The 253,380-nt window shown below is 42.5% G+C and overlaps 14 protein-coding genes and 1 long non-coding RNA gene across 18 annotated transcripts; 7 read left to right on the plus strand and 8 right to left on the minus strand.

Annotated features, from left to right (window-relative positions):
• The first annotated feature begins 354 nt into the window (after positions 1-354).
• LOC118792712 lies at positions 355-5,469 on the plus strand. The gene is made up of 5 exons (XR_005005612.1): positions 355-718; positions 2,111-2,156; positions 3,164-3,484; positions 4,467-4,745; positions 5,054-5,469. It is a non-coding gene; the product is annotated as an uncharacterized LOC118792712 (long non-coding RNA).
• Positions 5,470-8,214: 2,745 nt separating this feature from the next.
• Positions 8,215-14,835, plus strand: LOC118792457. Its single transcript, XM_036550311.1, has 9 exons — positions 8,215-8,522; positions 9,471-9,534; positions 9,767-10,048; positions 10,537-10,821; positions 11,287-11,568; positions 11,776-12,045; positions 14,243-14,278; positions 14,466-14,492; positions 14,783-14,835. Exons 2-9 carry the CDS (start codon positions 9,501-9,503, stop codon positions 14,833-14,835), a joined length of 1,269 nt encoding a protein of 422 aa, XP_036406204.1. The 5' UTR covers positions 8,215-8,522; positions 9,471-9,500.
• Positions 14,836-20,220: 5,385 nt separating this feature from the next.
• Positions 20,221-30,875, minus strand: prkg3 (protein kinase cGMP-dependent 3). Its single transcript, XM_036550628.1, has 21 exons — positions 30,788-30,875; positions 30,214-30,276; positions 29,706-29,835; positions 28,737-28,903; positions 27,931-28,044; positions 27,352-27,457; positions 27,042-27,105; positions 26,418-26,495; positions 25,618-25,706; positions 25,321-25,386; positions 25,168-25,215; positions 24,959-25,000; positions 24,489-24,600; positions 23,937-24,073; positions 23,441-23,530; positions 23,093-23,234; positions 22,777-22,940; positions 21,939-22,055; positions 21,043-21,105; positions 20,692-20,767; positions 20,221-20,307 (listed from the first exon to the last, which is right to left on the minus strand). Exons 1-21 carry the CDS (start codon positions 30,873-30,875, stop codon positions 20,221-20,223), a joined length of 2,043 nt encoding a protein of 680 aa, XP_036406521.1.
• A 9,010-nt stretch (positions 30,876-39,885) lies between these two features.
• Positions 39,886-46,032, minus strand: LOC118792189 (protein ABHD1-like). The gene is made up of 9 exons (XM_036549953.1): positions 44,910-46,032; positions 44,117-44,277; positions 43,270-43,452; positions 43,095-43,140; positions 42,291-42,403; positions 41,576-41,749; positions 41,348-41,396; positions 41,074-41,239; positions 39,886-40,462 (listed from the first exon to the last, which is right to left on the minus strand). The coding sequence occupies exons 1-9, from the start codon at positions 45,027-45,029 to the stop codon at positions 40,206-40,208; spliced, it is 1,269 nt and encodes a 422-aa protein (XP_036405846.1). The 5' UTR covers positions 45,030-46,032; the 3' UTR covers positions 39,886-40,205.
• Positions 46,033-48,152: 2,120 nt separating this feature from the next.
• LOC118792460 (interferon-induced protein 44-like) lies at positions 48,153-51,943 on the plus strand. The gene is made up of 6 exons (XM_036550314.1): positions 48,153-48,184; positions 48,603-48,798; positions 49,095-49,247; positions 49,530-49,701; positions 50,909-51,009; positions 51,454-51,943. Exons 1-6 carry the CDS (start codon positions 48,153-48,155, stop codon positions 51,628-51,630), a joined length of 831 nt encoding a protein of 276 aa, XP_036406207.1. The 3' UTR covers positions 51,631-51,943.
• Positions 51,944-55,410: 3,467 nt separating this feature from the next.
• Positions 55,411-59,054, plus strand: LOC118792461 (interferon-induced protein 44-like). The gene is made up of 7 exons (XM_036550316.1): positions 55,411-55,504; positions 55,679-55,730; positions 56,105-56,300; positions 56,602-56,754; positions 57,202-57,373; positions 57,966-58,066; positions 58,860-59,054. The coding sequence occupies exons 1-7, from the start codon at positions 55,411-55,413 to the stop codon at positions 59,052-59,054; spliced, it is 963 nt and encodes a 320-aa protein (XP_036406209.1).
• Positions 59,055-60,100: 1,046 nt separating this feature from the next.
• On the minus strand, positions 60,101-67,432 carry LOC118792220 (cathepsin B-like). Its single transcript, XM_036550002.1, has 10 exons — positions 67,326-67,432; positions 65,090-65,213; positions 63,998-64,083; positions 63,528-63,642; positions 63,048-63,163; positions 62,255-62,340; positions 61,934-62,080; positions 61,396-61,512; positions 61,010-61,138; positions 60,101-60,821 (listed from the first exon to the last, which is right to left on the minus strand). The coding sequence occupies exons 2-10, from the start codon at positions 65,210-65,212 to the stop codon at positions 60,745-60,747; spliced, it is 996 nt and encodes a 331-aa protein (XP_036405895.1). The 5' UTR covers position 65,213; positions 67,326-67,432; the 3' UTR covers positions 60,101-60,744.
• A 1,153-nt stretch (positions 67,433-68,585) lies between these two features.
• Positions 68,586-77,970, minus strand: fdft1 (farnesyl-diphosphate farnesyltransferase 1). 2 transcript variants are annotated; one of them, XM_036549732.1, is made up of 8 exons: positions 77,734-77,970; positions 75,667-75,764; positions 74,436-74,619; positions 73,729-73,857; positions 72,835-73,026; positions 72,056-72,232; positions 71,448-71,600; positions 68,586-70,688 (listed from the first exon to the last, which is right to left on the minus strand). In XM_036549732.1, the coding sequence occupies exons 1-8, from the start codon at positions 77,830-77,832 to the stop codon at positions 70,464-70,466; spliced, it is 1,257 nt and encodes a 418-aa protein (XP_036405625.1). In that variant the 5' UTR covers positions 77,833-77,970; the 3' UTR covers positions 68,586-70,463. The 2 variants fall into 2 exon arrangements, with proteins under 2 accessions (XP_036405625.1, XP_036405624.1); XM_036549731.1 differs by lacking the exon at positions 77,734-77,970 and having other exon boundaries at positions 75,667-76,096.
• A 3,751-nt stretch (positions 77,971-81,721) lies between these two features.
• Positions 81,722-93,246, minus strand: gata4 (GATA binding protein 4). The gene is made up of 6 exons (XM_036549859.1): positions 92,399-93,246; positions 85,027-85,193; positions 83,842-83,967; positions 82,590-82,671; positions 82,361-82,491; positions 81,722-82,074 (listed from the first exon to the last, which is right to left on the minus strand). Exons 1-6 carry the CDS (start codon positions 92,928-92,930, stop codon positions 81,949-81,951), a joined length of 1,164 nt encoding a protein of 387 aa, XP_036405752.1. The 5' UTR covers positions 92,931-93,246; the 3' UTR covers positions 81,722-81,948.
• A 20,252-nt stretch (positions 93,247-113,498) lies between these two features.
• Positions 113,499-119,381, plus strand: xkr5a (XK related 5a). The gene is made up of 7 exons (XM_036550447.1): positions 113,499-113,686; positions 115,212-115,395; positions 115,502-115,686; positions 116,225-116,437; positions 116,830-116,999; positions 117,419-117,530; positions 118,319-119,381. Exons 1-7 carry the CDS (start codon positions 113,590-113,592, stop codon positions 119,224-119,226), a joined length of 1,869 nt encoding a protein of 622 aa, XP_036406340.1. The 5' UTR covers positions 113,499-113,589; the 3' UTR covers positions 119,227-119,381.
• A 3,692-nt stretch (positions 119,382-123,073) lies between these two features.
• LOC118792202 (translocating chain-associated membrane protein 2-like) lies at positions 123,074-131,224 on the plus strand. Its single transcript, XM_036549971.1, has 11 exons — positions 123,074-123,256; positions 125,869-125,932; positions 126,262-126,371; positions 127,427-127,543; positions 128,087-128,145; positions 128,410-128,494; positions 129,164-129,234; positions 130,068-130,172; positions 130,408-130,551; positions 130,680-130,837; positions 130,925-131,224. Exons 1-11 carry the CDS (start codon positions 123,137-123,139, stop codon positions 130,996-130,998), a joined length of 1,107 nt encoding a protein of 368 aa, XP_036405864.1. The 5' UTR covers positions 123,074-123,136; the 3' UTR covers positions 130,999-131,224.
• Positions 131,225-133,001: 1,777 nt separating this feature from the next.
• efhc1 (EF-hand domain (C-terminal) containing 1) lies at positions 133,002-140,277 on the minus strand. The gene is made up of 10 exons (XM_036550503.1): positions 140,067-140,277; positions 139,264-139,485; positions 137,260-137,547; positions 136,728-136,877; positions 136,126-136,318; positions 135,514-135,734; positions 134,925-135,065; positions 134,315-134,528; positions 133,611-133,754; positions 133,002-133,195 (listed from the first exon to the last, which is right to left on the minus strand). Exons 1-10 carry the CDS (start codon positions 140,127-140,129, stop codon positions 133,164-133,166), a joined length of 1,668 nt encoding a protein of 555 aa, XP_036406396.1. The 5' UTR covers positions 140,130-140,277; the 3' UTR covers positions 133,002-133,163.
• Positions 140,278-141,137: 860 nt separating this feature from the next.
• On the minus strand, positions 141,138-142,739 carry LOC118792462 (histone H3.3A-like). Its single transcript, XM_036550317.1, has 3 exons — positions 142,735-142,739; positions 141,821-141,974; positions 141,138-141,482 (listed from the first exon to the last, which is right to left on the minus strand). The coding sequence occupies exons 1-3, from the start codon at positions 142,737-142,739 to the stop codon at positions 141,354-141,356; spliced, it is 288 nt and encodes a 95-aa protein (XP_036406210.1). The 3' UTR covers positions 141,138-141,353.
• Positions 142,740-151,342: 8,603 nt separating this feature from the next.
• On the minus strand, positions 151,343-224,902 carry LOC118792485 (protein eva-1 homolog A). 3 transcript variants are annotated; one of them, XM_036550342.1, is made up of 8 exons: positions 224,652-224,902; positions 202,196-202,410; positions 197,493-197,616; positions 196,111-196,263; positions 188,348-188,491; positions 157,134-157,271; positions 153,521-153,694; positions 151,343-151,716 (listed from the first exon to the last, which is right to left on the minus strand). In XM_036550342.1, exons 1-8 carry the CDS (start codon positions 224,758-224,760, stop codon positions 151,343-151,345), a joined length of 1,431 nt encoding a protein of 476 aa, XP_036406235.1. In that variant the 5' UTR covers positions 224,761-224,902. The 3 variants fall into 3 exon arrangements, with proteins under 3 accessions (XP_036406235.1, XP_036406233.1, XP_036406234.1); XM_036550340.1 differs by lacking the exons at positions 188,348-188,491; positions 196,111-196,263; positions 197,493-197,616; positions 202,196-202,410; positions 224,652-224,902 and adding an exon at positions 173,935-174,262; XM_036550341.1 differs by lacking the exons at positions 188,348-188,491; positions 196,111-196,263; positions 197,493-197,616; positions 202,196-202,410; positions 224,652-224,902 and adding an exon at positions 163,530-163,558.
• Positions 224,903-227,940: 3,038 nt separating this feature from the next.
• mrpl19 (mitochondrial ribosomal protein L19) lies at positions 227,941-230,703 on the plus strand. The gene is made up of 6 exons (XM_036550418.1): positions 227,941-228,023; positions 228,233-228,356; positions 228,527-228,645; positions 228,811-228,945; positions 229,065-229,246; positions 230,017-230,703. Exons 1-6 carry the CDS (start codon positions 227,954-227,956, stop codon positions 230,236-230,238), a joined length of 852 nt encoding a protein of 283 aa, XP_036406311.1. The 5' UTR covers positions 227,941-227,953; the 3' UTR covers positions 230,239-230,703.
• Positions 230,704-253,380: the final 22,677 nt, after the last annotated feature.

The raw sequence follows: 253,380 nt of genomic DNA on the forward strand, positions 1-253,380 counted from the left end.
AACATTAAAAGGTTCAAAATCATTTCCTGTCATTTCGCATTTTCTTTAAGGTGTTACATAACATCTGAGTGAGATTGCTAATGCAACTAAACGTTGTCTGTGTGTGCTCTTCCTTGATGTACAGGACAGCTCAGGTAACGTAAAAGAAATGACTTACCCTTGGGTAATAATACACATGGTAAATGTATAAAAAATATAACACAAAAGTACTCTTAGGTTAGTATTTTAGTAAGGTTCTTTTTACTTTTCAAGTAGTTTCCGAGTTCTCCCTTCCAGGAGCGAGGCTAATTTTAATTCTACTTCAGTAAATCTGCGTCTTAAGTAAGAATACTTTCTGATTAGGATTTTCCAGTATTCTTTCCACGACTCTCCCTGACTCAATAGTTAGGACTTGAGACTCACTTCGGACTCAAATATGTATGACTTTCACGCATCACGCATCATCTTCATCTGTCTGTTTTCTTTCAAACTATCTTATTCTAACATATTAAAAGCAGGGCGGCACGCCTACGGGAAAAGAAACCCCAGCAAGCAGTTGCTACTCTGCACTGAATACCACCGAAGAGTCGAGCGCGTTTCCTCCTGACCGCACACATTGTAATATTTCTCATACAATTTTCTATTATTGAGATAGACGTTACCACAAGTGAACGAATGTACACAAATAATCCTCGGTTACTTCGGAAACTTTTTCAGTATATATTCCTATAACCATAAGGTAAGTTATAGCTATTTATTTTGCTTTCACTTTCACACTTTCTTTTGTATTTGTATTAATATGAAGTATTAAAAGGTAGGATTTTAAAAGTTTAATATCGTGTTGATATACAATGGTTTCAAAAATGAATTAATTTAACTTAAAGCTTGACGTCTGTTCGTATTTGATTAGTACCTTAGTTATTAGTTAGGTTGCTTATTAGATGAATACTTATTTTTGGCTGCGTGATGGTTAACATGCATGCTATAGGTACATGTAGACATTTAACTGAGGAATTTGAAATTGTAAGAAGCCAAAATAATGTATTTGATCATTTATTTTTTATGTCATCAGTGTATGCTGCTGCGGTTGAAGTGCGCCCTCGCTCATTTTGAATAAAAAGTTTAGTGCTGTGAAATGATATGTGTTCTAGCAGCTACTTGTTGTAGGCTAATATAAATGCTGAATCTGACAGTGATTTTACAACTATGCTTCAGTATTTAAACTGGCATTTTCCAATGCTTGTTTTTCATAAGAATATGTCAGCGATTTACTTTAGTGCTGTTTAGTGACATCCAGTGTCAAGAGAGTTGTGTCCAATGGTGTAGTCTACGTTAGAGGTCTTCAACGCTTTTCAGGCCAAGGGCCCCTTGGCTGATAGAGACATTGGCGGATGACCCCCTGTTACATATCGTATAAAATTGTGTTGCTATGTATAAAAGTACTTTGTAATGGTGTATATAATGCTAAGCCATTAAAATAATTATTGACAGATTCATATATTTATAGAACATGTTTTTTTTTTCTAATTATTTTTTGTTATTATTTTATATATATATATATATATATATATATATATATATATATATATATATATATATATATATATATATATATATATATATATAATTACAAAGAATTACTATATATATATATATAATATAATATAATAAAAGAGAAAAAAAGCGTAATGCCCTGCAGAAAGGCACATATGATTGAGATGGCACTTGACACACTGCCCAAGTTACAGTAACTGTGCTGCAGCATTGTAGATTACACAGCACCAGATATTATGGATCCTGAATATTATGCACCATGGGCATATATGAATACATAACCCATCTAGAACTCATCGGTGTTTGCATCAGGTTCATTTACAGTAATGTGATATAGAGCACGGTTGAAGAAAATGTAATATTAATATTTATGTCCAGGTATTCAATAAAATATTTGTACATTTACTTTACATTACAATACATGATTATTGCTATATTTTTTTAAATAAAATGTTATGGTTACAACATGTTTTCTGCATTCAACAGGCGCATGCTAGCCTTATTATTAAGGTGTATTCACAAAAGTTGTGTTACTATTTTTTTTTTTTTTGTAATTTTGTTTCCTACGGATAACCAGAAGATAATGCTCAACTTGATGCTGCTCACCTACACTTTGAGTTCCGGTATGCTTAAACATTGTTTTAAACCTATGCAAATGTTTCTTGAATCACTACATGACTTGTTCTTTTCATCTTTGTAACTTTGTGATAACAATGTATCTGTCATGATGAGTCCGAGTTTTTAACTTGTACCAGTGGTTGATTCAGTCAACTGATGCACATTTCTGGAAAGACTTTACTCTTTCTTGTAAGTGGCCACATCAGAAGCATTTAATGCCAGTGCCGACATTGCCAGGGACACCAGAGGGATACAGTTCTCTAAAAACAGTTCTACTTTAATCTGACATCTTCAGATGTAAGGATATAAAGTTTGGAAGAATATCGTGCTGATGTGGCCTGCTCAGTGAGTAGAGGTGTTCAATTTCTGCTGATCAGAGAAGGATTGGACATTATGACTATAGTAATATGGATGGGTGCATAAAATATGTAACTAATTGTATGAAGAATGTAAATGGTAAACAAAAGGCCAATGACTTTCCACCTTGTTCACGATCAAACTGGCATAATGATCAAGGGCTACTGACTGACTTTAACCATAAAGGACTGAAATGGTTCCTTCAGCCTGAGTGATTGTGTTGTAATCATAAACTAGTGCAATGCAGTGAGAATGGATCGATGAAGAAAAAGACATGGCTTATTTATATTAATTTCACAAGCCTTTTGTAAGAGCTGTATTTTGCACTCATTCTTGATCATTTCCAGACTTTGGCTAGAGTGGTAGGCCCTGAGGTGCACAATGGATGTGGTTATATTCCATTCAAAATAAAATAGATAGAGCTCCATTCATCACTTCTGCTTATGTTATGTGGTACCGTAGGATTGAATTCTGTGATTATTTGCATTCCCAAGCTCCATTGCTTCTTCATAATTGCAACAGTGCTGCAGCATTTAGTTTCTAAAAGCACATGTATTGTGGATGTGCATGTTATTGTATTTTGTATTTCTTATTATTTTTATCTTATGTCCCTGTTTCATTGTAACATACTGTTTCATTTTTCTATTGTTTTCAGTCTCTCTGGCAGTAGCGCACTATAAATTTGGGGAAGATGTCATTTTGGCCTGCTTAGGACAAAGTACTCCATCAAATTATCTTTTTGTGTTTTGGAAATTTGGAAAAGTTGACTTCCTTTATTATCAGAATGGAGAGATTCATCAAAATGATCCAAGAAAAAAATTCTCAAGTGACAAAGAGGGAATTGCCAAAGGCAACTTTTCCCTCACCATCAACTCAATCAATTTCTTGGACAGAGGAGAATACAGCTGCTATTATCAATGCAACTCTCCTGATGGTCCTCTGGGTAAAGGACCTCAGCACATGTTGAATGTTCACGGTAAGCACAGATAAAGACCACAGGAAAAAATGCTGATATTGTACAGAACAACAATATTTTGGATAACACCTCATATAAAATCCCTTTTAGCTTCAAAGCTTGTGTGTGTTAGCAGTAATGGCCATTCTCCTACTTAATTCAAATTTAACACACACCAAGCTGAATGAACTGTCCGATTTTAATTAAGGTTAATGAAATATCTGCATATCCCATAGTCAGAGCTTGCAATTTATCATAATCAAAACATTAATGATAATGACCTCAAAAACAGTTGATGTTTGTCATATTTAATTTAGTGCATTGTGCTGAAAATTATTTATGCTGCCATGATTCAATTTGTTGGCAGGAGTTATTGCTTCATTTGTTAAATGAGTGCGTTCCACTGTTTTACCACCTTCCAAAAAGAGACTAGAAGTCACAATATTTTTTACCATGGCAATATACAATTCTAGTCTGTGGTCCATGAGGGCCATAGTACTAGTTTTGAGTTTTCTGAATTTTTGAATGTTTAGTTGAAGACATGACGTTGAAACACTTACTGTTTACTGTTTGAAGTGTAAATTAGTTGTTAGTTGTACAGAAAATCCCTCCATGCATGGAAGTGTGCATTCCCATTCAACACTGCCAATGCTGTCACACTGCTTAGTCCTCATTAAGTACAAATGGCACTTTCGAATGGGTCTGCTTCCCTGAATCAATGTCTCACACAAGAGGCAACTGTCTGGCATTAAGAATTAACTGACAAAAGACAAGCACCTATGAGATGTACATTTTATATTTGCAATGAAATCACATTTCTATTAAAGCTCATTTAAACATTTGTGTTTACAAGAACACAGTGTTCTTTCTGCGAAAAGCAACTCATAAGTGTAAATGATTCTTACATTTCTGATTTGATATTAGCTCAGAAGTTTTTGGTGTCAATAACACGAACGTCTCTCACATTTGTTATATCACATCTCACTTTTTTGTTTCATTCCAGGTTGGACTAAGTCTTTAAACGTGGCACTTAAGGGCACTGTGAACATACCGCTGTACAAATCCAGAGCAGTGGTGTTGTTTTTTGAAAATGGGACTGAGCACAGGGTGTGCAGGGTGAATAATACAAAGACAGACTGTGATCATAGCAGGTGGTTAGCTGAAGTGGAGGAAGACACTCTAAAACTACACAGTTTCAGAGCTCAAGATCAAGGAATGTATATACTGAGAGACGTGGCAACAAATGAGTCTATTTGTAACATTTCAATATCTCTTGTCGACGGTAAGATAATGGTAATCTCCACTGAGTAAAAGTATGTTATTTTTCATGTTTAATTTCTTTATCAAGATTTAGAAAATTATTTGATATATCATCTGCATGCACTGTGCTGGTGTTTTCAATGAAAGTGTAGCAAAAAAAAAAAGCTTATGAGACTGAAGACTACGGTGTTGTTTTCAATTATGTGAACTGACTCTTGTACACACCTCTGCTAAGACAATCAGATGTCTGGATGTTGTTCTCCTAAAGTTGCTAGGCTTCAAGAAACAAAATGTATAAACTAATGGTAACTGCTTTCTTTTTTACATCAGGAAATGGAACCACTACAGTCCCACAATCAGAAGCAAAACACACACCAAAACTTCTCTGGAAGAGAGGGTTCTTTCCTACTATTGTCTGTTTCATACTATTCCTTGTTTTTGTTGTTGTTGTTGTATGTAGAATATGCAGACAAGAAGGGAGAAGCGATCGAAATGCTGCTCCCATAGAGATGGACGTGATTAACGGCAATAATGAACATTAGGTCTCATCATCCAGCAGGAATACCTTGGAGATACAAAATGAATCCAATTTGCATTGCACAAATATGTCACAAGCATTATCAATCAATTCTACCCATTCTTTCCTGAATTCTCATGTGTCAGCTGGTCCCATTTCATCTACAGAGCTTTCCTTTGTGGAAAATTCTAAATTTAAATCTGTAAGATTTCAGAAACAAAGCTTATAAACCGGTAGCGACTTTTTTTTTTAGAAATACAAGAAAATGATACACAATGTAATCAGAACACAACTAACTTTGTTTCTCATTATACAGCAGTTTTATTTAATGTATTATGAGCCATTTCTCTGACTCTACTCACAGTTTTTGAATTTGTGGCCAATGGATCCAATGGCTTTCCTGCCATTGTTTTCAAGATGGACATAGCAATTTCTGTGCAACAAAATAAATTCTTCAGGTTGTTTACCTCATATTCAAAGTCAATGTCTTCATACTGGATATCAACCACTGAGTGAGGAATCTGTTACACCACCAAGGGAAGCCATCCAGGAGGTGTAACCAGAGGAGGGGATGAATACATTTGTTGTGTATAAGACTGAACAATGGTGCTAGAGAACTGCATTCAATTTACACAAAAGCTAGATAGATAGCTACACTCAAGAGTTTACTTGGAGTGAACTGTGATTTCTAGTCAAGCATTTTATTTAGCTGGATGTTGCATTCTGCTCCATTGCAAGAGGCAGACATTGATGTCCTAGTGTCCTACACTAAGTTCTTACCAATGAGCCATCTTGTGTGTATATATGGTGAATGGGACAGCCCCCCTCATACCTACTGCTCTTCAGACCGTACGTGCTCTCATCATCGCCGCGCTCTGCATTTACGTGGCAACTGACTGTCCCAACCTGACAGGATCACTCTTCTCAGATACAATCCCTGTCTGTACTGGTCCCTCAGTGGTGGAATGAACTCCCCTTGGAGGTTAGGACAGTGGAATCACTGGCCTACTTCCGAATGAAGATTGAAGACCCACCTCTTTAGACTGCATCTTGGTTCCACTTCAATGCCCGCCCCTAACACCTGATACCTGTAGTATCTGATACTTATTTTATGCATAGTACTGTGATGTATTTTGGATTCTGTGTTTAAGGGACTGTTGGTTGGTAGTATGGCTTCCGTCAGATTTCACAAGTTAACTTGTGGTAGGTCTTAATAGTGTTATGCTCACACTCAGTGGTCTGGGAGTGCTGTTAGGTTGGTCTCACACTGTTACTCATTTAAATTGAATGGGTACACATGTCCTATTGTGCTGGAAGTCTGTTAAATGCATGTAATGTAATGTAAATGCAATGATAGATAGATATAAAGGGATATCTTGTTAGCTAGCAAGTTAATGGTCTTGAATGTAGCGTAACAAAAGGTCCGTAACCACCTCAAAGTGTATTTGACCTCTCAATGATGTGGCCAGCAATCAGGGACAGTTGTCCTGAAATACACTGCACATCTATGTGACCATTGCACATTACCATGTTGGTCAGAGAACAAAATGTAAACCATGCTTAAATGGATTAATTTATCTCTGTGAGGTGTCCCACAGATGCTGCACTCTCCCCAGTTGGGAGCCTTCCATGCACTTCACCTTTGTTGGAGCTCAGTGTAACAGTAATAGGTACTTTTACCTTAGATTTCAGAAGTTATATTACCATTATACCTCTTATTTATTTTTCTGCTATGTATTCCTGTGACTGTTGATTTAACCTGTTTATCAATAGAAAGAACGATAAATATATACTGGAGGAAATCCAAACTCCAAAATATATCTACATGTCTTTCAATCATATGGTATTGGCTTGTAGGGAACCATATGATGAAAAAGTTTATATGGTATTTCAAAAAGAAATCATTGAATGTGAAATGCAAAATGATAATGCTACTACATTAGATGCAATAAAGTCAAAAGGGAGTCAGATTCATCTGAATGATCTTTGTTAATATTTGAAGTCCAAAGGTGTGTTTAGCCTGCAGTGTGAGGATTTTACCTCAGCAAAAATGCCATGGTGCTGACACATTTTACACTATTATGGATTCAATAGGGATGCTCAGAGGTATATAATGGACATTTTTCTGGTTCCTTCCAACCATATTGAAAAAATAATTATTACTTATTAGTATACATCTGCCAAAAAAGTTAATCATAATGGCTTACATTTGACATGTCCAGTTATGCCATAGGATAAACATGGAAGCAATTCAGTGTGAGAACCTTTCTCAAGAGCACAATACCAGTTTTCCAGTTCAGCTATTCAACCTGCAACCTGTAGCCTACAAGTCAACTCCCTTTACTCTAAGTAATGTGCTGCAATTACTCCAAAGAGAAATTTAGTTTTTCTTTTTATTCATGAATGGATGATAAGTGATACATTTGAAACTGAATACTATTAATCAGAAATGTATGGAGTGCTATGGATATCAGGAATGTTTGATCCTGATCCGGATTTTCCAGTATTCTTTCCACGACTCTCCCAGACTCAATAGTTAGGACTTACATTTACATTTATTCATTTAGCAGACGCTTTTATCCAAAGCGACTTACATAGGTTACAGTTCTTTGCAATGTTATCCACTTATACAGCTGGATATTTACTGAGGCAGTTGTGGGTTAAGTACCTTGCCCAAGGGTACAGAAGCAGTGTCCCAGTGGGGGTCGAACCGGCAACCTTTCGGTTATTTCGGTTACTATGCTACACTGCCGCCACATGAGACTCACTTCGGACTCAAATATGTATGACTTTGTCACCTGTCTGTACACACAGTGAATCTATTGCAGTATGCACGTATTTACTTTAACAGTATTTATGTGTGAGGGATGCAGCTAATAAAAACTCCGCTCCATATTTTACCCTTTAGTTGACGAACTAAGGGATATTTAGGACGACTTCCTGAATTCCTGCAGTCTTAAGAGATTCGTGTAAACAAAATTAAAGTGCTCCAAAGTCACGCATCATCTTTGTCTGTCTGTTTTCTTTCAAACTATCTTAATCTGACAAACAGATCAAAACAGGACGGCACGCCTACGGGAAAAAGAAATCCCAGCAAGCAGTTGCTACTCTGCACTGAATACCACCGAAGAGTCAAGCGCGTTTCCTGACGGCACACATTGTAATATTTCTCATACAATTTTCTATTATTGAGATAGACGTTACCACAAGTGAACGATTGAACATAAATAATCCTCGGTTACTTCGGAAACTTTTTTCAGTATATATTCCTATAACCATAAGGTAAGTTGTGGCTATTCATTTTGCTTTCACTTTCACAATTTCTTTTGTATTTGTATTAATATGAAGTAAGCTATTAAAAGGTAGGATTTTTTAATTTAGGAAGTTTAATATCGTGTTGCAATACTACGGTTTCAAAAATGAATTAATTTAACTCAAAGATTGACGTCTGTTCGTATTTGATTAGTACGTTAGTTATTAGTTAGGTTGCTTATTAGATGAATACTTATTTTTGGGTTAACATGCGTGATGGTTAACATGCATGCTAAAGGTACATGTAGACATTTAACTGAGGAATTTGAAATTGTAACAAGCCAAAATAATGTATTTGATCATTTATTTTTTATGTCATCAGTGTATGCTGCTGCGGTTGAAGTGCGCCCTCGCAGTCAGTTTAGTGCTGTGAAATGATATGTGTTCTAGCAGCTACTTGTTGTAGGCTAATATAAATGCTGAATCTGACAGTGATTTAACAACTATGCTTCAGTATTTAAACTGGCATTTTCCAATGCTTGTTTTTCATAAGAATATGTCAGCGATTTACTTTAGTGTTATTTAGTGACATCCAGTGTCAAGAGAGTTGTATCGTTTTAAAAATCTGTTGAACGAACATTGACAGCACAGATTACCGATAATCGATAACTCGGTGAACTGAATCTTCGTACTGAAATAAAAATGATTCGCTTCAGTGGAAAGAGTGGAAATGTGATTTTAAAGTCAAATTGGAGTTGCTTGTTCTATTCTGAGTATTTGCCACTGATAGCAAAACTGAAACTGGCTGTTTCTTTCTATTTTAGCATCTAGCTTGCAAAATAAACATTATGCATCTCCTTTATCTAATTGCTGCATTTGCGAGGAGGCAAGGGTGAAAATGGCCCCTCACTTTCAGTTATGCTTTGACCTGGTTTGTGACGAGCCAAGTGTAACAAGTAAATGTGTTCTGTTTCTTAGGTGATTTACGTGTTTTCCAAACAGATTGCCATGGGTGTTCGGATCCTTGTTGCCCTATCCTTCTGTAAGTTTGCTCTCTATACCAAAAGGGTACTTAGTCCAGACATGCCTTAGTAAATGTCCAGCTGTATAAATGGGTCACATGTAAGGTTTTAACCTATGTTAGTCATGTTGGTTACATGAACAACGTATTATAGAAAATGTATAGCATGACAACATTACATCATGATTTCTGAAACATAGTGGAGACATCAAAGTGTAACTGAGGGTGCATTAATATGTTTCCCTCTCTCCAGTTTGTTTTTCAGAATCCACGGTTTTGGTAAAAATTGGGGAATCAGTAACATTGAGCTGCAATGTAACTGTTTTAAGTGATCATCTGTCAATGTACTGGGAATTTTCCAGCAAAAATGCATCAAGCAAATTAACAGAGAGCCCACCAAGCAACATCACAGATGAGTATTTTAATCTGACTCTGTCTTCAGTAAAGTTTTCTGATGAAGGAACATATGCATGCTATGCACAGAAAGCAAATGGCAGTGCTGAATGTCTTGCAAAGCACGATGTCCGTGTGTCAGGTAAGTTTTCTCAAGTAATTTTTTCAAGTCTCAATGCTTAAACGACCTTAGATTTAGCAATTAGTATTAACAAGAATGTTGCATTCTGTAGTTCTTATATTATCCATATTAGCCATTTCTGTAACTTGATTTAATTCAATTGACCCATTCATAGTAGATTCTATGTTGTGCTGAAGGATGAATCACAGTAAGCATCACAAAAGAAAGACCATTATCAGCATACATCCAAAGTACTTTATCAAACTACCTATTAGGAATGCAAAATTGATGTTTGCAGTCATGTTTTCTTACAATTGTAGACCATGAAGTGCTTTATATGTTAAAATAATTTGTTACAGCTGACATGAGTAAGTCCTCTTTATATATTTATAAATTAATTTGCTAACAAGTTAAAAGGATGTTCTGTTTAAAAAATAAATTTCATTGTGTTATTTGTAGTGGTTAACCCAGTTTCATTTTTTTTTCAAATGGTATTTATTTATTTTCAGGTTTTGCTGAAGTTGCCCAAAAGAAGTTTGGAGACTCCCTGTATATCTCACTGTATAATCACACACATTTGAAAATTCAACACAGCCCTACAGGTTACATGAATGCAGTAGATGTGTGCACTCTAAAGGAGACAGCCCTTAAATGTGCATCAAAGTTTAAAAACCGTGTCACAGCAGAAGGCGACTGTTTGACGTTACAGAAAGTCACACCAGCAGACATGGGCCAGTTTATAGTGTCAGATCTCAGTGGAAACAACATCAGTATTGTGGTTCTTACAGTTGAAGGTAAGCCTGTAAATCATTTTTTTTCCCTAGCAACAAAGGTGCCAAGGGCTTTCAGTGTCCCAAGATATAACGCTAATTACTCTTCATGAAGTACATCATCAATTATTCAGTCATTAATTCATTTTGTTTTCTTTTTATGTAACACCAAAACAGGCTATATGAGAAAAATGCTTTTTTGACATAGTTTTGCATATGGATTTCATTTATCTCTTGGCATTTTATTTACACAGGATAAATTGATGTCCCTGTATCAACAAGGTTATTATAATTAATAACCGTAAATTGCATGTGACCCAGAGGACTGTAGAATGATCAGCGAAACATTTAAACTGAAACATGGAATACGTATAATGAGTGTATGCATATATGCTAACAAGAAGGAGACAGAATTAGTGCCATGATTTAACCTTGTGCATTGCTACTGTATCTCTAGCCTTCATCCAGCTGTATTGTCTGTCATTTCAGCCAGCAAACGAGAGCATGTTGAGCCAGCTGGAAGCCACGTGACAATTCCTGTGCCTAGTGAAGGGCCCGCTGTCCTGCAGTTCCACCCCACAGTATACAGGGAACCTTTTGAATTGTGTTGGATGCAAGCTGGCAAAGGACACTGTCTTCCAGATTACTCAATTTCAGTCATGGAGGAAAAATTGAAAATTCATAGTCTGTCACCCCAGAACCATGGAAGATATGTAGTGGTCCTGAAAGAGAGGAATATTACCTTCAGTGATATCTCAGTGACTGTGAAGGGTGAGTGATACACTCAATCTCTCCACCCCAGAGGTACCATCATTTGTTTTAGGTATAGTCACAGAAGAAAGTAGTAGGATAATGGTTTATCAGTTGGAATATTGTATGGAAGTTTCTACTCTACTGAGAGTCCTTTGATTAACAAGCTATTTTATTGGTCAAATGAAAGACCTTTCTGATTGGAAATGCCTATGTTTTGTTGTCTAGGCCATAAAGAATCCATCGCTCTGGAGCCAAGGGCAACTCTGTTAATTAATTTCTACACCCACACTCCTGTTGTCGTGCTCTTCAAACCTTCGAGTGATCCGCAGTGGAGCAGAACTATATTAAACGACACGGACGTCAATCTGGAAAATGTGAAACTGTGCCGGGGCTACCTCATACTGAAAGGAGTCTCGCTTTCTCATCAGGGTACTTACTCAGTCAAGGATTTAAGTGGGGAGCACCTTTATAACACGGTTGACGTCACTGTGAGTGGTAAGGAGCCCTTTATCAGCATATTCACTCTGCTTAAATCCCTTCTGCTTTAATCAGTATATACTCCGCATGGATGAGTCTCCACGTGCCTGAAGGGGAAGCCGTGTGCATCTTGGCCCTGATGCGCGTGGAGTGAGATCCAACTAAAATGTTTTAAGCTTGGATGTGAAAATTCAATCAATCACAGTTTACTGCTCATATTGGTAATCAGATGATCATGATTTTGGACACTGATGTGAAAATACGGCATCTGAGTATTCCATCTGGTCTGCCCTTGTGGGACACATACACAAACCAGAGTTAACAAACCTTGACATTACTGCAACTGAGAGAAAAAGCAGAGCAAAGAGAATCATTAGCTCACCGTTTCCATTAGGGTGAGTGTATGAGATTTTTACATATGACTTTCATAACTGAAGTGGAACTGTGCACATATTAAAGGTTGGTTGACTTTATAAAAATGCCAATGTTTTAGTAAGTGAGTCAGAAATGTTAAATAACCAGTTTCAATGCAGTGCGTATCAGTGCTAATGGAAACAGCTATTAGGAGATGAGGCAAAGATAATGGTTCAGAGGCTTATAATGAAAAATCCATCGATCATGATAGTAGAAGGTAACATCCTGATTGCAAACACTGGTATGACAGGTTATCAGTGTCAGCAGTGTGTACTGAGGCAATAGAAAGCATAGGATAAGTGAAGGTAATGTGATTTCAGTAACCAACTGATGTCAAATCCAGTATTCAAACGCTCAAGCACACTAATGCTGGATGTGGGCATATGGATATAAGTAAACACCCAGTTCCAGACTTACAGGCAGCTATAACTAACATTGGAATTGAGACATGCTGGTAGGGGTGGGCAATATATCGAATATACTTGATGTATCGCGGCTTGTTTTACGTAGGATGTAGTAAATGACTATATCGCGAACATCGAGTACAAATTGTCACATAATTTTTTTTAAGCCGCTGGCATGAGACTCGCTTTGGTGTTTCGCTTCTCTCGCTCTCTCCTATGGCTCTCTCCCTTCCACAGACACAAAAAGAAAAAACCTCACATACATACATTGCACACTCACCCGCCCATTCTCCTGGGCGAGTGTGTGTGACATATATAGGTGAGATGTGTTTTTGTATCTGGAGGGAACAGGGCAAGAGCCTGGAGAGAGCAAAAGAAGTGAAGCGCCAAAGTGAGTTAATACATGTTGAGTTGGAAATGGTAATAGAAGATGGAGGCGGACGAATTGGTTCCGAAAAGAAACAGCATTGGATCCATTCTCTGGCCGTGGTTTGGGTATTTCAAGGAAGATGTTAGTGGCGGCAGGTGAGCTGGAAACAGGGGAAGCCCGAACAGTACCTGTAGATCTATCATTATTTTCAACCTGTTCCGCTTTGTCCTCCTTGATTAACAAACAAATACTTCACAGAATAATCAACACCAATCACGTAATTAGAATAAATGATGAACACCGCAGATTGTCTGAAATTTGTGTCGCTATTGCGAAAGCTACAGCATGAGATTGTTTAATTAAGTAATGATAGATTTAAAGGCTTCCCCTGTTTCCAGCTCACCCACCGCCATGGTAAAATGTTGAACAAACAACGATTATCTGCAAAATATGCAGCAAAACCATTTCCTGGTTGGAATAAATATTGTTTTATTTAATTTAACTTGGTTGTGATTTCCCCCTTTTTGCATGTAAGTTTAAAATAGTTTCAATAGAAACCACTACTGAATATAAGCAAGAATATTTTAATAAAGACATATGTTGCAGGGACTACTAGAATCATCATACTGGTGTGATTGTATGCATCAAAGGGTTAAATTGAGCATTTATGAAGCGCTTTAGAGGAGATTTCAAAATATCGAGATATATATATTGTGTATCACAGTATAGCCTAAAAATATCGCAATATAATTTATAGGCCATCGCCCAGCCCTGCATGCTGACTAGTTTCAGAAGAAACTGAATTTTTTTTCAAGCATTTCATAATTATTGTTAGAATCATTAAAAACCCTCTACTGACTTTAAAAAAATTATTTACTGCTGTATCTCAATGTGGTTTAGAATGAAGATTGTCCAGTTATGTTAATCAACATCAACAAACAAAACTGATCAAACATTAAAGAAGCTGAGTTTCTCACTGTGCTTTATTACATATTCTATATTTTTGTTTTCCTTGTTTTTCCCCCAGAATCAATTTATAGCTCAGCTGAGTTCAGGATGCCATGTAAGTTAATGTGTTGTACATTTGTTTCAGTTGTTATGGTTATTTGAATCATGTCTATTCATAATCTTATTTCCATTTTCATTGTTTATAGTAGTGATTTTGAATTGATTTGAAATACTTGGTAAGCATACTTAGTCCATAGGGGTGAAATACTAAAAACATACTTTCTTTTTTTGTGATTTGTCAGACGTTGAAAAGATAATAGGAGGAATGGGTAAGTGTCTTTTTAGCCATTATCTACTATTTTAAACTACATTAATAAACATGTCAATTCCTGTCTGTTCTGGATTTCAATCATTTGGATTTATTTCCAGCATCATTTTGCTTGATTGAAAGTGTGAGCAGTTATGTCTGTCTAACCTGTTTGATATGGTTTGTTTGTTTCCTTTCAGCCTCTGAGCCTGAATATCAGAAGTCACAGTACTTCATTGCAGGGGTAGTACTGCTTGTAATACTCGTTATTGGGGTTATTGGGCTTATTGGGCTCATAATTTGGTGCAACAGAATCAATGAAAAAACGGATCATCCACACAAAACCAAAAAAGAATCCAGAGTAAACCCATATTGAAGAGGTGAGAGGGAAATTAGAGGAAGTGCAGGAAGAATTCATACATCAGAAGAGTGTTGTCTCCTAAGTCTGACAGTCTTCTTTCCTTTGATTGTGGTTATCTACATCTGTCCAATACTCTCATATAAAATATGGTTATATCTATAACTCACATATAATTAACAAACAAAAAACACCAAACAAAGAAAAAGGTAAAAAAAAAAAAAAAAACGGTAGGGCATAATAAACGGTAGGGAAAAAGGTAGGGCATAAGGTTGTCGAAACAATGCCATGGTTGATGCGTGCTGTAATCAAAGCTAAAGGTGGCTAAAGTTTTGGCCAGGCAGTGTATTTGTTGTATTTCTGATCTTTATGAGAATTTCTGCTGTTACTTTCATCCCTTTATGTGTTGTCTAGTAGATAACTTTATTCAAGTGAGATCAATTCTGAATATTCAAACTTTGTCACTGAGCTATTATTAGGCTCTATCGAATCGCAAACCTCATATCGTAATATCAAATCAGATCATGAGATAACTATATTGTCCTATCCCTACAAGCTACACGAGGTGGCTAATCTCCATGTTTTTCTGATTCATGATGCCTGGTGTACATTTTTACACTCCAGATGAAAAACAGGCAATGCTGCTACTGAATTTGCAACATTGACAATTAAATGTTGTCAACATATGTTAGAATATGGTTTTCAGTGTTCTGTATATACAATTTTTCAAGCCATTTTATTAGATTCACTTTAAATTCGAACTGTATATGTCACTCAGTCGGATCAGAGTGTTTGCTAAATGACAAAAATTAGAATCATATTAATCAGCCGTTTTTCAGAATCAGGCTGACAGCCTTTTTTATTCTTAAAACAGAAGAAGTTAGAATTCTGTGCCACTGAGGAATACATGTTTTAAGTCTCAAAAATGCCTGCCGTGGGTCTTGTGTTTTCTGTATTAAAAACTCCGTTCCATTTTACTACGCCAAAACCTTTCCTTTCAGGAAGCTGGGAGGAAAATGATAGGAAACGTTAGAGATAACACTGCTGGATAAGGATGATGTTAAAACATTTAGCCAGGAATATTCTGACTTGGATTTTTGTCCTGCCTCTAAACTAGATGTTCATTTTTATTTGTTAAGGCTAGTTAGCAATTTGTAAGAATCAAGTCAGTTCTGAACTTGCTTATTTGGGTCCCAGTTGTGAATAAATATAAATAAAGACACACTTTTCAATTCTATAATTTACTAAAATAGTCAATTCAGCAGTGTGCATTTGTCCTGTTTGTTTCTGCCCTTGTGTTAAATGAATGTGTTACACCTTCACAGGAGTGTGGTGTGGTGGTAAAGAGCAAAGTTAAGAACCCAAAGGTTGTAAGTTTGATTACTACATGGGACACCACTGTGGTACACTAGGGCAAGATACTTTACCTAAGTTGTTTCTTTAAATATACCTTCTGAATATTTTTGTGAATATAAGATGTATTATATCTCTTGATAAGAACATCTGCTAAACAAATGTAATGTAAATCTTCATTAACTGCTGTTTTGGAAAAGAAAAAATATGCTTGTATTGTGTAATTCATAATTTTACAACAGCAAGACTAAGCTTTGAATAAACCTTTTTTAAAGACATTAAAGAATTACATGATTAATCTGGCTGACTAGAGTCTTCTTCTACTCCCAAGATATGCTGTTTTTTGAAGAGGGGATGTTTGGGGTTATGGCCAATAAAACATTGTGCAACAGACATTCTTATTCAACAGAACAGGTCCTGGCAGATACTTGTAATGAATAGTAAACATACTGTATTTGGACCAGCCCACTCACCACACAATTGCAGCAGAGAGATCAGGATTTGTTATGATCCACTCAGCAGAGTAAACCTACAGATGATTAAATGACCAAACTGACAGTTAGCCTGGGGAAGGTGGCCAGCATATAAGAGTGAATAACCCTGCTCTTTGCATTAAATACTATAGGAATTTTATGCAATGAGTCAACAACTTAGCTTAACATGCCATCTGAAAGGCTCCTCCTACAAAGGAACAAAGTATTCAGTTCTACACTGTGATGTGGGGTTTCCAGGTGTTACCATGCCAGAATTTAGTTTCAATGACCTTCAAAATAGTCAGGGGTTTTGTCCCCTTGCTTTGACTTTGACTTGTACTGTTATAATCTGTATGAGGTTTGTGTTCCTTTTGTGTTGCAATTGATTCCTGTGTATTTTTCCATGAACTAGACTGTCAGAACTGCAGAAGTATCTGTAGTGAGATCAGCACAAAGAGGTATGGGCTAAACATGGTGTAATTTAATGTTTCTTTCCTTCTTAGTTTTGTTCCTTGTTTCTTTTTGACCTTTACAGTGTAGTTCTCTTTTCCCATAACTGCGTCGGAATGTCAGTTCAGAACAAGGACAGGAAACTGCTGTGTAAGTTGTTTTTTCCCTTGTGCTGAGCACAGTTTCACTTTTGTGTACTCTGACAGCAATAGTCTCTCTCACCAGGACACCAGGATCATTAACTGAAGGGCTATTACTTGAATTACCAGAAGAAGCAAGTTAAATGCATTTTTTTAAATAAAAAATACTGGTGTGTAAGCTGATAATGGAGTCTTGGACAAATTATTTCATCAGAAACAAAATTTGCACAAGCACCAGCTCCAGCTCCCTTGATGTCAGATAATGCAGCCAGGCCATTAGATCCCACTCTGACTGCACTGATGGTTACAAAGATCAGAGTAATTTCTGTTCCTGTAATTATCAAGAGCTTCTGTAAAAATACTTCAAGAATGTTTTTTTTTTCCACACAGCCAAAAACTGGGCCAGAAATTGATCTAGTATCATAACTTGTTGCTCCTGATTGGCCTTGGGACAGGCTAACCTAATGATAGCAATTAGCAGCCCTGTGTTTACCAACTGCAGCCAGTCTCCATCTTATATTGTGCAAGCCATGTTGAATTTAAAAGTACTCCCATTCATCTTCAGTCTCCAAGCCATTAGAACTGAGTGTCCTGCGGTCACTTCCTTACTTACACTTAGCTGGTCAGCTGGACTCTCAGTAAACATTTGTTGGTTCCCACCCTAACTGCAGCTTTCCTGATACTCCCAGTTGTCACTACTTCATGTGAAATGGAACATTATGTGAAAACTACAGAACCTTATGTTGCTCAGAAGCAGATAGGCTTTAGAAGTTTAAGACTTGCTCCCTTGGAGCAAACCAGTGTACACACTGAAGGAATCCCTTAAGGGCAAAGTTTAAATTTCTTCTGTCAAAGACTGCACCTGAAGTAATTGCTTCAAAGGTGGGCAAGTAGGAACCACAAAAGCTGTTCTCACAAAATATCTGGCCAAAGCAAAGCGAGATGTGTGTATTGACACCCCTTTCCTTTGTAAGAAATGTTATGTATGTGGATTTCGCACTCACTGCAGAGGACCTTATTGTAGCCCCTGTCTCCAAAGTGTTTCATCTTCACTGTGTGTTACAGCTGTTCTCCATGAAAATGAATAGCATAGCCACTTCACTGCACAAGAGGTTAGATCTGTTTTTCTATCCAAATTAAAAATGATGCTGTCATAATGGAAAATTCCATTGAGGGCAGAAAGGAAAGAAGGAAGATATATTTAGCTATGCTCACCTGAGAAAGTTGTGTTCGTTTGCAAATTTTCATTTGCATCTAACCTTATTTGCTTACTGTAACTTATTTCCTACTGACAGCCTGTACCTGCAGTGACCAAGCTCATGATCATGTACCCTAGCTGGATAAGCTGTTCATTGTGGCAGTACTGATCTCTATCAGCTGAAACTGATATGAAATTTCCAAGTGACTTGCAAAGCAATGGCTTGATGTGGCTGAAGGCCTGATAAGGTCTCAAAGAGTTAATAAGTACATTGCTAGAGATATATTGGGTTTAAAGGTCATGAGTCATGCGATTTCCTTGAACACATTCATCATTCATCTTACTACTAGGCATGTACAGTATCCATCAAATCCAGCACTAAAGATTCAGTCAGATACTCTTATCATAAATGCCAACATCAGATAATAATGGGTGTTTGAAGTGGTAAACAGTTAGCTAACTCCTATCATGCCAGTAATGCTTTTTTTTTAATTTACCTCCTCCAATATTCTCACTCAGCAAATCTGTCATGTGTGCAGCCCTGTGGTTTTCCTCAGAGGCTACACTTCTGCAGTTTTAGGCCGCAACAATAGTGTGTGCTGACTATATTGCAATCTCACACGTACATATGCAACAAAAATGCTAACACTATTCATGTGCAACATCCTCCACAGCGTTTCATTTCCTTTATCACCCTCTCATGCTTGCGACAACCCAGGGCTGCATAAATCATTTTAGGCCAAGGTCCTTGTTTAAAGGTCTCTGACGCAAAGTAAGCATGTCCTTCTGGTGTCTGAGAGCTCTGCACAGGGTATTATATATTGTGTGGCCAGGTAACTGAGACTGACTGTAAACAGAGGAATGAACATACTTTTAAAGTTCTGATTTAAATAGTTTACACCTAAAACTTAATTTAAAATAAATCTAAATTTAAATCTATTGATTATTTATCTAAAATTAGTTTATGTATTAAGGTAATTTTGTGTATTATTGATATGCATTAATCTGCTGTGACTGTTTTGACTGATATGCATATTCAAGATGTATCATTCTGTGATTTGTTATGATGTTACACTTAACGGCAAGTGTAAGTCCTTTTTTATTTAGCATAACAATTTGTGTGTTATTATTAATACGACCACTCATCCAAAATCCTAGGGCAGACATTATGCCCACTATTTATGGTTATGCAACATAAAACAAAATCCATGCTGGGACATTTTCACCCACAATGAAGAATAATACAAGGTTGACACTGCTCCCCCATGTTCTCCCGTTAACTGGAATTCATATGGTGTGTGGGACGAAAGACATGCTAATATTCTACATGTTCAGTGTAATGTTTTTTAGTGCTTCAGGTACATCAGGTATCATCTGCTCTGCACTTATAATTGTTACTCATTGACGTGTTCTTGGAACCACTGTATATCACTTTAGTTTATTATTTACATATTCAACCTCCAGAGGAGACACATACAGCATTCACAAAATAGCTGCAGATCATCACCTTTCACTGGCTGCAAGACTCTAATATATTGAAAAGTACCAATGTAGATTGGCGGGTGGGGTTGGAGGTGTTTCCAAAGCAGAAATGAGAAGTTGCGCATAACTGTCTCAGTCCATAAAGGTCACAGGGCAGATGTCTGATTTCAGATGTCTGACATTCACTGTGTGTCAGTACTTTCAGGTCCTTGGTCCTCAGGCCCTTACGACCCTCTAAGTCTAAAATCTGGGTCACTGTCCCATTTTTGACATCCACCCATGTCAATCTGTGTTGGTCAGAAGTCATCATCCCAGCCAGAAAAATCCTCTTCTGCTTGGGTCTTATCATAGGGGAACCTGTCAAAGTTGATATAGCAGGGCCCCTGGAGCAGACAAAAGTCAGAATATTACACATATATATTTGTGTGTGTGTGTGTGTGTGCGTGTGTAGATAAAATACAATATTTTTAAAATAGGCTGAATATATGCATGCAATTCCTTATATCTTGGAATTCATATTTCACTGTACATTATATTGACAATACATCCATGGGGTACATGACATGTAATGAAGCTAGTTGATTACCACTTACTTTAAAGGTTATAGTATTCTATTGGTCATACATTTATGTAAGAACCATTACCCAAATCTTGCTGTATGTGAGGTGCGATCTATATTAATTTCAGTTTCAGTTCACGGTGTCTTTTTCGCTTCACAGAGGTGAGAATGAAAGATGCATGAAAGGTCTTGACCGAGATGACCTCACCTTTCGGATGAGCCGCACTGTTGGTGCCTCCAACTGTGCCACTCGCAACTTGTGCCAGTTTATACTGCTGAACCACCTAGATGACACGCCACGGACGAACGAGCACACACAAACACACACACACACACAAACAATATAAATACTGTGCCATGAGTGAAGAATGTTAAAACCATAAACACTTTGCAAAAGCTGAATGAAGAAAAACATGAAAGACTAGCTTTAAATGTACTGTCTCAGCCAAACACACAAAGCACTACGTTAACAAAAAAGAACAGAAAGTGTTCTGAAATGACATTCAGCCATTGTTTAGCAGCCTCCTGCAGTGGTCACTGACTGCTGGGCCATTGTTACCTGTGGTGTCTGACTTCCTTAATCCCATTTTTGGTGTTCCCCAGCCTCTGGCCTGGTCGAGGCCTGTGTAACAGAGCCGTTGAGGTGTGGTGTGACATTAGAATAACATTGAACAGAATAATTAATCGCATAACACAGGTCAATATCAGCCAGGTAATGCAACACCTCTACAGCTTTTACAGGAGCTACTTCTCAGTTCATGACTAATTTATACCTGTTACGCACAAAGGGATGGCGTCGTACTGAAACAATAACTTAAATTAAACCATTAAGAGAGGTGTACGAACAAAAAACAGTCAACCCTTCAACCATCAAAGACTGGCATTGCCCGTCCCTGATGCATATGTATAGTGCCCACCATGTGTATTCACACCCCTTATTTAAAAATGTGTAAAAATGGTGTAACAGATTGTTTTTTCTGCTTAAAAGTGTTAAGCATGTTATAGGTTAATCCCATCTCTGTAATGCTATTGACCACCTCCCCCTTCTGACATATGCCTACCTCCGCCCCCCTTATCACATATAAGCCCCTCTTTGCTCTTAAAATACCTCTGTTTCTGCCCTTCATATACCCACTACGCTTGTTTTACTTCCTGTTTTAATTCTTGTTATTACTCCCTGTCATTACTCAATATAGTTTGTGCCTATACTTCCATATCTGTTTGTGTGTGTTCTCTTTGGTAATCGTCTTTGGTATCTCTTTTCGTTTGTCAATGCCAAACGCTCATTTTTCAGACATAATTGTATATAGCATCTTTAGATATTATAATACCACTGTTTAAAATAAATGCAATATTATAATTCATCTTATTTGCATTTCAGAGAGTAAATTTGCGTTGTAGTCAATATACATAGGGCCAGTGAATATAGAGTGAGAGGGGAAAGGAGTGATACACCTGCACAGCTTGCTGATGAGAGACTTGGCAGCTTCACTCATGTAAGGGGGGAACTTCAGCACCCCGTCCAAAATCTTTGCGTATATCTTCTGGGGCTCTGAGCTGGAGAAGGGCGGACTGAAACAGCAGACACCGTGTTGTGAGCGTGGTCATGCACACTTCAATGAGTCACATTTCCTTGCTTGGGTTTTTGGTGCCCTTTGCTTGCTCCCTGCTGCCCCCTGCTTTTTCTCACTAATTTTCAAACATGGTTGTTTCCCTCAAAGTGTCTGTGTGGGGAATGCATGCACCCTAGTTTTTGTATCAGCTGAGCTCTCAGTCAGTGAGGTTTGTCTGAGCCTCCGTAAAATTTTTTATCCATGTAATTTTCAATAATAACAATTCAGCAGATATATCTCTGGCCTTTGATAAAACTTACAAGGAAAACTTGGGAGAATCTGGTTGTTACTGGGAGTGGTGTTGGTCAACCAGTAGAAGGAGCCAGTGTTTTCTTTAGGCAAAGCCTTTGACAATACTACAATGCAGTGAAGGGGGACGCTGTGCTAGGAGGTACTACTACAGAGAGTCCTGTCTATTTTCAGGAAGTCACAGCTTTAACATCAAAAAGGCAATAATGATTTTGAATACAGCTTGACAATGTGTAACCATAAATGCTCATCATTTTTTGACAGGGAACTGGTTTGCTTGTGAAAATGTGAACCTGTGGGAAATAATCACTATAGGATTGCATCACCTTTCCCCGAATAGTTTGACAGAACTCTTCATTAAAGTTAAGTCTGTTAAGCCCCACCCCTCCACCCCACTCCATCCTCCTCCATCTGCAGTGCTACAGACTCACCTGCCTGCCAGCAGCTCGTACACCAGGATGCCCAGGGACCAGAAGTCCGCTGCAAAGTCGTGCCCCTGGTTCTGTATGATCTCCGGTGCCATGTACTCCGGGGTCCCACAGAAGGAATACGTCTTGTCCCCCCGGACCAGCTCCTTCGCAAAGCCAAAATCCACCTGCCAACCCAGAGGTGAAGAGGCAAAGGGGGCGGAAAGTCTTAGAGGCCAGCCTGGGGATACATCTTTACCAAACAATCAAAATACGACCATATCTTTTCAGTGAGCCTTGTCACAGCACAGAACGTTGGGACAGACATGGGGGGACTGACCAGTTTGACGTATCCACGTTTGTCCAGCATCAGATTCTCTGGCTTCAGGTCGCGGTACAGGATCCCCTTTTTGTGGAGGTAAGCGTAAGCCTCCACCACACAGGCGGCGCAGAACACGGCAATTGGCTCATCGAAACGCCCGCTAACAAAGCAACACAAGTCACGCTCACACCGGCGGGGACACACCAGCTTTCTTGTCTTTAAAGTATCTTGAAATGAATTATACTATGCCAAATGTTGCGTGTTCATCTAGTGTCTACGTTTTACCAAACTTAAAATTTGTAAAACACCTCACGGTTCATGGTACATGTTGTCATTTACTGGATAGAGGTTTTTTTCATTTCTTACACTTCCTTCAGTTTAGTCCAGAGTTCTCCTCCTGAGCAGAACTCCATGATCATGTAGATGTAGCGTGTGTCTTTGAAGGCAGCATAGAGCCTAGGAAGGGAACAAGGATACCAATGTTCAGTATCAGAAGAACTGTACACACCTGTTATTCTTGTATAATATTCTATAATATTCTATTTCTTGTAGAATATTCTGTTATTCATGCACAAGCCTCACTGTATGTGTGTAACATCTGCCAGCAGGGTGGAGTACTGTACAAGGAAATTAACTTGTAAACACAAGGCTGCCGGTTTAAATCACAAGCTGGCAGGAGATCCGCAGCTGCTGAAGTTGGCAGTACATGGAGGATAACGCTGTACAAGGATACGGCTAGGCAAAATAAATAATGCTGAAATAAAATTCAGCATCATGAACAGCTACCTCAGTTCTGCCTTCTGGAAATGTTAAACAGATCACGCTCTGACATCAAAACCCCTCCTCACCCCCCCAGGCCCACCTGACTATGAAGTCACTCTGGATTTCCTGCAGGACCCGCTTCTCGAATTTGACATGGTCTTCCTGTCGCTTGGCGACAATATGCTTCTTGCTGACCCTCTTCAGGGCATAGTACTGCCCATGGTGAAGAGTGGTCACCTGAAAGGACAAAGAGCCAAGCTGAGGGACACAGTGCCTGGATCTTAGGTGGAGAGGCGTGAGAGGAACACCAGGTGGCACTGTGGAGAGCGGAAGGAGGACACAGGTTGGAGAGGAAACACAGAGACCCAATGGGAAGAGGAGAAGAAGCCTGCACTGAATTCCCATGAAAGTGCAGTCTAGCCCTCTAGACACAGAGAGAGGATGAGAGACAAAGAGGGCAGGCCAGTTAGCCCTGAAGACAGCACACGGGGACTGAAGTCATTACAGGCAAACTGAGGATAATTTCATGTGATTAACTTTAGAAGGCGCATGATCAGGATCCAAAATTTTAGCTGCACCAATGGCATAAAATCCAGTCAATCTGGACCGTTCGTTCTGAGCAGTCTTTAGTGGAGGTGTCAGGGGAATGTACCAGCTCGACGCGGCCAAACCCTCCCACTCCCAGAGTGACGGGATCTCCCTGGTAGCGGCCCTCCTGGTAGAGCACTGGTATAAGGTCCTTGAGACGCAGGGAGGCACTTTGGCTGTGGGGAGCGGATAGACAGGGTCACAAGGACAGCGAGTCACACAGGTGCCACAGCCTCTGTCCTGCTTCATGTGTCTCAAATTACAAACACAAACCAGTCCCAAAAGCCTCTACTCAAGTTTTTCAAGTTGAATTAAGCAGACACATGGTGTAAATAGGCATGTTCTTTGCATGGCATGTTTTAATGTACTTTTTTAAAAATAAACTACCGTGGTCTCCACATGAAATGGTTTGTGTTGCTGCATGAATTCTGCATCATACTATCATAACATTGAACTGTACTTGACTGGATTATGTGAGGCACCAAAAATTGACTGAGAGGACAGCCAGATGTTCCATCTATTTCATCTACTGACCTCTTTTTCTCTGGAACTGCCGTGTCTTCAAAAATATTTGAGCTGTTCGCAACAATGGAACAAAAAATGGAAATCAGATCAGCATTATCACCGAGAATTGCTATACGCCATAGTTACATCAGCAAGAGAAATCACTGCCACTTTGATACATTCAGATAAGAGGGAACTATGAAAATGCGTGACTGCGGGAAAGACGTCATCACACTCACTCATCAGGGAGCTCGAGGTTTTCAAAGGGTATGGCCTCTTCAAAAACCCTGCAACGTGAAAGACAGTGTGAAACAGTGACATCTTGTGGCCCTGATTCATGCTTGCACTGGTGAACTGCAGCTGGCATAGGGCTGAATAAATTAGAGACTCACTCTTTGTCGATGGAGAAACAGGTAACCTGGCCAATCGCCGTGCATGTGGCTGTTCTGCAGATCTCACTGAAAATACAAAGCAGATTAAATTTCATACCATGCATATATTTTACACACATGCATATCTTTCTAACTTAAAATTACATCCATGTACATGTGTGCACAATATCAACACAGCATAACAGACACACATAGAACAGATACAGCTTGTAGCGCTTTCAGTTAAAGCTTTGTTCAGAGAACACTATAATGTACCACAAAGTGAATCAGCAGTCAACCCAGGAAACAACCGCTTACCGGATCAGTGCCAGCTCCCCAAAGTGCTCCCCTTTCCCCATCCTGCGGATCTCCTTCTGCTGCCCGTTCACCTTCTTTGTCACCTGGACCTGCAGCAGGGGGACAGAATAAAGGGGTCATACACCAGGGCTCATTCACAGTCACTGACAGCAGGCGTGTGGAGCAGGCCTTAAGGCCACTGGATTCAAGCTGGGCCCCCAAAGGTCATTAGTACAAGCAGCACAATGTTGTACCGGAATCACTTCAGTGAACAAATATAGCCGTATAAATGTAATGAGTGAGATCAAGTTCAGCTACATATCAAAATTATAAAGCATGCAAGCTCTGTAAGTCGCACTTAAGGTTAATGCAAATGAATAAAATGCTAAATGATTGTGTCATTTTTATTGGATTCCATCTAAAAATGGTAAGTAATGGTGAGTTCCACAGTTGCAAGCAATATGACTTTACTCTATGCAATGTTATTAAGTGCACTGTTTTAAAACAATTAAATCAGGAAAAAAAATGATCCAGCACATACTTTTTTTCTGTTTTGAACTATTTTTGTTCCATTTTAATTAGGGGTATAGTTAATTATGGAGAACACTGTATTTACATTTGTGGTAAATACTCCAGAAATAGAGAATGAATTTTAGAGCTACTGCTGAAGAAACTGGGAGTCATCCATGGGGAATGCTACACTGTGTTTATTAAACAGCTGCAGGTGCGAGTTATTTTGTAGGCCGACTGCTATTCCCGTGTCAGTATGTTGATGCAGAACTCTATGCGCCCTCTGCTGGGTGCCGAGTGGAATCCCTTACCTCCCCTTTGAGGATGATATAGAAAGTGTTTCCCTCTGTTCCCTCTCGTACGATCACCTCCTTGTTCTGGAATTTCACCTGAAAGCCGGAACTACGGTGTGATTTCTGTTGTCAATCCACACATTAATTCAGCCTCCTACTACCCTTCGTTTCAGCACTCACATATTACCCAGCTTTCTGTCCTTCTGTTTTACTTCCATCTGAATATGAGACAAGATGATTAGACCATAATGGCTGCTTGTCCTGAAAAAATCTCAGGTGTAATGCACAATTAGCAGACTTTAATATCTCTTATTGGACAGAAATTATTTGTAATTTCATTATATATGCATTGTCTTTCTATTAGGCTATTATGTAATGTGTTTTTTTTTTGTATGTTGGTTTATATTGATGTCACCCTGTTATGATGTTTCATGTTATGAGTCACCCTGTATAAAGGTGTCTGCCAAATAATAATACCCAATGATCACAGTTATACTACTTCTAATACTTCTAATGATAATTATATCATATTAACAATAACAATAATATTCTCATCATGTGTCAGCTATGTTTTGTATTCCCCAGATGGACACAGTGTGTGAGACCCATTTTTCCTGCTGTGGATATGGCTGGGACACAAACCTCTTCCATGGAGTCAATGATCTTGGAGAGCTGCACATCAGTCAGGTCCTTCAGTGTTCGGGCCCTGTGGGCGGGGGACGGGGTGGGGGTGGGGGGGGGACACGGCAACATGGGGGGTAATGCAAACACAGCCCGCTTTTCAGACTCTAACTGCTACGTATCCTTCTCATTCACATTCATGTCTTTTATATTGCCTCTCCAGGTTCCATGTTTTTCCGCAAGGCTATCTCACTGAATGTTCTAATCACACGTGATATCCCGCACAGAGTGCGTGGTTCATGCTTTATGTGTGTTGGCGTTGGATACCCACGTCTTCAGGAAGCCCATGATCTGCTCCCGTTTCTTCTTGGACTTGTTGGTCATGATGGTGCGGTACGTCGGTCTCTCGATGCACCACAGCCTGACTTTAGTGATAGCTGCGAGGGCGTAGGGCGGGGGGGGGGGGCGTTGGTGGGGTGGGGAGATCACAGAGTCACACTCAGCACAATGACAGGAAGTGTCGGCCTGACATCCTCTAAGCGCACAGGAAATCATCGGTCACACCGCAAGTATAGAGAACAAATATCACCACTACCTCACCCCATGCATAATAGTCGGCACAGGGGCAGTGGTATATGCAGCCAAAATGCTGAAAATTATAATCCTTCTTGGGGCCCTGCTTTTGAAGAGAGAAAGGTGGGCCACATAAATTATTTTAGTGGATTATGAGAGTATACTATAAAGGATCATCTGAAATGTTTAGATCACCAAAATATCTACTTTACCCCTTCCCCCCAAAAATGACTGTGTAATAATGGTAGTTTACATGAGCAAATCTAATAATAAGATGCAATGGTGAGAGGCAGGCAAAAGTATAATAGTAGCTGGGCAAGCAGAGAAAAGAGCTCACCTTTGACGGTTGCAGTACGCTTGCAGTTATATAGGATTGCCAGTTCTCCAAACACATCCCCAGAGGTCAAAGTTCGCAAATCTCGCCCCGCTTGGGTGACCCGCAGGTCTCCAGCTATTAAGAAACAGAGAAGGGAGGACCTTCATGGCTGATGCAGTTAGCCGAGAAAGTCTAGCACAGGACTTGTTTTAACTGTAATTACATAGTCATTTGATATGATTTCATAGAAAGACACTATCTACAATATCTGATTCAGAATTATTCCTTACACTGTGATTCAGTCCATTGCAATTCAATACACTTTGGTGCAATTCATTAATTCCAGAAATGCAATCAATGTTGATACCCTTGTTATCTATAATTATAATATGTAATATATAATATAATATTTATATTATTGTTTAACGGGCATTATTTAATTAGTTCTATCTTGTAAATTTTGCATTATTATTCAATTTGCTAGTTATACTTCTTCATTATAACATTATTGTCATTTATCAGATTGTGTAATCCAGAGTGATTTACATTTACAGGTCATAATTTTATCTATTTATATGTTTACATATCAGTATTCTTACAACAAACTATAAAATTAACAACTCAAAATGATGAATTGACCATGTGGATCAATATTTACAACCCCAGTGACACAACTCCACTCTGTGGTAATAATAAGCCTGTTTATCCCTTGCAGTGAAGTACTGGAAAGGATTATGTCTCACTGTCACAGGCAGCTTGTAACTGTTTATGCACCTTTAGACTGGTACGTTCCAGCCCATGGCTGTGCAGAAGCCCCGCTCAGTCACCTGCCACTATATACATGCTGTCCCCCTCTGAGCCCTCGACGATCACCGCCTCCCCCGGGTTCTTCTCTATGGCAACCAGCAGCTCCACCATCATGGTGATCTGCTCGTCGTCCAGCCGGCTCAGGAAATCATTCTTCTGGATCGCCTTGACGATCAGGCTGGTTTCACTGGCGATGCAGAGGTAAGAGGTGGGGAAGAGGAGTGGTGGGGAGGATAATAGGATGCTGATTTCCAGCGTGCCCACATACACGAGTATATCCCCAGCAACTGATCCAGAAATACCCTATCCAATCCTAATTTTAAACCTAGTCATTAATTCTGAAAACTGGTCTGAGGTCAGTGCTTGGGGGGCTGGCTCTGCATCCACTATATGGAGTTAACACAGAAAAATGCAACTCCGACCTCAAATAAATACATTCTTTTTTTTCCATTAACACAGCCCTGACAATTTGATTAGCAGCCCTCTAACAAAACATTTTTTACCATGAAAACTCTGACCATCCGTTTTTGCTACCCCTGACGAACTGCTTTGTATTTCAGGAAGTCATTCCTGTCATTTTTGTCTTGGATGAACTATCCCTCCAAACCTGTGAGAGTGTTTGTAGTGTGTTGGGAAACCTACTGGATTGTGGTTCACTCTGACTAGAGATGACTCACCCCAGGCAAGAGAGACCTCTGCCTTTGGCTCCTAACTAAACAGTGCCTACCGTGGGTTCTAACCATAATGAAGCCCTGGCAGACCCCTGGTTATGGCTGCAGTATATGTATGCTGTGTTGAACATGCCTCCTCTGATTATAATAAGCAACCAAATGATATTACCACTACAACAAGGCAACTAGACAACACAGTGAGCCCAAAAGAGACATCTTAATAATGATGATTAATTATATGTATATGAATTGTATTATGATTGATGAAAAAAGGAGATTGTGTCACAGTGACAATCCCTCGCTGCCGCCGTCGGCTACCTGATAGTTTTCTTAACCCGCGCCTGTGTGATCTCCAGGTCCTCGGGAAGCGGCTCGGGGGCGATGACAGCCGCGCGGCTCTTCCTCACCTCTGGCTCGCTGTCATTGCTGCTCCTGTCCGGGGGACAGTCTGGGACAAGCAGGAAAGAGGACGACGTGCGTCACACCTCAGCACTCCAATGCAGGATGGGTGTGGGGCATAGAGTGATCACCAGGCCCGTGCCAGGAGAAGATACAGAGGGGTGCAAAAAGTCTTATACTAAAAAAAGTAATGAATACTACGTAGATATCGGGATATAAGGACACAACTGGGGGTGCACTGAGGTCCATCTGGGGGTGTAATGCACTCCTAACCGCCCCCACAGTGCCAGGCCTGGTGATCACTTATCAGTTTGCCGAGATTCCAATCAAGCATCAGGGGAGGAATGGACCCGCTGTCACCAGTGATGGGAAACACTTGCCACGCCCATACAAAGGTCTCCCGTGACCCGCCTCTGAGGTCTCTTACCCAGTTCATCAAAACGAGCCTGAAGCTCCTTCAGCAACTTCTCTTTCTCCTCCAAACGTTTCTCTGAGGAAACAGACAAATCTGAGTTTGTCTTTGCTAATGTCGCCATGAATAGTTTGACAGAGAAAAAAAGGACAGATGAGCATCAAAGTAAAAACATACTCCATAGCTCTCGCTCTTGTCAGCCAAAGAAGTTTTCAATTTCTTTGTACAATTAACACTAGTATGACAAAGCATGCCAATGTAAAGGGGGGGTCACTGGTGTAATTCCTAACTTGGAATTTTTATTATTTTTCGATTTGATTCATGACATTGATATTAAATTAAAAATTAAAAATTAAAAATTAAAATTAATCCAGAAGTAAAATTCATATGTGGAACAGTATTCTTTCAACAGGGAAAAGTCTTATTAAGTTGGAGCCAAGATTCACGTTACTGAATTTTTAATTTAAAGATATATGGCAGATGGCAATGGCAGACATTTTCTTGTTACGTTCTTTCTGCAGTGGACTGGTTGGAGATCCAGACTGGGTGAAAGGGAAAGATAGTGGTCAGAAGTGGAGCTCTGTCTCACCCAGATCCTTATTCTGAGTCTGCAGCTCCTTATTCAAGGCACACTGCTTCTCCAGCTGGAGCCTTAGGTCCTGCACCAGCTCTTCCATGGCTGAAGAGAAAGTGGAGAAGATTACACCCCTGAGCAAAACACACATGTACCCATATACACACACACATGCATACACATATACATATATACACAAATACACACACATTCATGTGCACACTCATGTATACCTACATATGTGTGAATCTACACATGCACATGTGCGCACGCATGCACATACATGCACACATCGTTATTCATACACGTACACACTCACACATACATATAAGCACATCCACACATACGTATATACAGACTTATACACACATCCATACATGCATGCATACACGTGCATACACATATATACGCAAGCACATACATGCACAGAAATATGCTTTCTCACACACCCACTAACCTACAAACTCATACATATGCACCCACACACATGCACGTACACATGCAGACACGTATGCATACTAACACACAAACACCCTTTCACATGTCCATCCACACACTCACGCACACACACAAATAACCACTAAATGACACTTGTGCACACAGAGGCACTCACACACAGTTTGGCTGAAGAGTTCCAGACGATACTCTGAAAGCATCACTTTGCACCACAACAGTAACAGCACACCATACACGCAATATCTACTCAGAAACACATTCCTTGAAAATGTCCACATTCAGTGATGACCACAACCAGTAAATGCACCATTTGAGGCATTGCTGCAATACTCATCATCAGGCTTAACAAAGTAGCACATGGCCCTGCCTTCAGCAATCAAAACCAGACAGATTAACCTGTGTGGCTTCGCTCAGTGGGATCTCCAGCTCCCGATGAATAATGCATATGAATGAAGACCGCCGGGGAAATGATGAATATTGACACAGTCATTTCTACAAAGACCACTTAACCATAAGCCCGAATGAGAGGCGACCCGACGTGGTAATGATTCAGTCTTATTACTCTGCAGGGGCAGCAGTGGGCCTCTCTTCTGCCGTTCACATTGACATGATATAAAACAAAGTAGCAGCTTCCTTTCATTCGCAATGCATTGTCCAGGTTAGCGGAGCGCCTCCCAAGCACTGTCTAATTGGATCTATTGACCCACGCCTGCGGAGTATGACTGACAAGGATGCCTATAAATACATTTGTGCCCGCGGGTCAATAACAGTGGTGGTAATTGATCGCGAAAAAAGGAAGACCTCCCACTGTACTCTTCTTTGTGATCTCTAATTGGATTCGCCATAATCGGACCGAAGCGTGTTTTCCAATAAGTGTGCCGGCTGAAGCTACAGGTTGTGTTAATGTTTGAACTCGGATGGAAATAATGACCCATTCTTTCAACACCGTCTCTGATAGTTATAATTTACAGAGCTAACGTCTGGTTGGCAGGCGTTCAGCAGTTATAAGCTGGTCAAAGATGCAACTGTCATGTTCACAGCAACCATGGGACAAATTAGCAAAAAAAAAAAAAAACCTAGACAATGCCCCCACAATCACAAATTATATATCTGGATCCAGTAATGCTGCAATCTCTTTCATTATAATTTGTGATTTGTGTGTGGTTCTGGCTGGTATCCGAGGAGCATGCCACTGTTCCACTGTAAACAAACCCAGAATAGACCACACTTCCTGCTCCACACGTGATGCTAGTTATTGTCCTGTTCACCCTGAACATTGCACACTGTGCAGATTAGCCACAAATCAAGAATCATTGCAAAGTCCCAGATGTATTTCGAGGAAGCCAGAAAGATGCTGTTGACAGCATGCAGCAGAGATTGCACATTAATACAGTTTACTTCAGGCAAAGAAGAGAGAGTGCCTGATGTATCAGCTACCTCCCCAATGCTGAAGCCACTGTTTGAACTGTATTTAACAGAGTTATTATTCTGGAGATCATACAGCTGGGAAGCTGGCTTTGACACCTAATTCAACTCCTGTTTGCTGTTTATTGTAAACCCTGAAAACAACCATATGGAATAATAGGTCGTTTTATCATTATGATAATTGAGACACAAAAATGACTGGAAACCAAGATTAAACGTCATACTTCTTTACCTTGCCTATATTGAGAAAGGGCTCAGTTAATCCATGCTACCACCAAAAATAAAGCGAGAAAGGATTCCTTTGTCCTCAGCCATGAAAGACAGGACCAGCTTCCTAATAACTCCATTCAGAAAACGACGGAAACCAATGGCCTCATTTCTTAGCCAAACTTCAGAGACACATGCTCACACAGGGCAAACTGATTTTTCACAGCCTTACGTCTAAGTGAAACCCCCTCAAGGTGGACAACTGCGAGTCAAAGTTGGCTGAAGCTCACCTGCTCAGACGAGGCCAGGGACTCAGAGGGATCCAAACGTCTGAGGTGAAAAATACGGGAGACGGGATCCGGACTCACCTGGCGGCGCAGAGGGACGGACAGGAGGAGAAGCGAGAGACTCCGGGAAGCAGTGGACGCAGTCACATGGGGCTGGGAGCGACTCCTCAAGCGCGAGAGGGTGTGGGTCCTCGGGGTGGAGGCCGACGGTGTGGTCCTGACACTCGCATGCGCCTCACCTATCACAGATCATGCAGAGCACAGCCACGCGCGTTCCCTCTCTCTCTCTCTCTCCCTCCCTCCCTCCCTCAGAGCTCCAGACTTCACCTTCGTTCCTAATGGCCCAGTTCCGTCTCTCTATCGCTGCTTGTTGGCGCAGGGCTCCTCAGAGATGGAATATTAACCAGCTCTCCAAGGCTCCTCCCACTGCACCAGGTGGGAAGGAAGGAGGCGAAGGGGGGGTGTCTCTTTTAACCACTGTTTGATCTCCACACCCAGCTTTGGAGAGCCTCATGTATGGGAGGAGGGCAGTGAGGTTTTGGGGAGGAGGGGTACCATGGGGGAATGGTGCCCCTCTCTGTCAAGTCTAATCTATACTGTAATTGTGCTGCTTCTGACTCCAGTCTTGCACGATATTCCGTATTTTTTACATGCTCTAACTAAGACACCAAAAAGGGGTCTTATGATAAATCAAAGCTTTGCAGAGCTCAAATCAATACAACTACTTTCCTAACATTGCAAGATTAAATGGTTTCATGACATTTTACTGTGGGAAAGTAAATGCTGATAAAACATCTGGGAGATAATTTCTAATTCTATTCTAATTTTAGCATAGAATACAAATTTGGAAATCTTAATAAACAAATTTACAAAGTGCATTTACAAAAACAAATGAATCAAACACTTACACATATCTTTTGGGAAATATAACATTGTCTATCTGGACAAAGTCACAAAGCTTTGTTTGATAAAATATATGTGTAACAGAAGCTTTGTTGGCCACACTTCACATATCACAGCAAAACACTTTTAATGGTGTCAAAGGGTCATTGTAGTGCCAGATACTGTGTTTTATGACTTTGGTTAATTGTTAATTCCTTACCAGTTAATCAATGTACACCAAAATGATCCAATTGACATCTACAGCTACAGAATAATAACACCGCCCAACTATTTACACATAATGTCAATTACAAGTCAATGATTGTCCAAAACAAATGCAGAGTTTCTCATGAAGAAAAGATTAAAATAGCAACACCTACTAAAGAAACTGATATCATGTGTATGACTTCCACAGAAAGCATTATTTAAAAGATTCTGAATCATCTTAAAGTTTATTTCATCTCACATCTCATCAATTGGTCAACAGCGGAAAATAAGTCAAAGTTCAATGATAGCCAGATTAGCCATGCATAGCAAAGCAGGAGGGTGTATACTGTAGACAGCACAAGCCTCAGAGCAGGATTAGGAGAACTATTCCCATTCAAGGTCAAATGAAAGGTCAACCAGGCAAGTGGTGAATTAGGCCAAGTCGATTTTGCTCAGTGAATATTTCACTCATACTCAACAGATTGGCCCAGGTGTTCAGCCTTTGACTCTACAGAGAACAGCTACACCACGTGGCTTCGCCAAACACAGATATCTCACTGAACCAGGCCCGTGAAACCTCAGGTGTGAGATGCCTGATAGTCTGAGGCCCAGCGAGGGGTGAGTTCCAGGCGTGATCTTGGTCCTCCAGGCAATCAGAGGCAGGGAGGACTTGGCAGCTCTGAGCAGGACATTGCTCAACCAGCTATCAGCACAGAGATTACAGAAAGCGTGCTGATCTTTGCTCCCCCCTGTTCCGCCCCCTCCCAATCTGTCTTTATTTACCAAGCTCCTACTAAAACCTCAAAGCTAAAAAAAAGATAGGCTTTTGATTCTGGGCGTGGATTGAATGTATATGAGGTACGTGAATGAAAGCATGCTGTCTGGGCAGGTGACGTAGATCACGATCACATACTGTAATAGAGTCATTGGTTGATTTTTCACCCTTGGTATATGCAGGTTTGCATTAAGGGCACGCTAATTACCCTCTGAGAGCAGCTTACCAGTAGCCACCCATGAAGCCTGGCAGGAAGCATGAGCCCCCTGGTGGAGACACATGGGTGGTGCAGAGGTGGGGGGAGATGTGATAAAAACAAGAAGGAGCCCTTTCTATAGGATGATTCAAGAGATTAAAAAACCTGCCTCATGGTTTGGACAAAATGGATCCAGTACTACATCTTGCCCTGCAGATTCCCTGTGAAATGCAATGGGGACAGTGTTTAATTACTGTAGTTTGCCCAATAACCCTTTATTTAAATACATTTATTTTGATGAGATTTACCCTGATGGCATAACTTGGGCGCTGACTTCCTTTGCATGGGCACACACACACACGCGCACACACACACACACACACACACACACACACACACACACACACACACACACATATTTATTTTTATGTATAATTTATATACCATTACTTAGCATTACCATCTAACGGTAGTGGATGCACTGTACTGTAAGAAAACATACCAACCTGTAATAAACAGTCGAAAAAGTTTTTTTTTTGTCTTTATTGAAGTATATTAGTCTTCAATTACAGTTTAACAAATGAAAAGACAACATTGCCTTTACTGTGAAAAATTAAAAATGAAGCTGCAAAGTTCAGTATTTTTTCGATGGATTACTGCTAGTACATTAAAAAAACAGTTCTTAGATAATCCTGATGGCCAGTCATTACTTGTAATTAAAGTCAAACATCTGTAGATAGTACTGTTAGTACTATTACACATTGCTCCTAAAATTTGACATAAAAATACACTATCTTTCTATATTCTGCTGGATAACATCCAGAGTGTTATTAATGCCCTTAGATCAAATTCAGTAAAGAAAAAAAAAAGTTTTAAAGTATTATAGCCAATGTTTTGCATAAGCTGTATTTAGACAATCATGATAAGTGGTTATCAGTAGTTTCGCATAGTCAATGTCAACACCAAATCCTTCCTAGTGAGTAATTCCATCCAATCTTTCACTTTCATATTATAATGCCCAGAACACTATCAATGCCATTCTTCAGGAAAGAAAAGGTTTTATGTTTGGGATGACAATCTTGTTTACACAGGTCACAAGATAATGCTCTGTTGGTGGCAATAATTTAAACTATGTGCGGTCATGAATCCAGAATTCATATCCTCTCTGTCCACTAGGAGGCAGTCTTCCATTGTATCTGGGAGCATACTGAGCTTAAAGCCGTTTAGCTGTATAACACTGGTTGGCTCAAACACTAATACTGGTGCTGAAACTGTACTAGTAATTACCTGAATGTATCAGCTTTAAAACGAATAGAATTAACTATTCTAGCCTATGTAACTATAAGACCTTCCTTGCCCAGTCAATTTACATATCTTCAAACAGGTCCAATGTGCACATGTTCATTAGTAATCTTGGGGTTAACAGTGGTAGTACTATGGACCAGAGATGCACAATGAAAAAATCTAATAAAATTACAGTACAGGAAAGCCAACACTGTGAATGCAGTATAAGGCAGTGGTGCTCACATCAACTGCTGCTGGTCTGGTTCAAACGAACCTTGGATTCAGGGTTGAAACTGCAAAAAGCTTATTTTCCCCATATTTCCAGTAAACATGATATCATAATCACCAACAAAACATCTCACCATTTGTTTGTGCAAGTCGACTTTAACGGAATTAAAAAAAAAAATAATCATATAACTGAATAACTCAGAAATCTGTGCTAACGCTTACACAAGGATCCAGCGGCTTTGAGACAAACAGTCAGAAGGATTTGGTGGTATCCACTATTAGGGAGTTCACAGCGGTAAGAGAACAGACAATTCACATGTGACAGACATCATGCATGTCTACTTCAGCCAATCAATCATTCAAAATGTTCTCAATCACAAAATTGTAGGAGTACTGATAATTAAAAACAATCATTGATTACACCATTTTCAAAAATACATTTTAAAAACACTTTCATAAGGGTTAAACTATAGACAATACCAAACTGCAATATTGTGCAAAAGTTTCAGCCCCAAGAAAAGCAAATACTTCATACTTCAGTAAGGCATTTCATACATTTGGATCAAACTAGACAGACTTTAAAGAGAACGCGTGAGTTTTGTGCGGAAAACATTCACTCACTTCATAATCAGAGCACTGCAAGCCTGAAAAACATTCTACAATCACACCCCACAATCGAGATATGCATGCGGAAGTCCCATTCAACAGAATTTACAGTACTGTATTGCAGTGGAATTGATCAGCATGATAAGGGTTTTCAGCATTTTGGTGAGGTGGGACCCCCAAATAAAAACAGCAAGTTTAGGGACTGATGCTTAGAAAAAGTGTGCAAGTCTTCCAGTTGTTACCATGCAAATATTTAGAAACAATATTTAAATTGTAATTTTTGCCTGTAGTATGGCCATCATCACCTATATATATTTATAATATATTAATTATATATATATAAAATAACTGTACATTGTTAGCAATTTATTCATGCAGTAATCATGTATTTTGTTTACATTTTTTTTTCAGGATCCAATTTGAGGATCCTTTTGGACCCCGTCTCACCAAAGGCTGAAAACTCCTGGCTTTCTGTGAACGGCACTTGTTTTACATTGAGGGACCCTTTGCCTGTATGGTGCAGCTCTGGGTCAGTTACTACTCTAGAACATTGACAGTCTCACTGATCTATGGCAAGTGTGATTTTTAGCGTAATAGTGTGAGTCAACTGAAGGTCTTGAATGCTCCAACAAGCCAAACTGATCCCAGGCATGATTATCTAGACCTTCAAACAACACAATGATTTCAACAATGGTATGTCTCTCTCACACCATCAGACTTACTGGTCAGCTCAACCAACATGAGGTATTGCCAATAAGAGTGTGGCTCCCCGGTCAACTACAGCTTAAAAGAATTTGGTCTCACCAAGCACAACAATCAACTACAATGTACAGCATATACAGGCTTGGATAACATCAACTCTGACCCAGTTTCTTTTAAAAACATGATTCAGACTTCATTATGGAAAAATACAAGTTCTATGTAGACATTGGAAAAGCCTACAGAAGATTTTTAAAAAGATTGCTTTCACCTTTTCTTTTCCAAAAAACTGACCAGGGATCAGTTGATTTTCAGTTACAACACTGCAGGTTGCATTTCCTGTCTTTGAATCATGTGCGTGTACAGAGACACACACGCTGCATGTACCCTGTGCCTTAACTGTGGTAAAAATATCAGTAGTTACCTTAGTCATGCTCACAAACACAGAACAAGAAAAACTAATTCTACTTAAATTACACATCAGTGCAGTATTCCTGTGCAAAAAGACTAGCACCTCAATTGTCTCTGCGAATGAGTGAATACAGGAGCCAACGGTATCCAATCCACAGCCATCCGGCCATTCAGACTCTCCACTCCGCAATATACAAGATGCTATAAGAAGGGTTACGATGGGTGAGCCCCATGCTTTAGGGAAATGACATTAGTAATAGTAATTAAATCCAAATACTTCACTGTATCAAAGCCCATGGGGCTTAATTTCATGGTTAGCAAACACAGCACACAGCTGTCTATCCGCAACATGTGCATAGGAATTGTTGCAATTTGCAAAGGAAATTTTGAAAAGAGGAATTTGAGACAAAGGAAAGTGGTCTGGCAGAAGGAGGAAAGGGAGGTGGACATCACTGTGAAACACGGAGGAGGTGTAATGAATGTGTGACCATCGACTGCCATGTCAAGCCAGTGTGACAACGCTGCCTTGAAGATTGAACACAGGTTAAATGGGCCAGGCACACAGTGAGAAAGCAAACTCTTCCCTTCGCAAACACAGCACTACCTGCTCTCACTGGTCAACGTGCGAGGGACAAAATACAACACACAGCAAACACTATCATTTTTGATCACTGGACCTTTTCGGAGCCTGAAATACTGAAAGGAGTTGCAGGAGGTAACTGTTAAGACCATGAAAATCAGACCCCTACTGTACTTGATGTCACTTTGTGTCACAGAATCTACACTCTGTGCACCATTCGCTTTTATAGAGTGGAGTACCATAATGCTATACATGGAAGCACATACAGATATTCTATGCTGTGTCCCAAATCACTGCATAAACCCTACACAGAGAGCCTCTTGGGGTGTCCGTCAACTTGCTGCGTGTGCAGATTTTCAAAGTGTTCATTAAATTCCATTCAATAAAGACTACATGTGATGTATAATACACTGGAGTTAATTTCATTTTACAGACCTATAAATCACTATAGCTACAAACCTATTTAAAAATATCAAAACAAACTAAAATGAAAGCCATAAAACAAAAACAGATTCATACACACCAAGAAAAACCTGTCCTCTGATGGTCACCCCAAATTTACTTGGTCAATCCAAACTGGGCCATGGTTTTGTATTAATGACAGTGCATGCACATACCTGAAAAAAAGGGCTTAATTTTAACTGCAGCCTTCCACTGACGATGATGTAAAATGAACCCTTATGCACAAACCCAAACCCTACATAATGCACTTATTCTCTTGAGGGGGGCAACTGGGGACACAGACATAGTATCACTAAACAGACTCCCAGAGAAGACCCACCAAATGTGTGTACTACCCCTCCTAGTGGAGCACCAATGAAAACTGACCACACAGCAGGACTGCATGTAGTGTACCATGGCATCAAGTCACACATTCCTGCTCTACTCCCGCTCCAGGTTCTGACAGGAACAACCAAACACTGTTCAGACAAACTCTCACATTTAACTACGACAATGGGAGGCCTGCAACTCTAATTTACAGATCGATAAGGCATTAGTTCTGTAAGTCATCTGTGATCTATAGGTCATCCTGAAAGTGTGATCATTCAGCTATGAGGCCAGATTACAAACTGTTGTACTGTTGGCCTGTGCTTAGTCCTTTTAAATTTCTTATTACTGATGAGAGCCTGAGATGTGGGGGGTGATGGGGTTATGGTTGTGTTACTGAGTGCAACGGAAGTAATCTTTCTTCATACGCGGGCCCGCTCAGGTGACCGGCCCGCCGAGGAAGCTGGGGGCAGCCCGCCGGTGGGGTCGTCCCTGATCCCGCAGGCCCCCTTCAGGTCCCCGGGGTGTTCAAACGCCGCCTGGATGAACTGGCCGAAGAGCCGGTCCATGTAGCCCTCTCCTCGGGGGAAGAGGCCCTCCAGGAAGCCGATGTGGCCGCCGTGGGCAGTCACCAGGAGCGCGACGTTGGGCAGGCGTTGGGCCAGGGAAAGAGGGAGGGCTGAGGACAACAAGAGCAGGAGTGTGAGGTATGGTGCCCACAGTGAAAGGTTAACAGATAACAACCCACGATATAAAAACCACAGCTCACCTGAAATAATAAAGGCTTTGGTATTTTTTAAGTTTAGGTTTTTCAATGTAGGATAGATTACACCTGAATTTCAGTGTCCTAACCTCCCTCATAATATGAAATGAAAATAGTTAAGATCAAAATATGTAGCTAGCCAGGTGATAACAACAGTGTCTCCTGTAAAGCTTCTTAATTTACCGATTGTGGTATGTACCGGGAATTGTAAAACTACATAAACCAAATGAACCCCGAGGAGACGTTGTTAAAAAGCATGCACTGCTGTTAAAAAGTACACAATGCTGTTAAATGTCAACATAAAACCCAGGGAAAGCTTCTAATTTTACACCTTTTTAAATCTGCCTGTTAAGACCCTTTTGGTCTGTGCTTGAGTAAAAACCAATCTCAATGCTCCAAGCAGATCATTAAATTCAGTTAAAAATGTGAGGTTAACTACTGACACCTTTCTATGATGGACTGTCATTACTGTAGCTGTAGTTGTGAAGGTGCTCCCTGAGCTAAGCTCCCGTTTATGGGTTCCTCACCGTGTTTGGGGGAGAAAGGGTCGTCAGCAGCATTAAGGCACAGCACGGGAATAGCAGTTTGGGGCAGCTTGTATCCAGGGCTGGCGTCCACGTAGTAGTCCCGACAGGACTTGTAGCCAAACATAACGGAGGTGTACCGCTCGTCGAACTCACGGATGGTCCGAGCCTGGGGGGGGGGGGGGGGGGGGGGGGGGGGGGGGGCGACAAAGGAGAGGTGTCACTCTGCGGGCACCAGGTCACTCCTGCATCGCGCGGCGGAGGGTCTGCGGCCTACCTTCAGCACGTGCTCCACGTCCACCACGGTCTCCAGCATCTTTCTGTGCCTGCGGAGACAGCACGCGCCAGTCAGGCTAAACGAAGCACGCGCCCAACGGCAAAAGACGCTGCAACGCCACCAACGGCCCACGCTCCACTCAAAGGGCTTAATTACGTTCCACTGGGACGGCGGGGGCCGAGTCACGCGGTGACCCGAGGCTGGGGACGGCGGCGTCGGCCGGCTCACCTGTTGATGGCGCGGCACAGGTTCCCGGTGAGGTGCCTGTTGAAAAGCAGCCGGTTGATTGGCCTCTCCAGGGAGGCGCAGGACTCCAGCGTGTCCCAGCTGACAGACATGGTGAGCCCCGCCAGCAGCCCCGCTTCGCTGCCCTTTCGAGCCAGGTAGTTTAACAGCAGCATCCTGGGAAACGGGAGGAGTCAGGGTGGTGGGGGGGGGGGTCACATAAGGTCTTCATCTGATCACAGTATAGAGCTGGCCTTTTTTATTACTCGTCATCAGGAGAGACCTGTCAGCATTTCCCTGATCGTTCTCTTGTTTTTTCACATCAGTTTCAGCCCTGATAGCTGTTATTATCTTCAATTCAAACTTCAATCCACACATCCACTTTGTATATTATGATGTACAAGTGGTATTTCTACAAAAATGAACTAGTTCACTCTGCTATCGACGATTCAAATTATTATCATTTAACTTTCCTTAGACTCACATAAAAGTATGAAGAATACCACAACCAAACAATGAGACCAAACATTTACCTAGTAGATTTATCAAGGCGGATTTATAAACGTTTGGTAACAGACAACAGAGTGGTAATAGATCACAAGAGTCCCAACATACACAGAAGTCACAATTAAATTTATAACACGGTTTGTAATGAAGATGTGCAATGAATTCAACTTGGTTGGACTGGTCACGAGTTTTTGAGGCCACATGTACTCACCCCCCCAGGGAGACCCCCGTCCCCAGCAGCGGTGCCTGTGGAAAGAGCTCCCTCACATGCTGGATCACGCGCTCCAGGTCGGAGGTGTCAGCTGCACAGAACGTTAGGGGAGTCTGGAGGAGTGGAGACACAGGGTTACTGGGAGAGAGACAGAGGGTGAACAGAAGCGATGCAGAGGATTATGGGAAGAGGGATCAAGGATTTCAGACAAAGAAAAATTGAGTTACTGTACACACATCTGGAAAATAAGTCAGTACTTACAACACTAGACAGGAGACATTTTTATGGCAAGTATGTAAGTAAGTTTGCACAACTGTTGCCTATTGTAGTATGTTTCAATGGCATAGAAGAACATTTTTTTCACTGTTCATTCAAAATAATTACACTTTAACCCACCTACAAGACAATAATTTCATTTCACATTTTGCAGGTGAGAGCAAGATAAAGAAAGCTTTTGCAAAAATGCACCAAACTACTTCTTAAAATGTCACCTGGCATGCATCTACTAGAATTAAGACCCAGAGAAAGTGTTTGGTTGGACAAATCAAGAACTTCTAATTCCACCTTTTAAGGGCCATTGACTTGATGCGTTATAGAGATGTACAGTAAACCTCTTTCTGTGAAGGTCATTGTCAAATAGCCCTTCACTTTCCAAAAAATGTAAACATTAATATCAAGGTCCAATTACACATTACACACAGTCTATACAGTAGAAGCCCTTTAAGATGGGCTGAGGTTTCATATTCATACTTTATATTTTTATTTTTTTACAGTCTCAAACTGCAATCACTCTCTCTTACTCACCAGTAACTCTTCCCCCCCAAAGCCTCTGTTATTAAACACCACAGATCTAGACAGAGAAGGAGACAGACAGGGAGAGTCAAATCAGCACACTGAGCCCAGAGCCCCCGTGCCCACACACCAAGCAAGCAGCGAGACCCACTCGCAGTTAAAGACAGGTCAGAGGTTACTGGCTCACCTGTAGCCTCGGCGAGTTGCCTGGCTCACAGCATGCAGAACGTACGTCTGCTGGCTGTTTCCCGTCAGGCCCGGCAGAATCAGCACGGTGGGCCGAGTGGAACCCTCTGGGTAGGTGGTGCTGCTTGCGTTGTCCACCCAGTCAAGAGAGATCTGACCCCCATCCCTGGTTTTGATCAGCTCACTGGGGAAAACAGGGCCAGGCACATTCAGATAGACCCACAGGCTGAGGCAAAAACACTTATTGCTACTTTTGCAGCTTCGTGACCATCCCACCAAACCTCCCAGTTGTAAAGGGGAGGCTTTTAGGCTGTGGCTGGCTGGAGTGTTTTGACTTACATAAAGGGAGAGAACACTAAACTTAGGTTCTGCAGTGACAAAGAATTTACGGAAGAAGCAGGCCATTAAAATTACAGAAAACTGCAGAACCAAACATTGTCAAACAGTACTCCGCACATGCACTCAGGATGCAGTTTTTATTTAAATCAAGCCCTTGTACTTTAAGCGGCCAAAATATCTTCCCCCATGCAATAAACTTGACCCGGCTGTGAGATTTCAGAGGCATCACTGTTACCCCTATGGAATGACATATGAAATCCAACAAGCAATCCTGGGCGTACAGACATGGAAGCACTGAGGACAGGATTCCTTTCCTCTCAAACTGCACACAACAGACGTCAAGACATTGGCTTTTTTGACATTGCGCCAATTACCTAAATATGTTCAAAGCTCATTTCAGCTGCCTCTTTAGAGAGGAAAAAAGAGATCATAGATCTGGCAGTGCTGACGCGATAAAAGCAGGCAGTCTCCTGCAAAGCCGCAGGCGGCATGGGAAAGGTCACCCTTACTTCCTGTATGTCACCGACGGGCTGGACTTGATGAGCACGCGGACCAGGGTCTGCAGCCGGCCGCCCCAGCACCAAGGCGTGGGCCGGAACCGTTCGGCCACCACGGGACAGTGGCGTTCCAGGAAGACACGGAACCCATCGCTGCACACCAGGATCGGCGTCTGCACGGAGAGCGAGAGGACAATCACTTTCCCACATTCAATCACCACGGCAACGAAGCCACCGTGACGCGATCTGTACATTCACAGCTGTGCGATTAAGCACCAGTGGAGGAGGAAAAAAGCCAAGGACTGGAAGACAGACAGACAGACTGATGATTTCTATGCATTCCGTAGAAGACGGCGTGTTCTAAATCACACACATGCAAGACTATTTGAAATCCCCGCTCTCTAGATGAATGAGTGCAACTTCGCCCGTTTTAAGAAAGCACTGTGAGGTTATGCACGTTGGGAAACCGAGCTATTTCACCTCACATTCTTTAGTTACTGCAATGACAGACATAAAAGTCGGTAAAGGGTGGGTTATAGCTTTGTAGGGTTACCAGCCATATCCTACAGGGGTGTTCAAATTTTAGTTACTGTTATCTCAATTAAAGTCTTGTATTTCAAGGGCAAAAAATAGCATACCTGTTTACTTAAAAAAATAATTGAGTAGCACATTTGCAGCCCTGTAGGACAAAGCATACCCCAGTAAATAGCCATGGAAGGGTAAATAGAAAGCATCCTGCAGCCAAGCTAAGGTAGTGCGTGATCTTAGGATATAATAACACCATCGTTTCCATTAAGTGACTAACCTCACCCTCACATCCCCAGAGGTAATAAGCGACGGCTGTGATGGTGCCGACGACCATAGTATAAGGTCTGAAGACGTAATCCACGCATACTTTCCACAGTTCAGAATAGGACAGCAGCATGACAAACCACTGGTGACAGCCAAGTGAATCAACGAAGCAAATGACAACTGCCCACCCACAAGCCAACAAAAACTTCAGGTTTGACCGCGTAGCTACCACGGGGGAAAAATGGCCTACCTGAAGCAGAACACCTCTTGCAGCTTCCAGCCAAGCTAACTGGCGGAAAAATTAACACTACAATGATAAAAACAGAAATTCAAGAATAGACACACGACCATGGAGGAACTACCAATAGCTTGCTAGTTACTTATGGTGGGTCATGTGGTCTGGTAATTACTTACATCGCTAACTAGCTAGTAGCCATTAAAAGTAAAAAGAACAGCCTATCTGAACCAGTTAGGTATCTATATCAATGTATCTGCCGTAGTACAGTTAGCTACCTCACTTGATAGCTTATGTCAGTGCAAATATGCTACTAGCAACGACTTTGATGATAAAGAAAATGATTTTAAAAAGTGCTTCAGTTCAATTTGTAAAAATGCAGCTAGCTAGCTAATTAACGCAATACGTTGCGTTGGACGTAAAAATTAAGTGCAATCACCGGCATAGACCGGCCTGACTTTTTTCAAGTAATTTTCACAGTAAACATGTATTCGTCACTAACAGCGATAATGTTACATCTTAAAGATGCTGGCCATAAAGTGACCATTCAAAATACAACTATCTAACATAACGGAATAAAAAGATGAGCACAAAACAATCAATTCGAGAGGACAACATGGAGTCGATAAGGTCACTGTCGTGCTACCAAAAAGCAAACGAAACAAGGACCCACGGTATAGCTGTCCCCAAACCTGCCTTAATAAGAAACATCTAAAATAGGGATGTCACGCTGTCGTCTCCTCCTCAGTTCAGATCCTGTCAGTGCTCTGTGAACTCGAACCCCTCCAATGTTAAATGATTTGGTTTGCGATTAGGGAAAACGGCGCTGCCTTGCTTCACTTCTTCATCGTTGGTGTTAAACCGAAGTAGCTATCTAACCGGCTACACAGAATCCACAGCTGACGTTGGATGACGTCACACTAAACAAGGGACGGCGAAAGCCACTTCCGTTCTGTGATTTCAGAGTGCCTAACCTTATTCAGTTTATGTTAAATACACTTGGTGGCGCATCATTCACAGTAGCAATAATAAACAAATTAATGAAAAGAAACATCTTTGTGCATTTGAAAAGAATGCTTAAATATAACATATTTAACTCAAGATGATAAGCTTACTGTCAGTGTAAACCACAACAGGGACCAACAGAGATTCGTACATTTATATTAACATGCAACTTCCTTCATGGAAATTAACAGGAACATGCCATCATATAATATAGAAGGTGTCCCGGTTTATTTTAGCTTTTAACAGAAACGGCCTATTACAAAAGTAATCTGTAAGAGCTATTTCTAAACGTAAGATTGAGTTGTGCACCGGTAAGCTTGTAAATGGAGCATTATTTCGCAATATACATTTTCTTCACAACGGAAGACCAGAATAATATGAATAAACAAAACAGTAGGCGATACATCAACTGTGCTTTCTCATTACCCAAATGAATAGATTAGTTTTTATACATTTATTATTGTGTGGCCCTACATTAAGGGAAAGATTGTCCATTGTGCTGATCCCAAGACATTTCAATGTCGACTCTTTTATCCACAAGATGATTTTTATTAATATACGGCAGGGAGCGGGGGTTACCCATAACTTCACCATTATATCTTCATCACGATTGCATTCACAATGCCTTAAAATTCATAACGAATGAAAAATAGTAAATTCTTTCTGAACAGGATACCATCAATCATTAAACCTAAGATAAAGGTATATAGAACTCTCCCTTTGATAATATTATAAGCAAATCAAGAAGCGCGTCTCTTGGGGGTCCCCTGGGGTCATCTATGGTTTATGTTGGCAAATAGGCAGTACTTATTTGCATGTTAGCAAATGACTTTGAGTAAATATAATAATGCGGAAATATATGGAAAAATGGATGCCATACCTTTATTTCTGCATGTGCTTAATTGTTTTGGTTGTTAACTTACTACTTCATTCACCTTGTTTCAATATTCAAACTTTAAAGGAATATGACAAATTGAATATATTTTCGTGTTATAGTAGGCCTAAATGGTAATCTGTCTATGAAGTCTGTGAACATGAGCAGGCATTAAAATTATATTCGATGCACTTTTATAAATAGTCTGCTTTTGAAAACGAATCTGGGGATATGCCTATTTGTTTTGTTTTTTTTACATTTCACCCAAGTTACTGTATATAAGTAATCATGTGGATCTCAAAACATCTCGAGCGATGGGACAGTTTCATGAAACTCGTTTCGCGAGTTTCATGAAGCAGCGCTTTCGATTTTGGTGTATAAACTTGCTAGGGAAGTTTCGGTGGAGAACAAGCAGTTCCTCCCTGTTGTATCCTACCTTGCTGACTTGAACTTATTTTCTCAATAGCGTATTTCTATTCCATCTGCCATGTCTTCCGTGACTTCTCAACTGGGGTTAGAAAGAGAGAGGCAATTGCGAAAGCTTTTTCCAGAACCAGTGAATTTCTGTCTGCTATACAAGGGGAGCCACCATGGATTCGAAATTGAAACTTTGAAGGTAAAATCTTATGATCAAGGGAGGTTTATTCTTCTTGTGTATTTACAATCAGGAGCGGTCCGGGGAGGTTACTTCAGTAAACCTTTTCCAAAGCATAACAGAAAAAGTCAGGATAGCGAAGCTTTCCTGTTCTCGGTGGATGAACAAAATGCAACCTGCTTTCCCGTCAAGGAGCAGAGGCATGCGTTTCATGCAACCAGTTATTCAGTATCTTTTGGAAATTGCCTGTGCTTGTGTTCTGATGAGGGGAAATCTTACCTAACCTCAACCTATGACAGTATTTACGGTGAAATTTGGAAAGAGGCAAACTCATGCTGCGTGGAAGTGGAGGTGCATCGCGTGCAAGGTAGGAGCTTGCCACTTCACCTTTAAACCTGCATTCAGGTCAAGCCAGAGGGAATTAACATGGGTTACAGTGAATAGGATCAGAACAGCATCACCTATGTTGCATAATTGTACCGTTTTTTTCTTAACAATCAGACTTTTATGCCGTCCTCTTAGATTCCGGAAATCTACTGCTCAACCCATGGAGGGAGGTGACATGGACAGAGAAGTACGGTATTTAGAACAGTTCTGGTCACATGTTTGTCAATGATGTGGTACTTTCAGCTGACTTTTCAGTTTCAGTTCAGGTGATTTATGTACTTATGCACTTCTGCATAAACGTAAAGAGTCCTCTTTTTTAAAAAAGTCTATGTGTCACTGCAACGAGATTACAGTGTGTAACCTCTGCAGTTTTAAACTTCCTTGCTTAAGTATGTCTCTCCCGTTGTCAGCCTGCTTAATATGCTCATTTGCATGTGGCAATAGGAAAGAAACAGCAAACAAAAAGGCATCTGAAAGCCTCGGTCATTATGTTTACAGGTATCAGGGAAAGTAGAGGCAGCTCTAGTCCTTGTGGAAGGTGTTATAACAGAGCTACATGCTAATGCCATCATATGGATGTACTCATTTCTCTACAAATGCTTATTTTCAGGAACAGAGAAACTCTGAGGAAGAATCTGGTCTCTTATAATCCCACCTATGAGTCACTGTCAAAGGTGAAGATTCTCCTGGTGGGTCCAGTTGGTGCTGGGAAATCCAGCTTTATCAACTCCATAATATCTGTGATGTACAGGCATGTCACCCAAATGCCTATCATTGGCTGTCACCCAGATGGCTTCACCAAGAAGGTAGAATGGAAATGCTCTCTCCCTCTTTTTCTCTCTCTCAGCCTCACAAAGTTCATCCAGCTTTTCATTCAAATTTTGTTTTCCCTCACAATCCATTTTAAAATTAATGTTACTCCTTGCAGCCTAGGTATTTACTGTAAATTAAACTCATGACTGTATCTGTTCAATGGTATAAAATAACTCAGATAAGCCCAATTACAGCTAAAGTCAAACCTGAGCTGTTGTGAAGGTAAATGTGTGTGTACTGTAAGAGCATACTGTCAATGTAATGCAACCCTTTTCCTTGTCCCTCCAAGCTGAGGTGCTATGATATCCGGGCAGAGAAAGGTGGCCAGCCCACAGCCCTGACCCTGTGTGATGCCATGGGGTTTGGGGATAGCGAAGAGACTGGCCTGACCCTCCACGACACCTTGGCAGTTATCAAAGGCCATGTACCCGAGGGACACAAGGTATTCAACATGTCACATAAAACAATATTAAAATTCTCTTTGGATGCCAGGATCCTTATCACATTGAACACAAAAATGTATTCAAATAAGACTTCATTCTATATATGAGGCCAGTGATCTAGTTCATCATTTCTAACATTGTGTAAAATTGTCTTTTTGCAATTTCTGTCAGTAAGGGTCTATTTTGATTAACCTTTTAGAATTACATTACATCCACCAGTCTCCTGACTGATCTCTTCTGTCTGCTGTTTGGGTGCATAATCCTGACATGTTTTGCTCCAGTTTGATCGTGAAGCTCCCATCAATCACAACACAGCAGGCTACCACCTATCACCAGCACTGAAAGACAAAATACACTGTGCCGTGTTTGTTCTGGATGCATGCAAAGTGTTGTCCTACAGTGGAAGTCTGGAAGAGATGCTGAAGAGGGTTAACAGTGAGCTCTCAGACCTGGGTGAGCTTAATGAAGTTTTATAATTCTGTGGTTTATAAATTTGTGTTGGAGATTAGGAGAGGGAACATTTCAAGATTCATTGGCAGGAATAGGACTTGTGGTACACTCATAGCCTTCCATTACATTGGGCATTTGTGCATGTGTTGCTTACTTTTTGAGGGAAAGCTAACATCCCCTGCCCCCACCCAAATAAACACACACACACACACACACTTGTGATAAACTATTTACAAGGGAACATTTATGTTGCTGTCATTCTTTATTAATTATTAATCCACCTGGCAATCAGTTGTTGTTCTCTTGAAATATTCCACAGCACATTATTATTTAACTATATAGCATGGGAGAATAAACATTTCAGAGAGCAATTCATTTTTAGCTAAAGGCAATTTTTCTCAGAATGCTACATTTTATTGAAATAGCATATGCTATGGAAATCAAAACACTCCAAAGATATGTGTCTGTGTTCCTTTCCTAGTTAAGTACATCAAGCTACTTAGTGCTTATAATTAGCTGGATACATCTTTTTGATGACAGGTCAGCTTTGGTTTGGCTATAGCTGGCTGGTTAATCCACTCCAATATCTCTGCTAGATAACAAAGTATAACTACCGTTTTTTGTGCAATATATCTACAATGTTTTACTAAAAGCTGAAGAGTTAACCGATTCTGATACCTGGCTTGCTGATGTTGTAGTCTTCAGAGGTACAAGGTTGCAGTAGCAGTGTTCCTAATCAAACGAGCACCTGCAACCTTTACCCACAAATCTACTTACTCCATCTACTGATCCACAAGGCTACCCTTTTTTACACAAATGAAAAACTATTCTCTGTGGAAGCCTTCCAAAATATGAAGTGACAGTTTATCACCTACTTTGGCAATTATCTATGCCACTCAATGGATTTCACATGTGGAATCAGTGGTGTATGTGACAGGTTAAATGTAAAATATTCAGTCAAGTCAAGAATCTCTATTTAATGTAAATCCAATGTACTTTGACCTTATCTCTGAATGAAAAACGAAACAGGAAGAACTATGATTTTTTTTTTTGTTTCTTGTGAAATAAATGCAAAATTTGCAAGAAATAGAAAAAATGTAACACTAAATGTGTAGTAAAGATCATTTTTCTAGTTAGATGTAGATGTTAGTGCTCAGAGCAGTTGACCAACCCCACCTCTGACTGCAGAATTCCCCCCCCCCCCTCACAGAAATCCCCCACATGGTCCTGCTGACCCACGTGGACCAGGTGTGCCATGCAGTCCAGGAGGATGTGCAGTATGTCTACACCAGCCGCATTGTGCAGGAGAGGGTAAGGACACTGGGGCGCCTCTGTGCTGTGTCATTTCTACACAGCTCTTACCTCCCCATGCCAACAAAGACCTCAGTTACACAGCTGCCATGATTAAATGTCATGTAGGGGATGACTTTCTGTACATCAAAAGAAATTAGATCCAATGTGATGAATCTAACTGTGCCCAATAATTTAAATTATTTATAATAAATTATTTTTGGTGTTTTAATACGTTTGTTATTAATTTAATATGATGGGTAAATAATCATGCTTTTTAAGCATCAACATGAAAACAGGTGACATTTTGGGTGAAATTATATTTTGTAGGCTCAAAACCCAACAGTTTTGATGCATGTCTTGAATTATGGCTGAAGCAGAAGTCAACAGAAGTGGTAAATTGTACAAAATGACTGTCTGCCGTATTCAGTCAGTAATGCCCTTTGTTTTTTTTTTGTGTTGCAGGTGGAGAAGGCAGCAAAGCTGGTGGGCTTGCCAGTGTCCTCTGTGTTCCCAGTAAGGAACTATGCCAGGGAGAATGTGGTGAACTGCAATGTGGACATACTCATGCTTAGTGCAATCAGTGAAATGCTTCAAGCCATTGATGATGTATTTGATTTTTACACACCCTCTACACAATAAGTGAAACACTAATTTACCCTAAAAATTTTGACACTGACTTAACACACATTGCTCTGCTTTCTCATGTAGTCAGGGCAGTGCATATTATTTCATAGAAACACAGTAAAATGCTGATGCGAATCGCAGTGCTTGCTAGTATTGTATGCCACTATCACTGAAGGATTCTTCTTCTGGCTCTACCACTATAGCACCTGTGGTAATATATCAGTTTGCTCTTAAAAACTGGCCAACATCTGTGCATAGATGTCTGTAAGCAGGTAAAGGACCAATGACTCCATACAAGTTAAAACAGTGTGAAAAATCTGTTGGAAAAATTGCCACTTCTGATGTTATAACTGTTTGTATAGTATATAGTGAGCATTCAAAAAATAAGTTGCATGTATGTTCCTCACTCTTGGAAGCATGATCCAACGTCATGCATTTCTTTACTTAAAAAATTATTCTGTTCAATAAACATAATTTCATTCTGATAAACACTGCTAAACACTCCGTAAATCCTTCTACCTAAAATAAGATATAATCCAGAAACACTGAATGACAAGGAACTTAATCAACATGTTTTCAGATATCTCTTTTAAATACATCTATAAAATTCACCCATCTTTCATAGTTAAGGGTAGCTAAATATAACTCTACCGTTTATTTAATTATAGGCAAATTAGGCAGCGCATCTGGACATGGAGTCACCACTGGTTTCTATTGGCAGCACTTACAGTTAGGTCCATAAGTATTTGGACGGAGGCACAATTGTCATGACTTTGGCTCTGTACATCACCACAGTGGATCTGAAATGAAGCAATCAAGATGTGATTGAAGTGCAGACTTTTAAATCAAGGGGTTTAACAAAAATATATAAACCGTTAAGAATTACAGCAATTTTTATTCACAGTCCCCCCATTTTCAGGGGCTCAAAATTGTTATAATTTCAGAATGTAATTGTGAAATATTCCAGTTACTACACATTCAGTGCAAAATCTTGCACAATTTTGTTTGCTAGTCAAAATCTTGCCATTTCAATACTGTTGCAAGGGCAATTAAATAGTCAGGTTCATTTGGATTACATTTGGGGGTGGGGGTGGTTGGAGCGTAAAAACATGGATAAAGAAAAAAAAATGAAACAAATAACCAACCAGTAACAATTTGGGCTGACATGGGTCCCAGTGTTATCCAGCAGTTTGCCACAGTGTGCAAGTGAAGAGATGAGTTGACTACCAGTGCTTACATTTTCTTAAAGACTATTCATTTACTTGTTCAAGCAAAAAATAAAAAAAATCAACTAAATAGAACACAATTTCACAGATTGGGCCTGTATGCCAAATGGCAAATCTTCAGTCTCATATTTATGAAAAGCTGAGTATGGTTCCCTTGCCTATACCCTTTTCCAAATGACTGACACAACAAGGTTCAGCCTTACCCATCAGGATGCACAGAAGCCCTGATCTCGGATTTCCTTGAGGGTGGAACAATTGGGCCAGTGTTCCCTGGGATTGAAGTTCTTAGGCAGCTTAACATCTCCGGCGTACTGTACCCTGCAGAGGGGGGTAAGGGAGACAAGGCAGTGAGCAACATGACGAAAAACACAATGAGCTTCACAGTGGAGCTCCCTCTTGTGTGAGGGACTGTAGCGAAGGGCGAGAGCAGTCACCCCACCCAGCCTCGAACCCGGGTCTACGGGGTACCAAACATGCAACTTTGACCACAACACCAAAGAGCCAGGCAGTCAGAGTGCATACTCAACCATAGTGACGGCACTCCGTCACACTGCCCTCCCCTTCGGGAAGCACGCCCATGCACTTCACGTACCATGGTGTCCCTCACGCATTCTCTTGCCGTACTTCTCCCATCCCAGGGTGCCCCACTCACCAGTGCTTCACCCATCTCTGGGGTCCTTCACGCACCAGGGTTAACTGAACCTGGGGGTACCTCATACGGCTCACACACCGGGCACACCTCCAATGGCCTCGCGGCAAGCCATCCCACTTCTAACACCATTTGTAGCAAAGGGCGAGAGCAGTCACCCCACCCGGCCTCGAACCCGGGTCTACGGGGTACCAAACATGCAACTTTGACTGCAATGCCGAAGAGCCAAGCTCGTTGGTATGGCAGTCAGAGCGCATACTCAACCGTAGTGACGGCACTCCGTCACAGGGACACTGGGGTGCCAGACACTGGCCTTACAATTACTACTCATCATCTATCACAGCCAACGAACATTACGCTTTTCAAGAGAAACAAACAGTTAATGTAATTTACCATTACATCGTCATCACAGAAGTATTCATACAGAATATAAGCATGAAACAGTGTGTTCTGTCTTAACAGGATGATACCATAATGACGTTATGCTAAATTGCTACTGAACACTCTATAAATCCTCCAGCCTAATACAAAAAATAATCCATAGAGACTGTATGACCATTGATTATAATGGGAGGTGCTGGGATATCCCTTTTAAATCCATCCAAAAGCAACTTTAATAGCAAAGGATAGGTGAATATAACTTTGTAATTTTGTGAACACAAATCATACAGTTATCCTTTTTCTTGTGGAGGCTTACATCACACTGTGGTTTTGATTGAAAGTACTTGGGCTGGGCCATCGGATGACATTCTATAATTGCATTGATAAGGAAATGTATTAAAAGAATGGATTAATGGATTTTTGGTGTATTTATACACGTGTGTATTCATTTTGTGATTTCACCTTTTGTTTGATTATTAGGCTGCTTATTTTGCTTTATTTTACATTTTGGGAGTTCTACATGACTTCACTTAGAAAAAATGTAATGTTCACAGCATCTAATAAGGAATAACTGAACAGCCAAGAAAATAGGCCTACTAATATATATGGCTGAATGGATGATATCCATTTATTTTGAAAGTGTAGCTATATCCAAATGGAATATCAGAGAAAAACAAATTTTTCTGGTTATAGTTTTAAAAGCAAATATTTATACATACTTACTGCATGCATACCCTGTATTTTTGAGAAAGTTGTCAAACGGGATGTGGAATCTCTTTGCTTTATATTAAAGGGCAGTGTATAGTCTCTATAACATAAGACTTTATTAAATGTCATTAAAATTACATTCGATACACTTTCATGAACGTTTCAAGTTTTGAAAATATTTGAATCTTTAGTAATACATGTCGGGTTTTTCACTCACATTGCTGTTTTGAAGTCAGCATGGATATTTAAGGATTTAGTCTTCAATGCTGGGCGTGAAAGAGTTTCGTTTTCCACGAAAGTACGCTTTCGATTTAGATGAGTAGAATCCCCACTGACAGCACACCGACAGCAAGGGAACTTTTGATGGATACTACCAAGACAGGTTGTCTTTTTTTAGTTTGACAGCTTAGCCTATTTCTTAATAGCCTGTTTTCTGTCCCATCTGTCATGGATTCTGTAACTTCTAGACTCGGCTTGGAAAGAGAGAGGCAGTTGCGAAAGCTGTTTCCAGAACCAGTGCATTTCTGTCTGCTGTACAAGGGAAGTCAGCATGGATTCGATATTGGGAGTTTAAAGCAGAGAGTTGATAAGCAGGGGAGGTTTGTCCTTATTGTGTATTTAGAATCGGGAGCGGTGCGGGGAGGTTATCTCAGCAAACATCTTCCAAAGCACGGAGTACATTGTGATGATAGCGAAGCATTCCTCTTCTCGGTGAACGAACGACATGCAAGCCAGTTTCCAGTCAAGGCTCACGGAAAAGCGTTTTTCTATACTTATATGACCAGTTACTCGTTTGGAAAATGTCTGCAGTTATTCGAGGAAAGGAGCAGGATGTATGTAAGGTCACAGTCTGACGACATTTACGGAGACGTATGGACAGAGGAAAAGGCATACTGCGTGGAAGTAGAGGTGCATCGCGTGCAAGGTAAACCCGACTCATGCCACTTCATTTTTAACAAGCCTGAAAATCCTCTAAAGCCAGAGCAACATTAAATTTCAACAGCGAATAGCGTAAACCTAGAACAATTTTACCAAGGTGCTGTAAAATATGAATGTAAAATAGTACTACATTACAACTGGACTTTTTGCTATCTTTCAGATGCAGAAGACTTACTGTTCAGCCCATGGAGGGAGGTGAGCTGGACAGAGAAGTAAGTTGAGAATTTCGCTTACATTTTTGTCAAGGAAACATAAAGTAAATGTTTTATTTCCATTAATACTGAGGAGGGTGTATTATTTGCCATAAGATAACTTTCACTACAACCAGATTACCTTTCGAACCTTGTTGATCCTACATTCACATTACATTTCCTACTGTTTCTTGCTTAATATCCCAATTTGCAGGGGTCAATAGGAAATTAACTGCAGAAAGGCAAGCACCGCACGCAGCTGCAATTGCTAGTTATAGATTAAAAAAAGTTATAGTAAAAGTGATACTGACGATAGCTCTGTTCCAAGTGTAAGATCATCAATGTTAATGCTTGTAAATATATGCACACATTTCTCTACAAATGCTTATTCATAGGAAGAGAGAAGAATTGAGGGAGAATCTGACCCTCTATAAACCCTCCTTTGAGGCTCTGTCGAAGGTGCGGGTTCTGCTGTTGGGTCCAGTTGGTGCTGGGAAATCCAGTTTTATCAATTCCATAAGATCTGTTCTGTACAGACGTGTCTCTCTTCTGCCCATCATTGGCTCTGTATCAGAGGGCTTCACCAAGAAGGTAGAGTGTCCCTTTCTATCTCTTTTTCTCTCTATCTCTCTCTGTCTCTATCTCTCTCTCATACACACATGCATTTTCTGTTATTCCTTCTAGCCTTGATGTGTTGTTATTCTGAAGATGAGAGTTGATGAAAAGAACTCTTGGCTGTATGTATTCAAATTAAGCAAAAATGAACCACAGTACGCCTAATTGTATATGAAGTGAAAAACTGGTGTTACATTAGGTCTACTGTGAAGTGAACTGAAACATTTTAAGATCATATTGTCTATATATTGTCAACCCTCTTCCCTGTCCCTCCCAGCTGAAGTGCTATGATATCCGGGCAGAGAAAGGTGGCCAGCCCACAGCCTTAACTCTGTGTGATGCCATGGGGTTTGGGGACAGCGAGGGGACTGGTATGACCCTCCACGACACGCTGGCAGTTATCAAAGGCCATGTACCTGAGGGACACAAGGTATTCAACATGTCACATAAAATAATCTACATCAAAATTCCCTGTGTATAACAGGACCCCTGTCACACTGGACATGAAAACTTCTTTGCTCATAGATACTTCATTATACAGGGTGTGTATATACCCGTTACAACTAATGGACAAAATAAGTAAAGCAAGAAAAAATCCACTGACATAGCCTAATATTTTTGGCTAATTTACAAAAAATGTAAATTACACTCTGACTAGTTTTAATGTAAGTCATGTGATAATTTGACTTTGTTCTGTTCTGGGGCCCCACAAACATTTTGTTATTCTCTGATTTTGCAGAATTTGTAATTATGATATTTCAGCTTGTGCCTGCCATTTTGTAATTACATTGTATCTATTGATGTATTAATTCATCTGTTTTGATTGATCTATTCTGTCTCCTTTCTGGATGCATCTTATTAACATGTGTCATACCAGTTTCAAAGTGAAGCCTCCATCAACTTCAACACGCCTGGCTACCGCCAATCACCAGCAATGGAAGACACAGTCCACTGTGCCGTGTTTGTTCTGGATGCATGCAAAGTGTTGTCCTACAGTGAAAATCTGGAGAAGAAACTAAAGAAGCTTCACAGAATGATCTCAGACCTGGGTGAGCATAATGGACGTTTATAAAGTGCACTAGCTGAAGAACTAGGGAGTGGCCATTGTGGCTCAGTTGGAAAGGTGTTTTCTTTTGATGCAGGCTGAGCCTTATGGCCCAGGTTCAAAACTGGCCGTGTCATTCTCTGATAATGACAGGCATCCCACAGCAGCAGAACAAGATGGGCTCTTCACAAGAGGGATAGTGATGAAATAAGTCAGCCCAGGCTTCCTCATGGAACTGCTCTCAGCCGCTTAATTCAGATTGAACTCATTTGGTGTTGACTGATCCTAAATATTCCAAAAGTGTCCTTGCCACTTAAGGATCAGATGGATTTGTCTTTTGAAATTGGTGTTACATGAGGTGGGTTAAATGTAAAATAATGGGTAAATTCATGTCTCTTTGTTCAATCAAAATGCAGTACATATTGTCCATAGCTCTGAACAAATACTCCGGGAGGGCTATTATAATTTTTTTGTAATATAATTTAACAAAAAAAACATTTTCATTCATGTGTTACTAAATGTGAGGACATTTTTACAGTTTCCAAATTTAAGTGCTCAGTGCCTGACTGTAAAATTTCTCCCTGCCCCCTTGCCAGGGATCCCCCATGTGGTCCTGCTAACCCACGTGGACCAGGTGTGCCATGCAGTCCAGGAGGATGTGCAGTATGTCTACACCAGCCGCATTGTGCAGGAGAGGGTAAGGACACTGGGGCGCCTCTGTCTGTGCTGTGTCATTTCTACACAGCTCTTACCTCCCCATGCCAACAAAGACCTCAGTTACACAGCTGCCATGAGTAAATGTCATATAGGGGATGAATTTCTGTACATCAAAAGAAATTAGATCCAATGTGATGAATCTAACTGTGCCCAATAATTATAAATTACTTATATATTTTTGGTGTTTTAATACAATGTTTGTTATTACTTTAATATGATGGGTAAATAATCATGCTTTTAAGCATCAACATAAAAACAGGTGACATTTTTGTGTGAAATTATTTTTTGTAAGCTCTAAACCCAACAGTTGTCAATGTCTTGAATTGAATGGAGAGGGTATGGACACTGGGGCGCCTCTGTCTGTGCTATGTCATTTCTGCTCGTCTGTTAGCGTAAATCCTCATGCCAACAGCGATTTCAGTTATGCACTTGCCATAATTAAATTTAATTTAGGGGATGACTTCCTGACCTGGGTTCATTGTTATACAGAACACATTGTAGAATTCGATGGTGCTCAGTAAGTACATTGACCTTAGTTTAACGTTTACTGCTTATTCATTTAACGAAATAAAGTAATGCAGGCTCTCAAGACTCCATTTCACATGTTGAGGAAGATCTATAGTGAGATTATTTTGAAGCCATTTATTTTCTTACACAATTGTTTTGATGCATACCTTGAATTATGACTGAAGTAAAAGTCAAGAGAAGTGAACTGTCAGAAATGAGTGTTTCTATTATTTACCTTTATTTTACATGTTTTGTGTTTGCCACAGATGCAGAAGGCAGCAGAGCTGGTGGGCTTGCCACTGTCCTTTGTGTATCCGATAAAGAACTACGCCAGTGAGGTTTCAGTGAACTGCAATACTGACATACTCCTGTTGAGCGCAGTCAATCAAATCCTGCAAGCTATCGATGACGCATCTGAGGACTACCCATCCGCTCCGCAAGAAGCAGAGACCAAGCGCTAAGCCCAACAAACATTTTCACATATATCAGAAACCCTGTAATAGTTACTTTTTGCTTATGTAATCAGGGCAGGCATATAACACAATATATGTTATTGCAGAAGAGCGCTAATGTGAATCACTGTGCTTGATAGCATAAGATACCACTCACTGTTAGTCAATGGTACTTCATTTTGGGGGTTGACTTACAACTAAGGAATGAGTGATAGTTGATCAGTTTATCAGTTTGCTTTTAATCAGTAGGTTGGTGGTTAAATCACTGAACCGCAGGCCAGGCCTTTTTCTGTGCCGTCTGTGCATGAAAAGCTGTCTGTAATGAAAGCTCCCATATGAGCTCAAATAGTGTAAAAAAAATCGGGTGCAGAAATACAAATTGCTTCCTCTGATGTTGTGCCTGTTTGTATTGTATACTAGCCTTCAACTAATGGGTTTAGTATATGCTCCTTGCTTATGGAAACATGGATGTCATGCAACACTTGACAAATTATTTTGTTCATTAAAGTTTCCTTTATAATAGACATAAAGTACTTGCATTGTAATGTGATGTCCACAGCATCAGCAATAACTGTAACAGGTATTCAAAATGTAATTTCCATGCACTAAGTGTGAAATACTCTAGTTACTACACATCCAGTGCAGAATCTTGCACAATTTTGTTACTGTTTGCCAGTCACAATCTTGCCATTTCAATACTGTTGCAAGGGCAATGAAATAGTCAGTTTCATTTGGACTACATTTGGGGCTGGGTGCGGTTGGAGCGTAAAAACATGGCTAAAGAAAAAAAAAATTAAACAGATAACCAACCAGTAACATTTAGCGCTGACATAGATCCCAATGTTTATCTAGCAGTTTGCCACAGGAAAGTACAGCTGAGGTTCTGAGATTGAAATGTGGTAATGCACCTGGCCTAAAACTGACTTTCCCTCAGGACTGGGATAAGGGGAGTTGTGCTTATGAAAATCTGAAGCCAGCTGAGACTGGATAAAATATAAGCAATTGGGAGGGGGGGTGACTTTGTAGACTTTTACAAATTACACAAGAGCACAGACTTTCAGTTCAGTGGTTTATTTAACGCATCACCTTTCCATCAGGTTACTTCTGAGCTGATCATGGCAAAGTAAAACAGCCAATTTAATGCACATTACATACATAATTACACTGCCAATTTTTTCCAAAGTTTATTTCCACCTTTCACAAGTTATGAAAAACACACAAACCTGAGGTGCTCAAAGATGTCAGTTATAAAATTCAAAACAAACAAACAAAAAAACACGTTTAAAAATTGGTTTATAGTGCACCATTCTATTCAACTACTTACTGGCTTTGTGATTGTTCATGGCTGGCCAGCAGGGGGCCCCATTTGCAGAAATCACCACCTGTGCTCTGTACTGTTCTTTGAGAGCACAATGAGAGAAACATCCTAAGTCCGCTCTATCCACAAGGGGTTAACTGTGACACACTCCTAAGAGGCTGCAGTCACAGATGTTCAATCAAAGTGAGTACTTTTAAAAAAAGAAAAAAATCCCCAATATTCATTAAAAGTCATCTAGCAGCAGCAAGTGGACAGCACATAACTATGGAAGCCAGATATGAAGACTGGAGTGCATCAAATGACTGAAAGCCCCTCTCCTTTAGGAAACGGGATTGGCTGTGTCACACACTCAGCAGGGAGCGACTATCAGATTAAAAGGTCCTAGTTTCGGGGGATTCCAGCCACAATCTCAGACTCGATGCCACAGTGGTCCTCTCCGCGCAGGATTTTGAAGTACCCTGAAATAGACCAGCAAGTCAAGTAAACCTGGTTGATTACGGTTTATTTGAAATACAGTTCTCAGTAATCCTCAGTAAAACTCAAACACAAAGCTCAATAGTCCTAGAAAGGAATCTGGCCATATGTACCCCTGAAGCCTTAAAACCTTTGGGTTGTACCATGAATACCCACAGGGACCGGCTCTTACCGTTGTCTCCCCAGTCAGTGTTCCAGGAGTTAGCAGCCAGCCAGTAGGGGGTGCCGTTCTCCTCTCCCCAGCCCAGGATCTTAATGGCATGGCCACCCAGTGCAGAACCAGTGACGTGTTGATAGACACCTGCAAATATGAGGAAAATCTGGATTAGTCCACCTAACCACACCCATTAAAGTCAATGGTTTGTAGAGATATCTGAAGAATGCAATTCTTGAAGCATGCTCCAGCACAAAGCATACAGGTCTTTGTATTAAATAAAACCAAATACACTCAACACTGCCCTTATTGCTCAATGGTGCCCGCACTATAGTAGTGTTTTAAAACCTCTTGGGAAACCACAGACGTGAGACCTGAAAAGAACTATGTGCACGCAAGCTCACCAGTCTTGTACAACAAAAAGTCCTCATAGACTGTGAAGGCGCCCTCTACTGGACCGTTCTTGTAGAGCTCGCTCATGATCTGCTGCTGTTCAGAGGGAACACTGTAGGACCGCTTTCCTGCAGAGGGGTGGGGCAGAGTCATAGGGAGGAACAGAGAGGAGGTCCATCAACAGGTTTCAAATAACTACAGCATGTTCAGTGAATTCTGCTGTTCAAGATTCACAAAATCCTTTGTGCAGAGCCAGGTTGATTTCAAGCAAGTTAACTGTGCATTATATCAATGGTAATACTTCGATCCTTATCACTGCATTGGCTGTTAGCTGGCATAGCATGAGCTAACTGTTTCCACAGTAAAGATTTAAAGAAAAAAAAAATCTAAGTCTCTGAGTCTAACAAGAAATTTTACACTCAAAATACGAGATAGCCACCAAGTCACAAAGCTGCCAGAAGTTTAACCGAAGGCTTCTGGCAACCAGCACACCCACGCAGTAAATGACAGGGTTTCACTGCGTTTGCCCAGTCTGCTCCAGTGTCTTACCGTAGTGCTTGTCCTGCTTGTAGGAGGGGCTGTATCCCTCCTCGCACTGGGTCAGGCACCTGGGTGTGTCTCCGCCCTCTCCGGTGCAGGGGGGTCGCGTGCCGTTCACATGATGCTCGCAGGGAGGGATGGAATAGGGACGGCAGCCTACACAAGCACATTCAATTACACAAGGAACAGTATACCATAAGACTTACCCCTACGGAATGTTATACTTAAGGGGCGTCTGCTTAGAAACATTCTTCCAGTGTAGAATTACACTCCTGCTCTGCAAATAGTCTTCTGGGGTAATGGATGCCAGCTTGCAGCTCGAGCACTCACCAACATGGGAGTCGTACAGTCCTCCAGACACCAGCCCCTCTGATGTCCAGTAATCCCAGGCAGCAGAAGGGTAGCCTCCATTGCACCTGTACAAACAGGCTGAGTGAGACACTATAATCCGTTTAAACTAAAGGCCACACACTGTTCAACTTCCAGGGCACTACTGTATTACTTCACTGGATTCACTGTACTTGGGCCTCTATTCAGCAACCTGAATGCACTATCCATACACTTCTGTTACTTTTTCAGTTTCTGTGGTGTATCAGATACCCAGACAGCTGTTTGCAAAGATGAAAATGCTTCAGCATACTAACTTAATCAGCAAAATGGTTATTCTATCCACAACGTTCATGTACCCAACTCCAAAATCCGCAGGTGTGCAAGTCAAGAGACAAATTGCCAATCAGTGCCCCCATTTTCCTAAAGACCATTCATTTCATTGTGGAAGCAAGTGAAAAACCAACTAAATGGAACTAAATAGAGATAGAACCTGTGTGTCAAAATGGTGACTCAGTCTCATCTTCATGAAAAGCTGAATATGGTTTTAGGAATGTAGTTACTGAAATTTTTTTGTGACTGTTTGTAGCGAAGGGCGAGAGCAGTCACCCCACCCGGCCTCGAACCCGGGTCTACGGGGTACCAAACATGCGACTTTGACCGCGACGCCAAAGAGCCAGGCTTGTTGGTATGGCAGTCAGAGCGCATACTCAACCGTAGTGACGGCACTCCGTCACACTGTTTATGACCTAAAGGCGCATGTTATGACTAGAACTGTTCCCACACAGACACTAACCCCATGCCACAGTCAGAGCAGCAGGTCAGCAGGTCTTCGGAGGAGATCTCCACGCTGATCTTGCCGTTGCTGTGGATGCACAATCGGTCAGAGATGGCCTCAGCTGCTCCAAAGGCCTGTCAAACAGGGCATGAGATCAGGGTTACACATGGGGAGCCACAGGGTGAAGTCCACGAGTGGCCTCACAACACTGACAAGTATTTCATCAGCAGTTCCACATTTTAGTTATAGGCAAGGCTCCATTATGGTGGCATTAATCTTTGCAACCCGTGGACACAGGACACTAAACAACTTTGCAGTAATTTGTAGACAGAACTGACATGATAGGATCACACCAATACTACTTTTTGATGTCACAAAGCGGCACAGCCGAACTCAAAGGGCATAAGCACACAAGCACAGGTAATACAGCGAGGGGATAGAGGCATGTTCCCTTGGCTGTACCCTTTTCCAAATGACCGGCACAAGGTTCAGCCTTACCCAGCAGGACCCACAGGAGCCCTGGTCTCGGATCTCCTTGAGGGTGGGACAATTGGGCCAGTGTTCCCTGGGGTCGAAGTTCTTAGGCAGCTTACCATCTCCGGCGTACTGTACCCTGCAGAGGGGGGTAAGGGAGACAAAGCAGTGAGCAACATGACCAAAAAAAAAAAAAAAAAAAAAATCAATGAGCTTCACAGTGAATTTCCTTCTTATGTGAGGGACACTGGGGTGCCAGACACTGGCCTTACAATCCCTACTCCTTACCCCTTACAGCCAATGAACATCATGCTCTTCAAGAGACAACAGACAGTGCCCTAAACGACAGTGCAAATGGGCCTCATTTGTGCTTACCCACCACTGAAATTTCAGTAATCTTGACCGTAATACAAAAATTGTACCTTGACCGTGAAGGGAAAGGAATTAAAGGGTCAGCAGGCCCCTCAGTGTGTGGAATTGTTTCAGAGACTCACATGACCGGGAGCTTGGGTCCTTTCAGCAGAGTTCCACACAGCCGCTTCACGTAGCTGTAGTCGACGTTGTGGAAGTTGTGCCCAGCCTTGAGGGAGAGAGGGCCACATGTCCAGGATCACAAACACCGTGAAGACAAACCCGTCACATGGCTAAAACCTGCCTTTCCCCCTTGTTCTCGAGCTACATTTCCATCGGACCCGGTTTATGTGGCACACAACATTGTTTGAAGGCGGCCATTCAAGCAAGGGTCACATGCGTCATCATACAGTTATGCAGATGACTAAAGGGGGCACAGCAATACATTTCAGAAAAAAAAAAAAAAACCTATAAAGCTTCTCTGCTCCAAAATCTAGGTCAAGTAACACATTCAGACACACCGATTACCCTGATAGTGCATCACAGACAGCAAAAGACTCACTGCAAACCACAGGCACCACATTCAGCCACCCATTTCATGTCGAGTTCTGCCACAGTAGGTTTTGAATTATATGAAGGAATGTGCAAGTGTGGCTGTGAAGACATGCCATTCTGCTTGACTGCTGTTCCAGAGGCTTGGTTCAAACAAAGATACTTTAAAAGCTCTCTGCAGAGCTTCTTTAGAAGTGTGCAGCAAAGTAATGCAGGCTAGGGGATGGGCTAGGATCTGATCAATTCTACTGCAGCAATTACAGACAAAACAAAGACAGCAGATGTCTTATAGCAGGGATGGGCAAAGTCCAGGTCTTGAGGATCAGAGTCTGGCAGATTCTATTACTTTTGAATTAAAACCCATTAACACCTCACCCAAGTTAAATGAATACAGAAGGAAAACCACACACCATGGCCCTACATGTCTAGAAATAAGATAAGAAATACTTTATTAATCCCGAGGGAAATTTGAGTGTCACAACAGCACCGCCCAGCACAAATCAAACACAACAATAGAATAAAATAAAATAGAAAGGTTGTGTTTGATTGACAGATGCAACAATAGAAGCTGCCCCTTCCAGTTCTCCCTTTAGTATCAAAGTGTTGTGCTGCAGATATGAAGAAACCTGCCACTCATTTCCTGGATCGGAATCGCTTCCGAGATGCCACAGCGACAGACTTACTTTCCACGTAGTGTTGACTTTGTTGATGTAGTTGACCATTTCATGCGACAAGGGAGAGAGGCGTGGTCTCGCCCAGCAGATTGACAGGGCCGAGAGAAAACAGAGGAAGGCAAAGCGCCGCATTCTGAAAGGAATGAAAAACAAATGGCACAAATGTCAACATACATACTGAAATATATAAAATATACACTGAAACAGTACATGTAGTTCAGCCAGGAAAATCCTGAAAATTTCCCAACTACGGAGTGCTGCAACCTCCCTGACGGGAATCTCAGCTGTAAATCTATACAATACGGAAACCGATTGTGCCCCAGTTTTATTTAGCCTGTAAAACTTTATGCAGAGAACCACATCAATGCAAAAAATATCCAGACCGTATAACCCCAAGTAATGCATAAATGTTACCACTGGAGAGTGGAATTCCACTCACTCAGACGCAGTAAGAGGTCTGGTTTGAATGCCAAAAGCTCACCACTTAGAATGCCCTTAGAAGAAAACAAAAACCCTCACTCAGGTCTCACTTCCTGTTCCCTCCTGTGACTCAAAAGCAGAGTGTGAACCAATAGTGCATTAGTGAAACGCGATCTCCCCATCTCTCAGAGAATCGACACCTCCTACATTAAGTGGAACATCAGCATAGAGGACTGCAACTCAACTGCACTGTGGTTTTAGGTACCATCCTTTTGCTAAAAGCAGGCAACCAAACATAATCAAAACTCCCCATATTTTCAGATGTCAGTGCTTTCACATATATCTGCACGGTTTATACTAAAGATTTCCATTCTGCCTTTGTCTTACACAATACAACACAACTCAATGGTGAGTCAGACCCTGTCCGCAGGCACCAACCCGCTCATTTTTGAGAAGTGCGCATTGGTGCTCCACACGACTCATCACACCATCTGTAACATGCTGACTGCTTTGAGAGCGGAATCTGGCGTTTAACCGCGAGCAGCGTAAGAAGAAGTGAAATTACCGCCTCTGACCATACCTAAATCTATTTTAACCACTTCACCTAAACTGAATGCTCTGACAAAAGTCAAGACTACACTCTCTTTTAGGCATCAAGTACGCACATTTTTCTACACATTTAACGGATCTAGACTTAAGGCCTGTGGAGTCTAATGGCAAGATGTGAGGTAAACATTTTTGTCAAACTAGTTTAGAACCAGTAAAAGCAGTAGCATGCTACAAAAGTTAGTTTTGTGTTGTATAAATGACAGCAACAGGAGTAGCAAAGAAGACATTCTGAGACTAAGGTACTGAATTTCAAATGGGGAAAACAAGTTCACGCATGTCCTGAGTAGTGTGTGAAATGCACCTGCGATTTCAACTCAAATTGATGTCAACAGCAGTGATTTGATATTCTGGAGACAACCGAATCCCTTTTCCTGACAACATCTGAGTTTGTTTTTTCCAGACAGACATCCTGCATTCCAATCAGATACTGTGGTGATACGAGAAATGAAAGCACTCTTTAGTAACATTGGGTTTCAGTTACTGGAGCGTAATGTAGAGCTCTTCTTTTAACGTGTGCTGTCAAGCAGATAAAATAATGCGCTTCTTTAAATTTCCACACTAGGTACACTAATGAAAAGTCACAAAACAAAAGGCCAAACTTGCAGCAGCTTGATTCCATACAAATGCAGTTATTGCGAAACCAGTCACGAGGACACATACAGTTGTCAGATCTCAGCGCAGATTTATCATACATATATATCGTCTCGTCAGCTACATGGACCATTTCAACATAACCACAAGATAATAGTCATACGTTAGTTTAATTGCAAACTGTAGCCTTGATCTCTAGCTACCGTGCCCTACCAAACTAGAGATCAGCCAAGTTAGGAGTCACGCGACCATCCGTGGCATATACATTGTCAATACAATAATCCGTTAGCAACGCTTGCTTATGTTATCTATGATGATCCAAGTGCAGTTAGCTAACTAGCTAGCACACACCGCAAGTGCGGCGTCCTATTTAGCTAGCAAGCAAGCTGCCCACGTCTATTTTCGGATACCTGGATAGCGATTTGACATGCTAGCTAACGTTAACATTTTCCCAAGGCAATACAACTCAGCTAGAAGGCCAACTCCAATGGGATACACCCATAAAGTTTGTTGACTAGCTACGCTAGCTGCTGACATTCGATGAACTGACGGCTCTAAATACATTCATTTAGCTACAAAGGTAACAAGTGTTCTGTCAAACATGGCTCCTCTTCAGTCACAGTACCTGTATCTGTATTTGCGATTGACGAGACCAGCAGTTCACCCACGTTGTCCTCTCTGTTTCGCCTAACCTGACAGTCTCGATTTCTCTTTATAAGAAAGCTCCGCAGCCTGTCACATGACCAGTCATATGGGTCTTGATCTGATGACTCTCACGTGATTCGCGGACCTCAGCGGTTAAAAAATAACATAAGTCTTTACTAACGCTATGTTCGAAACTCGAAAAAAATATTTCTAATCAGAGTACGTGCATACTTGTCTGTGGTCTGTTTGTTTGCGCTTAAGTATGATTTTTAAAAGTTTTTTGAAAATCATAATTTCTGTGTATGGTGATAGGCTAGTTGGTGTGACGTCTCTGAGGTGTCACGGTCCCTTATTATCCTTTAGCTCAAGCAAAACATACAATTGACATCAAACAGTGCCCCAGTAACTGCATAGGTATAGGTATGTATGTGTACAGTTAAAAGGAGACAACCATAAAATGCTCTTTTGTAACCGTTGTAATAGGATGACTGTAGGGAAGCTTTTGCCTTATCAGCACAGGTGTTGTTTGGTCTTTGGTCTCGAAATCTTTCTTGTGGAAAATTCAATTTAAGAATTACCAGGACTGTAACCCTTCTAATTAGATAGTTCTCTTGTCCAACAGTGTTTCAGTACAGCTGCAAATGTGTTTTGGGAGAGGTGATGTGTATTACTCCAGATAGTATGTGTGTTTAGCAGTATTTTTTTTCTTAAATCCAAACATTGATACAATTGATTATAACACTATACATGGGTGTTGTTTTGTCATTAAAAACATTATTTTTGTGAATCACCGGACTTAAACACAGTATAACATTATAACTTGTCACTTCCTCACTGACAGCTTAATAAAAAAAGGAACAGGTGTCAGCCAAGTTCCTGTTATTTTCCAGAGTATACCATTATGTAATGGTGCGTGATCACAGATCTTAGATCAGCACACTCAGTGATGACTGTGTACTTCGGCTTCACCATGACAATGCCCTTCAACCAGATCAGACTGCCTTACACTGCCATCTAACAATCACATGATCTGTTAAAATACTTTTTTATTCACACTGCATATATTTCTGCCATGAAAAATATGCAGTTCTATTCAAAATTCCATTACCTGATGCTTTTTTCTTACCATTTCTCAGATTGTCCCTCAGTGATATGCATTTTTACCCTTACAGCTTAAGCTGTACTGTGGAGGCATAAAAAATTAATAAACTATAAAAATGTCAAAGAAGAATTGCTTGCATTTATTGTTTAATCAATTATGTACAAATCAAGATCCCGCATTGCATGGCAATATTAATTTGCCACCCTGGTTATGTACAAAGTACAATCCTTCTTGCTTTAACACAGCAAATCTCTGCAGTTAGAACACTTAGCAGCCAAAGTGTGCTGCAATTGCTCTAACTGCCTCCATGTTATGCACAGTAGTTATTTGTTTGTCTGTTTTATAACTTTGTGATCTTAAAGGGTAACTTCATCAAAAATCTAAAACCGAATATGTTCCTGATCTTGCAGTTTGGTAGTGACGCATATCAAGAAAGCAAGAAACTGCTTTCACAGCAAGGACATCACATTTCCTTCCACAATTTTTTTGACAACGACATCCACACGACATGTCCCCTCTCTTATTCACAAGCAATGAATAGGCAATTTATTTGCAATTCACTGAAACAAGTCACTTTATTTTTCCAGTCTTTATATGTGCCCTCAAAGCATGTACACAAGTGACTGTTCTGAAATATTTTAGCCATTCATTTTGTCATCGAAAGGCTTACATTTTTGAACATTTTTATTGTACAAAATTTCACTTTTCATTTGCCCCCAGTCCCCAGAATGCACTATGGAAGCAGTCACACTACTTCAGCCTGTTAGCGTAAGGCTAGCGCACAGCTACAGCTAAAACAGGTATACACCCCAACTCCATGCAGAGCCACAAAACGTAGTGTACGTAGACTAATTAAAGTTTGGCTGTGTTAGGAGTTTGTTTACGAAGTTAAGTAATCAAGAACATTTGTTCTTTAAATGGATACCAATGCCAATTGTAAATGTAACCTGCTGCCATCCAGAGAGAGAAAGAAGTGGAGCAACGTGCTCTGGAACTTGTATGTGGATTAGATCATGTTTTTAATCACCAAAACAAATCAAGTGCTTTTCAATATGGATGCATATGACATCATAGTGAAAGTGAGGAACAATATATTCAATTTTAAATTTGCACTGAAGTTACCCTTTAACTCTTACAATGGAAACAAAAATTTAAACAATACCTATGGCTGAAACATGACTGCTAGTTCACCTTATAATTACCTTCCATGTATATGTATTTGGAAGATGAAATGATTTTGTTGTTTCCTCAGAGACAGTGTTTTGTTGGGCACACATTAAGTCAATGGCCCTTTCAAGACTGATTTATAAATGCTTGCTGCACCCAGAAGAGGTGCATTTTAACGCATGAAGCAAAAGCACTGGGTTACAGAAGTTAGACAGAAGCATGGTTTACATGGTGTATGAAAGCAGAACAGAACTACCCTCACATGACACCCAGAATATCTTCAGAAAAGAAGTGCTTTGTGCTTTGTGACTGGATCTGCCTGTCCACAAGTGGTGCACCCAAGCTCCACTGTGTCTAAGTACTCTTCAAAAGTGATGCTTTAGCGAGCAGAGTTGTTACAGGTGTTTCTTACTTCAAAAAACCTTTCCAAAGCTATGTGAACCACCTCCAATCTGCTTACATTAACACAGAAAGGAGCTTATAATTATGACAATAATCGATAGTTTGTCAAATTTAAAATGGCAATCCCTCACAACCCTTCTGTCATTCTCCCTCACAAGAACTGACCTCAGGTGCAAGAAAGATAAACAGAACAGGACTGTGGTCATTTTCATTAGAGGGTTCCAGAAAGGAGAACAACATGCTGGCCAGTGCAGGTGACTGAGGCCGAGGGAGGTGAGGAAAGTATTACAGAAAGCAATATTGACTACTGCAAACTGCCAGCGAAACCCCCTACAATGAGACCTACAATGACCATCACGAGTGGGTGTGTCGGAAACAGATGATGTCAGGTGGCTTCCTAGGGGCCCTTCTGAAGGCCCTGTCAGTCTGTGTGCCACTGGCCCCCTCTCAGTGGCCCTGCATGTCCGTGGAGCCTGAGGCCTGTCCCGTGGTGGCCGTGAGGTACTGCCAGCTCACAGCGGCCAGCAGCATGGCAGCCGACAGGTACATCGGGGACAGGTGGTGGGCGCGGGAGGGGAGGGTGTCCTGGGACAGAGTCTTTTCGCGGATCACCTCCAAGATCAGTAACGTCTTGTCCCGAGTTGGGTCTGTGAGGGACACCTTCTGTAGAATCTGGTGAGGGATTAGAGAGAGACTGTGATGTCAGAAAATGCTGCCATTATTGCAAGTAATTGCTTCATCCACTTTAAAGTTCTATACCGATCAGCATGTTGATCTGTGGGTGCCTACAATCTGACAGCAATATTTTTGAGCAAACTGTTTCATTTATTCATCACAACCAGAAAAAAAGAGCAAGATCCTTTATATTCCACCTAATCCTTACAGAACATGAAACTCGTTTAATAAATGTGATGTAACTAATGTTAGTAGGGATAAGAGAGCTTTGGTTGTTATTAGTTTCTTGCCTGAGGAGCAAACATAAGTTAAACACCTAAATTATTAAAATCAAAAAAGTAATAATCAACACTAGATTGCCCAACAATCATGTATTAGATTACTGATTTTAATTAATCAGCTAGTTTTGCCACCAGCAGTTATGCCTGAATATTATGAAAACCCTCAGACACAAAGATGGAGTCCAAAGAGGAAGAGTGTGTAAGGGGATGATGAATAGGCCTTGTCAAGATGAAGCTTTTTATATTGTCCACTTGCCTATATTTTTCATTTATTGTTTTATTGCAGCCTACATGTATATAGTAAACCTGAAAGTCACCCTGTATAGAGTTGATTGCTGAGTTATGTAATGATACAAGCAACACAAAGATATTAACACCAGTGCCAACTTCACAATAACACTAACCCTAAATATACTTATAATCATAAACTACTGAGACTAATACTAATAATAATCTCGCAGCAGGGGAGACCCACCTCCTGGCTATACTGAGAGATGATGGCCCGCACTGCACCCATGTTGGTGGCCTGCATCATGAGAGTAACAGCCTGGCCCTTGCGGATCTTCACCACTCCCTGGAACACCTGGGGGTTGTTGTAACATGCAGACAGTGTTGCTATCGCCATGACCTGGTCAGATAGAGGAAAAACAATGCACAGGTTAGTAACAAAAATTACTGTTATTATTACTATTACAGTATCAGTGATTCTTCCTCTCTTCAATTTGTTTCTAAGAAAATTAAGATGAATGTTTACTTTGAAAATTCCTACCAGGGGTTTGATAGTGTTGAATAGACTGAATGGATATTTTATGAAAAAAGAATAAGAAAAGATCCCGCATTAAAGAAACACAACAGAGCCTCTGCAGTTTGCTTTGTTGCGAAGCTTACCCAAGAAATCTATGGGTATTATAGTATTTACTGACGACAGACTGACATATCCTCGAATGCTAGCATGCGTCACTCAGAATTTCTCCCTGTTAAAAATCCAAGCAATCCCTGATCGTTGAAAGTTCTGCGAATAAATTATTCAAACCATTCATCTAAGAGCATTTTAAAAAAGTGAGGAAGCACCCAAGCCCCTACCTGTGGGATGGCACAGAAGTTGAAGACGCTCTGGTTGCGGAGGCGTGTCAGGTAACTGATGACGTCGGGGACGTGGCGGAGGGCATCAGTCACCAACATGTTGAGGCAGGCCAAGGCGGAGTCCAGGTGCTGTGGCTTGGCGAGGTCCTCCAGCTGGGCAGCAAACTGACTCCATGCCTAGCACAACATGCCACATGATGTGAATTCACTTTTAAATCAATGACTCAAAGTTAACGTGTAATTAACATGTAATATAGCTTATAGCAACTTCAAGGTGCTTTTCCATAAAACCGTTCATCTCAATGATTATTAAAAACTACTAAACAAACTACAAAATTAAACAACAAGCACAACCAGCTGGCTTGTACTCTGTAAATAGCATATGGAGTTTTATTCAGTTCTAGTCAAGGAGTCATTATGCTCTGTGAAATCTAGCATGCAGGCTGACTTTTTTAAGTATTGCTGTTGAAGGTCATATACAGTAATCCTCAGAGATGATGCCATTTATACATTCTCATTGGGTGCAGCCTTCATCTGCCTTGGGCCTTTGTAGTAAGCAAAGACATGTTAGCAGCTGTTACCATAAAATAAACTGTTTTCATCTTTGATTTACAGTGCATATGCTGTAGTGTTACCAAACACTATTAAAAAAAGGCCATAATGGGTTCAAGACTGTCATGGCCCCTTAAGGTAGTCCAGACTGGTGTACACCAAAACATGTAGCAACTGTGACAAGGCTGGTGGTGAACGTACAGCCAAACTCAGGCTTTGAGGCCTACCTCCTTTGGCCAGAAGGCCCGCCCCTCCTGCTGGTCCTCCAGGTAGTCTCGGATGATGTTGGTCTTCTGAAGGAAGAGGCCCATGGAGTTGGCCAGCTCAGTGTCCCGTCCCACCTCAGGGTCCTCCAGCTGGGAGGCGGAGAAGAGCCGGGAGAGGCCGATGCCCACCAGCCCGGCCACATAGTGACAGTACTGTGAAAGACAGCCAAGACGGGACACTGCTCAGAACCAAGAGCACACACCGCTGTACAGGACTCAGGGACTGATCTTCTGCCAGGTTCCAGAGTCACCTGGCCACCTGTGTTCATGTTCTCAGCATGGGTGCCATCTTCCTTTTAATTCCGCTTTAATGCACTTCATTAGTTGCACTTCATATCAGTCACATATACAGAGCGCTGAGGGATTGTTGCATAAGCTCACATTGAACAGATATTTATGCTGCACTTTGCTGCCTCTGTCATTGCTTCCCCTGACTAGAGATGGGCAGTTTGAGCTTCAGAAGTGCTCCACAAAAGAGAAAAACATTACACCGAACTCAAGAAAATACTACATACCTTACAACACATCACTTTTCTGAATCACACTTACACCTCGTATTAAATGCAGCATATTTATAGAATGACTATCACGAATTGAATATTTTATATTGACATGTTTTTATTGTTTAAGCAACACTGATTTAATGCAACGTTTTCCAGTTTGTATATGGGGTGACTAACACCCATGTGCAACAGAGTACATTTATAAGCTAGATGGCTCACGCCTCTGTGTCGCAAGTGATTGGCAGACAGCCCTGGCCTTGCTGTGGAAGTTCCATAATATGACATGCACAAAGCGCAGGCTCTAATGTCATGCAAGTCAGCACCACCAGGCCGTGTGAACCGCGTCCGATACCTTGTCCCACTCCTTCAAGGACCCCACTTTCTTCTCCAGGAACTCAGCCATGCCCACCCCCATGCGGTGGCAGATGTCCGATATCACATCCCGATACTCCTGGCCCAGGTTCCGGAACTCCACGGAAATCTGCAATGGAAAAAAAGGGAGCAGTGAATCTACACCTGTGCCACAAATGCAACAGATTAACTGAATCAGACAGGCACTGACGGAAAAGATACGTTTCCAATGGAAAGGATGGAACTTTGTTCAATTGATACATGTAACCACAGACACTTTTCACGCTATGTTGTTTATGTGAACTGTGTGGTGAAGCAAGATACTTCTCCATGATCACATGGGTATAAGGGTGGAGGAGAGGGAAGAAAAAGAGGACAGAAAAGAGGAAGAAGAAAAAGGCAATAACAAGATGGTGGAAGAAGAAGAGGGGGAAGTAAAAAAGAGCACTGTAATGCTACTCTGTAACTTGTTTCTACATCCAAAGTATCTTGCATAAATTGGACACCTATTCAACCCTCACCCAGCCCAATGGTAGGAATTTAACTAGGTAAATAAACAACCTCACACATTGACACAGCACCGGTGTCAGCCTGCCTGATATCTGAATTCACAGCCCTCTCCTGACTTTCTGCACTCTAACCGCTATACCACACTGCTTTCCACATCGACCACACACAGTCACAGGCCTGTGACCGCGAGGCACTGACCGTGGGGAAGTCCGCCAGCACCTGCCGGTCCTTCTCCCGGCTCTCCATGAAGCGCCACTCGGCCTCATACAGGAAGCTGTGGAAGTTGTGCAACATGGGAACCTTCTTGTCCAGCGGGATGCTCATGTCATCTTCCACCGTGTCCAGGGCCCGCAGGACCAGGTAGAAGATGCAAACCGCGTGACTGAAATAAGAGACGTGGAAAAGTCCTGTAACTCAAGATCTCTTATTCTCAAGGATTGCTAAACTTACTTCCAAAAAGTGAGTTCCAGAAACGGTAAGAGTACAGCAAAACAGAACAGATGACAAGGCCACCTACTGCCAAAGAAAGCTCTTTCAACACTTGTGACAGAAACTACATGCTTCTACAGCATATATATGTTTTCACCCAATAATTTCAACTATTTTCAAATGTCTATGTGAACCCAAGCCACATTATCAAGTGTGAAGAATCAAATAATCGTTACATTTTAATTAAAACAAAAAACATCTGGAATGTTTTGTTAGCAATTGTTTACATAAATGTATGTAAATCACAAACTAAATCCCTTATATTCTTTTAAGCACAGTAATGTGTCAAATTTGCACGGCGATATTCCGAACGAGTGAAATACAGGTGCAAATGAGAAATATTGCCTCGTTATTATTCTTTGCTTATGACTTTAATCTCAGGCGTAAACATTAATAGTACTCTGTGCCGACCTCATCTAACCTATGTGGGCGTAACCTTAGCCTACCATGGAGGTTTCACTGTCGAAGATTTGCACTCGAAAACTGCTGCGTCGCTTTTGTAAACTGTACCGTTGCCAATTTTAGATACGGCTACAGCTCAACATGAGCGTTAACAGTAGTGTGTAGTAGTCTGTAGCTACTGACACCATTCGATATAGCTAGGTCACATCAGTTCACCCACAACACAGTCCAGCTATAAAATGCTCTATTTGCACAACGTTTCAATGTAAAAAGCAATGTGCATTAGTCCTAAAGTGTGAGGACACAGCATTATATTCATGTTGCACGGTCACGTTAATTCAAGGTCAAAGACAAAAATATCTCAAGATACTATGCTGAGCAGAGTTTTAAAGTTTTAACACAGATTGATCAACAAAGTTTGCACACAGCTGGCAATTTATCTCGCTGTCGAGCAATATCGTAGTTATGCGTGCTGCTGTTTACTAATTTAAGACACGCCCCACTGTTAGAAAAGTTAATCGAGGCAACGAAAACTTACCGCAACTCTCCGTCGAGCGCCTGAATTACCGCTGCGAAACTCCGACTCGTCTGGTTCAGGTAAAGGTAACACGTTTTCAAGCTCTCGCTCATGGATTCCTGGCAGGAGAAACACAGGAACACGGGGTGACGGTAAGAACCAGCGGTTTTGACGGCGTTCGGACGGGCGGCCCAGCAGCCTTCCGGAGCGCCGCGCTCGCCCAGCCGCCCAGCGAAGAGCATGGGACGCGCCGCAGCTACAGGACTCCGGGGAGGGACGGAGAGTGTCCGTTTGATCACCAAGAAGGACACTGTACTCTTGCAACAGGGTCCAGCCATGTGGACACCCCTCCCATAGGCCACGCTACTAGAAGTTAGTTTTTTTTTTTTTTTTTTTTTTACAATTCCTTCATTTCAAGCAGTTGCGCCATATGTGGACGCTGTTCGCTGTGTGGCACAGCGCACATGTGAGTTGAAAACAATCCTGACTACGCCTACTTTCCTTCTTTAGCAGCGTGTAATAGCAAATACCAGCCACACACCGGTGTTTTACTGCCATCTACAGATGCGGAGTGTGGATGAATTCAAAAAGTTACCCCGCAGCTGTAGAAAATGAGAGAAATATTTGGCATCCCTCATAAATACAGTAATTAAATCATAGCCACATGTGATATCTGACTCACCTTACCAAGTATTTCAACAACTCAACTCTGTTCCAGAATCCTCTCACTTTACACAGTTAGTTCTAGTTTCTACAATATATTTTCCTCACTCGTGCAATGAAAAACGCAAAATTAACGTAAACTCCTCCAGAAGATTCCCTTGAGAAATATCTCCTAGAGGGCCCAAACAAATTCAGAACCTGCACGCTCCGTTAATCAAGATCATTCCGTTTCGATTTGCACGCTCGTCATAACACAAATTAGTCGATTGAAAGGGGATCTGTTATACTTTGGAGGAATTATTTTTGTCTACACTGTGCTTATAATTAGGCCTATTTATTCAGAAACAGAAGCGCATAGGCTACTATTACAACGTTGTCCAAATCTAATACCAAATACCATGTGTGTCACATTCTATGTAGGCTACACATCGTGTATTGCGCATAGGCTGACCCCTAGTGGACAAAAGGAGGAAAACCCGCTGTCTATGACGTTGTCCACTACCTGATGATACTGTCGCAGCTAATCCGACTATTACTGTATGACCCCGTGCTGTTCTTTCAGCACCAGGCACGGGCCGGTAACTGACCACTAAGGTGGCCTTAAATCCAAATTCCCACGCCAAAAACTCCCCCCTCCCCCCATTCCACAGTTTAATATATTCTCCTCATTGTATGAACTCATTTGTCAGTAATGGACGGCAAATTTCCGAACGGTAAATCATATAAATGTGTAGGCCGTCATTAGGCTATATCATGCTGTTAACGCCTACACGCACAACACCGTAGATTTAGATACTTAGTTACTTGAAACATCTCTCTGAAGAATGACAAGAGACTGTCTAATTAGGTCAAAGAGATATGTAAAAGTTAGGATCAGGGATCAACCTGTCAAACATGCGCACAACGTAATTTCCCACAGTGAAGCCACAAAGCTCATTATATAACTTAAATCCAGCCAATCAATTCGATATCCACACTTCATTTCTTGACCCTGACCACTGCTACGGTCATCATAAAGGTATTACTTGTGTTTATAATGTGAAGCAACACTGCAAAATATATATGCAACAAAACAGTGCCGCACCGGTCAGAATGCCGTCTACCATGTTGTCCCAGAAACGAACAGTATAATCGGATTGTGTAGCTGCTTGCCTCCACACAGACATTGCTGCACAAAACGAATTGTGCTCAGACGGCATGAATTAGCTACCGTTTCCTTCATACTCTCACTTTGTAACTTCTGCACATCTTAAGCAATACGGGATGTTTGATTCTGCAGGAAACCGCTCCCAACGATGTCTTTTTTGGTGTTAGTAGAAACAGAAATACTATTACTCCTGCAGCTAGCCACTTAAAATCAAAACGCACCTTCTTGTAACTATGAAAACACAGAAAATGTGTGATGCTAGACAGCTATCTACTTACGTAGTCCAACTTGGGCATGACAGTACGACAGCCGCCCATTTTAAATTTGAAAAGGTTGTATATCTCCTCTGGATGGCCTAGCGATTTTAGGATATCCATTTTTTTTGTCCTCTCTGTGTCTGTAGCTACTTTGCTTCGTCGAGGATGCTAGCCCTGTCTCGTTTTCCGTATGAGGTAGCTACAGTGAAGTCTTTGCGAGCGAGCTTTATTTTTTTCCATTCAAACATCACGCTGTATGAGGAAGCAAAGGGCCGGCCCCCTGAAACAAAATCCCCTTCAGTCAACTGACAACGTCAGATCGACTGACTGTCGCGATTGGTTAATCGTCATGGGCTCAGGACAGAGTGACCAATCAACAACTACAGTGGCTGGTGTGACGCTCCGCCTCGCATGAGGTGGGCAGACTTTGCAGAAGCAGAGTCGTTTATTGGACCGGTGTGTTCTCTCTTGTTCCCTAGGGGTACAGGTGTTATGGTGACTGCCTGCTTATACTGTATCTTTGCCGTAGGGGTAAACTACAGTAACTAGCCGAACAAGTCCAATGTACCTCGTTAGTAATGTATTTTAAAGCCTTTCCGGTTTCGTAACACTGCATCTGGAAGTCATGCGTCTCATTGTGACTGTTGGATTCATGAACATTGTTCCACTTCGCAGTGAATTGGGGACTACGTCATGGTGTGGAAGTTCCATAAAATGAGAACAAAAATCTCCACCGTTTTGAGAGACAGCAATTTTTTTGCATATGAGACATGATAGGCTTTCACGTTCACAACGAGAAGTTGTAAGAGTCCGTCCTGACACCGTGCAAAAAGGTAGCTACAGCAGAAGATTATTTACATCCAATGTCGGCTTTCACTTCCTTTTCGTGGATTCTATTTTTATTACATCTTCAAACTCGTTTGAAACATCACACCTTATCGTACCTGCTTGACATTTCAGCTCATACTTTTGTTAAAAGCTGATTGCACAGTAACACACCTGCATGCATGCACACAAATTACACTGAGTCTTCCTAAAACATCACCAATAACCTCCACCAATCAATGAATGAAGTACAAGTAATAAGCAATAGGCTTATATTATTCACAGAGAAGTAGTGAGTGATGGTATCATAAATAGTAAGCTATCTGACATGGGTGCCATGCTTACATTTAAGGAGTCAAGGAGTGATTAATTAGTAAATATATCAATTTGCCAATTTTATATACATATCCAAGAGAGCTCTTCATAATATCCCTTTCCAATGCAACATAAAGACAAAAAAGGTATGATGTGCGAACTTATTATGGACTGTTATTTGTACCATTCTGAATCAATAACCAATGAGTGCATAATAATCATTGAAAGCAATCAGTCATCCTATATCAATGCAAACCATTTCCATGTAGAAACATTTTATGCAAATAATAAGCACCACTAGATAAAATAAACAGCCAGAAGATCTAATGGCAAAAAGAAACAAATCACAAATTATCTTCCAAGGTATAATATAATATTATAGTTCTTTTAAAATTTTTCAGAAATTATCTAGTGTTGTTGTCAGAAGCTTTGTTTGTTTGTTGGTGTTTTGTGACTTTAGTCATAGTCTATGTAATTAAACAGTCTGGCCTATTGAGATTTCCCATTGAGAAAACGGGGATACACTCTAGTCTCACTGTAGTGTATTTGATAATAGGTTTAATTGCTTTTAAATGTAATATTTAAAGTAACAATTCAATTAATTTTATTGTACAACTGGGATAGCTATAATACTGCGCTCAGGCAAGAGCAAGTCTGGTCAAAACCATCTTAAACTCCCAACAAACTATCATAGGATTAGGTGATTAATTTGACACAGGACAGCTCTTTCCAGGCTAAGTTTCAATCTGTAGTTCTTCATTGAGGTATAGTGCTGCTTGGAGGGGTGTAGTGTAAGCATGGAGTTTTTCCTAAGATGAATGTTGCTGTCTTGTCACAACACTAACACTAGCTGGTATGTGGCAGCTATCCTGCTTTGACATTTATGTTTTCTTTGTAGAATAGCCTTGGGTCTGACATTAACGTGGATTATATACTAACATAACACAAATTTCAGCACTTTGGCAGCTGTTGAAATATTTTTAAAAATCATTTGTATGTGATAAAAAGATAACTTACTCAAATGAACTGTTTGGATTTTGGAATAATGCGATACATTGCAGGCAAATTCAAGCCATTGACTTTGCGTATTTTTAATTTCTTCTGTACAATCTGAAGGTGTGAGGCCAGTATTGAGTTGAGCTCATTTTTCAGGTTAGATCTAATGTCAAATATGTATTTCAGTCACACACTTTTGTATTTAGGTTGTGATTAAACTGAAGCTTTGACTCACCCTCTGGCCCCTGTTCCAGCTTGCTATCAGAGGTATAACTAATGAGTTGTTAGATATTAGCCTTGCAGTCAGACAAGGCAAAAGAATACTAACCTTAAGTGTAGCTAGTGCGTTAGCTACACTCCATGGACGGGAAATTTACTTTCAAATGCAAAGTAATGCAAAACATTTATTTTATTACTTTCTTAAGTTGTTACACACAAAGGAGGGAGGACAAATACAGCATTAAAGCACATCAAAATCTTACAACATGTTGGTTGTGCCTGTCTTTCTTAACATATTTATAGGAGTATATCAGATAAAATAATAAAGGAGTGACTATATATACTAGGTACATATATACCTAGTACATATATTCATACTTATATAACACATGTATATATAGGGTCATTACATTAAGCAATATTCCATAATTTACCAAACACAGATTGGCAAATATTTAGGAGGTGAAAAGTCATTCTGCTTTCAGCAAATGGTAGGATTCAATGTCATGGCTGTTATGACGCGTCTATAGAATGTACTCAGTGTGAGTTTACATAGGCACTACATTCTAAGTACAAATTAAAAGAATTCGCTGCTTCATTTTTAATTAGAATAAATACTTGAACGAAAAACAGAAGTGATATAGTATAGGAAAGACAAATATAAAGATTACAAGAAAATAGATTGTCTTCTCATTTGCAATTTTAAGATCAAAATGGACTTTCTGAACAACACATGCTGTGTCCTCTTTGTGTACACAATGTTTTGATATCACAGACCACATGTAAAGGAACAAAGGGAATCATGTAATCTACCTGCTATGGCCCTTTGTAACCTTTAGTGACTGGCTTAAGCAGGTATTATTTTCAATAGCTAAACAAGGCTATCTCTGAATTTCATAATGAGAGAATGTCTCTCATAATGAGTCAGTTTATCAATGTCATTCAGTCAATGTCAGCTCTACAAGGCACAAACTGCATCATTTTGGTGATCACAAAATTGTGCTTTTATATGTTGCTGGAGGGTTTGTTCATGGACATGGAGGGCTTTGCGTAAATATACTATTTCATGACAATGTTCATGACAATATGCACAAAAGTAAATGGGTATTGGATTTTGCTGAAGACTTACTGCAGTTATGATAATCTGGAGGTGAATGACACTGACCAGGGCAAGCCAGGCCTCAGAACTATAGACTGACAGAGCATCTCTGCCTCTGCATTGAATGGAGTGTAGCTCCGTCAGCATCAATACCTCTCCGTGGTTTCAGGAGTGCGATCGTCCTATTTTGAATGACACGTCTTTTTGGCTGGGCATGTGCACGTTTTTGCAACGACAACAATAGTCAGCTCTGTCACTGATGCCATCCGACCGGTTTCCCATGGAGTGACCACACCTGGCCTGCTCCTTCTTTCGTATTAGTTCACCATGGGAGGCTCAGGGTTTGTGGTTGACTGGTTTGCATCGAGTCACCCCATGTTAGAGATGAATGCAGTGGGTGATAATGATGTAGTCCTCCGCTTATGGAAGGACGTCCTTGGATATGTTTTGAAGCCCTTTGTTTTGTGTTCATTTAAAAGTACAAAATTAAAATATAGGACACAAAACAGCAAAAAAAAAAACAGGTACAGTAATTTGGCAAGGCATTCTAAAGGCTAAACAAGAGGCCAGGGACAGGAACAGGGACAAAGCTAAGTTAAAGTATATTCTTGCACTTAGGGTATGTCTAGGAACCAGTCATAAAGCCCCTGCAGGACAGAGACAGAAGGCATGAACTCAGATGAAAATTTCTGCGATTCCATGGTTCTGCCAGGGCAGGGGCTGGATTGGACAGGAGCAGATCCAGGGCTCAGATGGATAGGAAGGTCCAGGTGACAGAATCCCTAGGCCAGAATCAGGCTGTTCCAAGGCTCCCCTTTGGAGCTGGATGATGAGGGGTGGCTCCCGGGTGACAGTTTGAGGGGAGCGCTGCTGCTATGGACACTCATGTAGGCTGGGACAGATGAGACCTTAATGGGGGCGGAGGTAAAGGAGAGGAGTTCTGTCACAGACTCTCATTTGGTGATGTACCACATCATGAATCTAAAGAGTTGCACAGCCTCAGTAGCACTACGACAATACCCCTGCTTTGGTGTAAATGGGAGCTGCTCCCAAGAGCTGACCCAGGATCAGATTATAGCTAGAATCATCTTAAAACTGACCTAGGATCAGATCAAAATTTCACATCACCGTACTTCAACAACATAGTTGGAAATCACATACAGGGATGTGTGAGCTGACTCTGGGCCATGTTACCTGAGCGTGCGTGCTGTGGTGTGTGTACAGGGGCGCGGTTTCTGGCTCGGTCTTGATTGGCCGCAGCTCCTCTGCACCGCTGCTGGTTGCGGGACTGCTGGTAGGTGGGTGGCACTCGGCACCAGGCGTCCCTGTCAAAGAGAGGTCCACACAAGAGGTCACAGCTCATCCCTTCACATTCTACACAAAAGCCACTTGGAAGCCAATATGTGGGCGAGGGCTGTCTCACCGGATTTGGACTTGTTGGGGGTCTTTGGCTTTCGCTTGCGGGTCTGAATGCCTTCCTTCTTCATGGCCAGAGGTCGAGGGACCTAACAGACAAACAGGCACGTTGGACCTATCATTTTTCGTTGGATTTTTGTTAGATTTTTAGGAGCAGTGACAGCAGGCCATGTTTCTAAATGTGTTTTTTTTAAGGATGTACATATATTTGTACATGTTGTACATGTGTACATATTTGTACATCTGTTAAAGATCTCCATTTTGTTGTATACCCGAAAAGATATGACATTACTGAATGCAGAAAATTATTCCTGAAGCATTTAAATTTGTCTTTTTCATTATGGTATTGGTTTTGTTATGTTGCTTTATATGTGGTCTTGGAATGAACAACTGGAAGCATGCTTCCCAAGGCAATGTGTTAAGGTGATGTACGATTCGTTTTTTTTTCTCAGATTGGATTGTAAAATCACGCTAAAGCCAACTTAAATATTGACAGTTCATGTCTGCCCTCTGCTGGTCATGAGCAGGAATTGATTACCTCATGTTGGAATTAGACCCAGGTCAATCTAATCACAGATTTTGTGTCCAGACTTTGCATAACCAGATTGTAACATATCCAACAACAATAACAAATACAAGACTTACATACTTATTTTTCAATACCTTTTTCTCCCAAAACTGTATTTAAACTTTTAAAATATCAAAATTTCTTTACATATCTTGTCTCAAGGTATTTTTGTGGAACAGCAATTTCCCCTAGAATTCTCACAAAATTGTGACTGTATGTTATTGATTGAAAGAAAGTAAGCTCTTATATTTAGTATGAAAAGCATGAGTCTCCATTATTATGTGTTATGCATAATTTCATAAAAACTGCACTTGAAGACATACTTCAGGATGTTAACATTATTCTGCTCTTTATTTTTTAGCAGTTAAATTCTATTCAAAGTCAATATTTAATGTAATTAATATGGATGACTTCAATCAATAAAGCTGAAATCGTTGTGACAGTTAAAAGTTTCTCCCACAATGGCACCGTTCTCTTTATAAGCCGGAGAAATCTGATGCTCCAACAATATACATTCTCCATGTAGTATAGTAATTACAATCACTAAGTGTTGATTGATCAGCAAACTCACTGAACTATAGCTACAAGCTGTTGTTGACCATTGACCACAGATCCTAACAAGCGTTGGTGAGAACACTTTACACTTGAACACTGGTGAGAACTACAGCACTTTAATAGCCCTCTCTCTTACCCCATGCAGCTTCATGTAGAGGCCACAGGCATTACACACGGGCTCCCCCTCGGCGTTACGGCGCCACAGTGTGGTGGTGGTGGTATGGCAGTTAGTGCAGGACAGACCAACTCTCCTTGAGGCAGACTGAGAGAGGGAGAGAGAGAGAGAGAGAGAGAGAGAAAGTAAGTAAAATAAGAGAAAGTATGTGAGGGATACAGAGCAAGACAGTAAAGAAAAAGGGAGGAAGTAAAAAAGAGAAACAAAGAAACAGAGAGAATAAGGAAGAGACAGAGATTCTTTGTTTAGTAATGCTCTTGACCAGTTGCCATGTTTTTATAATCTAGCCAGCACTCTTCAGAACTGTTACTGACAATGTCCTTTCCATGCTTGACATATGCTTGCAGCCTCCCGTCATTTATAGCTTGAAAGGGATCATAAATAAATTACTCATACATTGCCTGACTATTTGCAGCTGTAAGTGAGGGATTCCAAACTCCAGTCCTATAGCGCCATGTGTATCCTAGGTTTTGTTCTGCCAATTACTATGAAATACTTGATTAGCCAAATGATTTTTATAATTTGGTAACAGGACAATTTGTACATGTTTTGCATTACATTATTACTGTTGTCATTTAGCAGATGCTTTTACAATTTACAATTTACAATTTGGCATTTCGCAGATGCTTTTAAACCAAAGCGACTTACAATTGGATAAAAAAAGATTACAACTGGATAAATTACTTTTATCCAGACCAACATACATAGGTTACAATTGTATCCCTTTACACAGCTGGATATTTACTGAGGCAATTCCAGGTTAATTACCTAGGCTACAAAAGTAGTGCCCCACCAGAGAATTAAACCAGAAACCTTTTGGTTACAAATCCCACTCCTTACCATTACACCAAACTGCTATCATGTTTGTGTTTATGTGTTATAAATTCCCGTAAAAGATGCTTGCACTTGCAGGGTAACATTACTGGAGAATATTTTACTGCAATTGTGTAAAATGTACAGCTAATTAACTCACTGCTGTAATTAAGCCAATGAAACACATATGGACACAGATGTGCTGGAATTGAGTTTGTCAGTGCCAGCCTAAATGATAAAGGGTTAATACAACACACAACCTTGATAATGCACACATATGCACGTGAATGCGTGCTTGTACACATACACACACACACACAAACACAAACTCACCAGGCGTCTCTGGGGCTTAATAAGGGGTCGGTTGATGCCGTTCATCTTATGGTAAAGTCCACAGGCGTTGCACAGGTAATGCCCTGTCCCGTCTCGCCTCCACAGGGGTGTGGACATGGCCCCGCAGTTCACACACTCGCGGCCCTCCGCAAAGTCATCAAACAGGTCTGCGAGAGGGAGAAAGGATGGCAGATATATTCAGAATCAGAATCAAATTTCCCACAGAATCAGAGGATCATTCAGATCAATTTACACTGTCTGACAGCCAATTGCACTATATGGATGTGAGTTATTGGGTTCACTTAGTCATACAGGGTTTTACACCTCCTTGATGTTGCTCATTAGAATAAAAACGGTGAAAAGTGAAACAGTTGTCCTTCAGTGTAAGGTCTGTTCTATCCAAAGAGCTTCTTTGAGTTTCTTCCAATCTGATTGCTTTCAGTCATCTAGTCCTGAAACTCATAAATCGGCCAAACACTATTGACTACACACATACATTACATTACATACTACACTACATTGACTACAACCACTGCACAAAGTCAGTCAACCAAATAAGGCATTACGTTCTTATTTGCAATTTTGTGATGACATTAATTGTTATTAAACATATGGAAACAGATCCTGATATGTTAACAAAACGTGGTCATCAGTACAGGGTATCTCAGGCCAGTCTGGCACCCAAAGAGTTCTTACAAACACAGTGAACAGATTATGGAGAAAATGTTTGGATTTATACTGCAATAAATAAACACAACAGGGTATGACAGAACACACCCCTTTAATACAAGACATCATGGGTGATCACACACCCATGAAATTACACCTGACTGAACACTAATAACTATAAAGAGCTGGGGAAAAAAGCCAGTTCCAAAGGCTGAAATCAGTGACAGCAAAGGAAATGCAAGACTATAGTGTAGTGTGGTTGGACGATTACTGCATATAATACCAGCCAGGATAAAAAATGTAATGTAATGTAATAAAAGTCTTTTTTACATTACATTACACTCAACTTTACGGAGTGAAAGTGATGCACCTTCACACCAGCGTGAAGCTGTCTGAGTGAGGGAGACCTGGCGTATGCCTAGTAAACACAGCCAGACACAGTCACCCTTTCTGACCAAGAGGTGGCATTGTTTGTCTTTCTATGATGTCGCCCTGTAACAGTTAAAAGACAATCTTTTCTCTGACAGCCTTTCCCTCGATTAAGGGTTCGGTTTTGCAAACATTGCAAGAATGAAACTGATGGACTGATCTTTACAGAATGAAATCATTCCTTGTATAACATTAAAAAATGCCATGGGCAGAAACAATGAAGCTTGGGGCAATGCCCTAAGTGCAGCAAGAGACCAAAAGGCATATCTTTTTTGATCTGTGATCAGGCTGTTCAGTTGAAAAGCACAATGACCCAGCTTCAGAAGTGTTTTCATTGTGATCCCTCAGAATTTAGCTGATACAAGTCAAACGTCTTCAGTATCTTAACATAGCAAGATGGTCCTGGTGAATGACGAATATACACATTTAAAGTGGTGTCCTATGCTTTCAAAACTTGTAACAAGCTAATTGTACACAGTACTGGAAAATTCTAATGACTTCTATCATATTAAGGTTACTATAGTCAGCAAGTCTACATCAACTGGATGTAAGCATAATACATCCGTAAGGTACAAAGAGTTTTTATAGGAGGTAAACCACAGAACACCAGTGATAACTGCGACACTGCATTGCTTCTAGAGCATATCAGCAGTGTTCAGTCTGCTTTGATTGCATTTGTTTCCTCAGTCTTCTGTTTGAGTGTCAGTCAGGACCACTCATGCTGCAGTCAGGAATTATGCTTTTCAAGGACGATGGCAAAGTTACCATGATCGGCCTCACAGATGCATAATCAAACAGATAAATGAACATTTTTTAGAAATAACAGACAAAAGAAATATGGAATGCTATCATCTTGGAGGCCAACGCTCAATAACACCACAAAGCACTTTACCTAAATAACACACTTCAGCCTTTCTGTTTTTCATTTTTATTTCCACAACATAAAGGTTGTGGGACAGAGCGGAGTTGAGTGACTACGTATGTGGCATGTAACACAGTAAGCCAAATTAAGTTTGTGTTTCGTCTTTAGAGAGGAGAAACAGAATCTGTGATATTAGAAGTAATACTTCAATCATTATTTACAATAAAGAGTGGCACCTGCATTATATATCCCCCCTTACTTGCAATTAATTTGAGAACAGACAGTGACAGAATGCTCTTTCTTTGGAAACAACCATTTCAAACCCAAGTACCCTCAGCACGCTGGCTTACAGGTTATTGCACGGGAGTTAACTGTCAATCCTGGTATTTCTGAAACAGGCTTATCAGTGCATTGGAGACAGTAAAATGTACTGCTTTGGAATGAAAGGAATTTACTTGTGGAGAAAAAAAACTACAGTGACTCAAAAAAGAACCGAAGAGGGCCTTTTTATAAATATTTAGACCCCATATTGTGGCAGGAAAATAAGCAGCAATTATGACACTGTACAGGATTTCTTCCTGCGGCAGAGATTAACAAATGGTTATTTATATTGTTTATCTATTTGGCAGGCACTCCTGTCCAAAGAGACATACACAAGTTAGCTACATTAGAAGGCACAACAGCAAAACACAAATTGCAACTGATTAGAGGGAATGATCTAAGCATTACTGACGCACTAATGTATTACCTGGTTGTGATGTGTCAGCATGATGTATAATGCTGATTGTTTGGAAGACCGATAAGACCGTAAGAGTGCTCTTTAATGTTTCTGTGTCTGCTTCCACAAGAGGCCTCCAGATTTCCCTCATGACCGACGGCTCCTTCAAGAGGTCAGAAGGCCTGGTCTCTGGGGGTTGGGTCGTGTACGGCAGGACAGGAAGTGGCGGGAGCTCCCCTCACACGCGGCCGTGCCACCCGCTTTATTCAATAACCGCTGCCTTTACTTTGTCCCCGGCGATGTGGAATTCCGTCACAACCTCACGACCACGGACTGAGGAATCACTGAGGAGTTGAATTCTGTATTTGTTTGGGAGCTGGGAATAGTAGGCTCGTCTTTCAGTCAGTTTGGTCACATCAGGGAGTTTGAGAATATTGCATATGATGGTGACAGGGCACACTGTGTGGAATCATTCTGTTTCAGTTATGCATCCCATCTCACGCTTATGACTGAGGAGCTGCACCTCAGTTGTGGACTGGAAGCAACTATTGATTCAGGTGCATTATTTCATACTCATGGACGCGTATGAATATCTTGGTATTTCATTAAACAGCTGTGATTAGCAATGCCAGCTCCTTTCGATATAGGCAGGACGGTTTAATTGAGTCGTCCCATTATAACGGATGCCTTCAATCTGTTGCACTCTTTCTGTGTAATGCCAAACCGCAGAAGTGGGTCGAGAAGAGAGCCTCCGTGCTCAGGAACACAAACACACCAAGCATTTTAGGCATGTGACATTGCCTGTGCTGATTTCAGCACACCCATGAGTCATACGATGAGGCGATTTGTTTTCATGTGTTTGGGTGCACATTACCCATTTGTGGGCTCTAGTAACAAGGAAAATTTGTATTTCTGCTCTGGATACACAGTAAACCAAACCACTGATACAAGATCAAATAAACCAACCAACACTCTAACCCCAATCATTATGTGTACCTATTCTAAACAGGTCCAAGGCCAGTGCTATTTATATGTATGTGTGGCGCCTGTATTTCTCTCTATCAGTGGAAAGCACGGTTTAACCTGAACATGATCTTCTTTCGAAATATTGCCATTACTTTTTTCAGATATATCTTCTATGTGGCTGCCAACATATTTGAGGAGAGCTCTGTTATAAGCTTTACAATGAGCGCCCACAGACCATGTAGCGTTGCGGGAATACAGTACAGTTCATTTATCCATTTATTAAACTAGCCTCTCCAGAATGGCAACAACAGACAAATCAGTTCAATTACATTCTGTCTAACAAGTCCTTGATTGGAAGAGCTCATTTAGGAATCAGACTGAGTGATCCATACTTGTATCATCATGTTTTTTTTAGTGGGTGGGGGGTCAATCAATGACAATGAAAGTATATTTGTAATATGTATTCATGAAACCCTGTTGCTCACATGGCTGTGATGTCAAGGATTGTATTTAACGTTGTTTGGTGTGTGCGCATTTATTTCACATGTTGACTGATATAACATATTTTCATACCAGGGGGGTTGGGTGCCTCCTTATCCTAATAATTGGTAAAGAAGGAGTGGAATTACGAGCCGGATATGTTAATTGAGGAATTAATCATACATACCATTATTAAAAACCCCTATAAGGGCTATCAACCACCACACACAACAGCTATGATAAAAGACTAACCAAAATAACTGAAAATGGACAACCTTAATCACTGAACAAAAAGCTTATTTAAACAACTTTTTCCCCTGGCAAAGTATTGAAAATAAAACGAGCATCAAAAATCTCTTAATACAATCTTTTTTCATGCGTTTTAATATTGTTTTTTTTTAAATATTTTATTAACTACCATTGCGCCTTTTAAGATCTAATGAATGTTCAGATGAAACCCCGAAATCAATGGGTATAAGGATTTAACAGAAAAGACAACTGGTTTGCTCATAATTCATAACATTATGTGCCACAATACTGGATTCACCAGATATTATTTCAAGTCTTAGACAATTGTTACAAATGTGATTTATTGACCTTGAAAAGTACAGATTTTGAGTTATTGTTTAAGTGTAGAGCATTGAAGAAAATAGCATTTATGTTGTAATTAATAGCATAAATGCAACTCGGAAAAAAGTGAAATTATTCCTTCTGTTCTTACGGAACATTGAGCGAACACGGAAATGGCTGTTTTCATTTCTCTCTACTACTTTTGCTGTTTCAGAAGCAATAATTGGTTTAAAAAGTAAGTCTAATAATTATAAAATATACAGGACTTATGGATCGTCAGGCTAACAACAACAACAACAACAACAACAACAATAATAATAATAACAATAATAATAACAGTAAGCATTGTCCCTGTTTTGGTCAGTTAGGAAATATTACAAAAGAGAATGCAATTCTATTTAAGCGCTGTAATTCTTCGGCCTTCCATTAATATATTGCATTCTTAACTGAAATATGTCAGAGGAGAAGAATTTGTTAGAACAATTTCTACCGTTACACTTTTTCTTTGTAGTCCTTTGAAACTACATCTTTTCGTCGACTGCTGTTTGTGCAAGTATTTACATTCTTTGTTGGTGTCCATTTTCGAATATGTCTAATAAAAATACGCGATCACTGCTAGGAAACATTCACGAAGAAAGTATTTGCTGGTTTTAGTTGTATAGACAATCTATTACGTGCAAAACAACAATTTTGTGTGTTTTAAATCCTTTTATTTATTACCTCACCGAATTTAGGTTTAAAATAAAAATGAGTAACAAAGTCGCTATCGTTTCCTTACACTGAATTAAAGATGAAGGTAGTATATGAAACACAAACGCAAATATTCTATTATGTTGGTAGTTGATGTTGTTTTATACATGGGACTGCGCTTAAGGTAAGCTTTTGCTTACATTTAGTAAGCCCCATAAAACATTTTACTGCACTAATCGTCTGTGATAATGCTAAACGATACGACTAGATGTTTTCAATTCAGCTAAAGGCGGTAGAACCCACATAACTGGTGCCTTCTTCTTGAACTATAATTACAATGATTATGATTTTACGATTTTACTAAATTTAAACTAAATAATTACTGCAGTCATATACTTCATTATACTAATATAAATATCCTTTATCATTTCAACAATTTTCTTTTTTCCAAAAACCGCTGATGGGCATTCTTCTTTTCGTTCGAGTTTTCAATTCTCATTGTTTTTATGATGCCTTCAAAAAACCATGTAGTTCTACATGAAAGACAAAATTTGCAGCATCATACGCAATTAACTGTAATTTTGTACAATCGACAAATACAATCGACAAATATTATAATCCATTCTTAAGGAACTTGAGTACCCAGAATTATGAATGCGATTGCTCTGTCCATTCATGTTCCCACTTTCGGTACTGTGAATGTCCACCGTATCATTCAATCATTCAAAGCAATGAAACGTCCACTTGCCCTTTAAGAGCAACGCCGAGATAAGATCTCTCGCACTTTCCTCAAAATGTTGGCTTTCATATTTAGAAGCAGCTTTGACGCTGAATATGCAAAATAATTTCATTCAAAAGTTGAAAGGAGTGCATTGTTCTGCCGTGACTGCCCTGTGCTGCTGTGAAAGGTCAATGCGTTTAAGGCCGCCTCCTATTCAACGATATTAATCTGGGCCCTGTTTTCAACGCCAGCACTCTCATCATACACTGATAAACTTACAGTTTAAACAACCACATGTTTGGACAACTGGTCACCTGAGATTACTCGAAAGTGTATGAGTTTTCTAGTTTTGATACCAACAAATTGATGGCTGTGTTCCCGGTAGCAAAGCATAGCAATATGGATGGCGGTGTCACATTTCAAGTTAATATAGTTGAACGCTGAAATCTCACTGACGTAAGACATTAACATTATTTTATTGTAAGCCTCGAAACAGTTTTAGCTTGATTGAAGTGCTGCTGAATTTGGTCATTTGCACACGTCTAATCATCCAGTGGCATCTTCATGTCCAATAATACCATGCACCAGCTGCTTTGTTGGAGTTATTAGCTGTTTTGTGTTCAACCAAATGGCTTTCCCTCTTCCTTTTAATACTTCGATTAAAATACACTATGTCTACGTCGCCCTGTTATTAATTTCTTGTCATCCTTATCTATGTAAAATCGTACTACATTTAATGGTAAGATCAGCGAAGAGAGTTAGGCCTACTTAAAAACATTTCTGTACGGGTAAACCTAAGTTTGCTCTGGTCGTTTCAAACATTTCTCGAGCTGTAATAAACTTCTTAATAAGGGGAAATTGGAAAATAATGACACGTTATAAGGAATGGACGTTGAAACCATTTCGAAATCACACAAAATACCACGGATGTTGTTTATACCTAATGATTTTGCGGCTGAATAAAACTGCCTCCCCCCACTTTCAGGAATCAAAGTAATTATTAATGCAATAATCAGACGTTCTATGCGTCACTTTCAACATGTAGCAGACTAAAATCGTTCGCTGTTGCAGGCCTTCACAAAATTCTATTCTATGTTTGACTAAACTGCAAAGTATGTTCATACCGTCGGCAGTGGGATATTGCTTTTGGAACGATGTACAATAAAGGTATAACTTACAGAGAAACGATTGGTGTTTTTGTGACTGTATACAATTGGGGGGAAATAATGAGTGAATTCGTCACTCTCACGACGAGACCAACGCTTACCTATGTTGGTGTGCCTGGTTGCGCCCGCCGGTCCTCCAGATTGTAGGCTGTGCAGGACTGAGCTGTCAAAGGGGGCCGCGGCCCAGGTGCCCCCCATGTTCGGATAGATATTTGCCGGGTATGGACTGTGATAGGAACTGCCGAGTCCCCTGGCTCCGTAGTGTTCTCTACCATTGGTGGAGATGTTCAGAGGACTCGTGTATGTTGCCGTTTCCCGGACTGCGGCAACGCCGGAGGACAGAGGGGGGCTGGTGGAAAAGGTGAAGCGAGACGACACGGGCGAGTGGTGCGCATTGCTTGTGTTGTAAGAGGGGACCGACTCTGCGCCCGGCTGGGACCAAGCAGAGTGACTCGACACCGGGTTGCTCTGCTGGGACGCTGCGTGCGTTTGGAGGTAAGGCAAGGCTGGAATCATGGGAGTAACCCGAGTCGTTGGCACGTAGACTGGCGAGGTAGCAGCAGCATTGTGTATAAAACTAGGTTCGTAAGACGGGGGTCCATGGTTTGTTGCCATTGTTAAACCTTGGTACATATCCAAAACGTATAGGTTACCATTCGTATCGACAACTCCGCGCCTGCAGCGTTACTTGTGAGGGTCCCTTGCGAAGGTCTCCTTGTAATCCAACTGGAGGTTTCAACTTATTTTCCGACTTGACCTTTGTCATCCATAGAAAGCAAACATATCCACGTGTGCACTCAAATGTTTGTGGCTTGTTAAAAATAAAACGGAGCTCGCAGCAAGACGACAGAAGCAAAAAGTGAATGAGAGCTCACCAAGGGGTGAAGTCGCTAAAGGTCTGCGTAAAGTACGCGGTTGTCAAAATCCCAGCTGTCTCGTTTCTGTGCTCTGCCGTGCGCGCGCTCTCTCTCACTCTCCACTCTCAACTTCTCTCTCTCGCTCTCTCTCTCTCTCTCTCTCTCTCTCTCCTTCTATGCCCCTTTCCCTCTTCGTCCCCTAAGACTACTGTATATTCACGCTTATTTTACATTGTTAGAATTACTTCCCCGGATGTCTCCAGCAGACATCCTCCAGTAGGAGGAAATTACATTTTCATCAGTTTCAAGAACATCACTGTCAGCTGTATGTAGTCTGTACATTATAACTCCTTCTGCGCCTTCACCTAGTTAATACTGTGGTTATGCAAACGACAAAAGAAGTGTTTCATTTTGTAGGTCGAGCTAGGGCAGAATGCGCCTGTGGCCAATTGTTTAAAACGGACAAAGATACATGCTTATTTATCAAAAAGCGTATAACAGCAGCCAAGATAGCAGTGATTAAATAATTTTGCTGTCCAAGCATTTCACAGGAAAAATAGCACAGTGGTGAAATTCAATGTGAAATAATTGCATCAAAGATTTATCTACAGGCTATATAGGCTATAACCGTGCATTATTCAATGCCTGGCGTTTCTTTTTTCAGCCGTGAAAGTCTTTTCATTAAAAAAAAGTGAAATGTTTTTAAACTGTAACGCAAAGGACAAACGGAAATAAATTACACGAACACAAACCATGGATATCTGAAAAAAGAATTAGATTAATTTTATTTCAAAGTAAGGACCATCAAAATTCCACAGTATCAGAACAAAGATAACACTCTCTCAGGTACAAGGGAGAGCAAAGCAAATAAAAGAACCTTCCCACTGAACAAAACATCATCATGAGAGTTACATACGGAGCAAGAGGACACCGCATTTGCAGGTAAAATTAGGCAGGGACTCCGACCAAGAATAAAACTAGTCTAAGAATATTTATTTTATACTAGCAAGTCATAGGAAAACAAAATAATTAAGGCACGATACGATGTACTTGCCGAATATATTTTGACAGATCTCTGTAAGATTTTATCCATGTAAAGTCATCGACACCGCATATTGTGTCGTCCGATTTTGCAGTTATGTTTCTAAGTGAAAGCAATTTCATTCCTTGTGACGGTAGTTCATTATTCTTAATTTCATTATCACCCACTGTGTGTCTGTGCTGCAAAACTGGCGATCATGTCAGGCCTATGTCTGAGGAGTAACTTTAGGAGAAAGTGCGTAAATATTTTGTCTATCCAAGAGTGGAGTAGCATAACATGGATGAAAGGTTTTTAATCCCTTGAATATATTTTACGCGTATAATAAACAGTGTATTTTCTGTTAGGGATTATAATTAATATTTTTGATCTGATCCACAGTAAATAATCATTTACATTTAACTTTGTCTGAGGTTTACAATGTGTTGCTGTTTAGGTTGGGGAGAATGGGTTTTCTTTGATTATTCGCTCTCTTTAATGTCTTATACATGATTTCCTGTTCACACCGTAAAATGCAAACCATGCATTTAATAAAACTCTGTTGATTTGGATTTTGATGGATAGAATAAGCATAGACCGGTGAAAATAGTGACTAAAACATCCAATGTCTACTATTTTAAACAGGCCCAGAGCAGCCACATCTCAACGCCAGAATGATATCGAGGCAATTTTAAAAGCACATTGCTGTACGAGGTATGACCTTATATGTAGCAATAAAACAGGAATGATAACAGAAATGAAACAAGTTGCATACTCTACTAGGTCTGGACAGTTTTCTTCAGTTTTCAAACAGTTGACGAATTAGCCAGGATCGTCAAAAATGATGAACAGTTTTGTTTGGTACCTCGGGCCAAACGCGACGCCAGTTGCGTCTGGATTTTGATAATCGGAAGTCTAGTGCTGTTGTTGTTCTCATAGACTGATTTATGCCTGTTGTCAACACCACTTAACATAAACACAATGGCCTACTTCATTGTCGTCTGTATGAGCACTTCCTTTAGCAAGTACTTAATTGAGATTTAGCCCACGAATCTTTCAAAATCCCCCTCTCTAAAACCTATTCCATGTGCAGGCGGGCGCGCATGTGTGTGTACAAACGTGTTACATTTTTAGACAAAATTACAATTAAGTTTATAGCTTGCATTTAGTTTCCAGAGCACATACATTTTCACTTTCTCTGGAAGCGGCATAATTGATAACCTTTATTGTGATTGGATTAATAGGCTACTAAAAAGACAAACATTTTAAGCATGAACTTCTACTGGATTTTACTGACTTGATTAATCTTAACCAATGCTTCTAAAAAGCATGTTCGTAAATATGAATATTCCTTATTCTTTTACATTAAAAACCTTCAAGTTAAATTGACACATTACGTCATCACTATGTTACCCGTCTGAAAATTGTTTTACATTTACATTTATATAATGTAAATGTAAATTTGTAAATGTAAATAAATGCAGTTTTGTTATTATTTTTACTATTACCATTAGTAGTAGTATTAACATTAGTAGTAATGTCTTTATGTTGGCACTCTAACCTACTTCTGCCTCAACTACTACTATTACTACTATTACTAATAATACATCATCAAATAATTATATAATCTAATACCTATTATTATGTAAACATATAAAGTTTATTTAATATTTTTGTTAAGTGGTATCACGTATTATTATTTTATAGTCATAGTATTATAATAATTAAAGTGTTAAGGTGATCCTGTATGACATTCGTGATTTATTTAAAAAAAATTACAGACATGTACTAAATTTACCCTTCTGTTAATATTGAAGGCAGGCATTATGTGACTGTTTCGCTGTATGTGAAACAGCAGTGACAATCGCTTTCAGACAGGACTGATGAAAATATCATTGGCTATTTAGTAAGGTCAACATCATTACTTGGCGTGTCACTAAAATAAATCATTGTACAGTGAGAAAATATAAATAAAGAAGAAAATAGAACCCGTAATTAAAACTCTTGTGCTTTATTTTTATGTGTATAAAATCGAGGATGCGAAGGGACGACATACTTTAACATTTTTGTTAGGTGCGTCTGTGTAATGTTCGACCATTTACGTAGCTATGATGTCTACTGATGTACAACAACTGACTATTTAAGGTCCTCCAAAAAAGAAAATCAGTTCAAACCAATCCAAAGATAAATACAACTAATCATTATTTTATCACCAGGACTACAATGCAATCTCCAGTGATTACTTCAACAGCTCTGTTTAAATTGTTCACATTAAGTACTGTAAGAGCACGGAGGGAATAACCAGGGAGTCCCGTGTCTTGATCAAGGAAATGATTGCCATTGTCATCCCATAATAGAGAAGTGACTATTTCATATCGTAGGTACATTGCAGTGATCAAAATGCGAAACCAAACACGGAAACTCGGCATGCGATAACGGCAGCCTAACACTGACACACTGTTTGAGAGAACCATCAGGGCCGTTCAGAGATCTCATTGACTCCATTACTAATGGTAGGAGGAACTGCTGTGGGGTGTGTACTGATCCTGGAGCTCCAGCCATGGAGAAATGTACAGTAAGGTGCTGTGTGTTAGAAAGTGGTACTGTCAGATGCTGACCCTGGATCAGCTGCCTGGCCATTGGGAGTGGGCACTCTCATTGAGTCTGATTTCCTCTGTGGTCTTTGGCTTTCTACCTGGGGGTAATGTGGCACAACACTTGGTGAAAATGTAGTTTAATCCCCGGTATTTTATGATTTTTTTATCCTGTTAATTATGTCTGTAATTTCTATTTTTGCTGGTGTATGTCTAAATTGCTGTAACATATAAAAAGTCAGTTGTACAGATATAAATGCAAATGTAACTGTGGCAATTGCTGTAATGCGAATGCATAATACTGTTCATGTTGTTTTAAGGTCTTCTTTTCTTCCTTTCCCTCATTCTCCCAGTCTCGCAGCCTGTTAAGACAAACCTGTCTATTATGCATAATTCTATCACCTGATTTCAGCTTTAAGAAAGCAAGTGCTTGTTATGTCAGTAATGGGAAAAGTACAATCATGCTTGAGTTCTCATAATCACTTCTCTGGGCAGTGTGATCCGAAATGATGCCTCCATTGTGAGGAGCAATTTGTTGAATGCAGTCTAATTGGTGGCTTAATTAATTGGACAGCAATTGCACTTATGCTCTCACTCATGGACTCAAAGATAAATTGCAGGCGCATGTTGTACATGATGTCATCATGGTTTCTGGCCCTTATCTTGCGACCAGAACATTTTAAAACTTTATGAATGAACTCATGGCTGCTGTACCACTGAGCCAAGTAATTTCTCATGATTTTTCATAATAATGGACTCCAGAGTGTGACACTCGTGTTTATTCGAATTTAATATCCTGGATGAAGGGATTAGTTATTAAATAAATAAGGAATGAAGCCTTTGTCATGATTTATAAATATTCTTTTGAAACTGGTCATTACGGGTTGGGGATGACTGTAATGGGGGTGGGGATGAAATGGGGATGAAAGTAAGTATTTAATGTCTTTATACATTCTTGTTATTTTATATTAAAATTTAACATGCTATTGCAGACCAGTTGTCACAATGAGTGTTTCCTTTTGTGCAGTTTATATAACCAAAACAGGAAGGTGTGACAGATTGGGGATAATGATGACAGAGATATTATTGTTGCTGTCATACATTTTGAAATGTTTTGTTTCTCTCTTAATGTTTGTCTCCTCACTTTGGGAAAGCTTTTCAGGCCAGTAGCCACACCGTGTGCTCAAGACCACAGTCACTTTCAGGAATACACCAGCCACAGAGAAGCGAAAATAACCAGATGGCTCCTATATCGGACAAAGCTTCCCAAACAGTGCAATACTGTGTTTTCTTTTTGAAACGCACAGGATCTCAGTGGTGGGGTTGTTGTCCAGGAAGAGCCCAGTGAGGGTGTCCTCATGCTGCCTGAACAGAATGTTTCCATCACCCTCCATTCAGACTTGTGGTCACTGCCTTTAAGGTCCATTGTTTAGTGACCGAAAAAAGGAGGTCAAGCTACAAGTCTGTTTTGGAAGGGCAGATTTTCTCAATCGGTGTAAATTGTCGGTTCTTTCTAACTGCAAATCTTAACAGCATAGTTATTACTAAAAAGAAAAATAAAAATATAAAGAAGACACACAGCAGAAACACCAAAAGCCCTCCATTATGGCAGCATTATGGTTCATCATCATTAACAGAGTGGTTTCCCTTTGATTTGACCTGGTGAGGCTGATCAGTTCGATGCTGACCATCACATAAATGGCCATATAATATAGTATCGCTATAAAGCTTAATACAACTTCATAATCCGTTTGAAGTGTCTTTAAATTTAATATAGACGTGTTTAAGGGAGTAATTCTACTTTTTCCTTAAGTGGGGTGCCTTGTACAGAAATTCTCTGAGTTGATGTTTCACTAATTCGCAATGGCGTCTGCTTTAAGTAGCCCTTACAGTATTGATTTTCTGTCCTTGGCCCTCAGGGGTGTCAAGGTAAATAGCACAATATTGCTCCATTGGAAATGCGGGATTATTAATGTGTAACTTTTGCGCTGATAATCTTGGGACCCCAATGATGAACGCTGACCCAACTGTGCCACACGCACATGCTGACTACTGCTGATCCTCCAAGCTACGGCGCACAACGATCAATTTAACCGCCAGGACCCTTTGTCCTTAACTTTAAATGGTGATTTAAGCATTACATTGGCTTGACTCTTGCACAGACGTTTTCGCTCCTTTCGGTAACAACACAAGCGCAGTGACGTGTAGGCATCGAAAAAGCCCAACACTTGCTTAAATCGTTCAAAGTTAAAAGACTACGCGCCGGATTAGATTAATGACCTCTTAAATTTCTGCACATTGGACAGTAGCTACGCGTTCAGTGTGCTCACTACGGGCCGAATGCTTGTGAGAGCAGTTCAAGATCCCACTCGACGAGGTGGATGGGTGGGTAGGACAGCTCGTTCGAATGGTTTTCATATTCGTGATATACCGTCATACAGCGCATTCATTTCGTGAGGCGTAGCTGACGGAAATACAGTGATACACCGCAGCTGTCATCTCTCCTGCATTCAGTCCTTCCCCCGTTAGTTGCGTCGTTTATCTCTCGCATGTGTTCCTCATCGCTTCGCAGAGCTGCATTTCTGTATTGTCTCCTTGTGACAATGTGTGCAGAACGGAATAATGTTCAGTGTCACCGATCTGTCCTAACGACCTCCTGCGCGCGGAGCGCAACCCCTACAGGACAGGTTGTCGGTGTTTTTCGGAAGGTCACGTTTCTCTGTGTCAGTAGACGCCTCTATAATAGACGGTGTGACTGCACCGTGTCGGAGTGACAAGTTTGCGACGACAGGCTCTGACAGAGGCCAGAGCATGCGGTTAAAACCCGAGCTGTACCGTCAGAAATGCTGCAGTGCTGTACCTGACTAAAGTGCTGTGTCCTAACCACTGTCAGTGCCCATATTAATGAGGTGTTAGATGAGCGTTAGGAGCACAAGGAGGTGGGATGAAAACCGTACAGTAAAATATTCCTCATTACGAGAGTATTTATCTTATAAGAATGTGTATGATAAATGACGTTAAGTGTACAGCTGTTAAATGTTATATATACATATGGCTTAACATTTTTCTTATATCGAAATGTCTTTTTTCGCATGAACAATTTTCTTCTTTGAAAAACGAAGATCAATCTCGCTGGAGGGAAAAAAAGGAAAGTTTTTTTCAAAGTTACTAAGTCTGTGTAATAACAAGACGACACGCGAGGAAATAAGCCGTGTGCATAATGACTGATTCTAAAATGAGAAATTTGCAATGATGGGATATAAGTGGGGCTAGTTGTCAGCTTGGAAGGGGGGGGGGGAGCAGGATCCTCCAGGAAGGCCCATTACCTTTTGGCCTAGATCAGACACACAGGCACTAGGGGGTCAGTGGCCTACCTCAGCCCCTCTTCCTCTGGGTAGACCTCTGGCAGGCCACCGTGGCACCACGAATGCTGCTTCCAACGAGACACTAGCAAGAGACAGACAAAAGATAAACAGACACAAAGGCGACCTTGAAAAGAGGCATAAGCTAGATAAATGGGTCTTCACAGACTCAGACTCCATAGTTTCTACATCACTGAAAAAAGCACCCCCAAATTACTACCGCTGTTTAATCTGTTTGAGATAGAATACTGAAAAGACTAATACTAATTTAATCAGAGGAGTGGCTTGTAATATTGTCGCCATCCTCATAGTTTCAATGGTTTAGCTTTTTAAAATGTATTTGCCAATATGATGCAGCCACGGGGTAACAGCTGACTTGAAAATTTGTGACAAGCCTGTTTGGCAATGTAGACAAACCCCACTGATTTCAAAGTGAAGAAACATGAAAATCAAAAAGGGATTATTGAGGGAAGAAGCAGGTTATAGATGTTCTTTAGGTTACCAGTCACTATTCAATCTTATCTTAACATCACAGCATTCTGTTTAATCAGCAGTTCTCTAAGTATTCTCATGGACATTTACTAAAGGCTATTTTGTAGAGTCCTGGAAGTCTAAGGGTATATTTAATCAATGCCATAGCAAGAGCTGTCATGTTGCATTACACTACATAAGTGTCCATTCTAGAAGTATTCCAAATACAACATTAAAGGTTTCACTTTCTTTGCAACAAGCAAACAGCAGTTGATGTTTAGGGCTTTTTCTGCCGTGTGTGTGGACAAAGTGCGGCCATGTTTATTCAGGGGAACAAGAGGAGAGAGCCAACGAGCTCTAAACACCTGGACTCCCTCCACGCTTTACTGCAGACCATTAAACACTGACTTCAGGTCATTTAACCAGCAGTTTGTCTTTTACAGAATAATTAACTTGAGTCAACTGACCGCATGTGTGGGATTTAAAGTGTTAAATTGGGCAATTTGTCACCTCTGTATGGTGTAGTGTAGAGCAAACAGCTCAATCTGATTCAACAATGTAAGATTCACCAAATTATTTAATGTAAATTTTAATGGAAATCAATATTAATGATGAAGATTTTTTTTTAATCCAACCCAAACAATGTTTTGCAGTGTAATCAGAACATCCTTTTAAATATGTGCACTTCTGGTCTATTTTAACCCATTATGTTTACACACTTCAAATTTAGAATTCTTTATACTTGCAAGCGCATAGTAGTAAATGAGTAGTTGTGGCACAAAAGTACAAACATAATTTCAGAACATGAAAAAAATATACATTTGTATATCCAGCACCTATACATGCAGCACAATAAATGTAACCAATTGTAATGATTATTGTGTAATGTGGGATAAATCATGTTTTTGCTTGTAAAAGTTCTACATGTGAATTTGGCACTCCAATAATACATGTATCCTCCATCTATTCCTCAGATTTCTAGCCATTCAAAAAGGACAGAGGCTGAGATATAGCAGTGTCACTTTGAAGTACCTCACACATGTGCAAGCCTGCTTACAATAGCAGGAAAAATAACAGAGCCGGGAGAGTGACAGCCAATCACAGCCATTCTCTGGAGCGGCCATCACCCATTCATGTGGGCAGGGTGCTGCTCTGTAATGGCAACCCAGCCACCTGCATCTCACTCAGTCTTTGACTCCTTACCATGCTTCAGATACCAGCAATACCCCCAACGGCCCCCTCGCCCCTGTCTGGAGGGGCTCTCTGGTTAGATTTGGGGTGGAGGGCCCCTGAAAGGGTTACAGCTCTCCCCTCCTCGTCCCCGTGGCTGCCTCTTGATTGATTTATCGGACGGGGTGTATTTTTAGCGGTTGGAGAGCTCCGCCTGAGAGGCAGGGATCCCAGGACCTCTCCCTGAGATAAGGTCCGGCCAAAGTCCGCCGGCCTGAGCGGCGAGAGCAAACAGAACGCTCCGGGGCCCGGAGCCGCTGATAAGGCCGGGAGTCCCTAGCGACGCAGCCAGGCCGCCGAGGACCAGGGACATTCGCACAACAATCGATGCCACGGCCACCGAGCCGCCGGACAGGCGGGTTCATGCGGGGTTCAGTCCCCCCCGAAGAGACCAAACAGGCCTGGAAGAGAGGCTCATTACCGGGGCAACCTTCCCGCCATCACCAGGATGTTTACTGGGGACCCTATGAATAGCAGTGAAATATGGGCCTTCTGTTATCACGAGGACAATTAGGACATCTCTGTGATTGGCCGGGCTGAGCGACTTCTGTTTTTCCCATTTTCACAAAGTGCTTTGCGTTAAATATTTTGCTTGGCTACATCTTCACCCCACCCCCCCCAACTACCGAAATATAGCAGTTGGCCAAATCATACGCAATGTTTCAGAAATGACTTTAGCAGCAAAGACCTACTGACGTACACTATATGGACAAAAGTATTCAGACGCCTGACATTACATTGTAATGACATTGTATTCAATATACTTTAATATGGAGTTGGTCCCCCTTTTGCAGCTATAACAGCTTCCACTCTTCTTGGAAGGCTTTCTACAAGATTTTGGAGTGTTTCTGTGGGAATTTGTGCCCATTCATTCTGTAGAGCATTTATGAGGTCAGGCACCGATGTTGGACGAGAAGGCCTGGCTCGCAATCTCCTTTCCAGTTCATCCCAAAGGTGCTCGATGGGGTTGAGGTCAGGGCTCTGTGCGGGCCGGTCAAGTTCTTCCACACCGAACTCATCAAACCATGTCTTTATAGTCCTTGCTTTGTGCACTGGGGCACAGTCATGTTGGAATAGAAGAGGGCCTTCCCCAAACTGTTGCCACAAAGTTGGAAGCATAGCATTGTCCAAAATGTCTTGGTATGCTGAAGCATTAAGATTGCCCTTCACTGGAGATAAGGGGCTTAGCCCAAACCCTGAAAAACAGGTGTGGCCAAATACTTTATAGTCCATATAGTGTATCTTCATATGCAGCTTTGGCCTAGTAGATCTGTCTGTATACAGTACATACATGCATGCATACATATACAGTGTGGCAAATGAAATAATGAAATGTTTGCATTTTAGACGTAGGGACTCGACTTGACCAATCTGGTGACCATCATGGCTCCATCATGCGTGCTGTTCAGAACTGGCCAGTATCAAGCACACAGGAGTGCAGCTCTACAGGCCCAGTTCAGAGTTAAGAGTATGCAAAATGAGGTGTGTTCAGGAACTGAAATGATAAAGCGATCAAAAATCCCAACTGAGCACTATCTACAGTTTTCACCAAAGTTTTGTGAATGCTCCAGCTCTGCTCCTAGGAGGAATCCATCCTCCACCCCAGGAAAAGGCTCGCTGCAAAATAGCATGAGGAAACGAAATTAGAGGGAAGCATTTCAGTTTAGCTCGGCCAAAACCACTCAGGTCAGAAGACATGATAAGAAGACTAATATTCCTGTTTTTTTAAGGATGAGCGCATGACACCAGAAGGGGCTTGAAAAAGATTGGGAACAATAGGACTCCACAGCCGAGCCCCTTATCTGTCTCTTGCCTTATCCAGGGCTGTCTCTGTTAGTGTAACCCCCCCCCTCCCTCCCCGCTCCCCCTCCATCCCACCCCAGCTCCCCGCAGCCCCCTCCAAAACCCCCCACCCTCCCCTCAGCGGACCTCCTTATCAGGACACACTGACGTCAGGGCTGTGGGGTGGAATGCCGGAGACGGACCCAGATAGCGAGGCCCCGCTGTGGGAACAAGCGTGGTCCCGCCGCCTCCCCTGTCTGGGCGCCCGGCAGCTCCGGCCCTCCGAGGTGCGAGGCGGAGGCGGCAGACACCGTGCCGCTCGGTTTGCGGCTCGCAGGCCGGCGGAAGCAGGAAACGCGTCAGCCTGTGAGATTGAGCGCTTTAGGACGTCCACTTCACCCCCACGGTTGTCAGTTCAGCTCCTAGTCTTCAAGCCTTGACTTTGTCTGTTGGATATACTGAAACGTGTGTGTGATTGATTGGGAACTGCTAGGGAACAGCAAGCGAGTCACCCTGAGTCACTCACGTCCCTTACTGTGTGTTGGTTCCCTTTGTTTTACTCATCACTATTTTAATGACACATACACAATCATTAATAAATAAGTCGAATGATACTTTTGATGATAGCAAATTTTATATTTTCATTCTGATTATACAATGGTAACTCTTATGAACTATGATTATTAAGAATAGTGTCTATCAAACTAACGCCTTTTTCTTAAAGTCTGAGGAAATCAAAGTAAGAGTCCTTTTAGATCATTGTTTGAGGTCTCACACTAAATTACCAGGAGAGCGCTGCTCTGAGAGTCATAAATTTTGCATGAATATCAATGGCCAGACACTGGGCTAAGAGGTACTTAGCACTGAAAAGGGAGTGGTTATTGTCAAATAAGAAATTACAAATCGGGAAGCAGGTGCAGGCTGAAACATGGAAAAAAAATGATCCAAGACAGAACGAGGACAGAAGGATGAAATCTGACCACATAAATCCCCCCCCCCCCCCTTGCAACTCTGTATTGTGGAAAATGGGAAATGTGTGTCCTGAACCCCAGTTTCTATTCTGCGCTGCTCAGGTTAACACCCCCACCCCCCAAAATTATTTAGATTCTCAGGTAAGGGGGAGAAATCAGTGTGCGAGGTTTAAACTCGGGCCCATCGAAAAAAACAGGAATGACGGGATGGAGCCGTCGTTATCTTTGTTTTTCCCCACAACCCTTTGATAAGGGAAGATTTGTAACAGTTGGGCATATATCAGCACTGACCTTTCACAGCTCGGGAGGAGGGCGAGAGGCTCGGCCTTGAAATACAGGCTGCAAGAGGAGAGTTGTGTCTTTGAGGTGCCTACTTCCTCTTCGCCGGCTTTCTCTCTCACTCTCTCCGTCACTCCCTCGCTCCCTAAATCTCTCTCCTGGTGCGCCGTGGCCTTGGGTGCGAAAAAAATTACTGCAAAAATGAGAAAGAAAGGGGGCTCAGTGGGGAGTGGCACGCCAGAGAAGAATCTCTTCATTTTTGCCAGCAATTTTTTTCCCAATCTAATCACGTCAGACCTGATTTCGTCGCAGGTCTCTGTTATCTGTATCCACTGTCTCTGTATCAACTGCTTGAGGGCACCCAATCAGATGAAAATGCACTTTGAGATCAGCCACCAGTTTTGGACAGGGCCATCTGAAGTGGCTGAACTACCTTCTGTAACCATTTGACCAAACACTGGTGCTGTCACATGGCTATATTGATGGCCTCTTGTGTTCATGAGTTGTGTGGTATCTGATGCTACTCTGCAGTTTCTGGTAATCATTATTACATACATTGAGGGTGACAAGCCCACAGCCCATTAAAGGTCACATGTTTCCTCATGTTTTCCTCCACAAACATGTTGTTTAAGCCATTGAACTTGATTTCTACTAGGTACCTGCCTTTCCCTTCAAAGTACTTTAAAATAATGTTTAAAAGTTAAAATTTCGATCTCATTTTGACACATAAAAAGTCATAATAGTGTGATGAACTAAAGATGAGCTTTTATGAAAACATTCTGCAACATTGGGGAAGTGTTTGAGTAGGTATGGAATTGTATATTAGGGGTCAAATTAAGAACGATTAAGTGCGGAAAGTATGAAAAGAGCTGAAGGGGTTGGTATATAGTATTGCAATGTTTGGTAATGATTAAAAAGCTCAATGCCAGGTTGTTATATTTATTATTGGAGCTGAATTTCAATTGCTAGTTAGCTGGCAGTTGTTAGTATCTTAAACAGTTTGGACTTTCATTTTGAAACGCATTAAAAACTGTAGTGTATACAGATACAATACAAACATAACAATTAATATAAACCCATCCATGTAAGGGAGAAAATGCAGTATAAAGTTGGCAACCTTTGCCAAACCGCAAGTGCACATGCCCTCAATATGATAACATGATAACATTATAACACACTGCTTTTGAGACACAGTTAGCTTAGAATGAAAACTGTCACTTATATGTCCTGAAATATATAATACAGAATACACTATTCGAGGCCTGATTCCCCATTTCTCTGAAGATGAACTATCGAGATACATCATGCTAAAACAACTGAAGAAAAGCTTCTGGACAGCCCTGTTTGACAGAGGTGGTGTGTAAGTTCGGGGCTCTGAGGCTGTCTGTCTCTCCCTGTTCCTGCTCTCTGACAGTAGGAAGCTGTGTGCATTTATCAGGCAGACACAGTAAGTGGCACACTCAATCCCATCCTTCTTCCTCCTTCTGCTGCTGTACCCAATAGCACATAGGATTCTCCACTATTAAACAAGATGAAAAAACACTTGGGCCAGCAGCAGTAGTTTGTGGAAATTATAATTTGGGTAGCTGGTAGGTTTGTAAAAAGCTTTACATGTGTAAAAAAAGTACAGAAGTCATTTAGCTAATACTAACCTCATGAAGCCAATACTGAAGAAAAAGCTGAGGCCCATGTCAGAACAGGATTCATACTTTCTGCTTTTGTTTTTTTTTTTTTAAGAAAAGGAGAATAATGTATTTTGGTATTCAAGGCAAATAAATTATTGCCAGGTAGGGTCAATAGGTGGATAAATGACCTTTAAAATACCTTTTGTATTGTATTTTTGTTTACACGTTCTGAATAAATAGTTTTAATTTAGTTTAAAATAGTTTCAATTTAATTTTTTTTTTACCAATTTCTTTAATTTTTGTAGTATGTGATCAGCCATGAATAGCTAGTGAACTTTTTATATAGGTCAAAAGCAGAGATGAACATTCTACTTCAATACCACATGTTACATGTATTTGATTATACTTGCTTACAGGCACATTGAACTGTAAAAAACCTACTAATTACTAAAACTACTAAACTAATTGCAAATTTCTTATAAATTTGTGATAAACTGAAGATTCTGAATGGATGGTAACAATATAATTCTTTACTCATGGTTCTTTTGAGTATTGCCTCATTTTAAACCAAACACAGCAAGTAAACATCCAGTCATTTTCCTCATTAAAAATACTATCTTGTATAACCAATGCAGATTACCCCTAATGTTAGCCTTATTTGCTAAAATAGCAGACTGAGATTGCTACTGGAACAGCCGGAGGATAGTGTTGTGCTTATGTTTACACTGACTTGCAAGGGAGAACTTGGACGATTCTGATTTCTTGCACATAAAGTTCTGAAAATTTTTATAAGCAAGTCAGTTTTGCTCAACCTACTGGGAGCAAGGTGCTGAGTGATCAAAGTCTCTGGCTGAACAATTACATTGTTTTCATATTTTAAAAGATTCTTTTTTTTTCAAATGAATACTCACATTATCCATCCATTCATTTCCCCTGATGTGTGACTTGGCAGTGCCACGCTAATATGAGCTAACAGTTCACTTTTTACAGGATATTTTTGTGTATTTCAAAATGATATGGATTGCACTGTTTGCATTCTTTGAAAAGGTCACATGACATTTTCCTAATCGTTTGTTAATACTGTGCAAAGGAGTTTCGTGATTTATTAATATCTTTGGGATATCATTAATAGTGAATTATCAGAAAATGAATCAAACTTGCTACTGCAGCATTACAAGCCCAGCATTAGTAACAGTTGTTTTATTTGTTAGCCAAAAAAGTCAGATTGCCTCTTCTGAGTTTGTAGGGGTTTAAGTCATTATTTGTAAGGAAGGTCAAAATTAATTAACTGGACTAAAGCTCTATAGCTTGTACAACTACTTAATCTTGCCCTTTCATTATGTTACAGCTACACAGTTTGCAAGAAAACCTGACATCTTTATATATAGAATTAAACATGTAGTGGTAATACTCTACAACAATACAAAGTAATAAGACTATAATAATGCAGAGAGTGTGCAGAAAATGAATATAATATTATAACATACTCAGGGCATAGACAGGATATTTTTCCAAAACTTTCCACACTCAGGGTCCGCCCCATCTCCCATTCTGCTAGCTCCTGCTGGCTATTTAAATCTAAAACTATATCCAAGTCAGTGCACCACTGGCGATAATAAAAGACGTCCTCATCCATCTTTTTAATTGGTTTGGAATACTGGAAGCGGGTGCTCCTCAGCTCGCCTTGGCTGCGAGCCAAATGCAGACTAAACCGACATGGTGGACACAGTATGCGCAAACGAGTGGGTGTCCTTGCGGGCAGACCGCAGATCAAACCGCGAGGCACCATGAATTTGTGCAAAACGCGCAACGCTGGGGGTGGCGGTGAAGAGGAACATGGCGGTGGGGTCAGGGACCTTGTAACCAGACGGTTGCCTCATCTGACTGGGGAGAGTGCTGTTGTATCCTCGAGCAAGGCACAGTACTTAAGTAAGTAACACAGAAGTGGATAAGCAAAAATAAATGGACATTAAAGCAATACCAGTTTTATTTAGCTTATGCAAATCTCCATCATTTTTATGTTTGAGGTAGGTAAAAATTCCGTGATAAAACCCCAAAAGCTATGTATCATTATAGTTATTTTACAGATTTCGGCCCAAAACACACATTGGCTAATAATGGGCTATATTAAGTAAGCTTAAGTAAGTAAGCCCTACTGCCATGCGGATAACATGACACAGACAAAATTAAAGAACCGAGAGTGCTCATCACCAGCCGCCTGCCTCTTTGGCAGCTCAGCTATAAGAATGAACCTTTGACATGCAACCTGGCGGTTCAGCCTGCTGTCCGGGAGGGGAGCCTCTTCCCCCGCCGCCGGCTCGCGCATTCCACTTTAACCTCATTAATGAGAATTTGCCATGTGAGCTATGAGGTGATTTGCACTTATCTCTGCTAATTCTGAAGTGCCCTCTATTGTGCACAGGGGGGATCTATAGCTTACAGGGATCCATCATACCTTATCATTGTAAGTAAACATGACACGCTGGACAAAACGTCTTGTGTTCTAGCCCCCTGCTATCTTCTCCAATGCATATCTCCGATGATAAAGTGATGAGGCAGTGGCAAGGCCCTGCAAGAGAAACGCCAGTCCTTAAACATATTTACTCCCACTGTCTATATATACACACTCAGCTTAGACCAGCCACGTCTCCTTTAAATCCTGGCTTTCATGAATATCATAATTGGAACTGTATTTCAAAACTACCACAATAATTCAAATTTGCTAAGAATGTACATTGCTGTATTAACATTATTTATAGCAGGATATTGATATTTGCTTCTTTAAGCTTGGTCGTATCTCTTCTTTTCAGGAGCAGCATAGGTTTGCATGGCCAAGGGGTGTTCCTGAGAACTGCTTCTTTCTATTCTGAAATATTGATTTATTTCCCACAAGAGTGCAACCACTCCTGCGGTTATGTTCGCCTTTGAATTCAGGGGTCAAACCATGTCCCTTGACTTGTTACAACATCCAAGATAAGTTGAGTAAACAGCAAACACTGTTTGCTCCACCGCGGTCATGTGACCGAGATCTCTGGTCGAGACAAGCCTGCTTCTAACAGGCGAGAGCTGAGGGCTGAGTAAAATGTGATCTGAGGTTTTATAAAAATTTTTTTTTTCTGTTTTGGGGAGACAGTGCAGGTGCGACAGACGCGGTCCCAGCCGAAATTCCGCTCCCTCTCCCCCTCTCTCAGCTGGCAGGCCTTGAGGGTCAGCTGAACCTGGAGGAGGCTGGGACTGGGATGACTCCTCTCCTGCACAGCACGCTGGAGACTACAGGTCCATTCATTGAATAAATAAATGGAGAATAATGTTGTTTTTTTTTTCTCACGTATTTGTGTATTTGCGAACAGGGGCTGTTTTTGCCAGAGGGCCATGCCATGAGGCTAGCAGGTCAGAGGCTCTGGGGTGTGTAGTTGTCAATGGCACAATAAAAATACTCTTCCACATTAAACCCCCTCCACAAACACACACACACACACACGCACACACATACACACACACAAACATTGAAATTTCCATTTGACTCAATTGATTATGAGCTGTATGGTCAGAATGAAATCACAGAGTCACAGATAACTGAGTGCAGTGGACATGCCTCTGTCCAGTAAATTATGACCATATAGCTCTGCAGTGCTAATACACAGAAGAGCCATCTCTACAGTTTCATCCTCTCCCTCTGTGGCCAGTGGAGCTGGCCCCATTGCAGTGATCCCTGCCGTTGAAGATGTGTGGGGTCGCTGACCCCAGTCTGACCTGGGAGGTGCGGGGTTTATCTCTCAAAGCGCGGATCAGACAGAGGGGTTTTTGGACCACAGGGGTAGACACACACCTTCCATAGCTCAGGGTCTAGCTACTTCTTCTCTCACTTGGGCCTCAGCTGCCCGCTTGCCCTTGCCAAAACCATCTCTGCGCCCTTCAATGGACTCAGGCCTCCAGTCTCACTTTCAGTGCCCAATACAGCCACTGCACACAGTTCTGCTCTGAGGAACAAGGTGCCACCTAGGATGTGTGGTGTCACTGTGAAGCGCTGAACCAGCGGTATCACCTCAGATGAAACTATACCTTTGTTGGAAATGGAAAATACAATACCAAGATCAGTGACTGTGAAACAAATGAATTCCAATTTAAGTCTAAAAATAAGCTAAACCACCATAAGCTATGTAAAAAGAATTTAATGTTTCTCAAGAAATGCAGACAGTCTTTTAATTCTTGCTTGTTTTAGATTTTCGGGCTTTGAATTGCCACACTGTACTTGACCTTATCAGCATCTGTAGTCTAAGCTTGCAACTGCCACATCAGAAAGGAATTATTGTTACATTTTTCCAAGGTTAATGAGACTGTTTTCACTGTTCTAGTCTACATCCATTCAGGCCTTGAAATATGTAACATGATGCGCATACAGTTGTGTACAGTGTATAGATTCTAACATCAAGCAACTTTTCAATGTCTGAAACAACACATATGCTCTAAAAGGTAATATTGTCAAATAAGTGCAATGGGAAGCTTGGCACATTACTTATTGTGTCAGCAATTGTTTCAGATATTGTTTTGATATTATTAATAACACTAAAATCCTGCATGAGCTGTCATACCATACTTGTTGGACTCAAGTAAGGTCACTGTGGCAGTCCATGGGGATTCAAGCCAAAACAACCTTTAATCTAAAGTTTTGATTCAAGCAATATTTGACACACTCTTTCAGATGGACTTTGAATTGAACATAATTTATTTAACATTTCATTTTGCACATTTTAAAAGCATTGCTTGAGAATGAGTCACAAGTATATCTGGTATTGTTTTTTTTTTCAAAATTAAGGACTTTCCTTGGTTTTTTTATGTCATTACAGGGACAAAGTCATGTTTCCCCTCTCCACAAAGCACTCAACCTGACTGTCAATACCCTCACAATAACAAACAAGCATCATATTACCACAAAGCTCCTTCCCTTTGGCATCTGCCATTTTGGATCTTGCATTCCTCTTCCTCTCGCAGTGGCCGCTCGCATCATTCGGTGGACTGTAAAACAGCATGTGACTGGCAGGGTTCTGGGCAACACCTTCTGAGGGAGACGGGGCAACAGGCAGAAAGGGACAGAGGGGTGGGGTTGGGGTGGAGGGGTGTGGAGGTGGTGGGAGTGGGAGGGGTGGGGGTGGGAGACCGGGTGTGAACAGTCGCAGGGCTTTGGAGAAAGTGCGATGGTTACCAGAGCACTGGGGTCCTGCCAACACAAACCCCGCTCCCCACAAAGCTCGGACTGGAGGGGGGACACGCCGGCGCCATGGCGATTCCTCAGACAGCTTATCTCCCCCAGTGATAATGCTGTCAAAATAACTGCCAAGATACATAGTGGAGACGAACTGGTTAAAACCTGTGCGAGACCCTTTTCTCCACCTTTCAAAGGCTCCAAGGCCCCAGGTTCCCACAGCATGCTACATCTCACGTACCGCATGTTTAGATTACCCTCTGCTTTCCGTCCCCCCCCCCCTCAAGAGAACAATGTTCCGTTGTCACTTACAGCTTTCAGAACATGGGAAATTCATTGATTGAAAGGCTTTATGTTTGCTGTTGAGCTTACGTCAAGATCTGTCAAGTAAGATCAAGAAACTGCTAAGCTGACTGGCTAGTGAGCTGTGTTTGAGAAAAATTACAATGGTTAGTAAATGACCACAACATTTTCACAATCCTCCAGGTATATTTAAATCAATCTGAGACTTTTTCCTCGTCAAAGTATTGTGTATTTGAACACAGATTAAATTTTGAATTAAATTAAATTAAACTGTTTTATTATTCCATCTTGCCCCTATACTTTATTTTAATGTATCATGTTCTTTGACGAACATGAAACCACGTCATATTGAGCAGAACACCCTTATGGAAATGTGCCTTTACCTACTTCCTAATTGTCTTGGAATAAATGAGAATTTTAACAGAATGTGAAATAGTACTCTGCCACAAGTCGAATAATTAACCTATAAAACAAATTAAGCACCAATTTAAGATGGTGATCTGTCACTGGTAAATAAAATAAAATGAAATAAAAATAAAATCTGGCTATTTATCGCGGTATCTCCACGCGTATTGATGCTCTGTAATTCGTTTATCTTGTGGAATTCGGAGGTAGCTAGTATGAAATAGAGTAACAGCGCACCCTATCTGTGATTGAAGGGTATATTGTGTATGCAACTTCATCCACGTGGGTGTTTGCCGTGCGGGCGGCAGCATGTGGAAACACCTGTCCTGCAGTCTTTCATAGAGCCCATAGGGTTATTTTGCATAATATAATAATTCAATCTATCCTCTTGGTCAACATAACACAATATTAACGTTAAATGTGATATTACAATCTCTGTCAACATGACAGACTGTAGCTGTGATAAAGGGATAACCGAGTAGTAGTACCTTATGTGAGCATGTAGTTTGTCTGGTAGCATAAATTGAAAACTAGCTGCAATTTCTGCATTATAGAAGGCTCAAAAACAGTACATTTCCCTCGGTTAAAAATAAGGACATTATGGCACATTACTGTAGTCAATGATACGGCCCATTTGAAAAGGATGGTCATGTATTCGATCTAAACTATAACTATAAATAACTATTTTAATGAATGAAGATGTTTTTGTACTAGCCTACTTGTTGTATTGTGAGCTTGTTGGTGATTGTGAGTGACATAAAGCCTGGAAAGAGGACAATGATTATAGATTAATTACAGACATTTTATGTATGAACACATTTGTCATTACAATCTGCTGTAATACAATCTCAAAGTGACATCCACTTCAATCCATCTGTAGTTAGCTTTTCGATGTTACAACTGATTTAATTGTCTTTTGGAAGTATGATATTAAACATGTTTTTAAAATATGGTGATGCTATACCATGTTTTGGAATGATATATGTTATTTAGTGAAACTGTGGCAGCACATAAAAATTTAGGCAAGGGTCTGCTCTGCCGCTTTAATTCCAACTCGGTGACGTCAGACACAATTGACGAAACGAGAAAGAAGCGGATCCTCCGTAATCGAAGAGAATGAGTATGTCCCGGTTAATTCTAAAGCCGATGCTTGCATAATCTTATTATCGACGGGGAGACCATCGGGCGCAAGATGCCGTCGCTTGGCCGTAGGGGATGCTGGACATCTTGGTGCCAAGTTATCCTTTTCGGTGTGTCAGCGATCGTTATCCTGGCCGAGAGAACCGCATGTAAGTATTGCTGCCAATGCCCAAAATAACAATGAAAACGTCCAGCTGTATTAAAATAAAAAGATTGCCCTATTAAGTATAAAAGTTAGGGTATTAAATTATCCTGATTTTGGTGCCGATATATGTTGGGGATCATTTTGGTGTACAATTTTACAGGCTACTGTACTATGATATGGCTAGCACAATTTATATTCGTTTCCTATGCGTTACACTTTGGGAGTGTATAATAGTTTCTGTTCATGACAAAAGGGGTGCACAAAAGAACCTCCTCTGTTCAGCTTCATTACCAAAGGGCATGCCGTTTCGCAGGCGGCCAGCTACGGCTAGCCTTTGCGAGCGCCTTTTTGAAATGACATGTATGAACGGATGGAGGAAGAGGCGTTCCCTCCCGTCCTTCTGGTGGGCAAATAAAAGTACAGGCGCCTCAGTCTGTGCGGCGGAGGGCACCCTCAACAGAGGCGTCTCTGTTGACAGCTATGCAGCCAAGCTGAAATGGCATGCGCGGCGAGATTCGAGCGGGTATCGACTGTCAGGAATATGGAAGAATCCATTCAGACAGCAACAAGGTTAAGGAACAAAGCCTGTTTCGTTTCAACCTTGAATGTATTATTATTCAGCAAATCTATGGTCCGTAGAGCAAGAATATGGATGTGTGATCCATCGTTGCAATGCATTTAAGTCATTACATCACTAACAGCTACAGAAATGATTGATATATAGCAAATGGTCATATCTTATCATCTATAGTCTCAGTGCTCATTAACAATTAATACACTCCGCATCTGTCCCTTTATCAATTTATCAATCATATATTTAATCATATATTCTATAAGGAAGCATACAAGACTGGTGTTGTGTTACGAGTGCTAAACTGAAAAGTCATTTGTAAAAGAAGTTTGAGAGTTTAGACTATGTACATTTGACTGGCTGAGACTATTTAAAATAATAATGAAGTTGTAATTAACAACTGTTTAATCTGATTACTTTTTCTTGTACAAACATGGGGGCCAGATGAATGGGTCTCATAGGTCTGAATATTTGGAAGGGGTGTCTTTTATCTGGTAGGATTTTATTCTCTGTAAATTGCCACTTTGGAAGTTGTAGATATGTAGGCTATTCATAGGGATGAATGTTGAACTCCCCATTATTGCCACCTAAATGCCTTGTTTTCTCAGAGGATTTTTGTTTGCTCAATGCTTGAATATTCATACTTGCATAACATATTTTCTATATCGCCTTTATGTCAGTTTTTATTAAGGCATAGAACATTGTTTTTATGTTGTGATCACTCATTTACTCTTGTAGCGAAGGGCAAGAGCAGTCACCCCACCCGGCGTTGAACCCGGGTCTATAGGGTACCAACCATGCGACTTCGACCGCAACACCAAAGAGTCTGGCTCTTTGGCGTTGCAGTCAAAGCTGCAGTTTGGTACCCCATAGACCCAGGTTTGAGGCTGGGTGGGGTGACTGCTCTCGCCCTTCACTACAACTCTCCTCCACAAACGTGTCTTTTGTCTTTCTGCAGTGATCTACTGCTTTGTGTACTATCTGTGGTTTGGCCACACCCTGTGGGCGGCACTGACCCTGGGCCTTGCTCTGCCGGGGATGGCTGTCCAGGTTCTGAGCTTCCTGTGGTACCATGCTGACGGAGACCAGCGAAAATGCTTCCTCTCACTCATACACCTGCTGCACCTGGGCATCTTCAAAAGGTCGGCACGGCCCCTCCATTCGGTTCCAGTGATGTGGCAAGTGAGCGGGGAAATACCGGTCGAGAATGTTAGATTGACTGATTTCTTCTTTGCCTGCCCTTTGCAGGTTTGGCGAATGCATGTCGTCCGTGTGGCACATGCACGGCTCCGCGGGCGAACTGGGCGCTGCGGTGATGCAGCAAGCCGACGTGTCCGCCCTCCGCCTGATAGAGGCGCTGTTGCTCACCCTTCCACAGACCCTGCTGCAAACGTACATTCTTGTCACCACTGATGTGGGCCTGCTGTCACCGGGTGAGTGCTGTCATTCTCAGCGTTCAGGTGCAGGATGCCACAGTGGCTTGGCCCTTCTTAAAGACTGCACTGGCAAGACTGCTTTGTTTCCTAATAGTTTTTTTATTAGAACTTCTTTTTGACAAGTTCTTTGTGATGTGCTCACACGATGAGAATGTAAAAATGTAAAAATGTAAAAATAATTGTTGAATCTCAATCCTCAAGTTTGATGCATTTCACCTGCTGAAGAACAAATGAGACCATATGTTTTTAAAAGACATATGGTAGAGTGCCTCCATGAGAGAGTAAACCCCACTGGCTTTGCTTGTGCATGGTTCACATTTGTATGCCTAGTGACCTTTTCCAGAATTAATTTAAAGCATTCCTTAGCTAGGTGACATGATCTCCGCAAGGTAAACTAGGGATCATTTATCATTAGGGGAAAGCTGCAGGTGCCCTTTAATGTCAGTGAGTCCATGCTGTGGTAACACCAGTGCAACCCTACAGGGGGCGTCCCTGATCATTGCCCTGCGTGCGTCTCTGTGCTCCCTCCCTACAGTGTCTTTTTGTTGTGGCCTCTGCCTGCTGTCCTTGTCCTGGGCGCTGGTGCTGTACAGCCGGGCGTGCTGCTTGATCCGCCCCGGGCACCTGGCAATGCCGCCCGCTGCCCTGCTCTGCCAGCTGCTCTGGCGGGCGGGCATGCTGGGGGCCAGGATCTCCAGCCTCATGTTCTTCGCCAGGATCTTCCGCTGGTGGGTCTACGGAGTCGTAGGTGAGGTGAAGACTTGCCTGAAACCAGGGCCTCTGACCTCTTACCTTCTGTGGTGGTTGTTACACAATCCTTTCTTGAAGCGTGCAAATGTCCTTTCTTACTGACATGTTGTTGAGAGATGATGAACGTTTAAGAGCTACATCTCAGACAGAGCATCAGAGTTTTTGTGGATGTCTGAATCACAAAGAAACATGAATGTGATGAGCTTGTCATCTTGCTCCGGCGTTAACTTGGAACTGCGATGTGAGTCACATGTGTCTTTGATTCTGTGGCTCTAATCAGCTTCAAACTGAAAGACACATTTCTGGGGCTGCAGGTATGGGCCCTTAAACTGACCCTACTCTGGAGGTCCTACAGTGTAAGTGAACGCTGTGTTCTTTCCTCACTGCGAGGTTTCCACTGGCTGACCGCCTCCTTCTGGCTGGTCTCTCAGCAAACTGACATCTGCATCAGCCCCTGGCGGTGGCGTCTCTTCAACTGCATGCTGGGAGCCGTGCATGTCTTCCTCTTCCTCAACGTGAAAGACGGCCCCTCGCGGTTCCGGATGGCTGGCTTCTACGTGGTAGGCTGCCTCGCCCTGCCTGTCCCCGGTCTGGGAAAACACTGAGTTAGAGCAGTCTCCCATCTGCTGAAGGTGTCATAAAACCAGTCGCTGGCACCAGTGCACGGATATCTCTGCCAACATTAATATTAATGCTTGCTGCTGAGAAATCCAAGGTTCTGTGATGCAGTAAGTTGGTTGTTTATTTTGGTAGAACAAAAGAACAAGATCAGTGAAGTTCTATTTTTATACATATATGTGACTCTCTCTCTCTGTCTCTCTCTCTCGCTGTCTCTCTCTCTCTGTCTGTCACACAGTGACAAGTCTACAGTGGTTCCAGATATCCATGCCTTGACAGTATGCAAAATGAAGCACTGTGTTTGTTTTGCATTGTGAAAAGAGTGCTGTGAAAGTAACAGCAGCGGGTACATTGTTTGCAGGTCATGCTGTTGGAGAACGCCACCCTCCTGCTCTCAGCCTCAGACTTCCTCAGTGAGGCATCATGGGATAGCATGAGCTTTCCTACCGCTGTGCTCTGCAGTTATCTCCTGGGTAAGAAACTCTGTAAACCTGAACGATGCTGGGAGTTGCTATAATGATATAAAGCTTAGCATAAACCTTCAGCTGCCATTAAGGCTAACAACAGCTTTTAAAATTCAGTAGTTTTATGTTAAATATAAAGCAAACACTGCAGACATAGCAGGAAAAATCCAGTTGTAGTCATTATCTTTTTGCTCAAAATGAATTTGCTTGCTCGCTCAGTCTGCTGTGCACTGGCTTTGACTGTAACTGATGTTTTTGTTTTAGGTCAGTCAGTCAAACTGGGTGTAGTCAAGCTGAATAAATAAGACTTGCATGAGAGGACTTGGTCTGACTCATTAATGCTACAACAGCAAGGAGTTCTTCCAATTTCTACAGAGTAGCCACTTCACTTTAAAGGATCTTTAAAGCATCAACACCTAATATAAAGTAAATGAGAAATCATAAAACAATCTAGGATGTGCTTGTAATAATAAACGATGATATAAAACACTCACTCAGGGAATGAATTTCAGTCATTTTGCACCAGAAACTTCACCCCACAGATCTTTACTACAGAAGCACTGCTAACCCATTTCCACAAATCTATGCTGATAATTCTGAGCTATTAATTGATAATTCTGTGTTCTCAGGAGAGAAGGTATGACAGCTGACTCTCAACTAACATATATTTCATAACAGGGGGTTATGAAGTCTAAGTAGGATTATATATCATATTATATATATATATATATATATATATATATGTATCATCTTCATGCTCTTCTTCCCTCCTCCCTCATTCTGCTCCTCCATTGCAGGTACAACCTCGCTGGTCCTGTACTACCGCTTCCTGCACCCCAAATCCACAGAGATCTCCCAGAGCCTGCGTCATGGCCACATGAGCGGCGCCTGCTTAGAGAGGGGGGAGTCCTCGTTCTCGCTGGGCGACAAGACCATGCCCGTGCCTCCAGACCACGTCCACGGCAACCTCTCCCTCCCGGGCCTGGCCGGCTCCTTGGCGGAACATTCTGGGAGCTGCGGCGCGAAGCCCAGCGGGGAGTGCCGGCACCACCACTGGCTGCTGATCCGTCTGGCGCTCAAGACGGGCGACCTGGCCAAGATCAACCTGGCCTACGGCGCCGGCGGGGTGGCGGCCATGCTGGACGTGGAGGAGTGCAACCCGGAGATCAAGGACAGGGGGATCCCCTCGCCGGAGACGGAGGAGAAGCAGCCCGTGGCGCCCCTCTCCGACTGCAAGGAGGACTTCCAGAGCATCAGCGACGTCACCTCCCCAGGGGACCGGCGGGAGGACGAGGAGGAGGACGACAGCCTAGAGATGGAGAGCCCCCTGGAGTCCCCCGCGGCCGAGTTCAAGCGGGGCTCGCCGGAGGGCAAGTCTGTGCTGGGGGACAGCCCCGAGCCCAACTTCTGCCCCACCGAGTCAAGCTCCACGCTGTACTTCAGCGCCGACCCTCAGTCTCCCAGCAGCGCCAGCAACCCCGGCCTGGACAGGGATCCGGTGGCAGAGAACCTGGCGGAGCTCAGCCCCATCTCAGGTGACGCAGGACTGCACGGGGACATCAGGGGAATGCTGAGCAGGGCCGAGCCACGCTACACATCCACCCCGAAGCTGGACTCGGGGGCAGCAGAGCCCCCAGTTCCCACTTTTGGGGGCCCCAGAAGGCAGCTAATGCCACCCATGAGGGAGGAGGATGGGAGGTTTTGAAATACGGCGGTGGAAAGGAGCGTATTCACAGCTTCAGACAGCAAGTACATGAAGCCAGGCTAAAAAAGCACAACCGTCCCACGTGTCTGGGAATGTGTTCTCTATATCTGTCTTTGGTTTCACAAAGCATTTTGTCCTCCACTGTCTCCAAAGATGCGGCCTGTGTTATTGTTACTGTTATCACGGCTAAAATGTCTGTTGAGGGAAATTAATATTTTCGTTTGATTATTTCTGAAACCTTCCTTTTAGCTGATGTGTATTCTTTGCCTTTTTGGGGGAATTTGATGTATTATTCAATATTGAAAATTTACCTTACAGGTAAACAGGTACATATGTTGCAAATCAGTGTCTTATTTTACAGTTGTTTACTTGTTTAAAGGTACACATTTTTCAGATATTTCGTATATATTCATATGATTATTTCTTATTCCTTGCAGTTATGTTGTTTCTATTTTTTTGACTTGTAAAATTCCCAATATCTCAAACACTTCTGAAGGGAAAAAGATATGCTGTGAAAGAACACATTTTTTGTAATGTTGTTATTTTTATGTTGCCTCCTTGTTCCTGAAAAGATGCACCTTGTTGATCTTATTATAGTAGTGAGGCTCACCATCACCTAAAAATAACTCATGTTGGGTATTTCTGTTATCTTATTTTAAGCAGACTTGTTTCATTGCAGTCTTAATCCTGAGTTGGAGATCAGAGTCATCATTAGCATATCAAGCAATAAAGGCTCTGCTCGCTGAATATGCTGCAGAGGAGCTGTTTAGGATAATCGATACTGAACTATCACTGATGGATCTGTTGTTTCATTTATACAGTGCCAATAATGCTTTGCCTTGTCCTCACTACCCACACATTCTGGGTGCCTGTGACAGTGGTCATGATTTCCTTGTCTGATTATTTATTTCTTTATGTATTTTTATTTATGGTGACATATTTACTTAAATTTCATTTTTAGTACATTTCCAGGGATAGAAATGATTTGAAGTAATTAATGCGTGGTACCTTTCTCAATCGTACGACAGCACCCTGCACCACCATGGTGCAATACTGGAGTCAGTTACCATATGAAATATGCTGTTTAATTATTGTGTCATTACAATGGAGGTCACACAGATATCTGTGTAAGATTTCATTTACTTTTAGCAGTTGTAAAGAATCTTTTTCGTATAGTTAACTCCATACAAATTAATAATTCCATGATGGTCTTAAAGGGACGAAAATGTTTAAGAATTTGTAGGAAGTAAGGTTTTAAACATAAGCAAACTCCAGTAATGAAGAAGGGAGCAAATAGTCATGTATAAGATGTTTACTGTATTATTTTACTTAATGTGTGACTGATTCAGAATTACTGATACTGTATGTGAGCTACTGTGGTGGAGGCAAACAGTTGCCATTCCATCCTAGTGTGAAATGGGCATTATAATAATTCTCTGTATGTTTGGATTACGGGGCTACAAAAGACCCTGATCAATGATACTGAACTGTTTTTGATTTTGATTTTAAAGTGTTATGATACTTCTAGGATTAAATCTTCATGGCCGTGTATATTATAGTGTTTAAACTCTAAGCAGAGTGATTCAGGGTGGACTTTTGAGGCCTTGATGATGAACTCCCGCAGATAAAAATATGCGAGCCCATTTCTATAATTTCATAAAACAGATGACAGTTTTTTAAAAGAACATGAAGAAATGTGAAGAGTGACAGCGGTCAGAATGTTATTTTTTCCACTCTGTATTACTGTCAATAATATTTATTACAAATTTTTCAACAGGTGGAGGAGAAAAGGGAGGCAGCTAACTGTGTTCCAGTATCTATTAATGTAATCTCCTCCACAAATTGTTAGCAAATTACCTTTTTCCCTACGGTGAGCCATTCAAAATGATCTCTGTAATGCAATCGTGTGTTTTGATATTTCAGGAGAGTTCGCATAAGCTTTATCAGACTGAGATTGGTCTCCTCAGGCAATAACACTATGGAAATGAGTGGTTTAGATATAACAGTGGAACAACTGTTTGAGGGAACCCTGTTACTCTGTCTTTTATATCTGTTCACAAATAAACAGCCACCTTCCCTGCAGCTATTTCTCTTCAATTTCTCTCTATCAGTCAATGACAAGCAAACCTGTTACAATTAAAGTGCAACAACATAAAACTGTATATGCGTAATGTAAAAGTGTTTTCAAAATGCATTGAAAATATAGATTAATATTTTCAGATTCTAACAGATGTATTTGGATTTTGATTGTGCATTCAAGTTCCAGCTATTTTTACTCATTAAACAAAATGTGCTTTAATTGTCATTAACAACTCAGTTAAAATGGAGATTAACCAGTACATCTAAACGAATGCAAGCATTCAAGCAACATAATTGAAATCTATTTGAGGAAGTGAAGGATACAGTATTTTTTCTTCAACATGCACAAATACTTCTTATTTCAATGCATTTGACCCCAAGACTAGTAAGATGGAGATCTTTTTAGCCACCGAATGTACCACCAGTATCTGATTCAGCTATTTAGTATCTTGTTCTGGTATTTGACTGTCATCAGCTACAGACCTCTGATTACTCACAGGTTTGAGATCCAGCATCTAATATTAATTCTACATTTCATCACCTTCCAAACCACTGCCAACCACTTTGAGCAATGCGTGTTGAGGGATGTTTGTTAGTTCACATTTTCATTGTCATTGTTGCCATGAGCTTTATGGTGGCTTCAGTGGCATTCATGAACCAACCTGTGGGCACTGTATTCATTATATAAATATAGGTCAGCGTCTAAATCAGCACATTAAACCAACATACCCCCAAAACAGCATCTACACTTACTGCATTATGGTAAACAATGGGAGATGCATAAGGTAAAATAATGGTAAAACAGTTTATGGAACAGACAGATAAATATGCAGTTCCAGTACAGCCTGCTCTGTGGGTGGGCAAGGATTTGATGAGGCACTGAAAAAGGGACTAAACTTGGCAAAGGGGGTTATTGCAATGTGATCCTAGCAGGCTGAATAAGAAAGTATGTGCATCGTTTACCTGAAGCAGTAACATGAGCTTTTAAAGGTTCAAATGAGGTCATAGACAGAGGGTGCAAACAGCCAGGAGTGGGAAAGCCATACGCTAATAGCAGTGAGACAAGTGAGACGCAGGCAGATAAGAAGGTGGTCTGGGTAAGGGAGATGCATGAATCAGTGAACTGAGGTGGGGTGCATTTTACTGTAATGTAATTGGCGGACCAGAGAACACCCAGGGTGGTAAGAATGTTCATCCAGTAAGCTGTGAAATTGTAAAGCAATTACTACTCTACTAACAATACTTACCACCACCACCACCACCATCATCATCATCATCTAAAACATATCAATCATAATCAAATCACAGTCATAATAATCACAACAATTATTCAACATCATATAGAAATAAGTGAGTTTCATGCATGAGTTTCATGTTTCCTTTGTGTATGCATAGCTTTTGTGTGGTTGCCAAATGGGAGTCATAAATAGGTGGGGTTAATTTGACTACTTCATGTCAGCAAGATCAGAAACATAGTCAATAGTTGAATATTGTATTCACTTTATTTTCTAGAATGACACAGGGAATGGATTGGGTATTTTCTAGAATGACACAGGGAATGGATCTCAATTTGTATTTACTCGTTAATTATTGTTATTGTTACGCTTGTGTTCTTTATCCAGACAGTTCATGTTTTGGTGAAGGCCCAGGATGGAGTTCCTCCCGGTTGTGTGCAAAGGAATTTTAAGAACGTTTCCCCTTTAAGAGACCGAGACATTGCGCATGCGCACACGGATTTAAAACTTTCTTAAATCCTGAACTTCGTAACTTTGCTGGCGGAGATAGAAAGTTTAAGGGTAGCTGCGGAAAAAAATAGATAGCGAATGCCCCAATGGCTTTCCGCAGGAGAAACAAAAGTTACCCGTTCTTTAGCCAGGAATTTTTCATACAGAACCATGCAGACATCGTCTTTTGCTTGGTGGTTTTCATTCTGATTGGACTGATGTTTGAGGTGAGATGACTTCAAATGTCTTTTTTTTTCTCCCAAATATGTAGCTCGCTAACGTTAGAAACTAGCTATTAGCTGGCTAACAAGCTCGCTTTATAGTCATCACGGGCAGGTCTAGCTGTAGTGGTGGACATGAGACACTAAAATAGATTGTTCTTCCTAGTTAAATCATATCAATGAAATTACAACTAGCTATTTCGTTTAATGGTAGTTTTAACTTAGGTGAAGTAATGCCAAGTAATGACTGCCCTTAGCTGGGTTTCTAGATAGCTGGAAGCGTAACACATAAAATAGATGGCTGGCTAGCTTACTTTGCTAGACTGCTTAAGTTACATCACTGAAGACATTGTACAGATACTCAGCTATCTGGCTAGCTAGCCATTTGGAATTTTATCCGTGACTAAGTTATCTAAGATATCTTTTGCTAACTGTTACGTTACACAACGTGAAAAAGTGCAGCACCCAGTCTCGTGTAACTAGGGAGCAAGCGAGGCTGCTTGCACAGCTGTAGCTTGCTAGCTAGTATACAAGAGCAGACCACTAACATACTACGCATTTTTTCATTAATTTCCAGTTGGCAAGCCATGACGTTAGCCAGCCATGTTTGATATGTTTTACCATGTTTTTACTCCTGCCTTAGCTCACTGGTAAAAGTGTATTTGAGTTAATGTAAGATATCTAATGAATGCTAAATGCATATAGCTAGGTCGGTACAGTGCATTTGTTGCAGTCTATCCTCAGGTATCAGTGTTGGTTGGGAAGTAACTAGTATTAAGACGAAGGGTGTTTAAATAGTCAGCTAGCTTGCAACTCAAGGTAGTTACTGGCGATGCCTCGTTATATGTTTTTGAAATGGCTAGGGTGAGTCAGCCCTAAGCAGTTGCAATCCGCCGTGCTGCAGTCGCAGTGAGCGCCTCGCCCGAAGTCGAAGACTAGAGGCAGAACTGCACAGCTGGTCCTGAGCAAGTGCCACGTCTCAGTCTCTCTGAACTGGACTGGGGTCCTCTTTCTTCTGCCATGGAAAAGTAGACTGGTTCGACTCATCACGGTCGTAAAGTGTGATTACTGCCAGCTACGTGCATTTCGTGGTGTATTTCTGCCCTGTCTGCTAACGTTATATGATCATGTCACCTAACTGTTGCACCATTAGCTAGATAGCTAGCTGTTAGTAGAAAGCTACTGTCCTTACGAATGGTAAGCAAGGTAACGATAGCTTTATTGCCATCCTTGTGCGTCATCAGTATTGCACCTACAGAAAAGTAAAACAAGTGAATATAGGAGGAAAACGGGATAAAATTATCTACCATACCATAAGTGAGTAGGTCTAAAGAGATCGAAGAGAAGCATACCTCCAGTGTAAGGATTTAACAGTCGTGAGTAGATAGGTGGCTAGCTAGATTGTTTCGGTGTTTCAGAAGGGGATGGTCATTTGTTTTACTCTCTACAAGATGAGATCTTTGTCGACGTTTGAACACTAACATCACTGGATTAGATTTTCTCTCACCACGCAGAGATAATGAGATTCATTACCGCATAACTTAAAGAGGGCGTCAGGGAACAAAAGCATTTCGCTAAAACAGGGCCAAAACCCGAACTATGAAAGGCAAGGCAAAGCTGTTTCACTCTTAGATTGTAACGTCACGCAGTTGTAGTTTTTTTTCTGGGAGATGTTCCCGAATGCTAGCCACGCATACTTGATTTCAGTACCTATAGCGTTAGCTCTTGACAGGACTCACCAAACTCTGTGATTAAGGATGTGTCCCTGTTATACCAACCCCGTATGAACCTAGGGTTTGGCCCAGACAAGCACCCGTGGGCCGGCGAGGAAGGAATGTTCCTGACTTTTCTCGAAAGCTTTAGTTACAAAGCTCGAGCGCTTGGAGAGTCGCTGCATATTTCTTCTCTTCAAGTCTTTCCATGACTTTAAAATGCAACAGTTGCATGTCGGTTGAGGTATAATGTTGTCACCCTTTTTGGAGTATGGGAGCTAATGAGGTTTTATAACACCCCCACCATACACACTGCCTTTAACTGAACAGATAATGGTTACATTGATAAGGAAATAGACACAAAATCTGATTTTTACACATTATATAAGGTTTTATGCGTTACAGTTCAGATGTTTACAAGGGATTATACGTTGATATCTGTGTGAAATGGTTACTGATTTTTCTTTCTCGGAACACTGTGATAGCATCTGACACTATCATGATATTTGGGATGTACTGGAAGGCTGCATGCAGGCTGCAGATATTTTGGACCTGTGGAAATGGATAAAGCAATCCTTGTATGGCGTATGCGTCTTGTGAGTTGACGCAAACAGTACAGAGGACATGAGTGCACTTTAAATTAGTTTTTGTGTTTATTTTACCTGGTGTAAAAACAGTTTATCAAAGAATCAAGTGGACTAAAAATCCCTCTAGAAGCAGAATATTCTAGTTATGTCTAGTAATTTGAACAGGTGGGCTTTCTCAATGAGTTGAAGAATTCAAGTTCATAACATTTCAGTGAAGGCCCATTGTCCTGAGAAGAGTGTGTCTATGTTCTGTGACATTTGGAGTCTGAGTAATAAGGATTGCAACATGGAGTCTAAGGTTTCTGGCTTTCTCTTTCAGGCAACTGCAAAAACAGCCTTCCTCTTCATCCTCCCACAGTACAACACAAGCACATTGTCCCCAGGTGAGTACTGTATCAGTCACTACTGTGCCAGGCAGGGGTTTACATTTCACCATTGTATTGATTATTAACCATTTGAGCGCCAGAAAACTAACCTGAATATTTCAGAAGTGTAATAGTCATGATTAAGTGCCGTTGTCAGATATCCAGCCTTCCAAAAATCTTGGCATACCACCGGCATCCACTATGGACAGGAAGCTCGCTACCACATTTTGTCAGAATGTGACTTGAAAAGGCAGCCGAACTGCAAATAGAATCCAGCTCACTCCCTCTCGGCCGTTACTCAGCACTTGCTCATCCTGTGCTCTTTCCATCGCTTCGTGCCTGTGCAGAGGGGGAGGTGTCATTGTATCACTACGGATGGAGGGACTGCGTTACCATCCTCTTCTATTTCTTCATCACCATCATCATCCATGCTGTGGTACAGGAGTACGTGCTAGATGTGAGTATGTGTTCCTGTGGCATTGTGGGTATTGTAGACATTCATGGCACAAGTAGCACCCGAACGGCTTGATGTAAATCAGAGTTAAAATGTGGTTGTCAGATAGTGGTAGTCATTATGTGCTTTAGAATTGGTATATTCAGTTACATGTTAGTTCTTTTATCCTGGTTACCTATGGGTAGGCTTGCCAAGATCTGGCATATTTTTGACCATGCTATATTTACTTAACCATAAATTCAGCCAGATAATTTTAAGTAGCTCACTTTCAAAGTGGCCTGATTTAGGACTGGTCTCTGTCAGCCTACGGTCTGATGTGATGCACGATGTGGCCAAAAACAGTCTGAGCAGAAGTAGGCGTGCTCATTGTGACTTGCAGAATGACTAATCGGGCATTTTTCTTTCACACAGTACAACAATGAAAGCTCCTTCGTTTTAGTTTTATGGCATCTCTGTGAGAATTGTAGCAAAATGAGGAGAAGGGCACCAAAAGGCATTTGAAAACTTGCTAAATATTTTAAACACTTCAGAGCGAATGGTGTTTTCACTGTGACATTAGCATATACAGAGGTCCTTAACTAGCTATGTCTGCACAGGTGGAGTTGCTAATTTAAGCAGCTATTCTTATGGATATGCTATTCCAAGGTTGGATGCACACTGCTAAACGAGATGTTTGATGTCCTTCAAACTTGCGCAGGGGTGATGTGCATTGTCAGGCGGTCGAGGAAACATCACTCATTTAATTATTGGTGCAGCTGATTTCTTTAGGAAGCCCAGACTTCCTGAAATGAGAGAACTGAACCAGTAGTAATGTATTCGTGTGGAACTGCATGCAAATGATAATTTTGTGATTTCAGTGTAAGCACCACAATTGAGCAAAAATGATACTCCAGTCCCAAGTGTAGAAAAATGTCATGGATTTGTCACCTTTTTTGTGGGTGCCATACTGCAAAAATGTTTCCAGGAAATGTTTTTATGGTTCATTAGCCATTTGCTGTGCTATTTGCGTATGTTCCGATTTCAGTTTGAGCGCATCTTATTTTGCTCCTTCCGTTTAGAAAGTGAACAGGCGGCTGCATCTTTCGAAGAGTAAGAACACCAAGTTCAACGAGTCGGGCCAGCTGTGCGTGTTCCACCTGGTCTCATCTGTGTGGAGTCTTTACATCATTCTCACGGTGAGATGGGCCAAACCAGGCCTGAGTAAGGAATAAACCCTCTCACTTATAGCATTCATTAGTTATTGATCTTAACACAACTCCTAAACTGTATTTTGCCAGTGTACTTTGCTAGGTAGCTGTGACGGCAGTTTGCTTCCGTGCCTGCTCACATGATGTTGGGGTTGGTTGAGAGGCATCTGAATGAAGTCCTACCTTGATAGGGTATGAATTGCCATGTAGTAAAACAAATCTCTCCAATCTGGGCAAAAGTGCAGAACGGAATAAGTCAACAAACAACGGTACAAGACATCAGTGGTTAAGACTGAATGCATTTTTAACCCTGCAAATATGGAGCACTGGTGTTAATGGCAGTTGAATGATCATGAAAGATTTAATGTAAGGTAGGCCATCAGAACAGCTCTATTCTAGCCAGCTAGTGTGAACAGTCTGTGATCACATTTGCACAGCTACTTGTCTACAATTACGAGTCTCTATGATAGTGCACACAGTGCTCATCTTTGAAGTCTCTCAGTCTTTTCTTTGCTCCTCCTTTGTATCCAGGAAGGATATATCCCGAATCTTAGCAGCCTATGGGAGAACTATCCTCATGTACTTTTGAGGTGAGGTTGCATTCATTTTATCCTTCAGAACAATCACTGTGAACAAGGGTTCATGTAGGCAAACTCATAGTGTTGCACAAGACAGGAAAAAACGTAAGGCATGAGGCATTGAGCAGCGGCCCGAATCTGAAACTGTTAATGGATGTGAACAGAAGAAACTGAGGAGCCTTGAGATGGTACTAGATCGGACTCCTCCTCCTGGGAAGCCGAGTCAGCAGCTCTGCCCTCTCTGACCCAGTGAACAAGCCCTCTTTCTTCTCCCAGGTTCCAGGTGAAGTTTTTCTACCTCTGCCAGCTGGCCTACTGGCTCCACGCTCTGCCTGAGCTCTACTTCCAGAAAGTGAGGAAGGTGAGTGGAGAAAGAGGCCACTCGGGAGGCTCAAGTACATTAAATTATGGGGAAGTAAAAAAAAATAAATAAATAAACAAACAAAAACAAACCTTTTATGCATCTTTCAGAGGTTTGCAGAATTTACGATCATTTAACTCCGTCAAACTGATTTGTGCTTAGAAATCTTGTGCAAAGTCTTGCAAAGCAAAGTATTTTGCTTCCAGATTCTGAATAGTATAGCACTCACATGGTAAAGTTAATATATGTCAGACTGTTACACTAATTCATGTCCCACTTATTAATATGTTATGATAGTAGTATTTTTTGTTATTTAAAATGTTCTCTGGGAATTGAAGATGATGAATTGGAAGGTTGTAAATGTAAACAAAAAAATCCAAAAGAGTCACTGTGCAAATAATGAATTCTGCCTGAAATTTTCAATGTAAAGTGATACTTGCGTACTTTTTCAAACATTAAGAATATCCATGATTATTTTTTCCAAAGATGGTGTAACATTGGTAAAGGTATGATGGTTGTTTAAGTGTAGCACACTTCATGCAGCACAGCAGATACGTTAGGCCTCTACTCTATGTACAATAATAATTAATATCACCATAGATGTGAAAGTTTTCCAAGAATGATCTGTAGGTTTGGAATAAGAGGGATATGTTCTTTTGTGTCTTTTAGGAAGAGATTCCTCGCCAGCTGAAGTACATTTGTCTATACCTGTTGCACATTACAGTGGCCTACCTGCTCAAGTAAGTCATTTTAAGCAAGTAGAGTCCTTGAAAATCATGTAATTATTTTCATTCTTCTCAGTCATGAAAAGTAATCGTATGTCCCCATTGCCTTGGAAATTCATGGGAAATTGGGCAAATTTAAAGCAAAAAGTAACATTCATTTATTCTTTTAGAGCATTTCTTTTATATGTCAATATGTCATAATAGCTCACAAGCTTCATGTCATTTTCCTATCACCTAGCAAAGTCAGTGATTAAATTGGCTAGGCCATTAGGTTGATCTTGAAGTCCAGGTCACTGGGTACACACTGTCAAGAGACACATTAATTGCCATGAGGATGCTAAACAGGTATTGACACTAATGTCTCAAAAAGTATTTTCCCTTTCAGTTCCATCTGGTCATTGAAGAGCTCCTAGTTATCCATAAAAAGTTACTGAAAAGTCACAGAAAATGTAAATCTTATTTTAATGCCCTGACAGAGGCTCAGATTATTCTACCCATAAATTATGTCAAGGGATTTATAGTACTGAATATCCTCAAAAAATAGGTGATATGATATACCAGCTACGTTGATATTATGGGTATTTTCAGCACAGGGCTGTATGAAACTGATACTGCTTTTGAAAGTTTGAAAGCCATCTTTATTTATACAGTGAATAATTTCATCTTGTTAGATGTATTAGAATGAAGAGCTTGACCAGGTGGAGATTCCCTGGTGGAATTAAGAGCATTGATTATTACTCTGTTAATTTAGTCATTTTACAGTGATATCTTTTGAATGTTTGGAGCAGACTTCCCTCATTCTCTTATTCCCTCATTGACACTTTTTCCTCACCCTCTCTGTCTCGCAGTTTGACTCGAGTTGGGCTGGTGCTGCTCTTCCTGCAGTATATTTCGGAGCTGGGTTTCCACGTCTCGCGGCTCTTCTACTTCACTGACGAGAGCCACCACAAACTGTGAGTAGCCGAGCCTCTTCACCCCTGCCATCACACGGCTACAGCATTCGTGCATTTGTCCACCCCTGTTTTAAATACTCATGGAAGATGTAATGACAACATTCTCAGCATAACAGTAGTTATAGTCCAGTCTATGTAGAGCTCAGCCGATGGGCTGTTTGGCTGCTCCGAGTCTTAATTTTGTCCTATGTATTTTTTTTTTTTTTTTTTTTTTTTTTTTTTTGCCCATCCGCAGGTTTGACATGTGGGCCGTGGGCTTTGTGTTCACCCGCATGGTGACGCTCACACTGCTGTTCCTGGCGGTGGGCTTTGGGCTGGCAAGAGTGGAGAACCAGGATCTGGACTGGGAGGCAGGGAACTTCAACACTGTTTTAATGAGGTATGGTCAAGGCTTATTGCCAATATGCATACACACACACACACACACACACACACACACACACACACACACACACACAGCTCCCCGATGACATGACCCCTGAGTTGGCTCTCTGTCGCCCCCTGCAGGATGACGGTGCTGCTGATGGTGTGCCTGACGCAGGCCTGGCTCCTGTGGAAGTTCATCCGCTTCCAGCTACGGCGCTGGCGTGAGTTCAGACAGGAGCAGGCCGCCCGCAAGAGGGTGGCGGCTAAGCAGCTCTCCCGGACGGTCAAGAGGGACAACGGTGAGTTCAGCTGTCCCCCGAGCCCCGTTGATGGTTTGACTGCACAGCTCACCCAAACACTCAACGTATTGCCATCTTGTTCACCAGGGGCACACGAGAACGGCGTGATCAAGGCGGAGAACGGAGCCTCGCCACGACCCAAGAAAATCAAGGCTCCTTAACCTCGCCCCTGGGCTGACCTGGCCTCGCCCCGCTATCGGAACAGGAAACTGGTTACCGGTCGTCGTGTTGTGCTTGGAAACCTTGAGGCAACACAGGTGCCCAGTTCTTGGGCACCAGGGTACCACGTTGGGAGAGATACCCGATAACCTTGAACCCTGACGATCGTTTCCTCTCATCAGTATTTTCTTTTTTTTTTTTTTTTTTTTTTAACTCATACTGGCTGGCTACCCCCTGGTCTCCATCTCTCTTAGCTATTTTTATATGTCTGCGTTGTTCCATTTCTATAATTGGGTCTTCTTCTCGAGTCACATACTGCAGCTAGTGTTTTTTTCCCCAGCATTTGCTCCGGCGTATGGAAGCGGCTCCACTTGCTTGGTGAGATGGCTAGGGAAGGCGGACTGAGCACAGCTGGTGCTGGCATGCCCCTTTGCCCCTGTAGGCCCCATCCCACTCAAGCCCAGGAACGCTGCTGTGAACGGTGAAGGGATGCTGCAGACGGGACAAGCAGGTGCCAGTGCGGGCCGAGGCAGGACTGGCCGTCCAAGCAGAGGGCGTTGTATGGTCACTCCTGCCTCGCGCGCGCACAACCTCACGGTTTCAGCGCTGCACTCTCACCCCTGCGACACCCCACACTTCCATATTCCTGTCAAGTCCGACATTAGGCTGAGGTTCGATGTTACATGCGAGACAGTCTCTCCTAGAAGTGCTGGTGGGAATATGGAAACTTTAACAAAGCTTGTTTAGCCAAAATATAAAATGAGCACCTTTTCAAAACTGCCGATCGACAAAGAAACGTGGTATGTTCAGTCTATTGGGTCTCTTCTGCTTTTCAGCTGGTCATGAATTGATCAGAAAACGTACAGTGCACCGAATCATGTCAGAACTTCCTATCATTTATATCACCAAATATACTTAATTGTAGCTGTAAAATATCTTTTCCACTGCTCAACACAAGATGACTGAAAACAAGGAAAAAAGAAACAGAGGGAAATCAGATGGAAATATTCAATAAAAAGTGAGTCATTTTGTGTTTATTCAGACTCTCAATGATTTTTTGGTATTTTGCATGTCACAATCTTTTTACCATTTTTACAGTCTTTTGTTGTCTAGGTCAGTGTTTCTCAACCCTCTCCTGGAGTACCCCCTGCCCTGCATGTTTTAGATCTCTCCCTGCTCCAACACAGCTGATTCAAATGATCAGTTTGTTATTAAGCAGTTTCAGGAGTTCATAACGAGTTGATCATTTGAATCAGCTGTGTTGGAGCAGGGAGAGATCTAAAACATGCAGGGCAGGGGGTACTCCAGGAGAGGGTTGAGAAACACTAGTATAGGTTATCAGAATTGGTAAGGCCTTGAGTATCAGATTGGAAGTCTTCAATTCATTATCTACAGTATAGCCTTCATAAAAAAGTTGGTCTTTCACACAGCTGTTTCTGGTGTGACTGGCTGTTTTAACACAAAATCTTGACTTTGGAGTCAAGTTAATTGTCAGTTACTAAAATGTGAGACATGGGTTTTCAATTTCACAGGTGTATAAATATATGTAAGCCTCTATTCAATGTTAGTGCAATAGTCTGTGTTCTAGGAGGAACACATTTTAGGAAGTGTTGCCTTTTTATTACACAACTTGAGGTAAACAGCAAAATGAAAACTGTTACACAGACAAGGACGAATTACATGAGTTACTTTTATCTGGGGCTTGGTATGTCTGTTGTATTACACATCTCCTTTTTTCTTAATACCTAACACTATTCGATAATCTCCTGTCGTCTGATTTCCCTTTCATTGTTGGTGTTTAGTGCTACTTACTCACATCCTTCATAATGTTAGAACTGTAGCATTGCTGATGTATGTCTTGACCGTAATATCATGGGGTGTGGATGGCAGATCAGCGAGCATTCACATTTTTCCCTTGGACATCAGTATTCAGGACAACAATCCCCGAAATCCTACAAGAGCAACCGCAAGATGAAGTTTTTAATGTTTTGCATGGTTGAAAGAATCCTTTATTCTATGCATTGCAATACAAGTGTGTTTAAATCCCTTTATTCACTGTTAATTTGGCCTTTGTAGAGGTGTACTACAGGAGTAACAAACACTGATGTATGATCGATATGGAGTCCTGGAGTATTTAGGGAAGCGACAAGGTTGAGTTCTCTCTCCATCAGGAGTCATTTTTGGTTTCTGGAGTTTCCTCTGTTAAAGAAAACAAAATGTGAAAAATGTTTTTAATGCAGCATTAATGACAGAAAAAGTACACTAATGAGAACAAGCCATTAGTCTAACAGAAATTGTCTCTTCTCCACTCCACTCCACTTTCATAAACTGCAGATAGCAGTTGCCATTTTGCTGGTGCTTTAACAAAGCTCCATATACCTGTTTTGAGATACTTTTGGAGACTGTGACCAGCAATTATTTTGCGTTAACCAAAAGAAGTTCCTCCAAGGATGATCAAATGCAGTTAAGCAGTTCTGGACCAACAGGGGCAACACAGACTTCTTATATATTTAATTTCTAACATTCAAATAAAGGGTAAGACGTGTTGATCTTCTGCCAAATCTGTATCCTTCACTGAGTGCACTCTGATTGGTGGGAAAACAGCGGGGCCTACCGGTGGTTTGGGCCGGCTCGGGTGCCACACCGTGGTGCCGCCGCAGAGAGTCCAGGGTGTGGGAGGGGATCTGGTCTGCAATGCTCTCCAGGTACTTGAGCACGTAGAGGTCAGCGTCCGTCAGCACGAAGCGCCGTCTGAACACTGAAGGGGAGACGGCCGGGTGAGCAGGATGGAAAGGTAGCGTCTCTTTCTAACTTCCGTTTGAGCGAAGGGTTGTGGGACCACCCATATCCAGCCCACAACAGCAAACGGTTATGTTGGTAAAGATAAGACACCAGCAGGTATTGTGGTAGCCTTTGAAATACTTGAAACACTTGTTTTCATTGACCCTTGTCTAGAAAGGCAGTATTTAGAACTGGACAGAAGGTTTTAATGTATTAAAATGATTACAAACAATAATTATAATCATGTCATTTAATGTGTAAATATACAAGTAACAAAAAAGATAATATACCCGTAAGATATAATAAAGTAGTATAGGGGGATGACTGCCCATTTCCTCCTTTAATACTGGAAAAATAGTAATGATATTAAAATGCTTACATCTCATCTCTCATGAGAATATGCACTCTGCAAACGTATTTAATTGCTTCCAAACATTTTTTGGTAGCATCTAAAAAGAGGGAATGCATGGAAGTTAGCTGTAATGTTTTATGAATCGCTGAAGTTGAGCTCCTGAGTGCAAACAGAAGGGGGTGTACCCTCCACGACGGCCCCGATGGCGAAGTCCGCAGGCCCGTAGTAATCGGGGTTGTCCACCGAGCTGCCCGGTTTGGGGATGCGGGTCTTCTCCAGGAACTTTCCTCCGATGATCCCAGAGTTGCGCAAGCTGGGCTCGAAGATGCTGATCATGTCGTTGGACAGGAAGTAGGAAAAGATGAAGCGGCGCGTGGTGTCTTCCTCATTCTGGGAGTCCTGCGATGGAGAGCGTTTGAGATGATTACTGCCGTGTGTACTGTGTTGTGTACTTAGCAGATACAGTTACAGAATGAACTCTCCTCCAGCTTTAAAAATCATCCTTTACATTTGGGTATTTATGACCTCCCCACCTTTTAACCCCTTCAAAAGTATGTCATATGGAATGAGTTTCACATCCCAGCCTCATCACAGCACTTGAGTGGGATGAGGGTAAAGTGCCTCAAATTCACCACCAGGGGGCACCCTACTAGCATAGAACAGAAGTCAAACGGAATCCACTGCCATCTTTTAGTGATTTCCTCATGAGTTACAGCTCCATTGTACACGCAAGCTGAGATCAAATGGGAGACAAAGTTTGGAACAAGCTGCTATGAACAAGCATTTTGCCCTCACCAGCCTGGCCGTGTATCTGAGCACTTTGTGGTCATTCTCCAGCATCTTCAGGAGGTCTTTCTTGGGCGGCGCGGGGATGAGGGACATGCAGTTCTGGAAGGAGTCTTCCAGGGAACCAAAGCCGTTGTAGGGGGGGATCTCCTGTGGACGTCAGTTCGAGAATCAGCCTGACTTATTAGGTGCAATGTGGCCCACAGCGTAGGCTTGACATCTATAGGGATAATGGATCCTCTGTTATAAACCCCCAGGTTAGACTTACATCCTAGTCGTAAAAATGAAGCTGATTTAAAGGGTTAGGTTTCCGCAACTGCTCTTAAGTCTTAAGAATGTCTTTATTTCCAAATCTTTTTAATGCATGACATGGCAACACAGGAAATATACACCATATGGCAACGGCAGATACTTAATATCCTACTGGTGTGTTGTTGGTCTTGCACAGCGCTATTGATTTACTGAGCATTTGTGCTTTCTACTTTTGATCTTATGAAACAACACATGAAATAAAAAAAAAACACAGTCTCACTGTGACTGTTATATGTGTGCTTTCCCTTACACTTTGTAAGGGCAAACACAGTAAAATGGCACATACCTTCTTAATCTCTGGCTCAGGTTTGGGGAGGACTTGGACGGGCTTGACGTCAATGTCACTGAAGTTCTCCTTGTAGTAGTTCTGGGTGAACTCGTCGCAGTTGTACAGCAGGAACTCTCTACCCAAAATGCTAAGCGTCTCGCCCACCCTGAAGTCCCTGGGGGAGTAGTACTCCTGCACCTCCTGGGGCGACACCTCCAGGACACAGCTAGGGAATGGCTCTGAAGAGCGAGTCAAACCGAAAGTTCCACTCACAAACCACTGCCGGTGTCAGAAATCCGTATAACCTGGTCCTGCAGTCACCACTGAAAGCACACCTTGTGTTCTATTATTTTTTTACTTGATAGATGCTACAGTCCTGCAACTTATATAACTGTCATCATATCAGTGTGAACTGATGAACATTTACTGAAACGATTCAAAAAGAGCTGCTCACTCATAGACACAAGAGTAATTCTCCATTTGTTAGTCAACCCTGTAACCTTCTCACCAACTTATGCCAGTTTCATAACCATTGTGACAGTGTGGCCCTGATAGTGTACTGAATGGGCCCTGTTATTCAGTTGAGATCCTATCCTCAAGGCGAGCCGAGAGAAGCGGACGGCTACCCACCGCAGGCAGGATTTATCTCCTTGGGGACCCTCTGTCTCCGCATCAGGACGGGGTAGGGGTCTCGCCCTGTGTTGGGCGCGTGGACCTCCCTGATCTCCACTGTGTCGTCCACCAGGTAGTAATGGATGGTGACGGGCCGCGTCTCCCTGGGGATGGAGTCGGCCTGCTCCCACACGGCAAAGAAGCGCAGCACCTGGAGGGTGGAGTCAGTAGGTCAAAGGTCACATCTGCAGGGACTTGGCTTACAAAATTGCAGCTCATTAGACGGCGCCTCAAAAAACATGACAATAGTTTTTTACATACAGCCTGCACAACATACAGAAGCTATATAAAGTGCTGATGGATATAACATGTATAACAGGTTTTAAATCACGGATGCATATAAATACCCGTAAGCTATAATAAAAATTAAGTAAGTGTAATAAGTATAATCAAGCAAAGTGATAAGAGAACTACTGATCCTCTTTAGGTGTTTAGGATCTATCCTTGTTCTGTCTAATGAAGGGCATGCGAGAAATGGCACTGGATGGCAACCAGTATCAATGTCTTGGAACTCAGTAACCACTTCTGAATATCTATGAATGACGGCAAGCCTCGGTCACCTTGCGATCCATGGTGAGGAACTGCTTCAGACTGTCGAAATCGGTGGGGGTGATGTAGGACTGCTGGGGCTGGGAACGGTGATCTGTGTAGGGGTCGCCAGGTATTTCCTCTGGCTCATTCAGTACAATCCCTTCACTCTCCAGGTACTCCTACAACACAGCCACACAAGTGACCAGCTACAAACAATGGCATCCCATGGAAACCCTCTCTTTCAGTGATCCCTTAAGGTGAATGACAAGCTGTGGACAGGTTTCAGTACGCAAAGTCAATGGAAAGGATTTGGAAAATTAAGCCTTTTTGACATTATAGACATTGACATTGACATTGACAGTATTGACATCTGCATAGCTGTAAGGACTGTATATACCAGCACTACCGAATTCAGCACACAATATGCAGTTAATTAGAACCCACGTCAGTGAATGATTTCAGCACAAACCAATATGTAAAATAGGTTCTTGGATGCAAAAATGGAAGACTGCTTTCCATCTTATAATGATGCTATGCCATTATATTCCGGGGCACCTTTACCTTTGTGAAGGCATCACAGCTCGTGAGGCGGTAGGTGACCCCATACGCGGATATGTCAATGCCGACGTTCAGGTCCTTCCAGTGGTAATAGTCGCCCTGGTTGTCTTTCGGCAGCCGCTGCCTTTTGATCAACTTGCCCTGGGGTATCCCCGAGTTCTCCACCTCGGGCTCGATCACGCAAATGCTGTCATCCTCCAGGTAGTAGCAGATGACCACAGGACGCACTCTGTATTTCTCCAGAGGGGACAGCTGGATCTCCTCCTGGAAGTACCCATAGAAACGCAGCACCTGTGCGACAAGTACAGAGAGTGAAGAGGAGAGACCTTATTGGTTTGACAGTCATATAAGGGAAATACTGTCCTCGGCCAGGATACAGCCGGCCTGATTTGACAGAGTTATACTACTAACAGTCCTGCTACAAGTAACAGTAGCATGGTTAGGCTACAATGGCCCACGAGAGCTGCATGTGCTTCCAGACTGATTAAGAAATTTAGCAGCCTAATTGTTTCAGCAGCTTTCTAGGAATAGGACCTACCTCAGTGGGGTAACAATGCTTTCAAAGACCAGGATGCTCTCTGAAATGTGATCAAGGTTTACTATTCATTGCTAGCCTCCTAATTATAGCTTTAAAATGATTTCTTGTCTCAAAGGGAAAAAAAGGAAAAAAGCTATTGAAATTCAGGGAACTTGCTTGACTGGATACAGAAGGTACTCTCTTCCCTTTGCAGCTGATCCAGGATCAGGTTATCCAACCCCATAACACTAGTAAGTAGGTGAAAGAACACCTGAAACTAATACAGCATCTGTGCTCAGGTCATGATCAATCTACAACTGTATATTGTCTTTAGAACCCTGAATGACAAAGGTTTTAGTATTATTTTTCTCTGGAATGCAGTTACTATTGGATAGAGTAAACACCACTAATCTAGCTCTGTGAAAGACTGAAGTGCCTCTGTTCAAGCCCAATACAAATTCTCTCTGGTCCAAATTATTTGAGTGTATGTAATGCTACCTGCTGCTCTACCTGTTTTACCATTTTTTTATATATTCATATTATGTCGCCTCAAAATGTCTGTCTTGGAACAATGATAGCTGGGTGGCTTTATCCTGCTTTAGTGTAATTACTGGAACTACTTGGCATTTACTTAAATCTGCTCAAATTGATTATTTTGTTCTTAATTTGTGACCTTAAAGCAAATGTCATTGAACAACAAAATAACAGCTTGAAGGTAATGTAATCTGTGACTATGCTACCCCACAGGCTTTACGCAGGGCTCACACGAGCTACTCACTTCAGCTCTGCCACACAAGAACAGTACTGTAAGTATCAGTAGATTTGCAAAGATCCCAAGCCAAAACTGACAGATGGTATTCTTCCTCTTTAAGAACATACCAGTGTATTCCCTGTCAGGGTGATCACCAAAGCGGCAAAAACCACTGAATACCGTTTCAACAAAGGCCTATAGCATGAGCTTTTTGTGACCACAAGGTGCAACTAATGCCAGTTAGCTCTGATAACTGTCACTGTGCCCTGGCTGCTTGAGGTTGTGAAATTGCTCCACAGCACTCCCCTATAGTAGGGTGACTGTACGTCCTCTTTTTCCCGGACACGTCCTTGTTTAGAGACGCATGTTTTAGGTCCCAAAACGAGGACATGTCCGGGAAAAAGAGGACATATGGTCACCCTACCTATAGGAATTGTCTAGGTGGGCTCAGAACTCTGTAACCTTCCTCTAGCTGGTCAAAACGTTTCTAAATGTGGTGTGAATATTTAGGGCCTATATAAATGTACTTTTTACTCTGTTATATTCACCTGTAACATCAGGCAAGGTAATTTTTTTTGTTTGTTTTTTATTTTGTTTTTTTGTAATTGTATCGTTCTGTTTCTTGAGACACATTTTAATCCATATTACCATGAAAGAAAAAAAATGTATCGTTTTAGTTATGTAATATGTAATACTACTGTGAATGGTAGTAGTAGATAAAAGGAAAGAATAGTGATACCTTTTTGTCATAGGCGACATGGGCAGGGATGAACTCCACAGAAGGAGCGGGGATGGCCTCCTGACCTGCTCGCGTTGTGGTCTGTACGGTCAGCTGGGTGCGTTCGCAGTGGGTCAGGTGGTCCGACAGGAGAGCAGTTTGCCCAATGCCTACCTTCGGGATTTGCGGTATCAGGAAGCCGTTCTTATAACTTAGCGTCTGGGCCCTGTGGTGATTTGCCTTCTAAGGGTATGGGAAAACAACAATACCGGTCAAGGATGTGTCATAGGATCGTGCTAAAACATTCTTAAACTCTTCAATCAAGAACCTGAGAACTCTGATCATAGAGCATTATGGATCGTGGAATTATTTTGTAAATTGCAAACGATGTAAAACCGTTGGAGGATGGCAAGACCCAGTAAAACAGCTGTCACGTTATACGAAGATTGGGATTCAGTAAGAGTCAATTGTAACAAATTATAGCTTGCATTGGCAAGTAATTAGCTTGCTACGGGGTGCCTCCCTTTTAAGAGGATGCATGCTGACAGAATTTCCATTCAGTTAGACTGCTTTCTCCCACTAAACATTATCGATGTTCATGCCAGAGCTAGCTAACATAACGTATAAAATAAAATAGATTAATTACCTAAACTGCTTTTTATTGTTTTTGCAGAATAGAACTTGTTGGCTTTATCTGTTAATGTTACATTCCTCTGCATTTACCTGTTCTGTATCATGGTTTTTCTCTTGTCAGTGATGTAAACGTGGCTAGAGTAAAGTTAGCTACATAGTCTGATTAGATTTGTGTTTGTGATTAAACTTACCGTGAGATCCCTGAAGGTGTTCCCTGGTAGAAAAGGTAGTCCGTGACGCCAGTCGTCTGTCATGGCATATAGCGTAGCTTACAAGCTAGCTATCTGATGTGCTTCCCGTGGAAGCCCAGTCCTTGCACTTAAAAATATTGAACTGTAAATTACCACGCGTAAGTAACCTAGTCTAGCTAGGAGTTGTTTGTAGAGATACAATCACATTTTACCGTCCTTGCAACGCTGTATTTATGTATCCAGGAAACCACGGAAATAAACGTGGTTGCCATGGATAATATAAACACACACATGCCGACTGCTTTGGAGAGCAAAAGATGATCCCTCAAACAGCTGAATGACAGCACAGCGTGGGATCATGTAAGGAAAAAACTTTTCTTCATGTAGGGAAATACGTATTTATTATTTTTAGCCTTTAGCCCAAAAGCACTGCTATGCAAAGCACTGACTTTAAATGCTCTCATTGTCTCTTAAGTAATGTGTTTTCCATTATAAAGAGTCATTCCAATTTGTCTAATATTATTTATACTCAGTTGGAAAGTGAATGCGTTGAAACACTTCCATGTGTAGATCCAGTACAGATGTAGAATAAATCAGGTTGTATAAAAAGTATGACAGCTTTTTGTCCATTTCTTTATTCTTGGCAGAAATTATGAAAAAATATAACACCTACAACAATAATACTTGTAATGATAATATATGATATACTGGCATGGTGTTGTGTGGCAACAATTTTAAAAATGTCAATAGGTCAAACACAAAATACTTTCCTGATTAATACTTTAATAGCAAACATTTCATGAAAACCACAACATTTTCACCACATGTATTTAACAGAATACTGTTTCCAGCCCACAAATGACAGAATGATTTAACACTGTTTGTGTCTAAAATACAATGTACCATAAAACAGTTGTTCCATTCAAAATGAAAATATATAGTTATGCTGGTATATCCTGTAAAACATATAGCTGTATTAAAATGCTTAAAAATTACATCTTGTTCACATTTCTACATTTGTTTTTTGCTGACCTCTGGTAGTGTTTTAAAAAAGACAAACAAATAAATACAAATGAAACAATGGAACATCCGTTACATATGCAAATGTAAAACTATCTAACCACCCCGCCCCCCAGTTCCAACAACCCACTTTAAATGTAGCTAAATAAATATCAATGTCACATTCCATATGGAATAAATCCAACACTCATCACTACCAAGTGAGATGGAAGAGTATAGACTTTTTTTCCTCCATGTGAAAGACAGCTGCTCTGTGGCTGTGGGAGATCAGGCGCGCTCTCCGCGGATGCGACGGGCCAGTTGGATATCTTTGGGCATTATGGTGACACGTTTGGCGTGGATGGCACACAGATTGGTGTCTTCAAACAGGCCCACCAGATATGCCTCACTGGCTTCCTAAAAGACGCACACACACACACACACACACACACACACACAAACAGATAAGATGGTCAGCAATGGCTGCATGCTCCTTTCTCCCTTCCATGTTTCATTATTGTCAGCTTACAGCACTAGTGCCAATTGGCCCTGCATATGTCTGCAGCTTGCCACCCCAGCTCATGGCATGTTTGCAGGCCAGCATCAGTAACGCTAGCAGGCTGAGCTAACAAGTGTCAGCACAACAAAAATCAATGGAGAACAACCCAGAACCTGGACTTACCCCAGCTAGCTGGGTTCCAGCTCTACAGTGGAAAAAGTATATTAGTATACAGTATACACATTAGTATACTGACCTGCAGTGCACCAATAGCAGCCCCCTGAAAGCGTAGGTCAGTCTTGAAGTCCTGGGCAATCTCACGCACCAGGCGCTGGAAAGGCAGCTTACGGATCAGCAGCTCAGTGGACTTTTGGTAGCGCCTGATCTCACGCAGGGCGACAGTGCCAGGCCTGTATGTAAGAGAGACGAGGGGAAGGAAGTGGCGCAAGTTACATCAGCACAGCCAGCAGTCTTCAGGAACATCTCATTACTGCAGTGCCTTTACCCACAGCGAATTACATAGCTCATTTTTATACATTTGCTCTATATGCAGCTGGATACCAACTGGACCAATCCAGGTTAAGTACCTTGTTAACAAGTATAACAGTAATTGAACCAATACAGACAATACAGAGTACACACGGTTTATCTAAAAAAATACCAGTGCCAGTGAATGTACATAGCTTAAAAAGTAGTCTCAGGGGGAAAAAAAGTATTAATATCATTATATCAAGATGAGACTGGCATATCTGTCTGAGTCAAAAAGTGAAGGGAACACTCTAATTTGGTGAAAATTACTCAAATGGAAAAGGGAATATTAGAGAGGTTCTTTTTGTGATTCATGACTTAAAGCTTAATATCTGAATTGCATTAAGCCTGCATTATGTAGTCACTTGAAACTTATGTAGTCACTTAGCTGAAATCCTTATCAAGGGCAAGGGACATAATGACACTTAGATTTTACTTTTTGCATTTATGTGGCTGGATTTACTGAATCATTACATTAGTTTCTAGACACTCTTATCAAGAGTGACTTACATAGTTACAACTTACAACTTTTTACACGATATGCATTTATACAGTTGGGTCTTCACTGAAGAATTGTTGGGCTATGAACCATGTCCAAGCATGTGCAGCAGTGCCCCATATGTAATCGCACCAGCAACTGGCCCCATGGCCTCGGCAACAACTTAAGGTTACAAGCCTTACTCCTTACCACTGCGCAATACTGCTGCCCAGACATTCAAGTTCAATTGTTTGTTTGATGGTTTAAAGGATAGAGACCCTGTTGGGAATCAATCCCATTCTGCTCTCATGTATCTAGTCTAATGTACGCACTGTCAGGGCTTTAAGAGAATGCACCCTGACAAATTACCATTAACAGTTCTGGCATCCTTCTCCTATTCCTGTCAAGTTACCCTTAAGCTTAGATTTTTAAATGTGTGTGAGATTTGGATCTGGGCCTTGCAATCTAATTGTCAAACTAAAGATTTTGGTGAGTAATCACAGTGATATGAAGAGAACTAACAGAATTACCTAATTCATTTAGGCTGGATAGTATTACAGAACATATGATGTAACGGTAAAATCACTGGTTGCTACATCTGAGGGTAGTGGGTTTAAACCTATGATGGAGCACTGCTACTGTATATTGGCATAAGGTGCTTCAGCTCAGTTTCTCCTATTGAAATTCAGCGGTATGAATGGGTTATGGCAGGTACGCGCCTGTAGCGGTGGGGCTTCTTCACCCCGCCTGTAGAGGGGGCACTCTTACGGGCAGCTTTGGTGGCCAGCTGCTTCCTGGGTGCCTTCCCACCAGTCGACTTACGGGCAGTCTGCTTGGTACGTGCCATGGTCCTTCACACTGGGGAGACAACATTCCAATCATCTCATTTCATGCAACACCATGTTCACATATACATATAAAGATTTTATAGAGATATATAACATATATTCACATAAAGATTTTTTTTACTCTTAAGAGGTAAAACTCCATGGAGTGTTTGCACCCAAAACAATGTTTTTCTTACAGTGCACACAGGAAAACGTATTTGCCCAAAGCGGATATTTGTTAGGACAAGAATAAATGTGTTTTGAGAGTATACAGCATGCAGGTTTTCAGTCCAGCACCTGAGAAAACAGGTCGTGTGTATGTTGCCTTTGAATTGCTCTCCAGCGGCCGTTCTGAAACTGCAGTGCGGCCCTGCTGTGTATCCAAACCTGATTAATTGCTCTAGAAGCATGTGATTAAACATTTAGTGATCACAGAGTAAACAGGATGTTCAAAGAGTAAGACACTATAATTGAAGGTGTAGAATATTTATTGAGTTGCACCACAATAACATCAGAGCACTATAAATGGTAAATTAAAGGGTAGTTTATGATCTAGGGGTCTGTCTGAAAAACACATGCATAGAGAACAAAACACCTTTTAGTTAAAAGATCCTACGGACACTAGCACACACCAGGTGAACACCCCTTACAATGTAGATTTCTGATTTATTTCATTATGATTCATACTGTTAATAGAGTTGGTGCTATCATAAGAGGGTACCTTGTTTCATGGGGTGAAATATTCATTTGAAAAAATATGTTTTCTCTGACAAATAACACAAGATGAAGAGCAGGAACAGAAGTACCACTAATCAGCAACGCAATTAAAAAAATAAGAATAAAATGAGCAAGAAACACATAGTTTTGATGCAATACAATCAACCTGTTAGTGATCTTTCAGTCGAGTCACTGTGATTGTTTCCTTACCTAGTCTCATGTTTTGCAGGAAATTTCACCAAATTAAGTGAACCACTCTATTTCTTTATTTTAATATTACATCTAACAAAAATGTAAATACAGCCAGGTAGCTATCTACTGTGGACCTGCATCGTTCCTCTTCCACAGCTGTCCCTCTGGTTCCTGCTATTGTGGTTGTGCAGGAATTAACTCACCTGAGGCAGCTGTTGACTGTTGGCATAGTGTGTTGCTGAAATGTCGTTAGCTATTGTTAGTATTACTTAGAAGCTTGTTTTCTGAAACCTAATACTGAACATGATTCTGCCAAAAATGGTCTGATTTTCTGGAAGTTCAATCACTGCATGTAGGTGCTCTCAAGGGCTTATGGGTAACAAGCACCTGACACACTACTGTACTACCGTTAAGCACCGTTAAGCCTACATATACTTTAAGCAAGCATATGCCAAGTTTCAACTTGTATTAACATTTGAAATGGCTAGAATTGTACTGTGCTACAGATTCTATAATGACAGTAAGGTATATAGCTGGCTAATCAGCTATACCCGTATTGACCCTAGGGTGGCACCAAAACCAATTTATGTTGTCTGTTCTACAACCTTACATTTTTGTATGAATTATGTGGCTGGATAATCGTACACAAAGGCATTTATGTAATTTTTATGTTTATCCACTTATGTCGTAGCGTTCAACATCGCAGGACAAGGCTTTTGGCTGATTTATGTTTCACAGCTGGCCAATATGACACAAATGTATATTTATAACAAATTATAAGAAATTCTCCTGCACCCTTACAGCAAACTACACAACATAAAAACAAAAGTATTGCTTATTTAAATTTTTATGATGATTATGATTAACTGGCAAAGCAACACCTGAGTCAAACAGATAAAACCTTTTACGAGTGCATATCAGTTTAAGTTGAGATTCTTTAAGAAAATGAGAGGACGTTCATGGCTAGGTTTAATGCTTCAGGTATTCAAGCATGTCAAGGGGAAATGATAATCCAGGTGGTCTGAATTCAATTTATCAATTTTAAATAAAAACACCCACAAAATGAACACATGTCCTGATTCTGGCCACCACGTCCCACCTGATCACACATGCCAATGACAACATAAGTACATTCTAGCGGTAACGTTACAATACTGAAATGGGCACTATCGTTATTTATAGCAGTAACAACAACAAAAATATCGAATAACCAACTCTGTGCCAACTCCGTACGCCCACTCTACGAACACTGTAGAGAAAAAAAGCGCATCGCTGTAACCTCAGAGAACATGAAAGGAGCACTGTTCTTTGAACCGCAATTCTAATTAACTGCACGTATTTATGTAGTGAAAACTTGAGATTTGCAATATCGTCTTCTAGTAGATCAAGTCCTGTAAACCATGAATGAGCATGAGTGCTCTTGAGTTTCTGAGTGCAATTATTTTTGTCCCAGTAATCTGGTAATTGGTCATACGAATTCTACACCGGTTTTTGCACGATTACATCACGTCCGACATTAACTTCAAAGGAATTAAAAACGATAGTTTATTTTTGCATTAGCCATCATGAAAATAACTGTAATAGACTCAAATGACGGCATTGTCACGTGAGCAACAACAAAGTGAAAAGCATGTATTGGAAATTACTCTGAAATCAAAATAAATAACATACACCGTCAAGGTAATAAAGACAAATAATCACATACATGAAAATACCGCAATTTCATTTACATCACATGAGGAATGCGAACTCATGCCACATATCAACATCCAGCCAGTTAGCAGGGATTCCAAAAGACGGTGGCAGTGTAGATGCGATAAGACAAAATGGTGAATGTCTTGCATTACGTAGTGTAGCAGACATCAGACCGATAAGACCAGCAATATCCCACATAACATTTTGTTTTGTATTTCACAGCAGTGTGTTCCAGCCGATGCTCTGGTACATTTTAACTGAACTGTTTGCGTCACGAAGTCAACACAACCATGTAAAACAACCATGCAATTTCTGACAGGAAAGAAAAATCACATAAAGGAGCCAGTGCTGCTATAACGTTACTGCATTCAGTCTTTTAGGTGCATTTAGCTTGCCTTTCCGAAAACGTATCTTGCCTGAAACTTCGTTCAGCTGTATACCTGACCATTAGAAATGACATCTACAGCACGCTGCCGTGCTTGCTCTAATTCTGCATTGCAAGGTGTCGTTGAATTCGCGCTGCTTATTCTTTTTCTGTAAAACTTACCTTTATCAAGCTTCTCAGCAAAGCACTATTTGAAGAGCTTTGGTAACAGACACAATTGAAAGATGGCTGCCAGAGGGTTACCCCACTAACCTCCGCTAACGCAGCCAATCACACTTAAACAGAGAAGACTCTCCTTACAACTCTGTATACAAACATCAAAGGCGTGCAGGGCAGCCCGGCGCAGGATAGAATGCGACTTTCATAGAATCCTTTATCGCACAATTACGCATTCAGCAGCCATGTTACCAAGTCAGGTGAGGCGAACTAATAAAAACTGTGACATCTTAACAACTGTACGTGTGCAGAATAATCCCCTTAGTCACGAACTAAGAAGTCAGCATTAGAAGTTATTGGTCAATACAACAAACCTTGATCAGTAATAACATGTGTTTATAGATTATTTGCCCTTGGAAAATCAGGAGAAGTGAGCTTGAAAGTTGAACTATAAAGTATTTCTGCTCTTGCAAATTCAGGTGTTTTTAGAAAGATTTCTGGCTATAGTGTCCACAATGTTTTAGTCTCTTAGGTCAAACTAAATTTGTACTATGCAAGTAGATCTTTCACGTTATTCAAAGAAGTCTTCAGACATATAACAACCTTAAACCTAAGCAAAACTAAGACCAAAAAAAAAGGACTAAATCAGACTCTGCTACAAGAAGTATGTGATTTATCTGTACCGAAGCCTTGGTAATCTACAGGACCTTGCTCTGACCTTTGCTTGATGCAAAAATACAGGCTGCTGCACCTGTTCTCCGGGACCAGCATTCATAAGGTTCCCTGGGTGTTTTACCTGATATTGTAACCTTAGTAGCCTCTCACACCTGCTGCTTACCAGTAAGGCCCTTCCATGAATTAAGCCAGTGTACTAATACAGGAAAAGATGTGTTGTATTATGAAAATAAAGAGTGTTGCCTATGGTGTTAAAAACTGTAAGTAACCAATATTTTGGATTCTTATTAAATAATATGGGCAAATGCACATGTGTTTCCTTCCTAACAACTTAATTTTGATAAATAAGATACTTCTACAACAACACACATACATAATAGCAAACCAAAATCAAAACTACTTGAACCAGGACAACAGTGGAGCTGTAGGTAACAAAAAACATTGCACTGACATACCAAGCGGCAACTGATATGTAGTGCAACAACATCTGTTGCTTCGCTTTGAGTGTTGTAATTTCCCGTGGTCTATAAGGAAACTCTGTGTGCAAAACTGGGGCACTGATTTGTTCAGAGGTCTGCAGTTCAAAATCGTCCATCTTCCTTGGCTCGCAGGGGAAAGAACAAAGACCTCTTAAACTAAACAGAAACCCCACGGGGTTTCCTGAGATGCACTGAGAGACGGTAGTTAAAATGGTCAGGGGGTAATGTCAGGAAACGCTCCAGTCTGAGAAACTGGCACAGGACTGCACTGACAGAGAATGAGTAAAAACTCAATAAATACCTCAGGGACCTCAGGAAAACGTCTGTGTGAATAGGGCTTTAGACAGGATGCCAAATTGTATTTTCTGTGTATGGCTCTTACATAACCACGGTGTAGGTCCAGTTCTTACCAGCAGAGGGCATTCTATAATCCTTCTGCCAAAAATCAGAGGCATGTAATGCAAAGCCTTAACTGATGACTGATGTGACAATGATGCAGGTGCAGTGTGTGCGTTTACAGCTGCCGCAGCTTCACACTACTAATTTTATAGCTCATAGAAGTGTTTGTGTATTACATGGGGCTAATGGCTGTAACAGACAGGACTTTTACATAGCATTGGCTAGAATGGTGAGATTCTTCGGTATGGCTCAGCTGGGGACTAAGGCTGTGGGGGAAAATGCTGACACTCAAGCACACAGACATGAAAGCTGACAGCTCAAAAACACTGCAACATGGCTTCAAAATGGCTGTGAGCACAAATTGGACAGATTGGGACAGATGGTTTTGTGGGTCAAGTATTTCTATTTATCAGTATTTTGGCTGTTTAACTGTCATTACTTAGTTATCTTTCTGCTACAATGTTCAATGGATTCACAGTGGTCATTAAAGATTCTGTGGCTTTTAATGCAAAAACCTTACTGTCCTGTTCAAACAGTCAGTCTGGCTGACATATCTCCCAAAGATAATTGCCTCATTAAAAATCCTTACAGGAAACAATAATGGCAGAGTTCCCCCAGCTCCGTTCACCACTGAGAAACACCAGCAGCTTCAAGATGTTCAAGTCATAAATCCTGAACTGCTTTCACTTGACCTCCATTAGCTACTTTAATTTTTTTAAAAAGAAAAACAAAAAGGAAATTGAACAAAGGGAATCATTTCAGAGAGAAGGCCGCCACACTGTAAACTCATAATAAAAATAAGCAGGACAAGCTGTCGTAGTGCCCCGACTTGGCCATCCTTTACATCCGTTGGAAGTTCTTCCAGGAGTCTGGCACGCTTGACTGATTTCCCAGAATGCTAGACAGTGGACTGAGTGGACCGTCGTGCGCGGGCGTAATGGCATGTGTGTGTGTGGGTACCTGTATGCCTCTGGGCTAGTCTTCCTCATTCTGCAGGCAAGTTCAAGAGCAACAACATTTCTATTTCTTAGCTGGAATTTATTTGTGTCTTTTGGCTGAGGTGTTAAAGGGACTCACTGTGTCATTAAAGACGCTGTAGCGCTAAATGCAAGGACTAAAGATGTTAATCCAATGTCCTAGCAGAACTGAAAATTTGTCAGTTTTTCTTTTTATGTGGAAATCTTTGGAAAACTGCCACCCATTCAAATTAGCCAATTAAAAATCCTCACCTCTCCACTGTAACATATCTGTGGCGGTTCTGACACCACATGGCTGCCATCATAGCACCCAACTGCACTGAGGTCAGTTTTCCCACAGCACTGTAAAATGTGTCTGGAAATCTGTGGAAGGGAGACGCTACGCTACATACATACACATGCATATGTGTTGATGACTATAGAAAACAAAATCTAATAAATGAAGTCCTTTTCTGTTTTTGAACAATTTATTTCAAGCACAGATGTCATATTTGGTCTCATTTACCAGCCTTTGGCATATCTTACATCCCACTCCATTTTTAAACACAAGCCTTTTCAGTTAAATTGAAATGCTGGAGGTCTGCAACTGTGAGAATTCTGTTAAATTTGTCACAATATAACATGTCTCCCCATCTCATCGCTGCAGTAGAGAAAATTACAAACTCATGGCTGCTAGAGTCAAATACAGCAAAGAAAACTGCAAAAGGAACTACAGGGTTTTTAACAGCTTACCTTCAGAAAAAACACATAGCTCGAGGCAATTTCTGTAGTAGTGAATTTATTGCTATCCCTTTCTTTCTAACATTTTCAACCTTTTTCTTTGTGTTCAATTCATTCCGTTTGCTGAGGGTCACTGAATTAAAGAGCTGGGCTAAACTGCTTTTCAGTTTGCTTATCTGCATGACATATGTCATATGAAATAGGAAGACTGCAAGCAGAAAGAGCTGCCCAGACTCAAACCCTGGTCTCTGGCATGGCATGGAACACAAGCTTCACACCAGACCGACAGAAAAAGTTTCCATGTTGCTGCCATGGACACTTACGGATGGGCGAGTAATCATCCCGCCTCCTGTGGCAAAACAAATATGCCCTTGCACACCTTAGGTGACGACTAAAAGGTCAGGAATGACAATGACAACGGCTTGCGGTGACACCACCCTTACTTCGACCCTCTGAGAGAAGAGCAGCCGTTTTACGTTTCTTTGAGGTACCGCTGGGCGAGAGAAATGTCAAAGAGAAATGGTGGAATGACAAATCGATACTAGGCATCGTTTGTGGAAGGAACTGCCCGGCTATGCTACTCTCCTGGCTTATGCCCTGACCTCACACCAGTTGTAGCGAAACCAAATTTGGGGTAGTACAGTACGAGTGCATGTTAAACGAATGCACTTTCGCTTTCAAAGAAATCCAATAAGCTGGGTAAGGCACACCACTGTGCGTGTTCCAAAAAAATGACATGATTAATTAGCCTCTTTGAGGTTCTTTTCCATATGTTTTTTTTAAATGCTGACACAACTCAAGCAATGTAATGATCCCCTTCTTAGGAAAAAAAAACACAAATGTTCATACAATGAAACACTAGGATTCCATCCCTGAGGTGCCAGACAAAGCTTTGCCACTGTATAAAAATATTTCATAACAAAAAAAAAACAACAATAAAACTATTAAATATTAAAATAGATTTTATAAGGGCTGAGATGAATTTCAAACATTTTTGGTTCAAAGTTTGGCAAGCAGTCTTGTTCATGGTCATCCTATAAATGGTCCTTTAAAATCGATTGTTCCCGTCGATCTTCCACAGACAGTCTGTATATGGGTATCTGTCTTCAGTCTCTATGAATTGTCCGTTTTGAAATACTGGATCAAAGCACTGGTGGGCAAGAACATCCACTGTCATTGTGAGTGGCCCCACACTTACCCATCCTTTCCAAGGTCATTGTTAACAGGCAGTCCTTACGTCTCCTTCAGAATTGGACCAATAGCTATGGCGGAAAGATCCCGCAGGCCTCCACTTCATTAGGAATCAAAGATAAGGGGGCGTGGCCTTGTGCCGCGAGCACGCCCCTCCTCCACCTCCAAAGCTGCAGTTTCTAGGCCAAGCTTCACATGCTGAAGAGCTTATTCTCACTGCAAAAGGTGCCGGGGCGCTCCGCGGCGGGACCGGAGGCCGTCCGATAGGCGGGTCTGGGGCGAACGACGCCCTTGCGGGCTAGGGCCGCCCCCCGGTAGACCCCCCCCCTCCCCCTTCGCCCCCCCTCCTCCGGGAGGGCCTAGTAGTAGCGGTTGAGGCTGCGCGTCCCGGGAATGTCGGGCTGCCCGTTCATCCAGATCTCGCGGATGATCCTCTCGCGCTCCTCCAGCCGCTGGGCCCGCTCCAGCTCCTCGGCCGACGTGAAGACGTTGGTGTGGAGCGTCCGCTCGAAGCGGCGGTGCCGGCGGGCCGACAGGTCCGAGGTGGTGTCCCAGTCCGAGTCGCTGTCGCTGCTGTCGCTGGCGCTCTCGGCCGCCGCGCGCGCCCGCTTCCGGGGCGGCCGCGCCTGGCAGTCCGTGCGGCAGGAGATCTGCACCACGAGGGCGAAGAGCGTGAGGAAGAGGCCCAGGCACACGCCGCACACGAAGAACAGGGCCGCACGCTCCGGGTGCTCTGAAACGGAGAGAGGGAGGTCACTGTCAGCACAGAAGGTGTTAAAGTACAGCAAAATACCATACACCATCCAAAACATAGTAAATACTACTATCATATGTCAAAATTGATGTATATATTTCAACATATACAATTTATTACCACATTTCATATTTGTTATTTTTTTACAAATATCATCTACTATATCCTACCATTTATGCATGAAATCGCATACATGATTATATGGACCGAATGATAAGTTCATGACCTAATGTTAAATTACATTTAATAACTTACATTTAATTATATATAATTAATAATTACATAAATTCAATCTTTGTTGAAAGGGGAAACAAATGTAATCTACGCAACATTTACAAAATCCCATTGCATTCACTGGACTAAATGGTGAATGGGGATGTTATATTTGTGGCGGCAACAATTTAAGTTCTGTTTAATTTGTTCTTTTTTCTAACCTTTCCAGTGGAAAGTCTATGAAGTCTGCAAATAGACACGGATAAGTCCTGGTAAGAGGCTAGCCCGGCAGTGCTTCACAACGGCTCAGCGCGTTCTTGCGCACTGAGGTAAGGGTTAAAAAAAAGTCTGCGTATCCCCAAATAAATACTCGCTAATTAAACCAAGGAACAGACAATAGTGACTAAATCACTGCACAAGATATGCCAGGCTGATGCAGCGCACATGCACGGCACACAAAGCCCGAGGGTTGGGCTTCCCTGAGGTAATCTCAGGCCAGATCTTTTTAGCAATTGTGCGTGTGTGTGTTTTCCTTCTTCCTTTATTGCCAGGGCTTGCAGGCAGAACTGGCCTTGCTCAGGGTCCTAAGATGTGTGTTTATCTTATGTCAAGCTGGGAGGTAAATGAACAGGAAGCGAGTCCAACCCTCTGTTTTAGCAGCTGCCTGGCACAGGTGACAGGGGGAAACTGATCCGTCTCCCACATCGCGTTTCCACCAGGTCATTTGCATAAGTGCTATTTATTTAACATATTCAACAAATCTTTGTTGACTCTTTGGGCAATTCCATATGTAGGCAGAATCCTACGGCAGTGTACACTAAAATTCAGGAAACAAACTAATCATTTGTACTAATAAAACATGCATAAAACAATAAAGACATCATAAATATAAAGTGTAGAATACAGATATTAGACATTACACAATAAATATGAAATACAGGATAAATAAGCTTCAACACTCATTACAAGAATCATTAAAGAAGTATTCCACCTAAATACAACACAGTTTGGTTAAAAAAGTAGATACTACTAGTGTCACTGAATACATTAAAGGTAAATAGTGAAATATTAAGTTAGATAAAATGACATTCTTTGTGCACTACCAACCTTCAGTATAGGTTACTAATTACCTCTGACTCACCTTACTGTGACTGGAAAGGGTTTATAAATGAAAGTCTGTTGCAAGTGGTTAATGAAATTTGTAAATCAAAAAGAACTGTTGGAGGGGAGGACTTCCTGAATTCCTGATACAGAGGGTGTGTGCTATTTTTACAAATGCATTGGTATTTGGTATTCATATAGTTCCTCATCATCTAACTGGTCAGATTTGATTGTTTTTTTTTATCATTTGCCTTGTTGTGAAATTTCAGTTTCCTTCAGACTGTTTCCTTTTGTAATGTGCAAAAAGCCATAACATTTATTGGTTAGGTAGGGCAGCATAGCTGGACCCTTGATCCAAACCTTCACCATTCACTGACCACAGTGTTAATGAGGCCATCTCAGCGTACAATAAAGTAATCCCGGGCTCTTTCAGCTACAGGGCAGAGAGGATCATGGTCTAGGTGTGTACCTGCTATGAAGGTGTAGGCCGCCAGGGCGTTGCTGATGAGAGCCATATCAGGGCTGACAGCCTTGGCGTCTATGGTGGGGGTCAGGGTCCCGGGCATCGCCTCGCCGATGCCGTCCCGAGAGGTCTTGTGTCCCGTGGAGAACGTGCCAGACTCCCTCCCTCGCTTCTTCTTCCCTGTAAACCCCCCGGAAAACAGAGACGTAGGTGACGGGATCACAATCATGTAGTTCTATCACCGCATCTGCACAGTGTAGGCCACTGAGATGCAAATGCATATGAAGCAGCGAGCTGACTGCAGCATATATACAGCTCTTTTCAAAATGACCTTTCGGACACGACTTTAATGCCATTCATTTGAATTAATTTTTTTCCTTTGTAGTTTTGTCCTTTGCATACATATACAAGTGTGCAGATTTGTGAGTAGCTCATACAAATGCATGCTGCAAATAAGCACATTTTAGTTACTGGCTCTTAGCTCGTAGCACCCCACCATCTGACAGTTCCCCTTGCAGTTGATCCTAAAAGGTTGCAGATGGGCAACCACTGTAATTGGCAGCGAGAATGTAAAATATGCATTTACGGTCAAATTACGAGGGAAATGTTTGTAAGTAACGCCTCCGCAAAAACAAAACAGCTCAACCAGACAGCTTGTAAACACAGGATACACCCTCTAAGAAATTGACATGAATTAAAGTAGTCAACCTGAAAACTGTAATGAGGCCAGTTAGCTAAGTATGACCTGTGGCACGCACAGTATGGAAATTGACTCTAATTTTAAGACGTGTGATGTGGATTCCGTCTAATTGAGTTTAAACATGGCGGCGTTGACCGAGGAGGTAAGCGTTACCATCTGGGCGCATTGCTGTTTTTATGTACATTTCATATGCAAATCAGACTTTGATCCTAGTACATAGCAACCAGGATAGTTCTAATCCATTTCTATAGGAAGCGCTTGCCCATGAATCTGACCAAAATCTCTCACTTTCACATTCAGACAAAGGGACACAACCTTTCCTTTTACCTACAGCGTTTCTGTAATTGCCTGTAGTCAGGTCTACAAATCTATAATATTCACCTGTACTACAGATGTGTGGAACCACAGATCCTACTGGGGGCTGAGGGTGAACAAATAAAGTACATTTTTGGCTTTAGTTCTGAGGCGGTACAGTATTTGAGGAAAAACACAGAGGTGGCAGCAGGTTTGGCAAGATGGAACCTCGTACTCTGCCTTTTTTAGCGATGCCATCTGACATTGCACTGAGACAAACATTGTGGACTCTGCCACCATGGTTGCTCTGATTGGTGTGTCTCGTGTGGCCTTCTCTTTCACCTCTGGTGCAGCACGTGAACGACAATGTAAAACTAGGGGGTGTTCAGGAGAGCAGAGCTCAGCGTGAGCACTATGTGACTTACTGATCAATACGTATTATAATTAGTAGGACAGTTTACTGCCTATTAGTATGTATCCATATAATCAGAGAGTAGAACAGTACAAAATGTATATCTGCATGTATTTTGGAGGCTACTCAACAAAAAGAAGAGAAAAGTCACAGCATGTGTAATTTACTAGACCAGCCAGTCTTTTGTGTAAGAGTGGAAAGGGAGACCACACAGTAAATGGCCTTTAATTAAAACATCAGCCAAATAAAATACAGACAATGGTTATGTACTATACTGTAAGAGTGAGCTTGCGAGTGATGGATTTTCCCCAGAACATTTGGTAATGTCTAACCATGTGCACGCAGTGTGGATGTCTGTAGCTAGTACGGGAGGAATTCAAAGAGGCCTTCGGGGCAGGATTTGTGGACGATTCCCCCATCCCTGCGTTCCTTTCATCCCCTAAAAACGCCAGCGCCCTCCAGTCGGTCTGCCACTCATAAATCCTGAACTGCTTTCATTTAACCTCCATTAAGTTTTTTTTTTTTAATACAAAAGAAAAACAAAAAGGAAATTGAACAAAGGAGATCATTTCAGAGAGAAGGCCGCCACACACTGTAAACACATAATAAAAAATAAGCAGGACGAGCTGTCATAGCGCTCCGACTTCGCCGTCCTTTTCATCCATTGGAAGTTTTTCCAGGACTCTGGCAGGCTTGACTGAAAGCTCCTTTTCCCAGAATGCTAGACAGTGGACTGAGTGGACTGTCGTGCGCGGGCGTAATGGCATGTGTGTGTGGGGACCCGTCTGCCTCTCAGAAAAAGGTAGAGCTATCCCTCCAGGGCCCGTCTTCCTTATTGTGCAGGCGAGTTGAAGAGCCTCAGCTACAATGTTACTGTTTCCTGATTCCTTAATGCCCCCCTTTCTCCATCATGGTTCAGCTGTTGAGTCTGCAGTTTTGGACGGCCTTGTAATTAGCGCTCTGGCCCTCTGCCACCCCCGCTTTCAAAAGCTTCTTTGTTTCAATTTGGTCCTTCCAGAGGTGCTCTCTTTTCTTTTCTCTGAATTTGTTGCAGATAATATATAACATATAACATAAATAACATCAATCAGCATTCTGGGCAGTTCATTTTTTGCCTGTTTTTCACCCTGATTGTTACATTTTCCTCTCAGTAAAAAAAAAAAAAGCTGGAATCTTTTACCATTCTGGTGATGTTTTTGTAGTGACTGTAGTTGCTGTATTGATGAAGCTACAAATACAGACACTCAAATGGGCAAAGACTGACACTCAATTGATTCTAACCACACTACACGGCACTTGATCTCTAACTTTGAGTGATGAATTTAACCATGTATCTGTTTTTGCTTTTTCACACAATAGGGGTCTGAAAGTCATTGTACATTTTGGTTGTACTGAACAGAAGCCAAAAGGTTGGATTACGCTCTTTGACCATCACTCTAATAGAGAAAAGGTTGGCTGTAAAAGTCAGTTTGCAAAACAACATTTTTCTGTCTAGCATGTTACCTACAAAAACATACAGGGATGGCTATTTCTGGTCATTCTTTTCTGAAAATAAAAAGGGTATGTTTTTTGGACCGTTTTGCTTAAAATCATCTCCAGCCTAAGATTTAGAGAACAGGAACAGATAATCCTTCTGGGCTTGTGCAAGCCAACAGAACGTGACTTCGGGTTTGTCTTAAACTAATTAACACAATGATGTCAATCGATACATTTATGGAGGCGTATCATCAAATTAAATGCAACTGTTGCTGTAAACATCATCATATATATAATTATGAATATGCTTACGATGGTGATTATGACAGTTATTTCGAGTACTAAACCATGATAAAGTCGTAATGACTTTCATAGTGGTGCAACTGGATTCCCTTATGGAGAAATATAAAAATATGCCAAAAAATAAAAGTATTAAAGTATAAAATTCACACACATATCATAACACATATTAGCATAAGCGGCATATATTACAAATGCATCCATTACAGCTATTTCAATTTATGAAACCTTTGGGTTTGAGTGTAGAATTCATTCAATATTTTTTGTAACATCAATATGTATTTGCATATAAAAGGGTTTACATCAGTGTTTACATTTCACAATGAATGGCATTTAATATGATATTTCCTTTCTATTCTGGGTTTCACATGTTAGAATGCAGCATATTGCTTACTCACACTTGCTGTAGACGATACCTGGTTGACCGGAGGTCTTACCTGGCTGAGAGTCAGAGGTCACCAGCGTGGCTCCATCAGGAGGGGCGCTGTCTCCTACAACGTTGGGGTCATGGGGACGTGGCGGGGGAGCGTACGGGGTTCGTTTGGGACCGGCCTCCTCCAGCAGCTTCTTTGGGACTGCGGGAGCGGAGAGGAACAGAGGCGGTGAGTCAAGAGCAGGAAAAACAGCCGTCCCGGTGATTCATGCAGGGCTGAATCACGGACCAGTGACCCTGGAAATCACTGATGGGACCCTTTTCCCGAAAACACACCCTCCCCTCCTCCTCCGCGTCCCCACCTCCGCGCGTCCCGTGAGTCAGGGATCGCGCGGCGGACGCCGTGGGGGGTCTGCACGCGCTCATCCTTCGCTCACCCCTCCCCCCACGCGTGTGTCTTATCGCTGTGCGTTTACTGTCCTTCGAGCTTATCGTTCACTCCTCTCACAGCTTTATCTGAAAACCATCAGCAGAACTCTGCAATCAACAGCGCTAAGCTGGAAATTCTGCACAGACAGACAACAGTGAAATCAGATTTTGGAAAATGAGCCATTTGTTCAAACCCTCAGTGGATAAACAAGCTAACCAAATTTCCCAAGACGTATTTAGGCTACGCTCCAAAACCAAACGCAGACCCAAAAAAACCCCCACACAGCCAAATTACCAAGGGCCCCGTTTCGCTATTTTTATCTCCCTGAGAACAATGGGAGTAAGTGCGACTGAAACCTAAATGTTACGCATGATCTCAGCTTTCCCTATGGAAATTATCCTTAATGTCCTTTGTTGTGAACAATACATTGCGTATGTGTTGAAAAACAATCTCACACCACAAGCTATTGCCTGTCTAAAGGCACAGCAGTGTGACAAAATGGCCGTGGGCTGCACTGAATCAGCCACAGAGAGAAGTAATTACGCAAAACAAGTAAACCAAACAGGGAGTCTTCCAAAAAACATAACAGAAATGACACAGTGAAGATTAATAACAACAAAGAATATGCGGTATGAAACAAACATTGGGGTAAAGTGCAGACTATGCCTGTTATTGTACACTTGTCCAGGCGTGGAAGGGTTAACAAAGTCTCCCTGTTGCAAAGGGTCACCCTCCTACTCACTTCATAATGAGCCTTTAAATGATTTTGAGAAGGTGTGTTATTCAAAACACACCGTTACTCTCCTCCCATGCGGTGCATGAATCCCTGATAATGTTACTATGGGCTATCCTAAGGCAACCAATTCCAAAACTATACTTATTAATCACTGCAAATGTATGTACATTTATGTTCTTTTTTCACCTTATTGTATGTGTATTTTCAATCACCAAAACTATGTTAAATAAAACTGATATGCATGATGACTTATTAATCAAAACGAATCACTATTCAATGTTTTAGTTCATTGTTCTACAGTCTTTTTTGGTCACAGAAACCATAACCTTTTACTGTGTGACACTGATATACCTACGAGAGAGAGTGACGCAGTGCTCCACTGTACATGGTGTCTGTGTTCCTGTTCACTTATTCTGCCACAAACAATTAAAGATAAAAGTAAAAATAAAAACCTGCCACGACAACCTGAAATATCTGCACCTAGGGACAATGTGTCTACTAAAAGTAAAAAATTTGATTTCTAACGAATTTCTTGCCGAGTTTGCATCAACAATGTAAAATTAAGAAGCTGCTATCCATGCAACCTGTTTCAAGTCACTGATCTCTTTATGTCTTTACATGCTTTCAGCTATGTACTTTTGTGGTTAATGTACATATGTGAAATTAAAATTACAGTTACTCATTGAAATATTAATTTAAAACAAGATTTTTAAAATTTGGTTAGCATTCGGTTAGCATGTGTTCTGACCAGAATTGCCTGTTCTGGGATGAGTGATTTTCCTTGTATGAAGAAGGTTTGTGATGTGGAACCAAAGAGGAACGGCAATGAGGGGGCTGTTCTGAGCAGGACGCAGCCAATAAGACGCGTAATCTGGGAAAATTGTGACTCCTCTACATACCACAAAGGCCTAATTGAATTCATCTGCCTGGGTTCTGTGGGAAAATCAACCATTCCTCTTTTGCAAAGCCAGAAACGCCATCTGCATTTGTGCACGTGCCACTAGCACATTGCAGTCAACTGTATGAGCCGTTTTTGGTATTCAATATCATTGGAATCACTGTAACTTTCACTTCACTGTACTCAATGAAGTGATGCAAAAGAAAAACCGCCTAAAACCCAGCTTGTGTACAAATGCGTCTGTTACTTTCTTCTCTGTAACTCCCCCAACTAGTCACTTCCTCCCCCAACTATCTAAGACTTAACTTTAAGTTTAAAGTTGCATAAACATCATTATCTTGGTAGCAGCATTTTCTTCTTCCTGTTTGAACTGTTTGTATGTTTAATAAGTGATTATTGCAATTTATTATAAAGCTGTATAAGATTTTAATGAGAGTTTGCCATACTTGATGCCTAAGGCCAGGTAGCAACACCTTACACATGATCACAAAATCCTATCATATGGAACTGGCAGGGGAAAACATGCAACCTTTCACCCTCATTCCAGCATTTCCAAATATTTCAGACTGCTGTCACTGCAGCCCTCCAGGGCAGGTCCCAGAGCAGCACGAGGACAAAATCACCCATAACTAGACGGGTCAGGCTCTCCATCTGTATATCAGCGTGACACGCTCACAAAGAGCAGTATTCAGGAGGGCAGTTAATGGAAGCTTTGTACCGGCACCGAAACGGCTGGATATACTGCGTAAAACTACCGAAGTGATCCGCGTTAGGGAGGGAGGTAGAGGTGAAACGATGCACGTCCTGTGCTACCCCATAAATAACGAGTGTCCGGTTCCCGTCACTTCAGAACAGAAAAAGGATATTGGCGCACCGAGGGGGAGATCAAAGTAAGGAGAGCAGACTAATTTAAGGCCTGCAGGCAGAACAGGTGGAGCAGTCATCTGGACAACCTGTTTCCCCCTTTCAAGAAGGCACAATGCCATTCCCAGACTGAGGCAGGTTTATTAACCACAGCAAACGTGGGCTGCAAAGCTGTGGGTGGGAAGGCGGAGTGGGGAGGAGGGGGGGACAAACGGATTTGAAGCTCCCTCCTAACCTTAGTCCTGACATAAGGACAGGCAAGGCCTTTCACCTGTGGAAAGTGCAGAGCCTACTGGCGGCTGCCACGTCACCCCCCCCACCCCTCCTCCCCCCTCTGTCTGAGTGACACGCCAGCCGCCTGTCGCACCGTCGCCGCCCGCCGTCTCCGCCGAGCGATTACGGGCCCCTGATTGGGGCTAATTGGCTGCACATGTTGCGGGGTAACGCGCCTGACGGCTGCTACGTCGGCCACACGGTGATGCGTGACAGGAATCTGAGGGGTGCCCAGACGCTTCGTCACGAGGCGCACGTGGATGTGTCACAACGCTGCGGGGAAATGAGTGGGAATTACGGGAGGTTTAACTGACGTAGTCAGAGGAATGGATGCACAAAAACCATAGGGGACAATGAGCGCAGAAACTGAGCCGAGCAAGTATACTCTTGCCTGAACATATACACTGGTCTGTCTAGGGTATGTGCGAACTATTCATGAATAAATGAGTATAATGCGGCAATTGAAAAGATGTGCACGAGCCTAGATTAAACTGTTTAAAAGACACCTTCTAAATCAAAACAGTCAGTATTTTTCATGATGACAATGTCCCTTTTTCAGTTCTGAATTGGCAGAACATCAGGGGTTAACCTTAGAAGCGGACAATGAGGCTGTGGCTTGGAATACAGCAAGAAACCAACTTCGCAAAGAGCAGAGAGGCATAAATCTCCTGCGGCAGTCTGCCGACGCTTTAATGACGAGACCGAGAGAATTCGGCAAATTATTTCTCAAAGCTAATCAACAAATCCGGGGCTCGGGTCTCGCCCGCGCTGGGAACAGCGCGATCGGGGGGGGAACGCCGCGGGGAGTCGGAACACAAAGTAGCAAGAACAACCAGGGGAGCGACTCCAGCCGTTCTGCGTGTTTTCATTGGCCGAGCGGAGCGGCCGGCCGTAAACCAGCCGGCTCAGGAACAAAACAACAAAACAACCCATCCACCGGGGTTACGAGTAAAAATTCCTTCAGCGTCTTTGGCTGAGCAAGCCAAAAATATGGATTAGCCGTGTATTAATAATGGGAGCGAGGCAGGGGAACAAAGCGGCAGCCGATTGGGGCGGAAGCAGATTAAAACAACGTGCCGTGTGCCGCTAGTGTTTCAAGGGCTTGACCGAGTGTGCCTGGCTTCAATCATCTCCCAGCCAGGCTCGATTTAAACTGGAACATCAAAGTCCAAACAAACCACACTTAATATGATTCCAGCCAAGTTTATGAATGGCAGGCATGGCAAATGGGGCAATAGCTGAAGGTGTTGGAATGAATCCCTCTCTCTGACTCCATTTTTTTTTCCCCTGTTTCCATCTTTGAAAATTCAAACTTAATGGCAGATTTTTGTTTCCCAAACTAGAGGGATTGAAACAAAATGCCACCGTGCGGTTTAATTGCAACCGACGGACTGCGATGATGTCACCAGATGGTCATGCTGAGCTGGAAAAGGCTGCATTGATGTACATATTTTTCAATCGATCAATCAATCAATCAAAAGTGTGTTTCATACAATGTTCCTAACAAATGAATTGGCACAGGGTGCTTCACAGACTGCACTTCACAGAAACATTGTAAGCTATAGTGGACATGACTTGAACGTGAGAACCATGATAGTTTGGAAACAGAAAAGAAATAACCTGGAGTGACACTGGAAGCAAAGTGAGGTGGACAAACTAAGCTTAATCTCAGAGATATCCCAATGGAATACCTTTCAGTTAGTCTAGTATATAAATTCAAACAAACAGCAAGCATAACAGACTCTCCTCTTCACCGACAGTGACTGAGACAGAAATGTTAGACAGAACATCTAAATGCAGAATTAATGAGGTCCCACAGAAGTGTGTGCCAAGTGGCAGTGGCTGGCGCTTTAAACATCTAGGAATTGATGGCTTTGGCCATTTTTAAAACTTAATTTCAATGAACACCTCCTGGCCTGGAGTGGCATCCTGGAAACCATATCAAGAAAGATTTGTTGGTTTTCTGCAAAAACTGTTGAAAGCACTTGATACAGATCACACTGGAACTTGGCACACTGCTGACATAAACAGGCAGCTGGCAGTAAATCTCATTCATGGCATAAGCTGAGCTTGAGCACTGAAAAAGTAGACAAGAAGTATCCATCTCCTTCCTCCATCCCCTACCACTCACTGTTTTTCAATGCATATTCTCTCATACGTACATGTCCTTCCACCCTCCTTAAAGATATTCCCAACACTCCTCGAATTAGTTTTAATTAACCATGCTTTTTTGAGCTTCTCACTTCAAATCCATTTCTGGCTAAAAGCCATCTGTGTGACCACCATCATTTCACTGAACTATTTGAGAGCCACATGGTCCCAAGAGTGGACAGCTGCCATCATTTACAAACTAACAAACCAAAATAACTAAAGCTGCTGACAAGACAAGATAATAATAGCCTGACCTAATATAACCGAAACTTACAGGCGTCCAGTCCGTCTGTAGACGGAGCAAACAGGTGAGTGACATGTGACAAGAGCAGCACCATGCAAGAGCTAGTCAAATAATGTTTTTACGCGCCCATTTTCCACATGACTTCAACCTGAAACAAACCATATGATCTTAGCTATGTTAATATTCACGATAGGTGTGTTGTGCGTTTTGTTGAAAGTGTATGCGCAACTATGTGAAACTCACACGCTCGCTTAACGGCACAGATCTGGCACCAATGTGTCGGGTACTTATATGCTACCTTGATAAGATGCTGAGACCACTTTTTGGTTGTGATTCAGTATCTGACAAGTAACAGAAAAATTCACTAGAATAACACTAAGCATTGGGTTTCACAACCTGATCTTCCACAAGAGATGACTAACAGGCAATGAAAAGGAGACATTTAACGTGTAATGTGTACGTAAGTGTTTGGCGAGCTGTCTTCCTGTAGAATCAATGACAAAAAAAGAATAAGCCGGGGAATTGCAGAGGAAGAAAGACGCAATGACGCCAACACTGACGCAAAGTAAAAAAAAAAAAAAAAAAACCCGAGCTGGACAGAAATAGAAGACGTGGGGCACAACCGTTGATCCCATCCACTCTTTTCATCTGGCAGCACCATGTGGCTCGGAAACCGTAGCCGCACCCTGAGGTGGCGTACCACGAGTCTCCGATTTCAAAACACCGCGTAGTGCGCTGGCTGCGGCTCCCACGTTTCCACAGACGGAGACCGCGGCCAGCTCGAAAAGAGCGACGGGTCCGGTCAAAGTGCGCTCGCCGTTCGGAAAAGCTGAAGCGTGCTTCCTGGGCGTGCGTTTCACCCACCGCGGGCACACAGCGAGACTGGTTTGACTGGAGCGAGGCGGAACGAACGCCCTCTTCGGGGGCACTGCAGAGCCGTCCCGTCCCGTTTTCAAAACCCATAATCCAAGCTTGGTGCCCCAACCGCTAAGACACACTGCTGTCTGCCCACTGTTTGTGTTTCTCCACTTAATTAAATTGTGTGGGAGAAGGCCGCTGGAAGAATGTACTGCGTCAGTACAAACAGCCATTGCTTGATGGTTTGTTGGATCAACATGGGATGATTGCTTTGTGGCTAGTGTCATCAAGCTATTCTAAGGCTGGCCTTGACTCTCAAAGGTCGCGGAACTCTGAACAGGTCAGACGGGACTCTGGGTGCAGGAAATGAGCTCTCTCACCCTGACAACGCACATATTGTTACTGACCTGTGTTACGGGTAACCACTTTGATCACCAGATACTGTAGTTCATGAAAACCAAACACACGGAACGTTTCCATTACGGAGAGAAAACGTGACTGAAAAAACATGTAGGAAGCAGTGATGGGCATCAGGCTGAATCTGGTTTTGTGAGAAACACAAACATATTTATATTGTGTGCTCAAGGCCGAAAGATTTTCATGCATACATCGCAATTTAAATGCTGCTGCTTGAAAAACATCAAATGCAGCAGCATACAGTCAGACAGCAACTGTATCATCTATGTTAGAAAATGTTATCTTGTTTTCCCTCCTGTTTTGCAATATGAGCATTTTGAATTTTTGACAATTTTTAATCAAAACGGTGGCTAGGAAAAAGAAGCACAAACTATTTGGAGAAGAGGTGAGTAACCTTTGTATGAATAATTGGGGATTTCGCCATGTTTATTATTAACTGCGCACAATATAACAATAAATGCAAGATCTGCTCAGAACCGATGGATCAACAAACAACCTGCCGGATCAGCTGTTCACAGCTACTCCGATTTCTTACACAAAGGTTGCTGGCCTCTCTTCTGTTTGGTTTGTACAGTTTCCAGTGAAATGCGATAAAACTGCCTGTTATGTTCCTGCCCCCTCATACGAACACGCTGTATAGAATGTCGGAGCGACGCATTCCGTCGCTAATAAACGGCGGATCTGAGTTATATGAAGCACGTGGGAGAGCTCCATTCTAACAAGCTTGTCAGTATTACATCTGTCTGATCATCAGTATCCTTGAGGGACACACAAAAAGCACGTCTCCCGTGACAAAAAAGCGGTTGGACGTGAGCCAAAATTTTGCTCGGTGATGTCATCACTTGGGAATAGGTGAGATACTAAAAGCTATTTTTAAAGTGTAATCGGATAACAATTAAGGCATAGCTATTCCATTTCATTGCTAATATGTGGAGGAATCTGTCTGAAATACAGACAGCATTACACAAAACATAATATGCCCAAAGCATAAAGAGCTATGTATTACATGTCAGTAGATAGTAAAATGGTGTTTTCCATCATATCTTTATATAAACATATACACGTACCTATATGAAAAATATGACAATTTATCAGTTTCTTAATACATTTGAACATATATACACGTAAAATTATACATAAAACTTTGTATTGTAATAATGTATATCTCAATATACATTGGAAAATCTGATCTTGGCAGTCTTGGGCAAAATCTGACCCATGACAGAGCAGTCTCATAAACTCCATGGGGTTGCTTAATGACACTGCTTGTCAGTTTTCTCTCCCATGTGAGGAGCTGCCTTATCTAATTGAAAGCGTGGTTGGAGGTACCAGATTGCGGCTCTCCCCTCAGTCATTAAGCAGGTGTTTATTTAAAGAGGCCCATGAAAAGCGGCTGGCTGTCGAGTTTGAAGGCCAGCAGCCCCGCACGCAGCCCTGATATTTAGACCACAATAAAACCCCCAACGCTCAGGGAAGAGAGCAGCGTTTGGGGTGCTGCGGTCCCGTCTCTTTGAAGACCTAACTGCGGGGCGAAGACTGCAATACACACACACACACACACACACACACACACAAACAGACACACACACACACACACACACACACACCGTGCCCGACGGCTTGCTGAAGCTCTAATCAAGCGCTTTATATGACCCGAATTGTGGGGGCGGTTAATATCTGTCTGAGCAGAGCTGAGTGGCAGCGCCCCAGCTGCTACGCAGGCTGCCTGTCCCCGCGGATAAATTGGGTTTAATGGCTGTGAGGGGTGTGCAGCGCCCGGGCAACCCTCAGATGGAGGCAGACGTTCTTCGATTCGAAAGGCAGTTGCTTACTGCACATCACTTCACGCACATGGGCCCGCGCTGAGGAGGGGGGTGTGAGTGGATGGGCACTGAGAGCCCCTGTGGGGTGACTGTGCGCTGGCCGGCCCCTTGCATGCAGCTGGCAAGGCTGAGGCCGAGTGTGAGGGCTGAGAATAGATCCGATCAGACAGAGCCTCAGAGCTGAGAGACGCGCGCTTATGCGTGCAAGCGGGCACTGTGCCTGCCTGATCATTCATGCCATTATGAACACACACACACGTGTGTGTGAGAGAGACAGAACAGGGGATGGGCTTGTGAAATGTGTGTGGTGCATGTGTCTGATGTGTGTGTGTGTGTGTGTGCGTGTTCATAATGGCATGAATGATCAGGCAGGGGAAGGAGAGACGCGGGGTTCTTTGTGCCCACTGAAGACGAGCGTGTGGAGGAGCTGATGTGAGTGGATGTGACTCTGACCACAGCTCCAGAGCAGAGCACGACTCCCTTTATCAAAAACAGCTGTTGGAAAACCGAGTGCACTCACAGATGTCTATTTTTAAGCCATTCTTCTAATAATAGATTTCTACAACTATCAAGTGAACCGTTACAAAGAGAGAAGATTTAATGTTCCATGCTGCACAAACAAAGGAGGCACAGCATTAAGTAAGCCATGATGACAGAATGGAAGATAACTGCCTATGGCCTGTTACTATAAAGTATCACTGTATCCTTTATAGTGCCATGCTTTTACCAGCACAAGTTCCTTCAAAAATTGACCACAGACACATTTAAAACCATAAAGATACCCCTCTGCCCATAAAAGATCAATCCTTACCTTTTTTCACAACTGAGGAAAGACTTAAGAGTTTAACTAAGTTAAACTATATAGTTTTCCCCTAAATTTTACAGCATGTCTTACCATGAGACACCCGCTACTTACCTAAAGAAATCAAGCAAGAGACTCATAATTCAAATGACCATTTTTTAAGATGCTAGAAACCCTCAACAATAGTAAAATGATGCAAGCAAAAAAATGCAAGCACATAAGATATAAGTAAGCCAAATATGATCATCTAATGTGTATACGCAGCTAATGAGTTCACATGGCCCTTGTCAAAAAAAAAAGTGGCATATTTTGCCAGTAATCATTTTGTATTATCTGTCCTCTGGGGGAAAAAAGCAGAAGAGGAACCACAACCAGTGGTTAGGGTTAGAGGTAAGAATGAACCCTTTCAAAACTTGTTTGTGAAAGACTTCGAATGTCAGACAAGTCACCTTCCCTGGATTTTATTTTCTCACAGAATCAGCCTAGGTGCCCGATAGGGAGGGCATATGATGTTCTGTTGGATAAGGAACAAATACTACCTGTAAAATACTACTTGTGCATGCGTTGTGGAGCACAGGCAGCTTGTCTGACCTGCTCTGATGCGGAGCCAGTCAGACGGGCAGGAAGGTAAAGCCAAGGTGCCATCGCGGACAGCTGTGCAGTCATGCGTGCGACGGCCGTCACCGCATATCCGTTTCAGCACAAAGATGGAGGATGTGATAACTAAACGACCGTGACAGGGCGGGGCTTGGGGAGGGAAACTCCGGTGTGGCAAATGCGCGGGCAATGCTTTGTTTCATCCAAGGGGGAAAATCCTGCACCTTTTTCATCACCTGAATGCACAACTGTAAGAACTGTAAGAACACACTGCTAGAATTTGTAACCCTTCCTCAAGACAGGAGAAACAAACACATATCCACCACATGCTCCAATATACGCGTGCACACAAGTGCCCTGATGAGCTAATGAACAAACAGTCCCCTTCAAGGTGTTGGGAAAATAAGCCTCTCTCTGTGGGTTCTACACTGCTGCTCTCATTTGACCCAGCAATGTGGTCAGGTAACACGAGAGAGAGGCGTGCGTGGCAGGTAAAACATGAGAGGTGTTGTGTGTTCAGAGAGGAAGCTCTCATCTCCTGGATAAAAACAGGCGCAGTAAGCTGTAAGCCCTAAAATCTGCACTCAACACTCCGCAAACTCACTGATGTGAGAAATCTTTAAAAAGCCTCTCTTCCTGCTCCAAAGCACCCTGACAGTGGCATCATTTTCTGCCAGACTAAACACGTAGCAGACAGCCGCATATTTTTTTTAAACAGAGCTTCTTGCCCTCGTCCCTGCCCTCAAATGTGCTCGATTTTATTTGTTCCTTTTTTTTGCATCCCTGCGGCCGACCTCATTCCGCTCATTATAATCGCAAAACATGGCTACAGGCAGACCCACTCTCTCAAAAGCCGAGTCCAGACCTCCCCTTCCTTTTTCATCCGCAGAAACCGAGAGACTTCCAGACCCAGGGCTTGCTTCACCTCGCCTCCCGACGAATTCGGCCTCGATTAACTTCCAAAGAGCAGTGCTGCAGGCCGTAGACACACATAAACCCCCACAGATGCGCAAAAGCAAGCCATTCGTGAGTTCTAAAACAATGACACGGAGAGGGGAGAAAAAAGCAGGCAGGAAGCATGTGCACTGAGAGAAGAAACACAAGAGCTCTCGCTTTTACCAAGTACACTGTTCCACTGCTGAAGAATTCACTTATGTGTTTGGAACGCTCCAGTGGTTTTCCATAAAAAAAAAAAGAAGAGGAGCAGATTCCTATGGAAACAGGATCTAATCAGATGGTTGCAGTTCATTGATTTTCACAGTTTTTTGTCTTTTTTAAATGGCTTCTTAGTAAGAAAGGTATGAAAGCAGGTGATCTGTTTTGTACAGTGCTGAGATGATGGTGGCCGTGTCCTCAGATAGCACGGGCAATCACAACACATCGGTTCTTCTGGGCTTTCTTAGGGTATCTTTGTTCTCCTGGTCAATCTTTGCTACTGAGCAAAAGCAAAGGAAAAACAAGCTGCATGACTTACAGTATCTGCTCAGAGCAAGCCAATCAGGAGGAAACAAACTTTTTCAGCTGTCAATTACTCCAAACTAGGCTGTCTGCTAACCAAATAAATAATAATGTCAAATTTAAAAAGCAATTGTAAGAATATATCCTGTGTATAAATAAAGGGAAAAATGCTGCCAGACTTGTTACATTTTTTTAAGTTAATCCTCATGTGGTGTCCCCCAGCTTCTCAGGTTTGAGAGACAACAGTATCTCTCTGAGCCACAGCGAGTGTGAGTGTCATATGACAGGGCTCCTGTCTATCCCGCACAACAGTACTAGGCTCTGAGCCAATTTTGAAGCAAAGCACAGCGGGCTGATGTCTGATGACTACTATATGCTTGGGGGTTACGACTGAGTTTCATTGTCTGCTTGCAAACTCAGACCACTGCTGTCAGTGTAGCTAGCCTTCTTAGGTGTTCGGTGTCAATGAAATATTCAGAGAACGCATTATCTCGACATGCTGGAAATGAATTATCTGGAATTTCAGGTCTACGAGGGGTATAATGATGATGAAGCCAAAAAAAGTAGGGTGTGCTTCTCGGAAAAAAATGAAAAAGATTAGATTTGGTGGTCTATGTTGAATCAAGTAGGACTAACAAAGTTCCATGCTGAAAAAAGATAAGTTACTCATGTAGACACTGTAATTTCTAGTAAATTAAGTAAAATCTATATCATGTGAGTACATTTCCAGCACTTTCAGAGTCGTATTTTTAATTATGTCTAAAGAAATCAACTAAAACTGGCATGTGTAGCTGTAGATAGTTGAGATAGCATGCATTTTTTGGTAAGGAAATATAAGAAACACCACTTCTGTGGTTAACTACAGTAATATGTAATCCTGACAGATTATCCTACCATGTTTCATGTGCAGACTAATTAGAAGAAAGTTCAGAATCAAATATCCAAGTGGAGTAAATAACAGTGACCCCTGGATTCAGTCAGCGTTGAGCTTTAATATTGGATCACAATTAATTGCAAGTGATACGTTCTTTTTCTGCACTAACACAACTCAGCGATGAGCCAAAGCAACGACAACACTGCATTTGTACTGAGAGTAAATTCATGCTCGCATTTTTTTAGTCAAAGTCAATGTTAACGGCAGATATTGCTTGAGCACACAGGAGTGAATGAGTGTCTTTAGTGTCGCTAATGCATGTCTGATGACAAACAATGATTCCACACAGCTGTCAGGATTCCAGCATCACATACCAATACAGGGACAACCTGGAGGACACACATGTCATCTCTGAACAGTCCCCGGAGTGGAGCGGAGCCAAGCTGCATGATATTCATCCATGACCGATGCCTCATGGGAAAGAAACCGAGTGAGTGTGCTCAGTGTCATTGCTGTTAATATGGCTGAACTTATATTCCTGACCACGTGCTCACACCTCATTTAGATTCAGATGCGAACAGTTTACCTGTGACCGGCTCAGTGATGCATCGACTGGTGTTACTCAATCTATCAGCGCATTCTGCATTTTTTACGCAAACGGTCCATGAAGGTGAGTTTGTTCTGATGATGCATTGACTGTCAAAATGTTTACTTGATGGTTGGATTTGAACTGACACATTCAATACCAATAAAAAATGCAACTCAAAATGAAAAGTGTCTGTCCAGGTTAGCCTTGATCCTCCTGCTGCAGCTTCTCTTCCACTTCTTTTTTAGATGCATAATTCTTATCAGATGTAAGGATGGCCTCCTTAAAATGCAGCCGGGCCCATCAGTACAAACCAAGTCTGCAGAAGTTTTACTTGTTTTGTCTCCAGGAGGTCAGTCAGGGGGTCCTGTCCGATAGCACAAATTGTTCTATAATTCCAGCTGATTTACAGAACCAAATAAAACACCAAGAATGATGAAAATCGCATATGTTCTGCTCAGCAGTGCACAGTCCCCTGGATTGGGAAAGAGTGGAGTTTTTAGGCGAGGAGCGCGGCGACTCGGGCGCGTGCAGAGACAGCACAGTGGACGAGGACCACCCAGGCCCTGTCAGAATGCCTCCCTGCTGCCCCTCCCGAGCCGTGGGCAAACACAACAACCCGATTCTCGCTGGCACCGCTGTTTGGCTGGCACGCGGGCCTGGCTTCACGTTGGCATTCCCCTCGCAAATACAGCAGAGGCCTGGCTTTCCCTTTCACTGATAGATGCAATTCAGACGTGGCAGTCAGCCCTCCGTTAAAGACAAACACTCCGCAAGGTCATTCCAGTATAGCTAGGCAGTGGAAAATGCTGCCAGGCCAGTCAGGTGACACAGGAGTTTGTCAGGTACAGTAGACCCAGTGTGCTACAGTACTTCAAGGAAGACTGGAGAGCATCAACACGCTGCTAAGGATATCACATTTCAAACTCAAATCCTTTTGAAATTTCAAGGGACCTTTATTTGTAGACAGTATGAGACTACATGGCATGGGAACAAAAATATGCTTACTGTAGATATAACATAACTGGTGTCTTCCTGGTCAGCACACCAAAGATTGATGAACTAAGCAGTAAAAGGTAACGTAAGATGTTCATGTAGCTGTGATGAAGTTTAAACCAGGAGTTTTTGACAATATTCTCCTTACGTAAGGCAAGAAAATCAACACGTCCTTGGGACATATTATACGAATTCAACAGTCTAATTTCACCCTCAGGAACGAAATGTACAACTTGAAAACGTCATGGTAAATCACAAACAAGGATCTCTCACAGCTGTCGGGATTCCAGCATCACATTCCAATACTGGGATAACCCGGAGGACACGCATGTCATTTCTGCACTGTCCCCAGGGTGGAGTGGAGCCAAGACTCCACTGCATGGTCTTCATCCATCATTACCAACGCTCAGTGTTACCGCTCTTTGTTTAACTTGTATTCCTAACCGTGTACCCACACCTCATTTTAATCTCAGTAGTAAATGCTACACGCAGTACTGGCTCAGTCAGTGGGCTGATTGGTGTTACTCAATCTGTCTGTATAAAAGCATGAAGGTGAACATAAATACGGATTCTATAAGGTGGACACGAACAAAGCCCATGTCAGACCGCTACGTGTTTATTCATGATGGTTACATCACAGAACGGAGACCAGTGGACAGGACAAGGCCAGAAAGGGCAAAAGAGAGGGCCTCCCTGGGATGTACCAAAATCAGTACTGGGGCAAGATAAATATTTTCTGCCTCAGTATGATCTGGCTTGAGATGAATGCGACAGAGGCCTATGAGATTCTTAGAGAAAACACACAAGCTTGATCCCAGTGGTTATTTAAAAGCCAGGTCATCCAAGAGAGCGCATGTGGGTGCTCACGGAAAACTCCACAGGAAGGAGGCGGGGTGGAATTCATGCAACGGAACTCGCTTTTAACATTGCGGAACAATCCATCATTACCGTCCAACAACCAAATGTACCAAGATCTTTGAAGCAGCCCGCTTTATCTGCGAGGAGGCTTGTTTTGATTAGAGCTCAGACTATTTCTCATTACAGAGAACATTAAGCCATTCAAACATGGGCCCTTGAAAGTCGGTACAGAGCTAGATTTTCTAAAAAAAACCCCTTTGGCTCCAACAAACCTGGCCAGAACACAGGATCTGGGTTCCAAAAAGGTTTCTCATCATAAACAGCATATATAGTGGTTCTGTAAGAAAATCAAACCCAGGTAAAGTGCTTTGTTGGACATATCAAACATCTATAAATCTGCACTGTTAGGGTGCTTTACTTAACTGAGTTTTGCTAAGGCAACAGCGGGTGTTCAGTTTCAAGTATGTATTGATATTTTCCCATAAAAAAAGAAAAGAACCTTTCAAGTTCCAATTGGATACATATGTGAAATGATCATTAGAGTTTGAGGTAAAAAAAAACTCCACAGGTGCCCTTAAATTCTATAGTACAATGAGATGGCAGCTTCAACACTCTGACCTGTATCCATGACATCACACCAAACCCATACCATAACATGCTGAAACATTCATTCTGACCTCACTGGTTGTTCTCGCAGAGGGAGGGGATTTACCATCTGGTCCAAAACTCATCAGCCTTTCCTTCCACCACATTTTCTGATTAAAAGCAAGCGGGACAGTACTGTGTAGAAACTGTCCCAGTTTAGCCGTCACACGCTGTCCAAAACTAGATATCAAGATGTCTCCGCCGGAGCACAATAAAATCAGCAGAAATAATGAGGACACAACTGATGTCACAAGACCTGATATGGAAGGAAAGGAAAACCAAACAACGGGCAGATTTCTACAAATAATACACATCACAGAACAACAAGGGCGCTGCTCATTTAAAGAAAAATTCTGAAACAGATGGCTGTTTCTAATGTCCTGTATTAAGACATTACATCAGCACATCAGCATACTCAACCATTAAAGACAAAAGGCATATAGTGCTTTTTTTTGTTACCTACATTTTGTACCTTTTCAATTTTTCATTTTTCCCTCTTTCACAGTCCCTCAGGTTTTTTTTTTTTTTTTTTGAGCAGATTCCCGCATGGCGTGACTCACTCATGCTGATTCATAAAAATACTCTCCAAACTCCAAACCCTGATTATTTCAGCCTTTATCCCCCCTCGTTTCCAGCAAACCGCATTCTCACTGGGCGCAAAGTGGTCCTGGCCCTTCAGAACAAATTGTGTTTAATGAGGGCGGGGTGTGCTTGTAAAAATAAAAAAAAAAAACATGTGTTTTAATGGCAGGCCTTTCTAGCAAATCGCCCGCTCAAGAGCCATTCATTCTGAAACTGACCTTTTTCTCCCCCTCTCCAATATTAGACTTTCATTTTGTTAGCCTCTTTTGTAACCACAGCCAGTGTGCTCAAAGGGCAGAGTTACTGTGAGGGGCGGAGATTTTGGAGAGGTGATACCTGTATGACAAATATTAATTTTTCTCCACGCGGTTTTCATGGGCAAATAAAACTGGAAGTGCCTGGTGAATGCGAGGCATTGAAATGTCCCTCTGGCGGACTTTAACGTTTCAAAGCCTCAGGAAATGAGTCGTGGGGCTTAAAGTGAGCCCCCGTCTGTGACGCTCTCCTTCAAGGGCATATCAGCGCCTAAAGTCCTGCCTCACCTCTGAACTGGGAGACAGCATCATTCAATTAACTAACACAGCCCAAAACAAGACCCTCATATGCCCTTTGAGCCTCATCCTATGACAGGCAAACACCAGCTCAAGACGACATGTTCAGTACCGAATGCTGTTTCAGTACATAAAGTGCCCTCAAATGTGTCTGATATTCCTCACAGAGGCACACGAGTAGTTCTTTTAAACAGCCCAAAAACAAAGCCACTCAGAACTCACCAGTCCGGCTCTGACACACGAGGTGTAAGGCGTCCCTGTTCTCCGGTGGGCGCAGCTCTCTTCCGGACCCCCACGCGCCGATACCGCGGCCCCAAAGCACGTAATCCAAAAACAACGACCACCCCCCCCCCACCTTCCAGCGCGCGTCCCCGGCCACCAACCTCACGGCTAATGACAGCCCAGACCCAGGGGGGCGACAGCGGAGCCAGAAACAAAGCAGCTGCTTGTTACCCACAGAGTGACAGGAAGTCTCCCCCACATCTGCTGTTTCTATTAGGACCCCGAAAAAGTTCAGACCGCACCGCGCCGGAGTCGGAGAGACGGCCGGCTGGCGATCGGGACCGTGAGAGAGAGAGAGAGAGAGAGAGAGAGAGAGAGAAAGTGAGCCTTGGTGTATGAGTGTGTGTGTGTGGGGAGGGGGGGTGCGTTCACTGAGACTTGAGAAAAGGGAGATCAAATCAGAAACGGTGGGAGGGAGCAAAGCCAGATTCCACACAGCCTGGCTGGAGTAAATGGAACCATTTGGTGGCTAAGGTAGTAAAGATGGAGAGAGGGAGAGAGTGAGAGAAAGAGAAAGAGAGAGTTTTATATTAAACGCTTTTTGTGTTTGTTCATATGCATTCATTTATTTATATTTTAGAAATTTAACAGTTTAGTATGTGCATTTATATTTGCCTTTGCACCTGTGGGGTTCAACCAATAAATCTTACTTGAATTTGAATTTGAGAGAGGGAGAGAGTGAAGAAGAACTAGAGACACAAAAATAAGTAGAGTGCGATAAAGAGAGAGATAGACAGAGAGGGACAGAGAGAGAGAAAGAGAGGAGAGAGGAGAGAGCGCAAGAGAGATAGACTGGGGTAAGAAGGAGGGTTGGAGAAAGGGAGAGGAAAAAAGAAAGAAAAGGAGGACTCATTTCCTTTCCACAGACATTGTCAGGTGCTGACAAGGGAGGAATATGAACTAGCACAGAGCGCCTTGTGTTATCAGCGGGATGACAGAGATTCCTGGAGATAGCCCGCTCGTGGTATATAACCTGATGGAGACGTGGGCGTCTCCCTCTCTCTCTCTCTCTCTCTCTCTCTCTCTCTCCTTCAGGCTCTACCTTGAGTCACCCTTACCAAACATTAGTTTCTGAAATCCTCATACTCTTAGCTTTACTAAAATCTCTCAACTTGTTTTAATTAAAGCACATAATCTTTATTTAGTCTACAGCTTATTCTTCTGCTCCTGCAGTGTTCCTAACCGTGGTCCTGGAGAATCAATGTGAAGAGTGATTTTGTTTTTAGTGAGACCAAATGATGATTTTACCATTAGCAAGGTTTGACCAAACTATAAAGTGAGTCAGATTTGACATCTATTGACTTTTCACCAGCAACATCTGCTACAAATTTTTTGTGAGTGAAACAACTAGTTGCAGATGTGGGTCTAATATTATTACAGCAACAAAGGTGATTCTTCAACTCATTTTGTATACTCGTACCCCTCATGGATTAGCAAGTGTTATCAGCTTTAAACAAAAACTTCAGCGGACTTTAATCTGAACAAAATTATCCTGGCTGGTGCTTTACTGTCACAAGCATCCATCCTCTCACTTTTTAACCTTAGCCACACTAATTCATAAATTACAAGCAATGGGTCTCTTGTGGTTTTAAAAGGACAATGCTCCAGAAACTGTATAAACCAGTCCGGCGGGCAGGGGTATCAATCTTCCTTGAAGGGCAGGAGGAAACACCGGTGGCTGGCCGGTGAATGTGCCGATGAGAAAGGCTCCTGGGACTAATTACACACTTTTATTTGACACTTTGAAAGGAACAATATTCTTTTCAGCTGTGGCATTGTATGGTGAAGAAAATCCTTCGACCGTCGGCGCGGCCGTGTTCAAAGCCAAGTGCCGCCATGTAAGTACAATAAGCAGTGAAGGCAAATCAGGTCCCCCCCCCCAAATACATCACCGCTCCCTTCAGCTCCGCTACTGAAAATGAGCAGCCAGTTTTCTGACAAACTAAATGGCCGTTGCACAGTATCTGAGAGGAATGGAAAGGGCCATGAATGAGCCAACCCCTGAGAACAAAATGGAGCGTGGCCACACATTTTTCCACGTAAAGATCATGTATCCCCACAGAACATTTCTAATAAACCCCGTGGGGTGCCTGTGCCTGTTTTTTACGCAAAAGCATGTACATCCAAAAAGCCCTTAAAACGCTACTGTAGATTGTGTTGCTCCCCCATCTTCTCCCACCAATTACATAAAATGAACAAGCTCCACTGCCTCTTCCGTGCACTCAGACAGAGAAGCAAATCACGTTATATACAACACGCAGAAAGTTGGACGAAACAACTAAGTTGGGGGAAGCAGTGTTGGGGGGGCAGAATCGCATCCAAGCCCGAGGCAGATTTGGGCTGAAATTCGAGCGTGCGTCCTGGCACGGAACAGAAAGGCATGTGATGGCCACTTCAAGCCTAACCCGGGGGGGTACCACTTGCTCTTGGTGTTGAAATGTGGTAAAGATGTTTATATCGCACTAAAACTCCAGGGACCATCCGTGGAAAGTAAAACCCACTCGGCTTAGCACGTGCCCCCCCAACATAAACCAACCCCCCCAGCCATTTAGTCATTTAGTCCCACCATCCTGACTGCACTGAGTGTAGGGAAGACTAATGCAGAGAATGTGACCAGCATGGCTCGCACAGTTGTTCTCAAGTCCCTCTCTCTGTCTTTGTAATAAAGGACTGGCCCAGTAAGCCAGCAGGGCTAAACCTGAGCGAGCGTGCATTTATCGCCATGCTACAGCACTTGTCCTTTCTTGTTCAGACGGCATCCCAGATGATAAATGGAATTCATGCAACAATATCGATGTCGGTGGTAGCCATCCTGCTTTTCTAACTGATAAAGCACTGTGATGCACTGAAGATATCTAAAAGTAAGCTGAACAAAGTCCCTCTGGCTCACTATCCACAAACCCTCTGCTCAGGTTGCTGTCAGCACATAGCACCCTTTCACAGGCAAACTGAACGCCAAAAATCAGATGGTCAGAAAAACCCAGCAAATACTTTTAACATCAACTTTCCGCAAACACTTGTAACGTTGACTGTCCCTTCCCTGTAGGAACGCTGCTTGGTAAAGAGAAGAAAACCCCGGCGGGGAGTGAAAACGGGAGACACTTACGAGTCCATGATTACGCTGCGAATTCTCCTGAGGCCGTGCTGAAACTCTCTTTGATACTTTCCCCCCCTGCCTCCCTGCGCTCGCCACAGCCGGACTGCAGCCGTGAAAACAGCGCTCGCACAAGCGCTCCGCCGTGTGTCATAAAGCGCTCCGGCAAAAAGTGAGGCGAGGGGAGTTTGGTGACGGGGAGGGGGGAGAGAGCGGGAGGGCGCAGCAGTCCAAAAAAGGAGAGGGAGAGAGGGGGAGGAAAGAAAAAAAAGAAAATCGTCCCTTTAAGAAGGTAGGCTCCTCCGTGGCTACACCTCCGAGTAAACAGAGAGGCTTCCCTCGGTCTGGCAGCAGAGCCGTGTGGCGGGACGCGGGGGGAAAGAGCTCCGTCTCGGTTTCACTCGCTTGGCTCGTGCCAGCCGTGAAGTTAGCCCTGGGCCACTCCAAGAGCTGGAATGTGACAGAGGCGGTCAGGGAGCACTGACTGCTCACCTCAGCGCTGAGCAAATGTGAGACAGGAATCAGTGAGTGAGTGAGTGAGTGAGGGAGAGCGAGAGAGAGAGAGGGAGAGAGAGAGAGAGAGAGAGAGAAAGAGAGATGGGGGTGTGTAAGAGCAACAGAGAGTGGGGGAGAGAGAGAGATAGACAGAGTGAAAGAGAGAGAGAGGGGAGAATGTGAGGAGGCAGCAACAGGAAATGACATGAGAATTTCATTCTGCTGTGATTGGGAATCTGGCCCCTGGCTTCCTAGGGAATTCACCCCATACTTTTTTAACTGTGGCAGATGGAAAAACACAGATAACAGTGACTGACTGGGGATTGTTTTAAGAGGTTTTCCACCAAGAAAAACTGAACTTTCAAACAATAAAACATAACATTCTACAAGTAATTTAAAAAATTGCACATTTTATGGGTAAACCTCTGAATTGCTTAAAGAACACCTAAAGTGATTCTCTGAAAACAAAGGAAAGTGTTTGGTTGGACGTACAACAAATTCAACACCTTTGTAAGGGCCATCTTCTTAGTGTTTTTAGTGTGTCCAACCAAACACTTTTCCTGGGTTCAACATTCAAATGCTTATTATAGAGTACCTAATAATAACATTAAGTTCACTTTAGCTACATTTGCTAAATGAAAAGTATGAACACTTTTTCAGAGGACAACTGGAGATATCCTTTAAAAAGGCAAATGAATATAATATATATGAAGTTCTAGCATGTAGCCAAAAATGGACTGATCCAGCATATTCCTTCTTCCTCCATATCCACCTAAAAGACATGCTATGTGCCACTGAATAGAATATGTACAGTACATGGAGATGCAAGAGAAAACAAGTACTTTGTGACCTGGGGCGTTCTCCTTTTGTCCTATTTCTAAAGGTTAAGGCCAGAAAACTGTATGCTAAACAAAGTGAGCTTTGAAAACCAGACAGAACGAACAACTAGAAAATGATTCAAACAGATAGGCCTACGCGTTTGTTCACATTTATTATTGAAAAGGACAAAGAATTTGAACACAGGGTCCTTTGAGCGTAACCATCAAAGCGGGTAACCCAAAAACAACAAGAGGGGGCCCCACTCGCCTCTGCCGTTCATGGAAACGGGGGGCTTCCCCGTGACCCCTGTAACCACTCCATCACTGCGATTCCCACTGCTTTTACGACGTAAGGTGAGGGAGCAAGATCTTTGCCTGCCCATAGGACCAACAAGCTCCACAGTTACACTGGCTTATGCTCATTATCAAGAAGGCAGAGAGTGGGAAAATACATCCTATCTGCCACCAACCCCACAATACACACACTATACATCAGAAATAAAACTCAGTTGATATTTTTCCCCTCCTCTGATCCCCTCTTGAAGCTACGGCACCCAGTTTGTGCCTGCAGGTTTAGTGACCCCCTCCTCTCCAACCCCAAAAAAGTTAAATATTCTCTCACCCAACAAAAACTCTGCACTGGTGCATAGAAAATGGAGTATACCAAGGGAAGGGACTGACACTTCCGCCTATCACGGTCCTTTGAAATTTTCATTTAAGCTCAGCTTGCCATCACCGGATCTTTGTAATGAAGCTACAGTGATCAAAAGCCTCTGGAGAGCTATTTGTTACTCCTCTGTGACGAAAAAACAGAGCGAAAAATTCAAAGTAACAACAGAAGACAACTTTGATCTGTTTTGCCGAATGGATTTCCTGAGTCTTTTTATTAATTACGAGCACGGTTTTGATTTGCTTTGGTTAACAAGGAACCAAAATAGAAAGACTGTCTTTGCTGACAAACGCAATCAAATGATGTTTTCGATTCTTGATTGGATTAATGGTTTCAGGATGAGCCCGCGTTTTGTTCATTCCATCCTTTCCGCTGCAATTTTCCCGGCCATCGCTGTTTACTCACGGCACACACGGTTTTGTGTGGTGAGCATTTTTCTGCTTTTGATAGCTTGCCACGCTAATTCCCAGGCAAAGGGCTAAATGAAACTTGGACAGTTTTTGAAATGATCATTAACATCATAGGCTCATAGACCACACTGTTAGCATTACTTCGCAATCATTCCAGACCCTTTCCTTGTGAGGAAATTTACCAGCCTGTAGACTGCATTCTCCATCTTGCTCAGGCTCTCTCACTATTATAAACCCATACTGCACTGTCATATTATACCTGACTGTGACAGGTAAGCGCTGGGCCTACCCTGTAGAGGATGCTGAACAAAACAGTACATTAATTCCACTGACTTTAAAACTCATAGTGAAAAAAAGTAAGAGCTGCAAGGGTGAATTACAATGTTGTGCTGAATGTGGGTCACCTCACAGGAAAATGCCAATCAATCAAAGGAAAAAAGGAAAGAAAAGGGCAACTATCCCAGATATCTGGGGCCTTCTTACAGCAAAAGTGACTTTCCCTTGTTAAAATGTCTTAAGATGGTGACATTGGTTTTAATCTGAGGGTCACTTCATCGTAATATGCAGCCAGATTTATCAGAGATTTTTTTTAGGAAAAAATAGCACTTGGTAACTTTCATTTAATCCAGAGTGAAGGCTTTGGTGTGTTAGAGTCTCTGTTTTACAAAAAACACTGTAGACCCCGCAGAAGAATGGAATAATGAACAAATCACTCCCTCGTTCCATGACAAGCCACACACCAGCAGAAAACCTCACTCCACACTTTGGGCTCCAAACAATCTCCTTTTCTACAGACCTTCCCCTATTCACACACACACCTCGTATCCAACCTTGTAGAGCAGCAGCACAAGCTCTTCTGTGAGAGGCTGAAAACAGCCTGAATGTGAAAGGATCTGTTGTGCGGGGGCTGTAGATCAGGAGGGTCACTGCAGGGAACTGGCTCTGGAGCAGAACTGGGTTCATCCATGGAAATAATTTAATTAGCACAAATGTGCATAAATGAAGCGTTACATAATTGCACTAAATAATCAGGGCATTGTATGTGCCAGAGAGCTGCTCAGTGTGCAAAAAGGTCCCACGTCACACAGGAGACCGGCTTCCGTCCTCCAGAAATAATCCTTAAATTACAATAATTTAATATAAGATTAAACCAGTACTAAAGAATAACATTTCTTTTTATTAAAAGGACTTTTCTCTGTTAATACTGTTTTTAATCAATCAAATCCTAAATGCCGTAAAAAACAAAATAACATACCAATTGGTGTCCATTTTAGAAAGAACCCACAAATTTCATCTGTCTGTCAAGGAAAAGAGCTACCAATGGCTGCCATTTTTCCACTATGGAATTAGAGGACACACCATGTTTTCAGTATTACCTAATCTAAAAATGACATTTATGCCACACCTGTGCAACAAAGTACCCCACCAACATTTGTGCAAAGTGTTACCTTGTTCACTTGTGGGAGAGCAGGAGAGGACTGCACATGGAATGAGCTTTATGTGTATGCAGCATTTCTACAAACATCAGAAACAATGCCCTTCTGTGACACCTTGTGTCAGTGCCGTGGCGCTAAGGCAACTGTTCCCCACCCACTTCCCGACTGCCTCTCTCCTGGTGTAACCATCACTCGGCACAAACAGCAGCAATGACCCATCCATTCAGAAAAAGTCACACCGCCTGCTAGAAGACAATGAGGAAGATCTGTATTAACCTGTTGAATCAGTTGGTCGAGCCCTCAGAGATTCACAGTCTTCTTTACCGCACCAAAGTCAAATCTCTGTCTTTTCTTCTTGCTTTGGCGAGACAGGTAGACAAGCCCTTTTCCAGGAAGAGAGGTGGCTCTTGGGTAAAATCCACACCCAGTGCTCTGTATGTCCGCTCTTGCAGCAGTCAGGGGAGACGACTCCTCGTTGAAGTACGGATATTTTTCGGGCACGCGTTTTTTTCCGCAGGAGCCCCGAGTCCACGGCCAGCTGCACTCGCGGGCCCCCCCTGCTCCCCTGTGGCTGTCCCCCCCGGGCTCCCGTCGGAATGACAACAGCTCAGCAGATCTGCTGAAGTGGCACAATCCGGAGAGGCCAGCATCAGCACTTCGCCCGTTGGGGGGTGGGGGGCGGCTCTGCCGGGGCCAAGCCTCGCACGCCATGCTCCGATTCGGCGACGCCCCCCCGCCCCCCGCGTTTACGGGCCACTAAGCGTGCGGCGCTGGGCATGGAGCGCGGACCTGCAGCTCCGAAACTGGCTGTGGCGAAACTGCCCCGGCCAAAGTCGACAGCAGGAGGCTTGAAGTCATTCCAGATTTGGGGATCTACCTCAAACCTGGAACGCTATTACATTATATAGTTAATTCGCCTAGCAGAAACGCTCAGCCAATGGTGAATCACATGAATTGTTCTGTTGTGTGGATCTGCCAACCAAAAACGCTGAAGACAATTACCTAACTTGCTCCTGAGCACCTTCATTCCTGCGTAACAGGTGGTAAGAAATTAGAATATTAAGAACTGATAATCATTTAGCATTAACACTGTGAGGAAAGACCTCCCGGATGGGGCAGACCTTCCACAGCTTGTTGGAACAAAGGGGCGGCAACTCTTTGCCTCATAAACACGTCCATAGGAATGTAATGTGCAAGGTAGCCGAGCTGTCACGCTTTCATTCACAAAAACCTGTTGCCTTTTAAGGTCAAAAGCCCGTGGCAACACACACACTCTCTGCAAGGTGGGATGTTTGGTCAGACGATGTCATGGGATCTTTTTTCCCCTCTCCTTTTTTGCTTTCCCTGAGAACGTCACGACCAAAGGATGTTATTCCAGGGCTGCTGCACGGTTGGGGGGAACGGGCTGCGAGTTCTCACCGGGCCCCCAAAATGTTTCTCGGCGTTCCGCTCTCTCTCCCCAGAAGAGCTCCCTGGGACCCTCAGAACTGGGCCGCGCGAGAAACACGAGCCCCCCTTTGCTGAGCGCAGGTTCCCTATGCGCCCTGTTAGAGGCCATAAATAACACCCCCACCAATCCTCTCAGAGGCCGTGCTGCGTATAGCGTGCACAGTGACCAATGGCTCTGTGCCCTTCCATTTATTTATCACGCTTTTCAAGGGAATACAGAGATGCCTGTAATGAGACGTGAAATAATAATAAATAATACTGAAAGTTGATAACATTCAAAATTAAGACGGCAAGCTTGCTAGTAGAATGTACCAAAAGGGTGACAGTGGGAAAGGGCTTCTGAATTTAAAGTTCACCCCCTAAAGCAGGAAGAATCCTCTGAAAACACTGCTAATTTTTTGCCAAAAAACAAAGGTTTCGCTACGAGATCAGACTAACAGATGTACGAGTGAATCACTAAAGGCACAGTTCTGGAGTCCAGACGCTCTGATAATGTCTTCCTTTTTTTCCTGCCTCAAGCAGAGTTCAGACTGTGCCTTTCCTGCTGCCCCAGTCGCCTTCGAAGTCACATGAGTTATGGACACATTCTACGACCCTTACAGAGACGGGCGAATCCTGATGTTGTCTCTGTTTAAGAACAACCAGCAAGACAATGTTTCAAAAAGGTCAAAAATCCCAAAATGTCAAGCCACTGAAAGGCGAGCAGATAACAGAGCACCAATAAGTCAATTTCATAGCTCGGTGTTGAGTGCTGCCTCTCTCTATCTTTATGCATTGCTTGTGAAGCCCGCTGCATGCAGACAAGCTCAGGATAAAATTAACCAACATCTGGGTCAAATGATAGGCTTACTATGGACACCCAACTAAATTTGGGAGTTCAGTCTTGATTACTTGATTGATTACTCTATTGTAATCAATGAAGTCTTTTCAATGATTTGTCTTGATGAGCGACGTAGCAGTACTCCAATCCAATCTGCAGTTTAATTCAGATCAGACTAATAAAAACCAGCATTCAAAGACCTGGTTACAAGTTTAGCATCTTAAAAATATGCTAGCCGCTTGACCAAAGTTTGCAACTGCATGGAACAAGACGTGTGTGACACAGCTGTGGCACTGTGTTAAAGCAGTGATCTAGGTTTTCAGGCACGGCAGGTTGGAGTGTGCCATGTTCCAAGCTTCACAGAGCAGAGGGGGACATGGCCTCAGGGGCGTGTGGCATGGAAAATGTCACACAACATGACTGTGTCAGGTGACCTAGGACATATTTTAAATAAACAAACACAATGTGTACAAATCATCTATTGTGGGTTAGATGGTTCTGTAGAACTGTAGCTTGTTTAGCACTAGGTTACTGGTACGGAGACAAAGAACAGTTCTACAGTACAAAAACTGGACAAAATGCACCATGAACAAAACACATCTATCAGAAATGCTGATTTACTGTAGTCTTCAGCAGTCTAGAATAGAGCTAAGCAGAGAGCTACCACAATACCAGAAGACTACTAGTGGTTGTAATCTACAGAACCAGAAAGCAGACACTTTGCATCAGTTTTACACTGAACATTTTGCCATGCAGTACAGTTCCCTGCAAATAAATTAGGAGAAGAATTTGAATGGGGGACGTTACTGGTTCTCAATAACCATTGTCTTCATTCATACATATGCGCACATGTGCACAATCACACACACACACACACAGCAGATACTGGGAGGGTCTGGCAATGGACCACGGTCACTGAGCACGAGCGCAGGGTCCAAAATAAACAGCGCCCCGCTGCTGGAGCGGTGACAGATGAGGATGTGTGTGTGTGTGTGTGTGATTTCGGGGTAGGCCGAGCATCTGCAGCTGGAGAGGGGCCCCTGACGGACCCCAAGACAGGACTCTCAGAACTCCCCCCGCCAGGAGCAGCCGGAGGGGTGTAAATTTAGAGACATGAAAACCCACTCAGCGGTCGTGGCCCGGTTTGGACGCCCCAGAGGCCTAGTGAGAGCAGGGGTGATTAATTGCCATGGAGAGCTGGGTGGGGGGGCCCAAGGTGGTGGGGGCTTTCCGCTTTCTTCGCCTCGTTTCCATTTCGCCAAACCAAAACAATCTTCAGACGGACACACTTCGGGCCTGATAGCCGGAGGCCACCCCGCCACGGTCCTCTGGCCGTCTGTATGATTTCACCTCAAGCATTTAAGTGCCCTAATTTATCAATTTCCTGCCGACAGTCATGTGTTTATTACAAATTCCTGGTCATTCTTCTAAAGCAAATCTTAATGGTGTTAGGGTTAATGGCATGCTCTTCTTCGGTAACCTACTAAGTGAAATTTAAAGTTAAAAGCTACTGCTAAAAAACAGAATCTTGATTACTTTGTCTCTGACCTGGTGGAGAGGGCTCAAAGTCGGCAAAGAGGGCTTTGTGTACGCGAGTTGTAACGGTGCTTTCAGACAGGAAACCCACTTGTATATTTCCCTTTGCCCGCCTGGTTTCAGCCAAAAGGAAGGAAGTCGGTGGATAAGCCGGGCCCTCTGGGAAATACCAGTCAGGGTTATGTAGTGTCTCTGTCACCTACGTTTACCTTAATCTTGCTTTCGCTTAATCGGAACTCTGTTCAGGGAGGGCTGCCCAGCCAAACATTTGCGCATTCCCGTCCGTTCAGCCATCCCTCATCAGAAAGGTAACGGCTCTGTAACACTGAGGTCTCTCACCTCTTCGCATTAAAGCTTCAGAAAACAACGTCTGCCCGACAAGACATCTCTCTGGGTTGGCAACAGTGGCAGATACCCGCTCCCCTCAGAAGCCGACCGCCATGACATCATCGTCCATTCACAGTGCTGCGCTAAGCCTGAGATGGACGTGGCACGTCATTTGATCTTACCTGCTAAAGATCACAGCCGTTTCACCTCAGGCTACCAGTGGTGCCACACGGCGGGATGCCACTCGGGCTAATCACGCCGTCCAGACCAGGGCGCCTCTCCACCCACGAGAGAGCGTTCTCGGCTTTTGGATTCAGTTCAAGAAAATAAGCATAGGAAGCTCTACAGACGGGACCCTCACTCCTCTCGCAGCCCAGCAGAGGATCTTCTGAAAGCGCTTCAAAGCGGCCTGTCAGCTGTGATAAATCATATTCAATGTGGGCTTTTCTCTTTCCATATCATTAGAATTTGAGCCAAAGCGAGGGAAAAATAGCAGCTTGTGTTTACTCCTCAGACTCTGCTGGTGCCTGTCTGATCATGCGGTTCTTACCGTTGTTTTTGCTATCGCGCTTTCGGCTGAGCTCCTTAATGTGCTGAGACCGTCTCCTCGCCCACCTCGCCCGTCCGGCCCGCTCCGACGGTGCCTGACGCTTGCCGTCTGGTCTGGCTGTGCGCTTGTGGTTGCGCGTGGTCTGCAGCGTGACCGCCGACCGGGCCACACCGGTTCTGGCCGACTGGCAGCGCCGTTACTTATCTGACTGTATCTCTATGGACATCTCGCTTCAGAGACTCAGACCCACCCACATGCTGGATGTGGTTCTGAGTTCGAGTGGAAAGCAGGGCCAAAGACCATATCGCCCGTGGAGGAGTTTTTGAATTCACACATGGGAATAATGCACAGCACCATGAACACAGCCAGGGGCACACGCTTCTAAAGGGCCAGCCCTACAGTGCGGAAGTCCATTCACTAAGATGTGAAATAAACCACCGCTAACTAAACAGGCGGTGCCGGCTTGTTTATGTCTGCTAATTAAAAGTAAACATGAGAAAGAAAAGCCATAATTATGTGTATACATTCATGCTCAAAAGTGGGGGTTTTTTGCGCTGGTTTTGAATGTGGCCATACAGTGCATTTTAAAAATAATGTCAGACTTGTGTTGACTGTAAAGGTCTGTCTCTGGCGACAATGCAAATGTCTGAAAACAACGGATACTGTCAAAAAAAAAAATCATAAAAAATATCTACTTCTACTGCAATTTTTTTTGGTGAATGACTCCTTTTGAAATGAAACATGAGGTGCAGCCCAGAAAACTACCCAGACCCCAACTTTCCACCCCCCACACCGCACCCCGAAAACTACACAAACGGAAACTCAATGCTGAGCCCCCCCATGCTGCGTCGACGGCTCGGTGACTTCTTGCCTGCGTCGGCTTGTGCGATTTCCCGCAGGCGGCCACCTCCCCCTCCCCTTTCCCCGAACCTCCCCTCCCCTGTTATCTGGGCTGACTGCAGGCCTCCAGAAGCGAGCGTGTGCTTCCTCTTTGTGGCGGGGGTGGCGGCCGTGATTAACAGCTCTCTGAGCCGGGGCCTGACACGGGGCATGCCCCTCGCGCTTTGCCAGGATTCTCACATCCGTCAGCGACAGCGGCGCAAATACGCCGGCCCTCTCCTCCTCCTCCTCCTCCTCCTCCTCCTCATTGGCTCGCGTTACATTTCAATGTAACTGTTCAGATCATGAGTCAGGAATGACGCTGGAACTGCACAAGGCTCAGGTAGAATCTGAGCCAAGGTTATGTGAAGCCTATTGAGTGTGGCACATCTTGCCTCAAAAAAAAAAAATGCAAACCAAATCAAACCGGTAAGTCATAAGACTAGTACAGAATCAAACCTAAACGGAGATAACCGATATATTACTGGCCACATACCAACGATGTTCTCTTTGCTTTCCAGGCTTGACGACAGCTGGTATTAGCCAAGAGGGGCCCCTTATTATCAGTGAATTTGATTAGAGGGAGGGCCGAAGATTTAACTCACTCTTGCTCAATGGCTGGAGTACAGCCAAAATGGATTCACGTGCTGATAGTTAAAATCAACTGAGCCGATTTCAACATTTACATTTTCAAGCAGCAGCTCATCATGGCAGACTTAACGCAGGTAAAAGCCATTCTGAGCTCCTGCTCCGTGCCAGACATTGGAAAGGCAACAGAAGCGATTGTAGCTCTGCAGCACTAATCACCCATTGGTGCTTCATAAATATGCAGTTATGGCTGCCCTTCCATTAAAAATATTTTTGCAATCTCATTTACATTACATTAATTTACTGAAGGGGCAAAGTCTAATAACGAAAACCAAAACAACAGAAACAAAAACAAAATGGCTGCTTGCAAAAAAATACAGAGGCTTATGGCTTTGTGACTGGTTCTTGGCTTAGAGATTTGTGTGTTTCAAGAGAGAGTGACAGCTTTTTTCTTCCCCTGTAGTCTATGTCACAACAGCCCCAGAGAATAAGTGGAGGAGGCGTTGGCTTAGGGGAGAGTGGGGGGGCGGGGGGGTGCTGGGGAAGGGGGGAGAGGTTGCTGTTGACATGTCTGGTCTGAGAGGCTCCAGACAAAGGCGGTAATAAATTCATCAGCGGCTCTGGGCTCGTCTGCAGAACGTGCCGGCAATGAAAGGTCATGAATTACAGCTGACGGCGTAGATTAGCCTGAGGGAGAGCGCCACACTTGCTGTGCTTCACTTCCAAATGGGGGGGGGGGGGAATGGGGGGATGGGGGGGGGGGAGGGTAAAATGGCAAGCAGGAGTGATGCCAACCGCATTTGTCTGGTTGACATGTAGCTTCAAAGGCCCTCTGCATCGATAACACTCGTAATCTGAGTCAGACAGGAATCTATGCAAATTATGCAGTCTCCGCATGGCCAAAAACGGAAGGGGAATCCATATTCCGAAAATTTACGGTCTGATAATTCCGTTTCTATGCGCCTGCCTCTTGGATTATGAATTTCCCCTCTTTGAAAAGAATCGATTTGCACGGATCTGGGACAGATCACAAGCGGCGCCAGCACCAATCCCTCCAAAGGCTCTCGTGACGTTTCCTCGGGCTCAAGCGTAAGCGTGCTTCATTGTGTGATTATCACCACCTAGTGACCAAACGTGCAACTTGTCCCACTGAGTATTCCCAGTTCAGCTTCCTTGTCATTCAGAGTCTCCTACATTACAGTGCAACACAAAATCTCCAGGTTCTCCTGGCCAAACAGACAGGAGTGGGAGGCCATCTGGACCCTTCGCCCAGGGACTCACCGCAGGTGTAGATGACACTGAGGTATTTTCGGGTGCCGGAGTAGCAGGGGTCCCCAAACTCCCGGGTGGAGGCATGGACGGAGCAGCTCCTTTTCCCCTGACAGCGGGACGTCAGCACCTGGAGGGCGCCCATGGACTGGCACTCTGCCACAACAAGGGAAAGGTGAGAGACAGGGAACTGTTACACAGGGAATAGCCACACAGTTACACAGGGAACAGAGACACAGTGCAATTACCCACCAGAAAGTTAGATACAGTCCAGTTATACAAGAGAAATTTAATGTCCTGTCAAAACGGCAAAGTTAAGCACACATATCCTGTTTTACAACATGCTGTAACAACAGAATTTATATACCTGAACTTACGTTCTCTCAAATAAAAATGCTAGTATGAAATCCATTTGATAAGCACATGATTCAATTTCACCTAGTTTATCATTTAACAATGCTTCAAGGAACACAAATATCTCACACTTTTCATTTCTCTGATAGTACTACACCAATACCAAACATGCCAGAGCAGCAAACACATCATACATAGTGTATGACTATTTTTTCCAAGGGACCCAAATGGCAGACCAACAGGCAACTGGGGCATGTGGGGCCACAGTGTGATTTAGTGATGTGGAACTGGACTTACAGCCCAAAGGCTGCTGGTTTGATTCCCCAGTGAAGCACTGCTGCTGTACCCTTGGGTAAGGTGCCTGAGTTGCCTCAATAAATATCTAGTTGTATAAGTGGATTTACATGTAAAAATTGTAAGCTATGGAAGCTGCTCTGGGTAAGAGTGTCTGCTAAACAGCTGTAATGTCTTCCTCAAGCTTCTTCATGTCACTCTGCACAATGTCTGATACATATTGTCACGTGGTCTGATGCTTTATGTTGGCAGGTCCTCCTGACCTCTCTGACATTGAAGGGGCCCACTGCAAGCCCTCAGTCTCCTATCCTTTCATAAGATTCAGGCAGTCTGGGAGCTCTCTCTGCAGGGGACATACAGTAGGACGCCATCACTGGTGGTTTGATATTTAGAGCTCATTAAAAAAATTTCTATTTATTGTTTTTGTCTCTTGCCTTACTTTGCTTGGTCATTTCATAACACCATTTTTGAAAAATGTGTGGCCTCTGTCTTAACATGAAAACAAAGTTCACCAAAATAATTTGCACAATTTTTTGACAACACATTTTATCACTAACACCACTCATAAAATCATGACAAGGAGTTACAGTGTATGGATCACAGAGAGATGATGCTTCACGGCACCAATAAGTTACCAACCTATCGTCAGGTAACCTCAGATGGTAACTTTAAGGGGCTAAGAATCAATGGCGTGTACCTATTTATTCCACTGGTTTTTATTATCATCTTCCCCAATATTATTATACATATCGTAATTTCTCTCGAAAACAAGAATCGTCACGCAACAGATGCCAAGTTTTGCCTCTGCTTCACACTACTAGAAATATTAACAATTTTTTAAAGAAATAGCAAAAAATTCACAAAAACTACGGCAAAACCACATGTAATATGGTAGTCATACCATGCAATCTATAAAACGGAGTACCCATCCCATAGCTCACAAACCTGTCAATTTACATCAAACAAATTGTCTGGGTTCTGTCAGCATGAACCTTGGAATACTCACACTTTACAACTATAGTTGCATAATGGTGGTGATACCAAACGGAGACAATGCCTGCATTTTCAGTCTCTGAATCATAATCTTTACTACCACTATGGGAGGCGATATCACTGTCTCCTGGCTAAGTAGAAAAGAAATTGCTTTACTAAAGTAGGAATCTGCACTAAAGATCCATAAAATGAGCTAAGCTGCAACTGGAGTGATGCTTAAGTCCATTTCAACCGAAATATTACAAAATAATAACATAAAAACATAAATTGCTTTGCATATAAAGGGCTTTAAACCTGTCCAGGGCAGCTGTCTGAACATGCTTTGAGGGCACACACTGAATCATACAACCAGTGAGCAGCAGTGGGCTGAAGTCTCAGCTTCCCAGAAAAGATACCAATCAGCTTGCACAGATTAAACTAAACACAACCACAGCACTGACAGCAAGAGAACCGGGGAGCACTTCTTTGAAGTGGGTTAGAAAACCATTTAACCTGCGGAGCAATGAGCTATTCAGCATGCACACTTCTGTCATTCGAATGGAGACAACGGGACGTCGAGTTCAAAGAACTGATAGAGAGACACACGGCCCATGGGACTACATCAATGGCTTCCCAGTGGCCGGGTTTCATTACTTTGCATCCACAGGGGCCTCCTGAGGCTGCTTTTAAGGAGATCCGCCTTTGGAGCATTAGGCTTCTCTGTAAGCGCTGCATCCCTGAATTCAGTCCAGCTTCGGTCGCGATGCAAAGGCGGGTAGGCTTCGGCTCCTGGATCTCTCTCGCTGCACGAAACTTCAAATCCAAATGCATCCTTTTGAAGGGCAAGTTGCCGGACAACCTGGACCCTCACAGACAGGCTGCTCACGCCGTAGTTCTGGTTCAGGATACACATCCTGCAGGTTCTACAACCAATCAGGAACCACAACCAAGTAATCCCACTGATGATGCGTCCAAGCCCTCTGCCCCTCAAAATGGCCACAGATCAGAGTGCTGAGGAATAAACTGTCTATAGCCTGCATTACATGTTACATTATGTACATTATTTATGGCTGCATGTTGTAGAATACAATAATGGGATGCAGTAAGTATATATTTTTACAAAATGTACTTCTTCATAGGGATAAATCATATATGCAGTGAACAGCCTTCACTAATTGTGGTTTAAGATGATGACGTCTTGAAGCTCAGAAATTAACGAGATGAGCTTGTGGGAACAGTTAAAATGCAACAGAGCTGCAATTTCTACACAGTCGACCTTTCGGCCGTTCCTGTTTTTCTGAATCGACACAGAGCCTCTTGCGAGGAATGGCCGCAGATCACAGAGAACAGCAGCACTGGAGCTCTGTGAGGCCAGGAATTCCTCTCCTGCAGACAACCACACAGAGACGATTGCCACGCTTCGTTAGCTCCCGGGACCAGCTGATCCCACGCTGCCCCCCCCCCCCAGTCCCTTGGCAGACATGTTTAAACTCTTCCCATGAATCAGACCCACGTCAGGAAGCAAGGCCTCATCTCCGGCGACAGCACCCATTAACCTGCGCTTTGATTCCCGCCTGGGCAATTAGTCAACTGGAAACCCGGCAGGGGGAGAGAGAACTGGCCGGCTCTAAGCCCGGGCTGTCGGCTGTAACAGATACACCGCGAGAGGATCCCCGCAGATTAAAGCCGCATTCCTGGGGCAGGCCTGGGAGTCTGCCCTCCCCGGAGTGCATTAATGGCATTCCCACAGTCCGAGACGCACAAGATTGCGAACAGGGGGGCCCTAATGCTCCGCTGCCCACCGACGCGGGCGGAGCGAGGGGGCGTGGCTTTCCTGACTCCGGCCTCTGCCTTGACAGGCCATCCTGGAAAGGGGGCGGGTCCAGGGCACTGGGCCCCGCTGGTGATCAACGGCCAAGATCGGGGTCAGGGATGGGCGGGGCGGACAGAGACACAAAGTGAAGGAAGTGTGGAGCACCCTTCCTGTCTGTCAACACTTCCTCCAATGATCTTAACCAACAGCAGTTTGAGGAAAGAGCCTAACCTTTACGGCTCAGTGCACAGAACAGGCTATGCTGTTAAACCTTTGTTTTTCATGACTTCAAACGTTAACAGTTGCTTAACATTCAGTACTAGGTACAAGCCAGGCTACAAAAAAGTCCAGTAACATAGTCCAGTAACATTTACTCTTATACTGAATCTCATAAATTTGTAATGGAATGTCTTCAGAGGAGATGAACCTTTCCCACAGACAGTCTCATTTTGGAACAGAGCCAAAAATCTGTCATGCCTACAATGGAAGACAAGTTTCCCCTGTGACTTACACCTGCTTTAAAGAACAAATCCATAAACAGACAGAGTTATCAGGGTCCAGTTACAGAGCGTGGGTGTGTTCTTTATGATGTCACTCCTGCTAGCCCTGCTAAGTCCGAGCGGGTCCCTACTCGAAAAATGCACCTCTGTTGGGGCATTCTAAACCAGAGGCTGGGATCCATGGCTGCTGGGATCAACTGTGTGGCTGGGATAAGCTGTGGCTAAGATCAGCAAAGCTGATTTTCAAAAGACCGCAATCAGCTCTGTGAAAATATCCCACATATACTGTATGTTGCTCTGAGTGTGCTGTGTAGACTACACAGTAAAAAATAGCATTTTGGATTTTCCACCCACCTCCCATACAAGGGGATCTGTTCTGTTTAGGACTGTGATTACTTTTATTAGTCTTCTTATTATTATTATTATTCTTATTTTTTTTATTTTTATAAATATCTCCACAATAATTTTTTTTAGTATCAACACACGTTCTGGCAAATTTGAATTTTTCATTCTCGTCACAGATTCTAGTAATTTACTTTGCTACCCTCATGAAACAGTTAATCTTGAAGTCGTCTCAACCCATTGATTCCAATTTTCAATTTCCTTCAGAATTTTCCACAGAATATTTGCTCCTGCTACAATATTTGTCATTGCTTTAGACCAGCATTATTTAATCTGAAACAGAAACAAGATCCAAACCTATCCAAATAAGGGCATCCCCAAACATACAAGATGTTCACCTTCAGTTTTGTCATTTCAGCCTCAGTAAATATCCCGTTTGCACCTGTACACTGTATACCAGGTGTAACACAAGTACATACCTGCCCTATACACAACACTGCTGTGTTACTTTATGCAACCAGGTTAGGTGCACTGTGAACTGTAATAACCCCTGTCCGGCGGGTGCACGTAGAGCAATGCATCAGGTCCCTCTGTGTTCTCTCAAGAATCGGCGCGCTTGTTCACGTGACCTGTCACAGCACGGCCTTTCCGTGATAAGACACTTCTGGGTGACAGGAATCCAGGGTCTGGTGCCAGTCCGAGACAGGACATCAGATTAGCAAGTGAGTCAGTAGGGAAGGAAGGAAAACAATCATCTAAAGCCAAAACAATGTGTCGGCCCTTTTTCCAGATCTTTCTCAATGTTTCCAGTGAGTGCTGTTCAACGCTGTCTTAGTGAAGCATAGGTTACTATGTAAGGCAGGCTGCCACAGACAGAAATGTGGAAAGTATGTGGTCAGTTCTCACCTACGTGTCATTGGAATTTTTCTTTCTGTTTTCTCTCAGCAAGTGTCACTCATTTCACTGGTCAGACAATATTGTGAGTGTGACAGTCACCGGATTTCACAAAAGAGTTATAAAAGAAACAAGAAAATGTTACACTTGTTTAATCACGAAGCATACTGCAGTTAGAATATTGGCCTGTGGGCTTAAATTTTTCCCATCTTCTGTTCCAACAGAAATCAAACAAGAGCCTTTAATAGTGGCCAACAAAAGCTAGCCAATTTCATGACAACTAAAGAGATTAGGTCAGTGTGTACTGACATACAGGCTGCACAGGAAATCTGATGAACAGAGTGTCTTCTACAACGACGGAAAGCCTTAGAGTGAGGTCAATTCTATCATCCTCTTCAGTCTTTGAAAATCCCACAACATCAAAAAAAAAAACACTGAAGACTGAGGAAGAGAGATCAAAGAACCAGTGGCCTCCGTCAGGAGGAATCACAGAGAAAACATCACAGCACAAATAGTACTTTATCCATTTTCCAATGGATTCCAGTGGATACACTGACCTCTGTATCAGAACACAGGCTGACACTGTCCAACAGAATTTTTAATGTAATATCCTGAATTGCATTTTCCTCTATAAAATTAGTAATTTTATACACACTTATCACACCTGTGAGTGTTAAAAACATGTACATGAAAAAAAAAAAATAAAACACACAAAGAAGAAAAGGGCCCCAGGTGGCCTTTAAAACACCATTAAGCTGCATTTGAACGGGTGCTTCCCTTTCAGCAGGTCTTTGATGTGTTTTTCACCTCCACATTTTAAGGAAACAGGGCTATTAAGTTACAGCAACGTTGTAACCGCAAACAGGCAACCCACCCCTGCGAGTGTGAGGAATTTTTTTTCCCCTCCTCGGACCGTTTTAAACAGTCTTCGCTGCCGAGAACATTGACAAAGGCGTGATCGTGGGCGTCCCATCTAGCGGAATTAATTGCTTCATTTACGGGAAATAATTACGGCCTGCGGTGTGAAGTTTCATGGCCGCCCACACCTGCTCGGAAGGTGTCTGGCTACGAGCACTCTGCTGCGTCAGTGCCCACCAGATGCCAAATGCCCCCGCCGTCAATGGTCAGACCGTGCTGAGGGGAGGGGCTTAGGACAGCCAGGTGAACCGCTCACCTAACCACATACTAATCACCACTGCGCCATGCTGGGATAACAACAGGACATTATGTCGACCATTACGAAAGGGCACCAGGGGCTGTTCTGATCAATTATCATTTGCTAACCTTGTACAAATCGTTTAGCACAAGCATGTTACTGTAACTTGCAAACAATACGTTTTTGAAAAATAAACCCCAGAAAAAGTGATTATGCATGCACACCACGTACACACCAGATAAATGGCCCTTTTAAAGCCGATTTAAAAATGGTTGGTACCAGCCAGACACTCTCTCTGGTTTTTACTGGCTTACCGAACAGCTATGGATGTTTTGTCTAACAGTATTTAGGTGAGGAACATATACATACAGTAAATTAAACATTCACATACATTTTCTACACACCTATACACTTTCTTACCTAAAACCTCTAAAGACAATTTTTAATCACAGTCATATTGTATTTAAAATCAATACAGTGCAAATTTCATTATCACTGCACCACTTGTTTTCTTTTTTTCTCTGGGTGACTCACCTTCATGTGAACTGGTAATAAAAAGGACCCGCTACTGTAGATGTTTTTGTGTTCTTCTGAAAAGCCTCTTTTCAAGGGGGGTGAAGTGTAGCTTTGCCCCTTTCAGAATCAAAGCCTGAATCCTCCCCGGCGTCACGAAGAGAAACGCAACACCGCTTTTTTTTCCCTGATCGCTCGAATAACGAAACGCGGTGTACTGTAGCTATGAAACGCGTTTGGAGGTGCGATGTCACACACCCACTCTAGGGCATGTTCCCGGCGCATTGTTCGCCGTTCGTGACGGGCGACACCCGACCTCCCTCGACCATTCCTTTCCCGTTGTTCCGCCGTCTCCCAGATGCCGGGCTGACATGAACCTGATACACGCGCAGGGCCCAAGTCCAAGAGACGTCTGCCTCGGAACCTTACAGAAGGGACGAGGATCTTCAGATGTTCTCCAGGAATGTGACCGTTAACCCCCAAGCTTTGATGAAAATGCCCCTTCGACTGCAATTTCAATGCGCATATGGGGAACTCTATACCTTTCAGCGGTAGCCAGCATGTTTTACGGGGGATGACAGAGGAATTTGATATGCGATTCGCTGATCTTCCTCTGGCAGCCCGACCTGAGCCCCCTCTGTACCCCATGCATTACCACCGCTCATGTGCCAGCTCATTCGTGGAACCGACTGACCAATCACAATGCTGGAGTAACACTCCACTTTTCTTTCAAAAACTCAAACCCCTGATACCATTAAAAAAATGTTCTGTACTTAGAGTACATAGTGTAATATGTTGTATACAGTTACTGTTATGATAGCGTTGTATTACAGGGTATTTATACTGTGGAATGGTAAGTAAAGAACTGGATGGAAGGTTGCCAGTTCAGCTCCTGAGAGTGAGGTGCTGCCTTTCGAGCAGTTGCGCGGGGTCTCACCTACAGCCGGCGCCCTCCGGTGGTAAGGCGGGCACTCCAGGCTGCCCTGCTGGGACCTCCCGAAGATGGCGGAGTAGATGGCGATCAGCATGCCCCTCTTGCAGCTCAGCCGCATGCGGTCGCCCTCGCACGCCACCTTGCTCTTGTACTCGTCTGCGGAGGGAGCACATTCCTGTCACTCACTGCCTGGTCGCACGGTACTCTCCCGGGCGATGCCGGGGCAGTCCTTACACACCTCCACGCTCACAGAGCACCAGAGGCTGGGAATGCCCCAGTCACAAGTGCGTCTGCATTGAAAATTAGCTGAAAGCAGCACGTAGAGGAAAAGTGGGGCTGTCAATCAACGGGTTTTTATGTACTTACTCCTTTCGACAATATCAGATTAGCATGCTTGCAAACCTGTCTGCTTTTCAGGAAAAAACACAATTTCACATGAATAAAAGTATTCACACCGAATAAACACTGCTGAAAAGAACAGAAACTCTTTTCTTAGTAGTAGCTTAACTTTAGAGACTTGATGCCGTTACTTAAATAGAGTTTTGCTGTGAGACTTTGGCAAAAGAAAGCTCTGTTTTAAAGACCCTTTCACCTTTAGTGGATTACAAAATTGATTACAAAAAGACTAGAAGAAGCAAAAGAAAAGGTTCAGCAATTGACCTCGGGCAAACCCGAGGAGCTCCACTCCTGGAACGAAAACAGAAACATAATTGCTTCAGGTTGCAGCTCTGGATTGAGGGAGTACAGGAGGAATGCTGAGATGAAAGGGGAATTTTCAATACAATCACGGTAACACAGGGCTGGGGTTTGGGGGGAGGTGGGGTGGGGGTGCCTATCAGCAGCAGAGTCACGCCTCTGCCCCATCTTGTAAGCGCTGACACCTGCTATTTCAATCTCGCCAAGACGCTAAAGCTTTTCTGCCCCGGATTCCGCCGCAGACAGAACAAAAGGGCAGGGCTGAGAACACAGGGCAGAAGACGCGGGCGAAAACGAGCCGGAGGAGCGGGAAGGAGCGCACGGTTCAGGGCTTTTTGTGCTCGCTCCCATTCAGGCCACTAAAAAGGAGGGAGAGGGGAGCCGCTTGCGGCGGGGTGAGGGAGGGCGGGTTCTCACAAGGTGTTATTCTTTCCCCCCGGAATAATGCATTGAGCATCCTGACAAAACGGGAGAGACAAAGGGAAGATTAGCAAGGAGCGACGCCGCGCGGTACAGAACACGGTACACTGGAAGGATTAGGACGGGGATTACAGTGAAACACCAATGCAAACAGGCGGGCCGGCAGAAGCACACCGAGACACAAAGAGAGAAGCAGCAGAGAGAGAGAGAGTGTGTGTGTGTGTGTGTGTGTGTGTGTGTGTGTGTGTGCTGGGGAGGGGGTCACTTACTCGGCCTGCATTTGTACCACACAATGAGGTATTTACTTCTGCCGGGGCAAGGGTCCGTCCCAAACAGGCGGCTGTTGACAAGGACCTGACAGCTCCGCCTGTCCTGGCATTCATCCAGCATCTTCTAAGAGAGGGAGAAGGAGAGAGGGAGAACAGGAGCGAGAGAGGGAGAAAGGAGAGAGAGGGACAGCGGGAGAGAGCGTGTGGGGGAGACAGAGTACAGAGACTGAGCACTAAAGACACTGGAATCTTGAAACTTTACCTCACACAGCCATGGGGACTACTACTTTCTTTAAGCCCAAGCCAGTCCCTGACATTTACTCGTAATCATCCGTTTTCTTTACAGGTTAGAGTTATTTGATTAAAGTCATTACGTGAATAGTGCAGTGGTATTTGAGTATTTTCTTTTCAAAGGTTAATCTTTTTAAAAGATGATTGTACGTATGCAGCCCTCCAGGGTGTACACTGAGAGTCCAGAGCACGAGGCGTCTGATGTGACTGTCATGTCATGTATTTGACAGACACCTGCAGGGGCTACCTGGGCCATGTTTCTAGATACACATACAAAGCAAAGTACAAGGTGCAAATCACAATTTAGACAATTTACAATTAAAGCCTGGCTGTGACACAATTCAGCACATCTCATAATTTCCTCCCACAACATGGTCAACACAATATTCTGGTTCCACACCTTGTGTACAGTTCCTTCCCATCATGCAGTTCTTCAAAGAGTGGACTGCGGATCACAGGGATCTGAACACTGCTCTACTCTCAGAGTGTGGCACTGTGGTGTACATGGGTTGAGCTGGTGGCAGTAAACGGTCGGTGGAGTTGTCCGCTCCAAGCACAAGCTGGGCGCTGTATCCTAGACACCACAGGTTCTGAGTCTGGGCTACTACAACTAGAGTCCACAGCCATGACAGAGGATGGGCGTTGTACCACTGGGGTCATAGCGGCTTATGTCAGCTCTCTGGGTACCCATGTGTCACCTGACTGTGGTCGGATAGAACAGCAGTAGTCCTGAGGTATACTGTGAGGCACATGGTGTGATTAATAGCTGCTCTATCTGATAGCTGTTCTATCTATCGCCTGTGAGTATATTGGAGGAAGGCTCCTGTCTTGCTTCATAATTTTCTGTGTGGGGGCAGAAGGAGTGAGGAATGGAGTGATGAGAGGACGAATGTGAATGGTCAACAGGAGTTTAGGAAAGGGGCGAAAAAATCCAACAAAAAAAGAATGGAGTAGATACTTCCCTGAATACAAAGAACATGCATTTTTTTCCATCTGTATCACTCATTACAGGAAGCCAGACATCAGCACTTGAAATGCTATGCCTCTGAGATTGTTAGCGCATTACACATCATTAAAGGAACAAATTACCTGGAAACACTACCACACACAGAAAGGCATCGTGCTTGCACAAAGCACACACCGATGCCCCACAGGCTGGCAGAAATGCTGGAATTTTCCACTTCCATCCAGATCAGCTTGCAGACAGACTGATTCAGTGCTTATTAAATCATATTTCACATACCATTACAATATATGCTAAAGAATGGATGAGCAGACCCAACCTGCACATTCAGAGTATGTTAGATTTTGGATTTGGATGCAGGACAATAGGGAACCTCCACTCACTCATAAAATTTGCATGTTCTTCAATTTTTAATCTTCAGTGGACATAGATGAGATTTCAGAATGTTCAGTAGCTACATTCATGTTTTATTTCTCACTTGTAGGAAATCAAATAAAACTTTCCACAGACCTAGAGAGTTCTATAGTGAGGTCCACAGAGGGCATGAGCTGACTGCCCCCATTTTAAAAGCCATCATTCACATACACCTGAACCCACAATGCACTGGGGGTGTTATACCTTAGTGCAACCTGCAGAGCCTCTTACATTAGGATGAGTGCGGAAAGAGCTACCGGCTGGGCAGAATGCCCAGGAGGGACGCGGCAGGCCGAGGTTGGTGTCGTCCATCACAGCCAGCCAGGCGTGGAGAAGGAGACTCCATGATTGCAGAGCACACCACACACAGACCCACACCTTGCCATCTCTCCTGCTTGCTGTTGTTTTAATACAGCGCATTAATCACCGACTGTTTGGGTTTAATGTCACTGGCAGTATATCATGGAGAAAAAAGCACCTTTCGAGGGGCAAGCCGAAGATTACCCCAGCACTTCTGAGCGCTGGCACCACCTCGAAGTGTCTGTCAGCGATAACTAATCACCTTATTCTTTCAATATTTACATCTTCGCATGTGGTCTTTCCTGAACGCCTTCAGCGTCTTGTCTCAGCTTTATCTTGACTGCTGCCATTGCGGGATGGAGGAATAATGAGGGTTTGGGAGCAAGTTCCGGGACGGGAATTCCGCGGCGCCACACAGCAGTGATTCTAGCGCCACACTAAACTCATAAAATGGGTAAAATTAATTTGAGCTTGGAATTCAGCCACAGGGGAGTGCCCAGAAAGGGGGCACTACTCCCCGCTAGCCCAGGTCTACATGCAGAACCCACCTATGGCAGACGACCAGTTTACTTTTCAATTTTGACATGGGAGAAGCCACATGTTTTTGCCATGGTCTCATTTTGTGTGCCCAATCACCCAGATTCACACATCCACATGTATTCAGGTTTTGACACAGACTATCATTGGGGGAAGACAAAGGCATCATTATTCTGTAGACCCATTTTCAGACCATCGTCCCCCTCTAAAGAGCTGTGATTATCTCAGAAAATGTTCAGAAAATGATTTCCTAAATGTTGATTTGATGGTGGCTTTTGTGTCACGGAATGGGCAAATTTTCCTTGTCTTTATCTTTTACATTTTGTCAATTAATTAATTGTATTAAGGAGCAAAAAGAAGTTTGAATGAGAGGTGGACAGAAAGATATCAAATCAAAATTATATCAACATATCAAAATCAACAAGCTTTTCTCAAGTTATCCTCCAGCCCGTGCATGCAGCTGAGATACAAAAACACGACAATATAAAATACTCATTGAGTTGTCTACAGCTCATTCCCGGTGCATTGCTATTGTGCTTGACAGATTTGTTAAACAATGAGGAACACATTAAGTGAAAATTCTCTCTGACTTAACCGCCAACTTTGATCGTGACTCAAAAGGGTTACAGACAGGATGGCACGGATTGCATAATGCTTTGTATTGGCGTTTTCCGGCAAATTGCACGCTTTAGGAGAGGCCGGCTCCCCGGCCTCCCGCACAAAGCCATTTCATGGGGTTCTTGCCACAACATCCCTCTTAAAATCACTGGGGTCCGCCTGAACCAAAGGCCTCCTTTTGTCCTCTGCTCCTCATTCAGCCCTCCCATTCTAATTTGCCTCCGAATTCCACCGGCGGCCATAAATACTCGCACACTGGCACATTGTAGGCTTTCCAGATGACAAGATCCAGCAATTGAACAAAAACACTCGGCAAAGGGGTATCTTACTCCCATGGGAACTCAATATCAACATTCAAAAGATGGGCGCTGCAAGGGCAAACCGCTCAGCGGTAGCGGGCATGCTCCACCCGTGCTGCAGGATCCCCGCGCCGATGGGAGCGCTTGAGTTCTTTCTCCTCGCTCAGAAACGTCCTTTCACCTCCGGTATGGAATTCCTCAGTGAGTTCCAGGCATACCTCTGCGAGGATCCCGGCTCCAGCGCAGACAGAGAGGCTGCAGGGCTCTTAGGAACCCGAGCTGTGGGGCTGAGGACTTCCACTCCAAACAACCATGCCCTGGGCCAGTTTTTGCAGTTTAGTTTTTAATGGTTAAGAGCTGAATTGCGCTTAGGGGATGTGGTCTCAGATCAGCACGGAGTTCCTCACTGCGGCAGGGCTCCTTCCTCACAGGCCCATATGAAGGTAAGGTCTGTGCAGCACTGTAGGCACTGCACCCTGCAGTGAGCCAGACCCTCACCTCCTTCTTGTCACTCATCTTCACAGAGATTAAAGGTCACATGAGTAAAAATGCACTCTCTTCGCACGCTGTGCCAGGTGCTACTGCATTTATACACAGTCCTGATTTTACCTGCTTTGATGTGAAATAAATGCACTTTATCCCCAAAAATGGTATATGGAAATATTTATTTGACTCTTTTTACCCTTATGAAAATCCTCTGTATGTGGAATGTGTTCCTTGTTATGTCACAGTATATTCCAAATATCAAAGAAAACTTGTTGTCCTATCACAGCCTATGTCTTATGTGATTTAATGCACATATTACAGAGTTGTATTGCCTTATACAGCCAGTTCTATGATTTATATGCTACGCTGCATGTATGAAAGTTAAGTAACTGATAAACAGTATGCATCTTTCCACTCTTTCCAGACTGATAACATACAGCTTATATTTTTTATTTTCATAGTTTGCTATACATTGGCAGTTCCAAATGCACTCTATTTATAATTTTACTCTGGTGTAACAGATAATACTTTTGAATTCTCCCCCTAAATTGTGACAAAGAGCATTCTGTATGGGGAAATATTCTGTAAGCATTGCAGAAGCAGAGTATTAATTCTTGTTTTAAAAGCTGATGTTTATCATTTCATCCATGGATGCAGGTAAACAGAATGAGATACTGAAGACCTAGATGGATTACCTTTGGAAACGCTAGGATGACCAACCAGACTGTGCAAATTGTGACCCAGCTGACCAATGGCACTTAACTGTCTTAGTAAAAGAAGTCATTCACAGTTACCTGAAATGAGGTGGACACGTAACACTGGCCGTCATCTCCCAATGAGTGCGAGTTGGGGTTGGGGTAAAGGGACGGACACTGCTGAGGGGCGGGGCCTCTCCTGCCGTAGAAAGAGGACTGGACGCTGATGGTGGTGCGGGGCGGACAGCGCACTGAGAAGTACTCCCCGTCGCAGGCCTGCTCCGTGTAGTTCCTCAGCACTTTGGACAGGTAGCCTGAAGGACGAAACCGCATCAACAGTCACCAGCACAGCCCCGACAAACTCCGACATATCCTCTCCTTCGTCTCTGGCTGTTTGTCTGATTGATTCTTCAGAAGTTTTTTTTCTGTAAACACGATACTAATGGAGCAATGTGACAAGTTCCTCAAATCATGTACTGTTTAAGTAAAAAACTTCCCAAATATCTGTGGTAGATAGGAGTAGTTAGTCATGATCACAGTGTGCAAATGCACATAGTCAGGCAATAAGCAAACTGAATGAAAGGCTGTATTAAGTGCTCTTAATGGTTAAGCCATTCAAAATATCCCAGGACATTCCCATGCCAGTTCACCATTACAATGGCATACAAAGCGCCATTGAATACCTGGGCACAATAGCTTCTTAGTCTAATAGAATGTCTTTGCCTCATGTTGGTGAATCCCTTTCAGTAACCAGATCACAAGGTTAATGACTTCCTACACCATGGTAACTGGACACATTTCTGGCTATTTTAAAGCACTTAAAAAGCCCGATAGTCAATTTAGATCCAAAAGTGTCAGAAAAGAGAACAACCGATAAATCTAATTCTGCAGGGACACGTGACCACTCCACATGAAAATGGGTTCCAATTTGGTTTAAACATTTTCAAAAGATTCTTGATATTTCCGAGTCTAAGAAATGTACACAAAATGACTATTTTAACAGTGACGTCACTCTAATTGGGCAGGTGGTATGAAAGCACGATCCTGCAGTGGTATTTTTATTGACATATTTACGCCATGTGCAAACCACAGCGGCACACCCCAGTCGGGGGGAGTGCCCCGTGGCTGGCCGACCGCGGCAGAACATTTGGGGAACATTTTCGAGGTGATCCCCTCCGTGGTTGATTAGGAATGCTACACCTTGACAAGCCCAGGCAGATGGCTGACTTCATTCCTAAAGCAAATACTTGCCTCACCGGGACAAAAACCCTGTTTTTTCTAGAGCGGCCCGCCCCCTTTGAAGGTGATCCGCTGTCTTAAGGAGCTGTCAGTCAGGAGAGAGACGCCATCACAAAAAAACACAGCGGTTGTAAATATTGCTGGCTGGAAGAACAGAGAGCATGTCGGCTGCCTTTCTTTAGCTCAGAAAAGCCCCTTCTTCCCCTGGGTTTGTTGCTTTAGGGTACCTTTTAGTTAAATGAAGGCATTTCATTAATGAATTAACTGTACCATTTCAAATAAAGGTCCTCCGGATGTCAGGATTCCGGTCACATGGCGATGAATGCCAGGCAGAACAGTTCGAAATCAGTAGACATAAAGTCACAGGAACCTCTCTGCTAACTCAACACAAAGGCTATAGTCTGCAGAGAACCATGAGAAATCTTATACTAACAAACACTGATGATCCTGCCCAGATTCTTCTCATGCAGACAGCTGGACTTATGCTGAGAGTAGGCAACAATTTCCTTCCCTCAACACCAACACATTCTCCAGAAAAGAAGAACAGAGGGAGATGAAGAGGAAAAGAGGTCACAGTTTGCCACTCTGAAAGTGATTGTGAACTGGACATTTTGTGAGATTCAGTGTTCGTCTGAGAGGACATCAACCTCAGTAATGCCTCTTTTTCATCATCTGAGCAGCGCATAGGGAAAGATAACTTTTTACATGTTAAGTGTTTTCCTCTTAAGCTTTTGAGGAGTACAATTCCATCCATGTGATCATTTCAGAGTGGTCTGAAGAATATACGATCACACTTTTTTAGCCACACTATCTTTTCACATTTTGCACAAATTCTTTTCACAAACAATTTGCACAAAGTCTTCACATTACAGACACAAATGTGTGTCTGTAATGCAAAGAAACCGTTTTCAGACTGTATAAATTAAATACATTATGAATTAGCACATTGAACAAATAGTGGTTTGCCCTCTTTGCAAATGTTACGTTACATTATTTCCCTTAAATTAAATTTGCTCACAGGTCATGCTTGTAAAATAAACAAAAACATTTAGTATTGCCTGGAAAGACCTAATTCTTTTGAACAAAATGAAAAAGCAACACAAACATAAAAAACCCCCCAAAATTCAATCCAACAAAAGTGAAATCTTCCACCGATTCTGCCTACATTTTTTCCCTCAAGATTTCTTATGCCATAAAGCACACCTTTTCCTGGAACACAAGGCACCAGATCCAGAAAGACTTTTAAGCAAGAATTTGACAGACATGATACCTGCTTTTTTGTTGCCTTTACAAAAGAACCAGTATTTTTCTGCTTTTACTCTATTTCACTCGTCCCATGGTTTGGCTCCATGGTTCCTCTCCTTTGGAAAGGACACCTTTCAGACTGAGGCGAGCCTCATTTGTCTTGAGATCCTCATACACTACAAGGATTCACAGTCTTTGTTCTCAAATCCAGGGGAGAGAACGTAAATGGCTACATTGCCATTAGACAGCCCTACACGAAGGCACACAAAAGTGTTCGCCTTCAGCAACGTCCTTACTGTGTACAATTTAAGAAGTCAATACTTTAAAAGTTAAACATAAACTACACCTGCTTTCATTCTTCTTGCTGTTGTCTTCTACCACATCTGCTCCTGAGAGTTGACTCTACTACCTGTGAGGGAAATGCAGCCAACGATGCTGAAACAAGCATAATGCCTCATAAAAAAATCAATCTCCTCTCCTGGGTACGATGAGTGCACATCCTGAGAGATCAAACAGGGCTCCACTTCCTGTCGCCAAGGGCTTGGCAAATATCCGAGGTGCCAGGGAACAGACTTTTATTTTAAAAGACGTTAAAAAGCCACAGTGCTCTGCGATAAGGCCCTCCGCTTCTGCTCGATTAGTGCTGTTTGATTTGAGAGAGCAAACAGCTTAGGGAAAACCCCCAGGACCACTTACACACTGCACCAGTGAGCCTGGTTACATATTCAGATTAATATCTCCACATTTATCAGGATGGGTTAACTAGAGATTAGCCCCTGTGACGTTTAAAATCCACCATAGGTCAACTTTACTTTACATGGCCTGTTTATGGCTACTTTGTCATTGATTGGACTAAGTAAAATCTGCATGATGCATTGCTCAATGGATAATTAGCCCTTTTTCCTCTCAGCTGGTGCACAATTCAAAAGCTGAAATCCCCTCCAATGCATGGGCAAAATCGTGGCATCCATCTGCTAGAGAAGGCCGTTCAATATGCTGAGGCAGCCACACAATCTCACTGCAATGTGCACTACCCCCTCTGTCTACCAGTCTGAGGTAAGTGTTATTTTTTTTAGTTCATTTCGTTTAGTTAGTTCATTTCAACAACTGCCAAACCCATCATCGAAATGAAACGAAGGGAAAAAATACAATTGCTGAAAGCTCAATTGGACAAAGCCCACTGCGGTTAGGGCTGAATTAGGCTGTGATTTGTTGTAGTTGGCTCTCACAGTGGGACCACCCACAAACAGAAGTCAACACGGGTGAAAGTCAGTTAATTCCTTTTCAGTTTATGATCTCAACATGTCCATTGCGAAAACTTCTGGGCCGAGCCATGCTCTCGTGCCAGGACTGGGAAATACTTACCATCGTGTGAGTTAGGTTCACTAGGAAACCACCGCAAGTGGACCAGGCCAAGGAAAATACAGACTGAGCCACACCCTGATCAGACAGGCACTTGAGTCCTGACCGACTGACACCTCCTCCTTAGTGTTCAAAGTATTTTACCGCAGGTGTTTTGAGCTGGTTCAGTGATAATCGAGAGTATGGGAGAGAATGCCTGCATCAGAGGCACTGAAATGCTGTCTCTTCCCTCAGTCAGGATTGTGGGTAAAGGTTATCAGCAATAATTCAGAAGCCCTGCAGTATCTCTTCCAGAATGACACGTTTCCCTCCAGGAGCATAGCTTTTGCTTATTATTCCAGTCAATGAGCGATTTGTTGATTGAAGTCACTTTTCAAAAGAAGCGTTCAGTAGAGCTGAGGCACCTGTGCAAACCTACACACTATTACATCATCAGCTGCTATATTTCAACTACTTTCCTGTACACTTCTTATTTTTTAGGACTGTACTTCATGCTGAGCTTCTCCATGCAAGCATCTGAAAACACTTGGCTTTACCCTGATGATTGAAGAAGCAGCAATTTCAGCAGGCGGGCTTCTCTGGGTGTATGTACTGATTGTACGTCAACCTGTACAATACCAAGGACACAATTCTTGATGTAGAAAGGATTCTTGTCATTACACTTGCCTTTTAGTAGCTGTCTTGTGGCATCACACTGACTCCAGAACAGCTGGAACAGCTGGTCATGTAGAGGCATATGATATGGGCTGGGGTGCCTTGCAGGATCCACCCCACTTCTTGGAACATGAGAGAGATCAATATCAGCCAGTCAGCTGTAAGCTACTGTGTGCTGAGCACTCAAAACTACAGGCTGTCACACACACGCTCGGGAGGTTCACAGAAAATGGCCACCATGCACAGCAAACATGTAGCAGAAAGTCCAGAACAGAGCTGACAAACAGCTTTACACCAGCTGGAGCTTCCTACAAAAGATCATGTTATATTTCACAGCACCTGCATCTTAAGGGGTAGCAGTATGAAGTGTACACTGTACTGCACATATTTCAGTATGCTTTTTTGTACTTGTACTTTGTACGTGGCTCAGTACTGTATACAAAAGAGCAGGTACTGTTTTTGCAATACATTGTTTTCAGCACCATGAAACATTTGCAAGTAAACGTACACCTCCACCCGGAGTCCGCTGCTTCCCACCTCTCCGAGACTCAGGCCTAGCGTTTGTATGGAGCCCTGCACCACCACACCAGACAGAGAGGCGAAAGGCATGAGGAGCAACCGCCCGGCTGGAATGCCAAGACCTCAGCCGTAATTGGGCCCTCACCGCAAGCATGTGATGCGAATCTGCTGCCGTGACGACGGAGCGGGCCCCCTTGCTTGACCCCGGCGGCCAGGCCAGGGTCACGGGCGACTAGCGGCGCAAAAACGCGAGGCCGGCCAGTGTTGTGACAACCTCCCCGGAAAAATCCCTCCCTCTCGGCGGATTGAACGAAACGAGAAGGCTGCAATTAAAGCCTCCTACCCTCCATTCATTAATGCTCTGACTTCTCTGGCATGAGATTACAGCAGCGACGGCAGTGGGTCATGGCCGCCCTGTTATTACGTTCACGCAGCGGCTGTGCCAGGGATTTACACAGGGCGGCCCTCCCTTTGAACGTGACTTAGCGCTAGCACGTTTTATGCAGTAGATTCGTTAGCGAGATGTGTCTTTGGAAGAGCCATGAGAACTCGTTTGTATCCACTACAGAGGCTCACGAAGTCATTTGCAATCTGGCTTAGATGGTTCATTTTCCGTGATTACTTTATGTAAAAAAGCAATGGGAGAAGACTACATGTATGGCCACAGTATTCATACATGACGCTATATTTACAATGTCCAGTTGTCTAGTCAATGTGAATGCTATGGGTAAATGAGGTATTGCAGACAGAATCAGCATATGTTCTCCATACCTTCGCTGCAAATGAATTATTAAACCTCAAACAAAAATAAAATTAGACACAGTCAGCATATTAGCAACTGTGGAGGAGCTGGAGTTTATCTGAGCGTATGGGATTACACTGCAAAGAATTAGATTTTTGAAAAATGCAGCTGGATTCTATTGGTTTATGGGGATTTAAAGGCAAAGCCCACTGAATCTGCCCCTTTAGGCATATCTCCTTCTGGAAGAGTCTGTTGAAAATCAGTTATGCTGAGAGTGCGGCCATACTGTACAGTACATGACAAAAGGTTCCTGGTGTCTAGAATTTCAGGAAAGAATACTATCACTACTTCTACAACTACTAAAATTACTACTATTCCTAATACTAGCACTAATATATGCATTCATTTATTTTCATTTCATTTATTTTGAAGGCTTTTCCAGGTGTACAGAGTATGGAGACTTGCTTCAGCCAAACCTGAAGACATTATAATGGGTAAACCAAATTCTAAGAAATACAAACACAAAGCTAAATACAATCTAGTATTTGCACTTCGTTAATATACATGTTTTTAAGAATAAAAAAGACAAAACAGAAAGATGTGGGATCAACAGTTGATGGAGAATAGAAATGTTCCTGAAATAACTACTGCACAATTTAATGATTTGAAGAATAAAGATAAACAAAAAATTCACAAAAATCAAGTCCACGCCCTGGCATCGCACTAAAGAGCCGAGTGCTGGGCAAAAATCAAAATCGGCACCTAAACAGAGAGCAAAAGGACCACAGACTGGTTGGAGGTTTTACCCGCAGCAGTTCATCAAAGCTCGCACGAGCTAAATAAAGTTGAATTAAGACATTTATGAGAAACACACAGAACCCAGAGGATGTGGCCCAGGGCCTGGGGCCAAGGCTTGACGGCGATTTGATGGCGATTTGCTCTGCAGTTGCCACAGATTTAGCCTTCCACGTGGCAGCCATGACAGACTAACCTCTGCTGCTGCCAAGCTCTAAAGTCGCACGTGACCGCGGTGGCTTACCACTTGTTCATTCTGGCTGCGCACTATATTCTTTTGCGAATCCGAGTATGAAAATTAAGCCTTTCGCCGAGGTCCGCTTGGTCTGACCGCAGTGCCGTCCTTATCTGTGTGAATTCAAGCTTCAAGCTTCTTTTTTTAAAATCAATTTCAGCAACTGCTGAATTCATATGTGAAACGAAAAGCTGATGCTTGCTGCTCACTTGAATAGAGGCATTTGCCTTGGTTTGAGCCAATGAATGTGCATTCAGGGGTCAATGCCACATTGATACAATGATCAAACTACGTTGATACAACTACATATCAAACTGCAGATCTTCATTAAAGTATGACGGGCAATTTCTTACACAACTACGGCCAGTTCATATTGCTGAATTTTTTACGGTAGGGAGACACCTTGAACAAGGGCACAATACCAGAGGCCTATCTGAGCTGTGAATCCATGATTTTCTGCTTTTACCACTGCATGTTGCTGCCTACTGCTACTGAACCCTGGTGAGTGCTGTTCTTCACATGTGATTAGATATGAACCCATGATTGGGCAAGATAAAAGTGATGTGATGATGCAAACTGAGAGACTACCTTTTTTTTAGGGTTTTGCCCAAGTTTTCAGATACCCTAAGTGGACAGACCTCCGCAGAGGCTGGGATGGGTACAGACACATCTTTGAGGCCAATTCATTTTCATGAATATCAGGTTTAAGACAAATTCACAAATTTTCACATACCAAACAGACTGACCCTGTTGTTCTGCAAACTTGAGACTCCATGCCAGTATCTATCTTGTTAGCTTTGGAAGGTGGAAGCTAGTGTCTGAATTGCCAACTGCACTCCAAAGGATGCCATTTGTTGCCAAAATGCAGTTTATGTAGGCCAAAACTTTTTCACATCTCAAATGCATTTGATCAACTGCTAAATTAAGATACCAGGGCTTTTGCAATCACACAAAAATATGACCTCTCGCCCCAAACCTTCTGCCCCAGTGGATGTTGCCTCAGAGAGTGGGCTGTAATGACAGACAGATGAGGTATTAATGGAGAGATGGCGAGGAGGGTCGATTCTGGAGCACCCTTCCTGTAGGCTCTGGCAAAATCAGCTGAGGGGGCTTATTCACATGAGGAAGGGGTTTTACCTTCAAGCTTCAGGAAAGACTGGATTTAACCCACGCTGGGGGTAAATAGTTCAGCATGGAATACTCTTCACATTAAAATCCTTCAGAAGGCCACACATGCTTCAGGCCGGCTGTATGTACAATAATACCTACAGTAAGGGGCTTAAAGCTCTTATTTTCTGAGATTATCAAATACAGTAAGTGTTTCAATATTGCTCTCGGAATGTACTTATACCCTACAAAAAGAAAAGAACAACAACATGGAGCAAGAAAATGGCGTCCACTTAAGTTCTCGCTGACAGCTGCAGAGCATGGGCATTCAATGACCTAGACCTAAAATGAGCTTGTGGGGCTAGGCAGACAATTTATTTATTTTTTTAATTAAGATGCCATGCGCTTCCATTTCATTTTTCACATCATAAATCCTGCCTGTAGGTTTCAGCAGGGCTGCGCTGGAAGGGCAGGTAACCGCAAAATGTTTCTCACAAGGGGTGGTGATGGGAGAAGAAGTGCAAGCCTGACCAAACATTCGCCTCCAACCTAAGGCCTTGGACTTTTACTGCCATCAACCCTCCTGCTAGGTGCTTTGCAGCGCTCTCTGCCAGTTAATAGCAACCCTGGTTTTAGAACAAAGCACTCCCCATGGGAGAGGTCCAGTGCTCCAAAATGATCATATCTGTCCAGGAAGCACACCACCACCACCACCATTCCAGTCCAAGGCCCTTGACAAGACTAACCACAAAATGAAACAAAGATGAAATTCATTTAAATCACAAACAGTGATCAGTCACAGAAAGCTGGTAATTGCCCTTCTTATCCCTTTTTAATCCCTTAGACCTTCTAAACATGCACTGAACCACAGCAACCTTTCCCTCCAGCTCAATCCGCCATCTGTGTTTGGCCCCATGTAAGGCTCCAATGCCTCAGGCTGCATTACAAACACTACCGGTGGGCTGAGAGAACAACCGGCTCCTTCCGGCATGGAGCAGAATACATTCAGAAAAGAGGAAATGAATCTTAATGCATCGAGGAAATTACGGACGATTTTGACATTAAAGCAGTGCACGCTGATCGCAGCCGTTGATGAACATGAAACATGCTCAATATGCAAAATGTGCTGAAAATAACACCGCAGCTGGTAGTGTAAATCAATATGCTGAAAGTGAAACCTCAGTTTGGTAGTGTAAATCTGTGACAGCTGATTCGATGGGGTGTGGATTGTACAGTCTACACTGCAATGCTCTTTTCCAAAACAGCAATGTCTAGCTATTTTCCCCATCACTTAATAAACAAAAAATTCTCAATAAATAATATACACGTTATTCAGTCAAAATGTCAAAACACTTCAGGCATAATTCTAATTGTATTTACTGTCATGCTCTTCACAACAGGCTGACGATGAGACCTATAAACAACTGTAAAAAGCAGACAATAATAAACAAAGAAATAAATGAAGTCAGCTTTTGTCCTTCATAATTAACAGTGCCTACTGGAGTGACAAAGACAAAATCAAGTTCAGAATAGTCCGGTGACTGGGACTCTGTCACTCTTGACCTTACTCCACACTGCTGAGTGCCACAATTTCAGAACAGCTGCTGGAACTGAGAAATAGACGCAAAGCATCCACATGTCCTCCCAGCTGGCCTGAATGAGAAAGGCCACACACGGTCAGTCCTAGCTAGAGCCACACTCTTTCAGATTTTGTTCATCTCTGATTGGTGAAACAGGAGTACCTTCATCACATTTGCATTCAATTAATTCATAATTGACTGAAATATGTAATCAAGGCTTCATATGGAACAAAATCCAGTAGGATCTCTTGATGAGGGCTGGCTCCCTTTGGGTTGGGGTAGGGATAACCTTGCTTACCACACATATAGTATGTCAGGTCTCTCTCACAAAGCTGGTAACCTAGGCCTGGGCATCACTACTCAAGTCCAGTCCTGCAGGACAGCAATCCAGTAGGTCTTTCAGCTCTTGTTAAAGCACTAAAGCTCCCAGAGACAGGGAGGGGAGCTTAACAGGGGAAATCAACACAACGATGGGTTGGATCAGGTGACTGGCTGCCCGGCTAGAGGGAAAAACAGCAGACACTGCGGCCCTCAGCAGCCAGGGTTGAGCCACGGTCCCCAAACCTCTGAGCCTGTGTGAGGAAAACAACACAGTGTGCCAGCCCGCTCTGTGGCTGTGCCCGAGTTACCCAGAAGCCCTTGTGACCGTGCGTGGCCCAAGAGGAGCCCAGGACAACTGACACAATTAGCACAGAAGAGCGGACAAAAACAATCCCGCCTCTCTCCTCTGACAAAAACAATCCCGCCTCTCTCCTCTGACAAAAACAATCCCGCCTCCCTCCTCCTACTTCACACACGCCTCTCCCAACACAAATTCCGCTCTGTGGAAATTCAGAGCACCACCACCCCCTTGCTCTGCATCACCCTTTACTTCCTGATTGGTTAGTTGTCCACAGGTATGAGTAGTTAGCAGGTTGTGCATTCTGTGATATCATTCATTCTCTGAATTTTGTTGCATAGCATATATCCAGCCGTTATCCATGGTAACGTACCACACCCAGTGGAAGGTATCAGGCTGAGTTTTTACTGTGGACGTACCTTGTTCATAGTTATAACAACTGTATCAAATGACAGTTTGAACTTAGAACCACCAGAGTTGAGGCCCACTCCCTCTTCCACACCGCTGCCCTGACCCACACAGTGCAAGCAGATCAATCCAATCCTCACATTATTTAAAGAACCATAGTGCAATTGTCCTTAGTTTTGACAGCTTCCTTTCATTTAATCTCCGATTCTTCTACCAGGTCACTCTTAGGAACCAGTATGACTGTGCAGTTGTTACGAAATAACATAAATCTGCTCACTAGGAACCAATTCAATGGGCTTATGGCTTAATGCCTGGGGGGTAAACCAAAGGAGTTACACAGAGCTAATGTGCTGTGGCCGGAGGCAAAGGAAAAGGCCCTGCCTGCAGCTTTGTGCTGTGTTTATGTACACCTATAGTTCTCCCTGCTCTAAAAACACCTGAATACCTCAAGGATTAGCATACAAACGCTGACGGAGGCCTTTAGGTAAGACTCCCAGAGATGCTTGGTGGAAGTCGGGTCAAAAATCCAGCTACTTCCCTTCAAAAGAATTTTAGTAACTGACCCCATGCATGGCTGGATTTAGGTTAGGCTTAAAGCGCTGGCTTAGTCACTTGTGGGAGTATAAACTACAAAGGAATGAGTCCTTATGCTCAAACTTCCCTGTGCTCAGCCTCCAGGGCAAACATACCCACGGCATCTGCTGGGGCCTTGTGAATTCGACGTGTATCAAAGGTCCTTCCACCATTTATTTTCCCATGGAAGTCTTCCTGTGGCCCCGTGGGGTTGTACCTGCCAGTGTCTGGGGGTGGGGGGCTTGTGGGTCACTCCCTGATGAACGCTGGACATTTTCTGCAGGGGTCAGCTTGCATTCACCTGGGGGGGTTTGAGAGACTCCTCCCCCCAGTGCCCACTCTCGACCCCTTAGTCAGCGAGGCTCCGGCCACCCACTCAGGGGGGGCCATTCACCCCAACTGTCCGTCGTTTTAATGGCCATTTTACAACCCGTGAAACCTTGCCGGGGGACAGGCCAGAACGGCCACGCCGATCTGACCAACAAGAGACAGATGTGTGCGGGAAAGACAGAGGTGGCTTTCTCAGTGACTTCAAGTTTACAAAAAGCTGTTCATTGCTAGTGAGAACACACACACCCAAGAAAGGCAACACTTTGATTTCGTTTGTTTTCTTGTCACAGTGTCTTTAATTCCTTTAACGCTTTAATGTGTATCGCCACAGCAGTGCGCCCATTTTGGTAATGCGCAAATCGGTTAGTTTCTGGCTAGAATAACTTGAAAAATGTCCAATGTTTTAAAAATGGAGAGGAGAATCGGATTAGCAGTAACAGTCAAAGCATATCCCTGCCAATTAGGACCGGGGGGGTTGTTGTTGTTCTTTGATTTGCCGCTTTGTTATCAGTCCCCCTTTTAAGATGAATTATCTCTTACATATTTCCACAGATCTACACAAACACCCAGCAGAGGTGTGGTACACATTTCCTTTCAGTGAAATAAAGAAGAAACTCCTCTTTCATCTTGAACTTCACCTTGCATTTACCACCAACACTCATCCCCAGCGTCTTGGAAGCTTTCCCACACTCCGCCACATCACACTGGTGCTGTTTCCTCAGAAACAGTCCCATGATCCCCAGCAGGCAGAATATGTGGTTACCTTCAGTCCTCATTATCAAATGGGTTTTTCATACTAAGATCTCACTGTCTCAGCAGTCCATCTGTTCTCTAAAAAGGGTTCTCAGCTCAAGATATTTATTTCAAAACAAGATGCACAAAAGCACTTTCTTAAAAGAAGCATTCAAATAACTTCCTTGCGTGGCTTGTTTTTCAACAACACAAGCTTTTACTTCAAATGAACTTCAGAAAAAACGTTGAAATAAACAAAAGCCTTCAGAAGGCCATGTATGATAAAACTACCCAACTATGATAGTCTACCTAATATGCATTCTAATCTTCAATTATAGTAATAGAGTATAATGATATTATATTAGTGTTGGAAAGTGAAATTTTTTTACTACATAAGCAGTGGTGCTGCTCTAAGGTGTATAAGTCATGTGATTAACCCAGGCAGTTCCATGATCAGAATGTCTGCTTTGACAGACATTTCTGACCTCGAGGACCCATACAAATGGAACTCAGTGTAATGCATTTTAAGCAACTGGCATGGCTTCTCACGACAGCAAGCTTTTTGTCCTTCAGCATCTACAGGACTGAACACTTCATCGAAATAAAGGGAGGTACTTCTATGAAAAGAGGAGGGGTAGGGCACTGAAAAGAGAGCTCAGCACAGAATTAACAAGCTTTTAGGAAGGGCAGCTTCTGACAGGCTGTGCCTCATTCAAGAAAATAAAGCTAGCTGTTACGAAATTACAAACCTTTGTGCGCCATGACGAAAAAAAAAAACAAGAAACTGAAGATCTTGCCAGGGAAAGTCCTTCACTGCCAAGCTAAAAGCATGTAATAAGCCTCAAAAAAATCATCCACGGCATATTATCTCATTGTAGTTTCACAAATTCACCTGAGGGCTGGAAGCTGGTAGTAAAGGTTTGCTGTCTCCGTGTTCCTGTGCGCGAGCTCACCTGACGTCTCTGTGGGCAGAGCGCAAAGATTACCGTCACTCTGAAACAGTTACTGTTCCATGCCGTAATGTGGAATGGCAGCCTTTGAAGATTCGGCACAATGCTCCCTTGTTCTAGTGCACCCAGGCAAAGGTCCGAGTTGCATTTCCACAGACCTCTCATACTCGAGGGGCTATCTATCTATCTATAGGGGCTCTCTGCAGCCCATTTTACCCTTCCATTTCGGTGCGCTACACGCAGCACACTTGGGTACAAAAGAAGACATCAGCTCACAAATGCTTTGGAAATTCATAAATTGCTTTCGTGGAACCCCTTAGACAGAATCCTCGAGCCCCCCCACCACATCCCCCTGTCTAACACACAGGGGGTGGACCGTGCTGAATGGATAATTTGATAGCCACATGCAAGCGGGGTGGACCAGACCTGATAATTACAGTCTGCCCTCAACGTCATCGCATATAATCCGCACGGTAACAGCAGTCTGAAAAGTGAGATTTTGGTCTCTCCAACCAGTCATTACACCGCCCTCAATACTTGCAGCAGCAGGCGAAGGGCTCAGGAAAAAAGGAGTGCTTACCTTTTTTAATTCAATTTTGTCATTTTAGTTTCTTCCCTGTCTGATTTATCCTGAGGCTAACAGCACCTGTGAGTATGAGTATTGTGTGAATGCAGACACTGGATGTTGACAGGAGGTGCTGACTGGAAGGGGCCTGATTTTACAAGTATTGTTCAGCTCCACAAGAAACCTAGTTTTAGACCCATAATCAGTATAAGAGTCAGTCAAGGTCTTGAAATAATCATTTGTTGCACAGCATGTTGCAATTTCAGCTGTGTTTGAAACACAAATATCAATACTGCAGGGCGTAACGTTGCACTGTACTGAAAGTCCCAGTCAGAGAATCCTTCTCCTGACCTCAGCAACAGGTACATGCATGCACTCTGCTGTCTTCTAATTTTACTCAGCAAATACTCCAAAAAAGGACAATACAATCTGAGATCTTAATATTATACCACGTATAACATGTTGATCCAAACCTGTAACAGTGGCACCTTCATGGCAGTGTGGATGGCCTATTTCTGCTCTCTGCCCTCATACCCTCACAACAGCTGTGACCACTCAGAGCTTGACTATGACACACTTAGTCCCAGTATCTCAACTACACAACATGGCATTGCCCTTGTCATTGAATGAGGCCCTGCACATTACGTTTAGCAAATGGCTGCATTCATACAGGTTACGGTTTGCGATGTTACGTTAGGACTGCAGTGTATTCTGTAATGCAACAGGGTTGAATAACTTCAGACAAACAGACTGTTTGGCCCAAGGCTCACTTTAACAACATGGACATCATGATGCTACATGGAAAAAGGGTGGTCGGGGTTCAATTTTAATTTCAAACGGCAAATCTAAAATCAAATGGCATTTAAAATCAAATCTAAAATCAAAACTGGTGTTTCTTCGGGGACATTGACAGATGTGATTACGTCACTTGTTTTTCCTCAGTATATGATTTAAATACGGCACAACGGCGTGGGCCAAGTCATACAACAAACACCATCTCAGCCAGAGTGGATTATCCTCCTTCCCATGCACCATTTTGGCAAGATGGACCTTTCAGTCCTACAGACTCTGATTCAGTTTTGACTGGGTATTTCTTTTGCAAGACCAAAGACACCTAACAACATGTACAGTGAATAACTGAATTTAAGTTTTAATGAATGTTAGCAATTTGGCCAAATTTGTTCTTTATCGTTTTTTTTTTTTTTGTTTTCCCTGTACAGAAAATACGACAAAAGGAGGCCTCATACTTTTCACCAAGTCCTGCTGTGCAAAGTAGTTGGTGTGAATGTAAATGAAGGATTGACTTAGGCCTCTAATCTCTGTAATGAGCTTTGTCCTTAAGTTTAACCGAAAGCTTTAAACAAGTGCTTATTTTTTGCTCCTCTACATTTTTCCTTTACCAATTTCAGAATCAGCCAAATTATCAACAGAAGCAAAAAAAAATGTATCTTGAATTCAGCTTAAATTCTTAACTCAGAGTTAAGATCAAAGTACACTGCTGGAAGACTTCGTAAAAGTCTTCTTTAAAGAAAAAGGCTTTGAAATTTTACAGGTCCCTTTCTGCAATACGTCACCGAAGCACCAAGGCATGCAGAGCAAAGCACGTCCGTCGCTCTGAAGCGCAGGACCCACCCTGGCATCTGTCATCACATTCTTGCTTCTCCCATGTAGATCTGAGGGGGTAGGGAGAGGGGAGAGACCTGCACTGTGTCCACCTCGAAGATCCCAGCTCGTCAACGCACACAATCAATCACGCGGTGCCCTGGGCTCACACTCCTGGGTGTTTCGCAGTTCCCTGCGACCTGCAATGGTGTCTTTATACCCTAGTTGCCAAAGAGCCCACATGTACAAAACGGGAAGGATACACACGTCTCTATCACTCTTCCTACTAGGGACTGGAAACACATCATTGACATTATGGTTGTGTAAGCTTAATAAGAGCCATATAAAACAAATTAACTTTGTTATTTTGATGAATTTAAAAAGCACGAGCAACAGAATCGCACTATATACCTTAATTTAGGTATCTATCTTAGGATAATTAAACTAATAAACACTAAGCTGGTTAAGGAAATAAGTCCTTCTGAAGTTTCTCTTTGCCAAAACTCAACTGTGCTGCCTTTGGAAAACACGCTAGCCATGCAACGCCGCCGTGGCAGTAGACAAAACAAAAGCAGCAGGAGGGATTTGTTTCAACAGGGCTCACCTGGCACATCGACACAGGAAACAATAATCAGGAACGCAGCGCGAGACCTGAGGGGCTGCCTACAAAACACAGAGGCCAGGCTGTGTGTGTGTGTGTGTGTGTGTGTGTGTGTGTGTGCGTGCGGGGGCACTCACTTCATAACAAGGAAGCTCAGTGAGAAAGAAAGGACTTTAAGGCTGGTCTGGAGAGCCACGGTTTCGGGTTCCATCTTGAGAGAATCCCTGGGAAACAGCCTGTGAGCCCCTTGGAGCCCAGTCCTTCAGGATGAAACCCGAAACTCCTGTCCACTCCGGGGAGAAGGGACAAGAGGGACATCACTGAAAAGTTCAGGGTGATGAGGTGACCCTTGTGACACCAGTCAAATCTCCACGACAACAATCCTACCCCACCCCCAACCAAAGAAAAACTCAAGACACAATAGGTAAGGCCAGGCATAACCCTATCACTATTTCACGACAGATCTACCATTGTGATGATTTTCCAGATCTTTCCATGATATCAGCAGCATTCTTTGTAGTTGTGTCCACTGTGGCTATTACAGACAAAGTACTCATATTATAATGTCATCAAGGGTTTGAATGTAGTAAAACTCTGTGGGCTCTGCAAGCCAGTGTCCTGATGTCCTGGCTCAAAAAATGTGTTCAAGATTGGTTCAGAGAAAAATAAAGTTTCAAGGAATATTCTGAAAGAAATAATTTATTTTTCAACTTGTAACCTACACAAAGGCTTTATTCTGGACTTCTTATAGACATTAAACAATCCTTCCTACTGCATTTGTGCATTGCAACTGTTTCTAGTTACATATAAACAAGAGGTGACAGATGTAACCGATACCACTTTGAAAAGTGTATTGTGCTATATGTTAATGATCCAGTGTGACTTGCTGTGGTCCCATCAGCGGATCACCATCACATTAGCTTTAGGTAAAACCTTTATTGTTTTTTTTTTCCTTTGGTTGACATGTGTGCTAGGGGGACATATAAACAGATGTTGGCAAGTGTAGGAGTACCGTGCCTGTGCAGGAGAACACGATCCAGTCCAAGAAGGACAAAAAAGTTTTAAGAGGTCTCAGAGGAGGCAACAGACAGTACCGAGGCAGTGAGTCCCACACAGAGACTCTGCCTTTGTGACAAACAGGTCATGCTTAGCACTTCCATTGTGGAATCATATTATGTTGCAAATGAAATAATTTAGATGTAAACAGAGGGCACACAATGCTCCGCTGAGCGTCAGCAGGCCCTGCGAGTGATCCCACAGTCCTCCCCGATGAGCACGTGTGAAATATGTGAGGTGAAGTGTGGTGAACCCCGCCAGCTGGACGCCAAAAAGGCCCGGGCAGGCCGCAAATGTGACCACCGAAAAAGATTATGCGCTTTGCTCCACCGTAAATATAGAGGAACGCAGCTTTAAAGCAAGGAATTCCACAATGCCTGAGCATAAACACTAAAATGAAAATGAAGACTGACTCACTCTATATGAGATGGCAGGCACTTACTGTAAAAGTGCACATTAAAAATATATTTTTGTAATTTGCTATTCAAACTGTGACACATACTCACATGTATTACTTGCTCATATGAGCACCTCATAAAAAATTAAGGCTGCCCCTAAAACAGTTTTTCTGTCAAACTGTTGTATCTTTGATGTACTGCTTCTCTACTGCTTTAAGCTTCTTGTAAAGAGCTACGTGGAAATTCACAAATCTCCACGCCTGCCTTTGTTTTTTTTTCACTGCAATAAGCTGTGAGTGCATTCTCCTTGACAGCCGATTTAGGCTGAAACCAAAATTGACTCGGTTAGTGCATGAGTTGAGGTTATCTCCACCCCATGGTTTGGGCAAAAGGAGATATGGAACACACCTACATTGTGCAAGGTTTTAATTTAGGATAATGCTTGTTTCAATATTGTAATTAAGAGCTCAAACCCGAAACATCTCCGTTACTCCGGGACGAGAGTTCCTTCCCAATGAGCTCAGCCATAAATTATGTTAGAACATTAGTTAGACTGAACATGTCGCTCCCTGGAACATTTTGGCATCTCCATGAGAAGCTACCACGTTATGCACTGTCACTTGAATGCATGCATTGACAATTCTTGTACTTTGGGGAAAAAATGTCTGTAAATTTGGCCATCCTATGTCACCTCTCTTCATTTCCATTTTTTTTCCATACACTACAATGGGTATCACTGCTTTACTTAGCCCGTTGCTTTAATTAGCCTGTCTTAATTAGCTTTAATCTAAACACAGTAGTTGATTACTCCATGTCATGAATATGTGAAGAGGTTTTAGAATGACCACTGTAACTCTCACTGCATTCTTACTGCACATTACACCGAGTAACTCTGTGGTCCACCTTCCATATCTCTCCAATACGGCTTATCATCTTCCCCACATTTTGAAATTTTACACATAAAAAAAAAAAACTAAAAATGTCTGGGATCTGAGTGTAAACAAAGTGTATCATTGTTGGGATGCCATCAGTTAGGACCTGTGCCTCCTCAAGCTGACATAGTTACGACCATTTCCTCAGCCCTGTAGCCATGCAACAGGCTGCCAGTGGTTGAATGGCTTGACCTCAGTTGACCCAGTGACCTCACTGCCGCTATACATCTTATTAACTGTACTAAATGGGTGAAAGCAACAGGTTTATGATGCTGAGAACAGCATGACCATTCACAAAGGCACTCTGATGAATCAGTATGAAGGGCCACCAAACGGTTTAAGCCCGATTCTGCGGATTGGTTGATGCTGTACGAAAAGAATGGTTAAATAGAAGAGCATCAAATGTATCTTGTCTGCCTCATACGCGCCTTTGAACTTAAAAACCACTCAATGAATCAACTGCTATGTGTGCATGCTAAATCAAAGAGCTTCTTCAACTAAAAATACCATTAAATGCAAAAGCATACAGATCAAGTGAGAAGTTACCCAACAAACTTTTGAGCCATTGCACTTTAGACATGGTGCTATTTTGACTTTACATATGATGTGCACCAAACTACCTTTAGTTTTCACAATAGTGGTCTCATTTGAAGACAATGTTACAGTAAAAAAAACCTTAAATTCCAAAAAACTCACTGAAACCCCTCAGCGCAATACTTTCAAACCATCCTGGAACCAAACCAACTGGAGTCACAACAGAAATGGCCCTCCAGTGTTGCTGACGATTGACATCAAATGCAACCAATTAGTGAAATCACCCTCACCGCTGTTATGCTTAGAAGTAAACCCCACCCACTTTCAACTCCCTTTCAACAAGAGGTGTGATCCTCTCTGTCAGCGACAGATGCTGAGATTCTCCATCTGCCTCTCCTCTAACTGTCACTGCCTGACCGCGCTTCCTGGGCATCTGTCAGGTCTGCTTCTCTCAGGGCAGCCTGTATACGCTGGTCAGAGAAGCAAAGAACGGCCTGACCTGCCCCTCAAGCCCTACTCATGCCTTCCCTACAGGGGTAGAATTCCAGCTGGGACAGAATGCCACTGCCGCCATTGTCTTTGTCCTGGTGGAATTCTGGCCAAGATTCTTCTCCAATCCAAACAGGATCGCGGTCACACATTCAACACAACATTGTGTGAGCTGCGAGTTACCTTTCCCTGGCACTTCTTGGGACGGGTTGCGCATGCAAGTTCCCAAATTTTGCTACAGTAACTGCAAGTTCTCCTTGATGTTTGGTGACACAATCAAACAGCTTCGTTTTTTAGCTGGTGGTGATGCTTGTGTCTTTCCCTTGTATCCAGGTGTCTCCATATGATTCCCCCCTCTCTATTTCTCTCCATTTTTCTCTCTCTCTCTCATTTCATGCTTCAGCTCATTGTTGGAGCTCTTTTTTTTCTGGAAGTCTCCTCGCCTCTCCGCTCACACCAGAGAGCAGAGTGTAGCATTCTCATGTTACACGGAGTCAGGCCCACTCCTCCCGCTCTGCATGACTGGCTTTCCTTAGCCACCTCATTAGTCCCTCAGTCCGCACCCTGTGAAGCCGGACAGGGGAAAAGGGATCCTGTGCTGGGTGCAGAGACAGAGAGAGATGATGCAGGGCCCCCTCTTTCAACCCGCGGAAGCAGAGTAACATAAACAGACCTGCCTGGCCTGAAAAAATGTTCAGTCATGACCTGCTGTAATGTACAAGGCTGGCCGATGTTTTTTTTTTTTCTGAGCCCAAAACGTACAGATTTAAAGAAAGTTACACGTGCGGCAAAGCCCATAACCAAGCAATGTTTAGCATTTATCTGAATTGGTCTTAAACGGAAAGAACACATACGAGAGAGAATTAAAGCCATGAAGTAAAAATTAAATTAAAGTCGTGACCAGATTGATTGATTTCACAGTGGGATTTTTCTCCTTTTTACTTTTCATTTACCTTTACAACTACATTCTGAACAAGTATAATACACTGTGTATCCTTCATTATTAAAATACAGATGCACAAAATACTACTCACACAAATAAGAGAAATAAGTTTTAAAATATCACTCACACTTTCTTTAAACTGAGGGTCACCACCCTTTCTAAAACCATTAGCGTGGTGTTGCTGCAATTAGTCTAATTACACCTTTACCACGGAGGGAGAGGTGGGGGATTCAATTAAGTAAATTACTGCCTACAAACTATTAAGGTTGGTTGCAGGTGTAGGGAGGTCATATAAAATGCAGATAAATCATTTGTAAATGATGTGTAAACTAACAATAAATGTAAACATTTTTGTTTAAGACAGTGCAGAAGACAGTGCTTCACAACATTGGTCCTGGGGCCCATTCACCTTGAACATGTATCAGGATAAGAAATTTGGTTAAGGAGCCATTCAACATATCACCTCACTCTTGAAAACAGCTGTTAACAGCCCATTTGACAACCAGATCTGTGACTTATTGGGCCAGCACTAAATTACTGCCACACCCTCATACACTACACCCCCCAAACCACTACACTATGCTTCAGCTATACCCCCCCCCAACCACTGCATTACAGTACCACTATACCCCCAAACATTACAGTACACTACGCCTACACCACTTACATCTTTTTCTCAGGGAAACAGTAGATCACTATCTAGTAATGTAAAATTCAGATCAGTGAGACTGAACAGGTTGATATTACTGGATTAATTTATACATTATCTGGGAAAAAAACAACACACACAGTGGATCATCAGGGGTATGGTTGAGAAACACTATATCCAACTCGAACCCAACATGGTTTCCACACAAAAAAAAAGAATAAAAAGATGCTCTAGTCCAGCACAACCTGAAAGGGAGGAAAATGAGCTTATATATCTCACATACAAATGCACCTTGTTAGAAACTGTCTGTAATACATTAGGGTTTAATGCATTCAACGTCGACAGCTATGTTGCCACCTTCGCAAATTAGCACAACTGTGTTTGACACCTTGGATCTCGTATGTTTGCTAATTAAAAATCATTAAAATCTCATTAAAAGCCATTTCACAAGGTGTTAGCACCTCAGCCCCTCTGATTACGCGTTTTACAACTACGCCAGGCTGTGCTCGCACTGGTGCAAAGCAATGAATACGGACTCAGACAGTATCCCTTCTTTTTCAGCGGCACCCCAACGTCTGGAAGCCGTATCGGCATACAGTATGAGATCAATCGTACTGAACATGAACACTGTACGCCTGACAGATTCTCGTTTTGAGTAGGATTCAAGAATCAGCAGCATTCACAACGTAAAGTGTAGACGCATGTGTAAATGTGGAGATAGTTTGGTATTGTCGTGGAAATAAACACTAAAAAAAACTTCTGCAATCACTTCTAAAAAAAAAAAATAAGCACGTAAATAAGCTTCGTAACTGTAGAAAAGCACAATCTTCAAAGGTATGTTCAATCTTCCAATGCATTATCTTATAAACAGATATCATGACAAGCCCTGTGATGTAGGGATTGGCCACCACGGCAAAGAAACACTGTAATTCTGCTGTGATTCTTCATATTACTAAACTAATTTATAGCTTGAAATGGTGTGTTTTAAGTCATTACCACACAAGCCGGTTAAAGTAAATTAAACTTATTCGCACATCTTTCAAGCTGTCCAAAATAAAACGGTAAAGCATGTCTCTATCTGTGCTGCATCTAGATCTTTCACAGCCTCCCGCGACCAAATTTTACAACGGTTATGTGTGCACGGGAAAACCTGCCAGGAATGCATGAAAACACGGAACTCGGAGCACATGAGAGGCATGTTGCGCAGTTTTGATCCTGGCGATACAATAATCTCATTCATTTCCCAGTATTAAATAGAGAACCCATCCAAGAGCTGTACAAACAGTTGAATATTTTTATACAGTTTCCAGGCAACTCCATTTATATAGGACGCATTGCATACCAATGCAGATTTCAACATGCCAAATAGTCACATATTTTCACAACTGAATGCGTTTCAGCACTTCCGATCATATAAATTGTTTCAAAATCAGGACTCAGTTAAGGCTTTTGAAGTTTTCGTTTAGTTGCGTAGTATAAATGCAAGACCTATATCACTTTAATACTAACTACGGTTTAATTTGTAGTGGGCATTTACCTTGCACTATGCACCCGTTCATAAAATCTCAACAGTTCTATTCCGCGTGAGAGACTTTTCACTGCGTAGACGGAGAAACGCTGCATCAAAACGAAGAAAGAAAGAACAGGCGCATGCACACGCTCAAACTCATGGGATGGAATAAGCACGCTTTCTGACCTGAAAACTCGGAAGAACTTTTGGTGAAGTTGCTGAAGATGGTCAAGCACGTTATTCCCAACACAAGTGCGTAATTTATGGCTGAGAGAGTAACATCTGGGAAGAACATCCTTGAAACTGTTACGGGTCCTAAGTTTTTGTTGAGGTCTGAACTGTTCGTTTAGGATCTGCCTTGCCGAATGTGGATGCCCCGTCCCATCGCTCTCATGGGTTGATTCACCTCATCGTACTGAAGAAGAGAAGAAACAACAGCTCGCCAGCTATTTCGAACGGCGCAATGAAACTTACAAACTGTTGCCTACCTGGAGGGTGGGTTTCCGCGTGGTCCTAAAGCTCTGGACATTCAAACGTACTTGCAGCTCTCTGAGAATCAATCAATCTGCGTCACCTGTAATTTGTGGAAGACTTCGACATTATTTTGTGCAATGTTAAGCGTATCTTAAACACCCGATTAAATTTATGTTGCCTTAAATATGTGACCCCCAACTACAACGTTATCCATACAAACTAATATTGAAAAACGGAACGTTTTCGGAAGCTCGTTGACACATGAATAGCGCACTCTAACAGGCCAACATTTCAGCTTTGCGGATAGAAGAATAATAAGGTATTTTTGACGAGTACGTAACAATAAACCCACATGATTCATATGGCCATTCTTAAAACCCATTACATCATCTGGAAAAAAAATCGGACGGATGGTAGACTGCTTGTACAGTAATCTTATTATTGCGGCTAGCATGCCGTTCAATACAGGCTGGACAGGAACGTGTGAAATCAGTGCTGGTGGTCATTTAATTGTACTGAACTCAGATTTTGTGGCAAAAACACTTATTGTATGATAAAAGATCCAGCAATGACTCATTCAAAAGTTGTTCATAAGTTGTTTGAACCCCCCATCGTGTTTTAGTGAGGGTTTTTTTTACTTGTCATATGTTGAAAGTGGAAAAGAGAAAAGGAGAGGGAAAATAATATGATCGTTAAAACCACTGAAAAATAGAAAACAGGGGAGTATACATTATGCACGTTTGAGTCCAGCTTTCTGAGAACAGTTCTTGTCTTAGGTAGTAATAAAAATAAAATTGAGTATGGCCTAAAATAATATGGAATAAAAGAAATAATCTTGATGAAAAACTGAGACATCATCAAATCAACCAACATTAAAAAGCAACAGATCAGCCTCACAGAGGCTGGTTTGATGCACATATTCATTTTTTTCAAAACTAGGGCAGAGAAGTGCCCCAACCAAGATAAATCCTGAAACGAAAAGACGTTACCACACTGAAGGAGAGACTAAAGGTTGGTTGTGGGTTCCAGTGTTGGGTGGGGAGAGTTCTACTGTTTCCTTGGAGCGGGGAAACTATGATATCACTGCACTGTAAGGAAGTTGCAGATTTCAAGAAGCACAAAGTTGAACACTCTATTGTCATTTATTTGCTCAGTAGATGCCCTTTTCTAGGCCATGTTACATTTACTGCGGCAATCCAGGTTACGTACCTTGTTCCAGCACATAACAGTCTCGCCACACCTCAGGTATGAATTACATCCCTGTCTAACACTATAACCTCTACACCACATGCTAGCTATACGAACCAAGTTGGTTGTGCTGCTAGCTGTATTTAATGGATTGCATTGTACAAATTCCCAATGACCCTGGCATTTTGCCTGATAATTTTGCTGAAAGCACACTGCTGCACTCTATTTGCCAGACAATATGCACAGACTGAGGGGCCACTGATTAAGGGCTTCCAGAGCTAATCATCTTTAACTCCTCCCTCTGCCATGCCTTTTACTTTTGATTGCAGCATTTCAGACAAGTAATATCCCAACACATATAGAATTTTCAGCTTTGGTTTACTTTCCCCTCACTATGATTACTGTAATTATTTCCTCGTTGGTCTCCCCTCCACACTCAAAACCCCATTAAAGCAATGTAGAGTTCTGCGGCATGATTTGCTATTCTTGTTGTTCTTCAACTGCATGGTTCCCATCACTGCCTGCCTTTTGTTACCCATATTGACTTTAAACCTCTCCTCACCACCGTGTCAAGTGTTCTGCTCTATCTACAGCCTGCCATTTCTTTCCACACTATATATCATTACCTCTACTTCCACTAGGTGGAGCAAATATTATTTCCTCTGTGTGTTTTTTGTTTATTTCATTGGCTGTTTGTAAATAAGATAACTCAAAATTGTATGGTTAGGTTGTTGAACCTATATGAAATGTCTGTCTATTGGACAACGGGAATCTGCTTTATTTTAAGGCCGCTCTGCCAGTTTTTAAGGGTTATGATCGTTGTTGAATGTCTCCAAATCTTCTAGGCATTAATCCTAACCAAACCTGTTTTAAAGTCTTTCAGCTGTAATAATTTAGTCAATATATTGTTTGATATTCTATTGGGTATCTCTGAGGTCTGAACAAAAGCATTTGCTAAATTATGTCTAATTAAATTAATCATTAATTTCTAATTAAATTAATAATATTAATTACATTTTTAACTTAATTTTTTGAATCCATAAAATGGTCAGGTGGAAGATCAGTAGACTCTTTTAATTAATAATATGCCCATAACCTTTATATGGTTCCAATTTTTGACTGGTCCTTTAGCTGTTGTACGGTATAAAATGTGAACTTTTTTGCACTGCATGAATAAGCCTGGTTACAATAGGCAGTTGTAATAGAATAGTGACACTTAGTGGATTAAGTTTAGAACTGCAGTCATACCAATGTTTTCCACAGCATGTTTATTTTTGAGTTTTATTTATTTATTTTTTTTAAATTAAATGTAGAAACAAATATATCGAAATAGCCATATTTAAATGAAAAGGTAACACAATCAAAAATATATATTATGGATGGTTGAACGGCTTGTTTCATGACACATGATCATGTTTCTTGGTAGGACCACTTCGCAGATATTGTGCAAAGTGACATTTCATACATGCCATCACATGAATGACAACAGCTTTTTATCATGCAACATAGCCTGATCTTGAAGGCTAGGAGACGATATTGTTTAATTGTTTCATTGATTTGCCTACTTTTGTTTGTTTATTATCAATAAATTGTCATGAAAATGTTATAAAACCAAACTAACATTGTTTCTTCCTGCAATATGCAATTAAAAAACACACACGCACACACACACATACACGCACACAAATGAAAATCCCTAACCACTAAATTTAACACCCCGTCGTTACACTGAGGCTGACACCGTGACATAAAACGCCCTCGGTATCGCTTTATGCGGTTTGTCCTACTAAGGCTCCCATAGACGTCTCAGAAGGTCAGTGGTGAACATGGCTGCCTCTGTAAGGTGCGTGAGGACGGCGATTTGCTCTTTGAGGGCATTCGGGAACCAAAATGAACGTAAGTTGTTGTGTTTTTTTAATCAGCTATAGCTGTTAGCTTCCCAATCTCCCATACTCCTTATCTGTATTGCATATGAATGAGCTAGAGTAGCTAGCTCCCACATAACTGGGTGTTGGTGCTTGACTGGCTAGTTTAGCTCCTCTTCGCTACGTAAGATAGCTAGACAGCTCACTAATATGTTATACTTTCGAACGTGTTTTTCGAAGGTCTCTTGTCCACATCTTTGCCGCGCCTTGCATCGGGAGGGGATGTTAATCAGCCACCAAAATTCACGCCGCCTACAAAGCCTGTCATCATTGACAAAACTCAGACTGGCGGGACGCTCCGCAGGTAACGCTACATGGCATCAGACTATTCGTGACTATTGCTTGCCAGCTAACGTTGCTTCACTGGTAATTTCTTCAACAGTAACAGCTACAGAGTAGGCATTCATTAAAATATGCCAATTTTAAAATCCCAATTTATGAAAATTGACCCATCGATGTTTATTTTCTCTTCAGGTTCCTGAGCCCTGAGTTTATCCCTCCGAGGCAAAGAACAAACCCACTGAAATTCAGAGTAGAGAGGAAAGACATGATTCAAAGGCGGAAAGTTCTCAACATTCCTGAATTCTACGTCGGTGAGAGCATTTACTTTTTCATTTGGTTACAGTTTCATTTGGTAACTGACAGCCAAAGGTACAATAAAGGTGTTCCGCTCCTTTTCCTTGGTCCTTTTCCTGAAGGTAAAACTAAGTGATTGTTTGAATTGGAGTTGCTGAAGAAACATGTATTTGGTTTCACAGGAACCATCTTAGCAGTAACCATGTCCGACCCAAATGACAGTGGAAAAAGCAACCGCTTTGTGGGAATATGTATCCAAAGGTCTGGCAAGGGACTTGGGGCCACTTTTGTCCTGAGAAACATAGTTGAGGGTCAAGGTAAGATGGGATTATTGACTCTTTATTATTGATTCTTTTCATTTCTGGTTAATCGTGAGATGGTTTATAGAGCATAATTAAGCAGAGTGGTTTCTTTTGTCCATCTGTTCCTCGTCTAGGTGTGGAGGTCTGCTACGAGCTGTACAGCCCCCGTATACAGCAGATCGAGGTGCTGAAGCTGGAGAAGAGGCTGGACGATAACCTCATGTACCTCCGTGACGCACTTCCCGAATACAGCACTGTGGACTTCAACATGAAGCCCGTGACCACTTCCCTCAGTGGGGAGGTGCCTGTCAATGCTGTAAGCCCCTTTTTGTACGCGTGTTATTTATTCTGTCTCATAGTGCATTGTCTTGCAGGGCTGCATGCCTCCCTGAAATGCATGACATTTGCTTGCGTTATGTGGATACACGCATAGGATGTAGTCCTCTACTGCTGGACATGTATTGTGTATTTCTATGTATTCACACTTGTATGTGCACCTTAAGTGCAGTTAATTGTACACACGTAGACCCGCTGGTGTATTTAAGGATTTACATGTCCTATTCCTATAACCATGTAGAAGTAATGAGCCTATTTAGTTAGGCTTATTACGATCAACTTTCAACATTATTTCAACACAGTCAGCACTATTCAAGCATAGACTGTCCATGGGAACTCCTGCCAAATGAATAATAAAAAACAAATGGTAAAATGAGACATTAGTAAGCATTGCTGCTGTCAGCTTTTCTGTTTAATATATAAGTGATTACTGTAATGGGCTGTTACAACCTAGCCTCTCTTGACTCAAAAACAATTGATGCAGATGTCTTCAAAAGGAAATGGTTAGTGTAACCTAGTGTGTTGTGTGAGTGTGTGGGGGAAAAACAGACAAATGAACCCAAAAAGTGGCACAAGGCCGACTTCCCAAAACTGGATGTGCGTGTGCGTGTGATGTGTTGTGGCCCATTCCTAACAAGGCTTAAACTGTTGAACCCTGAAACATTACATCTGTATGCTTCCGTAATACGAACACGCTGTTAAAACCCCACACGTTTCATTGACGCGATGGACGCGTTTGTTTCCTGCCAGCTGAAAGTGAAGATGAAGCCCAAGCCGTGGTCCAAGCGCTGGGAGAGGCCCAAGTTCAACATCCAGGGCATCCGCTTCGACCTGTGCCTGTCCCCGGAGAAGATGGAGGAGGCCAAGAAGTGGGATAAGCCCTGGCTGGAGTACGACATGCTGAAGGAGTACGACACCACCCAGCTGGAGAAGAGCGTTTGGCAGGAGGTGCAGCAAGAGATGAGCAAGTGAAGTGCCCCCCTGGGCAACTGCAGAGACAAAGGGGAGGGCAGCGATTACATCAGAATATAAGTTCACCAGTCTTGGGCTCAGAGGGCCACAGTCCAGCAGTCTTTAAGATCACTAGAACTCTCTAAGTTAGAAACAGTGGCTATGATGGATTGGTTCAATCATCTGTTACACTGAGAAAAGACCCCCTACTAGCCTTATTTCATATGAAAGCTCTCATTGATGAAACGGATTAATACATCTGGGCTCAGGTGGACTCCAGAACTCCAGGCCCTGGTAAAAGGCAGTGGTTTCTTATGTTTCTGAATTTGCACTTCAAAGGAAACTTTTCCATCCTGAGCTGCAAAATATATTATATAAATGACACAACTGGGTTGTATTTTATTTGTGCTGCATATTATTGTGGTAATCACCTCTTTGTTGTATTTTCACATGGACATAGGAAATTTGAATTTTGGATATCAAACTAAACGGTAATTTTTTTTTATTTCAGTATCATTAATAAACCAGATGAACTGAAAATGTAACCACCTCTCCTTGTCTTGTCTACATTTTCTTCTACGTCATTACAATTACATATATTTGTTGTGCTTTTCACCATTAGTCATTCTATTCTCCCTCTTTACTGATGTCTGTAGAAGCATGAAAATATCAGCCCCAGTATTCTGGTGACAGGAATTCTCAGTATGTTAGCATCTCGGCACACCCTGCATTCCTGCATGAACTTTCAGCTTTTCTTCAAAATCATGCCTCTGCTATTCGGCAATCTGATATCTACTAATATTGACTCATGTCGTAACCAGAAACCTTGCATTACGATGGTGTCATGATTGTGAGTGTGTAGTGTGTGTGATCTAGGCGACAAATGTTTTGCTTAAAAATAAAAGATCTTTAGCTTACATTTATAAACCAGAATTCGTTTTGGAAACCCACTGCTGCTGTAAAGAAATGGGGTAGTGATTACAAATTCATATTTTTTCACAGCATGATATATTACTATATAAAAGTCCTACTAACTTGTTTATCTTGGAGAAGTCATTAGCCTAGTTTTAGTAAGTTTTAATGCTAGTGTGAATTTTGCTAAGTGGCCTAATTTATGCCTTTGTGACTGTCCAACACACGCAAATCCAAATTCACTCTGGTTTTCAAAAGTCCTTTCCCCCCCACAAAATGACATTATACAACGTAACCTCTGTCCCTGTATAGTTTGAACTGATAAAAGACTGCAACTGAGTTAATTTTTTCTGAACAGAATTAATTTCAGGCATTACAGTCAGTGGACTCCATACAATGTATTAATGTTCCTTATAATGTGCAATTCTCATATTCCCAATCCATCCACAGTATAATTTTACTGATGATGGAGTAGATCAGTGTTTCTCAAACCTCTCCTGGAGTACCCCCTGCCCTGCAGGTTTTAGATCTCTCCCTGCTCCAACACAGCTGATTCAAATGATCCACTCGTTATGAACTCCTGAAGCTGCTTAATAACAGACTGATCATTTGAATCAGCTGTGTCGGAGCAGGGAGAGATCTAAAACCTGCAGGGCAGGGGGTACTCCAGGAGAGGTTTGAGAAACGCTGGAGTAGATGATGGAGAAGAAGAGTTATGGATTTAGTGCCATGAATACAAATCACCTTATTCTCAGGCTGTCTAGAAATGCATGTAACCAAAATCCTGTTTTAACAACCATTACTTATGTGAACGATTTGTCTGGAAAGCTGAAGAACCTTGTGTTATATCAGAAAATGTTAGCTTTTACAGTGCTTTTCTTGTTTTCACTGTGTGCATTGTAACAGGTAATTCAGTGTGTTGATTGGTGTTGCTCATTACCTCAAACAGTGAAGATGTAATTTATTTTGAACAACTACTGCTCTGCTACCAATAGGTGGCAGCAGCAAATCAACATTATTTTTCGCACTATTGGTGAACCCTGCACAATAATGATAATTATTGTAATCATGATTTGCTCATTTAATGGATCATTCTTCTAAATGAGCTCATCTTGTAGTATATATGAAAGGCTTCCACTGCATTTTGGAAGTAATTTGGCTGTAACTTAAAAGCTCTATCAAGGTTTTATGCTTGATTTCCTTCATTATATGTACAGCAAAAACTTTCACCTTCTCAGAAAGCACCTTTTGCTTATTTACCTGTGCTAACAGGGTGGCTGCACTGTCCCTGTACCCCCACCACCTTCAAAGCCATTTATATAATTCCTTTTTTTTATAATTTTACACTTCCAGTTATCCATTTGGCAGATGCTCCAGTCCAGGGCAACTATTAAGAAGTACATTCTTACAGAAGGGTTAGAAAATTAGCTGCAGAGATACTGAATCATTAGTGTCTTTGCTGCTATGTAGTGCCATTGTAGGAAACACCACAAGGGGAGAAAGTGCTATCGTAGGGCTCACAACCTTATTATTGCCAATTTCTAGCCACCAGGACTGTATCGCCACAATATGTTTACCACCAAGCCTTCACCACTGCAAAAGTTCCACCTGGCTACTGTCTGTTACGGCTGAATTGCAATGTCTTTAATGGTGAGCTTTTATCAGAGTTCAAACAGCTCTGATGTAGACTGAATGACAATCATTAATTTACTTTTTTCCAGGATCCATACATTTCATGCACGTTATTATTTTTGAGTACCCCAAAGAGTTCATCCCAGTTTAACCAATGAGGCTTCAGTCAGTCACACTGAGTCAAAGAAGCCGCCTCAGCACTACTTTCCCTGCTTGTGATTCAGATAGCATGAATGACCTGCACTCGGACAGAGCGATACAGTCAGATTTCAAGTGTCCTTAAAACAGATGTAAGAGGTAAATATGCAGGTCCTGAACAACAGCTTCAGCTGCCCACATAGCTCGAATAGAGTATTAACTCACTTGAAGAAACCAAGCGTGCTCTCATGACAGGTGCAATGTAACATTCTGTAGCAGACTTGCATGCTTTTGTGAGCTCCACTACTTCGGTGTGTAAGTGCCCTGATTTATTCATCCACTTGAGAGGCCAGGACAGCTGACACGTCTGAGCTGAACCCTCAGTCACGGTTCAGCACACCCCAGCAAGCTGTCGGTATTATTTCTCACTGTTTTTACCCTGCCTCTGCCAGGCACTTCTCCGCGTGATCCGTGCTGTTGTGAGAAGCTCCGTAACTCTAAGAACCTGTCTTGAACATAGAGACAGGGCCAGGAATAACAGCACCTCTGCCTGCAGCTTCCATAATACTTGAGCTGACCTGGCATCATGGATTATGTGGAATGCATAAATAACAGTGGACATAATTTCCAGTGGGAAGTTCCTCTCCAGAGGTTATTTGATGATAAAACATGACCAAGATCAGAAATCTACCACTGTCTTTAAGCCTCTCAGGGCTAGTATGTTAGATACTATCAGTCTTCATGTATAGGACCCTCCGTTGCTGTCAGATGGCTTGCATGAGAGCACATTCAAATTGGTCCCCTGCTGAAGGTGACTTTGCACACATTTCTCAGGCAAATGATGTTAGCAGCCCTGCGAGCAGACTTCACTGGAGTGCTTTGTGTTGCACTAACAGCTTGCACAAGGTGATGCTGTGTGTTCATCCACAGGTAAGCTGCCGGTGGCATAAGGGTCCCTCCTACTCCATCTCAGACCTGTAGGAGAACAGCGCCCCCTGTTGGTCAAGATACAGAGCAGGCATATCCAGTTCAATTGAGATCTACACCATCATCTGTGTAGAGGAGAAACATCAATCTATGTTCCACATACTGTGCTGGAGATACAACTCATGGGCTACTCCCCAGTATATTGTACAAAGGAAGATACGGGGTTAAGCTGTGTCAGCCTATATAGGCTGTTATTTTTATTTCTGTGGCATACAGTAGCCAGAAGCAGATGTACAGACACTCATGACTGTCGTATAGAATATATTACAGTGTAGTGACTTTATTATGAAGGTCCTTGCATGAATGCACAACTCAATTTCGCATTACTCTTGATACAATCTTGACTCTGAGAGAGAGTATAGAAACGGTCACAGTCACAGTCCTTTTCAGCCGTTAGGGAGACTTTGCTGCTTGTCAGGAGCTGCGAAATTAAGTGCCATTTCAATTTAAGGCTAGAGAGGTGCCCTTTTCCCTCAAATGCTTCTTAATATTGAAAATTCTTCTGGCAGAGAGAAAAACAATGAGTTACACCACAAAAGATAAATAAGAACCAATGTGCTTCTTAGGTTTTCTTTTTTCTTGTTTTTTTTTCTGTTATTGTTCAGAACAGGGATCTCCAGGCTGAAACCTTCAGGGCAGTAATCGTGTTTTTCCAGTCCTCTTTTAGTCACTTAAATCTCTGGGGCTGGGGCCTTTTTTTTCCAAAGATGAATCCTCCATCTTCCTCCTTCAAATTGTTATGGAAGAAAATATAATATATGTCTGCTTGTTGAATCAGGTGTTGCACCTCTAAATCAACAAAACATTCACAGCAAGGATCTGGCATGAATAAAATCTTAAGATACGGCTCAGGTTTAGTCTTAAACTGGATAAAAATATGGTGAATTTATTAATAAATTACATGCATTATCTGACAAGGTGTGAGATGTGGAAACAATGGTTTATTAGCATGAAAATACGTTTGGCTATTCCATCCTTACAGGTACTGTAATTCCAAATAGCATGCATCTATTCTATCTTATTCAAATTCAGTATTTTGTCTTCATTAAACAAGCCTTTCAAGCTATATTTGATTCTTCCCATGTGATAAACCTTGACAGAGCTTTGGATTGCTAAAATTTGTTGTGAAATGAATAAAAGATGAAGCAAGCAGGTAATGTGTATGTCACTTTTGGGCCTATAGGCATGTTTCATCTAAACTCTATCATTTGTTATGGCTCATTTGGTGCCTATCAAATATCCAAAATTGGTGTTGATGAGGTACTCACAGTGCGCTTTCAGCAGAGAATTTAGATTTTCAAAGTAATTCATATAGCTTAGTTCACTGTAGGCTCTCTTAGCACAAAGGTATTTAAGCCTGAAGTAACTGCTCTTTTTACATTACTGTAGGCAAACAAGGACACTGTGCAAACAGAAATGTTTTTTTATTTTCTTTAAATAACCTGCAGTCAGAAGCCTAGGGTCACTATAGTTTATTGTACTAGTCCTTGCATCTCTATCATGTGATTGTCTATATAATTTCCTGATTTAATGACAGCTGTATTAACTGTAAGTGGAAATTTAGAAGTTACTTCTGTATGTGCTATGTGTTCAGAGACATAATAAGTACTGCATAAAATAGACTAAATGGTTTATAATATATTATTACAATGTGACATAATTCCACTTATTTTCTCAGGAAATTGGGTAGGCAGGGGGAAGTTAAAATGCAAACGCTTTAAGTGGAGAGGTACATAGTACAGAGACCCCTCTAAGATCCTCCGCTCATTACTTGTATGTAGTCAAAGATTAGAGGAACTAGCTATGAGATCTAAGATATGAGATCTTTATTTATGGCACCCCCCCCCCCACACACACCCATTTGAATCCTCCCTCTCACAACTCTCATCATAACCCCCCTCAGACCCTGACTCATCTGCTGAATGGCTATAAAACCAAACCTTTTATGCTATGACGTGCAGGTTAACAGTGACATGTAATCCAGGAAATTGGGCATATTTCTGTAAATGAGACTCATGGAACATTTCCGTTGTTGCTGAGTGTGCAGACATGCACACGTAGGGCACACACAGTTTCTGTGAAGGTCAGGAAGTTCTTCTCTGTAAGGAGGGACTCCTCGCCCCTACAGATTCGAAGGTCCTGTGTTGTAGCTGAGTATTGTGCTCAATTTCTACCTATGGGCAGGACTATTGTATTGGTTTCAAATTGTGTTGACATTGTCACGTAAGAGTCTGCCAAGAAAAGCAATCAAAATACCTTCACAGGCAGGAATCGGTGGTAAGACTGAATACATTTTATTCAAATTAAGTTTCCTCCTTGGTCAGTTTTTAATGCATTAATCCTTTAGATATGTAGGATATACCCACAAACCATAACCTGTACTGCTGATATGAATAAAACCAATGCGCCCATGTGCGAATATGCCACCACATTTGCTTCAGTGCTTACTGATGTGTAAGCAATGGAACAAATATAAACCCTCCAAGTTCTGCACAGTGGTTGTGTTTGTTTTGTCACACCCACTGCCTTTATTGTGTAGTGATGTAACATCCTTGAAAGGTGCTATATAAATGCAGTTATATAAATGCAGTTATCAATGCAATTATTACATATTTCTTGAGGTCATGAAATGCTGATTTTTTTTTTAAGTATAGGGCAAGTGACACTGCAACCTGAACTATAACTGACTTTATTTATATGGTAACCGTCTTTTTCATATTTTGCAACGCAGATTTTGTTCTGCCAAAAATGTGATGATCACTGCGTGTCAGACTCTGACATTTGCGGTTAAAAAAAACAGAGGAAGTAGCAAAGGTATCCGTTTCGGTGCGTTTCACTCAGCGTGACACAAACGCATTACAAAATCTGTTTATGCACCTTGGCACCTGCTTCCTGTAGGCGGTGCCCTGTCTCATGACACGCAGAGGGATGTTTGTGGGTGTGATTCATACCTGAACAATAGAGGGCAGTGTGAGCGCGGCGTTCCAAAGCCACGGTTTCTCCTCCCATCCTGCGGTTGAATGGTAATGAAGCGCCGCGCTGAACGTCAGCCATGTTGTTGGTGTGACACTAGACTGCTACCAGCAACAGGTACAATATACAACCGCGTACATTTCTTTTGGAAATACCAGGCGAGGTTGTGCGTTCTCCACTATACACTGACAAAGGATTTTCGTGACGGGAAATATGTTCATCGCGAGGAGCTTGGATTAAAGAAGAAATCCAAAATAGTTGTTCTGCCTATCACCGCGATAAGTAAGTGAATTTATGACTTAATAATGCGCAGCCAGTTACTTTCATCCATATGAAACTTAGCTCGCTAGCTAGGTGTCTGCTGATCGGCCACATTGAATGCAGCTCTCTTTTATTACGTGACGGCAATCTGAACAGAGAAACGTGTTGTCTAAAGCAATATAATAACGTTAGTATAGAATGGGCTAAGAAGTTTGCACAAAGGGAAAGGAAGATATAAACGGGTTTAAAACACTTTGATATGTTACAGCAGTAAAATATTGGGTGACCAAGCTTATTTTGTTGCTTCTTAATACCAGTTTCAGTCGGGCGTTTCAGAAAAATGTCTAGCTATGCCCGAACTCGTTCAGCAGGTTGCAAAGTTCTAGCAAGCTAGCCTAGCTGGTCAGTTTGCTACAGATCAGGGAATGCAGCTGTATCCGTTTTCAGTCTTGTTTATTTAAACACTTTTCCGAGGGGGTAACACATTCGTTTTTTTTTAATAGCAGGATACCTCTATATTAATTATTATTGCTGGCAAATATTATGCTTTCTGCGAGCACTTGGTACATGGGGCACTAAAGAACATGTCTGCACAATCACATTATACCACCAACAGCAATATCGTACTCTTACCTTATCTGGTGCGGTAGTGAGCTAAACAAACGTGTCACAAAATTCATCTCAAGCACACCCTGTTACCCATGGAGTTTAGGCCAGGTAATCACATATTAAAATTTACTGGACATGTATTTTGGAATAATAAGGATGCCTGGATGTTTTGGACAGCCATTTGAACAAAAACTTTATCTTTCCGTCCGATTTTCCAGTAGCATTTACTGTCATGTTGTTGTCGGCAGGATACGGTTCTTTCCTATTTCCTCACCACACGTATCGAAAGTCACTACAAAAGTAAAATATTGTACAGTAGCGTTTCTGGTCTGCCACTTTCGTTTTATCAGATTAGAGCGCACACAAGAAAAACAAGACAAGGACATTTCCACAGTCTGTAGAAAACCTCTTGGAACTCCTCTCTGCTAACCTTGGACAGTGCTTTCAAAAAAACCTACTGAACTTTTTAGACTTTCTTTTCCTTGTACGTCTGCTGAAAATGACCTGGCACCACTGGAGTTTAATGAAAATCTTCGCTCCTTTTGCAAAGATAAGAGGAAGCAAAACAATACTGCCTGTGGATATCGGTGCAGAAACGCTGCTTCACTCAAAGGAAATACCTGCCAAAGAAGCCTAACCCTGTACAGTGTTCGTTTCACCGTACGTTTTTCAAGATGGATGGGTTATAGTTAAATAAAATTGAGAGCCCCCATATCATATTAACCCGTTCCGCTGAATGAAGCACAGTGTTGGATTTCAAATGCACGCTAAATGAATGGCTTCACGTTCCGAGTAGTGCAGGAGCCCGAGCGGCCTAGACCCGCACCAGCCGACCCTCCGACAGCTCCGGACACTTATGCAGGAGCGACTCCTTACAACTTTCCATATGCAGTGCCAATGCTTCCGGTTCACGGCCACCATACAACCCAGAGGATCCCTATAAAATGCGAGGACCTTTTCAGTGATTAGAAGGACTGCTTTCCTCGTGTTGCTAGCTCTCAGTTTGCGTTTATGAGCTTATTAGGCGAAGAACGATGTGTTATGGGTGAATGAGTGCCATCATTCTCAAGGTTGGGTGACCTGTTGTTTTGAGTTATGTAACCTTTTCACTTGGTACAGCACGTTATGTTGACTGTGATGTTATCTCGGTGAATGACAAACCGTTGCCCTGTGCAGAGTGAGCACTGTGAGCCACATGCCGCTCGGTAAATTACACCAACATTTTATGTCACTGTACAGTGCCTGGTTACAATAGGATGCAATCTTAACACGTTTTTCTGTGGGCTGTTGTCATGCTCCACTCTTAGAGATTGCACTGCTGTCACAAGGGTAGACTGAAGGTGCTATTTGAGCGTGGTGGGCGTCTTAAGAACCCACAGCTGGGTTTTTGAAGACAAGTCTTGTAAAAGTGTCAACAGAACAACAACCAAAAAGAGAATCTTTCATAAATGCAGTAGAAATAGACTGCCGAATAGAGTAATTTCACCATTCCCCTGCTGAAAACACATGCCCGCAAGAGTAAGACCTCTGAATGATAACCCAAATGTTAGGCCCACATTCTGTCAGTAGGATAGTTTTGATGTCAGCAGGTAGCGGCTCTTGTCCTTATACAGCTGGAGACAGCAGCAGCAGGAACGCCACAGTCGGGGGCCGTAAGCCACCTCGCGACGGCTGACTGTATGTCATCGCACGCCTCTCCGGCTTGTGCTGTCGTTTCCATCTGTCTGCCTTAGAAGCGGCTCAGTTATTTAGATTGATAATGGATTCATTTCCTTAGCGTCTAGAATGAATGTCAGCTGAAGGTTAGGGACTCCACTGTCTCCTGATGGTCTTAAATGAGCGTCTGCATGGGTCTGAAGCGGAGAGGAGAGGGTGTTCAGAGACCAGCCAAATCAGCGCGATTCACTGATAAGCTGTGCCACCCCCAAAGATCATGCATCATGCCTGCAATATTTAGGGGAGAAATAATGTGTCACCACTCCCTACGTTTAGAACCCGGAGTGGCAGTCGATTGTCTGAGCCGCTTATCAAATGATTGCTTCCGCTGAACAATGAATGCAGATTGTTGAAGGATGGTAATTTTTATGGAAGAATGCAGTTAATTAATCTCTGGGGGGAGGAGTGTGCCATGAGAAGTGTCAGGGATCCACATGGCTTGCCTTAAAGCAGAAAGCAGCGCTGTAGGTAAGTGTGGCGATGACCCAGAAAGATAAATAAATGAATACGAACTCTTCCCTATCGGAGGCTGCAGCGTGCCCCATATTCTCACTCAGAACAGAAAACGGGGAGGAACACATATGTGTGTGAGTGACTGTTCGTGAGTGAATGTGTGTGTGTGTGTGTGTGTGTGTGTGTGTGTGTGTGTGTGTGTGTGTGTGTGTAAACAAGGGACCAGCACACTTGTCACCCATCAACGTTAGAATGACCAACAAGGTTTGATCTTTCACTTTGAATTTCTAACTTAACTCTAACATAACTCTAGTTTATGCAAATATTTTCCCACTTATGAGTGGTTTTGTCATTGTTGTGTTTTTGACAGATAGTAGTAGCCACTGAGGTTATGAGGTTTCAGTGGTTTGCAGTGCCCCTTTCTCATTTCTGTTTCTCACCCCTCTGCATCTTTTATTAATGTTTTAAAGCTGCAGCTAGTGGTAGGGTTGAGGAAAATCAGAGCCATGGGCGGTATTGCCCGCAAAGGTGAGCGGGGTGCGTGGTGCCGGCGAAGTCGCCGGGGAAACGCACAGGTGTAGATAACGGCGTAGGTGTGAGAGCGATGCCGCCTGCTGTGTGCGCTGTGGGCGATAAAGGAAAGTTTAATTGCGCTACCCCCTCCTAAACCAGATTAGCTTAATCCCTTCAGTGTCAATCCACTCTAAAGCAGATTTACTTTTTTTTTTTTTCTTTGGAGTGCCTCAAATGCCAGGTCTGTGTGTGTCCAGGCCATACCTTTAAAATATATATACATATATATATATATATATATATATATATATATATATATATATATATGTAGTATATGTATATATATTACAGTATATATGTTACTAGTGGTGTTGTACCTGGTGGATGAGCTCTCAGTGGTGATTCTGTGAGAAAGGAAAACACAGGGAAAACACTCAATTGGACATGGCAGTCAGTAAATCAGCACTGAATGACTTGACTTTGTGTGTCTGTGTTTTGTATCTGCAGCTTGTTTTGAAATACTTTTTCCCCCCTGGACATTTTAATTGATTTCAAGCTGCAAATAAATGTACATGTTAAGTTTTTCTTTTCAGAGAACAGCCCTAAGTGCCTGCCCTTTGGGGAAATGTGTGTGTCTGTGTGTATGTGTGTGTGTGTGTGTTTGTGTGTGTGGATAGATATCTTGAAGGATGTGGTGGAAACAGTCAGAGCATTGTATTTTCTCTGATGATGAATGCAAAGCAAACTAGCCTCTATGCAAACTCATCTGGACAGGCAACATTATGAAAGAGTTTTCTTAGTCTGCAGAACAAGATCCTGTCACTAAATTCATTGTGGGAGCGAGAAGTGAACATTTGGCCTGTGTTTTTCAGTTTATAATATGGCTGGGCGATATAGACATCGCGATATATCAAATAGCCATTTTTAGCGCAATAACAGCTATCCCCGGTACGTGGCGTTAGGTTTCTTCCGGTATTGTGTTCCCTTTAGTCATACCTAATGCGAGAGCACACCTCCAGTTTTCCGAGGCCATGTGAAATGCTTCCGGGGGGAAAAAAACGCCACTCGTATCTATTCAATGTTGATAAGCTAATAGGTAAGTTAACTAACATATAGATACAAGTGATATTTTTCTGCCCCGGAACAGTGGCAGCGGGTGAGCTGGAAACAGGGGAAGCCTGAACACTACCTTTAAATCTATCATTACTTTCAACCTGTTCCCCTTTATCCTCTTTGATTAACAATAAAACAAATAATTCACAGAATAATCAACACCAATCGCGTAATTACAATAAATGATTATGCTTGCAAAACACTGCAGATTGTCTGTAGTTGAGGATGGCTGTTATTGCGCTAAAAATAGCTATTCGATAAATCGCGACGGCTATATCGCCCAGCCCTAGTTTATAATCATCTCTAGAGAAGTCTTAACCATGTATGTTGAAAGATTCGTCACGTACAGTTTAAGCCTCATGTGCTGTACTCTGCTTCTGCTTGCCTGTGATTGGCTGGCTGCATTTCCAGAGGTGTGGTCCTGTGCATTACCGATGAGTGATGCAGACAGAATTTCTGTTTCTGGAACTTCAGTGTATGCTGGGACTATGGAGCCTTTTGCCTTTGAACCAGAATTCTTTCTCTTGAAGGGGCTGGAGCAGTATTTAGAGAGACTATTTGCAGTGTTGAGGTATCAGTCTGTGCCTAGTCAAAGGAGTGTGTGAGTGCATGCATGTGCATGTGTGTGTGCCTGAGTCTGCAAGCACGTGTGCATTTTGAAAGCCAATTATAAAAACAGGGGAAAAAACTTTTTTTGCTTCACTGTAACTGTCATCACATTGAGAAGCACAAGGCCTTAAACATACCACACAAAAAATCCAAACCACCTGTCTATTACAAATTACAGACTGGGTGCACATTCAGAGTTCCACTGGTAGAAAGAGCCAAGTTTTTAAAAGCCCCTAAATTTAGCACTTTCATTCAGGGGTGACTGACTGCGCACACGGACCGAGCACCTCAAGTCTGAAGTCCCCTTGTGCGAGTGACTAGCTCACTTCAATACAGCGGCTCACGTGGGCTGTGTCTGCACTAGGACACTAGCACTAAATAAGGGTGAGACTCCGCGTTCTAGGTTAGCGTGTGCTTGTTTACACACAAAGAGGGAGCAATAACTGAAGTTAACAATGGCATTCGCCGCCTGATAAGAGCAAGTAGCGCACTTCCCAAGGCTACTCCCCCCCTCTGAGCACGTGTGGGCCGAGACGGGAGGGCAGCTGCTCAAAGAGAGTGCGCGTCATAGCTGACAGGTGCTTACGGGGGGGAAAAAAAGCTGGCTTGTTCCACTGTCTCTGTGAAAATAGCCAGGAGCGCGCTCCGTTTCCTCTCCGCCGAACAGTCGGTTCAGTTGGGGAAGGCTTGTTTACGTAGGCGCCGGCTGAGAGCAGGGTGCTGTGGTTATCTGCGGCGGCTCTGGCGGTATGGCTTCTGTGGCTTACCCAGGTCCCGGTGTGACACCGTGAGCTCACCGTATGCTGGAGTGAGTCCAGCTGTTGTCTGGAATGGGGGAGTGGCTTGGTGTGGATGGAAGAATGTGTGTGTATATGTGTGTGTGTGTGTGTGTGTGTGGACGCGCTCCGTCCGTCAGTTCAGCAGCGGAGCCAGCTGAAGCGTGCCGCCAGCGTTGCTGTGGGGAAGTGGGGAAGGCGTGGCCGGGAGTTGCAGTTGAATGCACCCCCGCTCCCTGCCCTTTGTGTGGGAAAGCGGCCGTCCGGCGCGCAGCTCCTGGAAGCGTGACAGGGGTACAGGAAGTCTGGGCCTGGACGCCCTGGCTAGCAGGAACAAGCACGGGGCTGGAGGCTGATGTCACCGCTTCAGGGTGCGCTGAGGCCTTCCGAAATGAGTCTGTCACACTGTGGTGCAACGCTGTAGGCGAAGACTCTGACCAGGCCCTTGTGCCGCTTTGAGTTTTTAGTTTTCAGCTTTTTAAAAGGTGGTTTGAGGCGTTCTGGTCATTGCTTTTTGCTTAGAATGTTTCCTGTCTGTAATTTCCTAGCAATTCAAGACATGCCAAGGCGTTTTCTGTCCAGACATTGACTAACAGCATGTTTAATTATGTGAGGAGAGAGCAAGTGAGTGCACAGATATAGCCAAAATCAGAAGCCACTAGATGAAAACGACAGGTTCACCACCAATTACTTATTTGCATGTCGCCCTCTGTCTGCTCAGGGGGGGCTGCCTCTGTGCTCTGACTCATTATCTGTCGAGCTGGTTCCTCCTTGTTTTCTGTTCGGACGGAAATGGCGTACAGCAGATGTTTCTTTCTTCTTGGCTTAAGACACGGCAGCTCTTTTGCGGATATATCTAATGTAGCAGCGCTAAGTTTTAAAGCAGAGCCGGCAGATGCCCTTTGCAGGTTGTTGGTGGGATTAACTTGTCCTGGGAGAGCCTCTCATTTGCAGGGTGATGTTCCTGGAGTTGCCTCTTTCTCAGAGTCTGTGTTGTGTAAACAGAACGTCGTTTTTTTCTTTCGGAGAGAGCCCTTTGTTTTGATAATACGTGTCTCGCATGTGCTGTCGGCACTCCCGAAAATGCAAATCCTGCAAAACCTTCATCTCTGCATTTCCCTCTGCCCGACCACTGTTTGCAATTGTGCGACGGAACGAAAACTGCTGATACATCGTCCATTTAACTGCAGTGCCAGTCAAAAGTTTGAACACACCCGACAAATAATGGGAAACATGCATTCGGAGACATTTTGATCTCGACTTATACTTAAACGCTTGAAATTTGTTTCTTGGACAAACAAGTGTCAACTTCACTATTGTTAAGCATAAATTTCTTTCCAACAAAAATTTCAAAACACATCTGTTGGCTACTTTGAAGAATCTAAAATATAAAGTAGCTTTGACTTGTTTAACACTTTTTTTGGTCACTGTATAATTCCATTTGTGTTATTTCATAGTTTCGATGTTTGCTATTATTGTAAAATGTGGAAAATAGTAAAAATAAAGAAAAACCCTTCTATGGGTAGGTGTGTCGGAGCTTTTGACTGGCGCTGTGTCGTCGTCTCTGAGGTGACTGTTTCAGGCCTGTTTCGCCACGCTGCGCGTGCTTCCGTGAGCCGTCTGCAGCACTGTCAGTTCAGCCTGCGTCCTGCCCTCTCGCCCTGCTGCTTTACATAGCGATGATTGCACAATTTCCCAGGTGCTCCCCGGTCCTGTTTGTCTTCATTTATCTGCCTCGTGGCATTCTCGCCTTCCCCCCCCCCGCTCCACCCCCCGCGCGCTTCCAACCGAAACCCGAGCTGTCCGGATTCCTGAACGGTGATCCGCCGAGCGGCCGCGCGCCCCGGGGCGGATACGGCCGCCGAGCGCCTATAAAACGCAGGCGGGCGGCGCAGGCCCGGCAAACCCTCTTATTTAAATCCGCTGTTGGAAGTCAGGGCTTTTCTGCCTCCGCTGCGGTGGCTTGCGGCTGATTAGCAATCCCATAATGCCCCTCAATCTGCTTATCTCGAGACTCAAAGCAGGACAGGCTCAGCCGGTCACACCGCAGACGCAGGACCAGCGGAGGGTTTGAGAGCGAGAGAGAGAGGCGGAGAGACTGCGGCCTGAGGATAGGGGCATCTGGAACGGGAATCCGGGCTCCTGCCGGAGGGGAGACAGATTTCAAGGTGAACCGGATGGGCATGTGCCGGCGCTGGAGCACTGAACTCTACCCCTTCCATTAAGAGAATGTCTGTGCCTGCCCCTCTAGTGGAGTCAGCTCACTTCATGCTGTGTACCTCACAGCCACACCAGCCTCTGATCTCTGTTTATTGGCTGGTTTTCCTGATGCCGCTTTAGTTTGTTTGGCAGGAATCTCAATCAACCCAGAGACTGAAGGAAGAAGAAAAATGCCCATTCCTTAGCTGTTCGCCCTGTTCGGTGGACTTCCTCCACACCTTTTTTGTTCTTGAAGTTTTTTTTCCTTCACATTCTCAGCATAAAAATGGATACAGAGTTTTATTTGAAAACTATTTTATTTTGCTACATTATATCTTGGAGGAATAACTCACTACTGGACATGCAACCATGAAAAATGCAGCGTGGCTGGCTTTAAAGTTCTCCATGTTTTAAATGAGCCTCTCCTTGGCAGTGGCATTCACTTATTTCACGAGTGTACTGGAGCAGTCAAATTATAGAGGTTCGGTACCACCTGCGTGAGAGATATATTGCAGAAAAAGCTGGCCAGAGTAGGTCCCAGCCATCCAGCATTCCTCCCACAGTTCCGTTGCCATGACCCTGCATCGTTTTTCATTCAGAGGAATGCAGTCCCAGCAGAAGAGGGGTAGCTCAGTTATCATCATCTCCCTCACCTGCATCGTTCATTTGGGTAGGGCTAGCCCCCCTGCCACGGGGAGCATGGGACCTGCCAGTGCCAGGGGAACTGTGTTTTGTGCGCTTGGATCTGTAAAGGGGTTTGGTCCAATTTCATGAAGATGTGGGGGTTACACAGTCTGACAGTTGCACCCCCCCCCTGCTGTCATCATTTATGAAGTGTGAAAAACTGACTTCATTCCTTATCAGAGCAGTGCGGCGTTACTGAGGCGATGTTATGAATTTTATTTCCTCCAGCCGCCAGGTTGGCACTTCTGGTAAAATCAGGAAAGTGTGAAAATGAGGAGTACTTACAAGACCGCTGAAATGATTTAACTTGAAAACAACTACTGTTGCTGTAGTCTTCACTAAAGTATATTTAGTGATGGAACTACTGTATTTTACATAAATTATAAACACGGCATCATTTTTTTGCGAAAACCAAAATTCTCTCAAGCTGTCAGTGTTTCTCAAAATGGTGGCCTTCTATTAGGCCAACATGAAGATTATGACTCCAATGTCCGGATAACACAGACAAATTTATTATTGATTAATTATAAAATGATTGCTCCATTAAAATATTAATTGGCTACCAAGCAAAGTCGTGCCCCTCTAAATGTGCTGGGACGTAGATCTTTGGGGATCTCAGTCCCCTCTGTAGTGGAAGGAGAATCACCCGTCCTGCTGTCCAAAAATTCTGTCATTGCTAGCTTTACATCCACATGTTATCACACATAGTGCAGACTCTTTTTTATCAGCCCTGTCCCCGAAAATTGTGTGTGCCCTTGGGCATATGTATGTGTTCTTTCATGCTCAGAGTAACTATATACAGCAGTTTCCCCCTCCCATATCTGACTAACAAGCATAAGCACTTGACCTATATGCAGTGGGATTGCTGTGCCTTTTTACACTGGAAGATTGTCACTTGGTTTTGTTGTTGCGCTGTGACAGAGCAAAGTGATCCTCAGGGATGATGTAGGTTGATTCATTTAGGCCTCGGAGCTGACCATAGCTGACGTTCAGCTTTTGAGCCGTCCACGTGTGTCACTTCGGAGTGTAATCCATATCTTCGTGCCGCTGACCTGAAAACTGAGGGTTTGTTTCCGTGTGGCGCGGGGCAGGCTTTATCTTGGATCGTCGTCTTAAACCCATAAACCGGTCCCGATTCGCTCACGGATGAAATCGGCTGTCGCTGAATAATGAAATCGTGACAAATATCTGTGAATCTCAATTCTTCCTGTTTTCTAGAATTGCCTCAATCCTGAGACGGCGAGGCAGAGCCCTCTGAAAAATGACAGAGGCAGAGCTACGTCAGGCGGAATAGTTTGGCCTGGCTATTCAGGTCGTTGGTTGTTTGTGCCGTTAGAGGCTGCCCTGGAAAGGCTTGCATTGTGCGCTGGCACACAGAATGAATAATACTTCGTGATTGCAGGGGATTCTGTGCAGAACATTCATTTCTGCTGCAGGTGTAACTCTCTGGAGGAGGGCTCATGTAGTGTGTGCTCATTAATGCTTAACCGGCTACGGCGTAACAAGGTGATCTGAGGTGAGTGAAAGAGCTGGCCTGCCTCCTTCAGTCCTGGCTCCTCTCCTCCTGCTTCTCCTCGGTGTCCCCTCTCCTCCCAGATTAATGGCTTCATATTTGCCCACGTCAGCAGTGCTCGTAACAGGACGGGGAATTCGTTACTTTCAGGTTTTCTGTGTCAGATTCACTGATGCAGTTGAATAATTTAATGAGCCTGGCTGAGTGGAGCATGAGGACGAATTAACCCGGCACTTATGTGCATACACACACACACACACACACGCACACACACACATGTGTGCTCACACAGACACGAATACACATTCAGACCCCCTATACACATACACAAGTTTCACACAATCACACATGTACCACACACACACACACACACACACACACTCTCTCTCACACACATGCTCACTCATACCCCAAGCACATGCAGATCAAAACTGAAGTCAGTCAAGTTAAGGTGTTGTGAAGATTTGTTGTAATGGAGGCTGTGTTTTGTTTGCGTGCTGTGTGTTGGCTCCCCATTGGGAATGACTCTATGAATCTGGCTGAAAATAGCTTCCGCCCCTCTGAGGACCAGACCACGTGTCATATCCTTCTTACAGTATAAGGGCCTCAGGTTTATGACTAGGGTTTGGTACCGAAACCCGGTGCCAATATGGAGAAATAATATAATATAAATATAATAATATAAAAAAACGCCACTCGTATCTATTAAATGTTGATATCACAGCACCAGCGCTATGCTGGTTCCATGTGGTAGATAGAAACACATGGCTACAAGGATAAAGAGTGAAAACATATGCTAACAATGCTAACATTTGTTAAGTGCTTTGTAATTATTTGTATTTATACATTTAAGTATAATTTAAACTGATAACAGTTAATATATTCTTCAATTTCAAGTTCAAATTTGCCTTATCAATAAAAAAGGTGTTCTTTAATGTTGTTGACTGTCGTTTTGTGCTTTTTTTTAAGTATCGGTTCAGGCACCGTTTAGGCACCGGTACTGTTTTAAAAGTATCGCTTTAGCACCGGTTTTGGAAAGAACCCAAACGATACCCAGCCCTATTTATGACCATGCACGCAGTGACCGTACATGCAGTGACCGTACATGCAGTGACCGTACATGCAGTGACCATGTGCGTAATGACTGTGTGCATAATGACCCGTGCACACAGGGATCATGCTCACAGTAAAGCACAGGCAGCACTGCGGATGCTGAGACTTGGTTGTAATTAAGCAGACATGGGACACATCATGGCTCATTTAAGAAGAAGATCTGAAAGTTATTCTCAGACACTATATTTTGTGACCAGTATATGCTGAGGTCATACCAGAAGTTGCGGCTTCAAGAATCAACGGGTTTGTTTTATTTTGAGATGACAATGAGTGGCTTAGCGTTCAGGAAACAAAACTCAGAGACACATTACCTGTTTAAAACCAATGCCACTTTAAAAATATATTGCGCTTTTCGCATATTTAGCAGTTCTACCCACATTGAAACCCGTAGAATAAACTGATGCGTATGGCCGTGAGTGGGGTCTCACATTTCTTGTTGCTGGTACTTGTTAGCAGGATTTGCTGGCATCTCCAACGCTTCCTGTTTCGTTTTAGCTTCTGTACGCTGGCTTTCTCTCCTGCTGCTACATGCCACTGCAGCGTCCCCATGGGGGAGTGTCACCCACGGTGCCACCACAGCCACCGAAGCAGAAACGAAAGCGTAGCCGACGCTCCGAAAACCAGCTGTGGAGCTATTCGCATCATCTATTCACCTATCAGCCGCTAACATACGCTCGAAAACAGCGCTTCCTGGAAATAAGTCATTCTCAGGGGAATCGAATCTTTACTGCGCCAAAATGGAAGACTGTTTTAATGCACCGAGTAATAGCTCGATTGCGGTTCTGTTCGCTTCTTCATCCCTAAAATGCTGTTATAACCTATTCAGGGCAAAGAAAGACGAACATTTTCTGTTATAGTATTGATTCAGACTTGGTGTAAGTGGGTTTCCCGCTCCAGGCATTATAAAATATCGTTGAAAAGATATTTTCTGGGCGGCCCATGAATTAATAGAGGCGAATTACCGTAGAATGGGGATCTCGGGCTGCACTGAGCTCATGTGAATATTTCATTCATGCGGTCAGTTAGACCTCAATTGTGTGCGCACCCCGCAAGCTTACAATGGCCAGATTAGATCAAGGATTCCTCTGGAAAGATGCGTTGGGTTTCCAGTGCTGATATTGGTCCCTACTGGTCAAAACATTACCCCAGTGTTCTCTGGAATAAAACTCATTATTTGTGAACTACATGACTATGCTGTGTGCAGGGCTACAAAGAGTAAAGTAGAACATTAAAAAAAAAATCAAGAATACGCAATTGGAACAATTTTTAAACAAAATACAGTTCTGGTATATCAGGCTAGGTTTTCACTTAGTTTTCAGTCCAGATTTAATTACATGACTCCGTAGGTTTTAATGCATCGAAGGAGAAGAGAAATCTGACTTCTGCTGCCTTGGTCTATTGTGCCTCGGGTGCTTGATTATTCCTTGAAACAGAAGGAGCCCTGTACATTAGCAGAAATTGTGTGGATCTGAGAATGAGCACAGCGGTTTTAAATTTGAGGCGCTGAATGAGTCCTGCAAGATGGAGGAGTGTAACGCATGTCAGCCCTGCTTAAAGGAAGCCCCTCTCGCTTCCCCCTCAGGGCTCTGCCGTGGGCTTTTCAGTGTAGAGAGGGGGCCTATCAGCAAGCAATCAGTTAGCACCAAGACACCCCTTTCTGCCACTTCCTCTGACAGAGCAGTTAGAATCACCCATACACTGCCGCCTTGATTTTGTGGTATGATTAATGTTTTTGTAAGTCACTCTGGGTAAAAGTGTCTGCCAAAGTGTTAATGTTACCTGGATAGCTGGTCTTCGGGCAAGGTTTCCACAGCTGAAAATGCTGCTGTGTTTTATTTGGAGAAGAGCTCGCCATAGCCCGCCCTTATGGCTCAGACGTGAGTAGCCTAAATGGAAGGACCGGTTCAACTTCTAGCTCAATCCTCAATCCTCACATACACTTTTTAAATTTAAAACTGGTTCAAGGAGAGGTTAACACATGAATGGGTATATATTTCCCTGTGGCAGTACTGTGTCTTGCATTACATTACCTTTTCTTAGCAGAAGCTTTTATCTAGAGTCACTTACATAGCTAACCATTTTTACATAATATTCATTTATACACTGGGTATTTACTGAGGCAGTTTGGGTTAAGTAACTTGGCCCAGGGTGCAGCAGCAGCGGCAAAGTGGAGAATCAAACTGACATACATTTTGGTGCATAGTTATTTGTTGATAAGCATTCATTTCAGCTTAATATACTGGCATGCAATTTGCGAGCAGCCCTTACTGTAACCCTAACCCAAAATGAATTATACCCAGTGCCAAACCTAACTTCAGATGCAGTCCTTTGATGTTATTTTCATGTGACGGTCCGACCTTATATAGCACAGTATTTCACAGTGTATGTACATGCAGAAATGAGTGTCCCAGATGTGTTTGCCTAAGATTTTTTTGTTTCTGATAATATTATATGCTTTCTGCGAGCACTTGGTACATGGGGCACTAAAGAACACCACATTATACCACCATCAGTAATATTGTACTCTTACTCTGGTGCGGTAGTAAGCTAAACAGACGTGTCACAAAATTCATCTCGAGCACACCCTGTTACCCATGGAGTTTAGGCCAGGTAGTTCAGGCCAACCAGCTATTTCTCTTCACAGAGAAAACACACCAGGTTTTTGGTTGCAAATGATTTAGGGGGTTTGGCTTTGCTTGCTCTGTCATTGAGGGATTAATCCGCTATTGATTGCTCTTTTATACAGGCTGTGGCTAAGCACAGGCGTGACACAGCAGAGCGGCCTGGTGGGACGAGCGGCCTCCCAAAGGCAGCTTTGTTGCAGAGCCGGCCTCCCCGGCGGGCTGGGCCCTGCGATATCTCACAGCAGGTTCTGTTTGAGCCGCTACAGGAAGTGACCCAGATGGATTCGGGACAGGGTGACATGGGGCGGGGGGGAACACAATGCCCCGCTTTCAGTGAGGGCCTCTGCCAGGGCAGAGGGCAGCGGCGGGGCGTGGCCGCCCGCCGCGTCGCGGCCAACCTCGCGGAGCGGAGATATAATGCCCTCCTGTTTCTCCACGCACACGGGAACAAGGCTGGGCTTGATCTTTTGTCCACACGCAAAGGGGAGCTAGAGAACTGAAGGGGGATTCTAGCCCCCAAGCGCTGACCCCAGATTAGTTTCACCTTTTTCACGTCATGGCTGGGTGGGGGGGTGCTACGGTCAGGTCAGCTGATCTCGGATCAGCTGTTGCGGACAGTGTGGGATGGGAGGAAAGTGCAGAGGCTTATGGGTAAGCTTTGTACTGAGCAGTGATGCGGTGCTGTGAACACAGAAGAGCCCTCCCTTGTAATCCAGCTATGAGGGATTCTCTCTGAAAGCCACCAGAGCCGGGTTGTTCCGGTATCTTCTAAACGTCTGCTCTCACCCGGTCCTCCCACGCAACATTGCTCATCTGACTGCGACATTCAGCAAGACATTGTGTGAACAGTCCAACATAAAATTAAGTCCTCATAAGCACTACATATACAGTGGTTAAGGTTTAAGCTAACTAATATACATTTCCATAGGGTTTCTATACTGCAATCCATATCACACCTGTAACTGACATTGCCACTGTATTCTGGTTTTCTACATTAGAGTAATATTGCATATGATATGCAAGGTCACAGAGCTCACTGTTTTGCTGTTATAAACAGCAACCAGTCAGATTTGTTTGTGCTGATTAAAAGTTATATCCTTATGCCTCAAAAAAGGGGTGCTGTTTGTGCGGAAATTGAATGAATGCGGGGAAGAAAATAGCACTGCCTCCCTACACTTCCTCCTGATTTTTTGACTGCATTATTACATTTTTCAACAAGTTAGCATGAAGCCCTCCTTCAGCGGTGATGACGGCGCCATGAATAGTAATCCGATATCGGCGTCCCGGCTCCTCGGAACGTCGTGTCTGGTGTCGAGGGGGCATGGCAGCCGGAGTGTAATTTCCTGTAGCTGTAGACAGGCCGTGGCAGGGACGAGATAAATGCTGAGAGTGGTTTCTAGCCGGGGGGCGTCCTTCCTCTGCGCGTCGACACCGCGGCGATCGCCGGAGCGGATGGGTCTCTCTCTGTCGGATGCACGGCGGTACGCTTCACAGAGGACCCGTTGCTCTGTTCCGCTGATGTCCTTCCTTCAGAGGGGCGGCTCCGGTCTATCTGTGAGTACCTGGATGCGCTCGCCGGGTGCGTCATTAGCCGCGGTCGATAGATGTTTATGGATGTCCTGATCAGCTGCGTTCTGTGCTGAAACTGGTGAAACCGAGGACTGAAGTCAGCACACGCTTGCGTTCGCTGTGCGCAGTGAGGTAGACGGCTGATCAGCTCAGCTCATTAGACAGCTACTGTTAAACAAACAGCAGCAAGGTTCAGGACTTTGGGAGCTGGACGTCCAAGCAGAAGGTTGCGGGTTCAAAGCTACAACGAGGCATTGCTGTTGTAACATTTCACAAGGTTATTTCTTTACCTTAACTGTTTCATTCAATACCCAGCTGCGTAAATGGATAAAATGTAAAATGTAACCAGTGTAAATTGCCTTTGATAAAGATGTCTGCTAAGCAAATAATGTAACAAATTACTGTAGAGCCGTAAGCAGAGGAATTTGCTTCCAAGATAAGCCTCAAAATTGGCTACATTACTCACTCATAAGAAGGTGCCAGACACATTTTAACTCATCTCTGTATCAAAACAAGGTAGTTACCAAGCCTGTGTAACGGAATTTACAAGAAAGTCAGAGGAATCCAGCAGAAAGACCAGACCTCCCAATTTTGAACAATGTCATTAAAGAGGCCATTGAAAATAACCCGCAGCTTAACTCACATCTGCAGGCTGCGCCGTTCTCACCTTATTCATCATCCTCAATGCCGTTCCTACAATTACTGCTATCGACATCTCTTATACACTGGGTGGTATCAGAGGAGCCAAGGAAGCACAATCAATGCCCTG

This window comes from Megalops cyprinoides, chromosome 17 (genome assembly GCF_013368585.1).
Source record: "Megalops cyprinoides isolate fMegCyp1 chromosome 17, fMegCyp1.pri, whole genome shotgun sequence".
NCBI classification, from domain to species: domain Eukaryota; kingdom Metazoa; phylum Chordata; class Actinopteri; order Elopiformes; family Megalopidae; genus Megalops; species Megalops cyprinoides.

Excerpts from the sequence above, each read along its gene's own strand:
- fdft1 (XM_036549731.1), bottom strand. The coding sequence starts at position 75,983 with ATGGCTGGACCCTGTTGCAAGAGTACAGTGTCCTTCTTGGTGATCAAA. Across the intron at positions 73,027-73,728 it reads CCTTGAAGGAGTGGGACAAG|TACTGTCACTATGTGGCCGG; the intron begins GTATCGGACGCG and ends TGTCTTTCACAG. Across the intron at positions 70,689-71,447 it reads TCTCTCAGTATAGCCAGGAG|ATTCTACAGAAGGTGTCCCT; the intron begins GTGGGTCTCCCC and ends ATCCCTCACCAG.
- gata4 (XM_036549859.1), bottom strand. The coding sequence starts at position 92,930 with ATGTACCAAGGTTTAACAATGGCAACAAACCATGGACCCCCGTCTTAC. Across the intron at positions 82,672-83,841 it reads TCTACATGAAGCTGCATGGG|GTCCCTCGACCTCTGGCCAT; the intron begins GTAAGAGAGAGG and ends TTTGTCTGTTAG. Across the intron at positions 82,075-82,360 it reads ACCACAGCACGCACGCTCAG|GTCTCATCTGTCCCAGCCTA; the intron begins GTAACATGGCCC and ends GCCCCCATTAAG.
- xkr5a (XM_036550447.1), top strand. The coding sequence starts at position 113,590 with ATGCCGTCGCTTGGCCGTAGGGGATGCTGGACATCTTGGTGCCAAGTT. Across the intron at positions 116,438-116,829 it reads GTGGGTCTACGGAGTCGTAG|GTTTCCACTGGCTGACCGCC; the intron begins GTGAGGTGAAGA and ends CCTCACTGCGAG. Across the intron at positions 117,000-117,418 it reads GGATGGCTGGCTTCTACGTG|GTCATGCTGTTGGAGAACGC; the intron begins GTAGGCTGCCTC and ends CATTGTTTGCAG.
- prkg3 (XM_036550628.1), bottom strand. The coding sequence starts at position 30,875 with ATGGAAGAGCTGGTGCAGGACCTAAGGCTCCAGCTGGAGAAGCAGTGT. Across the intron at positions 24,074-24,488 it reads GGTTTGGCCGCGTCGAGCTG|GTGACCACTCTTCACCATGG; the intron begins GTACATTCCCCT and ends TTGTCCTTTCAG. Across the intron at positions 23,235-23,440 it reads TGGACTAAACTGAAGGAAGT|CGGGCGTTTCGATGAGCCAA; the intron begins GTAAGAAATGAA and ends TTGCTTTGTTAG.
- LOC118792461 (XM_036550316.1), top strand. The coding sequence starts at position 55,411 with ATGTATGTAAGGTCACAGTCTGACGACATTTACGGAGACGTATGGACA. Across the intron at positions 55,731-56,104 it reads GAGGTGAGCTGGACAGAGAA|GAAGAGAGAAGAATTGAGGG; the intron begins GTAAGTTGAGAA and ends GCTTATTCATAG. Across the intron at positions 57,374-57,965 it reads CAGAATGATCTCAGACCTGG|GGATCCCCCATGTGGTCCTG; the intron begins GTGAGCATAATG and ends CCCCCTTGCCAG.
- LOC118792189 (XM_036549953.1), bottom strand. The coding sequence starts at position 45,029 with ATGCTGCTGTCCTATTCTGAACTGTGGAAAGTATGCGTGGATTACGTC. Across the intron at positions 41,397-41,575 it reads CTGTGCCGCGCCATCAACAG|GCACAGAAAGATGCTGGAGA; the intron begins GTGAGCCGGCCG and ends CTGTCTCCGCAG. Across the intron at positions 41,240-41,347 it reads ACGTGGAGCACGTGCTGAAG|GCTCGGACCATCCGTGAGTT; the intron begins GTAGGCCGCAGA and ends CCCCCCCCCCAG.
- mrpl19 (XM_036550418.1), top strand. The coding sequence starts at position 227,954 with ATGGCTGCCTCTGTAAGGTGCGTGAGGACGGCGATTTGCTCTTTGAGG. Across the intron at positions 228,646-228,810 it reads CATTCCTGAATTCTACGTCG|GAACCATCTTAGCAGTAACC; the intron begins GTGAGAGCATTT and ends TTGGTTTCACAG. Across the intron at positions 228,946-229,064 it reads AAACATAGTTGAGGGTCAAG|GTGTGGAGGTCTGCTACGAG; the intron begins GTAAGATGGGAT and ends TTCCTCGTCTAG.
- LOC118792460 (XM_036550314.1), top strand. The coding sequence starts at position 48,153 with ATGGAGGGAGGTGACATGGACAGAGAAGTACG. Across the intron at positions 48,799-49,094 it reads CAGATGGCTTCACCAAGAAG|CTGAGGTGCTATGATATCCG; the intron begins GTAGAATGGAAA and ends TGTCCCTCCAAG. Across the intron at positions 51,010-51,453 it reads GCCGCATTGTGCAGGAGAGG|GTGGAGAAGGCAGCAAAGCT; the intron begins GTAAGGACACTG and ends TTTGTGTTGCAG.
- LOC118792485 (XM_036550342.1), bottom strand. The coding sequence starts at position 224,760 with ATGTTCTTCCCAGATGTTACTCTCTCAGCCATAAATTACGCACTTGTG. Across the intron at positions 196,264-197,492 it reads GTGGTACAAATGCAGGCCGA|ACGAGTACAAGAGCAAGGTG; the intron begins GTAAGTGACCCC and ends CTCCCTCCGCAG. Across the intron at positions 151,717-153,520 it reads GGCCTACACCTTCATAGCAG|AGCACCCGGAGCGTGCGGCC; the intron begins GTACACACCTAG and ends TCTCCGTTTCAG.
- LOC118792462 (XM_036550317.1), bottom strand. Across the intron at positions 141,483-141,820 it reads CTGCTATTGGTGCACTGCAG|GAAGCCAGTGAGGCATATCT; the intron begins GTCAGTATACTA and ends TGCGTCTTTTAG.
- efhc1 (XM_036550503.1), bottom strand. The coding sequence starts at position 140,129 with ATGACAGACGACTGGCGTCACGGACTACCTTTTCTACCAGGGAACACC. Across the intron at positions 139,486-140,066 it reads ACACCTTCAGGGATCTCACG|AAGGCAAATCACCACAGGGC; the intron begins GTAAGTTTAATC and ends CCATACCCTTAG. Across the intron at positions 133,196-133,610 it reads CGAGCCGGCCCAAACCACCG|AGGAAACTCCAGAAACCAAA; the intron begins GTAGGCCCCGCT and ends TTTCTTTAACAG.
- LOC118792202 (XM_036549971.1), top strand. The coding sequence starts at position 123,137 with ATGGCTTTCCGCAGGAGAAACAAAAGTTACCCGTTCTTTAGCCAGGAA. Across the intron at positions 125,933-126,261 it reads CACAAGCACATTGTCCCCAG|AGGGGGAGGTGTCATTGTAT; the intron begins GTGAGTACTGTA and ends GTGCCTGTGCAG. Across the intron at positions 130,173-130,407 it reads GACGAGAGCCACCACAAACT|GTTTGACATGTGGGCCGTGG; the intron begins GTGAGTAGCCGA and ends GCCCATCCGCAG.
- LOC118792457 (XM_036550311.1), top strand. The coding sequence starts at position 9,501 with ATGGGTGTTCGGATCCTTGTTGCCCTATCCTTCT. Across the intron at positions 9,535-9,766 it reads CCTTGTTGCCCTATCCTTCT|TTTGTTTTTCAGAATCCACG; the intron begins GTAAGTTTGCTC and ends CCCTCTCTCCAG. Across the intron at positions 10,049-10,536 it reads GCACGATGTCCGTGTGTCAG|GTTTTGCTGAAGTTGCCCAA; the intron begins GTAAGTTTTCTC and ends ATTTATTTTCAG.
- LOC118792220 (XM_036550002.1), bottom strand. The coding sequence starts at position 65,212 with ATGCGGCGCTTTGCCTTCCTCTGTTTTCTCTCGGCCCTGTCAATCTGC. Across the intron at positions 62,081-62,254 it reads ACTGTACGACTCCCATGTTG|GCTGCCGTCCCTATTCCATC; the intron begins GTGAGTGCTCGA and ends GTGCTTGTGTAG. Across the intron at positions 61,513-61,933 it reads CAAGCAGGACAAGCACTACG|GAAAGCGGTCCTACAGTGTT; the intron begins GTAAGACACTGG and ends ACCCCTCTGCAG.